Genomic DNA, 252602 nt, shown 5'->3' on the forward strand with positions numbered 1-252602 from the left:
CCTGCAAATTCCTCAACAACTAGGACCGCTCCCAGCTAACACTTGGAACTGGTGATGCTTCGCGCCTTCTATCGAGCGGAACGGGGAAATACCGCAAAATGTCTCTAATCTGCCTGAAACCAGCAGAAGTCAATGTTTACGTTTGCGACTTTCGCCCTTTTGACACAACAATGTCGATTTGCATGGGTGGCGTCTGCAGCGATTAATTGGTGGGAAATTATCGACGGTCATCGTCGGCGACAGCAGCACTCAAGCGAAATTTTCTCGCAAGGTTCAGATTTTCGTTTGACGGCTCTTATTGATCGAAAGACGCAGTGTTCAAAATAAATCAAACCTTTTCCTTTTTATTATCAGACTAAGGCCGGAGTGGCCTGTGCTGCACATAAAAGTCTTCTCCATACAGCTCGGCCCATGGCTGCACTTCGCCAACCACGCAGTCTGCGGAGGGTCCGCAAATCGTCCTCCACCTGATCGATCCACCTTGCCCGCTGTGCACCTCGCCTTCTTGTTCCCGTCGGATCATTGTCGAGAACCATTTTCACCGGATTACTGTCCAACATTCTGGCTACGTGCCCGGCCCACCGCAGTCTTCCGATTTTCGCGGTGTGAACGATGGATGGTTCTCCCAACAGCTGAAGCAACTCGTGGTTTATTCGCCTCCTCCACGTACCGTCCGCCATCTGCACTCCACCATAGATGGTACGCAACACTTTCCTTTCAAAACTCTCAGTGCGCGTTGGTCCTCCACGAGCATCGTCCAGGTCTCGTGTCCGTAGAGAACTACCGGTTTTATAAGCGTTTTGTAGATAGTCAGTTTGGTACGGCGGTGAACTCTATTCGATCGAAGTGTCTTGCGGAGTCCAAAGAACGTACGGTTTCCTGCCACTATGCGTCTCCGAATTTCTCGACTGGTATCGTTATCGGCGGTCACCAGTGAGCCCAAGTACACGAAATATTCAACCACCTCGATTTCGTCACCACCGATAGAAACTCGTGGTGGGTGGCTCACATTGACCTCTCTTGAGCCTCTTCCTATCATGTACTTCATCTTCGACGTGTTGATGACTAGTCCAATTCGTTTAGCTTCGCTTTTCAGTCTGATGTAGGCTTCCTCCATCCTCTCAAAGTTACGTGCCATGATATCAATGTCGTCGGCGAAACCAAATAACTGGACGGACCTCGTGAAAATCGTACCACTCGTGTCAATCCCTGCCCTTCGTATTACTCCCTCCAAAGCGATGTTGAATAGCAGACACGAAAGACCATCACCTTGCCGCAACCCTCTGCGCGTTTCGAAGGGACTCGAGAATGCCCCTGAAACTCGAACTACGCACATCACACAATCCATCGTCGCCTTGATAACCGTATAAGTTTATCCGGAAATCCGTTTTCGTGCATTAGCTGCCATAGCTGGTCCCGATCGATTGTATCATATGCGGCTTTGAAGTCGATAAATAGATGATGTGTGGGCACGTTGTATTCGCGGCATTTCTGCAATACCTGACGTATGGCGAACACCTGGTCTGTGGTAGAGCGTTCACCCATAAATCCCGCCTGGTACTGCCCACGAACTCTCTTGCAATTGGTGTTAGTCGGCGGCATAAAATTTGGGAGAGTGCCTTGTAGGCCGCCGTTCAGCAATGTGATTGCGCGGTAGTTGCTACAATCCAGCTTATCGCCCTTTTTGTAGATGGGACACACGACACCTTCCATCCACTCCTGCGGCAGAACCTCGCACTGCGGTAAGTGCGTACGTTCGTGATGTCGGAGAAGAATTTACCGTCGATTAGAACGTGGTCGATTTGGTTTTCCGTTACTTGATTAGGTGATTTCCATGTGGCCTTGTGGATATTCTTGCGGGGGAAGAAAGTGCTTCGGACTACCATTCCGCGGGAGGCTGCAAAGTTTATGCATCGTTGGCCGTTGTCGTTCGATACGGTATGCAGACTATCCGGTCCGATGACCGGTCTATACATTTCCTCCCTTCCTACCTGAGCGTTCATGTCACCGATGACGATTTTGACGTCCCGCAGTGGGCATCCATCGTATGTCTGCTCCAGCTGTGCATAGAACGCTTCTTTCTCATCGTCGGGTCTCCCTTCGTGTGGGCAGTGCACGTTGATGATGCTATAGTTGAAGAAACGGCCTTTAATCCTCAGCTTGCACATCCTTGCGTTGATTGGCTGCCACCCAATCACGCGTTGGCGCATCTTTCCCAGTACTATGAAGCCGGTTCCCAGCTCGTTGGTGGTGCCACAGCTTTGGTAGAAGGTAGCCGCTCGATGCCCGCTTTTCCACACGCAGATTTCCTGCAGCGCTACGACGTCGAAGTTGCGGGGATGTAATTAGATATAAAACTTCTTCTTCTAATCTTCTAATAATGAAATAAACATGTGAATTCGTAAGATTTTTCCCAAAACCGTACAGCAAATATTTATTAAAAACAGCATTAAAAATTATGACCTCCGCGGCGTAAATAAAAGTGTTTAACCATCATATTACTTTTTTGGCTGATAAGAATGACATAAAAGACATAAAAGACAGCCTCTCGCATACATTTGCGCCAATAGATCATGTCTGTTATACCAGATTTTTGAAGTGTGGCATCTATACCGACGCGGCATCTCAGCCGGATTTATCCTAATTAATACAGTTTTTTTACAGTTTTAATTATTTGTTCCAGCAGCGCAGCCAAAAATTGTCGATTATAGTATTGTATAGTATATAAGTACACCCGATTCTGTTTTTACACGGATTTTTTTTTACACGGCCGTGTAGAAATAATCCCATACAATTTTTTTGCAAAATTGCTCCATTTTGCATGATTTTTTTTTACACGGATTTTCAAATTTTGAACTGAAAACTTTTTTTACACGGAACGCATCCCCCGTGTAAAAAAAGAATCGGGTGTAACGGTTAATTTTTTTTTTAATTTCGCGAAATTACGTTTCATTACGTTAACATCTAGTTTTAGCTGTCGAAATTTTTGGAGTTTTACCAAACGAAACGAAATCAAAAAATCAGATTTTCGCCATGCTCAAAATTTGCGAAATTTCGCGGAAATTCGTTCCGAAACATCTGAAATATTTTTTTTCGAAATATCGCATATCATTATGAAGAAGCAATACAATTGAGTAAATTTTAATGAACCATGAAAGATTTCATAGAAGGGGGTTTGCTGTTGAGTTCGAACTACACTGCCCATGATCGCATATTTGCAACACTCGCATTTTTGTTCATTCTGTGAATCGTTCAAAAAGCTTAATTTAGTACATCTAATCCCACTACAGTAAAATAGGCTTTACTACCTTGCCTATCTGTGGTAAGCTGGAAATGATTGAGTTTGTGTGGAGGATTGACAACCGATTTACAAAATCAACCAAAATGCAAATGTTACAAATATGCGATCGTGGGCAGTACATTTCTGTAAAGTTACAGTCCAGTGATGGAATTAAATGGGATAGTACCAACTCATGAATACATTCCACTCAAAAGGAGTTTTCATTTTGATGTCTTCTTGAATAAATCAAATGTTTACTCAACTCAACAATAATACTCAAGTTCAGTATCAGAGGGGCGTATCTTCTTTGATTGACATCTTTTTACTAATGTTTTCTTACTATCATCGCAGCGAATCGCGGTAGCTTAAGGGATGCACAGTGTGCATAAGTATTCGAGCCAAAAAACGGACGCAATTCAACCACGGTATGTACATATCTGGAGATTACATTAAAAAAATCACAAAAATCCAAAGAATCTGATGGTACCGACCCCTTTGCCGTTAGAATACTGGAAGTGTCCTATTTTGACAAATTTCCCCTACAAATAGAGTATTTTGCTAATGCATATGTTCACATCAATCGAAAAGACAGGAAAAACCTTGTCTTGTGTTATGGAAATATCATAATAGGCCTCCCATATATTTTTGAACACGGATAAGTGTCTCATTTTGTCTAATACCCCCTATAAAATGCTTCAGATGATACACATTTAAGATTCGAGGAGATCATCAAATAAGTTACTGTCAGTTACGCAATTCAGGACGATCAAATAGTGTTATCCTCGGACAATTCACTGGGAATATGTTTAGTGTCTCTTTTTGTCTGACGCCCCCTATAATTTAAAAATATTTTCAAAAGTATAACATCAAATCAATTTTCATTTTAGGAAAATGTACTGAGATCCTTGAAGACTATTGTAGGTATATCAAAAGGCTATTCCTTTTTTGCATGATCTCTTCAGTGTCTAATTTTGTCCAATATCCCTTATACGTTGAACCGTTTTTATTCAATTTATCAGAACACACAAATTGAAAGCTCGGGAAAATTTTGTGAAAATCGGCGAATTATGTGGACAATGAAATGTGACTTTTCCTAGGAGGTTGAATAGTATCTGCCAAAAATTTTGTGAATTGTGCTAATTTAACAAATCACTTGAATAATAAAATAAGGCCTTAGCCTCGGCCTTAGCTAATTAACAGGGAGCTGGGTAATGTCTGATTTAGATCAATATCCCCTATATTTAAATGAAGTTCCAATATATAGTAGATCAAATTAATAAATAACTTAAAAAACTATATCAAGATCCTTGCATATTATAGTGGACATATTAAAGAAAGGTTGTTTTTCTTAAGTGCACCGTCCAGTGTCCCATTCCGACAAATATCCTTCTAGGAAATATTTTAATGCATACGAACACACAAATCAAAATAACTAAAGAATTTTGTGAAAATCAGCGAATCATCTGGACAATAAAATATTCTTCTTCGTGTTTCTGATGAGAGTTCTGATGAGAGATATGAGAGCAATAAAAGGGAATAAAATGTGGTTCTTCTCATTAATATGTTTAGCAGTTTTGTGGCAGTTTTTGTCAATTTTTTTTTTTTATTTTTTTAAGGAATAAACCAAACATATCAGATCACTATGAATTTGAGTTATTTCCACTTGCATAATTGTGCACTTAAGAAAAACAACCTTTCTTTAATATGTCCACTATAATACGCAAGGATCCTGATATGGTTTTCAAAGTTATTTATTGATTTGCTCTACTATATATTGGAACTTAATTTAAATATAGGGGATATTGACCTAAATCAGACATTACCCAGCTCCCTGTTAATTAGCTAAGGCATTATTTTATTATTCAATTGCTAAAATTAGCACAATACACTAAATTCTCTCTAACTTTAATTGATGTTTTTGTGCATTAAAAAATTTCACTGTATACCCCCTATTAGACAGAATGAGACACTGGACGATGCACTCTAAAAAAGAAAAAAAAACTTTCTTTAATATGTCCACTAAGTAAGCAAGGATGCGAATAGAATTTTCAGAGTTATTATTTGATTTCCTCTAGCTGATTTTAAAATTTCATTTAACTATAGGGGATATTTGGCAAAATCAGACACTATTCAACCCCCTAGGAAAAGTCACATTTCATTTTCCAGAATTTGTGTGTTCTGATAAAATGAATAAAAACGGTTCAACGAATAAGGGATATTGGACAAAATTAGACACTGAAGGGATCATGCAAAAAAGGAATAGCCTTTTGATATACCTACAATAGTCTTCAAGGATCTTAGTACATTTTCCTAAAATGAAAATTGAATTGATGTTATACTTTTTAAAATATTTTTAAATTATAGGGGGCATCAGACAAAAAGAGACACTAAACATATTCCCAGTGAATTGTCCGAGGATAACACTATTTGATCGTCCTGAATTCCGTAACTGACAGTAACTCATTTGGTGATCTCCTCGAATCCTAAATGTGTATCATCTGAAGCATTTTATAGGGGGTATTAGACAAAATGAGACACTCATCCGTGTTCAAAAATATATGGGAGGCCTATTATGATATTTCCATAACACAAGTCAAGGTTTTCCCTGTCTTTTCGATTGATGTGAACATATGCATTAGCAAAATCCTCTATTTGTAGGGGAAATTGGTCAAAATAGGACACGTCCAGTATTCTAACGGCAAAGGGGTCGGTACCATCAGATTCTTTGGATTTTTGTGATTTTTTGACGTAGAACTACGTCTGTCTTTTCTATATTGGGGTACACATTACGATTGCAAAAAATTGAAAAACGTCACGAAAATATGATAGACTTTGATCGTTAATATCTCAGCCGTTTCTCCATGGATTTTCAATTTTCTTCGACCATTCGATCAAGGATGAGTCAACGCTTCATACCCGATGTACACTGAAGTCGTTTTTTACGCGGTTATTTTCACAGGCATCGCTTTTTATGCGATTTTTTTCATTCGAATTTCTGGATTTCCGCGGTTCATTCAGACATATTTTGGGATTTACGCAATCTTTAACGTTGTTTTTATTTACGCGGCCCATTTCCTCCGCGTTAAAACTGACTCTAGTGTGTTATAATATCTATGTATGATAATATTTACTATTAAAAACTTGCTAACAGTTTAGCACTCGGTTTCGGTCAATCAGTCAATCTCGTAAGTGCATCGCAAACTTCTTCTTCCATAGCACTACATTCCAACTGGAACTTGGCCTGCTTTTCAACTTTTCTATTAGCAATCTATTAGCATTTCTTTAATTATTAACTGAAAGCTTCTTATGTCCGCCATTGCAGGGCTTTTAGCTAGTGCAGTTCGTTTCTGCTAACTTAAACGTGCGTTTTCTCTCGAAAGCTTGCGGCGTTTGACGCCAGCTTCTTGCTTACGTCTATTGATGCCAATAGAGGAGCTCGGAATCTTCGGATATACCCCGTTAGGCATAAGTACGTTAGGAATAAATACGTTAGGCATAAGTATGTTAGGCATGATGAACGTTAGGTATAACATACATTATGCCTAACGTCGCGGACCCGAATCTTCTTCGCTGCTGCAGTGAATGCATTCTGGTAAACTTTCTTTGGCTCGTTTTTGCTGATTCGTAGGTGTCTGCCGGAGTAAACGCTAAGTCCGACGCAACTCACGCGAAGGAATAATAAATATTATCAAACTGTCAAACTTCTTTGTCGCGTCTACTCCGACTTCCTGCATAGAATGACCACCAAACGCCGTTGACAGCCCAGCTTTCGCGATGGGCTTTTTTTGTAATGAGCCACCAGGGGCTTAGACAGACTTAGTGACGGGTGCTTAGTCTCTGTTCCAGTTTGCGTCGGCGAAGGTTGCAGCTGTACACTATCAGCCAGTGTTGTGCTTTTCAAATTTTAAACCAAATGTAATTAAATGTAATACCAATTTAATGTCAACAATGAAGTTCAATCGGATGTTTGGCATTGTGTTTTGGTGTTATGTAGGAAAATAAGTTCAAAAGTAGCATTTACCAATGCTTCGAATCGAGATACAATTATCGAACGATTCTTACTCTCTAACGAGTTCTTATCAAATGATAATTTGAATATGTGAACGCTTTCATCGTGAACGTGTTGTTCATCCTCGATTATTTGAAAATTTTATTTTTATCTTCCTTTTTAAATGTTGGTCCAAAAATTATATACTCAGGAGCATAGGATAAACAACAAAGGCAGATTGAAAAACGCTTGGTTTGGTCTCATCGCATAGAATAGTCGAAAACCTGTACATTACATACAGCTACGTAGTTCAACGTCACCTTTGCGTACAACCCGATTGGGCTGCACCTTTGAGTTTTTAATGTAATCTCCAGATACCGTGGTTGAATTGCGTCCGTTTTTTGGCTCGAATTTGCACACTGTGGGATGGTTTGGTTTGATGAAGGATAATTGCATCTTGCGGCGGAAGCAACAAACATGGTTGTAATTTTTGATCATGAAAAATTAAGCCAAAAAAGCTTTAGAAAAAGCAAATCTTTATGTTACTTGAAGTTTCGCGATGTAGCTGTTAAGAATCAAATTTAGTGTATCGGTTGTTTTTGAGAGCGGATTTCTCCACATCTAATACAAACCCCATTCGATTTTGGCAACAGTTTCGGAACGCTTGTGTTGCCAAAATATAATGTTACCAAAATCGAATGGTTATTGTTTTCTAAAAATACTTCACATTTGTTCACTTATTTTGATACTAGATATACTGTGAAACTTTTTTACGCGGATTTTAAAATCCAAGTATTTTTGTTAGAATTTTTTTACTTATTTTTAGATATTGTTACGCTGGTTCTGGGATCAAACCAGTTTTATTACGCGGGTTAAACGCAAAAAAAAAAATTTTCAAATTGTTTTGCCATGATCGAACGTTGTCAAATATATGGGGGTAAGAGAGCAGAAGGTAAAATCGAAAAGTTGCTAATATGTTTACTTACTTGCAACCATTTTTCAAATCAAAACTCTACAGGCAATTCTCATTAGCTTTCACATCCCCAAAACCGCATCTCAATTGATCGTTCCAATAACTAATTAACAAGTTTAATCTAAGCTTCACATCTTTTCCCAAGTTCGTTAATCTTCTCAGAAGACATCACTGCAGCATAATATGTATCCTGAATTTTGTCTGCGCTATATTTAGCGCCATGTAGCCCTATCAGAATTGAGACAATTTACCCCAAACAACTGGGACATAGATTAAATCGATAACTTTAAATTAATTATTGAAAAGATAAATTTTTGATGCGGTTTCCTTCGAGTGAAAGCTGTTGAATATTGCCAGTAGCTATATTGCTCACAAGTTTTATTACTCCAAAATATGACCCCATGCAAAATTTGAGCTCAATCGGACATGAAATTTATCAAAGTTTTGAAATGTTTCCAAGGGGGGCCAAGGGAAAAGTCGAAAATCGATTTTTTTTTGTTTTTTTATGCCAAATGACTTAAAAATGCATGGAACGTCGAGATCTGACGTCACTTAAAAAAAAAATTGAAGAAGATCGATTTTTTTCGCTTAGAACATTTTTGGGACATGATTTTTTTTCAGATGATGAGAATTGTTTTCATCGGATTTTAACACTGGACGATAAGTAAACGTTTTCGTAGCCAAAAATATCCCCCTATACAAAGTTTGAGCTCAATCGGACATGATTTAGGGGTGCCTAAAATTCATCAAAGTTTTGAAATTTTCACGCATGAAAATTTTCCCAGGGGGGACCAAATGAAAAGTCGAAAATCAAATGTTTGTTTTTGATGCCAAATGACTTTAAAATGCTGAATCGTCAAGATCCAATGACGAATTTCGCGCCAACCCTTCTATGGGGCTGGCAGCACCATCTCAGAATCGAATGAAACTTGGTGGGCATGAAGATATGGTATTTCTAAGCCACTCTGCATACTTAGTTTTTCCAAAATTGTCAAGAGTAACATTTGATGAGGGCCTAATTTTTTTTCATGGATTTTTTATAAATCGATGTAACTCTAAAATGACAAGACCTACAAAAAAGTGTTGTATGGCGAACTGTCGTGAAATTCCCAGAAGTTTTTTGGAAAAATATCCAAAAAATAAAATACCGATTTCTACACTGAGAAAAATTAGTTTTAAAAATTAAAATCGATATTACAAAAAAACCTCATCTCAGAAATCGATGAAATTTTTTCTGCAGATAGGTATTTTAATTATCCAACTTTTCTGGGAATAATGTTCCTGTGACATATTTAAGGAAAAAAAGTTTTTCTAACAAAAACTTTTTTTATGTCCATATTGAGTGAAAATTTATCAGCGTGTTTTATGCCTACAGCGCCAATTATAGGTTCAGCAGCCTATCATCAACCAACGACACATTTTGGACGTATAAAAATTTGTTTGGGAAGTAATTTAGCATAATCCAACATAATTGTGGACCAACATTTGAAAAGGGTTTATGTTTTATTTAACTTTTTGTATCGAAGTAACTTAAAAACAATTACAAAAAAATAATTACTTTGGAAACGGGCAATGTTGCCGAAACGAAACTGAAGTGATATTTAATTGTAATAGTGGAAAAGAAGATGTTGTTTTTCAGCAAAGGCTAACCACTGAACGGTATAATTTAGAAACCGTTATAAAGCCTGTAGATGATTTTGTATCGTATTTTATTGAAAAAATTGATAAACTTATAACTTATGACATTATTTCTAAACAGCAATACACTTGTACTGTTAGATTTCTCTGAAAATTATTTATTTATTATCCAAAATGCTGCTCAAGGTTGGAATAATTCCCAGGCAACAATACATTCGAAGTTTACTTTAAAAGAAACGGTTAATTAGAAAACATTAGCTTTATTAATCAGAAGTAATTACCCATGACACAAAAGCTGTTCACTTATACATTTCAAAATTAATTGACTTTTTGACAGTCGATCGATTTTACAAAAATTACTTTCGTGTCTGGGTGAGCTGCAGCACATTATAAAAATAAAAGGAACTTTGCAAGTCTGTGTAATTTAAATTCGAAACATGGCTTAGAAGCAGAATGGCACTTTTTTTACAACATCGCACGGAAAAGGACCTTGCGAAGCTATTAGTGGCACTCTCAAACGAATGGCAAAACGAGCAACTCTTGCCAAAGATTATGGAAATACTAAAAAGACTCCTCGGAAGTTGTACGAATGGGCGAATGGGCACGTTTTCAATCAAACAAAAACATCACTATATTACATTTCTGTTATATTACGAATGAGCAATACCGCCATCGGGGGTGGCAATGGGTCTGGGGGTGAGAATGGGTCATCACTCTCACCGCGAGCATGGAGGGCGTAGAGAAAATTCGTTCAAAAAGGTCTCTTATATTTTTGTCTTCTTGTCCTCAGATACATCCATTCTACAAGCATTCTAAGTAGTTGAAACAGTGACCCAATGTTTATCTGATTAAAAAAATCGACCACTAAACCAATTTTAATCTTTACATTCATTAATTTATTTCCTCAGTGAACGAAACGCTCTTTTATATTTCAGACTTCATAGTTTAGACAAATTTACAATAGTCCATCAAACATCACAATTTTGTAAATCAGGTCATTTGTGTGTAGCATTGATATAAGCAATCTAGGAAAACATACGCCCTTTCCAAATGTTGGTCCACATTAATGTTAGATTATGCTAAATTGCTTCCCAAACAAATTTTTATACGTCCAAAATGTGTCTTTGGTTGATGATAGGCTGCTGAACCTATAATTGGCGCTGTAGGCATAAAACACGCTGATAAATTTACACTCAATATGGACATGAAAAAAGTTTTTGTTAGAAAAACTTTTTTTCCTTAAATATGTCACAGGAACATTATTCCCAGAAAAGTTAGATAATTAAAATACCTATCTGCAGAAAAAATTCCATCGATTTCTGAGATGAGGTTTTTTTGTAATATCGATTTTAATTTTTAAAACTAATTTTTCTCAGTGTAGAAATCGGTATTTTATTTTATGGATATTTTTCCAAAAAACTTCTGGGAATTTCACGACAGTCCGCCATACAACACTTTTTTGTAGGTCTTGTCATTTTAGAGTTACATCGATTTATAAAAAATCCATGAAAAAAAAATTAGGCCCTCATCAAATGTTACTCTTGACAATTTTTGAAAAACTAAGTATGCAGAGTGGCTTAGAAATACCATATCTTTATGCCCACCAAGTCTCATTCGATTCTGAGATGGTGCTGCCAACCGCTGGTCGAGTTGGCGCGAAATTCGTCCAATGCTACTCAAAAAAATTGAAAAAAAAATCGATTCTTTCTCTTAGAACATTTTTGGGACTCACAATTTTTTCAGATGATAAATTTTTTTTCATCGAATTTTAACACGGGACGATACGCAAACGTTTTCGTAGCCAAAAAAATCCCCCTATGCAACATTTGAGCTAAATCGGAGATGATTTAGGAGTGCTCAAAATTAATCAAAACTTTTTTTTTTTTGCTCACAAGGGAGAATAGTTTTTTGTTTTTTGATGCCAAAGGACTCCAACTTGTTCTTCGGTTTACACTTCTTACAGATGTCGAATAAATCTCCCTTCGCATCAGAAAAGTATTGCCTCTTCTCAAGTTCAGGCGTCGACATTAGCAGCCTATTTTTCATGTTAAAGCTCTCCAATTTTTATGGTAACGCAAAATTTTAAATTCAATTGCCCTATGACCTATCATTTGATTAATTTGTTTTTTTAACAAAAAATCGATTTTCGACTTTTCCTTTGGCTCTCCCTTGGGAAAATTTTCATGGGTAAAAATTTCAAAACTGTGATGAATTTTAGGCACCCCTAAATCATGTCCGATTGTGCATGGGGTCATGTTTTGGGTTAATAAAACTTGTGAGCAATCTCGTTTTTTGAAATTCGATGACAAATGTTTTCCCATACATTCCATTGGCACCGTAGTGCTCAGTCAGTTATTATCTAAACGTATTTTTAGAGGACAGTCATATCATGAGAACTTAGAAGATGCGTGTGCTTCCCACAAAACGGGCCTCTCCTGGTCTCCTGTTTAATGGTCGGTTTCATCGTGTAAACGTACAATGCAATTCCTTGAAATTGTGTATAAAACCTACCAAGGTCTTGCAATATACTTAATTAATCGATCCTCATGTAAAATGCGTACTTCTTATATAGGTGTTGCAAAAAATGTGGCAAAACTTTAACGTCTTAATATCTATATAAGAATCGAGCAATTTCATAAAAGCTCAGTCTACACATTTTGTTAGACAGAATTGTTAAAAAAAAATCAGCTATCCGAAGTAGATGTTTGTATCATTAACCGCCACGAATTACTTTGCCACACATCAGAGTCACAGTTATTCGCTTCAATCACTCTCTTTTAAAGCATATGAATGAATAACATTCATCAACCATTGATATCAATAATTCATGAATTTATTCATCAAACTTCATTCTTGTAAGAAATCCCCCTCAAATTCATCTGCTACATATCAGCATAAAATGATGTCACACCGCCCCGTCGCGTGACAACTCATTCATTCCTCCCACTAGTGCATGAACTCAAGCACAGCAACCACGTGACAACATATGCCATGTTCACCTGAAGCATAGCCCGGTGAATGAGACTTCATGCGCACCTTACGCCAGCCCACAGCAGAGAGCAGAAGATCAGTTGAAAAAGCAGCAACCGAAACAAAACAAAACCGCTTGCGTGACCGTGACTCAATTTTCCCTCGCCAACCATCCACCGTTGGGTTGGAATAAATGAACCCAAACAAAGTTCTGTTCATTCATGTTCCCATGTTGTTCGAGAGCGTAAGACCCAAACTATTCGATTCAAACTCTCGCACTCTCGGTGCTGGCTGCTGCTGTCCTGGCGCGAAGTTCTACGCGTGAACCGATCACTTCCACTTTGATGCATGCTGGTTTCTGTGGGGGTTGTTCGGACGATCACCCACAGCGCTCCACGGCCGGTAGTGTTCACCGCAGCAAATTGCAGTCACGTTTCCGTTTTGTGCACCGCTTCGGTGCTTCTTCCCACAATTCGCGCGTTCTCTCTTCGCGCTCACATACTATAGACAGCCGAACCGAGCCGGGCAGCGCTTCGTTCATTTTCAAGTGTTTTATCCAGTGTTTTAGTTCGCCTTCAACGTCTGCCGCATCCGCACGTATCCGGACCCTATTTGACCAAGCGCCGCCCGCCCGTATCGCACGCGTACGTCTTTTGAGCAACGTCGATAAATATGACTACGTAACTGGAACCGGTAAAAACATTCTGACGGTGCTCAGCAGACCGTTTAGCAAAAAGAATCGTTGTTCGTTTTTCAGTTGTGAATGAGAGGGAAGAAACACTGTTGATAATAAATTAAATCTGAAAACATCAGCAAAATGAGGGAAATTGAAAACTTGGCTCTTTAAATGTACATAAATGAAATAGTTTAACACATCTGGAAAATCCAGGTTTTTATTCTGCGGTTTCTGCAGGCTGATGAGGGCGCAGAAGTTTGTCGCTGGAAAATTGAATGATAAGCGAACAAGCGAAACCATTGTCTCCTCGGCGGTCGTCCAAGATAAGAGCAAAAGTGTAATTAGTGTGTTGATGAACAGCCGCCATCCGGTCGTGGGATACCGTAAACAGTTTACATTTCCACCTGCTTGCGCGTGAACGCAAAAACGGAGGAAACCAGACAAAAAACAGAAAGGTTCAGCGGTTACCGATTGTTGTCAACGCATATTTCGAAGCATTTAGTGTACACAACCTATGTTTATGGTGGAGACAATCGACGCATGTGGGTTGCGGAAGTTCTTGAATGAGTATTCTCTAAGTTGAAATTCAGTATTGTGTTCCCAAACGTTGTGAAGTTTTTAAATCGGATCTAGAAACGGCCTATTGGAGCATGAAGTACGACCACATAGTAGCAACACTAGAGCACTCAACCCAACAGCAATACAGTGACGCACGTTACATCGCCCTCGGGTAAATAATGGTGGATGAGATTGATTCGAGATTCGGTGAATGTGTGTTAAATCTTCAATTTTCGGCGGATTACTATGCCGATTAGGCACGGTTTTGCCCAAAGTGATACCAAAAAGCAACCGTGGCCAAACGCGGAAATCGTAGGGGGAAAACAATTCAATTAAACGAGCAAACTACTGTTGTTGTTTACGCGAGTCAATCGACGAAAGAAAAACAACCCAAACAAAACCTGAATCGACGACGAACCTCGACTTGTATCCATGGTAACTTTCTTCAAACAAAACTTGACATAACAGGCTTCAGATTATCGATTTTACCAATTCGGCGTTGACAAGGTTGAACGAAGATATGAAAAGTGAATATTTTTTGTTTTCGCCTCAAAATTAATCATTTTAAAGTGCCAGTGATTTATTGAATTGGAAGCAAATCAAAGAAGAATATGACTACCTCAAGGCGGTTAGCTGCACTGATTTGGACAGCGTTGTCCTTCGTGCTACTACAGCATGGCAAGTTGGCCGTCGGATTCCATTCCTCGTCGGTGTACGTGGACAAATCGGCCTACAAAAACATCGTCGTCGAGATCCGGGATAACGTGCCGGTCGACAACTGCCAAACGATACTGCACAACCTAGAGGTGAGTAATTCGGAGAAGTGGAATTCTTTTGTGTAGGCTTGCTTGATATCAATTGAACGAGATCTTGAATGCCTCTCCCTAAATGGCAGGCAATGGTGAGGTGAAATATGTTTCTGCGATTGAAGAAGAATCAAGATTCTAGAAAAGCAAGAGTTACACAGCCGAACCGGGGCCTGCCGTGAGAAAATAGGACATATGGCGGGCACACGGATTGTAGAGTCCCCTAATGGGCTTTCGAATTCGTCTCGGTGAAGGCAATAAATAGGAATTTCTGACGATAACGGATTCCAACTTTCGGTAATGCTCAGATGTTGATGGAGCGATATCACGCGAGGGTAGTTCAATTCGGGGGCGGCAGGTTGATACCGTTGGGACAATTTTGGTAACTGTAAGGACGAAGATTGATTACACAGGAAAGACCTTGTTTCGATGTTAATAATTCAATGCTAAGCAATCTATTCTGGTTGTGCTGTTAATTTATAAACATTGCGTGAATGAAAACTGGTTCCTTCACGAATGGTGAAAGGTTAGTATTCATATAGGAATGTTTTAGAGTGACTAAAAAACGAAAAATTCTTGACATTTAATCTCTGCATAACTATCGACTATGCGTTAATGTCAACGTTGATCATGTTTTGTTTTTATCTAATTCTCGTATAAGCTGCAAAAATAGAAAATAAAAAGTGGGTCAATGTTCCGATCGTCGTAAGTGTTCTAAAGTTGCGGTAGAACGGTTTTCAAGAAATCTTCAAATCAAACGCAACAACCTACATTACCATTCAAAAACATTGACCTATCGTTACACGTTGGAGATAAAAAATAGATTTGGTATTCTTTTAAAGTTGGTAAAGTATCACTAAAACAGATTACCTTGCTCCGAAGGTTGCGAATCGCGTACAAAACCTCTGGGAGTTGCAGCTATTGGAATACGATAAATGCCGTAACTACTGAAACATTGTACCAACAATAATGGATAATGATACAATTCTTGCGTAAGCCGTGATTTTGGCTTGTAAGCCAAAGGTAAACAAAGCCTTCTCTCATTTTTTGTGAGCCCATTTACTTTACAAACTATCACGACGATAGTATACTTCAACTTTTTAACGAACCATCTTGTGCTCGGAAGTGTCTAAACAATACTTTGTTTACGCTTGACTTTAAAAGCCCTAATCATATATTATGGGGCCCTCCTTGGCCTAGCGGTAAGATGCGCGGCTATAAAGCAACCATGCTGAGAGTGGTGGGTTCGATTCCCGCTGCCGGTCAAGGCAATTTTCGGTTTGGAAATTGTCTCGACTTCCCTGGGCATAAAAGTATCATCGTGTTAGCTTCATGATATACGATTGCAGAAATGGTAACTTGGCTTAGAAACCTCGCGATTAATAACTGTGGAAGTGCTGCATGAACACTAAGCTGCGAAGTGGCAATATCCCAGTAGAGGATGTAATGGCAATGAAGAAGAAGAACGGCATAGTCGTATAGTCGTGTACGTACACTTAATCTCGTGAACCTGGTTAGATTCTATTCGGACTGCCAGATATCGATTCATAAGTTAATTTATTAAATTAATCTTTTATCGGTTATGATTTGCTGAAAACGAACAAGATTGGTTTTCCAGAAATCTCTTTTTTTCTGTTTCCAGATTTAATTTGTTTTGGTAGAGCTGACGGATGATGCCAAATTTGTGATAAGCGATAAATAAATATTACGTTCTGAACAAAATGTCCCGTTTTATACGATCCAGTTCTAGAAAAGTAAATTAAAGATTTATAAATAGAAGCGCGATTGAAAAAAAACATACCAGAAATTATTTGTCGTAAAAATCGGGATTTAAGTTGAGTGATATTTTGTAGACAGTAATCAACTGTTGAATTTATAAAGAAGGAGTTATTGTTTCATTATTACCAAATTACAAGTTTTCATTTTCGAAACAGTGTCTGTTTTTTTATTGCACTGTTTGCACTGTTTCACGAATGGTATGGCATAAATTACAACAAACATTAGCAAAAGCATAAAATTTCGTATCCTAGGCATTTACAAGTTATGAAAACTTGACTGGTTAGGGAACAATTTTTCAATTAGTTAACGACTTGCTTAGTTGATAGATGATTTTTTTCACAATTAATACCAAGCAGCACAAGTCAAGTGAAACTGGTTACAGCGACCTCAGTGTGATTGAATCTGATCACATATGTGTTACTACAATCTATGTGCAACATTTGTGCTACTCAGAATGTTTCCAAATTGGAAAATGTGATATTTGGGATAACTGGGACGTTGGACGCGCGGCTACAAAGCAAGACCATGCTGAGGGTGGCTGTGTTCGATTCCCGGTGCCGGTCTAGGCAATTTTCGGATTGGAAATTGTCTCGACTTCCCTGGGCATAAAAGTATCATCGTGTTAGCCTCATGATATACGAATGCAAAAATGGTAACCTGGCTTAGAAACCTCGCAGTTAATAACTATGGAAGTGCTTAATGAGCACTGAGGTGCGAGGCGGCTCTGTCCCAGTGTGGGGATGAAATGCCAATAAGAAGAAGAAGAAGGGACGTTGGTGAGACGTCCCTAAGAAAAATGGTGTAATTGTAGATCGGCTGGATCGCACACGCGTACCAGTCCTTGAAACATTTTAGTTTAGTGCTGGTTTTATAATACTCTTGACGAGTAAGTTATGGTCTTCGAGAGCATTATAAAACTCAAAATGTCACTTGGGAGAGGTTCTTCTCTGCGTTGGAGAGATGCTCGCTAGAAAAATGATGTAATTGTAGATGGATCACTATTCTGCGTCATGAGACGCCCGCATACAAGACTTCCTAGTTGAACGCCCGATTGAAGAATGGTGTAATTGTGAATTGAATGGATCACAATTTTACGTAGTGGGATGCGTTTCTTTATCACCGTTGGTGGAACGCTGGAAAGAAGAATATTTCCACTGTGAATGGAGGATGTGGGTGCGTGGTGAAACGCCCGCAAACAAGAGTTTCTTCCTTTGCGTTAGTACGACGCACAAAGAATGGTGCAATTGTGGATCGAATAGATTACAATTCTGGTTGGTGAGACGCCTGCATATAAGAGGTTTTCCTTCTGCGTTGGTGGGACACCCGCATATAAAAGGTTTTTTCTTCTACGTTGCTGGGACGCCCAAACGATTGTAATTGTAGAGCTTAGTTTTTCGTAGTAGGGCACCCGCATGTAAGTTTTTTTGTTTGCGTTGGTGAGACGCCCGCAATAATATGGTGGCCATAACAGCTGATGGATCACAATTTTGCGTGGTGAGACGCCCGCACATACGAGTTTCATCTTCTGCTTCAGTGGGGTACCCGCAAAAGGAATGGTGTAACTGTGGATTTGATGGATCACAATTCTACATGGTAGGACGCCCCCATAATTTTTTTTCTTCTGCGTTGATGGAATGCTTATCAGAAGAATGTTTTTTTTTCTTGTATCTTTATTATTGGGACTTACATCCTGGGATTGCACATCTTTTGTCGATTGCAGAGTGTGATTTGTCTTAGTTTGAAAGGTCGAACCGGGGAGGAAGGCCGATGCAATTATGTTATTCTTTGAAGAAGAATGGTGTAACTGTGAATCTGATGGATCGAAATTCTGCGTGGTGGGAAGCCCGCATACAACAGGTTCTCCCTTTTTTGATACTTATATAAGACCAAATTTGGTGGCTGAAAGACATTCGGCCGAATGCCACTAGGCCGAATCCCATTTGGCCGAAAGGGTCGTTTGGTCGAAAGGGCCATTTTGCCGAAAGGGTAGTTTGGCCGAAAGGGTCATTTGGCCGAAAGGGTCATTTGGCCGAAAGGGTCATTTGGCCGAAAGGGTCATTTGGCCGAAAGGATCATTTGGCCTAAAGGATCATTTTGCCGAAAGGTTCATTAGGTTGAAAGGGTCATTTGGCCGAAAGAGTCATTTGACCGAAAGGGTATTTTGGCCGAAAGAGTCATTTGACCGAAAGGGTATTTGGTCGAAAGGGTCATTTGGCCGAAAGGGTCATTTGGCCGGAAGGGTCATTTGGCCGAAAGGCTCATTAGGCCGAAAGGTCATTAGGCCGAAAGGGTCATTAGGCCGAAAGGGTCGTTTGGCCGAAAGGGTCTTTTGAAAAGTGAGAAATTTCGAATGAGAAGAGAGACGTCTCACTTCTCACTCTTCATTTTCTATTCTCACTGTAAAAAGTGAGGAGCGCGAAGTGAGTAGTGAGACGTCTCACTACAAAGGGTCAAATGACTTTTTCGGCCAAATGGCCTTTTCGGATAAGTGACCCTTTTGGCCTAATTATCCTTTCGGCCTAATGACTAATGTAATGTACCATGCTTGGCCTAATGACCCTTTCGGCCAAATGACCCTTTCAGCCTAATGACCCTTTCGGCCAAACCACCCTTTCGCCAAGCGACCCTTTCGGCCAAATGACCCTTTCGGCCTAATTACCCTTTCGTCCTAATAACCCTTTCGGCCTAATGGTCTGTTCTGTCAAATACAACTTTCGGCCAAATTGCTTTCGGCCGAATTGGTTTTGGCCAAACGACCCTTCCCCGAATTGAAAAAATGTGTAACTGAAAGGTGTGTCTCCCTGATTATTATTACAGCGAATTTGAATTGAAATGACATAAAGGCCGTTTGGCATAACGGGCGCTTTCACGTCATAAAAAAGATGCTATTTTTCAAGTTGTGAATTGAAGAATGTAGGAGAACGGTTCGGCCCTTCATCCCATAGCTCCTATTTCCATCCCATGAAAACAAAGCAATGAAAAAGAATTTGGTTTGTTTCTTATTTTTTTGATTTTTTCGCTAGTGAGCACGCTTGTTAGCAAAAAGAAGCGACGAGATTGATGCTGTATTTCTTTGTTTGGCGATGATCTATTACACCTGCCTTTTCCACTTCTCATTTTTTGACGTGAACAACATATAGGGGAAAGGCTTGGATACAGGATGTTAAACGAAAATTTCTCAATTCGAGACCGTCACGAAATTAGGAGAGATTTCAAACGCTAATTGCGTCTTTATTTTTGCGTCGTCTGCATCAAACTAATTTGGGCTGCACATAACAAGCAAAGGCTCTAGGGACTAGTTTGGACATGCTGTGTTGATTTCGGTTTGAAACCAGGCGTAGTTGACCTGCTAGACCTCATGATCTGAGCTCCAGACCAATTTGGAGCACCAAGAACATCTGCATCAAACTTAAATGGACTACAGATTAAACTTAATGACTTTTGGGACTCTTACGGACCTGCTGGGTGGACTTCCGTTTTGAAATTCTTCTGAATCGGTCGATTTTACTCATATTAAATTTGATGAATCGAACTTTTCTACATTTTAAATGACAGCATCTGAACAGAAAAAATATTTTAAGCTCTTTTAGTGGAATGTGTTCAACCGACTTAACTCGTCTTACACGGTTGAGCATCCGTACTCCAATTCATCATTTTCAACGCTGTCAAAGCGATGATCCCCTCCCTACTTTCTGACCAAATAATCTCGGAATTTCCCCAATCAAACACTAAACACCAGTAACCAGTCGATTTTAGAGGTCGAGAACTACAAATGCAACACATGAGCACCGCGAATACAATTTTAATGTCGACCAGTGATTATCAACGGTGAACTATTGGAAAATTCCATTCTTCCATACCCAGTAAAAAATCAGAACCAATCCATCCCGTTCATGCATCCACTACATAGGGCGATTCAAGCACTGGTAATTGCCTACTTTTCGGATGCAATCTGGCCGGAGTTCTGCCAAATCGAACCAAGCGCCAACAAAAAATTACCCATTTTTCTGCCCAAGCTTTCGCTCAGTAGATTTAATTGATTAAAAATCCTATTGGATTTTCCACTACCCCACAACTAAGGATATCCTTCAACAAATGTGTGGATGCGTTAATATGACATGATTTCTATTTAACTATTACGATCAAAATATCACAAGTCAGTCAATAAGCCGCTTGGTGCGTTTTAGCAGAACCCCGATCATCTATTATTGAATATGAGTGGTTACATCCTCAATGCTGTCCTAGAAGAAAAACCCAGATTAATCCACCTAGAGGTGATGATGCCTTTCTCGTGCGGTAAAAAATAGTATTTTGGGCATTACTTCTGAGCCTATCTTCCGATCGGGCCAATTTTCAACAGGAAATAATGAGACAAGATTCTGCGTCGAATGCAACCTGTTGCGAGGAAATCGGTTCAGGGTAAGTGCATTAAAAGTGAGCTAGACTTTTTTACGCGCTTTTTTCCTGAGAAAAAGTATTTTGGCCATAACTACCAAGCCCATAGTCCGATCCGTCAAATTTTCAATAGGAAACAATGGGGCAGGATGCTGCGTCGAATGCAGCCTGTTGTGAGGAAATCCGTTTAGGGTAAGTGCATTAAAAGTGAGCTAGACTTTTTTACGCGCTTTTTTATGAGAAAAAGTATTTTGGCCATAACTCTCAAGCCCATAGTCCGATCCGGCCAATACTGCGTCAAATGCAACCTGTTACGAAGAAATCGGTCAAGGGTAAGTACAAAAAAAGTGATCGAGACTTTTTTACGCGCTTTTTTATGAGAAAAAGTATTTTGGCCATAACTCTCAAGCCCATAGTCCGATCCGGCCAATTTTCAATAGGAAACAATGGGGCAGAATACTGCGTCAAATGCAACCTGTTGCGAAGAAATCGGTCAAGGGTAAGTTCAAAAAAAAAATGAGCGAGACTTTTTGCTCTTTTGGTGCGCACATACACACACACACATACACACACACACATACACACACACACACGTGGGGGCAGCAGGGACTTTGTCCAAGGGCTTGACGACCCCTCCCCATGGCCACTGCGAGTTAGGGGGCCTGTCTAGGATGTGGTGGGGTTTGACAGTGGGCTCTGTTGATCCTCTATAAAAAGCTGCATGTGTCTGCAAGCAGGCCCTATCACAGCGACCGTGCGCCGCTCAAAGCACACAAGCCCAAGAGGAGTGCCAACCGGCACATCAGGATTCATACCAGTAAGATCCTGATTATGGTATACTGGTCACGGCAAACGACATTGGACGATTCTCGGTTTATGGATAGGACTAGGCGTATATGGGCTGACAGTCGAGCTATTCTGTTTCCTGAGTAAAAAGAGTGACATCTTCTTGAAATGGCAAGCAGGCTAATGGTTCGTCTGCCTCCGTCCCGATAAACAACCTGGCAGGCCTCCGGTAACGCTCAAAACCTGTCACCTATACCGGTGGGTAGTAGGTTCAGATGCACCATTCCTGATTTACACCGATCCGGCTCTGAACACGGTGTTATAAGGCACCGGAGTCAACCCTTGCATGGACCTCACTGTTTACAAAGGCACCCATGGGATCATAAAAGGCGACTATCTACAACAGGAAGAGATAACGGCCCGGAGGGGGTACCCTTTAAACATGGAAACAAAGTCTACAAACAACGAAAAAGCAGGCGGGGCGAATGTTTTCGCAAAGAGTGGGAAGCTGCAGCGATCTCCAGTGATGTCGCAGGCAGCAGTAGCGAGTACCAGTAGTACGGCCAAGACTGCTGAGTACCAGGCAGGCCAACAGGAGCTAGGATCCGGGAATAGGGTGTCCACCCAAAAATCGGAAAGTAGTGCTACTCAGGAGGAGCTACAATTCGGGAGGTCCAACCTGATGGAGGTGCGGAAGTGAGTCAACGAGCTTTATGACTTCGTGAAGGACAAGCACAATGTTCACACGAAGATCAAGCTTCTAGTGACAAGCATTAAGTCCGCCGTAAAAGCAGCCGAACACGAACAGATCGCGCTGAAAAAGAAAGCCGAAGCAGCTGAAAAGGTGCTGAAAGATGCGGCGGAGCATACAGCAGTTGAGACACAGCAGGCACCCAAAAGTCCCCGAACCACTCGCACGGAAAAACGAGGAAGGGATTCGCCTGGAGAGCAGGAAGGCACGAAAAAGCAACGGAACGTACAAGACTTTGCCAGCGTTCTGAAGGAACGTGTCAAGGATGGTGAGTGGCAGACCGTGGAAAACCAGCGGGAGAAGAGGAAGCAGCAGAAGGAGAATGTGGAAAAGAGGAAGGAACAGAAGAAACAAGAAAAACGTCGTTCTCCTCGGGAGAGAGTTAAAGGTGATGCCCTGATCGTAGAAGCGAGCGATAAAACGTCGTACGCAGCGATCCTGAAGAAAGTGAGAGAGGACCCGGAGCTAAAAGACTTGGGTGAGAAAGTGGTGAGAACTAGGCGTACCCAGAAGGGGGAGTTGCTGTTCGAGCTGAAGAAGGATCCCACGATCAAGAGCTCGGCCTTCCGGGAGCTCATTGCCAATTCATTGGGCAGTGACGGTAACGTAAGAGCTCTAACGCAGGAAGCAGTGGTCGAGTGCAGAGACCTGGGATGCACTGGTCTCACAATGCAAGCTGGGGGAAGTGCAAATGACGGTTCGACTGAGGAGAGCGTACGGTGGCACACAAGTAGCAGCGATACGACTACCAGCAGAGGCTGCCAACCAAATGGTGGAGGCGGGCAAGGTAAAAGTAGGATGGTCGGTGTGCCCGTTGAGATTCGCCCCACGAGTCACCAAGCAGATGGAGCGATGCTTCAAATGCATGGCGTTTGGCCACCAGGCGCGAAACTGCAAAGGCCCGGATAGATCCGGTCTATGTAGGAAATGTGGTGAAGAAGGACACGTTGCTAGGGACTGCACGAAGCAACCAAGATGCCTGCTCTGCAAACCGGAGGACGGAAACGACCATACGACGGGTGGCTTCCAATGCCCTGCATACAAGAAGGCGATGGCGGGCCGGGATTAATGGAGATCATCCAGTTGAATCTCAATCATTGCGACACCGCACAGCAACTGTTGTGGCAGTCGACAACAGAAGCAATGTGTGACGTGGCAATTATTGCTGAACCGTATCGGATCCCTCCTGACAACGGCAACTGGGTGGCGGATTCATCAGGGATTGCAGCTATCCAAGTGATGGGCAAATTCCCTATTCAAGAAGTGGTAGACAGCTCAAGCGAAGGTTTCGTTATCTCCAAAATCAACGGGATCTTCGTGTGTAGCTGCTACGCACCCCCAAGATGGACTTTGGAGCAGTATAACCGGATGCTGAACTCACTCACGGAGAAGCTGATCGGCCGAAAACCGGTAATCATAGGAGGCGACTTCAACGCTTGGGCAGTGGGATGGGGAAGCAGGCTGACTAACCCCAGAGGTTACAGTTTGCTGGAGTCGTTGGCAAAGCTGGACGTCAGGCTGTGCAACGAAGGTACCGTTAGTACATTTCGCAGAGATGGCAGGGAGTCCATCATCGACGTCACGTTCTGCAGTCCGTCGCTGGTGAGGAACATGAACTGGAGAGTTAGTGAGGACTATACACATAGTGATCATCAGGCGATCCGGTATTGTGTTGGAACACGAATGCCGACGGTACGGCGAGAGATTAGGAATAGCGGGCGAAAATGGAAGGCGAAGGACTTCGACAAAGATCTTTTATCGAAGCACTCCGAGCGGACAGCGGCGCTACAAATCTCGATGCAGACGAGCTGACAGAAACTCTTGCGAGGGCATGCGATGCGACGATGCCAAGGAGACTGGAGCCAAGGAAAAGCCGGCGGCTAAATTACTGGTGGAACGATACTCTTGCTAGCCTTCGTACTGCGTGTCTCAGAGCCAGAAGACACTTTCAGAGAGCAAGGTCTGAAACAGTCAGAGAGGAGCGTAAGATAATCTTCCGTGAAGCTAGATCGGCCTTCAAACGGGAGATTAAAGTCAGCCAATCCAACTGCTTCAAGGAGTTGTGCCGAGAAGCTGACGCTGATCCTTGGGGCAACGCTTATCGGGTCGTAACAGCGAGGATCAGGGGTCCAGCGACGCCAGCGGAAATGTGTCCGGACAAGCTGAAGATCATCGTTGATGGTCTCTTCCCGCAGCATGATTCTACGATGTGGCCACCTACACCGTACGTAGATGAAGGCGGAGTAACCATTGCAGGTATGCAAGTCTCCAACGACGAGCTGTCATCAGTGGCGAAAGGTCTGAAGATGAAGAAAGCTCCGGGTCCGGATGGAATTCCAAACGTGGCTCTAAAAACTGCGATACTGGCGTTTCCAGATTTGTTTAGGATGGTGCTGCAGAAATGCCTAGCAGATGGTAACTTTCCGGATAGGTGGAAGATCCAAAAACTAGTGCTGCTGCCGAAACCAGGGAAACCGCCGGGGAATCCAGCATCGTATAGGCCCATATGCCTGCTGGATACACTGGGGAAGCTTCTGGAAAGGATTATCCTTAATCGGCTGACGCAGTTCACTGAAGGCGAGACCGGCTTATCGGAAATGCAGTTCGGATTCCGAAAAGGCAGATCGACGGTGGACGCAATCAGGACGGTCATTGAAGTTTCAGAGAAAGCGGCCAAGAAGAAGAGGCGCGGCAATCGATTCTGCGCTGTAGTAACGATTGACGTCAAAAACGCTTTTAACAGTGCCAGCTGGGAGGCTATCGCCGCAGCGCTGCACGGTATGCGGGTTCCTGACTACTTGTGTAGAATCATTGAAAGTTACTTCCAGAACCGGATCCTGGTTTACGAAACGAATTCGGGGCAGAAGTCGATTAGGGTTACCGCAGGTGTTCCGCAAGGTTCCATTCTAGGCCCGACGCTGTGGAACATTATGTATAACGGAGTTCTAAAACTGAAGTTGCCCAAAGGCGTGAAGATTTTCGGATTCGCGGATGATGTCGTTCTAACGATAACCGGAGAGTCGCTGGAAGAGGTAGAAATGCTGGTGGCGGAGACGACCGACGCAGTTGAAAACTGGATGAATGGAGTCAAACTGCAGCTTGCTCACCACAAAACAGAAGTGATGCTGGTTAGCAACTGCCGCGAGATCCAGCGGATCCAGCTTACCATAGGAGGGCACAACATACCGTCCGTGCGGGCTTTGAGGCATCTAGGAGTGATGATCGACGACCGGTTGAATTTCAACACCCATGTAGACTATTCCTGCGAAAAGGCATCTAAAATGGTCAGTGCGTTTGCAAGGATCATGCCGAACGTGGGTGGTCCTAAAAGCAGCAGTAGGCGTCTTCTGGCAGCAGTAGCATCCTCGATACTGAGGTACGGAGCTCCAGCCTGGGGAGCTGCGCTCAAGACGAAACGTAACCGCAGAAAGTTGAACAGCGTGTTTCGCCTAATGGCCGTTCGAGTCGCGAGTGCGTACCGAACCATTTCCTCGGAGGCAGTTTGCGTTATCGCAGGGATGATTCCAATCTGCATAACCCTAGCAGAGGATATCGAGTGTTACCAACGGAGAGATACCAGAAATGTGAGGAAGACGGTGAGACTGGACTCTATGGTGAAGTGGCAGCAGGAGTGGGACAATGCGGATAAAGGAAGGTGGACCCATCGGCTCATCCCCAATGTGTCGACGTGGGTGAACAGGGAGCATGGTGAGGTGAACTTTTACCTCACACAGTTCCTTTCCGGACATGGCTGTTTCCGTCACTATCTGCATCGGTGTGGCCATGCGTCATCGCCATCCTGCCCGGCGTGTATCAACATAGAGGAGACTCCAGAACACGTGGTATTCGATTGCCCGAGGTTTGCGGAAGTACGCACGCAAGTACGTTTGCGCATTCCTCCCTGCCCTACGGGCGGACAACATCGCAGAGCGAATGTGCCGCGATGAGGGTACGTGGAATGCAGTAAGCAGAGTCGTGACGCAAATACTGTCAGAGCTGCAGCGTCAATGGAGAAGGGACCAGCAAATAAGCGTCGGTTTGGAGCGAAATCCAGCACAGTGAGCAGTGCTTGGTTTCGGGTCGTCGGGGCGCCAGCGAACCGGAAGTCTTCTGCCAACCGGAATCGTTGGACCGACCTCGGCACTTGAATTGCCAACCTGCTGAAGAAAGAAGAAGGAAGTGCTTCGGGTATGTAGGGCACTGCCAGTGCGGACGTCATCCACCACCGGAACTGTCGGACCACCTCTGCAACCCGAAGACGAAGACGGCGCAATGCGCGAAAGCGTCCCCTGCGATAGCCGCCGGTAGTCGGGGCACCATCAGTGCGGAAGTTTCCTTCACCGGAACTGGTGGACCACCCTCGACGCCGGGGGAAGTCAGGAGGATTCGAGTGAGGAAGCTTGCGGTACGACCGCCGAGGGATCGAGACAACGTAGTAGTGGATCTCAGCAAGCCAGTCGGCGAACTAGCCTAAGCTAGGGGCCGGAATTTTAGAAGAAGTGCATGAGCACAGCCCCCCCCGAAGTAGTCGCAGCATCCCGTGGTCCCGGGGGGATCGAGGCAAGGAGGATAAGGGACCCGGTTTATCCGGGAGGCACATTTTTAGCAGGTCGGGAGGAGCCCATCCCTGTTCGCCTTCGAGCATAGTGTGGATGCTCAAGGTGTCTGTCGCGCAGATTTTTGATGGCCTTTAACCCTTGTAAATAAAAAAAAAAAAACATACACACACACACATACACACACACACATACACACACACACACACACAGACATCACCTCAATTCGTCGAGCTGAGTCGATTGGTATATAACACTATGGGTCTCCGAGCCTTCTATCAAAAGTTTGTTTTTGGAGTGAACATATAGCCTTTGCGTATATACTTAGTAGGGTAAATCACTACTTGGGCCTATGGACCCGGTTCCCGGCTCATTGCACAGAAAACTAATGATTTATACTGTATGGAAGCCGTAGGTTTATGATTGATAATTTTTAAAAAGTCTCCCATTTATCTTGCACAATACTCAATATTTGTCAACCACTTGTTTTACTCCTAATTGATCCAATTGTAGAAAATAAAAATGTAGATTTCAAAATTTCGATCTCCGTTGCCACACCACTGAGCCGGAGTGATTCTTTCACTTTTACAAAACAGTATCATCAAATAAACACCTACCTGAAAGTCGTCACAGTGCTTGATACAACCATTGCTTGACGCTGTTAATCACAACACATTAATTATAAACAAACGCATTTCAGTTCTTCCTATTTGATCGTTTCACTAGAACTTATTTAAACATATTAGAATACATTTTAGAATGTATCCTCAAACCGAACAAAAAATCACCTCGGCCTAAGTATTTCTAGCCGCACCGTGCTGCCAAAAGGCCAGGAGTATGAAAATGATCCTTTATCGTTAATAGGAAAACTGTCTAATACGTTGACGCTATCATGTTATTTATAATTCTCTCGATTTCAAAAGGTGAAAAAATATTGTTTTTAAGTATTTGGAAGAAATTTGGATGAGTAAATATATCTTCTCAACCAAATAAAAATGATTATGAATAATACCATCTGGCATCTTGTTGTCATGTAACGTGCATATTTTTGTTTACGTCGCATTTTCTACCGTTCCGAGAGAGAATGAGAATAAAATGTTGAGAGATTGAGTGAAATTTTGCTTAGGCCGGGAACTGGTTTTTTTGTATGCCGGAATGGGAATCGCTATGACTGAAATGAGTGCTGCACCTCATTAATTTAAATCAAATAAAAGCGTTTTTGAACGATATTTAGCACGAATAGCTATTTTCTAAGCAGAAGTGAACCCCATTGCAGTATTATACAGCCCACAAAGTTCAGGAAAGTTGCTTCCTATCATAAATATCAATAAAATAATGCAGTGGTACGCATGTTAGGCCGGGAATGGGGTAAGAAACCCTATACGAGAAAGGCAGAAACAGAAAAAAAAAAAAAAAGCAGAAACATGTAGATTTGATATGACATGATATCCAGTATTTTGCGCTCGGCAATGGCGGCCAAGTGAGTGCCTTTTTCACATTCAAGAGGTAGAAAATATTTACCTATTTCGATCAATGTAGGCTTTGATTCAATAAATATATTGGCACTCACCTGCTCTGCGTGGAACCACCGATTTTGCACTTCAAAAAACTTCCTTGATATATTTGTTTCTATCATGATTTTTAATATCTTTCTTTTCTAGTTGAAGAATTCGATTAGCACAAGTATTAATATGGAATTGAACCCCTTTTGCTTCTCAAATGACTGGTGGCTCAGAACCACTGGGATTTCTTGACGGACACAAATAACGCAGATACAGGCTAGTTTATGGATTCCGACAAACTTCCCTTAACTACCAATAGCCAACAGACCTTACGGGAATTTATTATCGAATGGAGCGACGAACTTTCTCAAGAGCCACGCAAAATGGTTACATTTGCATAAAAGTATATAGGATTGATTCTACTTGGTTTTTATAGAGAATATTTTTATCAATTTTTTTTCGCTCAAGTCAAGTCTGTTGAACGGAAACCAAATATATATATATCTAATGTTTGTCGAGGTCCGGACCGTCCGGTCTTGACCATTCAGGTCGTCTGAGTATACGTACATATGTAAATCATGTAAAGCTAAAGTGAATTCCATCACCCAGTAACAGTACCTACAGATACGATTCATGTTTAATTCTCGACTATAAATTGATCATAAATTCTGCGTTTTTTAAAGCATGATTTACAACTCTTTGTAATTAAAACAAAACTTGCAAAAGTGCGAAAACTTTCTGTACAATTCCTCTCTCAGGAACACACATTCCAAGGTCCCAGATTCCAAGTAACGACTTCACGGTTTTTGCTGCATTTTTAAAAACCAGGTATCTGGCAACCCCCAATCCTACCCACTACGTTTGACAATAGCCAACATCTTTGAGTTTCCCAATGTTCTATTGAAATTGGGTTTCCCACTGACAATTCTTTTTTGTAAACAAACCACTATTCCGAAGTGATTTTTTCCAAATAGACGTAATTATTTTTCATCATTTTTCAAGAACTTGTGCGAAAGTATGAATGCGAGGTGTATTTCAACAAGAATATTGATGTCTTCAATAAATTTTCATATTTCAATCGACACCAAGCGCTCTACTTTGCCAAAATAATATGATATTTAAAATATATTTTCAATGGCAGGATTCAACGATTATGATTACGCCTTCGTATTGAATTAATCGATGATTTTGATGCTGGCATCAGAAACATGGCCGCTTCGCAGACCCCTGTTAAAAACAGAATAGAATTGCAGCGAATGTAAAAAGAACGAACAAAAGGACATTTTTGACTTATCATAAACAAAATTATTGATTCAAGGCAGACATGATGAGTGCCAATATTTTTCATATAGTCGAAGCCTACATTGATTACAATATGTAAATATTTTCTACCTCTTGAACGTCAGTAAGGCACTCACCTAGCCGCCATTACCGAGCGCAAAATACTGGATATGGTAAAATACCTAATAGGGGGGGCGTGATTTGTCGATAGCAACATTTGAAAATCTGACCGTACTTGCCTCATAGTAAACTGACGGCACTTCATTTTTTTTTGCGCAGATTTTTTTTAACTCGGTCGTGTCTTCTACATAATCCTTCTTATTTTTTACCTTTTGTCACAATCAAGATAGCTCTTGACGTATCACAAAAGACGGAAACTTAAATGACAACTATGTAAGTGTTTAGGATAAAAAACGATTTCTTACACGAAACACGCAACAAATTTCTTCAATGAAGTAAATTCTGAAGGATATGCTCCTTCCTTCTTTCAATTCAGGCATTTGTTCGGTTCAAGGCAATGGCAGATATTATCCCTTCTTTCAAAGAATGAATTATTGTCTGGGATCAAGTGTTCCTATATTGAGGAACTTCAAATCCAAATATCATAAAATTTTGATGGAATGTTGACATTGTCATCAGTACAGATCATTAAGCATATTTATGGCTTTATGCTGTGAAAAAACGAAAGCATTTGGTCATTATATGAAAAGTTGTTCAAATTTTGCGTAGCTAATAAAAAAATCTTTAGGAATGTCAAAACTTACAAACCGCCCCGCAGAATAAATAAGGTTGGCAATCCAAAAAATAACTCACAACATAAGGGTCATTTGTCTAGAGCTATACTAAAAAATAAGCTAGAACAAAACTACTTTAGTTCTCGATAAAATAAGGGGTGATCAAGTCTCTCCGTGGATCAAGTCTCCCCACCGTCCCCTACAGCTGATTTGATCATGCTGTTACTAATTATGCTTTCTTCTACATAAGAAGACGAGTGCTCTGCAAACGAGAAAAAAAATCTCCCTGAAATTTGAAAAACTTATGTAAAGCATTTTAAATTAGAGATCAGTAAAACAATCGTTTCGGGATCGCTTGGATCTTCTGCTCTCGACTGTTAGCACACAATGACATGGAGACACTTTTAGTGCGAATAGGATGTTTTATAATTTCTCGATTTTTGTTTGTTGTCTCAATTAAGCAACGATTTCCATAATGTACACACGGCATTCTTTTGTTTGCAAGGTTTCAAAGGGAGTGTCGAAACAGAGCACAACCTTGGATCAGTTCCATAATCGATTAACTAACTATAACAGATGCAAAAACTTTTCAAGATCTTCCGATGCGATAGCACTGCAGCTCGCCACTCTGAGAACTACATACGACAGAAACCGATTGGTCATCAGTTAAGAAATATCAGTTTTTATGCACCTTCCCGTCAGTGTGAGAGACCTTTTTCTCATTAGAAGGCATAGAACTGCCTATGGCTATAACAACCCACTCGACAATTGTGTTAGACTTTATAATAATGTTAGTGATGTTTTTGATTTCAGTGTGTCAAAGTCCGTGTTTAAAAGTAGAATTAGGAACTTAGTATTGTATAATCAGCCTGTGGAATTAATAAATTCAAGACGAGGACAAGAATAAATAAATAAATAATTCAAGTACCGACAGACGTGAGGTTCATCCTCGAAAAGATGTTATCGGCCGAGTGTTCTGAAAAATTAAATGATACCTACCACTTCTACATCTGGTCACAAATTTAAAAAAAATGAGAATCAAGCATTCGATACAAAATGTTTACCAATAAGAAAAACCGGAATTGAATATTTTTACAACCAAACTGTAACAATTGATTTGACAGATAGTGCATTGGTAAATTGTTTAGATTTTTTGAGTATTTTCTAGCATACATTATATACCCAAGTCCCATGCAGCGGGTGTTAGATTATCTAACAATTCTACGTAAACTAAGTATTTTCGAAAAAGTCAAATCATCAAATCTCACCAAATATCAATTAGTTCGAAACGAACCGGCAGGCGTTCCAATTACAGACCAAAGCCACGTTCACATATCACACCAGTTCATAACTCTCACTGCATCTCTTTGCCTATGCCATCACGATAGCGAAAGAATCCACTCTGCCCCGTTCTGACGTGCTCGGGGGAAAAGTGCCCAAAAGCCCGTAAAAATCCAGAGAGAATGCATTTATCATCCGGTTCACCGTGCAGTAATGGCGTGGTGTTCTATGTTCTCGTTCCGTATAGCTCTGCCACCACCGACCGAACTGACTGCCCAATTCTGAACCCATAAAGAACCGAGCAGTATTCAACGTGTCACGGTCGGTTGCCTGCGGCATTGTGAGCAACGACAACGGGTCGATTGTGGGTCGTTGCAATTGAGGAGGAGATTCTCCAAACTTCTATCTACGCTAGCATACACGTATCTAACAACGGGGAAGCCGGCTCAAATGAACTCTCGAACGGATATATCTCCGTTCGGCTGCGGCATGCCAGGTGCGTTGGGTTGGGGTGCCGGTTTTTCAGGCGGCAGGTCGCCCGATGGGAGCTATAACTTTTGAGTTTTGACTTGGGGCCAAAAAGCTGGTCGGGCTGTGGCAGCTCGCCCGGCTGCCGGTCATTGTGTGGTCATTGTCGCGCGGTGTGCCAAACATTCGTCGTTAGTCGTTAGCCGGTGCCGGAGCATGGGTTGGACACAAATTACACAGAAAATGGGTATGAATTATTAGCGCAGCAGATCCACAATTCCCCACGCTGAAGCGGAGCCAACTGCCAGAATGAAGACATTATTGGCGGGTACCTATAGGACTAAATATGTGGAACAAGGGACTCCTGCTGCTGATCGCGTGGTGTAATGTGCGGTGCTGCAGTAAGAGTGTAGCTTCGGGGCTCATTTCGTTCACTGTGTCGTCCATACGCGGTTCGAATCGAATCGTGGACCATGGTGCACGTTGCTAAAGGTGAAAGCGTTCAATATATGTTTTCACGCGTCTGCTGGTCTACCTCGGGAGATCAGATTAGCGTGTTTTTACTTGGTGTCTCATTTTTTCCTGGTGGATAGGACTGAGATTAATAGTGTCGCATCGCATTTTTTGCCGTTGAGGCAACTTGAGTTGGGATGGATAAAACGTACGAAACTGATGCCATGACAAACGCGATTTTATTTACCTCTACAAAAATTAGTATTGATGTCAATAGTTTGAAATCTAGAGAATATCTGATATGATAATACTATAATTTGACCATTAATCTCCTTCAAGTAAAAAGCTGATATGACATTTAGGGTAATTTTAAGATCGGCATTGCATATTTTTTTAGTTCTACTCATTATATTCATACAGAAAACTATCTTTACGAAAATAACAAAAAGGCATGTGGGTATTGTCAAATGCAAGAGCGGCTTTTATGTTTCTGTCATATCCATAATACCGTTATCGAGGGTGACAATAGGCCAAATAAAGCTGAAAATGGGCCACTCTCTAGGGGCCAATTCTAGGTAACGTTCTCTGAAACCCCCTTCCCCCGCCCTACTTCTCAATGCTTATTAAAACATCATAAAAGACTATTATTTTATCTTACACGTACAATGCCCTTCTACGCACAATTTTCTTATGATGGAGCTTGAGTCAATTTGTTCCACTGAAAAATGACGTTGTCATCTAACGATAATGTAGGCTGGAAAATGTCTACATAAAGTGTGATCCATCTGATGATCCAGAAAAGTCCTACTTACGCTCATAAGATTCCAAAAACATTAGGAAGCTTTTTAGATCTATTCAGCAAGGATGTTATCGATCATTTAGTAATTTGCGTTCGATCATTTAGTAGTTTGTCAATAACTCATTCCAGAAGCTGAATTTCAAAATGTGTTGTATGGTTGACTTCTAGTGCGAAGGTTTATCTGCAACTCTGCCTTGCCCCCTGCTGCAAAAATGCACATCCCGGTACCATTTGAGCTTGCTTATAGGGGGTGCTAAATGCATCCTAAATAAAAACATGAATCATAATTTATGTTCAAAGGGGCTATATAAGCAGCGGAAAGGAATGCTTTGTAACAGTGATCCTCGAAAGAAGTATAAGTGCGCGCGTTTGTAAATAGTAAAAGGTTAAATGTTTGAAGTATTTGTTGGTGAAGATTCTTTTAATTGTGTGTTGTTTCTTTTCTTAAAATAGGATCTGTTCAATCTTAGAGTCGTAAAAAAATGTTATAAGTAAAATAGTACGTATTTGTTATGTTAAGTTAAAATCAATTAGTACGGTGAGTAGTGTTTTACATAACCTAAATTAATGTACTATTTAAAATTATAGTTAAAAAACATTTCTTACTACAAGAACAAATAGCGACAGTGAAAAACAAATCAAAAGACAATTATAGAAAAAGGTAAATATCGAGTGAACAGATTAGAGGTTAGGAAGTGGCGTCCAGGTTCACGCCAAAGAGACCTTTTTCTCTTGTACCTTTTTCCCTAGGTCTCGAGAGTGCAGTGCCACGGAGTTAATTTCCTGGAAGATTCGGCGAGTGCCCGTTGGCTTCGACAACGCAGCCTCATCGCTGACCAAAGTGTAGCCGCCATCTCCGGCTGGATTGATCATTTGGCCAAAATAGTTGTTTGACCTAACAGGTCATTTGACCAGAAATCCCTAAACAAAATTGTCATTTCGCCGATAATGTCATTTGGCCGAATAGATAGTTTGGTCGGAAAAATCATTTCTCCTAAAAAGTCACTTGGCCGAATAGATCATATGGCCAAATAGGTCATTTGGTCGAAATGGTCGGTGCGTAGTTTGACTAAAAATTTCATTCGGCCGAAAATGTCGATCATCCAAACATGTCATATGGCCGAATATGTCATTTACTCAAATGGCTCATGCGACCGAAAATATCGTTTGCTGAAGGTTCGTATCCCGAAAAACGTCATTACGTCGAACATTAGTAAATTTAAAATGTGTAAAGTGATTGTTGATAAATCGTTTCACTTCTCACTCGTCACTCTCATTTCTCGCTTCTAATTTTCCCCTTCGTAGTTTTCATTTTGCACTCCACAATTTTTCATTCATATGACCTTTCCAGCCAAACGGTATTTTATTCGACTATAAAATGCGTTCATCCAAATCTCATTTTCGGCTTTAGATAGAACCATTATCTGCTAAAAGACCACAACCAAGACCAAAGACTTTTTCGACAGGATTCGATGTTCAGCCAAACGGCATTTTCAGCCGTATGATCCTTTTGGTCAAAAGACTTTTTCGATCAATTTCTACCACATGACCATTTCGGACATACAGCATTTTCGGCCTAATGAACTATTTGTCCTATCGATTTTTTCGACTTTATGTCAATTTCCGCCAAATGATGGACCAACCAACTTTCGGTCTAGTGGCCTTCGAACAAATGGCCTTCCAGCCAAACGACCATTTCGACCATATCAGCTATTTTGCCAAATGACTATCAGGCCAAAAAATCTGTTCGCCAAACAGCATTATCGTTGAAAAGGCCATTTCGCCCAAACGGAGTTTTCGAGAAAATATCCAACAAACAAGTTAAGCTGAATAAGCTAGGTTTTTAGCCGAAAAAGACTTATTTTGGGCATATAATCGCTTTACCCACTTTACCCACTGTTGGGTGACTTTCGAGTGTCATTTTCGCCAAACCCCAATAACTGTTTAGGCCAATCGTTCAATTTGATGAAATGAAATTCGGCTTGATGACTTTCGGTCTAACTTGTTATTCGGTTAAGGCGCATTCGGCCAAATGGCTTGCGACCGTATGACTATCGCTCAAACGGCCATATCGGTTAAATGGCGTATTTAATCAAATGATCTATTCGTCCAAACGACTTCGAGCTGTTCGACCATACGAACGTTTTAGTCAATTGGCATTGTCGGCCAATCAGCCCCAGGAGAGAGGGGAGTGTCTACGAGCGGTGAAAGGGCGTTTGATGGAATCTACGTGGACAAAACTGTCTTTTTTTATTTGTCAACTTGAGAGTAGTTTGAACAACAAGAGACAATCAAGTTTTGATAATTTGTGATACATTTTTTCTTTTCTTTCTTTACCTCCTTCTATCAAATATAAGAATTCTCGGGTACTTATTCAAAAGGACGTATGTGATTTTGTAAACAAAGATTCAAACGTGGATTTGTCCAATTTGGAGGCACTCCCACGTAAACCAACACCACCAACAGGTAGCCGAAGGCGTCGTTTTGAATAAGTACCCGAGAATTATTTATTTATTGAACACCGTCTTGAATTTCCTTGTCACAAGACGAGTTTGTACAATTCCATTCAATTCCGTCGAGACACTAAAGACGGTGAAGGATCGTTTGGCCAAAACCCAGCTGGCCGAAAGAAATTTGGCAGAATGACACTAGAACGAACAACCCATTAGGCCGAAACCCATCTGGCCGAAAGTCATTTGGCCTAAAGTGTCATTTGGTCGAACGAGTCATTTGGCCGAACGGGTCATTTGGCCGGAAGGGTCGTTTGGCCGGAAGGGTCATTTGGTCGAAAGGGTCATTTGGCCGAAAAGGTCATTTGGCCGAAAAGGTCATTTGGCCGAAAATGACATTTCGTCGAATACGCTATCTATAAAAAGTGAGAAGCGACGTCTCACTATTCACTTCGCGCTTCTCATGTTTTATAGTGAGCAGTGAGAAATTAAAAGTGAGCAGTGAGACGTCTCACTTCTCACTCCTCATTTATTACTAATATCTGTTAAAAGTGAGAAGCGCGAAGTGAGTAGTGAGACGTCTCACTACCCACTTCGCACTACTCTCTTTTCACAGGGAAGAGAGTAGTGAGACGTTTCTCACTTTTCAAATGACCTATTCGGTCAAATGTCCTATTCAGCCAAATGACCCTTTCGGCCAAATGACCCTTTCAGCCAAACGAGCATTTCAGCCAAATGACCTTTTCGGCCAAATGACGCTTTCGACTGAATGATCTTTTCGGTCAAACGACCCTTTCGACCAAATCATTTTCAGCCTAATGGTCTGTTCGGTCAAATGGTATATTCGGCCAAACAACTTTCGGCCTAGTGACATTCGGCCGAACGGTATTCGGCCCGTCCCCCTATTGTTGAGGTCGAAATGCGTATGTGGTCCAAAGGTACAATCAAGTGGTGGAATAAAATGGAATTGTACAAACTTGTGAAAAGACATTCCACTAAAAGCTCAAAATAATTTTCTTGTCTTCAATTTATTAATTGCACAGACGGATTGTTTGACTTAATCCTCTTTTAAAAAAGTAGTTTGCTAACATTGATGTCAACAAAAATTACAAACTTCAATGAAACGCCTGCAGCATATATCTGATGGATTATTTTTGCCGTGATGAGTGCGGTGGTCACGGATCCATAAGAGGTGACGATTTGTGAGTTGACGAACATACGAATATTAACGACAGTCGATGTTGCACGTTATGGCGTCGAAAATAACAGATACGTATTCCGTCCTCTACTTGAAAACTGGCGTCTGCTATCAATTCTTTCAGATGTCCAATGAGAACGCTTCATAGACCAGTCAGTGGGAGGCGCTTGGGGTGGAAGTCATAACACCTTTCAAGCCGTCGGAATTTATGTTTGGTTTGTGAAGCGGCACTATCCAGCAAAATTATTTTTAAAATATGTTGTAAAGTGCGTTATTGTAAAATGTTTTTCGGTGCCTTATATAGTAAGCTCCTTACAGTACTTGCAAATCGCAAATAATTTACATTCGTTTTATTATTTAACCTGTTGCTTATTATTACTCCGATGTGAGTATTCGATGCATTTCGAAGTTCTTCTATTGAATGCAACTGAATATCTGCTTTCATATTGTCAATTCACAAACGGCTGATTTTGTTTCATCCAAGCGCATATGTTTACGACACACTACAACATGCCCGTATAAAAGTATAGCAACTAACATGCGTTAGAGTTCTGAAGAATTTTGGCACCGATGCGGTCAGCATGCCATTTATTGCCACGACGCAGACAACAGTTATACCAACCAGTCACCATCCTCAACGTCTATTCATCCGTCCTTCAAATACCCAAACAAAACCTTCTTAAAAGAAAACCTATTAGACGAAACTATCCAGTAGCTTGCTGTCACTCGTTTCAAGCAACCGCTTATTCTTCATATGACACACTTTTTGGCAATGCCAAACATGTCGTCGCTTTTTCTTTCGTGAATCAAACTCAGAAAACGACGAAGACGACGACGACGATGATGACGGCGACGAAAGCCATCTTAGCATAAGAATCACTTTGGCTGTTATCTACTCTCAATGGCGATGAGTTTCAGCTTGGCGCAAAAAAAAAACACATGAAAGAACGCATTTGAAGGTATCGAACGCCAGGTTGCGGGGCGGTGGGCTTTTCATATTCAAATAGGTAATAAAACTCGTGACAAAAGTCTTCGCTTTATAAGCCGCTTTGCGATCCTCTCCATCAGGCAGCAGTGCCAGCCTCAGCGGAAAGGTTTATGGCGCATCACTCGCTCTGAGGAAAATTGGTCGCTAAACAGCTTCGCGCTCTGGGTAAATGCGGTCTTTTCATACCTACCTGCAAACCGGTCGAAATGAGACGCAAAAGCAAATGAAATGAATGGAGTTACTGTTTCTAATTTTCAGCTCATGTACCGGTACTAATTAGATCTCGGAGAGCCTACTCGGGAAAGTCATGGTGTTACTAAGCCGCAAGCGACGGGTGTCATTCCCGATCTGGCCTTCCGAAGCGGAAAATTTCATCGACTTCTATCAATCAAAATACAATTCTCAAGCATCCATCGATGTTCTTAAAAAAAATGTTTTTTTTTGTCTTTTGTATGAATAACAATTATTTTCAATGAACTGGCAAATCCCACTGACGCATTGCGTCGCCACACTCGGTCGCATTCGCCCTGTCCGCACCCTTATTCGTCCTCAGAAGTTTAGGTATGTCACTGATGTTCTCGATTAGGAAACAACATGACTGTTAGCTCCACAGTCGGTGCGGGGTCTCCAGTAAGCATTGGAAGCAAAGACAAAGAATCATATATTTGGCTAATTCGATTCTCAATCCAATCTGGATTTCTCTAGATTTAAAATGTGTTTCGACTTTATAAATAATGGTGTGCGAAGACTAAGTTCAAAAGTCGATCGAGTTCCAGTGAGGAACGTAAACCCATGAAAGAAGGTGGCTGTGACAGGAACGAAATTTCAAACGGTTGTCCTCGATGTTAGGTTTTTGGCTCCATTCGCATTAAAAGTGCAAGGAGGGACCAACAAGTGAAGTCTGGCGGGTCGGGTACTCTATAGTTTATAATGATACAGCCGGAACGGGTGGAATATAACGAGATGCAGAGGCACGATCCTGATGGGGACAGTTGCTTTGAAAATGAATTTGTAGTGGATATAATGGAAAATAAACTTCATAAGCCAAGATGTTATTTGCAGTGGAAATGCGCGTCCCGGAATACGATCCACGTTGACGGCGAGACCGTTTGGTGTCAGTTTGTACATCGAACGAATCGTTTGCTCGTGGGAAACTTAAAATTTGATTGCTGTTTATTCCTAATCTAGTCAACGAAACTTAATTTTGTTTGCAAGTAATCTATATTTAAGATTATAAATCATTCAAATATCTTCTATTTGAAGACAAAATATTTGCTCTTTAATACAGTCAAATATTAGTAGCCAATGCGTCAAAAACAAAATAAATAAATAATGATCATTGAATTTCGTGCGTACAAAACGTTCCAATTGATTCACCGTTAACAATTGTTCACTTCAGAACTATAAAATGTGCGAATTATAAGACTTCCTTAAGTCCGCTGGTTCTCTGCGCCATTCTTCGCCAATTTATAATTTTAAATCACTGTGTAGCAACATCACACGTGCTACAAAATATAATTCCCCTCAAAAAAAACTACCTGATTGAATCTGCTGCTGACGCCACAGTGTCGAAAATAATTGATTTACACGCATAACGCTGCGAAAATAGAGTACGAGAGCTTCGAAAAATCCATTAATGGGCCGTACCAGCCAGCAGCCGCACGAATCCACACACATTCGTTGCGTTCGTACGCTACCTTCCTGCATGCTGCTTGCTGGATCGTCGTTGAAGCGAAGAAGAGTGTTGTTAGTCCGCGTGGTCGCGGGCTGTCGGAGGTGATGATGAGATTCTACCTTTCACTTTTTTTTACAACCCTCATCGACCAGTTCCGATTCCATTAAATGGTCCGGAATTCCTCCCGCGAACACGACCAGACACTCACGGTGAGTAAGGTTTATGAATAGCGAGTGCTTTTTATTTTTGTGCTAACCCCGTTTTTTTTTCACTTACCAAACCATACAGAGCAAGGGCGGCGGCCTTTTTTCGGAAACCCAATCGACGGGCGTGATGGTATGCTTTTAGTTTAACATTTTGACGATCACGCACGTCGGATGTGTAATGTGTGCTGCTGCGATGGTGCAGACAGGGCCAAATCAACAGTTGTGGGAGTCGGGCAGGATCCAAAACCTCGTTGGTGGAACCCCGGAATTAGATGGGATGAAAGCTTACGGCCATTTAATAATGGCCCCAATATATGTGTAATGTGTAAAATCTTCTGCCGTTTGGAATCATGTAGTGGTCCCTTCGAGCGTCCCTTACTTCCGGGTGAATGGCAAGTAATACTTTTCACATTTCGCCGAACTTCTACACCGCGAAAATCGCGATGGGTAATCACCGCTCCATCATTTACCGGTCCAAAATTGGAAGCGAAAAGCTTGTTACGTTTATGATCATCCGCGAAATGCACGTGTGTTTAAGCTCTTTCGGTACTGTAAGCTTCATTTTTGCAACATCCATGCATCAGCAGTATTTCGTAAAACGACGTACTCGTAAGCTAACTACTGAACCTATTAATGGACAGTGGAATTTAAACGTGGGAATCGATTATACTTGGCAGAGTTGGTTGTTTCGATTAGTGCATAGGTACACTTTGCTGAAGATTACGGACTACCAAGATTAGAGCACATTGGGCAAAGAGAAAGGTTTCACTTCGAATTCGTGCTTTCCGAAGCGTTGTTTCAAATTAGTGACCAACAGACTAATTTCCCCATTTCTGAGTAACTAATGGGCAACGAGTGTTGAGTGAAGTAATGAGGTCTAACGTGCCACCAACACTTCGACAAACGTTCAATTGGGCACTACGAATTTGTTCGCTGGTGAAGCATTTATTACGAGCACGGTAAATGAAACAATTGCGAGTCTCTTATTTCACATACATCAACAGAACGTTGTTTTGAAAATGTAAACAACCACCGTGACTGGACTGCTGTTTTTGTTCGGGATGTTTTATAACAGCCACTCAGACTATACAATCCTAGACCTGTTACAGATACCTGCTGAAGCCAACTTAGTATCAGCCTATTTACTCTGCCTTACAAGGCAACAGTGATTCTCGTTAAATACAACACAGTTTAGTATTTAGGCTCAAGTGTCGAAGGATGACTCTGTTTTCATTTGATAGCACGTAGTGACAACATCATGTTATAGCGTTATGTATATTTCAAATAGACGGAGAGTCTTGCTTTCCAACTAACTTGTTTTGGGTCTGCATACCGTTACTTATAAATTTATTTTTTGTTTCTTTTCAGGTGAGACAGATTACTGATTTCCGGTACTAGTGCATCATTGTGTTTATCATAAAATTTGTAATTCATTGAATGGTAAGTCAGGTTTTATAAAGAACTCAGGTCCACGAAGAAATAGAAATATTTTAACAAAAATGTGAATTCTCAGATTAATCAAGGTTTATTTAACTTATCAATGTGCTCATTATGTGGGTACGCCGAACTTTGACAACACACGGGGCTTTATTCCTTAAATAAGTGTGTCTAACTACTTTCGTTTTATACAAAAATATATGATTTGTAAGATATCGAGCCCTAATCGACAATAATCAATCAGGCAGCGGTGAATTCGATTCCCAGTCCAGTAGAGGGGTTCATTCGTATTAGAAACTTACCCCATTTTCCTAGGCAAAGAACATTATCGAGCTTACCACAGAATAGGTTATTACCTCATTTGTTGCCAGCTTCTTCTTCTTCTTCTTCTTCTTCAATGGCTCTAGATTCCAACTGGAGCTTGACCTGCTTTTCAACCTTGCAAAAAGGGTCTTATTTGCAACGAATAGAACTTGCAGAACAATCATTATGGGAAAAATTGCGTAAACCACCGTTGGGATTGCGTAAACCGTTGATTATTGAATTTTAAACATGCATGGAATTTTCCGTGGAATTTCGAAGAAGTTTCATTCAACGTCCTCTGTGAGCTCTGGTGTATTTCCCATGAAACCAGGAAAGAGGCATTTGGACGATAGTTTTTTAGACAAAAACCATTTGGCAGAAGGCTCTTAGACCGAAAATTGTTTGGCCGAAACTCATCTGACCGAAAGTCATTTGGCCGTAAATGTCATTTGAACCATATTCATTTGACCATTTCATTTCATAAAATGTCAATCGGGTGAAATAGACTTACGGTCGAGAATGTCGTTTGGCCGAAAATGTAGCTCGGCCAAACAGATTATTTAGCCGAAAAAGTTGTTTGATCAAATATGTAATTTAGCCGAATGATCATATGGCCGAAATGTCGATTGGCAGAACAGGCCATGCAGTCGAAAATATCATTTGGCCGAAGGGGTCATCGACCGTAAATGTCGTTTGCTGCCACAAATTCTGTTTAACCAGACAACAATAGGGAACGTGAAAAGTGTAAAATGGTGCTTTAACCAAATAAGCTACAAAGAACCTCTGTCGGCCTTCACAACCTAGCGGCTACTGAATAAGCCTGAGATTCCCAAATTGGACGCATAGTCAAATCACTCGAAATCCATTTGTCAAGCCAACACTTCCACATGTGTATAATACACTTTCACATTAGAGGAGCGTGAGTATTTAGAATGTCTGGCGGCTACACACACATTCTTCATCAGCAACTGTGCTGATCAAGTGAGGTTACGTGAGCTATAGGTATATAGAAGTAAGTAATGACTTCCTCTTCCACTATGATAAATAAGTAATGAGAAATAAGGTGTGAGAAGTTAAAAGTAAGACAGAAACTACGGAAATTTTAAAATGTCTGCAGAAATCTACGGATTTTTTTTTTTAAAGCGTACTTTTAACATAGATATAATTAACAAGATGTTGGGGTTCGAACAAATTAGTACTCATTTTATGATTCCAATGTACTAGATTACCGGTACTCAAAAGTTTTACGAAATTGAATTACCCCTTGTATCGCAAATATTACTTTGATCCTTTTTCCTTCCAAAGGGCCCCCTTATAGTAAGTTGGCTAGTTGATATAATCGCAGAGCTACTGAATGATTTTTTTGCCTTTCTCGTATACAAAGTATACGTAAAGGCTATATGTTCGCTCCAAAAACAAACTTTTTATAGGAGGCTCGGAGACCCATAGTGTTATATACCGATCGACTCAGCTCGACGAATCGAGGTGATGTCTGTGTGTGTGTATGTGTGTGTGTGTATGTGTATGTATGTGCGCAAAAGTTCGCAAAAAGTCTAGCCCATTTTTCAGGCACTTACCCTTAACAGATTTGCTTGCAACAAGTTGCATTCAACGCAGAATCCTGTCCCATTGTTTCCTATTGAAAATTGGCCGGATCGGACTATGGGCTCAGAAGTTATGGTCAAAATACTTTTTATTTGGACAACAACGAGTGGAAAAGTCTAGTTCATTTTTCAGGCACTTACCCTTAACGGATATGCTTGCAACAAGTTGCATTCGACGCAGAATCGTGTCCCATTGTTTCCTATTGAAAATTTGCCGGATCGGACTATGGGCTCAGAAGTTATGGACAAAATACTTTTTTTCATACCAAAAGCGCGTAGACATTACTAACTCGAAAAAAAATGAGAAAGGCACCATCACCGCTAGGTGGATTAATCTGGGTTTTTTACATAATTTTCGGCCAACCTTTTCGTTTGTCCTTGTTCAGGACCGCAAGGAAATTGACCACAAGATGAATGATGCACATAAGATTTATTCGAGTGTAAGGTAACCGATTCAGAAGAAGTTTGAAAACTACCACGGAGCATGATAGATGTTAATATAAACCGCCGATGAATTGCTGTTTTTCACGGTACCCGAGCAGAAGCGACTACCTCGATAACAGAAATTGGTATGATTTAGCCTTACATAAGAGGTAAAATACCAAAAAATAATACCAAAAACTTATATGCAGAATACTTGAGGCATACCATGCTTAGGTATTTCAATACCGAACGAATAATAATTGGTGATGCATTTGGTATTGAAATTCAATTTAATAACTGAGTTTGTAATGGCTTAAGTATTGTGCATATTAGTTTTTGGTATTATTCCTTTGGTATTTTACCTCTTATCCAGGGCTAGTTCATAACAGAGTATGGTATCAATAACAGAATTAAGTATTATTGAGCCAATTCCTCCTGCTCGGGTAGAACCCGATTTACTAAACCTCCAGGGCCAACCACTCCACAATGGGATACTCTTTTAACTCATAACTTCCGACTCTCCAGCCTTGCTTTTCCCAGTCATATTCGGATTTACTCTTGGTGCTGATCCAATAACGCATTAAAAACTTGGGTAGCTGAAGAAGGGCTAATCAACCTGCTCAGTAACTGCAGCCACAAACATTATCTAACCTCTTGCCATCACCAACAGGAGGAGAGAGGAGCGTATCCCTACTTTTACGTCTTTGTTTTCTCCTTCGCAAATAGCAAAATACATTTTCGTTTTGAGCACCAGTTGTTTGTGGGAACTGTCCTTGTGGCAGCCGCTGAAACTTCCGGGGACTGCTTCAACAACGCGACTGCTTCTGTCGCCGAAAAGAAGAAAATTTGATGAAATAAAATTTAAATTCTCTGAATCATTTTGGATCATTTCAAATCTTTCTACTTTTATTTAAAATATTTTAAACTAGTCGACCCGGCAGACGTTGTCCTGCATAGTAGGCGATAAAAAGCGTTGTAAACTGCCCATGCGAAATTTCCATACAAATCATTATTTTTAGTTTTTCACTATTTTCTCAACTTTTCCCGTGATTTTTGCATGAGGAAATATCATATAAACCCGTCGGAAACGATAGCCAACGTACTTGCTGAAGGAATGAAGAAAATTCATCCAGCCGTTTTCGAGTTATGCGGATACGAACACAGACCATTTCATTTTTATTATATAGAAGATGACTCAAGAAAAGCTTAATGTCATTATTATTGTCTTTATTAACGCGACTTTCAGTCCTTGGCCGGACGAGTCAATTGCATCATTGCATGATAAATAAATGGTAAACGCATAATTGTTTGTTTATCTTGTTAAAGAATTTGTTTGTTGTTAAAACATCTCCGAGCATGGCTAACAATACACGTATTTCCATTGTAGATCTTTCTGGTTGATCGCTGTGTAATAGTTCGTAGTATATGAGAAAACCCGTAAATCGTCAACTGGTATGGTGTCCTGTCTCGTATTAATTCGCAGAGGTAATCGTTGAAGGTATCCCCTTTTATTTTGATACGTGATTAAAATGTTCCACCAATAACCATCGGTGTCGTAAGAAATTTTAGAGTTCCCGTTTACTGCCACCAGCTCTTGTTGCGTATTTGTACAACTAAACGAAATGTTCAGGCTGGTTTTTGGGAACCCACGGAGCAACCACTATGCCTAAACTCGGACTTAGCTGAACGGTGCTAATTTTCAACGATAAATCGCGGTGATGCCTTCTGGTAGCATAAACATTGATTATATTTTATGGATCTTGCCTTATTGCCTTCAAATATTGGGTCGTTTTAAGTTTGCGCTGAAAAACAAATAAATAAATTAAAGATAAAAGAGAATGGCGGGTAGGGTGTCCCAAAATTGGACCAAGTCTGGGATTTTGGGGGCTCAACCTTCAAATGAAAGCTTAGGGTATAACAAAAGAAAAATTGTTCTACGACAACTCTGGGAAATGACGTTTAGGGGTGGCCCCGACGCGTTTTATGAAAAAAGTGCATTTTTTATAGGTAACATCGAAAATACCGGTATATCGGAAAGAAATTCGATGAAACCCATCCATTTTATATTTTTAACTTATATATTTTAATATATTTTTAATATATATTTTAACTTTACATTTAACTTAGGGTCTATACTTTATGGTAAAACTTTGATACCACATGTTTTAGGTCTATATATTTTTCACTGATGCTTTAAATGCCCAAAAATGATGAATTTTTCTTAATATTTTTTTATTAATGCATCCAAAACGGGTATCCATCATAATGCTTTCGAAACTAGATATACATAGTAAGGGGGGGAATTTTATAACGAATATTTTGCTAAAAATAGCAACCTTCTATCTCTATCCGTTTAAAAGTTATTCACGATTTACTGCAGCTTGGAAAAAGACTTTTTGAAATTTCGGATCATAATACCTGGATCATGTTTAAGTAAAAAAACGCCTACTTTTCCAAACCAACCAAATGAGCGCTTTAATAACCAATATAGTATTCATATGAGTTGCATAAAATTGATTTTAATACTTATTTGAGTGTTATAATGGAAACCCAACGATGGACCAGCAGTAACATGACTGACTACAAATTGTTCAGTTAGTCTGGGTGAGTGCTCAAATAGATTGATGAATATGGTTTCAAAACTACCCATAGGTAGGTTCAGTTTTCGTGTCATGGTTTGTCGAGCTGTGCAATGTTTCTCGATAACATGGAAATTAGTTGTTTTGTGACCATCTTGATTTTTTGCAAGAACGATCATGTGAAGCAAATCCAACTAGATCATTTTGTTATCGATTTGTCATATTTTACGCCATATTGAAGCTCATTTTACGCCATTGTAATGGCGTAATAATGTGTGCAACTAATAATGTGTGCAACTAATTGCAAAACTCGATTTTATCAGCACTCGTAGTATTTATCTCATTCGGCAAGCCTCGTTGGTTAAACGTACAACCATGCTGATTAAATCATCTTTTTGCAACTAGTTACACAAATTACTATTATCATTATTATATTATAATGCATATTGAAATATTTGGCATCTACCATCTACGGAATCTCTGGAAATAAGAACAATCTACACTAATTACGAACTATTTTGCCTACCTATACTGAATACAATGATAAATTGATTGCATCGATAAATCGGGACCAAAATGATCCAGCCGGATTAACTTCACATGATCGTGCTGGTTAAAAAATCAAGTTGGTCAGAAAACAATTAATTTCCTTGTTATCGTGAAACATTGCACAGCTCGCCAAACCATGAAACGATAGCTGAACCTACCTATGGGTAGTTTTGAAACCATATTCATCAATCTATTTGAGTACTCACCCAGACTAACTGAACAATTTGTAGTCAGTCATGTTACTGCTGGTCCATCGTTGGGTTTCCATTATAACACTAAAATAAGTATTAAAATCAATTTTATGCAACTCATATGAATGCTATATTGGTTAGTAAAGCACTCATTTGGTTGGTATGGAAAAGTAGGCGTTTCTTTACTTAAACATGATCCAGGTATTATGATCCGAAATTTCAAAAAGTCTTTTTCCAAGCTGCTGTAAATCGTGAATAACTTTTAAACGGATAGAGATAGAAGGTTGCTATTTTTAGCAAAATATTCGTTATAAAATTCCCCACCTTTCATCTAGTACATCTAGTTTCGAAAGCATTATGATGGATACCCGTTTTGGATGCATTAATAAAAAAATATTAAGAAAAATTCATCATTTTTGGGCATTTAAAGCATCAGTGAAAAATATATAGAGCTAAAACATGCGGTATCAAAGTCTTACCATAAAGTATAGACCCTAAGTTAAATGTAAAAAATATAAAATGGATGGGTTTCATCGAATTTCTTTCCGATATACCGATATTTTCGATGTTACTTATAAAAACCCAACTTAATTCACCGAGTGGTGATACTGCCTTTCTCGCATTTAGCCAAGACACCAACCTTATATGGCGCTTATATAGTTCGATACCATTTTTTAAATAACTTTTAAACGCAATGGTCGATCGTTATCAAATTCAATAGTGATCAACAAGGCTTTATCTCCTGTCGAATGCAACTTGTTGCGAGAAAATCGGTTAAGAATTATTATATGAAAAGTTGGCTAATGTTTTTCGGTTTTCGGGTGCACACACACACACACATACACACGGACAGACAGACATTTTTTCAGTCCGACGAGGTGAGTCGATTGGTATATAACATCATGGGTCTCCAAGACTTCTATAAAAAGTTCGATTTTGAAGTGAAATGATAGCCTTTCGGTACTGTTGTACGAGAAAGGCAAAAATGCACTTTTTTCATAAAACGCGTCGGGGCCACCCCTAAACGTCATTTCCCAGAGTTGTCGTAGAACAATTTTTCTTTTGTTATACCCTAAGCTTTCATTTGAAGGTTGAGCCCCCAAAATCCCAGACTTGGTCCAATTTTGGGACACCCTAATGGCGGGTTAAAATATCAATAAAATGATGAATACGGAAGATCCTTTCAAATATTTTCTTTGGAAAAAATAAGGTATTTCACTTCTATGTTGCGGGTGAAAAGAGATTATAGTTCGGAAAATGTTTGTTCTAGGTTGACAGTTGGCAAACGCATGTTGCAATGAGAGTGAAGAGTACAGTTTGCTCTGATTTCAATAAAACGTTATTGCGCTAAAACGTTAAAAAACTTCGAACTGATTACTGATTACATTACTGGGTACCGACGATCGTTCATAGCATGCGAAATCGGAACCACAAAAATATCGTCAGTTTCATATTGATTACTGCTTTTAATTTCAATCGGTAGATATTTCTGTGAGTTAAATCACCAGTGTATAGCACGCTAAAAATGAACTACTCAAAATTGAATCGAATCCGACTCATTTTCATTAAAAACGGGACAACTCAAAATTTGAGTAAAAGATACTGCTTCAATAAAATGATGATTGCACTTAAACTAGGAGTCTGTTTGTCGTAAAATGCACTTAGATAGATAGATACACTTGATTCGCATCTGTCGTATTAAAAATTGATGGAAGGCCAAGCTTAACTTTCGCGAAATCATCATTTTATTGAAGTAGTATCTTTTACTCAAATTTTGGGTTGTCCCGTTTTTAATGAAAATGAGTCGGATTCGACTCAATTTTGAGTAGTTCATTTTTAGCGTGAGTGTGTATGATACATGAAACCTCTTGCAAACAACCTTGCACCTAATTTGTTCAGTGAAGTCGAACATTCTATTCAAACTGTTGAAGAACACTTTTGAGTTCTAACCCTGGAGCTACATAACAACAGTTCTAATTAATGGACGCAGTAGTTCTAATTCTCAAATAAAAAACCCTGGAGCTAAGTTTAAACAGCCGTGTGACTGATCTATGTGGAATTTCGGAATCACCCCCAACTATTTGGAGGATAGCAAAGAAAGGTCCCACTGATTGAAATCGAACGAGCTAAGCCGGCTACCCAACATTTGGTCCTTCGAATCGCATAGTATCCCAGTATCCCAATTACCGGACCCTCTCCAACATAAAGAGGAATAATTAGAGGGCGCTGCCATAGACGCGATTCAAGATCAAGGAAAGCCAGCCGTCTGGAGGGCACAATCCTTAACACATTGTTCAACAGCTCACACATTTTTTACACGTAATCGCATATACATCCTTGCTCAAAACATGTTGTATTATATTTATTTACAGAATCATGAACATGTAACATTAAATTCGTCTTAGCTATACTTCAACTTTCCTCCATGATAATTCAGAGCTTACTCATTTACACTGGCGGAGTTGAACTGAGGCACGATCGGACATGTGACCCACCAAATTAAGTAGTTTCCCTACTACTTAACTTAACTACCGAAAAAATTCTTGGAGGAATTTTTAAAAGAATTCCTGGAGGAAAAACTGACGTAATTCCTGAAGTAATTCCTGGAGAAATCTAGGCGTATCTTCGGAAATTCCATTCGACATTCCGTCGCAAATTTGATTGAAGATCCCGTCAGGAATTCATCTGGGAATACCTTAAGGCAGTCTTCAAGGTACAACATGTGTGAGATGTTCATGTATGTTAAGCACCCAATCAAACATTGCTTGCTATGTTTGAACCTGCACATAGCAATCTGAACACGAGCCTGAACACCGATACACCCAGGCGCAATGTACAATGTACATCGAGTTTAAACTTGGGTTCAAGCATGTGCGCTTGCACACGAGAATGCTACGCTTGAGTAAATGAACGGGTTGCTAGGGAAACTATTGTTGATTCTTCACATCTCCCAGTCTTGTTATTCATACCTCGAATAAAAGAATTTAACCAAACTTCAATGAAGGTATGATTGAAAAATTGAAACTTGTTGTGCACATTTTTTGCACTTGCATAACGAAGCGTTTATAGAGGTAAGGTCTTGATTCAGGCCTTTCATTCACAACGTCTAAGGTTCAAATCCGTCTGAGCGGAACTTTCCATTTTCGAGGTTCTGACAGCAATTCGTCTCAGGATTTTGGGACCAAAAATCTGATAAGCTCATTTAAAAAAAAAATAGGATTAGATTTTTCTGACCCGTTTATAAGTCACATTCTGACACGTTTGAGAAACTGCATATATACATTTTTCACAATTCCGAGAAAACAACAAAAAACTGTTTTTGAACAAATTGGAACCGAATTGTTTAACTTCTTTGATACAGATCAATAGTTTTCGGCAAATCTCAACATCCTGAGGCACTTCCAGTTTGAAAACTGCAACCAGTACTTCATAATTGCTTTTCAAAGTGCGTGTACATATGTAGTTTCTCAAACAAACGAAAAATTCTTCATACATTTCCGAAAAAAAAAATTTCGTGTTTTTTGCCAGAATACGTATTTTTAGACGAGGATTCAGAATATATGAAAAACTCAGTTTGGCCAAAAATGTCACATATGCAGTTTCTCAAACAAACGGTTCATTTATTCTACTTACTTCGTGGTGGTGTTTGATAAACATACCGAGAATCTGAAGCGAAGTTCTGGATTGCATAGAGATTCTTTATTCCAGGAAGAGAGGGGTTTCGACCTTTTTGAAGAACCTTATGATCAACGGGGCTTTAATTCCAGTTTCGCAATTTTTAAGATTGTAATAATTGAAGATTTTATCTTTTATGAGATCCATGTAGTTTATATGTAGGACTTTTATGTTTAAGGATTTGTGCTCATTTTTTACCTGGAGCCTGTGAAATTATATAATGTCATCGGCGTATTATTTATACATAGCAATATAGAATACATTATGAACAGACCCCCTACTATCTTTTTAAATTTGTATCAATTTGAATTGTTGGTTAACAATCAGTTCTTCACCCTCCCCCACTAAAAGTATGTCTTTGATCTTTTCGGAATCAACTTCTATATTTTATTCACGACCCGGCAGACGTTATCCTGCATAGTAGGCGAAAATGCCCATGCGAAATTTCCATACGAATCTTAATTTTAGTATTTCACGATTTACTCAACCTCATCGTAATTTTCCCTTGAGAAAATTTCATATAAACCCGTCGGAAACGATAATGCACATATCTGCTGAAGTAATGAAGAAAATCCATCCAGCCGTTTTCGAGTTATGCGGATACGAACACAGACCATTTCATTTTTATTTATATAGATAGATATGCAAATCCCATCGTATCTGACAAAACAAAATGCATGCTTGCATATGTAACAGATATAAAATAATTAGGGGCTACATTTTAGACAGACAAACAGAGACTTATGTGTTTTACCTCGTTTAGAACATAAACGAAAGGATACTTTAAATAATCATTACACTGGAGGCTGCCGGTTGTCTTACCGGGAAAATACACATTAAAAATAATATCTGAAGATTTTATGTAAAATGTTGAATAAAAAAATATTGTGGTATTGAGATATCGGACCAAGCCCAAACTGTGGGTAGGCGGTTAAGTATCTTATTCAGCTATTCCATCACCCGACACGGGCTGAAAAGTGCCATTTATAAAAGTGAAACTATTCATGTTATTTATTTATTTATTCAGACTAAGGCCGAAGTGGCCTGTGCGGTATATAAGAATCTTCTCCATTCGGCTCGGTCCATGGCTACTTGTCGCCAACCACGCAGTCTACGGAGGGTCCGCAAGTCATCTTCCACCTGATCGATCCACCTTGCCCGCTGCGCACCTCGCCTTCTTGTGCCCGTCGGATCGTTGTCGAGAATTATTCATGTGCCATTTCTAAAAAAATCCATAGACAAGGATTCAATCACTAGTACCCTGAGTGAACGCCAAACGAGTTACCACTAGGCCATCACCGCTACTCAACAAGAGAAACCATTTGACCAATATGAACAAATGAACAGCATGCTGTGTGTAAACTGATGTTTAAACTTCCATGTTCAAACCCGTGTGTTTGAACTTGGGCGCACACTCGTGTTCAAACTGGGTGCGATTTTGGTTCGGTTTATGATGAACTCGGTTTGGATCTAGTATGCATGTTTGAGTGCGAACTTGTACACGGGAAAACTGCACTTGTTTAAACGCGGTTCATGTTTTCGTGAAGACTGCCTTAAGGTATTCTTTTAAAAACTTCTTCAGATATTCCTCTAACAATTCTCTCAGAAATTCATTAAGAAATACTTTTCGAAAATCCGTTCGGGTTTTCCTTCGGAAAATCCTTCAAAAACTCATTGTAAATTTCTTCAGAAATACTTTCGGGAGCTCTTTCAGGAGTTCTAAATAATTTTCAAAAAATACGCCAGTAATTCAATTGGACATTCTTTCAGGGATTCCTTAGAAAAATATTTCTGAAAAGTGTTTGTTAATTCCTCCTGATAGGTATTTCTTAGGAATTTTCTTTGAGAAATCTTTTAAAAAATTTAAAAAGTCCTTCGGAATTCTCGTCAAAATTCCTTAAGTAAATCCATTTAAAATTCCCTAAGAAATTCTTCTCTTAATTCCTGTAGAAGATCTTCCGAAAATTCATTGAAGAATGAGAGCTTTAAATAAAGTTCTGAAGAGATTTCCGAAAGAAATCCTGAAGAAATTTTCGAACGTTTATAGAAATATCTGTTCTAAACAGCGAGCGTAATCCTTACGAACAGAGAAAGCTCTCTCACGTTGATTTTTGCCGAGAAATCGTGTTGCGGGATTTCTAGACCAACATTTGAAAATGGCGTAATAGCCAAAATACATTCCTTCTGATTCTTCGTCCACATATATAGCTGTATATGTAGACGAAGAATAAGAAGGAATAAATTTTGACTGTTACGCCCTTTTCAAATGTTGGTCTAGATTTGCTCATTTTCTTACTCCTTTCTTCCTTTTCCTGTCATCACCAATTGCAAAAAGAGTAGCTTTTATGGAACAATCAACCCTATACCTACATGCAATCGATGTGGTGGTAAAGGGTGTATTCGATAAAAATGTTACACACATATTTTCTCACCAATATTTAACCGATTAAGGTACCCCGGGGCAAGTGAAAATACGGGGTAAGTGGGTACTATGGCTGCCGATTAATCCGTGAACGTTTTTAATGGAAACCATGTTCTTGAAAGATGAAGCAGAACTATCAACGAATTCACCTGACACAAAAATATTTGGAATAAAGACCATTAGCGGCACCATACTAATGGTATTGTTTTATCATGAGTTTAAACTACAGGCAAAAGCTATTACTTTTTTTTAATTCAATGGATTTCCAACAAAATAGTCGTTTCTAAATTCATCATTGATGTGGAAAGTGAATATTTTGAGCAATTGAATAATTGTGTGATATCGAAAACGATTTAAAAGTTTTGATCAAAACCAGAATCTGCAATTTTCACTTGCCCTTGAGTTTTTACATAGATGGGGCAAGTGGAACATATTTGAACAACATTCTCGATAGAGCCGTTTTACCTGTTTTTAGATTGTTGTCTAGTTAAAAAAAACTTCGACACTCATATATCATGTGGATCTGAATCAAATGCAGTGGATATATTTTACAAATCGACCACGTTCTGATTGATGGACGGCACTTCTCCGACATTATCGACGTCAGGACATATCGTGGCGCTAACATCGACTCTGACCACTATCTGGTGATGGTTAAACTGCGCCCAAAACTATCCGTCATCAACAATGTTCGGTACCGACGACCGCCGCGGTACGACCTAGAGCGACTGAAGCAACCTGATGTCGCCACTGCATACGCGCAGCATCTCGAGGCAGCGTTGCCGGAAGAGGGTGAGCTCGATGGGGCCCCTCTTGAGGACTGCTGGAGTACAGTTAAAGCAGCCATTAACGACGCAGCGGAGAACAACGTCGGGTATATGGGTCGAAGTCGACGGAACGATTGGTTCGACGAAGAGTGCAGACAGATTCTGGAGGAGAAGGACGCAGCGCGGGCGGTCGCGCTGCAGCAAGGTACCCGGCAGAACGTGGAACGTTATAGACGGAAGCGGAGACAGCAGACCCGCCTTTTTCAGGAGAAGAAACGCTGCCTGGAAGAAGCGGAGTGCGAGGAGATGGAACAGCTGTGCCGTTCTCAAGATACACGCAAGTTCTATCAGAAGCTCAACGCATCCCGCAAAGGCTTCGTGCCGCGAGCCGAAATGTGCCGGGCTAAGGATGGGAGCATCTTGACGGACGAACGTGTGGTGATCGAAAGGTGGAAGCAGCACTACGAGGAACATCTGAATGGCGCTGAGAGTACAGGCAGTGAAAGTCAAGGCAGCGGAGGACATGACTACGTCAGTTCAGCGGACGTTGGAAGCCAACCAGCCCCCACCTTGAGGGAAGTTAAGGATGCCATTCAACAGCTAAAGACCAATAAAGCAGCTGGTAAGGATGGTATCGGAGCTGAGCTCATCAAGATGGGCCCGGAAAAGCTGGCCACTTGCCTGCACAAACTGATAGTCAGAATCTGGGAAACCGAACAGCTACCGGAGGAGTGGAAGGAAGGGGTTATATGCCCCATCTACAAGAAAGGCGACAACCTGGAGTGTGAGAACTTTCGAGCGATCACCATCCTTAATGCCGCCTACAAAGTGATATCCCAGATCATCTTCCGTCGTCTGTCACCATTAGTGAACGAGTTCGTGGGAAGTTATCAAGCCGGCTTCGTTGACGGCCGCTCGACATCGGACCAGATCTTTACTGTACGGCAAATCCTTCATTTATTAATGCCGTGAAATGCCGTGAATACCAGGTCCCAACGCACCATCTGTTCGTTGTTTTCAAGGCGGCATACGACAGTATAGACCGCCTAGAGCTATGGAAAATTATGGACGAGAACAGCTTCCCTGGGAAGCTTACCAGACTGATCAAAGCAACGGTGGATGGTGTGCAAAACTGTGTGAAGATTTCGGGCGAACACTCCAGTTCGTTCGAATCGCGCCGGGGACTAAGACAAGGTGACGGACTTTCGTGCCTGCTGTTCAACATTGCGCTAGAAGGTGTCATGCGGAGAGCCGGGTGTAACAGCCGGGGTACGATTTTCAACAGATCCAGTCAATTTATTTGCTTCGCGGATGACATGGACATTGTCGGCCGAACATTTGCAAAGGTGGCAGAACTGTACACCCGCCTGAAACGTGAAGCAACAAAAGTTGGACTGGTGGTGAATGCGTCAAAGACAAAGTACATGCGTGTGGGCGGAACCGAGCGCGACAGGGCCCGCCTGGGAAGCAGTGTTACGATAGACGGGGATACCTTCGAGGTGGTCGAGGAATTCGTCTACCTCAGATCCTTGCTAACGGCTGACAACAACGTTAGTCGTGAAATACGAAGGCGCATCATCTGTGGAAGTCGGGCCTACTACGGGCTCCAGAAGAAACTGCGGTCGAAAAAGATTCGCCACCGCACCAAATGTGTCATGTACAAGACGTTAATAAGACCGGTAGTCCTCTACGGACATGAAACATGGACAATGCTCGAGGAGGACTTGCAAGCACTCGGAGTATTCGAGAGACGGGTGCTTAGGACCATCTTTGGCGGTGTGCAAGAAGACGGTGTGTGGCGGCGAAGAATGAACCATGAGCTCGCCCAACTCTACGGCGAACCCAGTATCCAGAAGGTAGCTGAAGCCGGAAGGGTACGATGGGCAGGACATGTTGCAAGAATGCTGGACAGCAACCCTGCAAAGATGGTGTTCGCTTCCGATCCGGCAGGTACGAGACGGCGTAGAGCGCAGCGAGCGAGATGGGCAGACCAGGTGCAGAACGATTTGGCGAGCGTGGAGCGTATCCGAGGATGGAGAGATGCGGCCTCGAACCGTGTATTGTGGCGTCAAATTGTTGATTCAGTGTTATCTGTTTAGATGTTAACTAAATAAATGTGAAAAATGAAATGGATATATTTATTTTCGTTGTTAAGAAGTAGTGTACAGTTGATTTACCAAATGTGTATTTTGCTTTCTGAAAATTATCTCCCTCATAGAAAAGAGCAATGCTTATAACTATGTGAAATTTTACGTTTACAGTGCAAATAATCTATTTATTTTACAATAGATCAACAGGTTTTGTCTTGTGTTTTGTTATTTTTAAACTTCGCATCAGATTTTCAGATAAATAAAGTGCTTAGGACATAAATTGGCCATTCTGTTCTATTGCAAATTTACAACACTGCGCATCGCCTGAATAAAAACGTTTCTTTCGAGGTTCTAATTTATGTAATAATTTGTGTTCTAAACAGATAAACATTCATTCGAAAGGTGAACAAAGATTTGTTTATCTTTTCCATCTAACACATTTGGTAAGAAAGTAAGCTAATAGCTAATGGAAAGCCAGTCAATAGCCAATTAAACAGTGAACCGACTTTTTTTACATCTGCTAACATTGTAAACCCTTTCTTTTTGCAAAAACAAAAGTCTGACAAGCAATAAACCTCCATCCATGATCTGAAATACTACGACTCAGAAACTACATGAACATTTTATCTACATTCTTCATATTAGTTTCGTTCGACAGTATAAAGCAGAATAGGTCCCACTTGCCCCGTTTAAAGGGGTAAGTGGGTCCCACAGGTAAATTTATTTCTGTCACTACCAATATTTTTTGTAACTGAATAAATGGCTTACAACACGTCCACACTTCAACAACGGAAGCATATAATGATGTATCCGTGGTTAATGTCCTGAAATACCATGTTTTCTTAGTATGCGTAAACAATTTTGTTGAACTAGCGTTTTTTTAGGTCCCACTTGCCCCGGGGTACCTTACATAAATTAGAACCTCGAAAGAAACGTTTGGGTCTGAGCATTGAACATCTCGCTTTAACTTTACACATTTGAAGATTTTTACATTATTAGCAATGCGTCTGACACCCCTTTTCTCCGTGATGTATTTTATAAACGGCTGCAGTGAACTTTCAGTGTTTTTATGAACCTCCACCCTGCAAGGTTTTTTGTACATATCTTAGCTACAAATAGTTCACAATATTTCAAATATTCTGAGGTAACGTTTTACTAGTACTAATACGGTCTATATATGAAAGTTTTAATTGCATCTAGAGATCGGACAAAACTTTTGGGGAGACTTTTCTACCGCTAACCGCAAGTCGAGCACATTTATATATGGGCCTCCATATACAGATGTGCTCGTATTGCGGTTAGCGGCAGTTTAGTTCTTGAAAGCATTTTTGGGGTTCTGATTTTTTCGATATTTTTTCAAATAAGGATTTCGGAAATAGGATTTCGTTGATAATTTGAAAATATGTATATTTGACAACGAAAGATCTGCTTCGCCCCAGAAAGAGAACGTGCCTAAGCTCCAAGCTGCTGGTTTACAGCCAACGGCAACTTCTGGGATGGGCACGCAAGACCTCTTTTCTCCCGAGCTTTGGAAGACTCCGATGGCAGTGGGCTTTTCGGTGACTGAATGGCGGATAAAGGTTTGAATGCAGCAACGCAAACCGCGCAAAAGTCATTTTTATTTTCTAACCGGCCCTGTGTTAGCAACAAAGAGCAAAATTAATTTTATTAATTTTATACATTGTAGATTTTTCCTGTGAGGCAAATGTATATTAAGATTTAGAATTTAGAAATACTCATCGGATAGATTCGAATGTTGGCGACATAAATCAAAACCCAACCTCGACATATTTCACATATTTCCAATTGAAATGGTAGAATGTTGAGGCCAAACAATAAACCCGATCCCAACCGTTAAAATAACCATGTCAAATGACCAATCCAACCATCGTCATAACTTTCTTCTCCGGATCGGTGAAAGGAGTTGGTTCCAAGTTGCATCTCCACATCGTCGTCGTCGCACTGACTGGTCGGACACCGACAGCAGATAAGCGAGCAATATTTTCCCATGGGTTAACCATCTTCACTTGACCCATAACGGAGGGATAAGCTGACGATGACACCCAACCTACCCATGGCAGCATCCATGCGAGGCGCTTGCTTGGGACCATGATGGGTGCACAATGTGGGTAATCGTTCGTTAAAAGCCAAGACTTTATCGTCTCTTCGACCCAAATTCCTGGCCGGTTAACCGGTAAATTCACACGTATGTTGCTGATCGCGCCCAAAAACATAAAATTGCGTACCAACATTATCCCGTATCAAGCGCGGATTCGAGTTAGACGTACGTACATAGGCACTGTATCAGGCAACAACTAAAATTTAATTAGCAGTAATTTTTTCCCAAGCCCAATCAGAGCAGTCCGCTGGTGGTACCGTCAACTGGGGGGAAGATGATCATTTTTAAGACAAAACATGCAATAACAATGTGTGTTTACATTTTAAATCGAAACAAATATTTTCTAAACATGTACTGCTATACGTTGCAATAATCATCAACTTTAGTTTTCTGAAATGCGTTCGCATTTATTAAAATAAATTAAATTATCACCATTTTTTTAATAATCTGGTTTGGGGTGAAGTTGATCAAGACAGTTCTACTAAAACCATTATGACCTAGTAGTCAAAATACACTAGGTTATTTGTATGAATGTTGAATTTACTACGTAAAGAAGTCTAAGAAGTCAATATTTGAAACGAAAATAGCGTCATTTATGACTATCTCTCTCTTTCTTCCAAAAAATACATTTTCATGATTATAATCGAAAAACTCGGATTTCTACCTAGCGGTAACTTTACTTGAACGGAGAATATTGTTGACTACCGTTTCATAAAAAAATTTGGCACTTTTGACTGACACATCAAATGATCATCTTCACCTCAATGATCATCTTCCCCCCAGTTGACGGTACTTAGAAAGAGTAATGTTGAAGCTTTTAACCCAAAGCAAAACCGAAGTTTCACTTTTTTAATAAACAGATCTAAACGGAAGTGCGAGCATCATCGAGCATCGAATAAAGTGTAGGCGCCATCATGGTTGAAAGAAAAAGTGATTTATCGCTTTTGCCATCACCGGCCCCTTTCGATCGCAATCGACCTAAAGTTGGAACGCAGCCTCTCTAATTTAATGTAATTTATTTCAGGAGATTTTGGCACTATTTTTCATCGCCTTTCAATCTTTTTCGCCACCCACCCCATCATTGTCGTTGCCGTCGTCGTCGTCGTTTGTGCCTTCGCTGCATCGCACCGTGCAGTTTAGGGCGAGAAAAAAAAAGTTACCTTGATCAATCAACTTTGTACTCTGTTCGTTCATCTATTGATGGTTATGGCAAAAAGAAAAAATCGAATGGATTGCGTTGCGGGTCTTTGCTCTTCGTATTTCCCGTTCATTGGTTGCAACATTTCCTCTTTCACGCTCCAACTTCATCGGAAAATGAAATTATTTTCCCTACTGTATATAGTAAAATACTACCATAGATTGAGGTGCCATACTTCAGTAGGGGAGGATGGGGCGCAACGGAGCTCAAAACTCTTCAATACCTGACATATTCCATGTTTCACTTTTCCCTGGCGATTTGTCTTATCCTTTTCAAAATATTTCATAATAACAGGAAGGCAGTTTTTTTTCTTGAAACCCGTTGCGCTTTAGTCCACTCTATCCAAAGCAGTCGAACTCGAGGTGATAAAATTAGTTTTTCTACTTTCGATTAGCGATGATTGCGGGCCAGCCAACGTTGTCGTCGTCGTTTGCGATGCTATGTATTAGAAACGTGCAACGCTTTGAAGATCAGATAAATCTTGGCATCGGTAGGTACTGAGATAAATGATGGAAAAAAGAAAAAAACGACGAAGGGAAAATCAACAATCGATTCAGCAACAAATGAGACTGATAATTGCATTTTCTTTGGCCGCTTTCGCGTGGGACAACGTAATGGAGGGTCCGTTTACCCTTTAGGATTGACATCGTTCGATTCCGTGTTTCACCGTCATTGGTTTGTACTTTCTTCTCTCTATCATGTGGAAGTTGTCATCGAATATTATTACATGAGTTTCCAGCTACTAAGTTACCGAGCGGGGCGACGTTCGTCGAAAACGTATGGCCCGGAAAGATGAAGGAATCGAAAGGTGATACGAGATGTTACATAGCAAAGCTGTGCTACTGATGAAAGGTGAACTACAGTTGGGTCTCCTGCAACACGCATATTAGGGATATCTTTAACACACTGTGAAGAAATCCTAGAGGTTTTGGGCTTCACATTTGAACTGGGTAACACGGCAAGTGAACAGTTTGGAATGAAATCGTGCCGTATGAGATCCGACTGTACCCTCGGAACAATCTGAGTTAGATTTGCAGTAATGAAATTTTGCAGAGATTTCTCCATTCACTTCAACCTTATCCGATTTCAAGATGATGGGAGATTAAAAGCAACATAGTACCAGCATCGGTTTCGTGAAAGGGTGCCTTCTCTTATCTGGGAATTGAATAAAGCATTAGGTTTTGATTTCATTATAGTGCTGTGCAGTATGGATGGAAATTGAAACAGCATCAAAATCTGAGTTGTTTTTCGACTGATCGAATTTAGAAACGATTACATCCGTAGCAGTTGGTAGGTACATATTATTATCTATAAACTATCGTTACTGTGAATGTGCAAAATATTGTTTATTCTCCAGAAAATCCAGATGCTTTTACTCCTGGAAATGACTGTTTGTCAGATAGACCATTTTAAATACAAATACAAATTAACTTTCACTACACTTGTTTACATTTTTTTTTACTAATCACTAAATAAAAGCCATATATGGAGTGGCGAATTATTCGTAAAAAAAACTCCCGAAAGGTTAAACAACGCCTGATCTGTTATAAAATTTAAAAAATTTTGATTTTTTTTTCGTCGCCAACGCGTTGGTTGGCGTTGTCGAAAAACGCGTTGCCAAATGACGATTGAATTGAAATAACCTTTTGTAACACATCTGAGAATAGGTACATCATGCAATCAATAAAATTCGTTTGTCCAATTATTATAACTATTCACTTTAAAAAACGTTAAACATTTTATTGGTTCATAAAATTAAGCTGGTCAACAAAGCAGGACACTAAACCCTTTCAGACACACGGGGTCATATATGACCCCAACAGAAAAATGGATGTATAAAACCGCACGATGGATGAAAGTGAACACTCTCTTCAGCAAAATTGCTTGAAATTGGCTCCCCTATCAGGAAAAAGTATCAGGCATGGGCGATCAAGGCCATACGACAACCTAGAACGTCATGAACACGGTGAAGTTACGAAAGAAAAAAAAATAGATGTATTGGCAGCGGATTGTATTGTTTCAAAATAAGATTTTTATTCAAACGTATCCGTAGAGTTACTGTGGTGTACAATAAACTATTTTTAAGTTCCTTGGACGTCCTAGACCATCCAAACATTCCTTGAGTTTAGGACTTGAAATCTACAGCTGCAAGAAAATCGTATTTCAGTACTGAAAGCTTCAATATGCATTTAATTATATCCATTACTCTTCCTGGGAGGTCAACGGATATCGTAGGATAGTTCTGAGATATTCTGGGCAATCCAAACTGTCCTTGAGTTCGGGACTTGAGATCTACAGCTGCCTTAGAAGCTCTTTTCGGTACTTAAAGCTTCAATATTCTTTCAATTATATCCATTGCACTTCCCGGGAGGTCAACGGATAAAGTTTCGAAATATTCTGTGCAATCCAAATTGTCCTTGAATTCAAGACTTGAGATCTACAGCTACTTAGAAGCTCGTTTCGGTACTCAAAGCTTCAATATCCATTCAATTATATCCATTACATCTCCCGGGAGGTCAACGGATATGGTGAGATAGTTTCGAGATATTCTGGGCAATCCAAATTGTCGGGACTTGACTTCTACAGCTGCTTAGAAACTCTTTGCAGTACGCAAAGCTTCAATATCCGTTCAATATATCCATTCTACCTCCCAGGCGGTCAACGGATATTGTAAGATAATTTTAATATATTATGGGCAATCCAAACTATCCGTGAGTTCGGGGCTTGAGATCTACAGCTGCTTGGAAGCTGTTTTCGTTACTCAATGCTTCAATATTCGTTCAATTATATCCATTATACCTCCCGGGAGGTCAACGGATATGGTAAGATAGTTATAAGATATTCTGGGGAATCCAAACTGTCCTTGAGTTCTGGGCTTCAGATCTATAGCTGTTTAGAAGTTCTTTTCGTTATTCAAAGCTTCAATATGAATTCCATTGTATCCATTACACTTCGCGAGAGGTCAACGGATATCATAAAATAGTTTTGAGATATTCCGGACATTCCAAACTGTCTTTGAGATCGTGATTCGAGATCTACAGCTGCAAAAAATTCTTTTGAAATGTTGGTGATGGTATATTCAACTGTAATAATCAAATACATATAGTAGCTTTGAGAAAATTTTAAATGTTGGTACCGATATATCAGAGCTTTGAGTGACGGATACCCAAAGTAACCATTAGCACTATATTTTGCCTTTTCAGCTATATAAAGCTATATAAGCCAGGCTCTATGAGCCTGTGTAGAGCATGTTTGCACTGTGACAGCGTTATAGTCGCACGTACGGATTTTTTTAATGCTTACGGTTATCTGAAAAATTTACTGCTGTGCCTGTAGATCGCATGCTCTGAACTCAAAGACGGTTTTGATGACCCAATATATCCTAAAATCATCTAAACATGTCTCTTGGTTTTCAGGAATGAATCATGGATATGGATGAATACATATCCAAACTTAAAGCGACGAAAAACGCTAGAGTGGTGGCTGTAGATCGCAAATTCTGAACTCAAGAACTATTTGGATAACCCAGGATGTCCCTAAACCAACTTACCATGTCTCCAGGTCTCCTGGAATATGTTATGGGCATGCCTGAATACATATCCAAGTATCTAGTGACAAGAAAAGCTAGTGTCGTAGCTGTAGATCGCAATTTCAGAACTCAAGAACGGTTTGGATGACCCGGGATATCCTAAAACCATCTTTCCTTGTCTTATGGTCTTGGAGTATGTTATGGACATGGTTGAATACATATCCAAGCTTCTAGTTTCGTGGCTGTAGATCGCAAGTTCTGTACTCAAGGACAGTTTGGATGATCCAGGATATCCCAAACTATCTGATCATGTCTTTTGATCTTTAAGAATATGTTATAGACATTAGACTGGCCCAGGAAACAAAAAGTTGTCTAATGCCACGGGGATTGTGTCTTTGGGTGAAAAAATCAATCTCTGAAAATTTCAGCTCAATCGCTTGTTACATAAGCTGGCGCATTTGATTTGAAGTTTGTATGAGGATTTCAGCCAAAATGTATGGGAAAATACACCTCCGTCACTCATTCGATCTGGAAATTTGTTCTGATTGCTCGATTGACCTCAGAATTGCAAAAACAGCAGTTGGTATGCTATAGAACAATTTCACAGAACATTGTATGATGATTAAATGAACTTTCATATAAGGTTTCGGCTGATGCGATTCGATCAAAAATACACAAATCAGCTCCTAATAAATCAGCCGAAAATTATATAAAAGTTCATTTAATCATCATGCAATGTTCTGTGAAATTGTTCTGCAGCATACCAACTGCCGTTTTTGCAATTCTGAGGTCAATCGAGCAATCAGAACCAATTTCCAGATCGAATGAGTGACGGAGGTGTATTTTCCTATACATTTTGGCTGAAATCCCCATACAAACTTCAAATCAAATGCGCCAGCTTATGCAACAAGCGATTGAGCTGAAATTTTCAGTGATTGATTTTCTCACCCAAATACACAGTTCTGGGGGGTGGCCCGTAGAATTCGACAACACTTTTTTCTCCCTATAGTAATGTGGGCCAGTCTAATGGACATGGTTGAATACATATCCAAGCTTAGAGTAACGAAAAAATCTCGTATTGTAACTGTAGATCGCAAGTTCCGTACTCAAGGACAGTTTGGATGATCTAGTCCTATCCAGAAAAAAAATATTTTTCGACTTGTTTTTTCAGTTCTTCATTATAAATCACGAAAACAAATGGAACACATCAAATTTACTGCGTAATACCGCTTAGAAAAATTTGGGCCTGAAAAGGTTAATCACGGTCTTCCGCGGTGGAAGTCCCCATCAATAAACTTTGGCCAGGTGGCCAACTGTAGCTGCACGGATGTCCATGAATCCAATTGTTGAGTTGCACTGTTCAATCGCGGCAGCGAGATAGGAAACCCAACCTTAACGCACCATACATAAAACCGATGGGAAAATGGGAAACTTTTCAGAGCGAAAAAATTCCGCAGAGAAAATATTCGGAGCTGAAGATTTCCGCAATACACTTATCAGAACCTCAGTTAAACGATGGCAATATTCAGATCGCATTTAAAACACTTTGGCTTATTCCGAGAGCGACAGCTTTCGTATTCCTGCTCCACAGGACTTGGTCGGTTGGTATCAAGATGAGAAGACGATGTTAGCGAAGTTGGGGAGGAAACACAGCCATGGGGACTTACAGACCTGGGAAGACCAGGAAGGCTCGCACACCTCCGTGGGTGGGACTTATATCCGGGTTGGGGTGCCCGGAAAGTCCAAGCTGGATCTAGATCTGGTGGTACAGTCCCCCATCTTTGAGGAAGCAGATGAGGACAGATCTGCCGTAATCTGACAAAGTGACGTATGCGCCAAATTACAACATGCATGTTTTCTATTTTTCTGTTGAAGAGCTCGTTGAGTACTACTCATTAAAACATTTTTGGATAATGGCGTATACGTCACTTTTTCAGGTTACGGCAGAGATAGGCTAGCGGTATCGTCAGCTATTGCATCTCGTATGTTTGTCGGTATTCCGCAGCTGGAGCGAAGAATGTCAAACTTTGGACGTCAGCAGATCACATGTTCCACAGAGTTTTGTACTTCGCAGATGTCACAAACGGTATAAAAGGGCCTTTCGCCGAAATTATGTGAGAATTGGGTGTAGCCAGTGCGTGCTACACACGTCAATTCCAGTTCGTACAGCAGTCTGCTGTTAATCAGCGCTATGTGGTCTTGATAAAGTTTTAACAAGGTTGATCCTTGATTTACAACCGACTTTGACCGCTTGGAAATAAGGAACGAAGGTCAGTCTTGGTCGATGGAGACTCCAAGAACCTTGACGAGTTTCCGGTTTGGGATCGGCTGCCCATTAATCTTGAGACTAGCACCGGAGAGACGATGCCGTCTATAGCACACATGCCCGCGGACGTTTTTTCCGGCCGACATGGTGAAGCCGACCAACAAGGCCCATCGATGAACTGCGTTAACCGCTGCTTGGGTTCGGATACGCGTTAGCGCCAGAGTGTCTCCGACTACCACAAGCAGAATGTCGTGATGTAGATGTTCTTGGCGAGGCCATTGAAGATCCCATTCATGGAAAGCAGAAACAGAGTTACTGTCAGATCAGACCCCTGCGAGACCCCAGTCTCCTCTGGGAAGGTTCTGGACGCGGAAGTTCCGATAAAGATCCGGAAAGACTGGTGGGTTAGCAAGTTGCAAACAAAGCTAGGAGTTACCAGTAAAACCCCAGTCCACCAGCTGCTTGAGCACTAGGGTCCAAGTGCGGTTAAACGCCTTCGTAATATCCAGCGAAACTAGATCGACGTGTTTCCCTTGGTCAAAGGCGCTTTGGAGTACATCTCCTAATCCGGCAAAGTACGAACTTCCCCATACCCCGGGCGAAAGGCATGTTGGCGAAAACCAAGTCGTCCGTCAGACTCAAGCTTTTCACGCAGCCTACGGTTGATCAACCTCTCGACGACCTTTGATACACAGGAAGTCAGCGAACTAGGACGGTAATCAGCGGCGTCGCGGAAGGAGATACTGTTCCTAGGTATCGGATTGACGTGGCTTGGGCGCCACTCGGCAGGAAAAGCTTCATTGGTCCAAACTTGATTTACCAGAACGAGGAAAACTATTTTGGCGGTAGGGGGAACATTTTTCAGCATCGGATACCTCATTCCATCCGGACCGGAAGACTTCCCTTTGCTTCTGGCAAGCGCGAAAAAAGGCTCGGCAAATGAAAAGGGTTGGTTTATTGGGGAACTTCGCAAGTCCGGCGGGACTCGAAATTTCTCCAGCGTCAGAGCCCAAGTGGCTATGAGCCCCTGAAAGTCGGCTGGGTAGCCGCTTACTGATGCGAGTGATGCAAAATACTCCCCGAGTGCATTGGCCACATCCGGCGGATCGGAAATAGTACGGTCTTACGAATCGATGTGGATGGGGGAAGATCTACGCTTGCCACTTAGCGCATTAACTTTCGCCCATAGTTCGGTGGTGGTTTAGACCGAATTGATGGAGTCAAGGAAGTTCTCACACTGACTGCTTCTTTTTGGCGTCTTAGAGGACCATTCAGCAGTCATAGTGTTTTGTTTGTAGTTTTCCAATGCACTTACCTTTCTCGGGTGCCTAGGGGGAAGATTTTGTTTTATTCAAACGCGTCATGTATACTTAAATTTTCTACTATTACGAAACATTAGAAAAGGGGAAATAATTTCATAATAGAATTTTGGTATTAACACTATCCACGTACATGTTCTGCTCTTGTGTTATGCAGCATACACATTGTCAAGCAATTTGACCAACATTGACTACACCTCGACCAACAATATCACACACGAACGACCAAAGCACCAACTTGACCAACCATCAAAAAATATATGGATGTTTGTGCGATATCACCACAAACACTCAAACATGTTCGGCGGTACTCCGGAATATCTATCTCAAAAAGTGGCTATTTCACCAACGGTGGGCCATGTATGCATTACAACTTCAGCTTCATACTCCTAGTAAGAAAAAATGTGCTTGTGCTCACGATAAAATGGATGTTCCGGATTTTCTAAGGGATCACCCGATTGCAGAGTCTCTTAATTCTCGTGTATACATGGATGAGACAGTGTGCCATGAGCTACAAAATCTCACGTAGCATTGATTCAATGCGACGAGAGAAGTTAGCGCGCACATAAAATAACTGAGTTAGCGTGTCTCAATGTACGTCTCATGAGACTTATCTCATGCGCTAGGAATGCATAGCTGGCGTTACTTAGGCGACGATATTATTGAATGAAAATTTCCCGCCCAAGCTGTTTTACGCACCTCCGCTGTTGTTTGCAAAGGTTTGCCATAGCAAACAGCGCATGAGCTGATCGCATTGAGATGTCTCAATGCGACTCACCAATATTAATGTGAAGTACACAAGCTTCGTGAGACTCGCGTGCGCTAAATTTTATGTGCACGTAGCAGTCGTTGCTCAATCTCATCCTTTTCTGTAGCGAGGTGCGCAGTGAGCTAGATGGCTCGATCAGTGGATGCCGATTTGCGGAAAGGAATAGACACGAATGTTATGTACTGCAGAGGCTACTCTGATTTTGGTTTGAATAAATGAAACGAAATAATTTCCAATCTCAAGAGATGAGAAAAATGGATACGCCATGGAAAAACTGTCAAAACGCACGCAAACGTATCCAACCTGCTCGGCTCTTCAGAGTGTCACAGCAAACGGTGCTTTGCGATGCAATTTATTAATTTATTAATTTGGCAAAAACCTATTCGAGCAGATGGAATAGGTTTAGCGGAAAAGGTCGTTTGACTGAAATGGTCGTCTGGAAGAAAGGGCCATTTGACCGAAATTGTTATACGGCCAAAAGTGTCGTTTGGCCGAACTGCTCATACTACCGAAAAAATCGCTTGGCCGAATAGGTTATATGACCAAAAATGCCGCTTGACCGAAATGCTCGTTTGGCAGAAAGGGCCGTTCAGCCAAACGAGGTGACATTTTTGGCCATATAACCTATTCAGCTAATGCGTTTAAATTAAATTAGAAAACCAAGCAGAACACACTTAAAATAAATCGCAGATTTCTGTGAATTTTCACCGAAATCTCAACAGCAGAACTGTTCGGTGAATCATTTTACAGATTTTCGGTAGTTTTGACAGTTGAACAAAGGAAAAATCGCCGAAAATGTGGTGAAATAATTACCGAACAAATCTGCTGTTGAGATTTCGGTGAATTGAAGAAAAATTCACCGAAATCTGTGAAATGATTTAAGTGTGTACATACTACGGCGGGAATTAGCTCACTACCCTATCACATTCACATACATACTACCATCTGTGATCCAACAAATAAGCCCTATCACACCGATTTAACTGAGCAGACCTGAAGATTTGTTTCTCCTCAAATAACTCTCTAGCTAGCAAAAAGTTCTTGTTGCGCATAAGTAAATTAAATCAGGTTTCTTCCACCAAATAAGTGCAGTGATGGTGCCACAATTCATCTTGCACTTTCCTCCTTCACAGTATTCTATAACTTTGGTAACTTTGATATCCGCAAGATGAAGATGATAGCAACACCGGAGCCGTAAAGTTACCCAGCATGAGAAATCCATCGCCATTGACGATGTGACGCTATTTAGGGTGTTATTGGAATTTTTGCACAGTGCAGATGTTTCAATGATTCTTTAGAGACATTATAACTTCCATGATGTTCTAAAAATGTCGCACTGTTTCAAAAAAAATCCAATTATGATAGAAATGATTGAAAAGCATAAAGATAAGGATAAAACTGTCAAATTTTTAATAATTATTATCTGCGTATTTTTTAACGATTAAACATTCTTTGACATAAAAATAATCTTCAGGCCAATTTTGAGTACAACTGTTCTTCAAGTGCCTCCCTTAGCAGTGCGGTAAGATTCGAAGCAAGACTATGCTTTCTCGACTCTCCTGGGCATAAAATCGTGTTAGTATCATGATATACAAATTAAATCTTGCAGTTAATAACAGTGCAAGTGCTGAATGAACACTAAGTTGCGAGGCGGCAATGTCCCAATGAGAAGAAGAAGGTCTCCCTGCTAACCTCTGCTAACGCTCCCAAACAAATTCGTCATTTCTCCTACGTCGTTTTGCACACACGGCAGAATGGCAATAATCCGAGACGCAATAATAATTCCAGTTAAACTTTAGTTAAAATTTCAAAGAATGGAAGAAACGCAAAACCACATTTTGTGTCATCCATCTCTATTTCCAGAAAGTGCACTGCGATAGCATAGCGGTGCAGACGACGCGACGACGACGGTAGGTATGATGGCTAACGTGGTAAGACACCGAACCGAAGAGAACTATCTTTAGTGGTCTTGTCTTTGCAAATGCTGGCAGGGCACATATGCATGTATGCGCTCCAACCTAGTCGAAGCGAAAGAAGGCGCATATAAGCGGAACACCAGTTGAAACAAGTAGAACAGTAATCGGAGCATGTAAACACAATAATTTATGCATGTGACTTACTAAACGTTCGCACGATCCAGCACCAGGCAATGGATGCCACCGGGCGGCTGCAGCTAACAAGCCCTATCAGAAGCGTTGAAAAGCTTTCTCCGGGTGACAATTGGGCTTGTTGAATGCAAAGCAAGCATCAAAAGAGACGCGATATCTTCTTTCTCAAGGCAAGAAAAGCACCTTCGCCTTCCGGAGTGAGATGACATAAAATTTCCTTTCGTGGGTCGACGTCGTCGTCGTCACCGTGGAAAGTACTGTGGCGGGTTGAATGAGTTTTTCCAGCAATCTGTTTTAATCGAAGATGGAAACCCGCTGATGTATTTATTTTTTCATTTCCCTATTCGGATGCACATGACAGTCGAACGAACGTACCTATGCGGAGTAATCCCAAATAGGCTAGTGTAATGAGGCTTCGATACCGTGTGTTCGATTGATGTGGGAATTGGTTTGGGATGGGGGTGCTGCCACAACCGCTTGTTTGCTTCGAGCAGTCGGGCAGGTATGTGTAAGGATTGGAACTATTGGAAGGTAATCATGCGTGCGCATAGTGGTAGCTTGCCACAAAAAAAAATCAGATTTTAAATTAGTGTCTATGTTTTGAAGATTGTTTCTTTTAGTTTTTCAACAAAATGGATATTAATACCAATATTGTAGGAAAAACATTTTAGAACTTTAAACAGACCCCCGGAGATTTGGGAAAAATCATGAAAAAGCGAATCAACAGAGATTTAAAAAAAACCTGTTTATGTAAAATAAATTAAAATTCTTGGTATTCCTACACCTAACCCAACTTCATAAAAATTTTACTAAAACTGCATAAAGTTGGCACAATTTCCCAAGCGGTAATACAACCATTGTATTGAAATTTACAGTATACAGTATTTGTATGAGTAGCTTACATTTCTTGTATTAAATCCTTGCAGAATTCTTTATGCCAAGATTTATACAATAATTGCGAAATTTGTTTTTTGGGTGTATTAAAATTAGAAGAAGAGGTATTGAATTTAATATTTTAGTTTTAGGGTTCTAATAAACTCTATGGAGAAATCTATGAAAATTCGTAGAAATTTTAATTCTCTTGAAAGAACTCTTACAATTGATTTACAATTTACTCTCTCCTAATATCGTAGCCACCAGCGTGTTAGCCGGGACCTAAGGCTTCACACCTCCTATCCGAGGGAAGACATAACAAGGAATTTTCCGTGTAAGCAAATGCTAATAGTATCGACTGGGATGGACAGGAGAAGCAGGAAGGCACGTTTACCACTCATCTAACGGCGACATTGGGCTGTATATCTGCAAAGAGACTTTCTCACACTAAACTGATTATTTCTAGAACTTCTAAAAAAATCTTTTTTGTACCTGTACGGATTCCAGCGAAAGGTGGAAGAAGTATGTAAAGGATTCATTTTGGAAAATGTATTACTGGGAGCACCCGCTATCTTTCGATGGGATTAAAACCCACGTACCCAGCACAAAGATGAATACACCACTAGGTGTTCCTATTAGACCTGTGAGCCGGTCATATAATCGGCGGCGGCGGCGTAGTGGTCACTTTTGCCCCGGCGGCGGCGGCGTCACGGCGGCGCGCCGTTGGCTTTTATCGGCGGCGGCGGCGTAAACCGGCGTGGATGAAAAAATTAATAACTAAAAAAATCAATTTTAACGCTGATTTTTGAATTCACGTGGTTTTGATTCACACCGTATGAATCGCCCGTATAAAAATCAACTTCAGCGGATTAAAATTGAAATATTCTATGTTTGTCGATCATCAAACAGCACATTCCATAGTAAATTACCAGCGACACTAATAAGTACCTGATCTCAAAATGTTATTTAAATTAAAATTATTTTATCATTCTCTGATTTTGATGAATCAAAATTCAACAACGAATCCTGCTTCACTTTTCGTATCCCTTGAGCAGAATTGAGAATTAGACTTCGGTGTCATAGGATCAATTTGTTAATATTTTTTTCCAAAAGTTTTCCCAATTCAGGATTTTGATAAACTCCAGTCGATGTACTACTCAATATATCTAAATTTCAGAAAAATTCTAACTACTATTCTTTGTGGCAATGTTTGAGCGGCTGCGTGTCTAGTATATTTAGAGAATTTGCAGTGCTACTTCGTTCATCTGCTGTGACCCTTAGATCCTGGAAGGGCATTCACGATAGAGTCCACTAATGACAACCACAATGGACAGTTTACTCCCCACCTTGCGTTTTTGTATGCACAAATCTCAAAAGATGATCAACATAACTAAAATGAGCTCTGGCTACCGACCAACCAAATTGAATATTTTTCTTAAAAGTTGGTAAAATATGCCAAAAAAGTTCTTCGTGGAGTTCCTGAAGGGATTTCCGGAGGAAACTACAATTTTTTTCTAAGTTTCATTAGAAATTCCTTTGTAAAACCCTATAAGAAATTCTGCGGAAACTCCATGAAGGCATTTTTTCTAAAACCATTAAGGTTCTCGTTGGGAAATTCCTTTAGTAAAACCACAGGTAAAACCGTAGAACAGCGGTTCTCAACCTGAGGTATATGTACCTCTGGGGGTACGTTCACTGGCCCTAGGGGGTACCTCGGGCAAAAATGCATAAAGGCGGACGTATTTCAATTCCAATTGGAGCTTATTGAAAAAGTTTTGATAATTGTGTATATTTTATTTCAAAACTTTGTCTTGTACATAATATGCATGGCGATCAGTAAATCAAAGCCAATTGAACCCTGCCCTCCTAAACCAGAACAGCGTATGAAGGGTTGCTGAACGAAAAAAAAACAATCGGACAAAAAGCAAATTTAAAAAAATATTCTTTGAATCTACCTGATCTAAACAAAATGTTGACAAATATGTTAAAAACATGGTTTTGAACCAAAATCTAGAATCTAAAGGTTAGGAAGCCTCCGTTTGAGAGGCATGAAGGCTTTTTTTTACAGAAAAGCTCGGTTGCTTTGTGGCAAGAGAATAAGAAGCATTCTTCTACGCTTCTCGGAAGCCTTCTTCAGAGCAGCTCAAATGCCTCCTTTCAAGATGTTCAGAAGCCTTCCTAGTCACAACAAGATTGTATATAATGCCGAATAAGATGCTAAAGTGGAGGCGATATAGGTACTTCCCCATACAACATGTACGTATATCGTCTCCACTCTAGCATCTTATGCTGCATCATATATGATTTTGTGTTGATTGGGTTCTTTCAATAGGTTCGGAAGCCTCCTTTCAAGAGGCCTTTGTCTTCTTCCAAGAGACCTGGATGCCTCGTTTTAAGAGATTCGGAAGCCTTTTTTCAAAAATCCCTGAAGGATCCTTTCAAGAGGGTCGGAAGCCTTTTTCAAAAAACTTGGAAGCCTTCATTCAGGAGGCTCGGTTCTTTTCAAAAGGCTCTTTCCAAGAGGCTCGGAAGCCTCCATTGAAGAGGTTCGGAAGCCTTCTTTCAAGAGGCTTGAAAGCCTCCTCTCAAGAAGCTCGAAAACCTTCTTTCAAAAGGCTACTTTCAAGAGCCTCGGATACCTCCCTTCAAGAGGCTCGGAACTCTTCTTCCAAGTGGGTTGGAAGCATACTTTCAAGAGGTTCAGAAGCATCCTTTAAAAATGCATAGGAAGCCTCCTTTTAAGTAGCTCAAAAGCCACCATTCAAGATGCTCGAAAGCCTCTTTACAAGGGGCTCAGAAGCCTCTTATCAAGAGGTGTGGAAGCATACTTTCAAAAGCTCCTTTCAAGAGGCTCGGAAGCCTCCTTTTAAGAGGGCTAGAAGCCTTCTTTCAAAAAGCTCAGAAGGCTCTTTTTAAGAGGCTCGAAAGCCTATTTTAAGTGAATCGGAAGCCTCCCTTCAAGAGGCTCGGAATTCTTCTTTCAAGAAGCTTGGAAGCATACTTTTAAGAGGCTTAGAAGCGTCCTTTCAAGATGCAAAATAATCATCTTTTTAAGCGGCTAGAAAGCGTGTCTACAAGAGGTTTAGAAGCCTATTAACAAGAGCTGTGGAAGCCTACTTTCAAGATATTAAGAAGCTTCTTTTTGTAGGCTTGGAAGCCTCCCTTCAAAACGCTCGGAATTATTCTTTCAAGAGGCTTGGAAGCCTACTTTCAAGAGGGGGTACCTCAATTAATGCAAAAGATTGAAGGGGTACCTCTCAAGAAAAAGGTTGAGAACCGCTGCCGTAGAATATTATTTCAGGATTTCATTCAAAAATTAGTTTCCGAAAGAATTCCTGAAACAATTTCCGAAGAAATTGCTGGAAAAAATCTTCGAAGGGGTTCAGAAAGCGCTCTCCAAGAGAATAGCGAAAAGAGTTTATAAAGACATTTCTTGCAAAATTTTTGAAGGAATTTTCGAAAGAACTTAGTGTAAGATTTACTATTGATCCCACGACTCATTTCCCACAGATCACACCAAGAAAATACGAAACCTTGCTTAATGTAGACTCGTTTATTCGTAATAAGGAACAAAGGTTTGGGCACGCAGGCCTTGCTTATTATATGTATAGGTTTTTTATAATTTTGCCCGGAAGCACCGATTTCAAAAATAGTTTACATTAGGGAACCGAAGGAATTCCCACAGAAAAATCAGAAAGAATCTTTTCAGTAAATTTCGAAAAAATGTTCTAGGGAATTCTTAGAAGAATTTCCGAATCATTCCCAAAAGCAATTACTGAAGAAATTTCTTTGAATTAATTTCTGAAGTGATTCCCGAAAAAAATACAAATGCAAGAAATGGAGAATTTTGTGACGGAATTATTCTTTCTAAAGTTACCAAAGAATTTTCAAAGGATTACCCGTAGAAATTCCCAAGAAATTGTTTAAGGTAGTTCTGAAAGTATACCTAAGGGAATTTCAGGAAAAGTTGTCAAAGAACTTGCTAAGGAACCCCTAGAGGAATTTCTATAAAATTTCTAACGTTTTTTATTCTAAAAAAATCCGAAGGAATTCCTCCATATTAATTTCCGAGGAAATTCCTATGCAAACTTTCAATGACTAAACATATTTCCAAAGGAATCTGTAAATAAATTCCTGAAGGAATTTTGGAGGAATTCTAAAATATTTTCCGTCGATATTTCAAAAGGAATTTGCGAATGATTTTCGGAAGGTATATCCAAAAGAATTCCTAAAGGATTTCAAAAATTTTCAAAGGAATTTCTAAAAGAACGAACCTTAACGAATTTCCTAAGGTTTTTGGAGGAGTTTTTGCAGAATTTTTCAGGCAATTTCCTTAGGAATTCCTGGACGAATCTTCAAAGGAATCTCTGGAGGAAATTGCGAATAAATTATTGAGAAAAATTCCAAAGGAATTCTTGGAGAAACCTAGGAATTACATCAGAAAAACCAGTAGACATTTTCTCTGAAATTCTATTAGGATTTTCACCGTAATTTCCTTAAAAAAAATACCGCCCGGAATTCATTCGGATATTCCTCCAGGGACTTCTTTAAAAGATTATTCGTAAAACCTTCAAGATTTCCTTCGGTGATTTCTCCAGATTTTTTTTATCAAATTTATTGAAAATGAAATTGTTCGCGACGTTGTTATTTATTGAATTTTCGAAAAAAAAAAAATCAAAAAATAAACAACAAACAAACAAAGACTTTAGGCAAGATTAAGGCATTTTTGAAGAAATTCCTGCAGTAAGTACCGGAAGAATTACCGAAGAATTTTTTAAAGGAGTTGCTGGAAGAAGTTCTGAAGAAATTCCTTAGGCAAAATTTGAATTAATTCCTTATGAATATCTAGAAAAACTTTTTCTACACACTTTAAATCATTTCTCATCAGCAGAACTGTTCGGTAATTATTTCACCTAATTTTCTGCGATTTTTCCTTTGTTCAACTATCAAAACCACCGAAAATCTGTGAAATTATTCACCGAACAGTTCTGCTGTTGAGATTTCGGTGAAATTTCACAGAAATCTGCGATTTATTTTAAATGAGCAGTGACTCATGAAATAAATGCCGAAACAATTTTAAAAGGAAAAATTTTCGAAGAAATTCTCAACAAAATTCCGAAGAAATTCTTAAAAGAACAAATGGAATATTTTAAGGAATTCCTTAAGGAATTTTCACAGGAATTGCTAAGGAAACATCCAAAGGAATTTCTCAAGGAGTCTTCGAAGGAGATTGTAGGAATTCGTGGAAAAAAATCCGAAAGCATTCCTTAAGAAATTTCCGAAAGAAATTCGTAAAGGATTTTCTGAAGAAATCCGTAATGAAAATTCTTGAGGAATTTTCGGAGAAATTTTGTAAGGAATCTCCGAAGGAATACCCAAAAAAAATAGGAAGAATTCCTAAAATAATCTTCTAAGGCTTTTTAAAAGGAACTTCTCGGAGGAATATTTGAAGGAATTATCAAATAAATTTCTTAATTTATTTCCGCACTAATTTCTGGAGTATTTTTCGAAGGAATTCAAAAATGAATGTTTGAACGATACTTCTTCGAATATTTTCCGAAATTCCAGGAATTTCACAATAAGGCTTTTATAATACATTTTCGTTATGTTTGAAAATATCTGACGTTTTAACTAAATAATTTGATTAAATACTATTCAGCGAGGCGACAACACCCCGGTTCTGGGTTATGTCTGGGTAGCGTTTTTAACTGATGTTCGTAATATTTGCTCAGCAATATTTGCTTTGCTGATGCTCAGCAAGTGGTTTTGTCAGTTACGTTCAGAAATTGATTTCAAAATATGAATTACTTACTCGGGAGTCGGAACAAAAAAATCGGTAAAGCATTAACAGTTTGGATTTAATTATTTTGCTAAATCAGTTTGCCTTATAAGCCAACTATCCTAATAGCAGAAATCTTAAAACAAAGAAAACTGATTAAATAAGTTGATTTAAATAAATAAAAAAAAATGTCAAAATAACTAATGTGCAACTTAAATTTCTTACCTGCAGTAATTTTCCTGCACCAATGCCAGATCCTTCAAGAATGGGGACGCTTTGGGCATGTATCCAGGCTCCACAACAAACCCATTTTGCGAGTCACCTACAAGTTTAGGTGCCCGACTAAATGAGGCCTTGGCTTAACGCATTCCAAAGATCAGTTTAACAATTTATGTATTATTATACTAGATAAATCCTCATTCAAACTCTCAAACTAATCAACCAACCTGTTAATTAACCAAGACAATGTATGTCACTACACTGACCTAGGGACACCATAGCTTGAGGTAGATTTGAAATTGAATTTTGACTTCCATAAGACTAGTTTAGTACTATTCCAATTAACTCTACCACGCTGTATTTCTTCACAGATACGTATTTCGATCTCAATTATTAGGCCGAGACACTGAATCTCGTACTTGGCTCGACTCGACTAAAGTTAATTGGCCAAATTATGATCAGCGGCGCGCCGCCGCCGCCGACGATTTTGGGTCGGCGCGCCGCTGATCATAATTTGGCCAATTAACTTTAGGGAGCGTCCACAAATTACGTAACGCTTAGAGGGGGGAGGGGGGGTTGAACGAAGTGTGACGATCCATACAAAATTTTCAGATGTTTCATACAAAAAGTGTGACATAGGGGGGAGGGGGGGTTGAAAATTTCCAATTTTTGCGTTACGTAATTAATGGATCTTCCCTTAGTAAAACCACTGGCGGCGGCGGCGTGGCGCGGCGGCACACAGGTCTAGTTCCTATCTGTCATCTGCCATCTGCTATCTGCCATCATTTTCGGGGGAAGGGTCATGTTGGCCGAAACCCCTCTCGGCCAAATGACATTTCGTCCAAATGACCCTTTCAGGCAAATGACCCTTTCGGCCAAATGACCCTTTTTCCATAAGTCGTCCCGGCATAAAATTTATATAGATTTCAGTTAATTATAGTTGTATTGATCCATTCTTCTACGATAGCAGTTCGGAGTTGAAGAACGGTGTTAAACATGCCCTCGTTTTGTAAATCTTTTTGAGAAAATAAGCCCCAAACATTCCCAGTTGGATTGAGATCTGGGTAACATGCCGGTCATTCCGTAACATGAATGTTACTGTTTACCAGAAACGATTTTGTACAACGCGCAGCATAACAAAAGGCATTGTCCTGTTGAAATATTATATATAAATATCATTATGTCCATTCTGTAAATGGAATCGAAACTCACTTCCCAGCTCCCAAATGATGAGTGGAAAGTGAGAAGCGACATTTTGACCATATGACCTGTTCAGTAAACGGCATTTACAGTCGTTAGATTCTTTCGATCAAATGACATTTTCGGTCTCATAACCCGTTCGGTCGAATGATGTTTTGAAACCAATACCGATTGGGGGCAAAACGACTTAGAAGGCCAAACGACCATTCCGGCCAATTGATTTGTGCGGACAATTAACCGTTTCGGTCAAATGGCCCTGTCAAACGACCATTTTTGCTAAACGGCGTTTTCAGGTAAATGATCGATTCAGCCAAACGATCAGTTCGGCCATGTGTTCCTTTATGCCGTTTATCGATCGGCCGTATATCCGGCCATACCGTTTTCGAACTACAGACAATTTTCGCCAAACGGCTTTGTCGACCAAATGATCGGCACAATTATATCAATATGTGTTTTAACAACTTTTGCAGTAATTTTGTTGTGAATTCTCTATCCCGGATGAAGAAAAGAAAATTCCATGATCGACATAACATGACTATAGCACAATGCTATGTGATATAATTAACACGAACAGTAACACAAAAAATGATAACTTTGTTCATTTCAATCACATAATTTGAAATAATTTTAATTTCAGAACTTTTCATGAAACACATCGAGTTATATTTTTGTTGAGTTGAAAACATATTAAGTCACATTTTTGTTAAAACTAGAAAAATATTGTTACATTTCTTGTTATTTACAACTACCAATAACACATATTTCATAACAATTTCTGCTTTATCAGGATAACAAGTTCTGATATAAATCTGTTAACTTCTACTGGTCGGGTCCAGTTCGGCCACGTCCCTTTCGGCCAAATGGCATTTTCGATCATACCGTTTTTGGGCCCAATAACTCTTCCAGTCAAACATTCGGGGCCAAGTGAAATTTGGCCAGTGATATTCGGGCCACTAGCTTCCGGCCGAATGACTATTGGCCAAACGTCCCTTCGCCCTATAACATCAACAACATGTTAACTAAGACGAACCTCTCCTATGAAGCATATCCCCCGATTCCAACAAAGTTCCGCATGAATACGTGGCAAGTTCAGAGGTGTTCTCGGTTTGTGCAGTGAGCGAGTGACTGCATCATCAACGTCCAGCGCCGTTTTTGACCATTTTGACCAGAGCTCTCGGACTGTGCACATTGAAGTTGGTAAGCATATCCCATGCTTCATCCAGTGCAGTGGTTCCCTGTGCAATTGTGATTGTTCTTATCAATACTACGAAGTGTACTATCATAATGCTCATGCTTATTCAAGTTAATGTCATTTTTTTAGACATCAGTATTTCATAAATAATAATATTTTGTATTGAACTTAATATCTAATTAAAAAACACATAAATAAAGAAATTTTATAAGAATAATATTTCCCAGAAAATTTATTTCCACTTATGCCTTGTACTGGTGAGTTATCAGGGAAGGGTACGTTCAGTGAAATGGCTTTCGGGAAATTTTCGTCGTATATAAACGTTCTTTGGTGCAATGCTTAACGTCCATTATTTCTATCGTTCATCAATGTCTAACGTCTGTCATGTAGTTGTAGTCTGTTATGCTTATCGTCCATAACACAAACTTTTGTCTTGTTAAAGTCTGCCTTCAAAAACCTGGCTGAATTTGTCGTGTAGCTTATTCAACGTTTAAACCAGAAAACCATTATATTAGCTATGTAGATTTTTAGGAAAATCCTCCAATACCTTTTTTACCTTTATTTAGACCATTTATACACATTTTTCATTTTTGTTTGTATCGGCGCAATTCTAATCAATGTAATTCGTACAATGCACTCGACAGAACATAGGATCTCTCGTAAAAGTTCCATTTATAAACCTTTTTGTTTCAAATCCTTTGAAAATATATCTTTAGTCTTACTGCTTGACAGAATCACGTTCCTCGGCCTCATTTGTAAAACCTGTTGACAGTCACCCCCAACTCCTTACCCTAGACATACAGTCTGCCTATCAATCCACTCGAAGCAAGTAATTTCTCCCGTCAATACAACCGTTCCGGAGCCGACTCTACAGTCGCGTTTACCTGACTGACTGCCAGCGAGAGAAATGCCTTTTTCGGATTAATCATTCCCATGTTCGTCGTAAATCGTCAAACAGCATTCACCTTCCAGTTTCTTCCAACTTGGGGTCCGCATTCTGCACAAATAGAAAGATGCGACCGAGAAGGATAACTAGACGTTCGAGTAGATACCAATCGGATTGTACAACCCAACCACAGAGACGGAGAAACGAACGAACCAAATCGTTTGGGGATCGATGTAGATATCAATTTTTATTTTCCATAAAGAGGTATCAACCCTATATATGCCTGTGTACCACCAACAACAACCATAAGAAGTAAGAGTCAGCTTGTCTGGGAAGGAGCAGCGGCAGCTTAGGTTGACACAAATTGGAAGCTCCCTAAAATGGAAATGCGACAGCATCGGCAAGTGGGGTAATCTTGCAATCATAAAATACAGTTCCGTATATTGATTTATCATGACGACATGGTGCGGGACACCGGGGCCCACACTACTGCCAAGAACAAGTAGGGAAATTGACAAAGCCCGTCAGCTCGGCTACTGTGTACGGGAGAGAAGATAAACATACAACTTTTGCATCGATTGGGGAAACGTAATCAAATATTAGATGAAACCGCACCCGGTTTGGATAGTTGCCAGGGGAGATTGATTTCCAATAGATTCGTACCGGTGTTGTAGACGAACAAGATAGATGGATAGACAGAGTGTATGTTCCCATGGTAGGAGTAAACTCAATCAGGAGAGCAGGTGATCAGCAACCACTCGGCTGTGGGGCTATCTTTGGATAAAACTGTAGCAGTAAAATTATGTACCGAGGTAATGTTGTACATAGGAAGCTGCTTGTGGAATCTAATTGTTTTAGTTTTAGTTTGTTTGATTTTTTATACATTCCACGGAGTTGAGTTGAACCTAAATTTTCAATACAATTGAATATTTAACGAATTGCATTGCAGGGCTGATGTAGTATTGGGCGTTTTACGACAGCGAAACTAGGATCGCTACTCGACTGTGTACGTTTTTTCTTCGGAATCGTGTTCAATCTAATAATCATCTATCAAAATTGATCGATTTCAATCGCCCAATTCTGCACAATTCAAGAGAGAAATGAGACAGATCAAGCAAAGTACATACTTGTGTTTGTCTTCCTACGTCTCCCGATGAAGATAAATTGTTGGAGAATCGAATGGGAGTGTGATGTAGTTTGTGCTTCCAACAAAAGAACATAGCGCAAACGATGTTAGTCTAATGTTATCCAGAGAAGACTCATTGCATAAGTTTTATGGCTAGGACAGTAATAGTTATTGATTGTTGTGTCCATTTATCTTGCAATGGTGATGAAAACCATCATACCATGAAAACCAGGTGGGCCGTACTTATATATGATTGCCCTGTCAGTTGCTGTAAGGAAGATGTTTGCTTTTTCAATTCGTCCTTCATAATGATGAGTTAATTTGGAATTGCAGAAGGACCTAATGGAGAACTTTGGTTCATTCTACTTATACCACGTTGAAATGGTGAATCTGTTTCTTTGATCATCTTTCCTGCTGTGGGTAAAAGGACGAAGACAATTGCATTCTAGTTGAAATGCCGCATAAGGGCCTTCCAACGCATATAAGCAATAGTTACTCTATCTGATGTTATAATTGCAATTATTTATATTATCAAACGATAGGGGTGTTGTTGAGCGTTTGTATCAATGTCATTTATCATATAAGAGGGCACATCTTGAGTATGAAACTAGAAACTATCTGCATTCTTCAAGAACAATCAGCCTCCAAGAAAATGAAGTGAGTAGTGAACAGATGAAATTGGATTAGGAGATGCATAAACTTATTCGTATATGTTGAAACTGTGAAGAACTGCATCCTCGAGAACCGTCGTTAATTTGCGCATCGCGGAACATTTTTGAACAAAGCAATAAAAAGAGATAAGCTTCCGATTTGAGCAAAAAGATTTAATGGTGGCAGCATAATCTAGATGCTGCACTCGGGAGCGATCCGCTATTTTGCAAGTCAAAACAATCTGGCACCAACAGTAGTGCCGGCGAGGTCGAGATGCATGTCGGTCGTTATGGTGAACTCTCCAAACATTCCGTATCACAACAATATCGTTAGCATTAAATTTAAATACTGTCAAAGTTGCCTCTCGTTGCTGCTTTGCGTTTGAGATCAGATGCCAAATCGGAGGGGGGCCCCATGTCCATGTACAATGTACATCTGTGTATAGCTGTGTTAGGATAAAACAGCACCAATGCAGATAAATTACGCCGGGGACCATGATGTTCATTAATTTTCTCCGATGAAGTTTTTATCCTTCCGTCCGGTTTTTCGATTTTGGAACTTGATCAAATTTACTGGTTTAATTTAATTTGGCGATTTACTCTAGGAATATTTTACGTCTGGTTTAGTTCTATCTAGGATTGTTATCGAAAAGGTCACAGTTTTCGGTTATTTGTTTAAACAGATTCAATGCTTTTTTTTCATTGGAATAAGTGGTGGGGTACTAATAGCACAAGTTCCACAGTGAGGTAGTTCCGATTTCGCTCGTCAGAGCTCGCTTGGAAAATAACATCTGACTACCGACGAAATCTGTTGTGTTTAGGTGAGACCCAATTCTATGCTACCGAACTACGAGTAGCTTTCCCCACCTGTAGGCAAACTAAGTAACATCACCTCGCGGAACATTATTACAATTTGCCGCACCTGTCGTGGAGTTATGGTGCAGATAACTCCCCTGCTCCTTACGGAATCTGTACTAAAATTTCAGAATTCCTTTTCTCATATACTATCAGACATCGAGATGTGCTATAATTATCATAAACTGCTTCATATTCGCATATTTTTGCAATTGTTTTCAACAACTATTTCTGTTCATCTACCTTACCGAGTTAACGAAATCTCCTTTCCGTAGTATTGTGGGGATGCAAAGGTTTTCTCGATATCTAGTAGCAACAATAACAACACACTAAAAAATCCTCTCCTTTCCCAACTGACTAAATCCGTAGGTAGTGAATACCAACCTTTATTATTTTGGATCGTAACGAAATTTACACCAGTTCTAAATTATTACATACTTCCAGAAAGTTTTCAACAACTTTATGGAAGAGCAGATACTATTACAAACTTCAAGACTTCTTGGAAAATCTCGATGCATCATTGAGCACTTTTTGAAATGAAAAGATTCCCCATAGACTCTGAGAAGCCTTTCTGGATAGATTTCTTCTTTACAATCCCTGGAAACCTCTACGATTGTGAGTTCTACCTCTGAGAAACTTTCAAACCTCTGATTAACTTTGAAACGTTTCAATGATATTTTTATAGCTGAAATAGTATTGATATTATTAGATCTTTCAGTTGTCCACATGGTATGTTCTTACCATAATCATGGGTAGGACAATGCTTCGACTGTCCTACCCAGGTACTTTCATGCATAGGACATGTCCTACGCATGTCCCACCCACTCCCGGCGCCACTGAACTGTACTGATCATACTAAAGTATCGCTTATATTTAATCTTAATTCTCGGCTAGCCTAACAGAGTTAGGCTATTCAAGAAGCCAAGCAGGTGTTCTGAATTTCTTTCTCCAACTATGACTGCGAGAATATGCTTCTGTCATTACGAAGGAAACACAAATTGTAAACAAACATCTGACGCTGATCGTATTGTTCTGCCAGGATTTATGACGTCAGCAAGTATCTTTCTTCCATATTCTGGCTCTCCTCCGACTCGTTAAACAATATTTTCTGAATTGGAGAACCAGTTGCGAGGTTCAAAATCAGCTCTGGTGTGCACATTTTTGACCCCTACAACGAGATAATTATCCACATAGTGGTTGTGGATGATAATGTCGACAGCATCCGAGAACTCAGACCTCTACTTTTCTGCACTGCGTTTATTTATGTTGGGCCAAACAAGAGGAGCATGTTGACCCAAAGCTTGTCATGTTGATAATAAAATCGTCAATTGGCCATCACGCAAGATGGAACATTGGGAATGTTGATCTCGAGGTTGATGAGAGTTTGGAATCATATCCCGGATGAGGTTAGGGTCATTTAGCCGAATGCCTAAAGGGTCATTTTCTCACTTCTTATTTCTAATTTTTCGTTTCATAAATTCTTACATTTCATAAATTCATAAATGGCCTAACGGCAGGGTCGTTTGCCGAAACCCATTCGGCCGAATTCCACTAGCCGAACAAACCATCATGCCGAAACTCATCTGGCCGAAAGTCATTTGGCCGAACGGGTCATTTGGTCGAATAGGACTTTTGGCCGAATAGGACATTTGGCCGAATAGGAAATTTGGACAAATAGGAATTTTGGCCAAATTTAAAAAATGGTCGAATAGCATTGGCATTAGCATTGTTATGGTGTAATTCGTAGATTGGACACCAGTGATGCTCATGTTTTACTTTTGAGATCCTTATCTAGAATGCTATCAAAAATCATAAAGGGGAGTGGTCCTTGATTGCAGTCTTACACAAAAATAACAAAAGCCTTAGGATTACTACTCCTGGCCACGCCCATTTTCACCGTAACTAGGGAGAGGAAGAAAATGTTGATGTGGTACTTACTTAACGAGAGGCCACCGACTTAACGACACCCACATAAGTATTACGGAGTTTGATAATGAGGAAGGTATTCGTTGGATCAGGATTTGCCTGTAGTTGGCAATGTAACCGTGGTAGATCTTACCCCGTAACACACCACGTGAAGGTGTCTATCCAGCGTTACGGGTCCCCAATAAATAAAATTGGCCGAATAGGACTAAAAGAAATGAGAAATTTCCTATTCAGCCAAATGACCTACTCGACCAAATGTCCTATTCGGCCAAATTTCCCACTCGTCCAAATGTCCTGTTCGGCCAAAGGTGCTATTCAGCCAAAATGACCTATTTGACCAAATGTCTTATTCGGTCAAATTTCCCACTCGTCCAAATGTCTTGTTCGGCCAAAGGTGTTATTCGGCCGAATGACCTATTCGGCCAAATGACCTATTCGGCCAAATGACCTAATCGGCTAAATTTCCTATTCGGCCGAATGTTCTATTCGGCTAAATTTCCTATTCGGCTAAATGACCTATTCGACCAAATGACCTATTCGGCCAAATGTCCTATTCGGAAAAATGTCCTATTCGGAAAATTGTCCTATTCGGCCTAATTTCCTATTCTGCTAAATGTCCTATTCTGCAAAATTTCCTATTTGGCTAAATAACTTATTCGGCCAAATGTCCTATTCGGCCAAATTTCCCACTCGTCCTAATTTCCTGTTCGGCCAAAGGTGCTATTCGGCCAAATATCCGGGTCCGCGACGTTAGGCATAAGTACGTTAGGCATAAATCTTCTTCTTCTTATTGGCATTACATCCCCACACTGGGACAGAGCCGCCTCGCAGCGTAGTGTTCATTAAGCACTTCCACAGTTATTAACTGCGAGGTTTCTAAGCCAGGTTACCATTTTTGCATTCGTATATCATGGGGCTAGCACGATGATACTTTTATGCTCAGGGAAGTCGAGACAATTTCCAATCCGAAAATTGCCTAGACGGGCACCGGGAATCGAACCCAGCCACCCTCAGCATGGTCTTGCTTTGTAGCCGCGCGTCTTACCGCACGGCTAAGGAGGGCCGTCCGTTAGGCATAAATACTTTGGTAATAATTAGGAAAGCTTTGATCACCGCGTGACTTTATCTAATAAATAAATACTTTGGGCATAAGTACGTTAGGCATAATGGACGTTTGGCAAATGACCTATTCGTGCAAATGACCTATTCGGCCAAATGACCTATTCGGCCAAATGTCCTATTCGGCCAAATGTCCTATTCGGCCAAATGACCTATTCGGTCCTATTTTGCCTATTGGCCAAAATGTTTTATTCAGCCAAATTTTCTATTCGGTCAATTGTCCTATTCGGCCAAATGATCTATTCGACCAGATTTCCTATTCGGCCAAATGTTATATTCGGCCAAATGTCCCGTTTGGCCCAAAGTCCTATTCGGTCAAATGTCCCGTTTGGCCCAAAGTCCTATTCGGCCAAATGTCCCGTTTGGCCCATAGACTTTCGGCCTGATGGTCTGCTCCACCTAGTGGCGTCCAGCCAAATGACTTTCGGTCGAATGGGTTTCGGCCAAACGACCCTTCCCCTAAAATATGAGGGACTTCTCTATCATAGTTCTGCACCGGTGGTCCGTTTAGTTTTAGATAAGAGAACAGTGTTGAGAGACCATCGGAACTAAGAGCTTGTGACGGTAAGCTTAAATTGTCCACCACTAATCTTTGGCAACTCTGACATGGCTTCGCCTGAGCTGACGCTTGTTCTACATTTTTGGGCGCTTCCTGTTGTAACTTTTACTTCTCGTCATCTTCGTGAGCATTCAAAAAGCCCTTCTCCTTTTCTGTTTCAATGCCAAAGTCATTATTTAGGGAAACGATGGACACTCTAACGAAAGGCGGAATTACAAAAGGCAGAATCAAGATGAATACACTGCTAGGTGTTCCAATTTGCCAAATGTATGGAAGAGGAGAAGGTGTGGTTGAAAAATTATTTTTCAGTGCAAAACGTAAACAAACTCGCTGGCTCTCCCATACTATAATCCAAGATGGCTGAATCGTGAATTTGGCAGATTGGAACACCTAGTGGAGTATTCATCTTGAGCCGAATCTCGAAAAACAGTCCTTCTTATACATGTGAAGGCAAAGTTTTGTCATTTCTTAGTTGTACACAGGCGTCTACTTGAGGCAAGGGAGGACATATTTTATTCTTTGATGGCTCGCCTCTGCCCGGTCTAACTTGATGTGATTTCTTCCTCGCCCCTTCGCAAATTTGTCTACTTTCTATCTATTGGAATCTTATCTCATAACTTAAAACTTCAGTAGTCTCTTAGCTTTGCACCCATTAGGCACTTCAAGAGTTATTAAGTGTACGATTTCTATGCTTCGGAAAGGCAAGAAAATTTCTCAGACCGTATAGATTCGATATCAGTCACCTTCAGCATGGTATGCTTCATACAAAGTCGTATGCCTTATCGCTGAGCAGCGGGAAGAACTCCTCGCCACTAAACAACAAGAAGGCATGAATCTGGCCGATCAAAGGCCAAAGGATATCTTATTATAGAGAAAGGAGAATCACGACAGGCAGAATTGCATTAGGCTGTTTAAATTTAGGCGGACATTTTGAACCAACATATCAAACGGCCGGCCGTTTGCTCCATAACCTCGAAATCTGCTTCTCCTAGGCAGCGTTTCTTCTCCCGAGATAGCTAATCTTGTTTGCACTGGTGAAGGCACCAAAAAGATTTAAGAAGTGAGAAAACGAGCGAATCAACTTTTCGCGGCCCTGATAGTGAGGGAAAAATAGCTATCTCTCATCAGGCCTTTTTTCTTTCCCGCAAAATGATTTCTCGGCGAAAACGTGAGTTGGCGTTCTCTATTCTATACGTGAGTGAGCAGCCTCTGCTCGTGAAAATGAGGGAACAATATGACCCCTGATTATGGCAAAAGTGTTGCTCTGGATGTCGGGCCAGTTGACCAAATGTTCCAAATGTACCAAATGTACCAAATGTACCGTATGTTTGAATGCCGTTTAGCCGAAAGGGTGAGTAGTGACACATTTCTCACAGTTCATAAGAAATAAAACCAGGAAATAGGAAGTGAATTAAGAAATTAGAAGTGAGGAGTGAGAAGTGAAAAGTGCAAAGAGAGCAGTGGAAACGGATTAATGAGAAGTTAGATATAAGAAATTCGAAGTGAGAAGTAAGTGATTAAAAGTGAATAGTCAAAAGTGAAAAGTAAGAATTGAAAAGTTAGCAGTTAGAAGTGAGAAGTAAAAAGTGAGATGTGCGAAAAGAGAGAAGTGAGAAGAGAGAAATGTGAAGAAAGAGGTGAAGAGTGAGAAGTAAGAAGTGATAGGTAAATCGTGAGAATTGTGAAGTGCGTAGTGAGAAGTGAGTATTGAGAAGTAAGAAACATTCAGTGAGAAGAGAGAAGTCAGAAGTGATGAGCGAAGGGTGAAAAGTGAGAAATCAGGTGAGGTGTGACAAGTGAGAGAAGAGATATGATAATTGATAATTGTTAGATTATTCCTTATTCCTTCCAACCTCTTCACCGTTCTTCCTTCTTTTTTTCTTCCTTCACTTCCTTCATTTTTATCCTCATTTTTTACTTCTCTTCTTCCTATATCCATGTTCTTTCTTTTCTTTTCCTTCATAAGTATTTTTTCTCTTCCTTTTTCATCCATATTATTTCTCTTTCCTTCTTCCATTTTCTTTCTTTTCTCTTCTTTCTTCTTCTTCTTCCTTCTTTTTACTTCATTATTCTGCCTTATCTTCTTTATTTTTATTTTCCTTCTTTTTACTTCATTATTCTGCCTTCTTCCATTTCTCTTCCACTTCGAACATCTTATGTCTTACTTCTCAATTCTTGCTTTTCACTTTTCACTATTCCCTTCGAACATCTTACTTCTCACTTCACCTATTAAGAGAATAAATTTGAGCTATTCGATCAAACGGTATTCAGTCAAATGGCTTTCGGCCAAATGATCTTTTTGTTCAAATGGCACTCAGCCAAATGACCCTAAACCATATTTCTACATGTTATAAACAGTATTACCTTGAAAAAAAAAAATGTGTTCAATGAGAGTTCAGTGTTGTCACTATTGGTTCACATTAGGTTCTATAATGATTTCCAGTTATACCGACGCCGAAAGCTGTGCTAGAAGGAAGTAGTTGGCTAGGTGCCACAAATGGCCTCATTTTAGAAAACGGGAAATCAATAAGTCGCTGACCACTGAGCTTTCCATTAGTCGGTCCAAACTTCTCCTCTTGGCCAACCTGAGCGTTCAAATCTCCTATGATGATTTTGACATCGTGGCTTAGGCGGCTATCGTACTTGCGTTACAGCTGCGCTTAGGATGCGACCTCATCGATGGATCTGGCGTGTGAACTGTCACTTGACAAGCTTCAAATCGCTAGTCCTATTTGTGACTGTGGTTCTCGCCAGTTGTTTTTGTCCGATATCGCTGTTAATTTCTCATAACTTAATTTTTTAAAGGCTGGCTTGCATGTTATTCATGTATAAAATTCCGAAGGAACATAGTTCATCATTTTGCTTAGAGCGCATAGTCATGTATAAACCATAAACCGGCAACCCCTAACAGAACCGGAGTGATCCGTTCCTCCTCTCTAGATTTTTTTTGTCAAAATTTGTGGGAATTCAAATTTCAGAAAATTCAAATGTTTATCTAGGGTAAAACGTCCTATCGTTGTGGTATTCCCTAATGTTCCGGTAGTGATAAAATAGTCCATTCTAGGTTTGAAAGCTTGAAACAAATTTGTTTGACAAAATTGAATCTTTTGAGCCTATTATTGCGGTAGTACTAAGGTCCTATTGTTGTGGTATCGATCTCCTTATGAATTACATGCAATACCGCAACAATAGGACTGACCTTCAAAAAATATCGCAACGATAGGCAACTGCGTTCTGTTATTGCGATAGTTTGTTTTATTGTGATAAAGACAAAACAACATAAGAACAGTACAATTGACGTAATATTTACAATATTGTAGTTAACGAGCATCCAATTAGATTACTGCAAAGTGGAAAAAGAACAGGTAATTTTTAAAGAATTTTTTAAATCAATTTGACACGTTACTTAACCCCTCCGAAATAGGTCGTTTTACCCTACCTCATATGTACATTCTTTGACAAATCATATGAGTTTTTTCTCATTTTATTTGTTTTAATATTGTTGAAAACAACATGCAATCAAAGTAGTCACGGGTAGCCGAGATCATCAAGTAGGCCCTTGTTTATGTCCTGTCAACCGGAGCGGCTATAAAGGCCGCTACATCAAGAGCAAGAGGTCATTCAAAATTGGATCGCCAATGAGAAACAACAAGCTGGGAAGCAGAAATCGAATGAAAAAAAAGCTGAGAAACGGAAAAAGCAACTAATCAAATTGTTATTATCTTTCAAACTGTGAATAAAAAAAATTATCAAGTTACTACCCTGCTGTTTTTATTAAACTTTTACTAAAATTTCCATCACTTCCCTTGAGTTCAAAAGCGGAATACAGAAGCACAGGTACGGACGAAAACGTCGCAACATCCCTGGTTACAATCGCTGACAAATATTGATGTTCTTATTTTCCGCCCCTTTTACCACTTGAAAAGCACTAAGACATAATTTTTAGTTAACACTAGCGAAAGAAACCCGGCTTTGCCCGGGTGTTGCAAATGTCACAAACACAATGAACTATTTGCAGCACCGCACTCTAGATCGATGTCCGTGCTTTTGTTTTGTTTTCCTCAACAGCTGACCCAAAATATTATTCTAGTGATTATTTACATTTCCCCGTTAAGTTCATCAACTTTTTGTGTACGCATACAAACCTTGCGGATCCCAAAACGAATCAATTAGGGAAAAAACCTTGCAAATCGGTCAACCCGTTCGCGAGTTAAATTGTCAGGAAGGAAATCTCAACTCATTTTTATAGAAGATTGGCCGCAAAAAAAGCGCAGAGCATCGAAGGGGAAAGGAGCAACCCGTGGGCTGTACATCATGCAGTCCTGCTTAAGAAAATCATTACGCTACGCATCTTATTGTTATGTAATTGTTTCTGAATCGTTTCTTCGCCTCAAGACATCATGCATCTTTCTTAGGGCGAAGCCAGAGCAAACGCGACGTGCGATGCGACGCGACAGTGCAATTTGACAGCCTGTTGATAATGATTGTTATTCTTCTAAGGTTCCCCCAAACACACGCGACACGACAGTCGCGACGCGATTCTATCGCTTGGCGACAGCGATTCGGTCGCCGTTGGTATGGAAGCGTAAATAGAGTATTGCCTGCAGCGACCAAACGATAGAATCGCGGCGACTAGTTGTCGCCGTCGCGGCGATGAAATCACTTAGGTTTGGGAGAGCCTTTACGTGAGTCGCGTCGCATCGCTTGTCGCGTTTACTCTGGCGGGCACCTTAGTCATCAATGTACCGAAAAAAAACCAAAAAAAATCGTCTTGCCACTATATGCAAGCGAAAACTGCTGCATGATGCTCCTCAACTTTAACGATTCGTGCTCTTTTAGCTTGGGTTGACCATAAGTGTGGATTGATTGTTTCATAATAATGCGTGACAGATTTTAATGCTATTAAAATGTAAATCGAATCAAACCAAAATTCCAACCCAGATAGAATGCGACACTACTAAAAATCCACACATATTTATTGGCAAAAATCCATAGATTTAACTTATGATGTATATCAGCGCACACATAACCATTCTCCATGCGAACTACTAATAAAATATATGTCCAAATAAACTTTATGTGTGGTCTCGAATTAGCAATTATTTAATTTATGTGTGGTTCTATATCGATTATATTAGGGTGGAGCTATTGCAAAAAATTATAACGGCGACCCATATATCTTATATAGATATTTTTGGCAGTGGACGTATCTACATAACATCATGGCTACATTTTGTGTGCATCCTCAAAGGAAAACTTTCTTATCGAAACAGATACAACCAATGCTTGTCTCTTATTGATCGTCACCGAACCACCAAAGACCCTATCTTAAAATGCAAAGTTTTCAACCCAGAATCAAAAATATGTTAAAAACGTTAACTTTTGCCGAGAAGAAAAATGTTTCAGTCAAATGTCTATATATAAATGGGATTTTTAAAGTTGTTTCCTTTGGAAATTGAAAATTTTACTCTTTAATGGGAAAAGTCCTCGCATATACAGTTTAGCCGTGGAAGAAACTCAATTCTGAGATGAGTCGAAGAACTTTTCGCAGCTTTACCGTAGTTGCTTCTTGAACTTCGTTTCTGTTCCACCGTTTTTCACATCATCGTGAGAAACCTGCAGCCCTGCTAAGTTGTGACTGCCGAAGGGAGAAATGTTTGAAAATTACAGTTGAGCTACAAGCTTCAAACCCCAGAACTGGACTGGAACAGCAAAAGCAGCCAGCGTGCAGTTTGGCGTCTCACAGTTTAGTGACCGTTGTTATCAAGTAGGGTTACTGTTCCGATACTTCATCCCGTGGGTCCCAAATTTATACCACAAAAAAAAAGTTTTGTCATCTACACAACCGACGAAATTGATGCTTCATTCTTCACTTTCAAGATGATACGAATTTATGACCATTAGACGGATAAAAGAACCGTTCCGCTTTACGTGCAGGAGACAACACTCAAGTTTGTTGTGAATTATTTACCTTTCCCAAGAGAAAACAGAACAGCATCCGTTTGACACGCTCCCTTTGAAGATGTACAGAATCTGGTATCAAAACTATGAAATAAAAACACCATTTCAAGCGCGACGCCTGCACGCTTTCAAAACTCCGGAACTCGAATGCAGCGGCGACGGTTGAACGAACTTTTGCTCCATCTTGGTCCCTGCAGGCGAGAGAATCGTGAAAGTGAGATAAATCTAGCGCCTCACTGTTAATTAGTCTAATTGAAGCATTCAGATTGGACTTCTCTATGGTTTTGTTTATCAGGACGGAGTACCTATCCGGAACAGAGTTGATCTTACGAGTCGCAGTAGTTCCACTTACAAAACAAATTAGATTTGAGTAATTCATTTTTATATTCGTGATTTGACTGAAAGAAAGAGTTGATCGTACCCAGTTACCTATTCCAAAAGAAAACGATAGAAATTACATTTTACGATCCCAGACCCAGAGTGTAAGTACTACCCGCTTGCTCATCCGTTTACCTTTTCGTTGCATTTGGTCTGAGATACACGAAAAGGGATGTCATCACGTCATAACATCAACTCTATTGAATAATTATAATTTTATGCAATAATTTATTCACTATTTGTAAATTACGATTGGAAATAGTAATTATGAGGAATCACTCATTTATATCTATTTGCGATCTAAGTCCGGTTCTGAAATACATGAATTTCTTTAACAAAACCCTTTAAAACCCTTATCATTTTATTTATTTTCATTTTTAAACTATCACATTTGAAAATATTTGTAACGGCCTTATTTTAAATATAATATAACACTCAGTGGAGAGGATGACAAAACTGACGCAATTGTGGCTAGATTCAAAACCAAAAACCATCGACATCGTATATGCGAAAGGTGGGGCGCTTATCTTTTTCCTTTCGGATGTTCAAACATAAACAGTCGAAAGTATGCGTACGTCAACCCCAGCGTGGCTCGGAGCGAAGCAGGTGGCCTCTGGTCTCACCTTTTCCGAGCCATAATGAATAAGTTAAACTCCCAAGCCTTTCCGAAGAGAAACCCACCGCAATCTCGGCAGACGCTAATTAACGCGCGAAGATGCGGAGAATTATAGCTACATAGATGCGTCATAATTAATTTACGGGCGACATCTATCTAGCCGGCCGCGGTCGTCCCATTCGTTCCTCACGAGGCAGGATGTTCTTGGAAGTGGGTTTCTCTTTCTTTTTTTTTGTTACGATATTGTCGTCGGTGTTGCCGAAAAGGGGACCGCTCAGAACGAAACATGCTTCCGGTGCTCCGGTTTTGGAAGTCAAACAAAAACCGAGCTGTCCGTCGTTTAATTCTTTTCCTAACCAAATTAAGGATTGAAGAATAATAATTGAATTCGGAGCTTCTCGGAAGGTTCAGAGCGAGGTTGCGGATGGTTGATTTCGGTACTTGAAAAAATAATTTTCCTGAATACAACTGATTTGACAACTGAACAGGTCTTTGGCCCAAATTGTATCCAAACTAATTACGGTTCATGTCCAAATGATCACACTGATAATGGAATGGGTTTTCGTAATGAGTGGAGATGGTTTTTATCAACAGATGTCTGCGGCATATAATTTGCTGGCAATAGCCCCACAATTGTATTTCCATTCTTAAGCTTCACGGTTGGTGTGGCCGAACGTTGATAAGAACAGAAATCTCGGATCGTCAGTGGAGGTGGATTGGCAACACTTTGAATAGGAGCAATTAGATATCATTTGAGTATCAACGAATGGGTATGTGGATTCTCACCTGAGAGCCCTCCTCTTCAAACAACAGTTTTTAGCTTCTCTTCAATTCTATTGAACATTGCATGTAGGTACTGGGAAGAAAAGCTTTCATTGCTTTCAAAGAGCTTTTCGTTTTTAAAGTTCAGTGTAAAATGTGTAAAATGTCAAAAATAAACAAACAAACAAACAAGCTTTTAAAGTTCAAGAGTTATAGTCATCACAATAAATCAATTAGGATCTAGAAATGACACCAATAATGCATATCGAAATTTAAAATCAGCTTTGTACAAAAGATGAAAATAAATTAAACATTTTCTAATCACCATTGGGATAAACGATGAGGATGATTGTTTTTGTGTTTGAGCATATTCAATGCGCCAACGCACATATGTCGGCGAATGTTTTCCACTCAAAACATAATTAACTGACACACGCATCAGCTTTGCACTAAGCCGATATTAGCCCCCCGAATTCATTGAATTAAAACGGATGATCCATATTCTAATTACTTCTCACTCAAAAGACAGAAAAAAACACCGACCGGCTCCCAGTTCGAACGACACCATTCAACGCGTCATCAATTCCTTCGAGCGCTGCATACCGTGAAATTTACGGCGAAAAAGTCACCTAAGCTATTGGAAATTCACAGAAGCAACCGAAGAAAACGAAAAACCCGTAGCTAATTAACCGCGCAAAAGTTTTACCACCACCGATACCGATCCGATATAGGACGGTCGGGACAAGACCGTTCGGATCGGAGCGGCAAGGAAGCCTCGCAAAGTATTCCGTTCCCCTTTGCCCCCTTTGCGGACTTCGGAGTCTTTATTGAAGTTGTTGAACCCCTTGGTAGAAGTCGGTTCGAACCGATGCAATGGTGGATGAAAGCCCTTTACCTTCTTTTACTTTTATTTCAATTCGTCGTATCGAACTGTGGTAGGGGTTGTAAGAATTATTGATTTCATGGACCTTCTTTCCACTACCGCACAATGCTTCCTTTACGTGTCACATATGTGCTGTTGGACATTGATAGGGGCATCTATGGAGGTCGCAGGTGTAATAAAGTACATCTTGAGGGGAATCAAAAATACTTACCCACCCTCTCTCCGTACGTTTTCAAACTATAGAGTTGGGTAAAATTTTATAGTTTGTGTCTGTGTTATGTGCCGATTTTATGCATTTTGTAATCTTCAATACAACATTTTGAGCGTCATAGAATCTTTATCCACAAACAAAGTTATTTACCCTTAAGACATTAAGTCACTCACAATTCTGTAAATTAGATCTGTAAATTAGATCTGTAAATTAGATATCCTAATTATTTCGTGTTTCTGAAAAAAAAAAATGCGAAATAGGCGAAAACAGTATAGCTTACATATCTGAGACGTCGCGGAAACACAGCCAATTAAAAAACTTAATTCCCTTAAGAAAATGTAAACTGATATCAACTTCTGCTACCGATGCAACTTTACCCACAACCAGATACCACACGTTTCGTGAGGTAGAAAGATACTCAATAGTCGTATAGAATCTGGTAATGTCATAATGAAAAGCATTATTAAAAACGGCTCAGGCTGCGGCGGATATGCGTCCGTTTGTTCGCACAGGAAACTCCATTTAATAAATCTCCATCCAAGCCTACCCCGCTCATTCGCTCATATTTACATGCCCCGGCTTAATCTAATATTTATGTTTGCTTCACGCACTTTTACACTTTTACGACCTGTAACGAATGACAACAACAGCGACGATGCCGATACCTACATTGTGTTCCACCATCATCACTGCTGTGCGTTTCAATCGGGACTCGAACGACGATTCGAAGCGAAGACTCACAAAAATTCTTCTGGTTTTGGCCATAACATGGATTATGTGTTACAATCTCCGCAGCAAAAACAACAACAACAACAATGGCATCATATGAGCTTGGATAGTGAAAGATAGATGGGTCTAAGCCAGCCAGACATCATCCGCAACGCCCCAGGAGGTCACTCGCAATCATATTTTTCCTCTCTCGAGGCATCGACGGCGATAAGAAAACGTCCGGAATGGGATGGAAACGCAGGGAGGATGGCACCAAACGCACCAAACGCAACTACCGTCGTGCGGGGCTTCTTTTGATAAATCAGGGGCTACTTTGGACATTTTCAAACAAGAATTATAACGAAAATTACTATAAAATTGCCAGTATCACCAATAGGGTGTCTTGTTGATAGTTGGATGGCAACTTTCTGTTTCAAATTTGGTATTTTTTCCGTTTATTTTTTTCAAAAAATCAAAAATCCAAAGTAGCCCCCGGAATCAAAAGAAGCCCCACACGACGGTACCAAATATTGCTTGCACCACTAATGGGTACACTGGTCCTTTGGTGGCGGTAAAAATTAATTTTGGTTCCCATAGTGGTGCTATCCATTGCTTTTTCATGGGACTCGCCACTATTGGTACAGTTGCACCACTATAGATGCAAGGAAGTCAATTATATTAAGGAAAATCATTGTTTTCAATAGTTTTTCAAGCGAAATTTTAAGATAAGCTGCATTTTACAGAATATTTAAAGCACGATGCATCAACTGAAACCATCGTAAATAGCATATTAACGATAAATCTCATTTAAACTCCGCTACCTCTACTATTGGTGCTGCCTCCACTAAGGGTACGGTTACCCTATATAAAAATTACAATTAGCTCAAAATATGGACAATCGGCGCTGTGGTTATCACAAGTTACTCACTGATTATTTATCTCTTAGGATAAAACATGTTTTCTTTTGTTAACCAGCTTTTTAAAAATCAACAGGGGCGCTTCAAATGAAATCTAATCTTCTGAAATAAATCATTTGGCACTCCCAATAAAAAAAAAATGAAAATTGATAATAGTGCTTCCAAAGTCATACACGAACAGTTAGACAAACAAATGGTGCAAGTTTGGTTTAAATACGACGACAAATAGCTGGAATATTTCCCCCTTGCAAAAGACTTAATTTCCGTGTCGAAACGTCGGGAAAATAACAAACTCGTTAAATTATAAGACTGAATAGCCTTTTATTAAATGTAATTAAAACGTACAAAACCTATTTACTTCCGGAAAAATTTCCCCCGTCCCAAGCACTCCTTATGAGAACCAGGGCTCGCATAGAGCTAAATATTTTTGCATTTTATGTAAGCGGAACTTCTAAAAAAGTTTTGTTGTTGGCTTGTGGGACTAAATCTACAGAGGGGAAATTGTTCAGGAATCGGACCTTAGGAGGAACCATTACAAATATTTAATAAAAATTATGTCCTACTGGTCTCCGAAAGGTTAAGGGAGAGGAGAAGGGATAATAAATTTTAAAAAAATATTTAAATAAAAAAAAACATAAGACCCTTGGATTTGTTTGTTTTGAAATTTTCCAAATTTTCTGAATTTTGTTGTTCTTTACTCATAATATTATTTTTGGGCAAAAAAAACGAAGGGGAGGGGAAACACATTTTTTTAAATAGGCTAGATGTATCAGTCGTCGCATTAGTGCTTTATATGCCAAATGGCCAATCAAATCACCGCAAACCAAGTTCATATCGATGAAGCATATTCATATGATACGATAAAACCTTTCATCTCCTCCAAAACAAGCAAAGCATAATTGTAAAAATTGTTTTTGCCTTCAAAAGCCTTTCCCAAGTAACATTCATACAGCTCTTTGGCATTCGATGTTATTTATTGTGGTTTTATTATGGCAATTGGCTTGCTCTCCAGTTTTGATAAAGCATTTACCAAGCATGAATTATGATCCATATTCAAGCTGTTGCCAGAACTTTTTGAGGCAGGTTATAAATTCCGAATACTATGAAGTTTTAAATATGAATTTATTAGAGCAGCCCTTGCCTTGATTAAACCTGTCTGGGAAGTATCATTAAAACTGTTTGGTGTTTGTTTTATTTGTCATGATTAAATACTTATTAAACTCGTTTTGTAACTATAAAAGTTACTTTCAGCTTTACATCAGATCAATTGGCATTTGTGCTTGCTACATAAAGAGTCTTATAAAATCCAAACTCTGCAGCTCTGAAAAAAAATCAAAACCAAAAAAGTGGGAAAGTGAAGACGAGTAGTGAGAGCTGAATCTTGCATTTTTTCAAAAGAAATAGCTCTGAAACATCACCACGCTGCTTGCTTACTCATAATATGCATGCAGACAAATTTTCAGCTTTATTAATCACCTTTATATAGAAATTTTCATTTCCGAAATCGCGAGGTGACAAATTTTAAGAATGAAAGAAAAAAGGAAAACACGTTGCGTAGACCCGCTCCAGTCACTATAAAAAATACACTTTTTCCATTAACAGTGGCACGGAAACATTTATTTATGTGTCCGACTGATAAAGCGCCGTCACCACTAGTGGAGTACTTAATGTTTTACTTACGTGCATCAATGATCAATTTGAATTCTTTACCCGTAACTTCTATCCATGCCTTCTGTTTTTTTGTTTGGTAAACTTGAACTGTCAAATTTACTCTAGTTATGATCACCATATATGTCGAAAAATGACCATTCAGCATTTGTAACAGTCATTCGAACCTTCATACATGCCCTATCTAAACATTATGATTTTATGGTTGATTTCATCGAAGCAAAACAATGTGAATAAATAAATGGCGAAAAATCATCTCGGATGCCATCGCCATATTTTTTCACTACAGATTAGGATAGAATTTGAAATGAAATATTTATTAGTACTGCATTACATTTATGATTTTATATGACATTTTATAAACAAATCAGCTGCAAATAATAAAACAAATTAATAATATGCAATTAGCAGATTTTTGTTTTTGTAAACAGATAAGTGCAAATTTAACATAAATTTATTTTTCGAAAAATATTTTTTAAAACGGGGTTTACTGAGAGCGCATCAGTTATATCGGAGTTTCGCACCATATGACGCAATAAATCTCATTTGGCACCAAAAATTGAAGCACCACACATCAAATCTGCTTCGAATATTTTTCTCGATGATTATAAATATTTCATTTCAATATTTGATTATGGCATTTCATGGATTCATGTACAATAAACTTTAATTTATTTTGTTGGGACTGAACGTATTTTATTATTTCATGTGAATGTTTGCATAAAGCTAGATCTAGAGATCTCCGCAGGGATCAAGATTAAATGGCTTAAAAAGGGTTTTAAATGATGCCAACTGTCTTTTATAATGGTTTACAAATATATTACGAAAGGTTTTTGGTACCTGATTCGTATTCGTGTTCAGCCATATTCCGATCTTGAAACCCGTCTTGCATTTACCCTTCAAAACCATTTCAAGAGTGGGCCAACTAGGCAGATACTACTCTTCAAGAGGTTGTGGTGTAAGCGATGAAGAATAAAATGCCTTGACTATGGTTTTATTGTTGTAGGATTCAAATACTCTTGCAGTAAATCATAAATCTAAAAATGTTACTTGGGATTTGTTGCTATAAATAATAGGTTAACGATGGTATTTTAGACATCTGAATATATTTAGAACTTTTGTCTGTATTTACTTTATTATGTTACATAAATAAGGATTGAAATGTGATAATGAACGAGACAAAACAGACAAGTTAGGCCACAACGGTCGTTGTTGCACTAGTCATTTTGCCGAAAATACCATTTGGTCAAATAGGTCTTTTGGTCAAAAATGTCGATTGACAAAAAGGCTCGTTCGGCAGGGGCCGAATCGGTCGTACGGCGGAATTGTCATTAGACCAAACAGAGTATATGGCAGCAAATGTCCTTTGGCTGAACTGGTGATTTAGCCCAAAAAAGCGTTTACCCGAAAATGCCATTTGGCAGAGAGGTTAGCCATTTGGCCCAAACAGTCGTTTGGCTAAAAATGACGTTTGACTGAAATTGTCATTTGGACGAACTAGTGTATGACCAGTCAAATGAATTTCCCCTGGAAGTTCGAATGAATTTCCCCTGGTAATTCGTATGAATTTGCCACTGGAAATTCGAATGAATTTCCCACTGGAAATTCGAATGAGTTTCACTGGAAATTCGAATGAATTTCCCACTGGAAATTCGAATAAATTTTCCACTGGAAATTCGAATGAATTTCCCCTGAAAATTCGAATGAATTTCCCACTGGAAATTCGAATGAATTTTCCACTGGAAATTCGAATGAATTTCCCCTGGAAGTTCGAATGAATTTCCCATGTAAATTCGAATGAATTTCCCCTGGTAATTCGAATGAATTTCCCACTGGAAATTCGAATGAATTTCCCACTGGAATATCGAATGAATTTCCCACTGGAAATTAGAATGAATTTCCCACTGGAAATTCGAACAAATTTTCCACTGGAAATTCGAATGAATTTCCCCTGGAAATTCGAATGAATTTTCCCACTGGACATTCGAATGAATTTACCACTGGACATTCGAATAAATTTCTCACTGGAAATTCGAATAAATTCTCCACTGGAAATTCGAATGAGTTTCCCCTGGAAATTCGAATGAGTTTCCCACTGGAAATTCGAATGAATTTCCCACTGGAAATTCGAATGAATTTCCCACTGGAAATTCGAATGAATTTCCCACTGGAAATTCGAATGAATTTCCCACTGGAAATTCGAATGAATTTCCCGCTGGAAATTCGAATGAATTTGCCACTGGAAATTCGAATGAATTTCCCCTGGAAGTTCGAATGAATTTCCCCTGGAAGTTCGAATGAATTACCCCTGTAAATTCGAATGAATTTCCCCTGGTAATTCGAATGAATTTGCCACTGGAAATTCGAATGAATTTCCCACTGGAAATTCGAATGAGTTTCCCACTGGAATATCGAATGAATTTCCCACTGGAAATTCGAATGAATTTCCCACTGGAAATTCGAATGAATTTCCCACTGGAAATTCGAATAAATTTTCCACTGGAAATTCGAATGAATTTCCCCTGAAAATTCGAATGAATTTCCCACTGGAAATTCGAATGATTTTTCCACTGGAAATTCGAAAGAATTTCCCCTGGAAGTTCGAATGAATTTCCCATGTAAATTCGAATGAATTTCCCCTGGTAATTCAAATGAATTTGCCACTGGAAATTCGAATGAATTTCCCACTGGAAATTCGAATGAATTTCCTACTGGAATATCGAATGAATTTCCCACTGGAAATTCGAATGAATTTCCCACTGGAAATTCGAATAAATTTTCCACTGGAAATTCGAATGAATTTCCCCTGGAAATTCGAATGAATTTCCCCTGGAAATTCGAATGAATTTCCCCTGGAAATTCGAATGAATTTTCCCACTGGACATTCGAATGAATTTACCACTGGACATTCGAATGAATTTCTCACTGAAAATTCGAATAAATTCTCCACTGGAAATTCGAATGAATTTCCCCTGGAAATTCGAATGAATTTCCCCTGGAAATTCGAATGAATTTCCCACTGGAAATTCGAATGAATTTCCCACTGGAAATTCGAATGAATTTCCCACTGGAAATTCGAATGAATTTCCCACTGGAAATTCGAATGAATTTCCCACTGGAAATTCGAATGAATTTCCCACTGGAAATTCGAATGAATTTCCCACTGGAAATTCGAATGAATTTCCCACTGGAAATTCGAATGAATTTCCCACTGGAAATTCGAATGAATTTCCCACTGGAAATTCGAATGAATTTCCCACTGGAAATTCGAATGAATTTCCCCTGGAAATTCGAATGAATTTCCCCTGGAAATTCGAATGAATTTCCCCTGGAAATTCGAATGAATTTCCCCTGGAAATTCGAATGAATTTTCCCACTGGACATTCGAATGAATTTACCACTGGACATTCGAATGAATTTCTCACTGGAAATTCGAATAAATTCTCCACTGGAAATTCGAATGAATTTCCCCTGGAAATTCGAATGAATTTCCCACTGGAAATTCGAATGAATTTCCCACTGGAAATTCGAATGAATTTCCCACTGGAAATTCGAATGAATTTCCCACTGGAAATTCGAATGAATTTCCCACTGAAATTGAATGAATTTCCCACTGAAATTGAATGAATTTCCCACTGGAAATTCGAATGAATTTCCCACTGAAATTCGAATGAATTTCCCACTGAAATTCGAATGAATTTCCCACTGAAATTGAATGAATTTCCACTGGAAATTCGAATGAATTTCCCACTGAAATTCGAATGAATTTCCCACTGAAATTGAATGAATTTCCCACTGGAAATTCGAATGAATATCCCACTGGAAATTGGAATGAATTTCCCACTGAAATTCGAATGAATTTCCCACTGAAATTCGAATGAATTTCCCACTGAAATTGAATGAATTTCCACTGAAATTGGAATGAATTTCCCACTGAAATTGAATGAATTTCCCACTGAAATTGGAATGAATTTCCCACTGGAAATTCGAATGAATTTCCACTGAAATTGAATGAATTTCCCACTGGAAATTGGAATGAATTTCCCACTGGAAATTCGAATGAATTTCCCACTGAAATTCGAATGAATTTCCCACTGAAATTGGAATGAATTTCCACTGAAATTGAATGAATTTCCCACTGAAATTGGAATGAATTTCCCACTGAAATTGGAATGAATTTCCCACTGAAATTGGAATGAATTTCCACTGGAAATTCAGATGAATTTCCACTGGAAATTGGAATGAATTTCCCACTGAAATTGAATGAATTTCCCACTGAAATTGAATGAATTTCCCACTGAAATTGAATGAATTTCCCACTGAAATTGAATGAATTTCCACTGAAATTCGAATGAATTTCCCACTGGAAATTCGAATGAATTTCCCACTGAAATTGAATGAATTTCCACTGGAAATTCGAATGAATTTCCCACTGGAAATTGAATGAATTTCCACTGAAATTGAATGAATTTCCACTGAAATTGGAATGAATTTCCACTGAAATTGAATGAATTTCCCACTGAAATTGAATGAATTTCCCACTGAAATTGAATGAATTTCCCACTGGAAATTGGAATGAATTTCCCACTGAAATTGGAATGAATTTCCCACTGGAAATTGGAATGAATTTCCACTGGAAATTGAATGAATTTCCCACTGGAAATTCGAATGAATTTCACTGAAATTGAATGAATTTCCCACTGAAATTGAATGAATTTCACTGAAATTCGAATGAATTTCCCACTGGAAATTGGAATGAATTTCCACTGGAAATTCGAATGAATTTCCCACTGAAATTGAATGAATTTCCACTGAAATTGAATGAATTTCCACTGGAATTGAATGAATTTCCCACTGAAATTGAATGAATTTCCCACTGAAATTGAAATGAATTTCCACTGGAAATTGGAATGAATTTCCCACTGAAATTCGAATGAATTTCCACTGAAATTGGAATGAATTTCCCACTGAAATTGAATGAATTTCCACTGGAAATTGAATGAATTTCCACTGAAATTGAATGAATTTCCTCTGGAAATTCGAATGAATTTCCTCTGGAAATTCGAATGAATTTCCTCTGGAAATTCAAATGAATTTCCTCTGGAAATTAAAATGAATTTCCTCTGGAAATTCAAATGAATTTCCCACTGGAAATTTGAATGAATTTCCCACTGGAAATTTGAATGAATTTCCCACTGGAAATTCGAATGAATTTCCCACTGGAAATTCGAATGAATTTCCCACTAGAAATTCGAATGAATTTCCCACTGGAAATTCGAATGAATTTCCCCTGGAAATTCGAATGAATTTCCCCTGGAAATTCGAATGAATTTCCCACTGGAAATTCGAATGAATTTCCCACTGAAAATTCGAATGAATTTCCCACTGGAAATTCGAATGAATTTCCCACTGGAAATTCGAATGAATTTCCCACTGGAAATTCGAATGAATTTCCCACTGGAAATTCGAATGAATTTCCCCTGGAAATTCGAATGAATTTCCCACTGGAAATTCGAATGAATTTCCCACTGAAATTGAATGAATTTCCCACTGGAAATTGAATGAATTTCCCACTGGAAATTCGAATGAATTTCCACTGAAATTGAATGAATTTCCCACTGGAAATTGGAATGAATTTCCCACTGAAATTGGAATGAATTTCCCACTGGAAATTGAATGAATTTCCACTGAAATTCGAATGAATTTCCCACTGAAATTGAATGAATTTCCCACTGAAATTCGAATGAATTTCCCACTGAAATTCAGATGAATTTCCCACGGAAATTCGAATGAATTTCCCACAGGAAATTCGAATGAATTTCCCACAGGAAATTCGAATGAATTTCCCACAGGAAATTCGAATGAATTTCCCACAGGAAATTCGAATGAATTTCCCACAGGAAATTCGAATGAATTTCCCACAGGAAATTCGAATGAATTTCCCACTGGAAATTCGGATGAATTTCCCACTGGAAATTCGAATGAATTTCCCACTGGAAATTCGAATGAATTTCCCACTGGAAATTCGAATGAATTTCCCCTGGAAATTCGAATGAATTTGTTCTGGAAATATAAATAAAATAATATATTTTATAATAATAATGAATAAAATTCTCGTGAAAATTTAGGGATACTCCCGTAGTTATTGGAAAATTTCTTGTGGAACATAGAGCAATTGATTATTATGTTAAGGGCTTTTCCAAATGGCCACGAAGTGAACAGGTTATGGTGTGAGTATTTTCCACCACGCTCCCCCCAGTGGGCGATGGCGTCTTTGTTTATGACAACCAAATCCGCAAGAAGAGCCCTTCAAGCGCTTAGTAGTAAACAGACGACACGACCAGTCAGTGTAGTGTTTCAATGACGACGCTTAACCTAACCCAATAGGAAAGGACGCTGTTCCGATTGTAAATGGATTTGTGCTGTTTCTTGGTCAGCTTGATTGTGCTGAAGGGAAAAAAAAACGGCACACACTCCAAAGCTTCCAGACGCCTTCCGTCCAGTCCGGCGACGACGACCATGACGGCGGCGACCGAGATGCTATCCGATCATAAGCTTTATGGCACCAGTAAAAACATACAAGCTTTCTCGAGATGTTTTCCGATAGTTTAAAGTACCTCTCGAAGTGAAGGAGGGATTAAAGGTTCGAAAGAGGCAGATTGCATAAAAATGTCTCGAAAATGTCACCACGAGATTTCCGATGAGTCACAGTCCATGCTATTTTAGAATAAACCCACTTTAATCGGAGATTCCCTCCTTGTGCGAACCCTTGAATGATAGATTAGCTTTGGGAAAAGTTGAAATGGGAGTGATTTTGATTCAAGTGTTTTAAAAGATAAACCAAAACACATTTTGTAGAAACATCTCACGTCCGCATTCTCCCTAGGAAATTTGTTTCCAATCAGGGCCGTGAGTCCGTAGAAAAATCCGGGCTTACAAATCAAATAGTCATCGCCGTTCGATTTTCATTCCAGATTGTAATCAAATCTTGCGTGGCAGATGTGCGTTTATGCTTTGTTTTCGTTCTATCCCATAATGGCGTATCGAATCCACGGGCTGTGTGCCGACCATGTATGAGCATTTAACCGATAATTTCACGCCGGTATATGGTGGTGTGTTTTAGGAAGACCGGCCGACTCCAGGAAGAAACCATATGCTTCCCAAAGCGTGGAATTCGGATCGTTATCCCAACTATGATGCGGTAGATTCACGTGTGCGGTATTGGTAGGAGAAAAAAAAGGAACGGGAAACAAATCAATGAAGAATTTGGTCTGATACAGAAATGTTCGATGATTTGGCAGCCGTTTAATCACTTTGATGAAAAAATATACTGCGAAAAATTCTTTTATAGGTTTTCCTGAAATTTGATATTTGCAACCAGCTTTTTCATTATTTGTAATAAATAAAAATATAAAGGACTAAAAAATTATTTTAGAACGTGTTTTATGAAGAGTTTTCACCTACCATATATACTGGAATTGTGCTAACTCGTCTTATGGTATGGGAATTAAAAGGCTTTTGTGCCTGCCAGCCTGATTTTTTTTTTCACCCAAAAAAATCGACTGATAATCAGAATTGCCGCTTAAGAATTGGTAATCATATGTTTCATTTACAAAGCTTACTGAAGACCCTTGAAGACTGAGAAAGGTTGATTTGAAAAAACATTCGAAAAAGGTGTTACTGACGATGATTCACTTTCCATAATCAGTATAATCAATAATAATATCAAGCTGGTACCGAATGAGTTCACAAACCGCAAAATTGTAAGATATGCAACGGAAGTAAAGATCAGATATCATACTGCTCCATTTCAAAGCTCATATTGCATTGCTCCAAACTCATTCCAAAGTCTATACGAATCTTCCAGCATATGTTGTTCAATCACAGTGGAATGACAGTGATGAAATCCTATCACTGCTCTACTCATCTGAAGGCACCATGCCCAGTACCACGCTGGGCTCATTGGTCTGTTCATGTTTCGCCGAGGCCCGGTTTCCAACAAAGGCCGTCTTACGAGAAGAGTGTATCTTTTTTCTCCCTGCGTTATACCAAACCACGCAAGTAGAACCGTTCCCCCATCATCTCCATTCTAATCTGACGATGTGCAGTTCTCCGAAAATCTAACTTCCCGCGGCAATTCTATCATCCAGTAATGTAAGCCGACAGGAATCAGCAGCAGAAGGCATATGCCGCCGTTGTTTACGGCAGCAACAGCAGAAGTGCCAAAGTTAATCAAATTTTTCGATCAGAATTCGACGGTTAATGGCGGCCTGTCGACCGACTCCAAACTTGAGCTTGTGGGGCTTCCCCGACATGGCCGGGTACCATATGGTTCACTGTTTTGCGGCAGATTGACGCGGTCAAGATCATGTTGCACGTCCCCTTTCGCTTCTGGTTCCCCTCACAGCACGACCAAATTGTGAGGCCGACGAATAATGACGGCCGACATGGATGATGCGTAAGTTGAGAAAGATGGATGTGTAACAGTTTCGAAGAATAACACGAGAAAAATTGATCAAAAGTTTTCCACTCGATTAGGCTTTGAGTTGTTCAACGGACGAAGTAATGAAAGATCCAGCGGTGTCATCCGGGAAGAGATCGAACGAATTACCATAGGCCTCTTAATCCTTGCTACACGACTGGTTTGTTTTGTTCATCTTTCCCACTCATCTTTGTCGTCGTCGTCAGTGCCGGCCGTTCGCGTGGGGCTTCTCGAAAACGGTGCGAAGGTAAAGACATCGCTCTTGAGGTCTTGAGGTTTTGCCGTTTATCTACTTCAGCACCATCCATCGTCATCGCTGGTACTGATGTTAGCCAAACCAGGTGTAAGGTAGCCGTCACTCGGTCGGCCGGAGATCGATTTTTTTAACATCGAGCATCTAGCATGAAGGTGATCAAATAGATTGGAAGCATTTAATTCCCCTTCAAAATTGGCTACCCAATACCCATTGCCCAATCGTCGTAATTCGAATTGTTCTCCATTCCCCACCCGACCCGTGTGGTTATCGAACCGAAAACACAGTGACTGGGTGAGGTGAGCCGGGTACTGGGTTCAACAACAAATCAAATCACCACATGGCAGCCTACAAGTTAGTAATGGCAAATTTCGACGATTCATGATTGAAGAGATTTTGATATTTTCGGTATAGCATGTTGGTGCCAGATGGTACTGCGTATAACGCTCCAAAAGTCGATTTCATGAATCGCAAATAATTTGAGTGAGTTATTTGAGATTCACAGGAAAAATGATTCCCCAAAAAATAAGCAACGAATGTCGATGACAGGTACTTGCCTGAGAGGAATTCTCGTCGGCCGAGAACAATGATGCCAATGAGGCAATGGGTGAAGCTCTCCAACCACCTCCGCAGTCGGAACGAGAAGGAAGCCCTGATGACGATGTGACGTCCGCTCGGTCCAGACGACAAATAAAGCCTCCGCCACTTTTAAACCGGATTAGTGCAAATTACGACCAAAATACAAGGCACACAAGTGCTCCTTTGCTTCGTTTGCTTTACCCATTAGTAACGAAAGTAAGACGAAGAAAAAAGTAGAACCTGACTGGACAAAACTGTTTTTCGTTGTCGAAGCTTGCTGGGGCAGGAAATGAGAAAATTTACCTAAACGAAAACGGAACAATGCCCTAGAAGTGTTGTTACTTGAGGACTGCTGCTGTGATGTTGTAATCTGATCCAACTATGGGAGAGCGTGGGTTCGGTTGGCGTTTTCTGGCACAATTGTTCTTAAGGAGTTTTAAAACGTTTCACAAGCTTGCTTTACGTCTCCTTTTGCATTTTATTTATATGAGATTAGATCTTATTCAGAGACAAGTTTTTAAAAGTGTATTAAAAATGTCATTTAACTAATTTTTTGATAGCTTTTTAAAAGTTCATTGTCTACATATGAAAACTGTGGTGTATTGTCAATCGCCAATAATCAAATTTTCAAATGACACGAAATGACATTTGTCATCCCTGCTCTATAATTTTCAGGCAAAAGAAACGTTTGTCGAACAAAAGTAAAAGTTTACAAAAAAAATCTCATTTTTCCACCGAATCCGAACAGCCCCAACTTCTCCCACCTCTACAAGCACTATCTTCGTCGTTGTCGACGTGGTCGTTACCTGCAATGCATCGTTCTTTACCATTGCGAAGGACAGTAAACTCTACTCCTACTTGGTGCCATTTGAGGAAGTCCATGTCTTTCTGCCATACTGAAACGCTTCGCTTCCAGCACTCGAGTTTTGACCAAGTTGGGAAAACGATATCTTTGACACTGTCAGGTTTGGGGCTATGTGATGTTGTATAAGATGACGCTTCACATATACATTATCGGATCTTATTTTTTCTATTCATTACTAGAATGAACTTAAAGCTGACACTTTTGAGACATCGTGCGGTGCACAGTATAGTAAGGACTGAATAGCTTTCAAGACTGTTTTTGAGCAAAACAGGCGAAGCAAAAATATGCGATCAAACATATTACACATACATAGAGTTAAAAAAACAGAATAATCCAAACTTTTTAAATAAAATGTTCAAAACCGATATTAAATGTACACAGATGAAAAATCCACTGAAATTTACGCTAAAAATCATGCACATAAATGGAACGTCATTATTAGCGTAATTCCAGAACGGATATAGCCTAAATGTATACAATATTTGACGTGAATCGTTTATATTGTAAGCAAGTTGTAAGCAATCTTGTTAGGAAGAGGGCCATTTTTGCGAAGAATAGTGTAACTTTTCGCATGGCAAGTTTTACGCGCTGATTACTTTTCATTATTTTTTTCTGTGTAATTAAGAAATCCTTGGTCATCACGATGCGATTGTGCCTTACTCGTGTCTTATAAAATGTAATGACAAATGAGAAAAGCATATAAGAGTGGGCAAAAAAGCACAATAGGAGATAGTTTCCAATATTTCCATAAATTAACATGAATTTGTATTTATTTTGATGCATTGCCAGCAATACAACCTCAAAAACAATTCGATTTTGAGATTTTTGTTTTCAAAGGTCGAATTTTCGAAAAGACACATATCCAGATTCCACGTCGAAACGGTTGTTAGTCTCAAAACGGATGTGTTGGAACTGTCATTTGACCTAAAAAATATACGGCCGAACTGGCAAAAAGCGTCCGGCCATATTGACCGAAAATTTCGTTTCGCCGAACAGGTCATATGGCCGAAAATGTTGTTTGACAGAAAATGTAGTTTGTCCGGGCAGGCCATTTAGCTTAGCTTAGACTGACTGTACATATCAATGGTTGCTACTCCGTGATTGATCAGAGCTGGTGCAAATTGCACTTCGATCCAAATGAATAGTGGTTGGGATTTACCATCTACTCTCGAAGTGCACGTTTCAGCAGCTCGAAAACATTGATCAATAACGGCGCCGGCCAAGCCTTACAGTCAGTTGGGAAAGGGAGGAAATGTTAGTGTGTGGTTACTGTTGCTACTAGCGACCGAGAACACCTCTGCATCTCCACAATTACCACGGGAAGGAAGTTGTGTTAGTTGGGTGGGGTAATCAGTAACATATATCGGGATTCACCATGGAAAGTGATGTGACCTATGCAACTTCTATACATCAGTATTAGCATTTCCTTACCTTGTTCAATTGTTCATCATTCGCGAGGATAAACAATCAATCACTCAAAGTAAGCGACTGTTCATTTGAATTTTCGATCAGGCGACCGCGTCATCATTTCTTAAACGTAGGGAAAGTAGGGCACCGCCGAAACGGCCCTTTCCTTGAAAAAATATTTGAACACATTGATAAATAAAAAATAACAATATTGATAAGTAAAATAGATAGATAAAACATACCAATATAAATGACAATCCATTGCTGTTGTAAAAAAGATTTTAATTTTTAAATCTATTATTAAATCTCTATCATTGGAAAAATGGAATACTTGATTGTTTCGAGACTTTTCACCATTCTCCTCTCATGTTTTAAACCATCTTCATTGGAGTTCGATGAGAATTGTGAACACTGAACAGATTATTAATGTTAAAGAAATTCTTTCAATCATCAATGAAATTCTTAAACTACATTCTACTCTATGCCCTACTCATTCCGATGTGGTATTACATACCGGCATTCCATACCTATATTCTATCAACAAAAAATATTGAATAAAATAAATGTTAAATATGTATACAGTGTCAGACAAAACTATAAGACCGGAGGCCGTTTTTTATACAAGATGACCAACTTTGGAGGGCTGTATCTCGGTTTGCCGAAATTTTGGCTGCCCGAGGGAATTTACCTAAATTTGCCTCAGCCGAGGATACACATTTTTCGGACCACGGACCTTGAACTTACAGACCTCTGATAGGACAAAATATAGAGCCACCTCCAGAATCTTTAAAACTAAGATACAAGACAATAAACTTTTTCACTTTGCCGAAAGATATTGGTAAATAATTAACATTGAGCCGGTGGACATGGCTCAATTTTCACGTTATGACCCTGAAGAATTAATTAATTGAAAAATTAACGAGTATATTTTTTAGACATAATTCAATAATAATGAAAGGGCTATTGTGATAACCCAGATATATGTAACCCAGATATACATATGTATGGGCAGCAAAATAAAATTTCCATTAAAAATTAGAAATTTTCCATAAACAACTAGGAAATTGCCAATAAAGAAATCAGGGTATGAGCAATAAATAATTATAAAATATACACAAATAAAACAAAATTTCCGTAAACAGTTAAGAATTTTCCACAAAACAAAAACAAATAAGCACTTTTAAAAGCAAAAATAGCAATAATAAAAGAAGAATTTTCCATAAAGAAATGAAAATGTTCCACGAAAAAAAAAATACAAAATTTCCATAATAAATCAATATTAGCAATAAACAATTACAAAGTTTTCCATAAAATAATTTTTTTTCCATAAAAAATTAAAAATGTTCCACAAAATAATCAATAAAGAGCAATAAAAAAAAAGGAAATTTCCATTAAAAAAACATGAAAGCAATAAAGCTGATGAAATTTTACATGAACTTTAAACGCTTTTAATGAAGGGGTCATCTATGGAAAAAAGCACAGTTTGATTGCTTTTTTATATTTCTTTATGGAAATTTTCTTATTTTTTAATTGCTCTTTATTGATCATTTTGTGGAAAATTTCTATTATTTTTATGGAAAAAATATATTTATTTTGTGGAAAATTTTGTGGTTTTTATTGCTAATATTGATTAATTTATGGAGATTTTGTATTTTTTTTTTCGTGGAACATTTAATTTTTTTATAGAAAATTCTTCTTTTATAATTGCAATTTTTGGTTTTAAAAGTGCTTATTTATTTTTGTTTTGTGGAAAATTTTTAATTGTTTATGGAAATTTTGTTTTATTTGTGGAAATTTTATATTTATTTTGTGCTCACACCTGATTTCTTTAGTGGCAATTTTCTATTTTTTTATGGGAATTTTCTAATTGTTTAGGGGGAGTATTTCTTTTAGTCTTATGTATGGCAGGATTTCTTTACTTAAGTGTGTCTGGTGTAACATTACAGGCGTATGGAAAATGGTTTCTTTTTGAATTTTATAAATATAATAAAAATAGTTAAGACTTACCCCATTTAGATGGACTTACAAGTGCCATTCCTTATGCTCAACAGTAGCAAAGCCAACAGTGTCTGTGAACTTGATTCCCGAAAATTACCACCATTCTTCCAGTCACCCAAAAACTCGCAGTCCTCTCCACAAGGAGTATCCTTCTGTCATCGTGGGTCGGGGGTCTGAGTCCAGCAATAGTTTAGAAACCTACTTGAATGGCTTCTCCGTCCTGGATATAGTATAATTAAAATTCTCGAACATACATTGTTTTCACTCACATTTATTTTGTAAACTTTATAAATAAAAAGCTGTTAAAATTTCAGCAAAAAATGACAGCAGCACGCACAAACAAGATTGCCGTTCGATGCCTCTCTGTAGTTTGTCCGGGCAGGCCATTTAACCGAAGAAGTCGTTTGGCCGAATTGGTCATTTGGCCAAAAAATGTCGTTCTCCCGAAATGAATGTTTGGCAAAAAGATCATTTGGTTGAACGAGTATACGGCTGAAAATGCGGTTTTAATTGAATCATTTGTTTGAGAAACTGCATAAGTCCATTTTACAAAATTTTGAGAAAACAACAAAAAACTGTTTTTGAACAAATTGGCACCAATTCTTTCGATTTCTTCGATACAGATCAATAGTTTTTGGCAAAACTCAACACTGTGAGACACTTCCAGTGCGAAAACAGTACTCCATAATTGCTCTTCAAAGTGCGTGGACATATGTAGTTTCTCAAACAAACGAAAAAAAATTCATACATTCCTTAACAAAAATTTTTTTTTCGTATTTTTGCCAGGATACGTATTTTTGGACGAGGATTCAGAATATATAAAAATCTCATTTTGGCCAAAAATGTTACATATGCAGTTTCTCAAACAAACGGTTCAATTGTGTTCGGTCATTTCTCGCAATTAGTATTCTGCTTGAAACAGGTTTCTATTTTTATTTTGTGACACATTCATAAACTATTAGTTATGCAAAGTTGTTTCAATATCCTGATTAAATAAAACTCTCTAGTATCGAAATCAGTACACAGCGTAAAGACTTTGATTCATTTTTGTCACTTCTTTTAGTACACATTTCTTATTTCTTAATTCTCAATTATCACTACACACTTTTTACATCCAAACGACATTTTCGGCCGTTCGATCCGTTTGGCCAAATGACCTTTTCAGTCATTCAACCTGTTCGGCCAAACAACATTTTCAACCATATGACTCGTTTCGACCCTAATGAACCATTCTGCCAAACAACCATTTCAGCCAATCGACCCATTCCGAAAAACGATTTTTTCAGCCTTGGCCAAGTAACATTTCAGGCAATATGCTCTGTTCAGCTCAACGACATATGCGAACGTATGACCCGTTCGGTTAAATTACTCTTCCTGCCAAACGATCATTTGGGCCAAATTACCTATTCGGGAAACGACCATTTCAGCCTACGACATTTTCGGCCAAAAGACCAGTTCGGCCAAACGATATTCTCGGCCGTATGTCCATTTCGGTAAAATGACTGTTTGCCAGATGGGTGTCGGCCAAATGGCATATTCGGTTTAAAAAAAATGCCTTGTGGCATTCGGCCTAATTTATTTCTTCCATACAGCCCTTACTCCATGGGGACCGACAGTCAGTTTATCTAATGGAATCGATTGATACGTAGCATTATGACTTTATGAGTCTCAATGCCAAGTATAAAATGTTTATTTGAGTTCTAATAAGAAGAAGTTCTAATTGCCAGGAATATCGTAGAACCCATCTTGAGGGATGTTCCTCCAGTTTCCCCGAACGTCAGGGCTGCTGCTTCACATTACGCTTTTTGTTGCAGAAGCAGACGAACTTTTTTATGCGATTCTACCTTTACGGTGAAGGAAAAAGCACCGCTGGGATTTCCTGTTATATGTCCAGATAGATGAACCGCATGAGCCGCAATGAATATATCTAGTAGGTAGGTGGCAGATCGTAAATCCAAACATACTGAGAATTTTCCTTCAAAAATGCCGTGAACACCAGGTCCCAACGCATCATCTGCTCGTCGATTTCATGGCGGCATACGACAGTATAGACCGCGTAGAGCTAAGGAAAATTATGGACGAGAACAGCTTCCCTGGGAAGCTTACTAGACTGATCAAAGCAACGGTGGATGGTGTGCAAAACTGTGTGAAGATTTCGGGCGAACACTCCAGTTTGTTCGAATCGCGCCGGGGACTACGACAAGGTGATGGACTTTCGTGCCTGTTGTTCAACATTGCGCTAGAAGGTGTCATGCGGATAGCCGGGTGTAACAGCCGGGGTACGATTTTCAACAGATCCAGTCAATTTATTTGTTTCGCGGATGACATGGACATTGTCGGCCAAACATTTGCAAAGTTGGCAGAGCAGTACACCCACTTGAAACGTGAAGCAACAAAAGTTGGACTGGTGGTGAATGCGTCAAAGACAAAGTACATGCTGGTGGGCGGAACCGAGCACGACAGGGCCCGCCTGGGAAGCAGTGTTACGATAAACGGAAATGCCTTCGAGGTGGTCGAGGAATTCATCTACCTCGGATCCTTGCCAACGGCTGATAACAATGTTAGTCATGAAATACGAAGGCGCATCATCTGTGGAAGTTGGGCCTACTACGGGCTCCAGAGGAAACTGCGGTCAAAAAAGATTCGCCACCGCACCAAGAGTGTCATGTAAAAGACGCTAATAAGACCAGTTGTCCTCTACAGACATGAAACATGGACAATGCTCGAGGAGGACTTGCAAGCACTCGGAGTATTCGAGAGACGGGTGCTTAGGACCATTTTTGGCGGTGTGCAAGAAGACGGTGTGTGGCGGCGAAGAATGAACCACGAGCTCTCCCAGCTCTACGGTGAACCCAGTACATATCCAGAATGTAGCTAAAGCCGGAAGGGTACGATGGGCAGGACATGTTGCAAGAATGCCGGACAGCAACCCGTATTCGAGGATGGAGAGATGCGGCTTCGAACCGTGTATTGTGGCGTCAAATTGTTAATTCAGTGTTATCTGTTTAGATGTAGACTAAATAAATGAATGAATGAGGATTTTCTGCCACTGACCAGTATGTACTTCCTTCCCATTGGAGTAATAAAAAGGATGAATCTCGCTGTTGTTCTCCACGGAAAACTTCATTGCATCGTTGGTTTTAAAACAAATGAAATGATTTGTCGTCGAAGATTTTATACGCAATTTCCATCTGCGACTGGCCTTCGGTTAGTAATTTAACAAAGCGGCCCATGCCCACTAGAAATGGTTGAGCGGCATTCTCTGAGAAGAGGAATTCCAAAATATTTCTAACCCTAGATTTACTGTGAATGTTTTCCTCCAGTGAGCATTTTGCTCTTCGAAGAAAGCACCTCACTAGACAGGGGACCACCATGTCGTGTCCATGAGCTCTGCCGAGCACTTTCTTCTTGCAAGAAGTTTTATGACTGAGGTGGGAATCGAACCCACACTCCACAGTATGTATAATGCGATAGAATGCAAGATTAAATTGAACAAGAAGCTATTGGCGGCTACAACTCGTCTTCTTTTCTTATTATTATTATCTTTCGGCCCTTAGTCGGCATATCTCGTGTCTTTTTTTTCTTATCTTTAAAATTCTCAAATGAAAATTGCATTAGTTGTCATCTTGATAATGTCTCACTGTCGTCCGAGTCATATTTTGTTCCTCTGGAAGACCTGGGGTGACATTGCGCATCTCGAATCGAATCACTCGATTCGTACATTTTTGAATTCGTTTCGAAAAAATTGCGGCATTATGTATTTCGTCAAACGAAATGTAAACAGAGAGAATAAGAGATAGCTGTCTCCGTGTTTAGTATGCTGGAGAGACAACCTTCAGCGCATGGCAAATGTGAGTAAACAGAGAGAAAAAGAGTAATTTCATCTGCGTGTAGCATGTTGCCTGTTGGAAAGGCATTCTTCAGGGCATGAATGTGTAGTTAATTTATAAACTAGCAAATTGCGCTCAATAACTATAAAAAGCAATATTATTTATTGAGCAGTTGCAAAGTGTTTTGTAAATTGAGATATTGTTACGACATTATAAGTTATAGATTTTATGTTTATTCGAGTTTATGCCACAGACCCAATAATTTAAAGCTGAAAAAGGATTCGATAATAAGTTACTTTTATTTTTCCATGTGTTTTAGTTTTTTTATTTAACTCAACTATTTTTACGTAGATTTTGGAATATACACGTTTTACGCAGATTTCGGGATAATTAGAGATTGCATATTGTCTGGAAACTATAAAAGTATGTGGGGGGAGATCCGCTAGTACCGGACACACAAGGCATTTAACGAAAACTCTCTTATTATCCGGATTATGTTTTATTGTGTACCATATACACAAAATATGATCAATAATGATTCATACAAACTATATTTGAGCATTTGAACACGTTTTTGGACGATGTATTTTGATGATGAATTTTGGTGAAATTTTTCACGGTTAAGAAAGTGTTCCCGAGTACCGGACACTATTGCATCATGTTCGAATATGACCAACTTCCTATTACATAAGTAAAGACATCATTTAGAAAAATATTATTTTTCACCTGCTTCAAGTTGTAGATATTAACAGGTGTTAGTAGAGTTTATTTAACTCTCCAGCTCAATTTCTTTCATCCTACTCAAAATTCCCTCAATATTCAATGACAACTTCAATTTTTGTTTCTGCTTATTTCTATGGGTTTCTGATATCTCAGCAAGAAAAAACAATTGAATTGAAGTAAGTTTAGCAAAACAGGTGCAAAGAATGAACACATGAAAAAAATCACTGTTCGGACCCTGGGGACAGCTACTGGATACAGAAATTGATTTTACACCATACATATATACATTAAATATCTATCCAATCATGATCGCAATTTGAAATATGCCTAATATTGAACAACTCGACATAATCAGAATGCAATCGATTGATTTTAATATTGTTGATTCAAACCTTCTAAAATAAGACGAAATATGATTTTTTTTGACATTTGTTTTCAATTTCAAATTTTGTACAAAGTTTACAACATGACGATCTGATATTCCATACAAGTAAAGGACTTTTCAATAGCTTTCTTTTGTACTACGTAAGATAATGGAGGTATATGCCAGTATAGTCACTTTGTGGTTGTCAGATGTGTTTGCGGTTATTCTGGGGCGTACAAAAAAGGAAATGTTAATTTCTATTCACAAGTTGCGCACATCATTCTCAAAACGTACACAGATAAAAATATGTTGTGATTTTAAATTTATTTTCATGCACATATTTGGAGCATGCAAATAAAAGTAACGTTCAATCGATCTCACCATTCTTTTAAATCGAAATAAATGTGAACGGTACTTGCTTGTAAAATTCAATCAAATTTAATTGAATATCGAATGTTAATTCGTTCGATGGGATGAGCTGAATTTTTACACGTCGTAGAATATTCGAAATTATTTGCTGTGTAGATTTTATTACTTACTGATTTCCACCGAATAACTTATTCAATTTGTCTCCTGATTAACAGTGTTTGTTCTTTCGTCTCCTCTATAGTAGATGTAGTAGGGGAACGGTTCAGCACTTCATCCTATAGCTCCTATTTCCATCCCATCAAAATCAAAGCAATGAAAAGGAATTTGGTTTGTTTCTTATTTTGGTGATTTTTTTTTTCACCAGTGAGCACGCGTGTTAGCAAAAAGAAGTGATGAGATTGGTGCTGCATTTCTTTGTTTTGCGATGAGATGAATATATGCTCAGTGAGATGGAAAACGGAACAGTTCCCCTATTTGAATCAAACGTTTGCGTTGGTATTTCCTGGACTACTGCCACACTCATGCCGACCACTGCAACTCACGGCCACGAACCAGGAACTAAACACATGCAGATTCATTTAAAGTTTTCACTTACCAAAATCCAACTCTACGATCGAGGTGCTTTATTCGTCACCGGGTCTTTTTTCCGTTGAAACCATCGATTTGCTTTATTTTTGCCATTCTTGGAAGATTAAAAAGCTTTAGAACGGCAACCTAACCAGTCTTTTGATACCTACATCAAGCTGAAGGGGTTGCCTTCTCGATTCCTCAAATGCGTAGGTTTAGGCGAACGTGCTACTGTTGGGAGCCGTCATGCGCTAGCGCTGTTAAGTGCTGGAATGTCAATATTTTGTCATATTCAACTATTGTCGTTTTTATGCGATTAACAAATGGTTTTAAAAGTAAAGCATGGGTCCACTTAATTGTAAAGCAATGTCATTTAGGTCCATTTCGGATTTAGTTTAGCGAATTCGAAAACGGATTTTAGTCAAATACATGACTGTTTCTGAGTTGTCGTATTGATGGATGTACCTTTAAACATTCGTTTCCTCTTAATAATTGTGCATTAGTTTCAAATGAACTGGGGGCAATTATACGGATTAATAATTTTTGGAGAGTTTCGCACACCGTTATCATCTTATTGTTGTTGTTCTCTCCGGCTGTAGTGACAACTCTGAGGATCCGACCAAAATATTTATCACCGGATCATCATATGACTGCACGAAAGTCGGAACTCGCTTCTGGAGGCATTCGGTTCGTACACCAGTTCATTTATTTGGTAAGCTCAGTCGTGTGTGACACTTGCGAAGCCGCAATTCTCAAGTATGATATTTTTTACAATGTATATCATCTTATTTTGACAGTTAGCTGGGATGGGACATAGGCCATAATGTGCCATAATATTTGTAACGACTCAAGGTTAAAAATTACTTAATACAGGACAGACGGGGTAGGGACAGAACATTACTGCCGTAATCTGAAAAAGTAACGTATACGCCATTTTCCAAAAATGGTGTTAACGAGTACTACTCATCAAGCTTTTTAACAGAAAAATGGAAAACATGCATGTTGTAAAATGGCTGTTACGTCACTTTTCCAGATTACGGCAGATTAGTGATTAATCATAGATTTAATCATGATTAATGAATAATGGGATATTTAATCATTATTCATTAATCATAATCTAACAAAAAATACGATTTAATCATTAATCACTAATCGTTAATCATAGAATTTCACATTTAATCATTAATCTCTAATCATATTCATAATTGTTTTGAGTATATTCATTAGTCATCAATTTTAATCATTGCATAAAAGCTTTTATTCATTAATCAATCTTTAATCATATTCATATATTTTTTCACCTTTTAATAACCCAACTAGGAAGAAAGGCTACTTGCTTATTGATCACTATGCAAATCATTCATTTTGATTATTCATAATAATTAATCATTAATCATTAATCATATGCATATTGTGTCAACATTTAATCACGATTGGTAACCGTTAATCATACTCCAAACGTTTTATTCATTAATCATAATCGTTATTCATTGTCAAAAATTAATTTAATCGTTAGTCATAATCATTAATCATAGTCAAAAACGAATAAATCATTATTCACAATCTTTAATCATAGAATTAAATGATTTAATCATAAAAAAATTAATCATTCATTGGAAGCTTTATTCATTAACGCTCTGGGTAGGGATTTAGGTTTAGGTTGCTGCTCATCCGGGCGCTCGACGTTGAAAACGGTTTTACGTGGCGTCGTGCTCGATTTTGATTTGTCAGGGAGCATCCGGATGGCCAGAGCTTCGTTTATCATTTTCTCAGTGACGAACACTTTTGACTTTTGACCACAACATCAAATTCAATGCTAAATTGCTAAGTGTCCCAGAGCTTTGGAGCACGATTTTGAGCATCACGGTATTCTGATCTGACAGATTTGGCTGTCTACTGGCGCGGTATTGCTGTCAGCCTTTGCGGTAGCAAATTCGCTGCGTAGTAAATCATGATCGGGCATATCTGAGTTGCTTTTGCTTCTGATAAATCTCACGAAATTTCTGTGAGCGTTGTTGATGCGTTGATGCGTTCGAGTCTTCATCAATATTTGCCTGTAATTTTTGGGCATTCTCCATACGAAATTCTTAAAAAAAATACAATGTGTTTTTACATTTTTTCACCGGTCCTTATTTTGGTTTTCAATAATAGTTTGATCTTATCAGCTGCTGGAAAAATAATCATGACGCAAAAATCTAATGACCAAAAATCAATATTAGCAATGAAAAATTAAAAAACTTTCCAATAAATATTATTTTTCCATATTTTTTTTTTAATTCCTCAAAATAATTAATAAAGAGCAAAAGAAAAATAAGAAAATTTTCATAAAAAATTACAAAAAAGCAATTAAATTTCCATACACTATGGAAAAATGCTCAATTTTATTGCTTTTTTACATTTCTTTATGAAAATTTTCATATATTCTAATTACTGATTTTTTTGTGTAGAGTTTTTAATTTTTTGCGGAAAAAAATATTTATTTTGTGGAAAAATTTAGAATTGTTTATTACTAATATTGATTTATTTATGAAAATTTTGTATTTTTTACGTGGAACACATTCTTCTTCTTCGTTGGTATTACATCCCCCACTGGGACAGTGGGACATTGCTGCTTCGCAGCTTAGTGTTCAATTAGGAACACATTATTTAACGTGATTTGGTATTTGGGGTTAAAATTGTATCACGTTGAGTCAGAATGTCGACTGCTTCCATCTTTCATAGCTTGTACACTTTCGTGCATCAACGTATAGATAGCCAAATTTGGAACCAGCATTTCATCGAAATCTGTCACAATCTACCTCATGGAACATACACACGGTCAAGCAGTTTGACCAACATTGACTCCACCTCTCGTTTATTTAAACATCCATCAATTTTTACCAAAAGCGGCACGAACAATCAATTTATTCGACCAACAATATCACACACGAACGACCGAAGCGACAACTTGAGCACCAACCATCAAACAATATATAGGGGTTTGTGCAACTTCACTACAAATGCTCAAACATGTTCCGCGAACCTTGACTCCAAACCCCCCCGACAACTCAAACCAAAATCAAACCGTTTTATTTTTTTCCCAACCGAGCCGCCAACTGTCAAATGGTTGTTCGAATAACTTCACACACGTTCAAACAAAGCAGCAACGAAGCGTTTTCTTGGGGGTAGAGTCAATATTCGTCAAACTGCTTGACTGGTGTGTACGTTGTATCACACTTAGCTTATTTTACAGCATTCGGTCAATTTTACCGAAATCTCAACAGCAGAATTGTTCGGTAATTATTTTAAAGATTTTTTGTATTTTTTTCCATTGTTCAACTGTCAAACATTGCCGAAAATCAGTAAAATTATTTACCGAACAGTTCTGCTGTTGAGATTTCGGTAAAATTTTACCGAATTCGGCGATTTATTTTAAGCGATGTTCACGATGATCCGCGAATATTTGCGCTTGCTGAATCAGCGTATCACTTTACATTTTGTGACTAAAATAAGGAAAATAAGTGTTATAAATCCGCGCTGACTTTGAATGAATTTAATATGATGAATACATCTATCTATATAAAGTTGGCATTTGTACGACCGCGCATCACAACCCAATTTTTGCTAATTTATATCCCTTTTCTTCTTATATTTACGAGGAAAAATGTTAATATGAAATTGAATACTTTAAAGATCAATGCCCAATCTTTTCGTTAAAATGATTTTTCGTACAGTTTTGCATGATTTTTTTTTTCAATTTTGATCATCTTCTATATATATAAAACAAAGTTGGCATTTGTACGACCGCGCATCGAAAAATGTTAATATGAAATTGAATACTTTAAAGATTCATGCCCAATCTTTTCGTTAAAATGATTTTTCGTACAATTTTGCATGATTTTTTTTCAATTTTGATCATCTTCTTCTCTATATTTTCTTCTTCTTCTATCTATTCTTTATATATATAAAACAAAGTTGGACCGCGCATCACTCAAGAATAGACAACCCAATTTTTGCTAATTTATATCCCTTTTCTTCTTCTATTTACGAGGAAAAATGTTAAGATGAAATTGAATACTTTAAAGACCAATGCCCAATCTTTTCGTTGAAATGTTTTTTCGTACAATTTTTTCATTTTTCATCATCTCTTCTATATATATAAAACAAAGTTTGCATTTGTACGACCTGTTTTTTAGATAAATTGTGTACCTACTTAAAAAAATATATCAGCAAATTGATCAGTTTTCGGCGAGACAAAGTTCGCCGGGTCAGCTAGTAAATATATACATATTTGAATAAATATATTGTCTTGTTGAAATATTGCTTATTGTGTTTTTTTTTTCTTTTTTTCAGGTGAGATGAAAACGTACCTTTTTACCGTCGACATCAGAAGCGATCATCATGAAGTTACTTTTATGCACGCGCACAGCTTTAATCTACATTTTGTAAGCAAAATAATTTTGCAGTTTCTGAGCAATATTGCAAACCACCACCAGGGCTTTACCAGAATTAACAAATTGTCGTACGTATATACATAACGTGAATTGGTTAGATAACAGCAGCTCAGCCAATGTCAGCCACCCACGATCAATGTCAACCTGATTTGTGCCACACATGATGTCACACCATCATTAACACCAAATAATGACGCTGAGCCCCTTCGGTAACAGTTGATCGCCTGATAAATTGTTAATGAGATTTAACTGCGTAATTCAGTTCTGAGCAACATCGCAAATATGCAAACAACAGATACCGTTTTGATTCACATTCTGACTTCAGGCTTGATAGTTGAGCTATAGTATAGTATTAACGCGGAATCAATCAACGAATATTTTTTAAAACTATTATCACTGAAACACTTATTTCGTGGAAGCTTGTATTCGCCTTCATCATGTCATGGTCGAATAAGACCGATCTATGACGAATGATCTTTTATTAACAAAATAGAAAAAAATATTCTAAAGTTTTTAAAATATCGTAAAAAATTATAAATGCAGAAATATAAAAAGTTACACATTCATAGATCGCAATTTGAGTCCAAACGGTAAAGATGAGTTTACCTGTCCAGTTGAGATAGCAGCGCTACCAAATGTTTATTTAAACTAGTTGTGTATGAATTTCAAGTGCGAATCCAAATAACCATCACCATGCATAAACTATGAACGGGCGACAAAAGCCACCACACACTCACACACCGACCGGATGTTGTACGGCCCGAGACCCTCTAAACTATTAGAATGAGCCGGACGTATGGCGAACTGAACTGAATATGATTAGCACCTGCCTGCGTGCAGCAGCATGACAACGCTCTATCGCGCACCTTCAACATGATGGAGATAGTGGGTGCTTTATTGTCTGCTGCTGCTGCTGCCGCTGGCCATTTGTATGGAGCGACACAGCTCCATCGTACTTTTGTAAATATTGCATATTGCCATCATATGCAAAACTGATTGCAGCGTCAGTTTGGAAAAATAACTTCCTAGAATGCTAGATACGTGTAGGTCAGGGTAGGGCGTTGGACTGGTAAAAATCTTGGTCAATGTTTATTACAAATATGAAACAGGGCGTTTGCAAAAAAAAGGGTGATTTATTTTATTGTTCCATATTGACCGAATCGAATCCTCTATCTAGCACAACTAACATGCATTGCTCAATTTCGTAGAATTTCAGAATAGATGTGTGTTCATTGGTATTTACATGACGATTTCCGAATTGCATTTTTAAGTATTTATCACTTGTTTGTCAAATGAAACGCCCATTCAAAAAAAAATTTGATGTGTAACATAATATGACCAAATTTAACTTTATTTCGTTTGAATTGAAACCTTTTGAATGAAGTTTTTCAAAAGTTAATGCTCCTGTTTTTTGCCAGCTCAAAACCAAGAATAATCGCCTCAACAAGCGATCAAGATCCGATAACCGAGTCATCAGTTAAGGAAGCAAAAGCAAATCGCTTTTTGAATAACAAATTTGATGACCGGATTGCATGATTGCACTCATTGCCTCTTGCCAATCGCGTTTGTTTGCGCCAACAGAAGAAGCGACCAACCCACACCCACTCTCGCACACAGGCCCAATTCCGTGAATCGATGTTATTGGAACGAAAAAGGTTTGGCATGGGGCCCGGTACTAAAATATACACATTTTTTCGATTATTGTGAGTTCTGTCTGTGAAAATTTGTGTCGCACAGTTGCAACCTACCCGGTTATTTACGGGCAAAGCCTTCGCACCGTCATCGCCGCCCGCCGGCTGGGTTGGCGGTAACAAGTCGTAAAACTGTAGCCGCGCGGGGGGACGTTCCATTCCGACGAAACTATGGGACGCGAATCGAATTGATGAAGGTATCGCTCACTTGTGTAAACCTATGCATGTACGTGATGCTAATAAAAAACGAAGATTAAACGTAGTTATTGTTATTAGTCATCGGCGTACGACTGACTGCGTTGCAAACAAAGATTGGGGATTGGTGTAGTTAGCGTCGTTGATAGATGTTCGATAGTTCGGTTGTTGTTGGGTGGATCTTTGCCATGAGGGAGTGGCTCACGCCCTCGAATCCGGCGAACAGCGTTACTGCTCGTTGTGTGTAATAGCTTAATGAAAGTAAACTTCTGTTGTAATAAAATTCGGATTCTTGAGAACATCCGTTGTGATAAACTTTAGTGTTTTGAAATAAACTTGGTGATATGAAAATATCCATGTTTCGAAAAATCAATAACATGATTCGCTGACGCCAAATAACCGGATGAGCAGCTGACATTCTTTGATTATGATGATTCCCTGATTTCCGAATCCTAATCCCCTTCCATCCCTGAGCATTGTAAACCTAACCTCAAGTCACCACGAGTACGTTGGCTTCTTCCCCTCTCTTATTAACTTCATAATAAAATGATATTGATTGTACATATCCCAAAGAACCATGGCTCCGTAAAGTGTTATACACGCCTGAGCCTACCAAATAAACGAAATTGAAAAAAAAAACATGATTCGCCACCAATATTTCGAAAGGGCGAAACTGCTTTTGCAAACAAGATCTTCTCACATCTCTAGTGCGCTTAATTCATATAATCAATAAACCAGAATGTTATCACGATTTGCGAACACTCTGTTAATTTATGGCAATGAACGTGATTTTCAATAAAAATCTGAAAAATATCTATTATTTGGACGAAAAGTTCGATACTTAGCCGAAAAAATTATAGAGGAAGACATACGGTGCAACAAGGAATGAGGAAATATTTTTGTGGTACATATATAAAAATTGACTATTTTGGAAATCGGGGGGCACAAGTGAGTCTAGGGAGGGTCAGGCCCCCTCCCCCCCTTATTTAAGCCAAAGAGTAATGGCAAAATACTCACCGGATTTTTTCACATTTTACTTACTTTTGGCTTCTTCCACGCATGGACGGATATGAGTGAACGGAATCATAAAGTGAGTTGTTTCACGGTTCCGTTTTGTCACAACTATGACTACGGCTTAAGCATCAAAGGAAAACAAAGCCTTCTCTAGACGAAAAAAAAATAAAAAAATCGAAAAGAGATCAGTATTGGTGACCTTTCGATTGAAATGTTTCCAATACATTTTATGACGCTCGAGAAAGGCATGATCGCCGCTAGGTGGATTAATCTGGGTTTTTCACATTCAATTTGACGTTTTGCCTCTTGACTTAGGACCACAACCTGTTTTGATGAGGTCTGCCAATGTTTTATCAGAAATTAGTTTAGTTGTTCCAATGCTGATGATGCAACCAAATGCCATTTTAACCAAATCGACCAATTCGACATCAATATTTCACAAAGGCGAAACTGCGTTTGTAAACAAGAGCTCCCTCAGGTTGCTGGTGGGGTCATTTGAGCTTACCCTCGAAATCTAACCCCACTGATGGAAGCAGCAAATCCTCTTCTTTGGGGCGATTCAAAAATAACGTCCACTACTTTATGAGATTTCTGAACCTCCCATTTGACATTTGACGGAAAAGGTTCTTCGGCCGAATACGTCATTTGGCCGAACAGGTTATTTGGCCGAATTGGTAATTTAGCCGAAAAGGTAATTTCTTCGAATACATCATTTGACGTATCACTTTTCAATCATCATTGCTCACTTCTCACTGCGAAGAGAGATAAATATTTTCTTTCTTCGCTTTTCCTACTTTTCCCAGTGAGAAGTGTTAAGTGAGAAAGGAGGAGTGAGAATTGAGACATCTCATTTCAAACTTCGCCCTAATAATTTCTCACTTCTCACTGGGAAAAGTGAAAGTGCGAAGTAAGAAGTGAGACAGTGAGAAGAGGAAAATAATCTCTTTTTTCACTTCGAACTTCTAACTTTTCAAATTTAGAAGTGAGAAATGAGTGGTGAGAAGTAAGTCGTCTTTTTTCTCACTTCGCACTAACCATTTCTCACTTCTTACTGCGAAGAGAAAGAAGTGCGAAGTGAGTAGTGAGACATCTTACAAAATGAGTTCTAGTGCGAAAAGAGAAACGAGACGTCTGACTTCTAACATCTTACTAATAGTTTTTCAATTTTCACTTCTCACTGTGAGACGTCTCACTTTTTACTTCACACTACTCATTTTTCACAGTAAGAAGTGAGAAGTGAAAAACTATTAGTGCGAAGTGAGAAAAAAGCCGTCTCACTTCTCACTTCTCATTTCTCAATTCACACTTCTCATTTCTCACCTCTCACTGTGAGAAGAAGTGAGAAATGCGAAGTGAAAAGAGAGACTTCTCACTTCACACTACTCACTTTTCACAGTGAGAAGTGAGAAGTGAGACGTCTCACTTCTCGCTAATCGTTTCTCATTTCTCATTTCTCACTTTTCACTGTGAAAAAAGAGTAGTGCAAGTTGAGAAATGAAACCTTCTACTCATTTTACACAGTGAGAAGTGAGAAGTAAGAAATTGTTAGTGAGAAGTTAGAAATTAGAAACTTCTAACTCCTTATTTCTCATTTTCGCATTGAAATGTGAGCAATGGTGATTCAGTAGTGAGAAGTAAGACGTTGAATAACATATTTGGCCCAAGGACCTATTTGGCCGAATAATACACACTTAGTTCAGCTCGGCATTTTTTTATTCTTTTGCCGAGATCCGCACAGCCGAGCGCTCGGTTCGTGCCTTTTTGCTGATATCTCAGCTAAAAAAGCAATTTGTTTTCTGCGGCACTCAAAGGAGCCGCCGTAATCATACGTGCATTCAGCCGATATTTCAGTTAACGAACTTTAACCGAGATTTGCACAGCCGAGATCGGTGGAAATTTTTAAGTGTGTATATTCGGCAGAATAACCCATTTGGTCAAATAACATATTCGGCCGAATAACTTGTTCGGCCAAATGTCCTTTTCGGCCAAATGACCTATTCGGCCAAATCACCTATTCTGCAAAATGATATATTTGGCCAAATTATCTATTCGGCCAAATAAACTATTTGACCAAAAAACCTATTCGGCCAAATGACCTATTCGGGACTCCTTAGTCGTGTAAGATGCCCGGCTACAAAGTAAGACTATGCTGAGTGTGGCTTTGGATTTGATTCCCGGTCCGGAAATTTTCGGCTTGGAAATTTCTAAGAATCTATCGGAAATCGCCTTGGTAAGCGACTAATTATTTCTTTTGAACAACGCCATATTCATGACGATACAAAGACGAAAACGCTATGTGTGTCTAACGTATTTCGGTGATTCGGTATCTTATTCATAACCATTATAACTATTTCGCGACGATTAAAACAAGTACTATTCTGATTTGCCCGATGGCTACTGCAAACTATGGAAGATCACGCTATGCCTCTACCGGAGTTTTACAGCCGAAAATGTCGTTCGGTCAAACTCATCAAACGACCGTGAATGTCGTTAGCGGATCTGGTCATATGGCCGAAAGTGTCCTTTTTGCCGAAAAATAGTGAATGTTCAAAACGTGGAGAGATTATTAATAATTGAGAAGTGCAAAAGGAGAAATGAGAAATGAGGAGTGAGAAGTAACAAAAATGGCGTATCTTTCCTTACTCCTCATTCCTCACTTTTCATTTCTCAGTTCTCACTTTTCACAGTGGGAGGTGAGAAATAAGGAGTGAGATGTCTGGTGTCTCAATTTTTATTTATCACTTTTCAGTTCTTATTTCTCATTTTTAATTTTTTACTTCTCACTTTTCAATTGTTATAATCTTTTTCCGCCAAGCGACCATTTCGGCCAAATAACATATCCGGCCAATGACTTTTCTGGCCCCATAACCTGTTTAGCCAAACTACATTTTGGCCAAATAATCCTTTCTGACAAAAGATCTTTTCGGCCAAAGAACTTTTTCGATCAAATTGCCAGTTTGACCGTATGTGTTCCTTTTGGTCGCATGTCGCTTTCGGTCAAATAACATTTTCGACCAAACCGTTTACGGACTGATAATAGTTTTCTTGTTATTTTGGCAATTCCCCTACTCTAACAGAAGTGATCGTAGTGCACAAAAGGCGGGTTGCAATAAGCTTACCACTGGATAGGCGAAAGTAACATCAGTACGATAACTGAAACATCTTTGCGTCATAAACGTCGGTTGTCTCGTCTTCCTGAACCAAGTCGAATACATATACGGCAGTATTGGCGATCAGGTCGCTGGTGCAAATGATATTCACCATAGCGGTCAAGAGTTGAATTCGCAGACTGACTGCGGACGAAGCGTTTCCCATTAAGAAACTCAACTCTGCGCACTTGTTGTTGTGCATATGAGTGACAAGCGCATATCGCACTACACGTAAAAAAAAAAACCTTATATGTTATGGTTAAAAAACCATTCGAAAATACTTATACTCTTCATTATGACACCTAATGAATGATCCCATATCAAAAAGCTAATAACATTCATAAGTTAATGAAAAGTATAAGTTTTGGAATGTATGTGACTAATGCGATGTATAAGTTTTTTTTTATACATATCATTAAGCGCCTGTTTTGGCAAAAATGTATTAGAAATCTTAAAAATAAATAACTTTAAATTTTTTTACGTGTATATTAGTTGAGACGGTATGCGTCTCAACTAATATGATGATGCCTATTGGCATACTTTTGAGTAGTGGATGAAGAGTGCTTCAAGTAAAAAACACCAGGGACGTCCGGCGAACCAAAATATAGCAATCGCTCCGCAATTGGTAGCATTCCTGAAACCGCGCAGTAAAAGACAGATAGACGCAAAGGCTGGTTCCAAATGTGTCCATCTTGATTTACAGAAACCATGGTCAGGTTAACTTCTACTTGGGACTTAGATTTGGGGATTTTTTGTCGACATGAACGTTTTGGATAATTGCTACATTTCACTCAAAAACCATCCGAGATTTGCAAAGTGCTGGTGTTGCACTTTACCAGCTTTACGATTATAAACGCTACTAGCTACTGTCGATTTTAAGAACATGTTCAAATATTTAGCTTTACAATCTTATTGGTGTTTGGCTCATTTTAAACATCGCATCGATGGTGTTCACATATGTATTACCATTTACATGCAACTTAAGTGTTACACCTGAAACATATAATTTACCATAATTCAATTGCCTACCATCGTTCGTCCTTCTTGCGAGTCTCTAATGGCCCTTCCTACTATCGAACATTGAAATCCGGCATTTGCAGTAGCATCCAGCATCCAACGACATCTAAGCGCATCATCTGTGGAAATTGAAATCCCAGTGCGGACCCCTCGTTGTGGTTTGGCGGCCATATACATCCGAATGAATCTTGGCTGGCAGTATCTTATTGACAAATGCAGGTACTTTTCCCCATTGGAAACCATTCGGTTGGCACTTGCAGGCATCATCGTCAATACGGCACCAACTATGCCGGGTTGCATTGAACCTGGCAACCAGACGGGCCAGGCCAGCCAGTCAGTGTGATGAATTGGAAATTATGATGCAAATTTTTCTCCCCAGGCGCAGCTGAACCCACGGAAACCGCATCGTAACTGAAATTGAATATTGTCCCACCGTGCCGTACCGTGCTGTGTGCCATGTTTCGTTCTCGCTCGCCAACCAGCGAGCTTTTGTAGTTTTGGTTCAATGTCGTGATGGACCACAACGGCGGCGATGCGATGGGGACGGTTCGGCGCGGCGATGACGCCAACGCGTGAAATGCCCCAGGATTGGATTCGTGCGGTTTTCGTCGAAGGGGTCGATTCTCTCTCCCACAGCCGGCTCAAACGGGCGATGGCGGGCGGCGGCAGTAATGCACATCTATAGACACCAAGATCGGTAAGGACCAGCAGAAATGGCTAGGAATTACAAAGGCATTACCCTGCAATGTGATGGGGCCTTCCTTCGAATGCTGTTGCGCTCCTCTGCCAATTGAAAATGTGGCATTGGCTCGAAGACCAAACCGAACGTAGCTTCAATGCCGAGAAAAGATTGTCCGGGGAGATGATGCAGAATGGATCAGTGATTCTCAATCTAGATCAATTTGATTATGCTAGCATGATTGAACGAATGCACGGTGTAATGATATGAAAAGTGAGTTGTAGAATATTCAATAAAACTACAAACCAGGGCTGCCATATATACAGATTTATCTGTATTTTACAGATTTTTAAACGTCAATACAGACATGATACAGATTACAGATTTTATACAGATTTTTCAAATAGAGTACAGATTCGTACAGGTTTTTTGTTATTTTAAATGTTATCGTCCCTATAAAAATCACATACAAGATCAAATTAAATATTTAAATATTCTAAATAAAATCCCTAAAGTCTAAACTGTGAGAATAGACAAGCAGGTTTGGTGGAAAACTATCATATATACTGTCTGCCATAATTCACCGCGGGTTTTAAACTGATGGCAAACTGCCACGATTTCTTTGAATCACATTTTGGTGGCTCTCCGGTGTACTTCATATAAATAAAGTCTTCTTCGATGCTTTCAAATCTTTTGGATATTGCCTTTCCATAAATCATACCCAGTATCATTTCACTGTCACACATAAACCATACTTGAAACTAATAATTTAATAATAAAATTATAAATTGAGTTGTGACTACTTTCTGCGTTCGATAATTTGAACGGTACCTCATTCAAATTAACGGGGTTCATTTTTAATTTGAACTTCTGGTTACTCTATTTGCATCAGAAAAACTGGTTTCTGGCTGCTCTCTTGGCTGATTTGTTTTGATTCTGCATTCCGTTTCACGATGTTCCATTTTTATTTTCTCGATTCCACGTGTTAAATGACGTTTGAACCATTTTTAATTTGAACGATGTTCAAACGAACGGGGTTCAAATTAAAAAGTGTTCAGATTAAAAGCGGTCATATTACCGGGGGTCCACGGTATTTGACAAACTCAGTTGAGTTTCAGATAAAGTACTGTTATTTCTAATGAAATTGATTGGGCCTCAAAAAAGAACACCAAATATGTTTTAAAGAAGTTTCGAATATTTGAGCCTAAGTAAGTAAGTAAGTCAAGTAAATTAAGATGTTTCACAGTCACACTTAAAATTGTTTTGCCATTGTGATATATTCTTCATTCATAATTTTACGTAATTGGTAGAAGTAAATAGACAGGTTTAATTCATATCTATGGAATACATAAGATATTTATTACTACCTGTGTCATGAGCATCAGTTGATTGGGCATGCATAAAAAATAACAAAATATAGCAATTGTTGTGTAATCGAATTTAGTAATCTTTATTTAGACATTGACAAAAATCATTGTTTCCGAATTTCGGTAGAATATTGAAGAAGCTAGCCAAAATATCTGAACAACATACTTGTAGAATCATGATAAAATTTTTGCTGAAATCGAATAATAATTGAGATGAGATGCGGTATTCAAAAAACAACAATTTCGATTGAACTTTCATAACAACTGAAAACATTTAAGTGATGTGATGCTTCTACATGATTCCAACGGATTTCTGGGACCTCCAATTTTGTTTAACTGATTTTAAAGAACTCATTGAAAATGTTATCTAAGTACATCACATTACAATGATCAGAATCGCTTTCTTGCATACTTACTACTTGATACTTGATGGGCTACAGCTCTTCGATGAACCTACGCCGAATGGAGTATCCTTCTCCACTGGACTCGATCCTGGGCCAATCGCTTCCAGTCGCCCTGAACATTGAGCGCCCTCAGGTTTTCTTCAACTGCAAAAAGCCATCGTGTACGCGGCCTTCCACGAAGCCTGCGGCCTCTTCCGGGTTCTCTACTAAATATTATCTTCGCTTGTCGTTCTTCCGGCATACGAACAACGTGACCAGCCCATCGTAGTCTGCCATGTTGTATAAGCTTAATAATATCCAGCCCTTTATACACCTGGTACAATTCGTGATTCATGCGACGCCGCCAGATACCGTTCTCCTGTTTACCGCCGCTTTCTTGCATGATTTATTTTTAAAAAAATCTATTTTCCCTCAAATACAGACAATACAGATTTTTTACGCATGCCAATACAGATTTACGAAAAAAACATCTGACAGCCCTGCTACAAACTGATATTTTAATGAAAATGGTTCTAAGTACGAAGGTGGACTTATGATTATATACTATTGCTTAAACAGTCTTAGGGAGCCGCTAGATTAGCATTTTTCTTTTTCTGCAATTATTCCAACGCTAGACGACCGCAAGACGCTGCGACTGGCACCAGGCGATGTGAGTGACCTTTAAATGACTTCACCTAGAAACCGCAGAAAAGCCACATTTGCAGGCCTTCATCGACTGCTACACTGCCATCGGCCACCACCGACCGTTGAGCTTTCTTGGTGCCGTGGGTTTTGAATTCTTTTTGTACACCCTCCTTCCTGCATTAACAGCAGCAGCAGCCAGAGTCGACCAGCGAACGCTATGAGACGATGGGATGTCGGCGAAACACCTATAATGACATGCATATACACAGCGACCAATGATGCGATGGTGCACTTAGAGAGTCCCCCTCTTGAGGGTGCCCATTTGGCAGGAAAACGCGGATGCTTCGCTTTATTACCTGAGTAAAAACGATTCCTCCCAAAGACCCGGGCAGGGAAAGAACCGTGTGATACTTGTCTTGAACTTTAACGGAGTCGCTCGCTGCTGCTGCTGCTGTTGGGGTGTGTGAGAAGCATCTCTCCGCTGGGTGCTTCTTATTAGTTGGTGAATTGAAGAGGATGCTTCTTGAACGGTGGGGTACCTGTAAACACTTGTGAGCATAATGAGATTTCTCAAAAATTGCACCGTTTGAAAGGAAATAGTTCGAGTAAGGTACAAACACAAAACTTCTCTTGGTTTGTGGGTAGGGAATGAAGTAAAATAAGGGCAAAAAGCGCGTTGTGACATTCCTTGAGAAACAAGCAGCTTGGGGTTTTGAACAATTTAACCATTAATAATAGTCTGCCGAACTACATCCATACAACTAGAGAGGGCTGTTGTTACAGAATAAGTTTCGTATCTTTGTTCTCCTGTAACTGATTATTTTCGAGAGCATTGGTATCCCTATCCGCCCGAATTGGTTTGCCGTCTTAGATTTTGCTTCTGGTCACGATATTTATTAGTTGATTTCCGAGTCTCATCCTCATCAATGAAATATTCGAGTCTCATCAATGAATGCTATCAATAGAAGCGCTTTCGACTGTGCGAATCTCGGAAGCACTTCTCAAATTTAATGAGATTTTGTGAATGCAGTTCACATTATCGCTTTTTATAGCAGTTGAGGTGAAAACAACGGGTTGAAAAATCGACAGTGAATATATTTATCTATGCAACTTCGTTTAGATTTGTGCCAGGAGTTTTTCTAACTTTGCTATTCTAGTTCATAGGAAAACTGCGGAATTATCAGAAATTATTTCAACAGTTTGATGAAGCGATTAACTACGCGAAAGACCGATCCTTCACGCAATTCTCAAACCCGCCTTAAGACTGTGTAGGTACTGTTTACGTTTTTGCCTTTCTCGTACAACAAACTTTTTATAGAAGCCTCGGAGACCCACAGTGTTATACACCAATCGACTCAGCTCGACGAGCTGAGCAAATGTCTGTCTGTCCGTGTGTATGTGTGCGCACAAAAGTTAAGACTACACTTTAGACAATTACTTAACCGATTTCCTCGCAACAAGTTTGACAATTTGATAACGATCAACCGTAACGTTTAAAAGTTATGAAGAAAATCTATCATCCGTTATGCCTAACGTCCATTGTGGTTAACAAACTTATGCGTAACGTACTTATGCCTAACGTCGTGCACCCCCTTGGGTAGTAGAATATCAGCTCATGAAGGTGGGTTGCATATTTATCTGATAATCGCTAAGGATCACTCGGATCATTGCCGATTTGCGTGACTACAGGTGTGGAACAAACCCATGAGTAGTGTTTGTTAACCGAATAATAGCTCTTTTGAGAGAGTGGCCGAATAAGGCGTCTGGTCTGGTATATATAATCAGTACATTTTTTATAACAGCCGTGCTTTACTCGGGCGGACAGTGTTTACATCATTTTTTCGACTAATGCAAGCTTAGAGCACTTTATACCATACCGATACTGGAGCACATTGGATCATTCCGTACCACATTTTTTAGCCATCCAGTATGTTGCGTGCAAGTCGATCGCATTACGTATCTTCGAGACATGAGCATCCTAAGAATTCCTTGTGATTTGTAAAATTAATGGAAAAACAAGATATTTGGGAACAAATCTTATGGTTCCAAAATTTTCCCAAAAATAACATTTACTCGAAAATCTGATAGATAAAATTTTCCTAAAAATGACATTTCTCCGAAGTAGAGATGTACGCAGGGCTGAAAATCGTCGACGGCGGCGTTTGTCATAGTTTCTGTCAGCGGCGACGGCGTTTTCGGTGAGGGAAGCTCTTAGAAAATCTTTGACATTTTTTAGAGAAACTCTATATAATTCCTAAGGGAAGCTCTTAGGAATTCTAAAGGCTGTAGGCTATGTGGTTGAAAATGCGGGTTAGGGACAAAAGATCGATGGGACAAAAGTTCAAAAGGACAAAAGGTCGAAAGGACAAAAGATCGAACGACAAAAGGTCGAAAGGACAAAAGGTTAAATTGCAAGGGGTCGAAGGAAAAGAAGGTATAAAAATGACAGAAGGTTGAAGGAAAAGAAGGTCGCAAGAAATAACTGGGTCAAAAGGTCCAAAGGACGAAAATTCGAAGAGACAAAAGAAGGTCGACAGAACAAATAGTCGAATGGATGGAGATTGGAGGTTTAATTCTATTAATCATTTGCTGTTCTTACGAGTTATGCCTTATTTATATTTTAAACAGACGCTATTCTTTAGAGTTTACCAAATATCAAAATTTCTGTTTTCGCCCAAAACCATAATTTTGCTTTCTTAAACCGATCTAAACACATTTGAGGCAATACATTTAAAATCGCGATTTCATCAATTTCACCTTTTTAGAATTTTGTTTTCTTAGTTAGAATTATTTTTTGACCAGATTTGAACAAGTTTTGAACTTTATAATATTGATCGACATCAATAACTTTTTGAAATCTGAACAATTAAAAATTACAAAAAAAATATCAAAGTACCCCGTCCAAAAGCGGTCTTGGGCATTAGAGGATTACTCTTTGACTCCATTAAATAAAACAATAATAAGGGTCCGTTCACAAATTACGTTACGCAAATTTGGAATATTCCGTACCCCTCTCTACTTCACAGCGTAATGTAAGGGTTTCTAATGATAAAAATTATTAGGAAAATTATTTTGAGCTTTTTAGTGGAATGTCTTCACTTGTCATAAGACGAGTTTGTACAATCCCATTGAATTCCACCACTTAATTGTTTTTTGACAAATACGTATTTCGACCTCAACAGAAAGGCCGTATTCAGTGTCTCGTACTTGACTTCGACTTCGACTCGAGACGGCTTTACTGTTGAGGTCTAAATACGTATCTGTCAAGATACAATTAAGTGATGGAATTCAATGTGATTGTACAAACTCGTCTTATGACAAGTGATAAAAATTACTTATATTATACTCGTTTATGTTTACTTCAAAACAAATTGTACTCCCGTAGAAAAGTATGGTTTTTTGAGCACATAAAAACAAAATTATTATCATTACAAGATGGTATGTTAAGCTAAAAATGATATATTTCGAATGATTATTTTGATGAAAATAAGTAAAAAACTAGTTTCAAGAATTAAAGTTTAAGTAAATATAGCCTAGCAACACTTTGATAAAAATGTCGAGTTTATAATAAACGTGACTGATGTTCCCGAATCCGTGACTGTTGTTCATGAAAAAATACACCGTGAACTCGTTAGTTCACGAATTCATGAACGCTTTTTTTTGCGTGTACCAATCGCCCGAATGGGCCAAACGCCCGGAAGCCGTTGAAATGAAAAAAAATCAGCCTGATATTTTTACAGTGTTTATTATCATAGAATCATTACAACGTAAGTCTTGGGTGATATGAAACCTAGGAACTAATTAATACAAGCGCGATCCCCGTCAAAAAACTCGACCACTCACAGCTGGCTTGTATGACGCAACGAGTCCTTCTAACTTTATGTTCTTCTCAATGTTTTTTTTAAGCTGCTTTACTATCAACTAGGACTGAAGCAATCGCAAAATATCAGTGCTAGCTATTCGTTCTTCTAGCTGCAATTGCTTTACAACACTGTAGAAGGGAGGATTACCCTGTTCTAACAGCAAACCCCATTTGTTATGCCATCACCCTTCAACATGATTGGAGGTCCGTCGAATGATGGCGGAAATAGAGGACTTAGACTGTTTTTTTGCTTTTCACTTGGCGACCATAAATGTAAAATTCACTCACAGAGTTTAAAAAATCACAGAGAGGCTCTGGGGTTGGGATTGCGTTAATTAATTAATGAATCTTCCCCAAGATGATTTTACCATCATCGCAATCAACTACATACTGCAAGAAGAACTCCCCATCCAGATCTACTTTATAGCGTTCGTCGATATGATCGCAATCATCACATTCCAGTGGCTCTGGTGGTATATCACGACGTCGCAAACGATGTATTATGTGGCGTTGGGCATTTTTGCTGAACAACGATTGGACATTTCAAAATGGAGTCGCAGCAAGCATTTGTGCGTGGACGGTCGCATTTTGTTTCTGCTGTCAAGTTTTTTTTTTAAGTTTTTCGGCCGATTATCAACGATTCTGGAAACCGCACAAGCCGAATTGATTGCACTCGTGATAAGCAACGCCGTCAGTTCAATCGCCGGAAGGATTCCAAGCTAGAATTCCAACGTGCTACCTGGACGCAAAATCCAGACGTTAGTCCTCTGGAGAAGCAGTGCCCATGATGATGATCTGCAGTCAGCTGCCATCGTTAAGTATCGAGACTTCCTCATGACATCATGAGAGACATCATGTTCGAAGACGTATTCGGATTCAGCGCATGGTTTCAAAGACGGGATGTCGGCTCGGGGGATGTGTTTCGATTCAGATGGCTGAATGACACTATTTTGCAGTTCTTCCGAAGCTGCTAACAACGAAAGGATAAATTACATTGGTGAGCCAGTTCTAATTATTTTATTTTAGGGTAATAAGGTATAAAAGACCCCCCCTAATCACCCGCGGGGGGTGAATTACACCATCTTACCCTATTATGTTTTTGATGCTTCATAAATCATATCATTGACTACTAAATACGCACAGGGCATCGTTTGCTACTATTGCCGCGGATATTGTGGGAGTCCCAGATATAATTAAGATTGATTAATTGTGGGAGTCCCAGATATAGAATTAAGAAGGAAAAAAATATCAATTGTAATCGGGAATTTTGGTAGTCACCTAAGGTTGTGTTTCGATACAGCTCTGATAACTTTATCAGGTTTGTCTCTGCACTTCGCCGCTCGTTGAGAGAGTTTGGTTCGGTATCGAACAGAATGGATTTGCAGCACATTTGGTTCGTGGTTGTAGGTTCCCGATACAGATATTACTTCATATCCTTTGTATTTTATGTAAAATCAGTTCATTCAGGCGATTGGCTCATTCGGGCGAATGGCTTTCGGGTGAATGGCATTCGGGCGAATGATTTTCGGGCGATTGGTATTCAATCCGGAAGTACAGCCTATGATTAAGAGAAGGAAAAAATCAACGATGGAATATATTCTAGTGAGACACAAATAAATATAAATATGCGAAACTCGAAAGAACAGTCAATGACTAAAAGATTGAAAATATCAACAATGAAAATCAGATAAAACACAAATAAATATAAATGTGCGAAACTCGAAAGAAAAGCTTCTGACTAATAGAAGGAAAAAATCTAAAATTAAATATTATCAGGTGAAACACAAATAAACATAAATGTGCGACAGGATAGAATACTCGACGTTTTGCCTCATTTTATATAATTTCGAATCTCATCCCTTCGATCTTTTGACCTGCGACCTTTTGTTCTACAACCGTTAGTTATATCTTTTGTCCCTTCAACCTTTTGTCCTTTCGACCTTTTGACCTTCGACCTTTTGTCTTTTCGTCCTTCAGCCATTTGTTCTTCGACCTTTTGACTCAGATTTTTTGTTTCAAACTTTTGACCCTTAGATTTTTTGTCTTTCTGACCTTTTGACTCAGATTTTTTGTTTCGACCTTTTGTCCCTTCGACCTTTTGACCCTTCGACCTTTTCTCCTTGCGACCTTCTGACCTTCCACCTTTTGTTCTTCGACCTTTTGACTCAGATTTTTTGTTTCGACATTTTGTCCCTTCGACCTTTGACCCTTCGACCTTTTGTCCTTTGGACCTTCGACATTTTGTCTTTCGACCTTTTGACCCTTCGACCTTCTGACCTTCTACCTTTTGTTCTTCGACCTTTTGACCTTCAACCTTTGACCCTTTGACCTTTTGTCCTTTCGACCTTCGACGTTTTGTCCTTCGACCTTTTGACTTTCGAGCTTTTGTCCTACAACCAACAGGACCAAAAGTCGAACAGGACAAATTGTCGAAATGGACTAGAAGCTGAAACGAGTCTCTGTTGACGTTTTGTCTTTACGACCTTTTGTCCTTTCGGCTATTTGTTATTTCCACTTTTTTCAGTTGACTTTTTGTCCTTTCGGTCTTTTGTCATAGATTCCAAAAATGCCGTTTGTCCGAAATGGCTGTAAGGCAGAAAGAGCCATTTGGATATGCGGCTAAAAATGTCATTTTCTGAACAAGTAATATGGTCAAAACGGTAGACCCATTTGGTCAAATGGCCCTTTCTTCCAAACCGCCATTTCGGCCAATCGACTTTTTCGATCAAAGTACTAGTTCAGCCGAATGACATTTTCAGTCAGATGGTTATTTCTGCCAAACGACCATTTTAGCCAAACCGCGTTTTCGACCAAATGTCATTTACGGCTAAATGACCCCAAGTATTTCGGCCAACTGACTATTTTGAATAAATTTGTTTAGACCGAAACATAGTTAAAATAGACAAGGACACGGCGAATCAACCTTCGGTCCAATGGTTTTCGGTCGAGGACTTTCGACCAAAGGTTTGAGGTTCTTAGCGTTAGACCGAAAGTCACTCGCCGTAAAGCCATTTGTTCGAATGCCGCTTGACCGAATAACACTTTAAGCTGAAAGTCAAATAGCCGGTTTGTTTTGGTTGAAAATGTCATTTGGCTGAAAGCGACATGATAATATAGCGCAAAACGTTGTTTGCCCTTACAGATCCATTGGCTAAGAATTCTCAGGGCGAAGAAATCGATTGGCCGAAAATGTTGTTTGGCCGAACAAATCATTTGGCTGGGGTGTGCAAAACTTTCTAAAATTTCGATAGAAAACGAAATCCCGTTTAGTCGAAATTGTCGTTTAGCAGAAAAGGTCGTTTGATCGAACGGAGGCATACGGCTGAAAATGTCATTCGATAAACAGATCATGTGGTCAAAAATGATGACCCGTTAGAAGCCATTCACAAATTACGTAACGCTATAAGGGGAGGAAGGGTGTCAGGCCGTGTGTCACGATCCATACTAAAAAATAAACCTTCCATACAAAAAGTGTTCCGAGGGGAAGGGGAGGGGGTTCCAAAAGCATCAAATTTAGCGTTACCTAATTAGTGAAAGAACCCTTAGGCCAAATGGTCCTTTTTCCCAAATGACCACCTTTTTTTCAATGTCTTTATTTATTGCTGTTTTATTAAAACTCTACGGAGCCAAGAACAAAAGAAATTATATAAATGTAACATAAAATATAATAAATAATATGATCTACAAACGCATTTAATGTTCGGGTGTGTTGTTGAACCGGTACTTAAACCAAAGCCCGACGCAGACAATTGAGCCCGTCGCTGCGTCACTGGTGGATGAGCCAAAGCTTCCTTTATGGCGATTGCCACCTCCTCCAAAGTAACATCATCTTTCTTCCTTCGATTTTTTTCTCTGGATATGTGTTTCCACGAACAGGCTGCCTCTGGTTTTCTGATTTCGGATTTTCTTCTGGAACTTCGATGAAGTCCTCATCCGAGGTTTCCGACGATTCCTGCTTTTCTTCATTCCCAGAGACAACGGCAGCGTATGAAGTACACTGTATTTGTTTTTCGAGCTTCTTCCGCTCTTGTTGAGGACAAGAATCCCTCCGATGACCTACTGCTTTACAAAGGAAGCATGCGTCCTTGAGTCCGTCGTAAAATATTCTTCCTCTTACATCTATTGACGGCGGAATACTTTTTCCGACTTCCATGTATACACCACGGACTCCAGTGCATAGGTGCCCCAAACCTGATTCCAGGGGGAACAAGGACAAGGCGATCATCTTTCCCAAACAATCCGAGAACCTGGGATAAACTTTCGTCTGTAACTTCCGGAGGCAGATCAAATATACGGACGTACCGCATATTGATTCCTGCGATTTTCATCCGTACTTCAACCGACGTCCCACTCGAATAGACGAACTTCCTCGGCTCCGTATTCTTATTCATCGACTCTTCCAGTGCATCGCCGGGAATGAATTTAACGTACAGCGAACGGTCGTGTGCTGTTTTGTACACGATATCCATCAGCAATACATCTGTATCCAGCTGCTTCAAAAAGCTGGCGATTTCAGACCACAATGACCGGGGACTGCCCACTGGGAAACGAAACTGGACAGTATTAACAAACATTTTGTCACCCGGTGCACCACCGACAAGCGAAAAGAATGCGTACGACCAAGCAAAAGGAAGCAAACGCGCGTTATTGTTTGATAGCTATAAAACCACAAAAGCTGCACAGAGCACAACTCTTCCGTCTGCACTCAACGACGACAGTGACTGAACTGAAATGACCATCTTATTCAAGTGGCATTTTTGGCAAAGTGACGAATTCGCCAAACGATTTTTTTCGGCGAAATGAGCAAATCGGCCAAAAGACAACTTCGGCAGTATGTCCAAACGACATTTTCCAAATTTCCTAGTCGGCTTGTCGACTTTTTCGGCCAGATGGTTAGTTCCCTGTTCGACCGAACGACATTTTCGACTAAATGACATTTCGGCCAATGGTATTTTTGGCCAAATGGCTTTGGGCCAAATGGGTTTCGATATGATTTTTTCGATCAAACGACATATGTGACCAAACAACTTTCGGTTCTTCCTCATTTGAAAATAAATGATTTCAAAAAGATTTTTTTTTTATTTTATTGGAATTTGCACAGAAACTTCTTCATAAATTATTCTTTATAGTTTCCACAAAAAGTTGTTTGAATATCTTTAACAACTTGCATTCATTGGAATTTTCTGCAGGTATTCGGAGTTTTACTGAAAAACTACTTACGTTTTACAGAACGCTTTTAAAAATTTCAAATTGCGCTAAGTTTTCAAAGAAATTATTGGATTTTTTTAGGAATCATCCATCGGGAAATTCACCGGCCCCCCAAAATTTTAATCGGCGTGGAAAATTTTAGATCAGCGGAATTGAATTGTTCCTTTCAAGGAATAAATTTTCGTGGAATTCTCGTACAATTGTTCTTTGGTGTATTTTATGCCCCCGAAACGCTGGGTAAACACCTTTGCGTGATGAGTTACTGTGTGAGAAGCAAATGAGCTACAGGCAAATTCTGACCTAACGAATAGCTTCCCCAATATACAACTCCGTGGTACTTATATATGAGGGTGTTGCTAAGCCGGTGACCTTTCATTAAGTAAGTACTACATCAGCTAATTGTTCTTTGTTGTATTTTATTCCTAACGTTCGTTTGTCTAATGACCATTATGCCCAACGTTTGTCTAATGACCATTATGCCCATTCGGAGATTTTTTAAGAGAACCTGAATTCCTATAAGACAATCTTTCAAAAAACTTAAGAGCACCTCTAAATATAATTTCTTTAAAATTGTTGCAATTTTTCTTCCGTTGTTTTAATAGTTTATACTTACTTTCAAACGTGAAAAAATATTAAAATTTATAAATATGTTTTTAAATAGATAATAAAGATTCTGTGAAACTTTGTGATAAATTTACTGTATTTAAGCATTAGATTTTTCATCATTCTAGCGAAAATAAATGTCCGAAATCGCACTTGAATTAAATTCTCATCTCTCGCATCTGCACACAGCTGGGAAAGATTGCAAATATTTCCTTCACAGCACATTTTATTTCATTGCAATGCATCAAACAGTATGCCTATCTAAAATACCCATCTAAGGCTCACTCTTGACGGCCTTGAATTTGTCAGAGCTATGAAAACGATCGCTTCAACGAAGTGCTGTCTCATCTAACTGCCTAAGGGACCGACTCTCCATGCCATCAATTCAGAATGGATGATCCGTTAGACGGATGCATACGGTTCTAATTGTAATGCATTCTCTACTTCATCTATTTAAATTTAATGCTTAAGTGCACGTTTTCCCAACAGTTTGTATCGTTAACTATCTGTATCTTACACGTTGATGTCACTTTTATCAAAAATCATAAATTGATAAAAATTCCTTCGCTTGGCCAACAATCATATTTTTTGAAGATCTTATATCAACTGAAATTCGAATTCATCAGACATTGCGAAACATGTTGAACCAAATTGTTAGACCGACTGAAAACATCAAATCATTCACCGAGCCAGTCTAACCATCCATTCACTCCTCCAAAGCCCACTGTGAAGTGACTAATTAATCAATCATGGTGATTGCTATAGTACGGTGGCGGCAGCAGCAGCAGCAGCAGCAGCATCATCGGCCACATTCCCTCGACTATTAAACATTCCAGTGACCAGCCGCGCAAGCCTTCGGATCCGTTTCGTTGGTTAGCATACCTAATGCCGGAGATTGGCAATCGCAGGCGCAGGTTGCATGCAGCCTATCAGCTGTGGAGATATAGCGATCCAGATGCAGCGCTATGCACTGCAGATGCACATTCATCAAAAACCTGATCAGGTATGGGGAAGAAGGTATTTTTACGCTGTGCATTTTCTGGCGGTTACTTCCATTTTCCACGGAAAATTCTTTCATGCAGTCGTAAATCATAACAGAAGTTAGTGAAATATGCACACTGTCAGCCTATCGATATGTTTGTGCAGATGGCCCTATCTTAACTTACCATGCATTTTAGACCACTTCTCTCTGCTATTTAGGTATATACCGTGCTTACATCACTTGGTGGCTGGCGCATACATTTGCATTCGTAATATGTACCCTCGTCGGCAGAATGGCTAAATTGACTGTCTGGGATGGCAGCATTGATTTGCGACGATGAACAGATCTATCTGGCGGTCGGGTAGCAGTCATGGCATTGCACGAAACCTCGCATGTGGATGAGTTACATCTCCCTCCACTGTAAGAGCACAAAAAGCTTCGGTTTTATTTCGATAATTCCTACTAATACTGCTTATAAAGGGTGTACACGAGAAAATTGCATCACACAAATTCATTCTGTAAAAATCAGATTTCTTTAATGTTCAGGATATGAAATAAATTACATTTTATTCAATTTTATTAGCAAGTATAATTTTTCTCTCAAGAATTTACGTTAAATTTAGTACAAAATCGGATTCAACAAGACTTGCGTATTGGCTGTTAATTTTTTTTTTTCTCAATTCTGCGGATTTGGAACAAGCTAACAAACATTTAATTCTATGGATAAAAAAGTTGCTTCGCTTTTAGTGCATTGCAATTTTATCGCGAACATCCTTTGGGTGGTAGAGAAGATACTCTAATTTTGGCGACAGCATTATTATTATGAGTACATAATTATTTACAATTGAAACGCGAATTTAAAAAAAAATCGTTGCCACGCCACACTAGCTGTGTTAAAGTATCACATAAGTTACAGTAATGTACGGAGCAATATAATGTCAATGTAAGTTACAATATGGAGCAGTGCTAAAATGCCTTTTAAAATTGTGAATATTTCGAATTCCAAATCGATTTCTAACGATTTGGTGATGTCTGTCACATCTACCCTATCGGATAAGAGCAAAGCTCTGCATCATCTACTGCATGCCATTAGGCAGACGTGAAACAACAAACGCCAACGGTGGAGAAGAGGATGCAACTCACGAATTCTACAATTGCTTCGAGAACGAACGAAACTGGACGGCCATGAGCCAGTCTGGTTCTGGATTCTTCTCTGCTTAGAATCGGTTCACTGCTAGTGGAGTGTGGGCTGGAAATCATACAGTTGAATGGTTCACTGCTACTAATAACGTTTCGGTTCGTAATATGTTTTGCACGTCCTCAGTGAATGGTTGCTTTCCATTCAATAAAAGGCAAACATCTTGTACGTTGTGGATAAGAGATTGTTCGTTATGTATCTGCCGGTATAGATGATGTTTCAATGGAATTCTCTCTGTAGTGAGGATGAATGGAGCTGTTCAAAATGGGATCCCGAGAATCTGTTATGTTTGATTTGTAATTTGGCGAATTTTCCGGAAGTAGTGTTGTTGATTTCACCTGGCACAGATGAGTGGTTTAGGTGCATTACAAGACTAACAAGCATTTAATTGTTTGATCAATAAATTACCTACTTTGAGCTTCTCTACTCTACGCCCCCGGGAAGTCAAGAAACTCCTCACTAAAGGCAAAAGGCTTCTTAAAAACTGAGGTAATAATACTTATGATACTGATACTTGATGAATTATAGTTCTTTCTTGAACTGACGACGAATGGAGTACCGTTCCTCACTGGACTCGATCCTGAGTCCGAATCATTTCCAGTTACTATACTACACCGATGCGATGCCTGAGTTCACCGAGCTCATAAAAAAACTCAGTGAGTCAATTTTGTCATGAAAACAAAATCCCGTAATACTTAAAAGCTACACGTAACGCGACCTGAAAGCCTCTAAATAAGAGATGCAATCGTCGAAACATTCAAAGGACACCATTTTCCATACAGCTAAGAAACACATTTTACATTTGTTTGATCTGCTCCCAGGGATCCCTTCGTAAAACAAAGCATTCAATATGCGAACAGAGGGCAGCACAAATCCTGAAATCTTACACAGCATGGTACACTTTTTAGCACTTCAAATACATAAAAACGAACTTCAAGTGCTACAATATGCAAATATGGAACCATTCGCACCAGATGCGCTTCTTCCGGTCTGCACTCTATTTTCCATCACGTAGACGTCTTTATTCTATACGTACCCTACGTCGTCGTCGTCGTCATGTCATAGTCGGCCGCTAAAACGACAAAAATGGGAAAGTGCAAGCACTTGCGTTTTTGGATAGTGTCACCGCCAACAGTTTCGCCATGGAATGGTCAGCTGACTAACTTCTGGCAGTTATAGGGATAAATGGTCAATTAGTCCTACTCCGATTTTTTTCTCTTAATAATTTCGTCCAGTAATGTTCAACAAGTTGGAAGATCTACTATTATGCGTACCAATAGAAGACGTTGAACAAACTTAATGATAAAATTTCTTAAGTTTCAGCGTAATTTTCTTTTTTGCATAATTCCCCCCCATAATAATTCATTAAAAGTTTGATACTAAACTATGACTAAAGGTGTTTTGGACGTAGATTTTTCTTCACAAACACCGTAACCAAATTCGTTATTTGTGGAATTTCCAAATGCGAATAGAACGAGTCTGAAAAAGTCCTCTTTCCCTTATACGGGGAACACCCGTTTCCATAATACTACCCCGACCAGTGCCCAGCCACTGCACTTTCACTCTTACTTTTGGGTTGCGAGTGCAAATAGGCAGAAACTTTTCGAAACTAAAACTAAACCAAAACTTTGACCGAATTTTATGGGATGCTGGCAGAGCAGGTCATGCAGAATGCACAGAAGAAAAAAAAGTGTTCTTAGAACAGAGAGATCCACCATGAAGAAAAAACCACGTTTGCACTAGTCACCGGATAATGCACACATGTGTGACGCCATCCGTTGGCATCAAATGGATGAAATTCACTCGTCCCCAGTTGTAGGGTTACCAACACGATTGTGCATCTCTAAGAACTGTTACCAAATGTTGATAATGTCACTGTTTTGAAAAGGTAATAACAAAATTTTCTATTTCAAATATTTTGTTGACAGTTACTGCTTTGTTGATTTTCTAGTTATTCTGGAGTTCTGAGCAAGTTCATTCTTTCGTACTTATTCACAATAATTGGTAATCAAATATCAAAACAAATTGAGACCCATATTTGAATGCTCGCCCTATCGCTCTATCGTCAGTCGGAGCACATGCTGATTTCCGGAAGTTTTCGAGCGTATCGTCGTTGTCTCATAGCAGACCGGCTGATGGGATTGGGACGTTGCTGGCTGGCTGGCTGGCTGCGTTGACACATTGAGCCAGAGATGTGGTTCAAAGAGGTTTTTCCGAAAGCAACAACAAAAAAAAGGCAAAACGCACAAGTGGCTCGAAAATTAGTGTTTTTTTTATTCATGTACCTACATACCATCATGCACAAATAAGCGGAAGAACGAAGCATATTGTCGCGTTTTGTCGTGCGTTCTGGGAGACGATGTTGAAAATTTATGCATGACATCGGAGTTGTGACAGATTCGAGCAGATGATTTAGTGGGAAATTCAGATTGCTTGTTTTCATTTTTCTTTGTCGGGCCGTTGTTGAGATGCTCTTAGAAAGGAGAGTTTTTTTTTTATTTTCGAAATTATGTTTTTTGATCTCGAACACATGTCATATCACGTATACTGCCATGACCTAGTTGTTAGTGATTTGTAAATTTAGTGAGATCTTCTTCAACTATTTTGAATAGTCACATTCCAAATAGTTATATCTTGATAACTCAAAGAAATCTTCTCTGATAAATTCAATTAATTCATTGTAAATTTATAGCATACTCGCTGTCTCCAAGAGCGTTATAAAACCATAATATCTTGGCTTTACAATCGTTATTGTCACTGCTGCTGTTGCTGAAATAAAACACTTAAAAATTATACATTTCAAGCAAGAAATGTAACTTGAAAGGAATATCTTGGAATAATTTTCAATTTTAAAAACCAGCATTTACAGAACAAAATATTTCAAAACTCGCGGGACGACGATTCAGGGCCCAAAATTTTAGTCCTTTCGAACCGATGAAAATCCCGATGCAGTTAGCATCGAAGCCAAGCATTTGGGAGCCGCCAAATATTCCATCGTGCACTATTGTCTGCAACCATAATTACTCACTGGGACGGAACATTTGAAATACGGAACAGTTGTTTACGCATACGCAATTACCCTGCTTTAACTTGAGGACGATTGCGCCATTGAGACTACACAAGACATGGACTATCTCGACGATTGTTGGCTTAAAAGCTTGGGATCGGACGTACGGAAGATCGTTGCAAACTATACTGAATATGCAGGACTTCAGGACTTCCTGTTTTCGCTGGTAAGCTATCTTGAACTCAATACATCTTCTTCTTCTTCTTCTTATTGGCATTACATCCCCACACTGGGATAGAGCCGCCTCGCAGGTTAGTGTTCACAGTTATTAACTGCGAAGTTTCTAAGCCAGGTTACCATTTTTGCATTCGAAAATCAAATTATTTTTTTTTTAAGTGCAAAGTCTGAAATTGGTCGAATGTTGAGCCTAAATTAAATCTTTCAAATTTTAAAAAAATAGGGACATAAAAAATATGGATTCTTTAGGAAAGTTTATCCTAAATAAGAGAATTAATCGATTGCCCCAATAAAATTGTTTGACGGGAAAAGTCAATTTGGCCTCAAAGAATATACAATTATTCGGAATGTGCGCGCCAAACTGCCAACCGAACGCTGTAGGTTCGAAGCACACAAAACTAACAACACGAATGAATAGAAGCTACACACGATGCTCTGCTTTGCGCGGTCTCGCGGTTCAACCAAGTGCTTTTGACCAGTAATGCAAAGAAATAATAAAAAGAAAATAATTTGAAATTAATAAACCCAACAATTTTAATAAATATGGAATCTACATTGTCTTTTTTATTTTTTGTACCGAAATATAATTTACCGCGAAATGGCCGCGAATTTTCAGATTTTTTGAATTGGCTGTCCGCGAAATTTTGAAAATTTTGCCGCGAATTTCCACCACCCCTAATCATGAGGCTAACACGATGATACTTTTATGCCCAGGGAAGTCGAGACAATTTCCAATCCGAAAATTGCCTAGACCGGCACCGGGAATCGAACCCAGCCACCCTCAGCATGGTCTTGCTTTGTAGTCGCGCTTCTTACCGCACGGCTAAGGAGGGCCCACATACATGTCATGGCCGAAGTCAATTTAGTATGGATTCTAATATGTCCATTTCAAACTTTCGACCGTTTGGGAAAGAGAATTACTGGTCTAATGAGCGTTTTGTAGATAGTCATTTTAGCAAACTCTATTCGATCGAAACTTTTTGCGAAGCCCAAAATACGTACGATTTCCTGGCACGATGCGAATCTGAATTTCTCTGCTGGTAACGTTTCCGGCAGTCACCAGTGAGTACTAATTCTTCAACCACCTCGATTTCGTCCCCACCGATACAAACTCGTGGTGGATGGCAAACGATGTCCTCTCTTGAACCTCTTTCTATCATGTTGTTCGCCTTCGACGTGTTGATGAACAGTCCGATCCGCTTCTCTCTTCAGTCTGATGTGGGCTGCTATCATCTTTTCAAAGTTGTATGCAAAAATATCAAAATCGTCGGCGAAACAAAATAACCGTATCCGTTTATCCCGAAACCCGTGATCCTGCATTACCTACCACAGCTGGTTTCGATCGATTGTATCATATGAGGGTTTGAAGCATTTTTGCAATATCTGGCGTATGGCGAACACCTGGCCCGTGGTAGATCATTTGCCCATGCATTCTGTCTTATACTGCCCCACGAACTCTCTTGCAGTTGGTGCTGGTCGACGGCATAAAATTGCGGAGTGTTCCTCTTGAGCAGCGTTAAGCAATGTGATTGCGTTCATTTTTTAGATGGAACACACGACACTTTCCATCCACTCCTGTGGCAGAACCTCCTCTTCTCAACTCTGGGTAATGGTAAATCTGGTAATAATCCATGTTTAAGTAGCTCTCCTGACAGTTGATCACCCCCAAGGTGAGTGGGTCATTTGGCATAACGGACGTTTGGCATAATTGACAACAGCGACAAAAGTGATGGGCATTTGGCATAACGGACATATGGCATATTTTTTTGTTATTCATAAAATAAGTTACTAGACTAAGTGGTGCTGAAAAAAAACTGGAATGGTGAGTATAACACCGCTTGATAATAATATTAAAAATACATAATCCTATCGAAGAAAGCATACATTAGCCGTGTATGAAGATATGATAAATGTTATTTCTTCTTTGGAAATAAAGCATCTATCGGGATGCGTTTACCCAGATTAAGGCTATGGTGGATATGATACCTTCTTTAAAAGCAGGAAATGGCGAATGTGATCCCTTTTTGCCCTTTGCAAAGTAAGCGCTTGCCCGGATTCATGCAATGGTGGATATGATCCCTTTTTTGAAAGGGTGAAGAGTCATTTGGCTAAGCCCATTCGGCCGAAAGTCATTTGGCCGAATGCCACTAAGCTGAAAAAACCATTGGGCAGAAACCCAACTGGCCGAAAGTCATTTGGCAGAAGGATAATTAGGCTGACAAGGTCGATTGGCCCCAAGGGTCGTTTTTCCGAAAGGGTCGTTTGACCAAAATGGTCATTTGGCCGAAAGGGTCATTAGGCCGAAAGGTTCATTAGGCCGAAAGGGTCATTTGGTCGAAACGGTCGTTCGAAAGGGTCATTTGGCCGAATAAGTCATTTGAATAGAAATTAGGAATGAGAAGAGAGCCATCACTTATCACTCTTCATTTTTCTCTCCTTACTGTAAAAAGTGAGAAACGCGAAATGAGTAATGAGACGTCTCACTACCCACTTCGCACTACTAACTTTTCACAGTGAGAAGTAAGAAATGAGGAGTGAGAAGTGAAACGTCTCACTACCCACTTCGCACTACTGTTTTTTTAACTCTTCTTTTTCTTAATTACCCTTTCGGCCGAATGATCCTTTCGGCCGAATGATCCTTTCGGCCAAATGACCCTTTCGGCCTAATGACCCTTTCGACCAAAGACTCTTTCGGTCAAACGACCCTTTCGGCCAAACGACCCTTTCGGCCAAACGACCCTGTCGGCTAAACGACCCTTTTAGCCAAATAACCCTTTCAGTCAAATACCCTTTAGGCCAAATGCCCCCTTCAGCCAAGCGACCCTTTCGGCCAAACGATCCTTTCGGCCAAATGACCCATTCGGTCAAATGATTTTCGGCCAAACAACGTTCGTCCTAGCGGCATTCGGCCAAATGGCTTTCGGTCGAATGGGTTTTGGCCAAACGACCCTTCCATTTTAAAAGTGGTCGCTGAATTGTTTGAATTAAGGCAATAGTGGATATGATTCCTTCTTTGAAAATAAACGCTTGCCTGGATTTAGGAAATGGTAAATGCAACATATTTTTTTAAAAGTAGGCGTTTTCTCGGAATAAGGCAATGGTGAATGTGATCTTTTCTTCAAAAACAGGCGTTTGCTCGGCATCATGCGATGGTGGATATGACCCCTTCTCGAAAAGTAGACGCTCGTCCGGATTAACGCAATGGTGGATGTGATCCCTTCTTCAAATGTAGGCGCTTGTCGGGTTAAGGCAATGGTGTATATGATCCCTTCTTTAAAAGTAGGCGTTTGCCCGGTTTTAGGCAATGATGGATGTGATCGCTTCTTTAAAAGGCGCTTGCTCGGATTACGACAATTGCGGATGTGATCTCTTCTTTAAATTAGGTTGTTTGCTCGGCATAAGGCAATGGTGGATGTGATCCCTTCAATAAAATCATGCGCTGACTTGAATTAAGGCAAGAGTGGATGTGATCACTTCTCTAAACGTGGGCGCATGCCAGTATTAGGCCAATGGTGGATGTGATTCCTTTCTTTGAAGTAGGCGTTTGGCCGGATTATGGCAATGGTGGATGTGATACCTTTAAAATGTTTCGTTTATCTGCAAAAATACAATGGGGGATTTGATCCCTTCTTCAAAATTAAATGTGATTGCTTTTATGAAAATAGAAGCTTGTCCAGAATACGGCAATGGTAGATTTGATTCGTCCTTTGGAGGTAAGCGTTTTTCTGGAATAAGGTGGTACATTTAATCCCGGGCGTTGGTCCGGGGTAAGGCATTGGTGAATGTGATTCCTTCTTTTAAAGTAGGCTTTTGTCCGGATTGAGACAATCTTGGATTTGATACATTTCTTCAATAGTAGGTGTTTGTCCGAAATCAAATAAGGCGAATTAAAATTATTTTTTTTTATGTAAGCGTTTTTCTGGAATAAGTCAATGACGCCTGTAATCCCTTTCTTGGGAGTAGCAGTATCAGTTTCGTTTTTCCGAAAAATGTCTATCATCAGTCCAAATCTATTAGATCATATCCTCGATCTACTCTAACTATGTGAAAAATACATCAAATAACCCTTTCCCTTTAACAGTTCCAAGTTATGCCAAATGTCCGCTATGCCAAATGACCCATGTTGCAGTTCAATATTATATCAAATGTCCGTTATGCCAAATTGCGTTATGCCGAATGACCCAGACCCACCCCCAAGGGCTTCTTTACTTTTCAGTCGGCCAATATCCTCCTGGACTTCCTGGAGGCCGCAAACATTCACCTTTTCAATTTGACTACGCTTTTCAGAAAATAATCAGCCTTAACGCGACTCGACAGTCAAGGACCTAGTAGTTTTGATCTACTCGAAAATGGCATTCCAGGATCTTCAAAGCTATGTTTTATGTTTCGTTTTTCAATGTAATTCCGGGATGTGTACTGTCTAAAATCATAGTTTTTTCGATGCTTTTCATTTGGCCGAAAATGTTGTTCAACCGACTGGTCATTTGGCCAAAACGGCCATTTAATCGAAGTTGTTATTTTTCAGAAAGGGTCCTTTGACTAGAAATACCATTTGATCCAACGGTCCATACGGCCGAAAATGTCTTTCGGCCCAACCGGATGAACAGGTTCTATGACCAAACATATTCTTGACTTCTCGACTTCTCTTCTCAGGGGTCACTCGAACAGTCGCTGGCTGAAACCATAAATTACGCTTCGCGCCAAGTGTTTTTACCAACTTACCCACCTCCCAATTGATTTTACTCCCACTTGGAACTCTCAAACTCTTCCAACCCACTAACAAATCCAGAATATATGCGAAGCAAATGATCAAAAAGACAACAGAACGGAATGATCTCTCAGCGATTACTCCAACTAAAAAACTTAAACGGAACTACTCAATCTTCTTTGTCGACAATTCATTGGATTTATTTGCTTCTGGTTGAACACATATTTGGGATTGGTACGAAAGTGGAAACGTTTCTAGATCATGACCATGTCTTCAAACTAATTACACACCTGCGCAGGTTTTCTTCTTCGTCGATTTGCTGGTTTTCGCCAGTTCGGAACGGTGGTGTCGATACTGTCCGTAACGATGACCGTAACCTTGACGACTCCTCCGCACGGCTTCGCTTTTTACGGCTATGTCGTCCCGTGATGAAATGAACCCCTACCTTTGGTTCCAATCCAGCACTGAGGTACGCTATTGGCGACGTATTCCACGCGCCGAGCTCTCCGAACGATCCGTTGGGTGATCCAATTAATTGGCGATTGATGTTCACTTTTCGCTGCACTAGTACTTACGCAACTTCACTACACTTCGTTTCGCTACCCCACGGACTACACAAAAACTCCTTCAAATGACCAATCTGCGAAAATGCTCCAAACCCTTTCCGTCGACTTCAAAAATTCCAGCCTGCGCTGGAAGTCCAACGCAAAACTTTAATTAACATTTAAACAGAAAACAAGTAGCTCGATAAAAGATTTATCTTTTTTGGTCCAATAAACTTTTGAAATAAGAATTTGGGAGGGTCGGCTACACCAACAGAACAAAGACAACAGAATAAAATTTAAAGAACAAACGAAAAAGCTAATCACCTAATACCAATACCTCAATAGACTTAACTTTACTCAAACTCAAACTAAGTACTTAAAAAAAACTCGTGAAACTTTTTGATGCCAGCCGTTAAGTATGTTCTTTAACAAGTTTGTAAGATTGTTTTTGAATAAGAAACCTTCTTCAACAATTAACCCATTATTTAGCATTTGCGCCCATTTTAAATTTCAAATGGCGACATATGTAGAGTTCGCGCCTTCGGAGACATCGAGCTAACTTTACTTCAAAGAACATTACAAAGCTTCATTGCCATATGGAGCATGACTGTCGTCATAGTACTCAATCGTCATAAAATTTTGTCTAGCCACAAACCATGTCGACGGCTTGCTTCCTCGTTGACGGGCACCGGAATTAATTTCGAATTTGAAAATTGTTTTACTTAAAGAGAAAAAAAACGTCGGAAGCTAGTAGCTGCAAATATTATATTAAATTGAAAACAAACGACACGTAAAGACTTTTTAACTCGATAACAATAAAAGAACATTTACTTTGAAAATTAATTTACACTTAAATTTGCTAAGAAACGTCTGAAGCTATGAATATTAACGTAGATTTTAATGGTAAAAACCGTAAAACGTTACACGCTTTATATAATAAAACGCGATAAAGTGAGAAACTACTCCCTTTTCACAGTGGAGGAATGAGGAGTGAGGAGTGAAAAGTGACAACTGAGAGGTAAAAAGTGAGACGTGCCGGTCCTCGGCCTACTCACCTTTCTTTCCTCATTCCTCAAATCGCATTTCTAATTTCTCTCTTGATAATTATCATTAATCACTTCTCATTTTTCTCTTTCGTTTATTCAAACGACAATCCTGGCATTATGACCCGTTTAGTAAACGACTTTTACGGTCGTATGATCCAAATGATACTTTCGGTCATATTACATTTTCGGCAAATTGGGTCTTCCTGAGGACCATATCGGCCAAATGACCAAACGACTTTCTTGACCAAACGGCCAAATTTGGTCATTACCGGTGGGACCAGACGACATTTTCGGCCATATAGTCTATTCGGTTGAGTCCGGTTTCGTCGAACGACCCTATCTGTCAAACAACCATTTCGGCCAAACGACCTTTTTAGCCAAATTGCCAGTTGGGTCGTCGTATGTCATTTTGACCTCTCGGCCGTATGTCGATTTAAACCGTATGACATTTTCAACCAAACCAAGGCTAAAGATCTGATTCAGCTGGATGGCTTTCGGCCTGACGTGTTATTCGGCCAAGGGACATTCGCTCAAATGGCCTTCGTCCAGACGACCCTTCCTCTCAAACTTAAATCACTTGATTCAAGCCGTAACGTAGCAGAAGGGTACATCATCGACTGTCGTACGTTGCCCTGCTGAATTTCTTAAAAAAAAAATCTTATGAATTTTAACAACAAATTGTTTTGGAGTTCCACATGATGAAATTCTAATATTCTACAAGAAATTCTTCTTATTTCCTCACACGTTCGAATGCAATGATTTACTCCCAATTTTGAAGCGCATAGCCCTTCTCTATTTCAAACATGGTAACAAAAATGGTTAACACTTCATATGCCATCAAAATATGTATGTACTTGATTAACAAGCAATCAAGCGTTGAATTCTCAGTTTCGCCGAAAAACCAGGGGCAGTTACGAAATTTCAATTGATTTTCTGATTAAAATCCAATTTCCAAATTTAATTTTTTTTTCAGATTTAAATCCAATCGATTTTAACTTTTTTACCAAAAAATGATAGCTGTGAAAAAAGGCCTGGCATTATGACCCGTTTAGTAAACGACTTTCACGGTCGTATGATCCAAATGATACTTTCGGTCAAGTTACATTTTCGGCAAATTGGGCCTTCCTGACGACCATATCGTTCAAATAACCCATTCGGCCAAACTACTTTGTTGACCAAACGATCAGTGGGACCAAATGGTTTCGCCGAACGACCTTTTCTCTCAATCAACCATTACGACAACAAAATATCGCACAGTTCTGTCCACTGGCCGTATTGAAATGACCAATTTGATATAAACTAAAACTTTCTTTGTTCTAGCCATATTTTCTGAGGGATCCGACATAAAAAGAAAATCTCCGGCTAAAGTAAGGTGTGCAAACAGTAATTTTAAAGTGCTTTGCTGAAATTCGAACAGACAATTACAGATAACGTTTCAGCATCGGAATCAAAATGCTTACCAGTTTCCTGTCCAATTCTCCTCAATGGAGGACACATCAAGATAAGAAAAACTCGTTCATTTTTCACTTCTGACTGTAAAAAATTAGAAGTGAGAAGTAGTGAGTCACACCTGATTTCCCACTTTTCAAATGACCTATTCACCCAAATGTCCTGTTCGTCAGAATGACATGTTCAGTCAAATGACATATTCAGCCAAATGATCCGTTCGGCTAAATAACCTATTCGGCCAAATGTCCTGTTTGGCCAAATGTCCTATTCGGCCAAATGTCCTATTCGGCCAAATGTCCTATTCGTCCAAATGTCCTTTTCGGCCAAATTTCCTATTCGGCTATATGTCATATATTAGACCAAATGTCCTATTCGGCCAAATGACCTATTCGACCAAATGACCTATTCGACCAAATAATCTATTCGGCGATATGGTCCTTTCGGCCTAATTGTCTAATCGGCCAAATGGTATATTCGGCTAAACAGCTTTCGGCCTGGTGGCCTTCGGCCAAGTGCCATTCGGCCGAACGGTATTCGGCCAAACGGCCCTTCCCCGACCACTGGATTTTCATGCGTTTTCCAATATTGAAAAAGGGTGCACATACCCCTAGGTAGATCAATTGGTTTTCTTTTTGTCCTGCCTAATTCAATTCCGTTAATTTAACGTCTCCTTATCCCGAATCATCAGTTATACTCCATGAAGTTTTATCGACTAATAAGATCCAGTTGCCAGGGAATCGAAGCATCATATTACGCGTGCCAATAAAACCGATTAACAACCATACTTACCGTCCGTTCGGTCGAAATCATACAAAACTAATCTCCAATGAAATTTAATCGTCTCGATCTTGGACGTTCGTTGGCACCCTTCTTTCCACCGATGCGGTGACGGTGAACTAACAACAGTCGAATTTCATTGAGCCAGATCGTATCACAACATACTACCGGCTCGGCGAAAGGCGTCACTCGTCACCACCACCCATCAGCCAATTGACAGCCATCGCATGTTTATGGCTGAAAATAAAACTATTGTGAGGTACGCTATCTGGCATCAGACGACAGCTTTAACGTCCACAAGCCACCACTTCTTCGACCGGAGGAGCATGCAGCCGGAAAACAAGATAGACGACGCGCACGGCGACTTTTTCCCGAGATCATAAATCTCCCGCTTATTCTGTGCTCCCCCTCGAGTTCTCACTCACTCATTTGCCCACTTTGCTGCTGGGAGGGGGGACAGCGAATGTAATTTAAAGCACATTTCTCAGCGGTAACAAAACGCTTTTCTTGTTTTTTCCCTCCTCGTCTCGTCGCATTGTCCTTCATACTACAATCGTGCAGGGTGGCATAAAATATCGTCGTTTCGTCTGACGCAGTGAATGAGTAGCCAGATGAGTAAAGTGATACTCATTTTTATAGTGGCAAAATAAAGATAAAGCTTTTGGACACAAACAAACACGCACAACTAGCTCCGGTGGATTGCCGCAAAAGCTCCCAGGCTAGAGTTCCAATGTTTTTAATTTCACAAAACGGCAAATGATGTCCGTTAAATACCTTCGGGCCACGCCGTCGGAGATCTGGAAACCGAATCTGAGCGTCCGTTTTGATCGAATAAAATACGGCAACAAACATTTCGTGAGTCCATAAAACTCTTCAATTTGGACTGTATTTGGAGTTGCAAGTGATCGTAATAATCCGCCGGCTAAAAGTGTATCACGTTTGCACCTTTTCCCTGAAGTCACAGAGCAGACCATTATCGTGATCTTGGGATCCTCCAAAGGTATCTGCAACAAACACGACAAGAACGAGAGCGCATCGTCTTCCTTCGAAAGGCCTTCAGGGCATCATCATCATCCTTCGATTTGTTCTTGTCGACCGCAATGAAGAACACGACAGAAAACAAAACGCGAGCGCGCCCGAAATATGGTAATGTGTGGCAAAACGTGACTCTAAATCACGACAGTCATTATTATTTCACTGAACTGTGCAGCTTGTTCCCTGCCAGCAGGTATCATCCTTCATCGGGTTTATTCTGACACACGAGAAGGTGGAAGGTGGAGAAGGTGTTTGTAGCCCTGACAGAGGAAACAGAATGGCGATCGTACTTTGCCAATCGTCTGCACCGCTGTGAGTGAGGGGTTTGTTCTCAATCTAACTCTCTGCGGAAGGTCTTATTGTTTCAGTTAACAATATTGACTGGAAGACTGGAATTTAAGTGCACAGACGAGTTTTACCAAACATTTGGTCGACTACTAATAACGACTCTAAAAGATTATTAAAATCTGAGTCTCCATTTATTCTAACATTTTTGTTGTTTTACGACATTTCGTTGTGTCATCATCAATAAGTTCGACTCATCAGTGCACGCCCTAATACCCACCTGTTGTTAAACTTATTAACGTTTTTAATTAGAATTTCACGTGAATTAGGAATAAATCCCTAATCTTCTCTTCGAAAATGTACACCCTTTAACACCAGTGACACTCTAACCAATCTCCCACCAATCCCCCACATCGCATAATGCTCGCCAGCACGACGTTTTTCTCGCTTTGTTCCTCAAATGTCACACACCACCTCCACATTCGCGTGAAATGAACTTGTTCTCTGCACGTCCTCCCGGAACAGCACTATAAAGCTTCCCCACATTCTACACGGGTGCCATTGGGTGTATTATGGCCATCGCGGCGGAGATAAATGGGTTCCACAAATCTTCAGCGCGCTCCCTCGCCTCGCTCCGCCCTGATGCTAATCTTTACAAGTGGGAAAAAGTTTTGTACAGTTTCCCCGTGCTTTATATCCTGGCGTGCCAACTGGCGAGAGAAGATTTATGCGTCCAGCCGCGAGCTTACCGAGATTGCTATTCAACTTAGAAAGAAGATAGACAAGGTTTCAAGCTCGTCTTCACTACGGGCGTTGATGTCTCCGGATAAAAAATTCATAAACTTACTTACGCTTCTCGAACACGTCGTCATCGTTGTCATCATTTCGGATGGGAAATTTAATTTTATGGTGTGACCACCACGGTGTCTTAAATCGATTAGTCGTCAAACTCTATGGCACCGTCGCCGCATCGCGCCGGTCCGCCCAAATCACCTGCTCGAATGTCAGGCTAATTTATTTGGCCCATAAAAGCGCAAACAGCACTTTCCATTCTTGCGAGACCGTCACCGTATCGTCTAGGGAGGGTGTCATCCACACCGCACCGATATGAGGGTTGATTAAGTTATAAATATTTGATTTTGTCCACCTGAGCTCGGCTCATCGGACGACGGAAGCGGCAACCGGCAGTGTGAAAACTAGCTAATGCAAACATAGGCTCAACTAGCAAACGCTATCCTCTCATCATCGTTGATGGGTGTGAACTAAGGGTAAGCGGATTAGTCCACAATTTTATTTAATCGTATATTCCCTAATTTACAGGAAAATATCTGCATATATTTTAATAAAATATTTATGCTTCTTACGTAAATTTATCATAGGTACGTATTTTCGTAGAAAAACATTTCACTTGCATGATCAAAACACTGATGCTCAAATTCCTTAGTTTATTGAATAATTTTTGCTCGATCAATTTAAAATTCTCTCAAAAATCTAACCAAACCAAAAGGAGAAGCTCTATTTGTAGAAAATGATTTATACCAACAAGTTGCAATATTCCGATTCCCAAATCCAAATACAATATCGGATATTCGATATTGTTCGAATAAAATCCCACATCGCATACCTCAAGCATAAGCAAATTTCATTGGGCCTGCCTTTAGCTGCGTTCGACATATTTGGTTGGCGCGGTTCGTTTTGACGAACGCCGCTATAAATTAGTTTGGTTAATTTAAAATTTTCGCAGCTCTGAAGCTTGGCTCGGCTATGGCAAAGTTTGCGTAAGGCTCGTCCACCAACTGACCGACCGACCGAATCGTTATGGTTCAGATGGATGGAACTTGATACGTCCACTGACCACGTTGGTCCAGTTGTTTGATATTTGGTGATCTGGTAGGGTTACTTACTCCGTTCGCGTCATAACATGCTCCTAAATTGATGCTTTCTTGAACATTATCACGACTCGCGAGCAAAAACTTTCAGAAATATTTTAAACTTCAAAACATTTGTAGAATACGTAGAAGTACGAATAGTTAAAAAATGGAGTATTCTTTTTCTAAAAAAACAACTAATCCAATTGACTAAGCAATGATTTACCCTTCCTATCGGTTTCAAAATTGTTTAATCTCGAAGTTGGCTGGCCACACCACCGGTAATGACTGCAACGAAATTGACGGCTGGTGGTGCTACTGCTGCTGCGATGCCAATATCAAACGAATCGAACCATAACCAACACCGTGGACGGGCGACGTCGTATCATCATTTCGCTCATTATGGTGATGGTCTTCGATTCGATTATCATAAATCACTGTCCGATTTGCACATCCAGCAGCAGCGGGTCAGAACCCGACTGATGGATTGAAGGATACGGGATAAATCTGACTGGCAGGGTATTTTTTATTTTATTTCATCTACGATCTGCAAACGAAATGGATGTGTTTCTAATCGGAAAAGTGTTTCCTACTGTTATGGATGGGTTAATTCCGATAAGTGATTGGGTGTCTGGTGTGTTTTTCCTAGGTGCGACATAGAAAATAAAGAAGACTTGATTTTAGCACAAATCATCTCTCTATGATTGAATTGGTAAACCAATTAAGTAGCATGGTTAAGATAAAGTGTGTAGGAAAGATTTTGGCTTTGTCTGGCAAATAATAGCGATACCTCAAACTTTTCAAATTAAGCATCCACGTTTTCCATCAAAGTATTATGTCATCGACATCGATCGGTTTCCTAATTTGGTTCTGCATGTCAATCAAACTTTAAGGTGTGATAGACACATCTGAAGACATTGATTCTAATGATGACATAAGACATTGCTTAAAATTTACCTTTATTGTACCACAAATCAACAACAACAAACTGCACTACATCTTAGTTTAATGGCCCGTTTGGTAAGCAAGGCCAATCAGCATTACGGTCTGGTCTTTTTAAACGCCTTGTATAGACGTGCTTCAAATCCAAACACAAGTGTTTTTGGCAATAAATTCTAATCGTTGATAAAAACATATTTGTAAGACGTAACTAATCTTTTTTTTTTTTATTTTTTGTCGTTTCAGGTAAATAACTTGTCCTGAATCCGAAAGCAGAACGGTAAGAAAAGACCGATTTGTGTTAATTGTGAGTGAGAATTCTTCAATCACAGACTCGTCTTTCCTTACTTTGAATTTGGATCTTGACCCATCATGAGTCTGCTGGGAATCGACCTGCGCTTGATTCGAACTTGATATGAGATATGATAATTTGAAATTCTCCCAACACGGCCAATCACGGTGTGTATGGGGACCTTTATGACAAAAAAATGAACATCGCCAAAACTATCACTAGGGTAAGACGATATAATACGACCAACACCCCCCCCCCCTCTAAGGCAATACCTGGGATAACTTTTTACTTTTCAACGCAATTTATGCAAACTTTGTGTTATTTGGTAATCCAAAAAGTTGCAAATGCATTGCCTGTGAGTAGCCTTATAAAAATATTACAGAGAACACGCAATAAAGCTTTTTTGAAAAGTCGTGAAAAAATGGATTTCAACAAGTTCACCGTCCTGTACGGTAGCAACCACTACCCGGTGCAGATCTCCACCAATGCTCCCCCTCCTGTGGACATCAAGAAACGCCGTTGGAAATACGGTGAAGCGGACTGGGAAGAGTACGAGCGCGCCACGTCGACCGCTTGCGCGGACCAACCTCCCTCGTCCCTCACCGCTTTCTCCAACATGATCATCACAGCTGCCCAGCAAACCATCCCCCAGTCCAGTGGCCGTCCCGGCCGTCATGCTCTCAGATGGTGGTCCGAGGAAACTCGGCGCGCTGTCAAAACCAGACGTAAAGCCTTACGTGCATTGAGAAAGCTCAGCGCCAACCACCCTCTCAGGCCAGACGCCCTGGACTGCTATAAAGAGAAGCACAGGCAATGTAAAATCGTCACCAGGGAGGCGAAGGCCAAGCAGTGGAAAAACTTCGTTGTTAGCATCAACCCTTCCCAAACCAACGACGATCCCTATTCACCTTGACCAGGGCAACCAAACACTTTCTGATCCCGCGCTGGTTGCCAACACCCTCGGAGAGTACTTTGCCTCCCTGGTGGCCTCTTCGTTGTACCCGACCGAATTCCAAAGAACCATTGCTACCCGTAGCCTAACTCTCTACATCACCTTTATTCCCGGACCTCCCCAACTGCCAGTTGAATCGGCCTTTTTCAACAGTTGAGTTGGCCCACGCACTTGCTAAGTGCAACGGGAACTCATCCGGACCGAATGAGTTGGGGTATCCCATGTTGAAACGGCTCCCGCTTGACGTGAAAGCGCATTTGTCAAGCTCGTCAACGACACCGGGGAAAACCGCACATTCCCCGACGAGTGGAGGAAGAGCTTCGTGGTCCCCATTCCCAAAAATAACGTGGCGGGTCGGGACCCCACCAATATAGACCGATCTCCCTTACATAGTGTGCCTGTAAGACCATGCGAGAATGATTAACCGCCGGCTCCATGAGAAGCTGGAAGCTGATGGTAGGGTTGCCTTCCAACAGCACGCTTTTCGCCCAGAATATGGCACAAGTATCTATTTCGCCAACCTGGGCAGCGTGCTACAAAACGCGTGTAATGAAGGCAAGCATGTTGACCTGGTTTCTTTGGACATTGCCACAGCCTTCAGCAGGACCTGGACACCCTTGGTCCTCAAACAACTTCAGGAATGTGGCATCACCGGCAACATGCTTGCCTTTATAAAAAAAACTCCCTCACCGGACGGACCTTTACGGTTCTGATTGACGGAACTGCGTCCAGAGAATTGACCGAGGAGACCGGCACCCCCAATGGTCGATTCTTGCGGTCACCCTCTTTTTGGTCGTAATGAACGGGGTTTTCAGCATCCTACCGGTGAATGTTCACCTCTTCGTCTACGCAGACGACATCCTCCTGGTCGTGGTGGGTGATACTCCTGGACAAACCAGGATAAAGACATAGGCATCAGTTAGTGCCATTCACCGTTGGGTTGCTTCCATCGGGTTTATTATGAGCGTTCGCCGGAGCCGTCACCAACTTACCGGACCTGATTTGTTGACCGTCCTCTTCCCGGCTTTCAACAATTATGTTCGGCTGGCCTCTGAACTGCTTCCTTCCACGCCAGCAGAAGCCGCTTACGTTGAGACCGGTATCCTCCCCTCTCGACACCGAGTCCTAATGGCTATCGATTCAGAGATGGCTTTTCAGTCTTGACAAAATCAAAACACTATTATTTTATCTTGTCCAACGTTTCGGTCCGTTTGGGACCTTCCTCAGGGACTCTAAAAGTATTTATTTGAACTTTGTAATTATTTCTAATTAAGCATTTTGGATTTAATTTTTACCAATTCTTACAGGTTCATCCTCAACTGTGGTTCTGCTGAACCATTGATTGTCATGAGGTCAGGATTTCTGTTTTATAATAACATTTTCGATTAATATTCATTTTACCCAGACAGTATTTCCTCCAGTGTACTTACTCCCACATAAACGAGAACGGTTCGAGCACCGCGTTTATGGTAAAACCCTTTCCGTTTATCGAGTAGATCGATCACCACACCATTGCTTTCTACGATCTTCGGTGTATACTGGTGTGCGTGTGTTTTAACCCCTGCCTCATGTGTAGATGTGTGTGTATGTTTTTACAAATTTGTGGTTTGTTTGTTTTGATCAGATGGTTTCGCGCACGCGCACGCACACCAGTATACACCGAAGATCGTAGAAAGCAATGGTGATCGATCTTGTGCCAGGCAGACCGCATCGTGCTTTCGTGCTGTGCGGTTCTTTCTCTCTTTGCGGAAGGAAGTTTTTAATACTACCCGAAGCTATTTTAATTTCAACGGTGCTTCTTAGCGCTATTTGTACCCACTGATCCCGTTACGATCTTTGCAAGGACCCGTGCCTCCGTTTTACGTTGGACCCCATTTGCGGAAGTAAAATTCCGACAAGCGGTGGTAATCCTGCAGGGACACCGTTCTGGGAAAAAACCTCTTAGAAGGTCACGTCTCCACGCTCAGCAATGAGTATTAACAAAAACAAGAGGAAGGGGGAGTCTCTGAATTCTCCACTTCCTTCAAAGAAACAAGGTTTCAAGACCGTCCTGCCAAAGCGCGGAAAAAATAGAAGGAAGCTGGAGACTTCAGATATTCCTTCTAAATCTAATGTTGACATTGTTTCTTCTCCTATCGAACTGAGCAATCAGTTCGATTTGATTAATGATGAAATTGAGCAAATCGAATCTACCTTTAGCCCAGGTGATTCGATTCATGCGAAGAAACAAAGGATTCCGCCAATTGTGGTATCTGATGCCGAGTTTTCTGGCTTTCGGAATGAAATCTTGAGTAACCTTCAGGGGATCAAGGTTTCATTTCAGATTGCTAGGAAGGGTGACTGCCGCGTTTTGCCGGGATCCTTTGACGATCGCAAACGTCTTCTTCAGTATTTAACTGAGAAGCGCCATAAATTCTTCACATACGACGACAAAACTGAGCGATTGTTCAAAGTCGTCTTGAAAGGTCTCCCCAGTGATGACAAATCACTGGATGAGATTAAAATTGAAATTTCTCAATTACTTGGATTTTCACCAGTCCAAGTAATTAAGATGAAAAAGAAATCCCATTCTGGTACTTCCCAGAGAGGCATTTCTCAAGAATTTTATTTAGTTCATTTTAACAAAAGTGAACTAAATAATATGAAAAGTTTGGAAAAGGCCTGTATTATGTCTCATGTCAGTGTTACATGGGAACATTTCCGCAGGCCTGGGGGAAATTTCCAAAACCCTACCCAGTGCCGTAAGTGCCAAAAGTGGGGTCATGGAACCAAACATTGTCACATGGATGCTAAATGCATGATTTGTGGTGGAACCTCTCACGCCAAGGACGCATGTCCTGTGATAAATTTAAGTGCGCAAACTGTGGGGGCAATCATAAATCCAATTTCTGGGAATGCCCTTCACGCAAAAAAGTTTTGAATTCCCGTGCAAAATTGATGACGAGAAATTCCAATCGGATCCCAGATTCGACGGGTAGAAATTTTTCAAACGCTCAAATTTCGAAACCGGTTACCGGTCGAGCAATTCATACCCACCACAATTCACAAACAAATTTTGCCGCTCGTCAACGGGTAGCAAGCACTTCAGTAAATTCCAATGTTTCCAATGTACCTACGTATGCAAACATCGCTGCTGGTAGACCAAATTTCTCTTCTCAAAATGAGGTTTATACCCATGTCCCAACGGAAAATAACGGTCATGTTGCCGATTCAGGTAGCATGTCCTCTTCCGACTTCGATTTTCTAACTGAACAATTGCATCACATGATTGATGCAATGTTCAAAGCAAATACCATTCCTGAAGCTGTTCAGGTTGGTATAAAGTACACACAAAAAATTGTTATCGGACTCCGTTTCAATGGATCCAAATAATTGTGTGAAAGTTCTAAATTGGAATGCCCGCTCTCTAAAGGGTAAGGAAGATGAATTATTCAACTTCCTAACAGTTCATAATGTGCATATTGCCATTATAACAGAAACTTATTTAAAGCCCGGACTCTCCATTAAAAGAGATCCAAATTATTTTATCTACAGAAATGATCGTCTTGACAGCGCCTGTGGTGGGGTCGCCATTGTCATTAATAGACGTATCAAACATAAATTATTTTCTTCGTTTGAAACCAAAGTTTTTGAAACCTTGGGAGTTTCTGTTGGAACAAATTTTGGTCAATTTTCCTTCATTGCAGCCTATTTGCCTTTTCAATGCAATGGGCAACAAAAGAATTTGTTGAAAGCTGATCTTCAAATTCTGACTCGCAACAAATCAAAATTCTTCGTAATTGGTGACTTCAATGCCAAACACCGTTCATGGAATAATGCTCAAAGCAATTCCAATGGTAAAATTTTATTTGAAGATTGTTCTGCGGGATATTATACTATTCAATATCCCAATGGACCAACTTGTTTTTCTTCCAGTCGAAATCCTTCTACAATTGATTTAGTTTTAACGGATTCAAGTCAGCTGTGTGGCCAATTGGTAACTCATGCTGGCTTTGACTCTGATCACCTTCCTGTGACATTTGAAATCTCACAAGAAGCCATTTATAATACAAACAGCTCTACTTTTAATTATCATAGAGCTGATTGGGATTTATATAAAACGTATATCGATAGGAATTTTGATGTTGATATTCCTCTCGATACCAAAAGTGATATTGATAATGCTCTCGTATCTTTGACAAATTTAATTGTCGAAGCCAGAGGCATTGCAATTCCGAAATGTGAACTTAAATTCAACTCCATTATTATTGACGACGATCTTCAGCTACTGATCCGTCTTAAAAATGTGAGGCGAAGGCAATACCAAAGAACTCGCGATCCCGCGTTGAAAGTTATTTGGCGAGATTTGCAAAATGAAATTAAAAACGTTTCGCTATTCTGAGAAATACCAACTTTGAGAATAATGTCTCGAAGTTGGATCCCAGTTCGAAACCCTTTTGGAAATTAACGAAAATTCTTAAAAAACCTCAAAAGCCAATTCCAGCGCTTAAAGAGGGAAATAAAATTTTATTAACAAATGGCGAAAAGGCTCAAAAACTTGCTCAGCAGTTCGAGAGTGCCCATAATTTTAGTCTAGGTCTCACTAGTCCAATTGAGGATCAGGTTACACGGAGCTTCGAAGACATTCTCAATCAAGAGAATGTTTTTGACCCTTCGTTGGGAACCAATTTGGATGAAGTGAGATCTATTACTAGAAAATTTAAAAATATGAAAGCCCCGGGTGATGATGGTATTTTCTACATACTTATCAAAAAACTTCCAGAGAGCTCTTTATCCTTTTTGGTTAATTTATTTAACAAATGTTTTCAATTGGCATACTTTCCAGATAAATGGAAAAACGCCAAAGTTGTTCCAATTTTGAAGCCGGACAAAAATTCAGCTGAGGCTTCTAGTTATCGCCCAATCAGTTTGCTTTCTTCAATAAGCAAACTGTTTGAAAATATGATTTTAAATAGAATGATGGTTCATATTAATGACAATTCTATTTTTGCTGATGAGCAATTTGGTTTTCGCCATGGGCATTCAACCACTCATCAGTTATTAAGAGTTACGAACTTAATTCGGCTCAACAAATCTGAAGGATATTCGACTGGAGTTGCTCTTCTTGATATAGAGAAAGCATTTGACAGTGTTTGGCATGAAGGTTTGATTGTAAAATTGATGAATTTTAATTTTCCTCTGTACATCATTAAACTGATCCAAAATTATTTATCAGATCGCTCACTGCAGGTAAACTATCAGAATACTAAATCTGATAGATTACCTGTAAGGGCTGGTGTCCCCAAGGCAGCATACTGGGGCCCATATTGTATAACATTTTACTTCTGACTTACCTGATTTACCACCAGGGTGTCAAAAATCTTTGTTTGCAGATGACACGGGCCTTTCAGCCAAAGGGCGAAGCCTTCGTGTCATTTGTAGTAGATTAAAAAAGTTTGGATATTTTCTCCACTTACTTGCAAAAATGGAAAATTTCTGAATGCTTCCAAAACTCAGCTTATAATTTTCCCACATAAGCCGAGAGCTTCTTATTTGAAACCTTCTAGCAGACATATTGTCACTATGAATGGGGTTCCAATTAATTGGTCTAGCGAAGCTAAATATTTAGGACTTCTGCTAGATCAAAAATTGACTTTAAAAATTACATTGAAGGCATTCAAGCCAAATGTAACAAATATATTAAGTGCCTATATCCACTTATAAACAGAAAATCAAAACTTTGTCTTAAGAACAAACTTTTGATTTACAAACAAATTTTTATACCTGCCATGTTGTATGCTGTGCCAATATGGGCTAGTTGCTGCAATACCAGAAAGAAGGCACTCCAGAGGATTCAAAATAAAATTTTGAAAATGATTCTGAAGTTGCCTCCGTGGTATAGTACCAATCTGAGACGAGACCTGCAAAGACGGCTTTCTTTTTCCTTGTTTTGACACTTGTTCTTCTTTTCATCACAGTTGATCATAAATTCTCAACTGTTTCCTTGAGTGTTTCACCTAAATCCCGGGTAGAATCTTCTGAGCACAATAAACGTGTTTGCAATTTACGAATTTGTAAACTTATTTTTATAAAGATTTTCCTATCGGAAATAAAACATGTATTTATAATTGTTTAATAATAATCTGTCCGGCTATTGTAAAATACTTTTCAAAGTGAAAAAGTACTCGTAAAATAAAATCATTCGGAATACTTTTCGAGGGATACCAATACTTTCACACGAAAAGGTGCTGGTTGCATCTGACAATTCGTGACAGCGCTTGCTGGTTGCAGATGAAGTTACATTTTTTCCTCTTTGCAAGTCCCGTCCCAGGTACCAATGAACTTCATAGAATTTCTAATATTGAGACATTGCAACAAATGTCCAACAAAATAATTTCAAATTTTAGACAAAAATCGTTGCAATCTTCTATTGCAACGATTAACTCCTTGTACCCTTAGTATAAAATAGGTTAAGTTTAGTTTAAGTTGAAAACATTGTAATTCCTACATGGTTCAATTCAACCAGAGGAAAAAATTCTAACTGCCAGAGGCAATTGAAATGTATTAATAATAACTAAAAGCGTAACATAGCAAATAAGGATGATAGTGTTAAGAAAACACGGAACACCTATGGAAACTCATATGTGAATATGTACGTTATGTGGAAGATATTGATTTGGAAAATGTATTGGAGGTAACCGCTTTCCCTTCGATGGGACTCGAACCCATGACCCTACAGTACGCTAGACTGGTGCTTTAACCAACTAAGCTACGAAGGACCTCCGTCGGCCTTCGCAACCTAGCGGCTACTGAACGAGCTCGAGATTCCCAAATTGGACGCATAGTCAAATCACTCGCAATTCATTTCTCAAATCCAATATCTTCCACATAACGTACATATCCACATTAGAGTTTCCATAACATTGTAGAATTAACGTCCAAGTCGGCGGCTATACATTCTTCATCAGCAACGGTACTGATCAAGTGAGGTTGTGTAAGCTATTTGCCAGTGCGGTCGTCAAGCTCAGACGACCGCATTGCGTAGGCAAGAGCTTACGCAACTCAAGTTCAGTTCAATCAGTAATTGCCTATGAAGAATTAAACCACCCGACTTGGACGTTAATTTACAATGTTATGAAAACTCATATGTGAATATGTACGTTATGTGGAAGATATTGATTTGATGGATTGAATTGCGAGTGATTTGACTATGCGTCCAATTTGGGAATCTCGAGCTCGTTCAGTAGCCGCTAGGTTGCGAAGGCCGACGGAGGTCCTTCGTAGCTTAGTTGGTTAAAGCACCAGTCTAGCGTACTGTAGGGTCATGGGTCTGAGTCCCATCGAAGGAAAAGTTACCTCCAATACATTTTCCAAATCAATATCTTCCACATAACGTACATATTCACATATGAGTTTCCATAACATTGTAAATTAACGTCCAAGTTGGGTGGTTTAATCCCCGGAAATAGGCAATTACCTTTGATTGAACGGAACACCTAGTCTAAGAGATGAATGCATGTATTAGATAATTAGCAAATAAAACTAGCTAAAAAAAAAAAAAAAAAATCTTGTGCCAGGCACTGAATTCCAACGAACGATAAACGGAAAGGGTTTTACCATAAACGCGGTGCTCGAACCGTTCTCGTTTATATGGGAGTAAGTACACTGGAGGAAATACTGTCTGGGTAAAATGAATATTAATCGAAAATGTTATTATAAAACAGAAATCCTGACCTCATGACAATCAATGGTTCAGCAGAACCACAGTTGAGGGTAAACCTGTAAGAATTGGTAAAAATTAAATCAAAAAACGCTTAATTATAAATAATTACAAAGTTCAAATAAATACTTTTAGAGTCCCTGAGGAAGCTCCCAAACGGACCGAAACGTTGGACAAGATTAAATAACAGTGTTTTGATTTTGTCAAGACTGAAAAGCCATCTCCGAATCATTAAACTACAGTCGAAATTAATAGCTAATGGCTATCTGCAACAAAGCCGCTTCTTTTGCGGCTGCCACCTCAGGGGAGTGCAAGATCCCTCTCCTCGGCGAGGCTGACCAGATCTTGCGAAACGTGGCCGGCACCAGTTCCCCCCAGTGGCGAGGGTCCACTGGCATGGAGCAAAAAGCTGGCTAATGCCTCCTACCAGGGTCGACCACACCATAGCCACCCGGTTTAAAACTGGGGAAACAACCGACGAGTTGGTGTCAGTTTTAGAATTCCGGACCCGGTTTAAATAGATCGGACAGTTTAGCTAGTCAATGCAACATCTTCTCGGTTGAAGCTGCTGCCATCTTCGTCGCAGCCACAGTTCCGGCCAACAAACCGATCGCAATCTTCACAGATTCAGCCAGCGTCGTCGCTGCTCTCCAGAGCGACACACCTAGACACCCTTTGATCCAAGCAATACTTGAGTCTATGGCACCAAATACTTGTTTTGCCTGGATCCCGGCCATTGTGGCATCAGGGAAAACGTAGAAATCGATGCCCTAGCAAACGTTGGGCACGAAGGTTTTCCCTACACCCGTTCCGCTGGCCGACGTTAAAAAGTGGACAAAATGTGACGTTGGCCAGAACTGGGCGCGGATTTGGAATAGCAACCGCACACTATCCCTGAGGAGATTAAAGGCTCTACTGGCCCATGGAGGGAACTGACTTCTCAGAAAGAGCAGGACATCGCATCGAGGTTACGGACCGGTCATACAAGGGTCTTCCACAACTTTGTTGGATGCCCTTTCCGACCTCAATGTGACCTATGTGGAGTCAGAAACAGCGTGAAGCATTTCACCTGTAGATCCGCTAAATACGAATTCCCTAGGGAATTTTATGGGATCCCAGGCAGCATTATAGAAGCTCTAGGCGACAATGAAGCCAGAATGGTAGCTCTCTTTTGTTTTTTGAAGGATGCCGGGCTTTATCATCAAATATGTTCCCATCCGGCACATCCGGCCCACCCTTCCCTCTTTCATCAGCATACAAATACGCATCGTGGCGGAACTCCTGGTCGGACCGTGAAGGAAGCTCTTCAAGATCCTTTCCATACCGGTGTTAAACTTAATTAAAAACTAAAAAACATCTTAACGAAGTTTTTTAAAAAAAGATTTCAATAAGTGCCTGGGCAAAACGCCCCATCTTAACCAAAGACATTTCATAGACCCTCATTAGTATTTTATCTATCCCATAAAAAGGTTGCAAACCCCAATGTACTTGACATTAAAAAACCAACATAAGTCCATTTAAGCAGGTTTGAATTACATTTCAATAGTTTTCATATAATTTGGAAGCAACTGCTGCAGGCTCACCGCGCTTGTGTCCAGTTGGTAAGGGCCAGAGGAGCGACATTCATTTTTTTTACTATGGATTATGACAGGTTTCCCTGTTCGTTCTTTTTTGGGGGATAAATTTATTCCCCAGTGTCAAATTACCCCAATACTGATTTATTTTGCAATAGTATGTGCGAGAATTTTGAATGTTTACGTTTTTACAGGAGAATATGATGCAAAACGTCCATACCACTAAATGATGAAACATGATACAATCATGAAAAAATAGAGAAAAATTTAACGAATTTAACAATTTTACACTCGATTCCATGCTTCAAACTTAAGAATGATCAACTTATTTACTCAATTATTTAGAATGCTAGTTGCACAAGGTATCTGTCTATGCCTTTGTTCGTTTTATATCATTTTCACCCTCGCAATTGTTTATGTTGCATTCGCAGTGCACTCGTATTGGTGATTCAGAAAAGATGTGACAAAGATGGCGTAGCTTGTCATCCCCGTGGTAAGGGCACATCGTCCTGCCTACACTGGGGCGTTTTGATCAGAGCAACAGATTTCCGTTACATTTTTTGAAGATGGAAGCAATTATATATCATATTAACCACTGCAATGTTTTAACAAAAGCTTTGATTGTATAACATTTCACCGAAAACTATTTCGCAGAATTTATTTTCGCGGTGAAACATTTAGCGGAATAACATTTGGCGGTTTGTAATTTTTCGCGGTACGGCATTTGGCGGATTGTACATTATCGCCGAATAACTTTTGGCGGAATGCACAATTTCGCGGAATATTAAAAATAAAAGCTTAGTTTACATTCATTAGTGTTCTTATCAATTATTACCTGGGAGGTTTATAATCCAAGTTACCTTTTTTGCATGTAACACGAGATTAACACGTTGAAACTTTTATCCCTAAAAATTCGAGAAAATTTTTCATCGATAATTTCCTAGACCAGACCAGAAGATTAACCCAGCCTCCTTCAGCATAGTCTTGCATGGCAATCACGCTTCTTCCCGCAGGGCTAAGGAAGGCCTCCCAGAATATATAGAAGTGGTTTTCGAAATTTCAATTATCTCTTACAAATCCTTTATTATATCTGACAGACGGGCCAGATATAATGAAGGGTTATCCTTTATTTCTTCCTTTCGCCTTATACCGCGAAATCATATTCATTTAAATATGACATTATATCCTCCCTTCGTTTTGTACCGGGCAGAGGCAACCATTTAAAGAAAGCATTAGCCCTTCCTCCGCCTTATACTTGGCGTTCTTATAAAAAAAGGTTTTATCAACGTCTTTCGCCTTATACCGGGAAGACGCATTCATTCAAAGAATTCATTACCCCTCCCTTCGCCTTATGTCGAGCAGACGCGATCTTTTAAATAACGCTTTATCTCCTGCTTTCACATTATAATGGGCAGACGCTACCATTTAAAGAAGGCATTACCCTTCGCTTCGCCTTATACCGGACAGACGCGTTCTTTTAAAGAAGACATTATCAACTACTTTCGTCATATACCGGGCAGATGCATCCATTTAAAGAAGGCGTAACACCTCCCTTTGCCTTATACCGGACAGACGCGTTATTTTAAAGAAGGCATTATCAACTTATTTCGCCTTATACCGGGCAGCATTGCCCTTCCTTCCGCCTTATACCGGGCAGACGCGTCCTTTTAAAGAAGGCATTATCGCCGTTTGGCCGAAAGGGTAATTTGACCGAACTACGTTTTCTTAATAAGAAGGAAGAAGGATTCCCATGAAATATCCTTCACCGCCTGTAGTTTATTATAAATTAGTTCTGAGTACCTGAGAAGGATTCTGTAAGCATTTTCGACAAGAAATAACGGGTACCTTTCACGCATTTTGCCTTTCCAAGGCATAAAATGATTCATATTTGTGAAATGAATTAAAATATTTGTTTTTTAGATTTTGTCACATACTCTGTTTTATCACCCCAAAATTCACCAGGGGGGGTGAGAAAATCGGGATATTACTGTATTCACTACTCGTAATCTGAGGTCAATTTTTTTAACAATTCGACCAAACGGCATTCGGCCAAACGACCCGTTCGGCCAAATGGCCTGACAGCAAATGAAACACAAATACCTATTCATTCAAATAGAACCTAATCTGGCATGCGGAGGTTTTTCAAGGCAAGAAATGTTTCTGTGGTGGTCAAGTCGAGACCCTTCTCCTCTGGTTTAGCAAAGCGCGTCGGGAATAAAGCTAGACGTTAATAAATTTAAGGAACAGCTTCAAAAGGACCTATGGGAATTACGGATAAGAACAAAGGCAAGGATTACCACATTCTTTTTTGTTGATGTGACCATGAAATGCATTATCGTTGGAGTCTTAAAACACATCTACCGGAACCAAAACTTCAAAAGAATCACACAGAACCTTTCGGATCTTTAGAATAAATTTATGACTGATTCTAGAATGTTTATGAATCTCATGCCGCAAATAAAATTTATTTGGGTTATACTGTTTTAATGAGATAAAGCGTACAAGATGCAGAGCACTGAACATCGTCTGCTTCTAATCAACATTCATTTCACATCACAATATGTAATGTGATCACTCTAGCGGCAAATAAATCCACTCAACCTTCTAATTGCATTCAACCGCCGATCAAAAACGATTAATCACCAGCTGAAATCAACAGCTTCATCCTCATCCATGCAGACACAAATAGGTCATTGCCAATCAACAGTGTCCGTAAGTTAATTAGCATACGAAAACCAGGAATCTCTATCTTAGCGAGATGATGATGCAGCCAAAGACAACTATCTAATGCCTCTTGTGTGTAATACCACGACTGTTCAATTTCTCGGTACCAAAAAAAAAGTCATCTACCACAACCTCAAGTACAACATGAATAATCAACGGCCATAAACGGTGTGTGCGGTGGTTGCTGCTGCTCGAGATAGCATCTTCACTGGGTTGCGGTACTACCTCTCTGTTGCCGTCCTCTCGTGCATCACCAACCCGCCACCGCTCGCCGATGTAATCTTCCATGTTAACCCTTAAATGCGCAATGTTGTTTTAAAACAACAAACCGAAAATACGTTTAATGTTAATGATTTTAATGGTTGTTTACGTTAAAAATATTCTCGACGATTTCTAAAAAAATCGCCTTACGCCTTTAAGGGTTAAACCACTGTTGTACTGCGGCTGTTGTTAGTACCACTCAAATCTATGCCCCACTAGTATCTAGGTTGTTGTTACCCAGCACAATCTCCGACGGGTAGTTTAGTTTACCGAATCCGGGATCGCAGTTCCACTTTACTTACTCTCCCTTCCAGTCCTGTGTATATTTCTAATTCCGCCGCTGCACGGATGCATCTGCCAGAGGGAAGCGCCACAAGAGTAGCGTTCATGTCAGGCCAGTTGTACGACACGGATGGACAAGGAAGTCCCACTTCTGGGACACACTTGTCATGGAATGGATGTCGAAGGCGCTCTCCATGTGCTTCATATCTACATGTGTTTTGGCTGCCGTTTGGTTGTACATCACAAGCTGTTGCACTGGAAGTCCCAATTCCCGACCGGTAATTACCGCTTGTTGTGCAATTTTCATGGGTAATGACTATATAAATAAAAACAAGGCAAAACAAACAGCGAGTGAGTTGTACCATTGACGAATACATAGACCGAAATGTCCGGTACAAAGCCATCAGAAAATCGGGCACCATGTCTTCTTCTTCATTTTAAAGAAAATACCCCTCGTGGGTGACGAATTACATTATAAATACATAAATATTTTACGAGCGCTGACTTACCCCTCTCGACGTTTTGACAGTTTGTCTGTTTGTTTTTCTCCCTCACCTGTCGTCGTTTCGGTTTTGCATCGTATCGTTTTGTATCCGTTTTGTTTGTTTTGTTTTTTCGAAGGGCAGTGCTCGTTCCGCTCGTTCCGCGCCTTGTAGATCCGTTCTTGCACCTTGAAATAGTGATTTCTCTGGGATTAAAAAAACGCGAAGAATATTCAGATCCTCACGTGAGGAGGTTACTGATTGCAATCGTGTTTCCGCGCGTATCGGTTCGCTCAAATAATGCAGCAGATGCAGTTTCGGGGAACAAGATCCAGCATCAAACTACTCGAGTACTAAATTTCATCATGCCGGCATTTATCACGCATCGGAATAGGTTGGAACTGCTGGAGTGCAGCATAGAATGTGAACATTTTTGAATGCCGAATACAACCAAACCGAGAAATTCTTTCTTGCGATGATGCCCGCTTGAAACGTTTACACTGCGCGAGGAATACGGGAGGAATCTATTGGCGAAATTTTGCGCAAGGGCAGCAACTATATCCGACATCAGGATAATTTTCTGGTAAGTTCGTAAAAAAACGTTCCTCTTTTGTAAATGATGACTGTTTTTGTTTTTCGTACAGAACAATCCCGACTCGAAAGTAGTCATACTTGGCGAGTATTGCTATTCGATGGCCATGATTTTCGGAGCTGACCGCTGATCAAGCCGAAAGGTACCGTTGGTAAATGTGGGAAAACAAACAACAAATCGCCACCGTCTTCCGTAGCAATGCGTGCAACACCCTGATCGCAACATCGGCGTAAACGAAGTGGTTCTTTTTGAGCGCTACGACATCAGCAAAAATCCTATCAAACTTGTGCAGTTCATGCATAGGATCGAACGGCAGTGGGCTGATATTGGTACCCGAGGGAAAAGAGCACCATACCCCGATGTTCTGGCTTCAAAGGATAAGACAAACCAGTAGTATAAAATCAGTTGTGCGAGTTTCTCAAGAAAAGCCCCGCGATGCGACATTGAACTGTCATGACAGATGATGCCATGATGCAATAGGGGATTGTTCAAAAATTACGTCCATCGTTTTTCGGAATTTTCAACCCCCCTCCCCCCCTCATGTCACAAACTGTCACAAATTAATGAACCCCCCCTCGCCCTGTACGTACATGTGTCATTTTTTATTTTGGTGATTATTTAAGTTTTTCTTTTTCCTACACTACTTTTACAATAGCATAGTGAGTTATGTCCCTTACTAACAGTTTGAATGTATGTTTTTAAAATGCAAATTGTCCCTAAAATACTTTCAATTTTTTTTTAGGGTGGACGTCACAAAAGACGAACCCCCTCCCTCCCCCTGTCACAAACTGTCACAAAATTTGGACCCCCCTCCCCCCTCAAACCTTGGACGTAATTTTTGAACGACCCCTAGACTCTGATCGTAGCCAAAAACATATCAGAGGTAAACAAAAATGAAAATGACAACTGTTGTCAAACTGACGTGGTTCGAATTGAGGGGCTTCTCAATGGTCGAGTGATTGTAATAATTGTAATCCGTCACTCCCCAGGGGTATATAGTGGTGCCCGGAAAAATGGCCACCCCTCCGTCTATGTATTCGTCAATGGTTGTACCGCTTTGTCGGTCGGTAGGTTGGTAGGTTGTTGTGGCTGATGGAAGTCCTCCTTCTTCCCAATTCCGAGCAGCAAAGCGTGCAGCAGTTCCCGCCGACTCATTACTGGATAAAGCACACCACAGCTCTACCGAGCGAACGATAACGAAGACGAGCTGAACGGTAGCGGAGGTTTTATCCTCACTAAAAGCAATCGTTTGATTGCCACTTCGACATTGTCGGCAGTGGCGATGAAATCGAAAGTAAACCAATTTAATGAGCACTAATTTATGTTGTACGCGTTGGCCTGGTCCGCTACCACCCTACTATCGCATCCTGAGATCGCGCTCACTGCTGTTTTAGTTCGGGTCGTACAAGACCCAACCAAACGAGTTACGGCGGAGCAGATCGATAGGAAGTTACTCAAAAAAAAAGACCTAATCGAAAACTAATTTCCCGTGTTGGCTGGCAAAGGAGACGTAACACGCGCGGCCTGACACAAACCTGGTGCGCGGTGTTGAGAATTGAATCACCCAATCGGTTTGGCTTGTTGGGAGAGAATCGAACGGGGCCGAGGACGTAGGCTGTGCAGAGTGTGAAACTGGCAGTGGAAATAAGTCGTAAAATCAGCGCTGCTCTGTTAGCGGAATGACAATCACAAGAAAGTGATAGTTTTCGCAGATTCTACTTTTTCGCAAGTAACCGACAAAGGTAGTCTTTGTTATGGGAAATAAGACATGTGATAGATTGAATCGTATAAGATGACAACATTGGTGTTCACTGAAGAAAGAAAAAAGTATCCGAACATTTTGTAAGCATTAATATTGATCAAAATATTGATCAATTTTTGGCGAGACTAACTTCGCCGGGTCAACTAGTTATGTACAAATTTATCAGACTATCATGCGCTATAAGACATAACGAAGCTGGATTTCTTAGATTTTTTTTCTGCTTTTCGTTTTGATAACCGCCTAAGTGTTCGTCGCTTCGATGATAAACCATTTCTGTAATTGAGCTTGATGATGATAATTTATCTTTTACCGCAGATATTGGTTAATTAAAAACTCTCCAGCTAGATGAGATAAAGTTGTGCTCCAATTAGCGAACGATCACTGTACTTCTTCATCAACGTTATTATGATCTGATTCAACAAGTTAGCATGAAGTAAATTCACCGCGGAAAAATCGGTATCGGAGAATACTTTTTCATTCGGTGGGGATGGAGCTGCTTATGTTGCTGCAGCATCGATACATACGGAAACTGCTCCTGGATTTCATCTCATGGCTCCCGATGTTCTTCCCATCGAAAACAAAGCAATGGAAAGCAGTGAGCACGCATGTTGACAAAAAGAAGCAACAAAATTGATGCCGTATTTCTTTGTTTTGCGATGAGATGAATATATGTTCAATGAGATGGAGATCGGAACAGTTCTCCTATATTTGACGATGAGATCCTTTGTTGTCCTTTGTTTTGCGATGAGATGAATATATGTTCAATGAGATGGAGATCGGAACAGTTCTCCTATATTTGACATAGTAACATCTAACTATATATTGGCATAATAGTCATTTGGCATAATAATTGTGTATTCACCGATTTCGGAACTTATGCACAATATGTTCAATTCTTTATAATTATTATAGCTTGAACATTATAAGAGAGATGCTTGATTTTTTTTTATTGTATTAACTCACTGCTCGAAGGAACATTGGCACGCTTCAGAAAAAAAATCTGCCTTTTCCACTTAACATATTTTTACCTGTGGGTCAGTAGCAGTAGGTCGTTGAAGTTAGTAGGAAATGAAGTCATTTCTGCAGGAAAGGCATCCTTTGTCCATAAGTCTAAAAAGTATACGCTTTCTTTTCCACAGGATGCATTTTTCCGGCATATGACAAAGGAAGATACGATTCTTTTTTTTTAATAATGCAGGGAGAATATGTATGGTTCCTGTATGCATTATTCAGTTCCAGAAAAGGGAAGATATAATTCCTTATTTCAAAGGATGCATTTTCTCGATGCAGGCAAGAGAACATATAATTAATTTGTTACATCAAGGCAGTTGCTCGATTTAAGGCAAAGGAAGATATTATCCCTTCTTTCAAAGGATGAATCTTCCCGACAGGCGGCAAGAGAAGATATGGTTCTTTTTCTCAATTCAAGCATATGCTTGGTGAGAGGCAAGGAAAGATGAGATTCACTCATTCAGAGGATGCATTTGCCGCCCGGTAAAAGGTAAACAACGACATAGTTCCTTTATTCATTGGGACGAGACGAGATGTGTCGTCTAATGTCCAATCACCACTCTTTAATTGCACATCTTAATCGATTGGGGCTCTTAAAGAAGGCAATCTCTGTGTTTGCGGCGCAGATTATCATGACATTAACCGCATCGTGGTCCCAGATCTGCGCTAACTGAATATCTCCGGGTCCGAGGAAACCAGCCAAAACATATTGGGGAAGTGTCAGTCCATGTCCATTGTCCACCAATTTTAAAAAGTTGCTGATATTAGACTGTAAGCGTCGTCCACCGTCGTCTCAAAAAAAGGTTTGTTCCGTTACGGATGTAAAGCATCGCCAAGGATGTCAACTATGTGAACATCGGCATTTTAATTAATTAGGCAAAATTCAATTCTTTTCCTACTGTATAATTGTGTTCCCAAGCCTCGACCAAACCGCGAGTCTTTCGGTTCCCCAAAACTAGCAGCATTAGTGTATAAGAATCATAAAATCTATATAGAAAAACATAATTCCGGCTCCGTAACGCTTTACGATAAATGATCCTTCCAAATGAATGATAGTTTTAAAAAATCCTTTATTCAATTCTCGTTTTAAAGCAAAGGAATATATGATTTCCTCTTTAAGAGAATGCATTTGCCCGGTAGAAGGCAAAAGAGGATGTCATTCCTTCTTTCAATGCAAGCGTTGGCTTGGTTCAATGCAAGGGAAGATATGACTCCTTCTTTCGAAGAATGCATCTTTCCAGCAGACGGCAAGAGAAGATATGGTTCCTTAATTCAGAGAATATATTCGCCCGGCAGAAGGGAAGAGAGGAAATGTTAAGAAAATTATTTTGAGCTTTTTAGTGGAATGTCTTTACTTGTCACAAGACGAGTTTATACAATCTCATTTAATTCCACCACTTAATTGTACCTTGACAGATACGTATTTCGACCTCAACAGTAAGGTCGTCTTCAGTGTTTCGCACTTGACTCGAATGGGATTCTATAAACTCGTCTTATGACAAGAGAGGTAATGGTTCCTTCTTTAAATTCATGCATTTGCTTGGTTTGATGCAATTCCCATCTTTCAAAAAATACATTTGCCCGGCAGTTGGCAAGAGGCGATATGGTTTCTTTTTTCAATTCAGGCATTTGCTCGCCTTAAGGGAAAGGAACTAATGATCCCTTCTTTCAAAGGATGTATTTGCCCAGCAGAAGCCAGAGAGGATATGTCTCCTTCTTTCAATTTAGGAATTTTTATTCGGTTTATTCGGAAAGGATGCATTTGCTAGATTTCAGGCAAGTTAAAATATTATTCAATGCAAGCTAAAATATTAAATTATACAAATTAGAATCCGTTTCCGAATAACCGGGAGGCTGACCATACGTACCGTATTTATAGACCTTATTGTGCTGTCCCGTCGTAATATGAAAAATCCTCAATTTGTCCCGTTTTATCATAATTCTTCCAAAGAGCTCCCAAATATTATTCAAACAAATTCAATATTTTAGGTAGGAATCTAAAATCTAATCCATAGTGTTTTTTTTTTGTATATGTATTAGAGAGATAAACATCCCTCAGCCAGATCATCTATCAACAAATGGCCCATTTCTTCAGTGGATTGAAAGGAATTAGTAACTAGGTAGGAAATCAGGACACGCCTCAACGTCAATCCAATGAAGCGCAGGGACAAATATTTCAATTGTCAGATTACGTTCATTTTCGATTATTCTTTTTAAATCTTTCGAAGTAAATAATTCATTTTTTTTTTCAAATCTGCTTTATCACATATTTTTCAATTATTTGATTCTTTTCGAAACATTGAAAATCATTCAAAGTCTTTCTGAATATTTGAAAATCATTTACTGTAAAAAAACGACGACATAAAAAAATAATTTAATAATCAACTGAAAAAAGATCAAGTTTCAAACAGTTTCAAAACGAGGGAAAATTTGGACATAAAGCCAAGATTTAATGTCCTCACATACTTTAAGGTTAGTATACACATCAGGAGCTTGTCTACGAATTTCGCTCCCATGTGTATGGACGGGATTTTTGAGATTGTGTTATGAAAAATTAGAAATTCGGCTCGATTTAAAATACAGTCCGGTGGAAATCTTCGAGAGTCTGAGCTGTAAACCAGACTATAAATTGGTCAGGATTTTTTTTTTCTTTTCGCGACGAAAATTCATGAGTCCCGTTTTTTTTGTAGCACATGGGAATAAAATGGACAAGATTCCCATGAGTTTCAGATCAAAAAGGAATGTGAATTGATTAGATTTGACGTTTATTCTCACGAGCCAACCATATTGATTGAAATAATTAAAATTAAATACATTTCATCCACGTTCTTTCCTTGTTGATATTCTTGTTATTCTTATCCACAAATTTATTTTTTTAACTTATATTCATGAAAAAGAGATTTGGCATGGGAGATAAATAATCTCACTCTATTGCTCTTTTCGCATTTGTCTTTTGACATTTTTTCTTAAAACTATTTTTCTTTCTTAAAACCGGCCTTAGGCAGGGTATTTTGACTATTGTTTGTTATTTTTAATTGTTCTGAATTGAAAAAGTGTTTGATATTGGTGAATAATAAAATCCTTAATTCATGTCACAGAGTAGATGAAAATAAAATTTTAAAATTTTAGTTAAAAATTTGAAGTTTAGTATTTTTTCACAACCAACTGATTACAATAGAAGTTAAAAGTGGTGAATAATTCACTCTAAAATATTTCTAATTTCTCATACAGAAAATGAGAATGAAGGCTCAAATTACCGTCATCCAGTCATTGACGAGAAAGACAGCCACGTGCTCATACCACAACCCCCCCCCCCCATTAGCGAAGACATAATTATATCCGGGGGTGGTACGAGCACGTGGCTGTCTTTCTCGTCAATAACCGGATGACGGTAATTTGGGCCTTAGGCCCATCAATTTTGAAATTTCCACAGCTCTTGTACTTTATCACCAGGTTTTTAACATGTCCCGTGGAGCTTCCACACTGATATTCTTCCCCCCCCCCTTCATACGGGAATTTGGCAGAAGGAAGGTCGCCATCACAAATATTGCCCTCCGCTCGTTTTCAAAACGACTTCTATAAAAACATTCTTCATCCCTGCCGTATCCTAACGGAACTATCAATTCTATACTTTCGCCTCTAATTCTATCACGAACATGTACGTCAAAGTTTGGAAGATGATATTAGCATTTCCATATCAATGTCCCAATTGTTTTGCAAGCGCGTTTGACCCGTTTTTTTTACCGAAATGATCTGACGCCATATCCAGATAAGTTTGACTTGCGGTTAGCGGCAGTGTATGGCTCAACAAATCTTATTTAATAATCACACAGTTTAAGTAATAATTATGCCAAATGGCCTTATACCAAACGACCATTAACAACTTTATACCAATCGACATTATGCCAAAAGGCATTATGCCAGACGACTTTATGCCAAACGGGATACAATCTCTTCAACACCGTAGGTATGTTTTCGTCTAATTCGGATGAGTCTCCAAGCAAACGGCTTTCTCGAATATTACGAAGGACGTAATTAGTTGTTTGATCCTTATTTGCTCATTGAACTCCTTTTGGAATGCTAAGGAAGCAATTTTCCTCACAAATTCACGGGGGGGGGGGGCATATGGCATAATTCCGTTTGACATAATGCCGTTTAATATTAGGCCCTTTGGTATAATGCCATTTGGCATAACGACTTAAATGCCTAAAGACCATTTGGCATAAAGACCATTTGGCATAATGGTTGAAAACTGTATAAAATATAGTGGGCCGTTTGGCATAACGACCATTTGGCATGGTGCTCACACCGAAAAAAAGTTAATCATACAAAAACATTTTATTTCCATCTATACAAGTATGTATTTGCCCAAAATATGGCAAATATATTCTTCAAAAGTACGTAATTGTTCGGAATAAGGCGAATAGTGTAAGATTTCCTCAAAAGAATAATTGTCTCCTTATTAAAAAGTAAGCATTTGTCCGAAATAAGGCAAAAAGTAGATGACCCCTTCTTCAAAATGTACAAGTAGGTGACCCCATCTTGAAAAGTATGCATTTGCCCGGAATAAGACAAAATTGTGGATTTTCTGCGTACGATCGGAATAAGACAAATTAGCAGGTGATTCCATGTTATAAAATACACAATTTCTCCTTATAACGCGAAAGAACGCACGCATTTGCTTGGAAGAGTTCTAATGAGTTCATTACTCCATTCGAAGCACACATTCGCCTGTAAAATGGCAAGAGTAAATGACTACTTACTACAAAGTACGGCAATAAGACAGATGACTCTTGTAAAGCACGCGTCTGCCTATAGTTTTTATAATTCTTCCAATTTGTGTACCAAATGGTAATTATGCCAAATGGTCGTTATGCTAAATGGCCCTAAAATCATAATGACGATTTTGTTAATTATGCCAGACGGCTGTTATGCCAAATGGTCTTTATGCCAAATGGCCCCTGACTATTCAATTCGTTATGTCAAATGGCATTATGCCAAACGGTCTTATGCCAAATTGCATTATGCCATTTGGAGTAGCCCCCAAATTCACCAATAGACGTGTGCAATATGGGAAGACAAATATCGAGCACTCGACCGATTGCCTCCGTATCCACATACAAGGGAATCTCGACGCTTTTATCATTACTAAAAAAAAAAATTTTTATTATACGCTTTTTTTTCATTTCTTTAATCCTCTACAACACAAATTTTTATTTTCACCTTAAATCACTATTTTGCTTTATAAAATCGATCTAAAACCCAGGAGCATTTTTAGCTTGTTTTATTCGCGATTTTATCAATTTCACACTTTGAATTTTTAAAATTTTGTTTTGCAAGTTTTTTATCCAATCAAATAGTTTCTTGAATATAATAAACTTTTTTGAATTTTCAACATATTTAGAGTTTTTTTTATTTTCCGTGTGACAAGTTGGATAAATAATTTAGCGTATAACATCCACCTCTATAACCATCTATTGAATAAGGTTAGTTGTAGAAAAATACTAAACTACAAATATTTCACTCTCCAAAGGTATACGAGCGAAAATACGAAACAACAAAATATTACTCAATTTTAAATATTCTTTTAAATTTTTTTTAATGCTTTGAAAATTGACTTTAAACCACATTTAAACATGCTTTGAAGTTCATATTATTGATCAACATCAAAAACTTTTCGAAATTTGATCAATTAAAAATTACAAAAAAAAAACTCCGTCTAAAGGCGGTCTTGGGCACTAGATGGTTAACGTCAATGTTTGTCCAATTTTCAACGGCGCCCTATGTTTGTATTGTATTACATTCATATTTGAAAGCTTCTGAGATTGTTTGTGACTTTTGAAAGGTTGCGCGAGATTCCGCCGAATTCCAACAAATGTCTTCAATATCTAAAAATTGATTATCTCCCCCGAAAGATCAACCTTGCGTGAATTGTCGCTAATGATGACAATTACTTGATTTCGGTCCACCGATATCGACATACGTATGAATGGCATGACTAATTCACTTCTCTCCTCCATATACACGCGGTATGGTTTTCACACCTTTTGTAAAATCATGTGAGCATGTAGCCTCGTTGCGCAGATGAAAGTGTTATGGAAACGAAGTAGGAAATTATTTTTTGGTATTACCGTGCGTGTATCGGAACGTTTCATCTTAAGCTTTACTCTCGGATGAAACCTCATAAAATAAAATAAAATGCTTTACCATGTTGTCTGTGCGTTCCATTATAAGACATTGGTCCTACAGAAGGTGTCATTCCCCCCATTAGAGAGCTCAATAAATGCTCATCGCACACACGTTGCCGTATAAGGATTCCCTTTCCCGAGCCAAACTGAGACATACCACCAAACCGCATCATTTTTTAAATTAAGCGCTAAATCATACCAACAATGGTCATACAAACCACATACCGTGGTACACCAAGTGTGGAGACTCAACTTAGCAACTGTTCCTAATAACCAACAGAAGACGACGTCAACGTCGCAGAAACCAACTGTCTTCCATCTTGACATCCTACAAAAGCCTATTTCACAAATTATTCACATTTTATTCGCATCATCATTAGGTTTGATTTAGGCATGATGCTGCCTCTCGGTGCTGTCGCTGGTGGCTTCATTGAGGTGCTTCACGTACCTTACATAGACGTGCAAGTGATCCAGCAGCAATTGTAACCGTTGTGGCCGTCGTCGTTGTTCAGTACGTTCCAGCTGTGGAGTTAGGCAATCTCCCTGCCATGCGGTTGCGTTGGTTGGTAGGCATCAAGTGTCTTCGAACGAAGTTTCCACGCGTTTACCTAATGGAATAAAATAAAATTGATAGAGCTCGTATGGTAAGCGCTGTTTTCCTCTTAGTTACTGTGCACATCACACTTTGCTGTAACCGCTTGTTACGACGACTTGGTCCCTCTGTACAATTCAATTCAATATCTAAATATGTTAGCAAAGCCGGTCTGTCTGTGTGCTGTGCCTATGGGAACTGACTACGTCTAGTTGGAGAAGGTACCTATCTTTGGAAACTCATGTCCAATCATTGTGGAGGCGCACCACCGCACCGACTGTGATCGTATTTGCGGAGGCTGGTGCGTCGTCTTCTCCAAACCTCATACAATTTATTTCATATGACTCGAATTTTCTGTGCGCAGGTGTTCATAAATTTATGTAATTGCCTGTCTTACCAAATATGCTAAATGCCTCCAGTCACATCGCAATAATTTCTCAAAATACTTACGATTTCTTGTTGCCTGTCACTATTGCCCTAAATAAATACCAAACCTAAATATCAAGTAACACCGAAATAGCCTGGAAAAATTCCCATCCCATAAGCCACAAATAAGCACCCCGGAAACAGAAAATATTTTTATTGAAATTCGATAACATCTCTCCAACGCTTCGAATATCGTTCTGAAAAGACGACTGATTCCAAAGCATAGCGAACGAGATTGTCACACAATAGCGCGCGATCCGGATTCCTTTATCCCGTTCGGCACTAATGCGGTCCCAAACCAATCCGTCGAGTGAGGGTCCTCTCATCGAACGAGGGTTCCAGAGAAGCGGCAGAGAAAAAATGCAACCTGAAGCGTGAGAAAAATCATGTAATCTTCCCACGTTTATCCTCGCCGCCTGTCTACCATCAGACCAGCGTAGCCGGCTTCAGAAGCTAAGCTTGTTCAAGTGTAACTTCAATGGCTACAACCACTCTGATCTACCTGTGATGTGCCTCCCAGCGATCGATCGCACATATTCCTCTTTCGTTCCAAATTCATACCACTGCAGACTGCCACCGCCGCTGCTGCTGACCGGTGCCCCGTTTGTGTGATGCCGTACTTCATTTTTGTTTTCATGAATAATTCCAATCCTCTTCCCCTCGGTGAATTCTTCCGTCCCTAGGTGTAATATTTTCCCGAGTAAAGAATATGATCAAAACGTTTAATTTGGTTTAACAAAAGTATTAAATAAGAACAGATCATGATCTGAATTTGGTCACGATCATGTCACTAATGATTTGTCAGATAGCTATATAATATCGAACCATGTTTTCGGAGCAATGTTATACCTACCTCTCGTTTTCAAGTGCACTACATTTAAGAAATCTTCATACAATGACGTCGCAGCAAAGCTTTTACATGGCTTTGAAATGGAATTTTCCAATAAAAATTATTTAATTATAAAATTAGGATCTTCCTCTAGACATAATTTAAAAATGTATTTTGATTTTTCTTATTACGTTCAGTAAATGTTTTGGCACTTTTACGTAGCAGCAAAATAAAATTTCCATAAAAAAAATTGAAATTTTCCATAAAAAAAGTGAAATTTTCCATAAAAAATTAGGAAATTGCCAATGAAGAAATCACGGTCAGAGCTTTAAATATTCGATTATTTTTTATGAAGCCCATCGGCCTTCTTTGTCACTTCACTTCTAAACATATTCATATTCGGCTCTGTACCGTTCAGAATGAATATGGGTCAGTGAGTATTTATTTGAATATCACAAATTACTAAATAATTGTAAAACTAAACACATGTTTGATGATTTAGATAAAGACACGCATAGATCTAATCCCGACGTTCAATTGAGGGGCATTTTTAACGCCAAATGTCAATATAATCAAGGCAAATTTTGTTTTTTTCGCGCGTAGTTACCATACTCAGTGGTAATCAATTGAATGAATTTATGAAGAAGTAAACTGAGTAAGTCATTCTATGTTTTGAATAATCAAAACACGAATGTCAAAAGTCGGAGTGAATGTGCTTCATGAAAGTGAATATTTCATGCTCTGATCACGGTATAAGCAATGAATAAATATAAAAAAATTCATGAATAATGTAAAATTTTCATAAACAATTAAGGATTTTCCACAAAAAAAAGCAAATTGGAATTATAGTAGAAGATTTTTCTATAAAGAAATAAAAAATTTCCGTTGAAAAAATATAAAATTTCCATAAATCTTTCTTCGGGGCAATATAACTCACAAACGGATGCACCGATTTGCAAGATATCCTTACTGTCAGCGACTACAACCAGGGATGTTGCAACGTTATCGGCCGAACCTGCCGGAGAGAAAGGCCAAATGTCAGCGTTTTTTTTTTTTTTTTACAAGATAGAATGCATTCACACACTAACCCAGTACACGTGCATTGTAGTTGCCAAACTACCACACGGAAGTGTACTGGAGTGTCGGACTCGACCATACCGGTAATACCGACTAAACTCCCTTGGGCTCCACCATCGTTTCCCCCAGGAACTACCTCGCAGTACTACTTCTGGGGGGATGGCAGTACTAAGCGTACTCGCTCATTATCGCTCACACAGGCACTCGTCCCACGCGAGACTGACTTGGGTGCTCGCACACCATTCACTCCATTTGAGTCTTACTTGGATGCTCTCCCGGGCGCTCCGCTGCCATGCCTCGAGGTGTCAATAGCGGTAACTGCCTGGGCCTACAGATATTACGCTACGACACTCCTGCCTCAGCACGAGCAGATCAATCACACCACTGCCGAAGCAGACCACACGCTACCCTGCCGAAGCAGGGACACTCCCCATGCACCACATGTGCACAACTGTAGGTGTGTGGGTACAACCCACTGCACAATGGGGAAATCCGATTTCAAAGGTGGAAAAAATTGATAACTTTCTTCACGAACAACTTACAGAAGAGATCAAGAGCTTATTCGAAAGGGAATTTTGCAAAGAATTCAGTGAGTGCTGTTTCATGGACGTGGAACGCTTCTGTATGTAGTTATCGAGCTCGTTTTGCCCTAATGCCCCATATATCGCGAGTTTCCAAACTATTTGTCATTTTATCTTTAAGACATTGTTCTAAAATTGTGTTTATCTTTTCACTGTGGATCCACAGAAGGGCACTAAATATATTTTGTTGGTAAAATAAGGAAATTTAAGGGATTTCGGGGTCAAATAAGCATCAAAGTGCATTTTATGTGTAATTTTCATGTATTCTGTAAAAAATAGTAATATTTACAGATAAGTGTTGATATTATTGTCTCAAAGTGTTGAACAGATATTGACAAATGGTTGCCGAACAAAAATTAATGAAATAAATCGTTTCACAAATGTTTTAATTGGTTATTTATTGAGTAAAAAACGATTTTTAAAAACTTTTGAATAGCACCGATGCCAAACATTTCCAAACCATACCCGATAGCACAACTAGACAAGAATAGTCATATGTTATGAGTCTTGATGTGATCATAGATAGGAGGTGATGGGAGATACTCTTTTTTCTTGCCTTTTTGCCCAAATTCCCCTATGAAGCAATATAGCTCAATGATTCTGAGCAAAGAAATGATGTAGTAATGTTAATTTAATTCATAGTTTCCAATGATATAATTAAAATAACAAATAATCATATAATTCATTAAAAATATTGAATTATAGGGGATTTAGGGGTCATACAGCTCATTCAATGTAATTTTTTATTCAAAATAGCATAACATTTTTTACAGACAACGCACATAGAAGATTAAGAGCTTATTCGAAAGGGAGTTTTCCAAAAAAAATCAGTGAGACATGTTTTATAGACGTGAGACACTTCTGTACGTAGTTATTAAGCTAGTTTTGCCCCAATATCCCATACATCACAGTTTATCATATTTTTCATGCTTTTATCTTCCAAGTATTGTACTAAAGATGTGTTCTCCTCTTCATTATAGATCCATAGAAAAGCACTATACATGCTTTGTTTGTAAAAGTTGAAAATTTAAAGGATTTTGGGGTCAAATAAGTATTAAATTGCACTTTACGTGAATTTTTCATTTTTCAATTACTAATGAAGTAAAGCATTTCGCAAGTGTTTTATTTTGTGATTTTTTTAAATGCCATACCAAACCATACCCGTTTGCACAACTAGATAAGAGTAAATATATTAGTCGTTGTGATAATAGATAGGAAATATGCGTTTCTTATGACGTTTCACCCAAATTCTCCTTATGAAATAATAAAGCTAACAATATAACTAAGCTAACATAATAACATTGATTCAATTATAATTTGTCAATGATACTATACAAATAACAAATATTCGTAGATAGCATTGAAAAAAAAATCATAGGGTTCAGGACTCAGAAACTTTTTTTTTAATACATAATTAATGAATTTTTTCACTTATTTGTCCCAAAATGTCTTAAAAATCAAGTTTTAATGTAATATATGGATATTTGTTTTTTTTTATGGTATCAATTTCTGTTAAAAAAAATTATGACAATAATATAAACTATTATCTGTAAATATCTGAATAATCAATAGGTTGTTGATTTCGCCAAAATTGACCATATGTAGGAGCTACATCAATGCTTACAAGTTTATAAATCATCGTATATTAACCCTAAATGATCAATCGACGTAATATAGTGCAAATAATTATTTGGGTATTACTTATTTTCACAGAATACATGAAAAATTCTCATAAATGCACTTTGATGATTATTTTATTCCAAAATCACTTAAATTTACAACTTTTCCAACAAAATATGTATAGTGCTATGTATAGATCTACAATGCTTTCGAATAAGCCCTTAACCATATGTGTGAGTCACTCGTGAGAAAAGTTATCCTATTTTGTATAAAAATTACATTAAATGATCTGTTTGACCCCTAAATCCCTATAAACCAATACTTTTAATGAATTATATGATCATTTGTTATTTCCATTATATCATTGGAAAATATCAATTAAATTAACATTACTACATCATTTCCTTGCTCAGAATCATTGAGCTATATTGCTTCATAGGGAATTTGGGCAAAAGGTATAAAAAGTGTATCTCCCATCACCTCCTATCTATGATCACATCAAGACTCATAACATATGACTATTCTTGTCTAGTTGTGCTATCGGGTATGGTTTGGAAATGTTTGGCATCGGTGCTATTCAAAAGTTTTTAAAAACCGTTTTTTACTCAATAAATAACCAAATAAAACATTTGTGAAACGATTTATTTCATTAATTTTTATTCGGCAAACATTTGTCAATATCTGTTCAATACTTTGAGACAATAATATCAACACTTATCTGTGAATATTACTATTTTTTTCAGAATACATGAAAATTACACATAAAATGCACTTTGATGCTTATTTGACCCCACAATCCCTTAAATTTCCAACTTTTACCAACAAAATATAGTTAGTGCCCTTCTGTGGATCCACAGTGAAGAGATAAACACAATTTTAGAACAGTGTCTTAAAGATAAAATGACAAATAGTTTGGAAACTCGCAATATATGGGACATTAGGGCAAAACGAGCTCGATAACTACATACAGAAGCGATCTACGTCCATGAAACAGCACTCACTGAATTCTTTGCAAAATTCTCTTTCGAATAAGCTCTTGATCTCTTCTGTAAGTTGTTCGTGAAGAAAGTTATCAATTTTTTCCACCTTTGGAATCAGATTTCCCCATTGTGCACTGCTACCCTGCCGCCGAAGCAGCTTCTCCAAAGACCATTCGCTCCATGTGACCCTTTTTCGGGTGCTCACTCTAACACTCCACTGCAATGCCTCGAGGTGTCGATGGGTACCTCGACTCCTACCTCAGCATGTGCAGTCCATACTCAGACTTCTGCTGCGCTTCGAGGTGACAATAGCGGTGACACGCTATGACACTCCTGCCTCAGCACAACCAGATCACTCACTCCCTGCCGAAGCAGCTCACGCGCTACCCTACCGAAGTAGGGACACTCCCCATGCCAATTGGCACTCCCTGGGCTTGTGCTTTTGAAGCGGCACACAGTCGCTTTGATAGAGTCTGATTACGGGCACTTGTGGTTTTTTGGGAGGGATTTTAGCAGAGCCCACTGCTAAATCCCACCACGCCCTAGGCAGTTCTCCCTGACTCGCAGACAGCTGGGGAGGGGTCGTCAAGCCCTTGGACATGGTCCCTGCTGCCCCCAAATGTCAGCGACTTCAACCTGTGCATCTGTATTCCACTTTTGGAATCAAATAAAGTAGGCGATGATCAAGGGGAGTGATGGAAATTTTGGTAAAAGTTTGATAAAAACTGCAGAGAAATAACTTGATAAATAGTATTTTTGAATTTAAATAACTATTTGATAAGTTGCTATTTCTGCTTATTAGCTTTTTTTCATATGATTTCTGCTTCTCAGTTAGTTGTTTCTCATTGGCGATCCAATCTTGAATGACCTCTTGCTCTGGATGTAGTTGACAGGACATAAACAAGGGCCTACTTGATCATCTCGGCTACCCATGACTACATTGCATATTATTTTCAACACTTACTAACCGATTCGTCTTGAAATCAGCTAAGAATATGCTTCTGAACTTAAATCTGGAATCTAAAGGTTCGGAAGCTTCCATTTAAGAGGCATAAAGCTGAATAGCTCCTTTGCAAGAGGCTTGACAGCTCCTTTTAAAGCGGCTCGTAGGCCTCCTTTCAAGAGGGATTCTCCTTTCAAGAGCCTCCTTTCAATGTATGCGAACATTTATTAAAATAATTCATAAATTTTAATTTTGAAACAAAGCTTTATATTATTTTATGTTATTTAACCTTTCCGTGCGAAATTGATCAAAGAGCCCACGATACTTTCATTTGGTCGTCCGAGATAAAAAAAAAGCCGCTATGCTGTCCTATGTCTACCACGACCTTTTGCAGTAATGTTCGGAAGCCTCCGTTCAAGAGGCTCGGAAGCCTCCCAATTTAGAGGTGTGCGACGGTCCGAAAATCGGCGGCGGAACATTTGTCAGAATTTTGGTCGGCGGCATTGGCGACGTGAATAGGCGTGAAGATTTTTTACGTTCGTTTCTTTAAGATTTTTGTACCGCATTTTTTTCTAATTTTTTTTTTTCAAGGAAAATGTTCAGAAAATCCACGGAAAGTGTATGTTGAGTATTCTTTGAAATTAACACAAAAAAAACTTCAGATTTTACGCTGGAGATTTTTCTAAATTCGGAATTCAATAAAAAAAAATTAGATTTCAACGGAAAATTGTTCGAAGTTTTCAAGGAAATTCATTGGAATTTGCATGGGATTTTAAAAATTTTCTATGGAAAATTCTTCGGAATTTGCATGGTGAATTTAACGAAATTTTTAGTAAAATTGTTCAGAGCTTCTACGAGATTTTATTTATTTTTGGTATTTCAACGGATTTTCGAAGGAATTTCCATAAGAAATACTTCGGAAATTCAATGGAAAATTATCAAAAAAGATGAAGGGTCGTTTGATCGAAAATCATTTGGCTAAAGCCATTTGGCCGAATAATACGTCGAAAATCATCAAGCCGAATTGTATTTGGCCGATAGGAACGTTTGGACAAAACGGTTATATAACAGAAAACAGTTTGGCCAAAACTTTCAATAGGCCAAAGCGACATACGGTCGATTTGGTAATTTTTCCGAAAAAGCACACTTCCCTAACACGTCGTTTGTCTGAAATGGTCGTTTGTCCGAAAATGCCGTTCGGCCGAAATGGTTATTTTACAGAGGGGGACTTATTTATTGGTTTGTTCGGCCAAATGACTTATTCAGCCAAACACCTTTCGGACTTGTTTCTATCGGCCAATTAGCCTTATCTGTCGTTTGGCCGAAAGTCTTTCGACGAAAAGCAATTTATTCGAGCAACAGGTTAGGCCAAAAGTTGTCTAGCCAAATTCCATTAGGACGAATTAAACGTTGCGTTGGTCCGAAACGATTATGTCGAATATGGTTTGATCGAAAATAACATTTGGCGGAAAGCGACAAAAATCCGAAAGGCACATTTGGACGAATTGGTAATTTTACCGAATAAGTTGTTTTCCCTAACAGTTTATTTGGCTGAAAATGTCATTTGACCAAAATGGTCGTTTGGCCAAAAAACGAATAGATCTTCTTCTTTTTCTTATTTGCATTACCACTGGGACATTGCCGTGGAAATTATCTCGACTTCCCTGGGCAGAAAAGTATCATTGTGCTAGCCTCATGATATACGAATGCAAAAATGGTAACCAGGCTTAGAAACCTCGCAGTTGATAACTGTGAAAGTGCTTAATGACCACTAAGCTGCGAGGCGGCTCTGTCCCAGTGTGGGAATATAATGAAGAAGAAGAAGTTAAGCGCTTTATTCTCCTCCAATGATTGTTGGGCGTTGTGGCAGTAAACTGGCTTTCAGCCAAACGACTCTTCTTCGTTCAAAAAGTCAATTTCAACGAGAAATTGTGTGGCTTTTAAGGGGAAATCCTTCGAAACTTACAGTCGAAGTACAGTTTCAAGAGGCTCGGAAGCCTCCTTTCAAGAGGCTCGGAAGCCTCCTTTCAAGAGGTTCGGAAGCCTCCTTTCAAGAGGCTCGGAAGCCTCCTTTCAAGAGGCTCGGAAGCCTCCTTTCAAGAGGCTCGGAAGCCTCCTTTCAAGAGTCTCGGAAGCCTCCTTTCAAGAAGCTCGGAAGCCTCCTTTCAAGATGCTCGGAAGCCTCCTTTCAAGAGGCTCGGAAGCCTCCTTTCAAGAGGCTCGAAAGCCTCCTTTCAAGAGGCTCAGAAGCCTCCTTTCAAGAGGCTCAGGAAGCCTCCTTTCAAGAGGCTCAGAAGCCTCCTTTCAAGAGGCTCAGGAAGCCTCCTTTCAAGAGGCCTCGGAAGCCTCCTTCAAGAGGCTCCAGGAAGCCTCCTTTCAAGAGGCCTGGAAGCCTCCTTTCAAGAGGCTCAGGCCTCCTTTCAAGAGGCTCGGAAGCCTCCTATCAAGAGGCTGGAAGCCTCCTTTCAAGAGGCTCAGGAAGCCTCCTTTCAAGAGACTCAGGAAGCCTCCTTTCAAGAGGCTCAGGAAGCCTCCTTTCAAGAGGCTCAGAAGCCTCCTTTCAAGAGGCTCAGGCCTTCTTTCAAGAGGCTCCAAGCCTCCTTTCAAGAGGCCTGGAAGCCTCCTTTCAAGAGGCTCGGAAGCCTCCTTTCAAGAGGCTCGGAAGCCTCCTTTCAAGAGGCTCGGAAGCCTCCTTTCAAGAGGCTCGGAAGCCTCCTTTCAAGAGGCTCGGAAGCCTCCTTTCAAGAAGCTTGGAAGCCTCCTTTCAAGAGGTTTGGAAGCCTCCTTTCAAGGCTCGGAAGTCTGCTTTCAAGAGGCTCGGAAGCCTCCTTTCAAGAGGCTCGGAAGCCTCCTTTCAAGAGGCTCGGAAGCCTCCTTTCAAGAGGCTCGGAAGCCTCCTTTCAAGAGGCTCGGAAGCCTCCTTTCAAGAGGCTGGGGAGCCTTCTTTCAAGAGGCTCGGAAGCCTCCTTTCAAGTGGCTCGAAAGCCTCCTTTCAAGAGGCTCGGAAGCCTCAGCCTCAGCTCGGAAGTCTCCGTGTCAGGGATGGAATGCTCCTCAGAGCGAATCAGGAGAAGAAAAAAATGCTCACTGCTCTCGTCAAACGAATCTTTTCTCTTCTCTTTTGTACATTTGTACTACTACGTTTCACTCTTTTTCGAGTAGCTCCGAAATATACACATTTCTCAATGATAATAAAAGGATTTGGCTCAATGAAGTAAGAAAAAAGTTGCTCATTGAGTATCTTTGAGCCTCTTTCCTTAGGACGGAATTGGTGGTGGCGGAAAAATTTATGATAATTATTTGGCTAATCTAACGGTAGACAGTAGGTTATTGTGCTTATCGTGTTTGCTTACAAACAAAACAAAACATTTCAATCATTGATTTGGCAAGTTTAGGCCTGATCCATTTAACTTCTAATTGTTGTTGTAAATGGAATAGCACTAAACTTGATTTATGGTAGTAGCAGACAAACAAAAGTTGTGCTATTCGATCGAAACGGTGTACTGTACACTGGAGTCGCTTTTCAGAATCAATGAACACACGCTGAAGGTATTTTACTCAAACCTCACATTCCCCTTCTTCTCTAATTACAAACGAAAAAAAACTTCTAGCGTAGGGTTACTTGAACCTGGATTATTTAAACGAGACAAAGGTGAACGTTTGTTGCATTTTAGAAACCGATTAATACCTTCGAAAACTGAACACCAAAATAAACTTGTCTCAACATCATGGTTTTAATTCCAGAGCAAATCCCAGAGTCAAATTCTGTTTTCTGTTTAAATCCCGGATTCTGTTTAAATTTCGAACAGATTCTGATTCTGTTTAAATTCCGTACGGATTTTGTTCCGAGTTCGTAACGGATTCTTTTCAGAATCTCAAACGAATTCTGTTCAAAATCCCAAACGTTCTGTTTATAACGTTCGAGTTTTATTCACAGTCTTAATAGGGTTTTTCTCAGATCCTTTTTGTTATTTGCCACAAGTCATAGTGAATAATAAACCTAAGAAAAAAAATAAGATCCAAAGCACAGAATCGGTCGACACATGATTATTTGGAAAACTGCTTAGAATGTTTTCTGTCAACAGAGCTACGCCAAAAAAATAATTTCTCGTGTTCTCAGCTACGGCGATAAAACCTGTAGAATGAAATAAGTACATATTTTATCTGAACAAGATTTACAGGAATACAATATTTTGATCAAATATACAATATTCTGTAATATGCAATATGAACTGAAAAACAACAGCGCAAAATTTCTGTGCGGCCCTTGATAGCATTGATAGCAAGCATGCTGGAGACCACTGTTCTAGATCGTAAACCATTTTCCGTTGGTCTTCCATAGGAAATCACAAACCATATTTTCGACGCGCCTTGTGATTTGGCAAACCACAAACCATTTTTCCAGCGGTCTTCCAGACGTGTTTTATGATTTTGCAAACCACAAATCCACAAACCATTTCCCACAATTTAATCACATGAATTCAACTTACCTGATGAAATCAGCGACAGGATAGAAAAAAGAATGGCAGGATCACCAAAATGTGTGACTCTAAATGGCCGGAGCGAAATGATATGACAACGGCTCTCCGTGGATGCGTGCGCACGCCACGGAGATCTGCCAAGAAGAGGCTTGCTGCTCGCCGATTGACACGTTGAGGTATGAGGTATTTTACACAAACCCCACAAGAGTTATCTTTGTGCTTGTTCGTCACTCGAGGTGTTCAACTCACTGATTCGACTCTACTCGTTCCAGAATCCAGACCATAAATATCCGACGAGGGAATCCTCAGCAGTGAAAGCTTCTCACATGTATTACTGATCCAATACGAAGCACATCGCGATCGAGATTCGAGACTGCTGTAATGTTCCCAAAAACGCATTCACACAAACCGCGCAACCGCGCGCGCCGCAACAAACGGCGAAATGTTATCTCGTCACAGCAATCGAAAGAATGCTCATCATTCTACGCGTATTTTCATCGCATCACATTTTGTGGACGATGTTATCCACACATTTAAGTTGGTTTCTACGCGGCGGATTCGTTCAAATCTCAAAATCCACGTAAAAAATGCGACGGTTCCAAGACCGCGTAAAAAACGACTTCAAGTACTCGGAGACGAGCCAGCCTAGGGCTGACATTTTTCTTAATAAAGACACAAAAAACGACTTCAAGTTTTTCATATTGAAAAAGATCGCGTTGAAAATCGCGTTAAAATCCTCTGGCAAAAATTCACGTAAAAACACAGCGTAAAAAACTGTTTAAATTCCAAAATCAGCATAATAAAGGCCGTGTGTGAAATGACCAGCGTAAAACACGACTCCGGCGTACATCATATCCGTTTTGAAATTGGGCTTAGGAGTTGCAAACAAATGATTGTAAAATGCATTTCACTTCACTAACATTGATCGACTTAAAACCGCACCGTAATGTAGGTTCGTCCGTATCAATAACATAATTTGACACTATTTTGCGCTAGTTCCTCGCTCGGGTTGTCCGGCGGCCTGTGAGTTCTGTTTTCTACAGATATTTCACAATTTCATACCTGTTCAATGATGGAGAACCTGTGCTCCTCCTCGTTCGCCCCCCGTTCATAGCGCCTCACATTATTCCGAGACGGCCGACCAGGCTTTATTATTTAATTCAATTGACCATCTGGCTAACAGCGAGTATAGGCCGGAGCACTCCTGTACGAAGATATGAACCTACATACATGCATGAAAATCTATAACCCCCCAAGAGTTGTGAATTGCGCCGCGCTGTGGGGGGAGGCCTGTCTGCTAAATATCTGATGGAGCCCCAGTCCGGGTCCGGGCAAATAAACAACACAGAATTCAGTGACTTCGCAAAGCAGCTGCTTCAGTAACTGCTGCTCGCTGCACAACTACAATCAACGGATCTGTTCTACTGGTGGTTGCTGATGATGCCACTGAGGCTGCAAAGTTTGAATGCAAGTGAACGTACAGACCTACAACCTGTCCATTGAATCGATGGATCGGCTAATGATGATTGAGAGAAGATGGACGAATGAGATTTTGTAATAACACTTATTTGGAGTGCGCGAAGGTAGTAGATTGGCAGTCGAGAGCAGCAGCAGATCTTTGATGATGCTGTGAAAAAAACGGAATGTTGTGTACTACATCAGCAAGGTGATGGCGAAGCGATTTGACCTATTGCTGGGTAGTAATCACAAAATGCTAATGAGAAAGGAACGATTCATCAATGGATTTGATACATCTTTAACGATTTGTGGGTGGATTTATTGGTTCGCTAAGTTAGCTGAAGCGTGCGGGTGGTAGGCTCACTCCAAAAACGAATATCGGTAGAACATGTGTGTGTATGCATAAAAACACTCGAGTCGCTAGTTTTGACATTTTGCCTTGATTGAGCAAAAAAAATATTCAAGAAATTTTTATTTGAACAATGGCTTTATAATATTGACCCGATCGCTATATATAGTTATGGCAAAAAAATTATTGACGACAGTTTAATAATTTTATCGAATTTCTCAACTTAATTTGCCGTTTAAAAATGGTTAACAATGGTTATAATGTCATGCAAAAAAATGACCGGAAGTGAGACCCCTTGGTAACGCACAGAAATACTAATTAGCTAGGCTAGGTTAGGTTAGATAAAAATTGATTAAATTTTTGAAAGATGATAGCACAAACATACTGATGTAAAGTTTATTTAGTATATGCATTATTCGGTCTACCAAGACTACCTAATTGTCACATAAACATTATTGCCCATACCCGGTATAGATGCACAATTGTACAATTGCCAGACATAGCCTCTGATCAGAACGGAACAGCTTCTCTGGCAATCATTTCAACAGCCACGACATGTTTAAGACATTTAGTCTGACCTAAATTTCCGATTGACAGGCTTTAAAATTATTGCCATCATGAACGGCGATTTAGAGACCGCAGCAACAACCTCTCCATCACGACAACGACGAGGACGACGACAATAACACCCGCTGTCACTTCCAGCGACGACGACGACGACGACAAAAACAACCGCAGCCACCTTTATTTCCAAGGTAGTATAACAGACTATGACAGCCAAGATGACGGCGACCGTCGAAGAGCCGCTGGAACCCCATTAGGAAAGGCCCATTATGCGCTGCTTGTTGAAGAGGTTCCTCTGCGCAATGTTCACTCTTTTCAATTCCGAGTGCTGCTGGTGATGTGATGGTGCTTGTGCGACATTGTTGGATTCAATGTCCATGTTTTCCATTTCTCACGGGTTCCTCGTTATGGCAATGCAATGATGGTTGCTGGTGGCCGCATTCAGTCCTCTGTTCTCGGTTCTCGCCCAACCATGCGAGATGGTCTATAAATGGATGGTATCGCCGGTAAGCAAAGCAAACAAGATATGAATAAAATACCAGATTACATGGATAGAAAAACAAGCCCACACTGGCATGTGCTTTCTGGGATCTCAGAGCGAACCGACAAACGATGTTTGATTGTAATAGGTTGGAAGGTTAAACAGACAGAAATACCTGGCTGGCTGCTGCGCGCAGCCCATATTGCATCCTTCCCGATGATGAACCTGAACTGCTGCAACTTGACCTAATGGTTCGGGTTCTCTTCTTCCGTTTTGTCATCACACGGTATATTCGATAAACAAAATTTGTTGCACCATCAGGGAGAAATTCGAAACGCTGTTTTAAGACAGGTACAGGTTTAGCTCGATAATGTGGACAAATGACAGGCTGAGCATCGCCTTTTGTCACCGACTTACCGTCATCATGGATGAAAATGAGGCTTGGGGGTGAGATAGGGTTATCATTCTAAGAGACAGTCTGGAGGTAGGGTAACAAAACCATTGAAAAAAGTGCTTTAGTTTTCTTGCTCTCAGATACATTCAATTTGTTCTATAAACATTCAAGTTGTTTAAAAATTAACCACTGGGGAAAGGAAAATTTGACGGGTCAAATTTATTGGAGCATAATGTAATTAACTACCATATCATTACAACATCAGATAATAGGAATTACATTTTTATGCAACTGCACCATTCCCATAAATTTTAAATGTTTGAATTTACAGAAATTGGATTGTTTAGGGCATCGAGAGTGTAGCCCAGCAAGTATCAAGTAAGTAGGATATTGAGGTTATTACATGTTTTGAACCTGCACAAAAATCAAAGCCGAATTTCAGTTTTTCATAATTTTTGGAGCCCTAGAACTATTTTAATTTTATTTCTAAAATTTAATGGGACTATTGATTCGTTCTTATAGCCAACTGTCATTCTATGAATGTTAGAGTCATTCTATCGTTTGAAAAATAAGAGATTTACAAACAAAATAAAAACAAGTTGGAGATCAGAAAAGCATTCTCTTTATGTTAAACTGTAACTCAATTGCACTTAGAACTTAGAATCACATCAGAGTAGAAAAAAATCCCTCATTATTTTCTGACAACAACTTTGTCCATCGAAAGTAATTGGAGTTTGAAACAATGATACGGTTTTCTATCGATGGTCAAAAAGAAAAACAAGTATCAAAACAAGTAAAAAGAAGCAGCTGTCTTTGCCGGTCTCGTCTCAGATGAATAGTAAGAGTCCCTAGAACTTTAAAAAATATGTTTGCAGTCCTGATAATCCGTGAGGACTAAGAAGTCTAAAAATAATTTACAGAGGTAATTTTAAGCTAATTTGTTCGAATTCCCAGGAAGCTGTTTACTTTTAGGAGTCTATGACTATTAGACTGCCACTAGAAACAAAAATTTGTCTCATTTAACGACTTTCGATGAAAAACAACTTTCGTTTGATATTTTAGCTCAATCGGTGGCGCATTTTAAAGGTTATTGCGATGAAAACTAGTCAAAAAATTATATGTGAAAAACGAATCAAAGTTTATATTTAAAAAAAAATCAAATTTTAAGCTCAATTCAAGAGCGAATGCGAATAGTAGGCCTTTCGTTCAACTCATTCCGTCAAGTTTTGCACAGCCTCCATGGTGACTTTTTCCGCCGCAGAACGCTCCAGTTTGCTTTGAACTGCATCTCTCTAGCAACTGCCTTTCGCGTCTGCTTGAGGTTCGGCTCGATGATATTTTTCTATTGGCGAAGCTCCAGCATGTTGGGAGTGTTCATATCGTTTAGCAACACCTGGACATTGTTTGCGGCATACCACTCCATGGCCCTTTCTCCGTAATGTCAAGATGCCAAATCCGGTCACAACAGAACAGAACAATTGTATTGCTTAAGGAAAGGAAACAGACGTTTTTCCAAGTACTGCTGCACATAAGTTTTTGCATTGAAAAGTCACGGTCGCCATGTTATTGTCACAGTCTGCCACAAGACATATTTCTTTGCAATATTTAGGAAAATGCACATCTGTCACTTCTTCGCTCTGGAAATTGGTTCGAACTCTACGCAACCGAAGCGTTTTACAGAGTCCAAATTACGTACGGTTTGCTGCCACGGTGCGTCTCCGATTTTCTTGGCTGGTGCCGTATTCGGTGGTCTGCCTAAGTACACAAACTCATTACCTACCTCGATTTTGTTTTCTATTGAGCTTCTTCCTATTTTGCACTTCATTTTCTACGTGTTGATGACTAGTCCGATCCGCTCTGATTGTGTCTTCATTTTTCTGTCTGATTTAGGTTTCCATTATCTCAAAGTTTGGGGTGTATTCAAATACATTCAAATTTTCAATAAATAGGTCAAATTTTTTTTTAATTTTTGTTGCGGAGAAAGTTTAAATATTCCATAAATATGATGAAAACAAAAAATCGGGAACAGGTAAAATTCCTTATGTAGAAAAAACAATAAAATGGAGTAGGTTTTCCACTAACAGGAATTGTTGTTTTTATTATTTGTGACGTAGGACTCTGGACTGCATATGTGTTTTCTATACAGCTTGCGTAGTAGCATACATGTTCCAAGTTGGTTGCCGTAACTGATAGTCGACTGAATTTGGTCACAATCAAGTGGCTGTAACCGGATTCGATAGAAATGTGCTGCTTGGGTTGCATTTGCGGATATATGAAGTGAGTCACAAAAATATATGGAAGACTTTGAATGTGCTTTAAGGTGATTATACAATAAAGCCAGAAATCGGCCATTTTGTGAACCACGTGCTTTTCCAATATTTTTTTTCAAGATTTCATCCAGCTAACGGCTAGGACGCTTTCAACGACATCTTTTCGATTGAATTTTTTTCGGTTGTGTTTTGCATTTTGAACAAAACCACTGACATAACAAATTTCTTTCTCTAGTGTGAAATTCTGGGTAAAACATAAACATATTGCTTCAAATAAAACGCCATTACAATCACTAACAGCCAGCAAATAATTGTCCAAATTATGCGCAAAATTTTCTCCTGCTATCGACAATAGCCACTCGATGATTTACTACCAAAGAACAAAAGACGCCTTAGGGGCAATCCACAAAGTACGTCATGCTTTATCGGGACTCAGAACAGCGTGACGTGACGATTTATACAAAAAAAATAAGTTTAATACAAAAAGTGTTGCCAAAGAGGAACGAAGATTGGAGAGAGAGCTGATATGAGAGGAATCTTCTTCAAAGCATCAGAAGGATTGTACGACAGCCCGACATGAATTATGTAAAATATTTTAGTGCAATAAGAATTTTAGTATTATGCGAGAAAATTTTATTTGGCTGCGACTGGCACCAACGTCAGGCACTAAATTATTTGCCGCTTAAACGCTATAAACGCCAACCATGCGCATAAATTTGTTGCAAAGACCTCTCCGAAGCGCACTTTTGATTCTGCTACCGACGCGACGGCACCTCTATACCATCGGCAAGCGAATACGTTTTGCATTTTGAAGACAATTCCTCTCGGATTAATTTTCTCTTGCGTAAAATAATGGTCCTGTAAATGACCGATTTATTTTCCATAATACACCTTTCAAAACCCTAACAGCAACAGAACAAAAATCATCTTGCGAGACAATTTCACGTTTCGCCAACTACAGCCAAATCGGTTAAGACGCCACCATAGTGAACAGGTTTTCTGTAGCTACCACCTGCCGACGGCTGTCGCTCGATCCGATACTGACGCCATTAAAATTATTTCATCGTTTTGTTTATGGCTGGCTCATTTTTTAGGGTATTGCATCGTCTCCCTCCGACGCGCGCTTAAGATTCTGCTACCAACGTTGTGCCGTCGCCAACCGATTATGTATTGCACTTTGAAGAAACTTCATCTCGAATCAACCCTTTCTTGTATAAAATGCGCATTTTGAATCATTAAACTAAAGTCAGAATCTTGCGAGATAATTTCACTAAACGCCAAGAATTTGCCACAATCACTAGCGGCTTCACTTTTTAAAAAAATCCTCTCAGCTTAAATTTCTTCCGAATATAATGGTGGTCCTGAAAAAAGCGACTTATTTTCAATGTATACAATAACTATCAAAAACCACCGCCGCTCCACAATTAATGACCGCCACCAACGTCATCGCTGTGGCAGCCATTGTTGCTGGGGCCGCTACCGGACAATGCATTAATTGATATTGTTGTTAACGTTATTAACGTCCCAAATCTTCCAAAATTTTGTGGCGGTCCTCAATTTTAAAATTTTTATCCTGTATTCGAGTGAAGGGAACGAATATGTAAACGATAACGGGTCATATGCAAAAATAATTTTAATTTAATTATCACCGATACACCAAATATCTGTTTTCGACTTTTGCATGTGTTAATCTTTGTGATAATTTTTCTTAGTGGATGCAAACTCTTTTGGAATCAAAATTTGTAGTCTTTAAAAGACTGATCCCTAGCGGTTGATTCGGTATTAGATGAATGTAGCCGGGATTCCTAAGCAACGAAGGGATGTTTGTATCGCATACAGGAACCGATCTTTGTAAATAAATAAATTTGCCTTCGGTTTTCTTGGCGAAAAATCGAGCAAAAATAATACAACATTTGCATTTCCCAGCTGGTTATAAATAACCACTAGCTTTAAGCATTCCAGTTTGAAAAGGTAACACAAACGGTCTTGTTATTCGCTCGCGAATCGTTTCCAAGTTGTTTTATGTTTTGCTTGCTCATTCTCGACCGTTCACCCGGTCCCGTCATGGCACGTCCCACGTCGACAAATCACCTAAGCGGAAGGATAAGTGGCCGTCAAAGATGACCCGACGGGAACTTAAAAACACATTTCGGAGCAAGCTCCAAGGTCGCGCTGCGTGGCTTCGACGAGTCGACGTAAAGGATCTGCACGAAAATCTGGAAGACAGCGGTCTCCAACCTTTCGACGTCCACAAAATCGCCCGCCATGGTAAGTCCCTAGCTAACCGTAATCAGTTGTACCTCGTACACCTGGAGTAGATCAAGAACATCCACAGCAGTGTCATCGAGTGGACAAGGTACAAGCCGGTGCATCGAGACGTTACCCAGTGCATGAACTTTTTCCGTCTCGGCCATGGAACGCGGAATTACCGCGGGCTCCAACTGTATGGAAAATCACCGCGCCACCAAGGAATCCTTTCCGAAGCGCGCGGAGTTCTGCGAAATTTGCAAGAGGTTTGGCAGCCGTCGCATCCTTGATCCCAAACGAAGTCCAAGTCAAGGAACATCTGGTATATCCACCAGCAAATGGATACCGCTTCCTCTCCTTGGATTCCACCAGAAAGATGAGCGAGGGGCCGTACACATATTACGTAAGCACTTAAGGGGGGGGGGTGTATTTGTCATTTTCTTACGCTCCATGTAAACAAAAAATAATTTGTATGGGAGAGTGGCCCAAAATCCCAGAAAAAATGCTTACGTAATAAGTTTAAGCGACCCCCGACCTCTACCCTCGAAGGATTCTACAGTCCTCTACACGCCGGAAAAGCTCCGATCTTCAGCCACCCTGCGGCTCGTCTACAAAGCTGCGAATCCGATTTCGACCAAATCTACACTCTGGGCCTTGCCGTCATTAAAAACAGCTACTAGGGTGGGTCTGGTCAATTGGAGTGCTTGCTCGCTCAAGAGCAAAATAATCGAGCTCAGCGATTTCCTTGACGAGAAGGAGATCGACGTATCGTTTATCACCGAAACTCACCTGAAACCCGAGCTAAGTACAAATCCGGATTTCAGTCTGGTGAGGTTAGAGTGGAAATTACTACCTCAGCCGGGGTCATCGCGTTCATCGTGGCTTATTGCTGCACGCGAAAGCCAAAGTCGGCGATCAGTGTTGTCCTACACTCAGGGCAAAAAATTCTGCTCTTTGATTTTTCTCCATCTAAACGATTTTATAGTTTCAACTACGTAAGTTCCACTAATAGAAGGATATTTGAATTTTCTAAATGTCATGGCAAACTGTCAAAAAAATGCGCGCGCGCACTGAAAATACACTGAAGCGTTTTCACTGGAGTGTACTTTCAGCGCGCGCTCTGCTGTGGCTCTGGAGTGCAGTTTTTTGACAGTTTGCCATGACATTTAGAAAATTCAAATATCCTTCTATTAGTTGAACTTACTTAGTTGAAACTATAAAATCGTTTAGATGGAGTAAAATCAAAGAGCAGAATTTTTTGCCTTGAGTGTAGGACAACACTGTCGGCGATGGAACATCCGAAGATCTACGAAGAGATATCATCAAGGTAACACAGCGACAGGAGCAGTTCTTCATCGCAGGAGACCCTAATGCCAAGTATTAAGCATGGTGCAACTCTCGTTGCAATCGAAATGGTGTGATATGGTGTAACGATGAAACAGAGGCCCCGACATCTCCATCACCAACATCCCTAAAAACGGTTTAGGGATCGTCGTTTGGCATCCAACCGGCATTTGATCTGGGAGCTAGCCACACCCTAGGTTACCGATGCCTAAATATATCAGCCTGTAGAATTTTGCAATGCAATTGATATACCTACAATATTTCAAATTCATAGCATAGCATAGTTACGGTGTACTTCGTAGATTGGACACTAGTGATACTCATGTTTTTCTTTTGAAATCCTTATCCAGATTGCTATCAGAAATCTAGGTGGGTGTGGTCCTTGATTTCAATCTAGGATAAAAATCACAAAAGCATGAGGATTACTACTCCTGGCCACGCCCATCTTCACCGTAACTTGGGAGGGAAAGGAAGTGTTGATGTCAGGGATATAGCGCAGCTGTCAACCCCATACATATGCACCGTAGTAAACATGAATTTGACATTTTTGGAAATTCTGACAGTTTTGGGCATTGTGACATTTTCGGTTTGTGCACGCTTAATTCAGTTGACCTTTTTTGAATTTTGGAAAGAAAAATGAATTTTACTACCACTATTTTTTTTTCTCATTAAAATTTTAACCATCGTGGCGGCGCATGAGCCATCACTGTCGTAATCTGGAAAAGTGACGTAACAGCCATTTTACAACATGCATGTTTTCCATTTTTCTGTTAAAGAGCTCGATGAGTAGAACTCGTTAACACGATTTTTGGAAAATAACGTATACGTCACTTTTCAGATTACGGCAGATCAGTAGAAAGAGCGGCATAATTGACGGCAGTGGCAAGAAAGGAAATGGACTCGGTATAGGAGAAGCCAAACGCTATCGGAAGGTGCTGCACGACAACATCCAGTGAATCCAGGACTTCAAGCGCATATCCGGGCCCATCAACGAAGAAATCCACGACGAACTAAATGTCTTCCAGGAAAACGTAATCACCTATTATACGGGAGCGGGTCATTTGGCATAAAGTCATTTGGCATAACGCCATTTGGCATAAGGTCATTTGGCATAAAGGCCATTTGGCATAACGGTCATTTGGCATAATTGTAACCAACGTCAAAAGTGAGGGTCTTTTGGCATAACGGACATTTGGCATAATTTTTCTTTGCGTTCGCTAAATGGTGACTGAGTGGTGCGGGAAACACCCCGGAATAGTAAATATAACACCCGTCGATAACAATATAAAAAAGACATTGTGCTCTCGTGGAAAGAATGCCTTTGCAATGCAATGCAATGCAAAAGTAGGCGCATGCCCGGATTAGAGCAGTGGTGGACATAATCCCCTCTTTAAAAGAAAGCGTGTTGCCGGATTATGGCAATGAAGGATGTGATCCCTTCTTTAAAACTAGGCGCTTGCCCGGATTAAGGTCATGGTGGATCCGATCCCTTCTTTAAATGTAGGCGCTTGCATGGATTATGGCAATGGATGATGTGATCCCTTCTTTAAAATTAGGTGCTTGACCGGATTATGACAATGGTGGATGTGATTCCTTCTTCAAAATAAGGCGCTTGCCCGGATTGAGGCAATGGTAGAAGTGATCCCTTCTTTAAAAGTAGGCGCATGCCCGGATTAAGGCCATGGTGGATGCGATCCCTTCTTTAAAAGTAGGCGCTTGCATGGACTATGGCAATGGAGGATGTGATCCCTTCTTTAAAAGTAGGCGCTTGCCCGGATTATGACAATGGTGGATGTGATTCCTTCTTTAAAAGAAGGCGCTTGCCCGGATTGAGGCAATGGTGGATGTGATCCCTTCTTTAAAAGTAGGCACTTGCCCGGATTATGGCAATGGTTGATGTGATTCCTTCTTTAAAAGAAGATGCTTGCCCGGATTGAGGCAATGGTGGATGTGATCCCTTCTTTTAAAATAGGCGCTTGCACGGTTTATGGCAATGGAGGATTTGATTTGTTCTTCAAAAATAGGCGCTTGTCCGGATTGAAGCAATGGTGGATGTAATCCCTTATTTAAAAATAGGTGTGTGGCCTGAATGGTGGCAATGCAATGGTGGACGTGATCCCTTCTTTAAAAGTAGGCCCTACCCGGATTATTACAATGGTAGATGTGACTCCTTCTTTATAAGTAGGCGCTTGTCGGGAATAAATCAATGGTAGATGTGATCTCTTCCCCGAAAAGCACAATTCAGAATGATTTGGTTGCAATAACTCATATGTGACTTGATTGGTTTTAGTTCTCAGGTTTTAGTAACTCGTCTACGACAAGTGTGTTGCTTGAGTTTTTGAAGTTAGGCGCTTATCCGGATTAAGGCAATGGTGGATTTGATCCGGTCTTACGGTGCATGCTCGGATTGCAGCAATGGTGGGTGTAATCCCTACTTTAAAAGTAGGCGTGTGGCCGGAATAAGTCATTGATGGATGTGATCCCTCTCTCGGAAGTAATTCTGCCGTTTTGTTATTTAGTTCTCCCGGAAAATGTCTACCATCAATCTAAATTTATCAGAAAACAACCTCGACCTACTTTATCTACGCTAAACATTACATGAAATATCCCTTTCGCTTTCACAGCTCGAAGTTATGCCAAATGTCCGTTATGCCAAATGACCCACTCTTTTCTTACAGTTCAAAATTATGCCAAATGTCCGTTATGCCAAATGACCATTATGCCAAATGGCCTTTATGCCAAATGACCTTATGCCCAATGGCGTTATGCCAAATGACTTTATGCCAAATGACCCAGACCCCTATTATACAGAGCATCAGTGGCGTAGCCACGGGGGTGGTTTTGGGCATAAACACCCCCCCCCCCCCCAAGACAAAATTTTTAGTACTATACTTTGCGAAAAAAAAATGTTCAGAAGACCCCCCCCCCCCACAGACCAATTTTCTGGCTACGCCACTGCAGAGCATACCAAGCGTAAAGCAATCACTACCGAGGAGATTATTAACGCTTTAGCGGTCTGTCACACGGTCTTTTTCTAATCTTCCCTATATATAAAATGGAGGCATTATAACACGCGGGTTGACAAATTTGCAAGATTTTCTTACTAATCGATTCGTCTTGGGATTCTCTGTATTTGGGAGCTGGTTAATTCGGCGGGAAAAGTTGGAAAATTGTCAAAATGCAACGTTTTTATGAGTTCTGAAGAAAGCCATCAAGTTCGAACTGAAATCGATCTAGTGTGCGACGCTGCAATCAACTAAACGGTTGACAGATCGAAAAGAAAACCTGAGCGAGATCGAGCAGTTCAGTCTAGTCACGAATGAAATTAATTACACATAGTTACGCAGTCCTACCCCAAGTAGCAAAATTAATTTTATGATGCACTTGAAGCACACTTGTAGACTTGTGCCTTAAAACCACATTTAAAGCCAATTGTCCTACAAGCTTGCTTCAAGACAGCCATAAAACCACTATAAGACGAAAGAGGCCCACTCTTGAGAAGGTGTTCAAGACCATTTTCCAAGGTTCGCTTAAAACTTGTTAGTTTTATCAAAGTGAGCTTATGATGGCATGAAAGATCAGCATAAAACCCTTTTAGGATTACTAAGGAATTTGACAGCATGTGTTTTCGTTATCTAGATCCGCTGATGTTTATACTTGTTTATATTGAATTTTGTCTGAACCAAATCGAACAGTATCTCATAATGATGAAAATTATTATGGATACGTTGATAAATTAAAACTTAATTGCATTGTGATCGTGTAATTCCACATGCCACAACCACTTTGTCGATGCTTTTCCGAATAAATGTAACAAATATTGAATGCGCCTTATTTATATTGCAAGATATAATATTATTTTGAAAAACTATTTTTATTTAAAAAATTGTACATACCCAAAAAAAAAAATTTTTGCTCTACTTTTTATTTCGCAGATGTAACAATATTTGTTTTATGCCCCAATCTATGAAATGACTCACGCATGTAAAATTAAAACAAATAGTTTTCATCGTTCATATAGAAATGGCTTCCATCCAGAAATTTGACGCAGACGATAATCCGCCATGATTTCAATAGTTTTATCGAAAACCATCATAAGATTGGATTAAAACCACTTTATCTCATACAAAACCTGTTAGGTTAATGCAGGAGCATGATAAATTGTACTAGATTTATCGCAATCTTGACGAAGCTTAGTTTGTCCTGAATAAAACTAACTAGTACTGGTCAAAACTAAGAAGATTTATTGAAGAGCGTTATAAGTTTGGTGCTTTCATTATAACATGTTGTTTACAATTCCAACGAAAACAAGTCGTTCATTTGGAAAGAGTTCGCCGTTAAATATTTACTAAACTAAATATCTGCACAAAATGCTGAATTAAATGAAAACTCAATAGGGTTACTGCTCCTCGGGTTCATAATACCTATCTATCTATATCAATAACAATCGAGAACAAATAACTGGAGCGCAAAATGTTTTGATTTCCATGTTTGTGATGATTTCAGTAGTGGGCACGCATGATTGCAATAAAAAACGACACAGATTGAGCCGAAATCATCCGTTTTGCGAATATTGTCATATAATAACATGCAATTCAACTGAAAAAGAAATGCATATAACTTATTTATTTACCTGCCAGTTAAACATCTATAGGGTTATTTTTAATTAAAAAGTAAATGGTTAATACTTCTTTATTAAAAAATAAACCAGCTTCGAAATACGAGTAGAGTTGATAGTTCGATAATGATTTTTGGTCGCGATTTTGCAACAATATGTTAAAGATTTCAAAAATCTATCTTGTAAATACTTAACTTGTTAGTATTTGTTGCGTAGCTCAACCGCTCGTTGAAAACTGGAAATTCGCCTGTGTTTTGTACCCAGTTGGTTATGATTACGAACGCCCAAAAAATCGAGAAAATGTATTTTAAAGAAAATTCATCAATTATATCAATCACGGAGTAGCAACCATTGATATGTACAGTCAGTCTAAGCTAAGCTAAGCTAAGCTTTAAAGAAAATTCATCAATTATATGATAAATGGGAGGATATGAAATCTGCCTGATATTGGAAGATCAAGACAGCTGATGCAGCTGGTGGTAAATTTGATCCGATAGAAAGAAAACTGCAAAAACAAACTAGCAAATGGAGTTTCCATATATGGGATAAATTTACATTATTTTTGCCTTTGATCTACTTGATTTTAATTTATACACTTGTTTGCGTCCAATTTGACATTATGTTTTGTTTGTTTTGATGTATTCTTCAACAAGAGCACTTTCTCCCACTCAAAACCACATAGTTTTAAGGAAGTTTTATAATGGCATTTTCAAGATCGTTCTTTCTTAATGAAGAGTACCATAAAACTTTCTCAAAACTATTTGGTTTCAATTGGGATATAGTGCTCTTGCTGCATAATTTATCAAAATAAACAGCTTAAGATGGACCTGGAGCATATCATAAAACTATTATAAGACAATTAAGCTTTGAGGTAACTTGGACTAGATGAAAACTATGATAAAACTCTACAGTTTATGCGAATCCTTGATAAAACTGCAATAAAACTTGAATAAATCCAAATAGAATTCAAAATGTTACTTGGGACGGCACATGTGCGTACAACTAGATTTAACTACACCTTTAATTTTTTTTTTGTAAAAATCTATCTTCTATCTTCTTCTTCTACCTTCTTTCTTTTTTTCTATATATATAAAAAAAAATGTATGTATGTATGAATGTTCGCTAACTACTTCTGAATCACTTGACCGATGTCAACCAAATTTGGTACACACTATAGTGGAATATATGGATGAGCGAAGATAAATCCTCTGTCTCCCAACGAACTGTCAAACGTGTCTCCAAACGAGCATGACGTCACGATTTCAATGGAAATGTTAAGGGCTGTGACGTCATATGCGAGTGTGCACGGTCAAAAAACCGTCTCAGCCATGCTTTCGCTCATCTATAGATTCTACTATCTATTGTACACACATTCGCTATGCTCAGGTTCCCCTGAGTGAGAGTCATTACAAAAAGAGTGATGGGTGGAGGAGGGTTAATGTTTAGAAAACAAAGATAAAGAAATAAGGAAAATGCAAAGAAGAAGAAAGCAAGAAAAATAAGAAGTTAAAAAAAGGTAGAAATAAAGAAGAAAGGAAAGAGAAATGAAAAGGGAGCCAATGTTATATTCAGCCCGAAAGTTGCGTTTCACACCTTATTGTAGTTCTCACTTCTTGTTCTATTCTTACTATTCCCTTCTCATTTCTCACTTCTCACTACTTCTTACTTCTTCGCACATATCGCTTCTCTTCCCATTACTCGCTTCTCATTTGCACTTCTCACTATTCATTTCTCAATCCTCACTTCGCACATCTCACTTATCATTTTTCACTTTTCAGTTTTCATTTTTCACTTCTCACTTATAAGTTCTTATATCTCCCTTCTGACTTTTCGCTTCTCACTTCTCATTGCTCACTTCTATCACTTTTCCTTTCTAACTTCTAACTATATCGTGCATGTGAGCTGATTCTGACAACATTGAGTTAGCGAAGTGAAAATGCATTAAAAAATAACTTAGAGAATATCGAGTAAGTCGATATTATGAAGAGAAAGCAGTACTCTAGATTCAAGAGACTTTAAATTTTATGCAGTAAGGGAAAATATCGAGTTACAGAACCAGGGCAGGGCAATAGTCATCGTCGCAGCAAGAAAAGCTACAGTAGCGACGAGTTGTATTGTCTTCATTGCTAATCTACGCATCGTCAATGACGCGCACGAAGTCAGCTTTCGTCGTGCAACTAAATCATCATGACGACAGCGAAGAACGAAGACTTCATACCGTTTTTCTTCAAGCACCAGCTGCCATGCAAAGATGTTTATTAATTCTTTGTTATGATGTTATAAATGTCATCGGAACATTTATGTTACCAAAGTTCGTACTACTTGTTTATTTTAGACGCCATTATGTTTTTAACCACTCTGCCTATAATGACGGACAATCAATTGTGTGAAGAAGTGACGACGGAAATCATCATAACTTTTGGCTGCGCGATTATCTTTGTGGTAGACATGCGGCGCGAAGAAACCGAATAGGTGTCGCGTTGTGCAATGTTATGACGAAGACTATATTTTTTTCGCTTTCTTCATACGACGAGAATGACTATTGTCACAGACTGTAGCAGAACATTTAGTTCGGAAGAGTGCACTATATTTAACGGGTTTTGATTTAATTGTTATTTATTATTGTTATAAAAAATATAATTTTTAATTGCCGATTGTTTTATGAATACAAATTTGATAATTATTTCCACCCTGATGCTGATGTTTCATTCGCCTTTTCAAATGTTCTATGTTAAATATCTTATTTCCGTGGGAAGCTTTTATTTCAGTCTAGAATTAATAGAACACCCCGCTTTTTATGAAACATTCAAAATTTCCAAATATTGAGGCTTACCTGTAGTTGCAATGATGCATTTTTTTTTGTACGGCGACAAACCCGCCTCACCGTCATCATCATAAATCGCTTATCAAGCCGCAAAGGGATCGATCGGTTGAACGTTTTCCAAAATGGGAAAAACGTTCTGCTTCACCCATTCTCAGATCGTTTCCCGATATGGGGGATGCATGTATGTCGGTACATGATTGGAAGCCTGTTCCACTCATATGGATCAAGCGGGCGCGTCAGTCAACTACGTCTCCCACCTCCTGACCTGACCTGGATGCAATCCCAAAGCGAGTTTTGTTTGTTCTATTCTTGCGGTGCTGCTCTCTCGGGCGCATTATGGTCACGAACAAAAGCACAAGAGGCGCAACCCAAAGAACAGCAACAGGTGGTTAAGAGATGAGCCGCGCTCTGCGCTTCCCAGATGATGAGCAACGAGAATGATTGTTTATTTTCTTTCAGAAAATATAATACCTCGGTGGAACTGTGGAAGGTTCAGCAGACGGGCCTCACGCGGGACGGGCGTACCATGGAACGGGGCGGACGTGGTTGAACTTTGAAGTGGATCTCCGCCGTGCCGTGTCTGGGTGCCGTGGCCCTTGAACCTGACACATGGGAGCTACTGCCGTTGACTACCTCTGTTCTGTGATAGGAACCGAATGGATTATATGTTGCGTGCCGTCAGAACCAATTCCTTCGGTCTGCGCTGGGAGGGAATTTATGATGATTGAGCAGAAAAACGGCCAACTCGGGTTAACGAGAAATATGTTGGTATCAGGTACCTGCCGGAGACGAGGCCCGCAGCCACACACGTCATAGCTTCCGAGCATGGCGGTGTGGATTTTTCTACTTTTCTAGATAAAATTAATTCGTTGCGTACTTGACAGGTGGTTAATTATTCGTTGTTTTCGAAGCTCTAATATTCCAATCAGAGTATATGCTGCGATGAGAAAGCGAGAATCCAATCCATCATTTTGAGCTCACTAGACTTATGCCAGTTTTACACTAAATGTGATAATGATAAATCTCTAATTTTGTTATTTAGACAATTGAAAAGAGCTCCATGATGGATAGACTTTAGGCAATTGAAAAACACCATTTCCAGTTGACAGATTTAATGTTCGATCATCTCTATATTTAAATAACTGTCAAAGAATATCAAAAGAACACAAATTCGGCTGCAAGCAAATTGCTATTAGTGTTTGTTTCTGAATTCATCATTTAGATTCAAGCTGTTCGAACAAGTTACACAACATTCCATATGCAGCCATATGAAGCAGTTTCCTTCTTCAAAGCTCCAGCTGCCACCTTCCAAAAATTACATAGCACACCGGAAGAAAGTGGAACCTGCTCGAACCATGTGCGAGTCCTCTTCGGCAACTAAAAAAATCAGACCCCTGCATTATCGAAATCGGCGAACGCAAACGTGTGCCACCTGCCGCCGTAAGCCACGCTTACGCCAATTAGGTACTCGGTCCCGGTCCCTTAAAAAAGTACACGTTTATTTGGCCTTTTGCTCGAGAAAACGAACTTCAGCCTGAGGAAACCAGTTTCTTTGCCGTGGCATGCGTGTTCGGCTTCGAAGTGAACGCACAGCACCCATAATAAGGCTATTTAATCATCTCTCACAGGGCATCACTGTCTGATCTGCGCTAATAGCATATCTTACAAGCCAAAAAGTGACCTCATCTTGATCTTGTCCCAAATTTTGATCCAGCTGCTTCTGATGAAGACAGTCCGATCCAGGTTTCTCATAACAATGCGGCATCCAACAAATAGACACATCATCTCATCTCGTTTCAATATGGACACAGATCATTAACGCCGCTCAATTAGCCGGCAATCTTATTTGCCCATCATCTGTTTGGAATTTCGTCTAATTACGCGGAATTTCGCACAATTAAAATCAGCTCAAGCCAACCGTTAATAATCAACAAACCGCGCACGATTTGTCTCTTCATTGAAAGTCGGCCCAAAACGAACGATGAAAACTAATGCATAAATGCAGCTTATTCAATTATTCATCAACCCACGTACTTCCATCCATCAAGTTCCCTCGTTTCAGCGAGTTCGTCGCTTAATCGTTTTTTTTTTCGCCAAGTAACACGCGATCCGCCCTCTCGCGGGTTTGATAGATCTCTAATTCGAAAATCAATCATTTCTCACACTCAAACCCGATACGAGCATCCAAGGGGGTGAAGCCACTCGACGGAGTTCTCTTACGAAATCAATTTCCTCGTTGTTGATGGGCCACCGCCAAAGTCTTTCGCTATCCCTTTCTATCTCTTGAAGATTTTCAATTAACAGCAGTTGTACTCTAGTGGGGCTCGGACGATTCGAGGGGAAGCGTGAGAAACCGCTCAACTAATTACTTTCTTTCTTGTTTTGTTTTCCTTTTTTTCCAGATTATGCTAACATCTGCCTCGCAGTACCTCTTCTCGGCGCTGGATAGCCGAGTGTACTTTGGCGAAATATCGGTTGTACTTCCCGCCCAATGGCCAAACACATGTATCCCGTACAATCAGTCGCGAACGTCGTCCAGTGGCGAGCGATCAGACGTGACTATAAAATCACACACCAAGGCCGACCCACTCATCTGGACCGAGCAGCATGCGGGGTGTGGAGAACCCGGTGAACAAATCTACATTGATTCGGAGATCTTGGGTAGGGACACTATAGGACGTGAGTTCATACGCGAATGGGCCAAGTATCGATATGGGGTATTCGATGAAATCGGATATGATAAGGACCTAGTCTATCCAAGGTGCTACATCAACGACGACCATGAGATCAAACTGACAGGATGCTCGGACGCTCCGGTGAACGACCATGGGCTGTGCGGTAGTCCAACTTCACCGCCTGTCCCATACAACATCAGTGACATCCTCGATCGCAACGCTCGCACAAGCATTATGTTTGCTGCAGAAGCCCCTAGCGTGTCTATGTTTTGCGACGAGGGTACTCACAATCGATATGCGCCGTCTAAACACAACCAAATGTGTGATCGTCGAAGCACCTTGGACGTCATTCTTAAACACCCTGACTTTGTTTCCGAAAGTCATGTCGCCGTGAACCCCTCCGTGATCATCAACACAGCGCCCAAATTTAGTTATAAGACACGCAAATCAACCCGTTACGTCATCATAATCGATGAAACGCTGGACATGCAGCTTCGTGAGTCGTGGAGTTTCCTCCGCTCGGCTATCCGCAAATGGGTCGTTTACGACCTACCCAGCAATACCGAAGTCGGAATGGTTCTTGCCAATGACACTGCCACCGAAAAAATACTTCAAATCTCTTCCTTACACATACAGGAGAACAAAGATCTCGTCGCGTCATTTATCCCGTACTCCCCAAGTGATTCCCGACAACCAGCCTGCCTAACCTGTGCCATATCCGATGCCATCAGCATGCTTAACGAACGAACCCGCATCAGTGGACCTGCGAATTCGATCATCCTGGTTGTAGCCCCCGGGATGGATTTCTCGATCGACTATAAGCCTCTGGCCAACGCTGCCAGAACGAATAGAATCCGCATCACCACCATAAACTATCCGAACGTCATCCGACGACAACCGCTAGATGACCTAGCCCACGGCACCGGGGGATCCGCTTTCTCCGTCTTCGAGTGCAAATACAATGGCGAAAAGACCTACCTGACCACCTACTTCGAACTGACCAACGTCCTCTTCAACATCGGTAAACTGTACTACGAAGGCAACGCAAACGACCTCCCGATAGAAATCTACCGAAAAGAACTCGTGGACGTGATCGACGATTCCAATCAAATCTCCAAGCGAACCAGCCGCACGGTAACCGGCAGTTTCATGCTGGACTCATTCATGGGACCACCGGCTAACTTTTTTGTCTACATTCACAACCCGGAGAACCCCTTGATCACGAACCTCAAACTGATCAGCCCGAACGGCAATGTCTACACGGCGCGAAGCGATGCACGATCCCTCGTGAAGCAGCTAATGATCTCTGCCGTACTGAACGAAACTGGAACCTGGACGTACACAATCGATCGCTTCAATGGAAATCCGCAGCCGCACTACGTCCAGGTCATTGCCACGCCACGATCCAAGTACGCTCCGGTGATCCAGGCTCGCTCCTGGATTCATCAAAGCAAATCCGGTGGGCCTCCAATCATCTACACCGAGGTAAAGAAGGGTGATCTGCCGGTGATTTCGGCACTGGTAGAGGTCACAGTCACCAGACCGGATAAAGTGTGCCAGGCCGGAACTGGGATGATTCACGAGTGTCGCGAGAAGCTGAAGCTCTTGGATACCGGAGCCGGTGATCCTGATATAACCAAGGGGGACGGCGTCTACTCGAGGTATTTCAACGCAGAGGAGTTTGGAGGGTCCGGAGCATACCAGTTTGAGGTTACCGTCAGCGACAATGGGAACACAGCGTATTCGTTGTCTGAAAATTACGGAGGTATGTTTTTTGTCAAGAAATTCAAGAGTTGTATCTGGAAATTTATTTATTTTTCTCTCATTATCATTTACAGCCAGCGGCTCAAAGTCAGCAAGATGTTGCGGAAGCTCCATTGCGATCCCATTGAAGCAGCCTTTGACTGCGTTCCAGCGAACACTGCAACCGATGACGGTATTCGTAGCACAGGAGCAGTTGAACGAAGACAATCGCAAACTGGTGGGGCGAATCAGTGATCTGAGTGCCGATGTCGAAGGAATGCGTGTACGTCTTAGTTGGACTTCACCAGACATGGGCGGGAAAACAGTTGCTCGATACGAGGTGAAGTATGCGACCACCATCAAGGATATCGTAGACAACTTTGATACGGCTGCTGTTCTGTGGCATCATGACAACCCATTGACGTATTCTATCGGAGATGACAGCACTTTCACTATGAACATAACCCATGAACAGCATCTGATTGGTCAAATTTTATATTTTGCTATACGTCCGTATTCGAAGGTGACGAAAGACGCTGAACCGGGTCCGATATCGAACTATGTTAGAGTATTCGTTCCCAAACCTAAGCCAACTACTCTGTATCCATCATCGAGCTCCAGTGGTACAGAAAGTTACGATCCTATATGGAACTCTTATGATGGTATCAACAAGCATAGCGACGATAGCATGGATATAATTCCAAGGATCGCTAAGACCATGGACCTAGGGCTGGAGTTGCTGCTGCCGATAATCGCCGGAGTTATCTTGCTGTTAGCACTTATCCTCGTGTACTGCTACTTCTGTGTCGTTAAGAAACGTCACAACAATCACGATGACGAGCAGAAGAAACCAATCAAACCCTTTAAAAGTGATCATAAGTCATCCAGCCACAATGTCATCGTAACTACCACCGCAAACGCATCTTCTCCTTCATCGAACTCTACCACATCTTCATCGTCATCTCCAAACCATCAACCGCATATTCCAACGTCCGTGTCCTATGACATGAATCTCAACGACCACCAAACCGTGGGTATCCCGACTATTTACAACATTGACGATGACATGATGTTGTCGAAGAAACGCTACAGTACTATGGGACCAACGCACCCCATGGAGCAGCAACTTATTGAAGAGCTCAAACAACAGCAGCATATCATCGATACCCAGTCATTTATCGTCCCTACCAACCATAACAATAATTGCGCCGTCAGTATTATTTCCACGGCGTCAAACAACACCACACTAACCCGAACCTACAATCCGAACCCGATGATCCCGGGTGGTCGAACTCTTAGCCCATACGAATCGTGGTCCGCCTCGCAGCTGCTCCAGGAACACGACCCACACCATCCCCACCTTCCACAGTCGACTCTTATCGATGATTTGGTAGATAACAACGTGCCTCAGCAGTTCTACACCACCCAACCACATTCACAGCACGATCAGATGTCCCTCTTGAACAACAACCACATCAATGAAAGTACACCTCCGGTGCCACCGCTCCCCATCTATACGACGACAAGCAGCGGAAACTCCACCAACTACGTCTACGGACAGCAGTCCAACAATGGATCCGTGAACTCTATCAACAGCAACGGAGGCATACCCAACAGCGGAACCGATAACAAGAAGCGACGAAATGTTACTATGGTCTAAATGTGGAACCTAAAATGTCGACGGAAGCCCACTTGGCATATTATTGACTCTAATGTTTTTTATTTTGAAGGACACTTTCCATACATTCATAGCCACCCCATAGTTCAATCGAATTTACGACAAAAATTTGGATTTCAACATAATCGCGATACCAAGTGGGTTCTCCGAAAATCAAGTGATAAAAACAAATCTGTCTAGGAAACATCTCATTCGGGGCAAATGTGTACATTATACATTCAGTGCCAGAAGTATGTAGGATCGATCAGTGATCAGCGATCGAGATAAGAACACGGATTTCAGCCAGAGTGAGGAAATATCGTATAGCTAATTACTTTCCAACAATCGAACTAGTCAAATTGGATTACAATTTCGTCTCTGCGAACTTCTTAATTTTAGAACGCATTATTAGGATATATCTACCCAAAAACTGTGACCTAAATCGATTTCCAAGTTTCTTGATTTAGATATTTCTAAATATGTATAGAGTGAGAAAATTTCCTAAAACGTTAATCACAGGTGATCAATCAAAGAGAAAAATGAGGCCAGCATGCAGTACTAGATAAGAGAATAGGGATGCGTATTAATTTTTCACTAGTGTTAAGATTTGACACAAAAATCTATCAGAGCATTTAAATAACTATATTTTAGAAAACGAACGGTTTAACGAGAAGTGGTACCGAAGATATAAAAGTAAATGTTTATATGAATATAACTGAATCATAGAATATCTAAGTTATAAACCGATTCAAACACATGGTTGTTTTAATCAAGAGTAGGACTGCAGAATCAATCAATAAAAATCCCTATAATGATAAAATAAAATGAACTATGTATAGGATAAGCGATATATTTCATTGACATAACTGAAGAATATTTATTGAATCATAAAAATTCACTATCGGAGGTATAAGAGGTGGAACGTACTTTGGATCCCACCAAGTGAAGAGCTTAGGATGTAAATGCCCATAAACTTACATTGCAATTAAAAGAGAGCGAAAAAAATGGCCAGTTTTTCCACCGCATCGTCTCATGGTATCAGTATCAAACTAATAGTATGGATAAGTCAAACGCGTAGTATTTATGTTGGGTTTTGAAGTGTGATCTGTGCTGTTCATGAGTCTGCTTCGGATGTAGGGGAAACTGGGGTAGTATGCACCCCCGGGGCAAAGCGACCCTTTGGGATTTTTGAGTACATTGTCGATAGTTTTTCCAGGGTATTTACTACAGCACATGTAGTTCGGATCTCGAATTACCTATCCGGTAGTGAACATCTTTGAAAATATTCCAGGAACATCGCTAAAAATGCCAAAAGGTCATTTTACCCCAGGGGCGCATATTACGCCAGTTGTCCCTAATAACAATACATTGTATAATTTTGATTCCGTTCTACATTTTCAGAAATCTCATTAGATAGTAAGTATTGCGTTGTTTTCATTGTACATATATTTTAAATAATCGAATAAAACACAGATTTTTAGTTCAATTCATTATGATGGTTTGATTTACGCCATGAAAAACAGTTGAGAAATTGCCAATAGATAAAACATACAATACATAATGGAACACGACAACTATTGAATGATACTTTGCGGCTTATGATCGCATATCAGTCCCATATGAGTTTCCGTCGTTTTCGAGTAAGAATCGTTATATTCATATTCATCATATAGGGCCCTCCTCACCCGGGGCTTTCATATTTTTTATTTTTTTAGTAATAGATCTCACTTCATCCAAACTAGTTCCCAACGAAGGGTCAAAAACATTCTCTTGATTGAGAATGTCTTCGAAGTTCCGTGTAACCTGGTCCTCAATTGAACTAGTGAGACCTACGGGTTTCGAACTGGGATCCAACTTTGAAACATTATCCTCAAAGTTGTAATTTCTCAGAATAACGAAACGTTTTTGCCTTTCTCGTACAACTAATTTGTTACCTATAGGCTAGGTGTACCAGTTGTGGCTATAGCACCAGTTGTCGCACTAGTGCTTTATATGCCAAATGGCCAATCAAATCACCGCAAACCAAGTTCATATCGATAAAGCGTATTCATATGATTCGATAAAACCTTTGATCTCCTCCACAACAAGCAAAGCATAATTGTAAAAATTGATTTTGCTTAATTTTTGACGTCCTTTGCACCAGTTGTCGCACTAGTGGTTCCTATTTGGCCAGTCCCATAAGAAAACAATGGGATTTGCCAAATAAGGAACCAAAATTAAGAATAGTGCCATAACTGGTGCATGCGTTCCTATTATGGATTAATCAATTTTGATGATTATAACAAATTTTATTGTGGTTTTCACAGCTGTTCTAAGGAGCAGGAATTAAAACCTTTCGCTTGATATATAAAGTTCACCCACATGTCTTTTACTTATTTTTTAAAAAATAGTTGTTCTTATGTATGGCGACAATTGGTACACCCACCCTAATTAGGTAATCCTTGTTTTTATGGAAACTTGCTTTCACTGTGATGGGAGGAAAAACCTCAATGAGGGAAAAACCTCCTTTCCTAGCTTTGCTATCTTGCTCCTCCCCGGGACCGCAAAATGCGTCTTCTACTACGAGCTTATTCGAGCTTATCATCAAATCTTTCTGTGTCGATGCCTGCACTTCTCCGGTACTACCAATCTGCTTTACTTCGGAGAAGTCGGCCTGTTGTGCTGTTAAGCACCTCTCCTTGGCCTCCACTTTGAAGTGGTTGGTGTCTCGACGACTTTAAACAATTAATTCTTCGCGTTCTACTCGGTCTAGTCCTCGAGGGCGGATCTAGCCTACTCCGACAGAGAATCCCCCGGCGAAGGAGTTTCTGCCACACCGAAGCGAACCAGCCGGGTGCCAAGGTCAGTCCAGCGATTCCGGTGGAACAGGGCGTCCGGTTCACTGGTGCCCTGACTACCCGTCGCTGGTGGTATTTCGTCGCGATCTACTCAGTGTAGTCCCCGACAAAAGAATGTCTCCAGGTACCGATTCTCTTTGGTCGTTGCGCCATTTCTTTGGCAAAACAGATGATATGCGCGATACTACCCTGTCGACCGCATTCCAAGTGCTTTCCTCTCGACACATTTCCTCAACGACGCTCTCCAAGCTTAAACCGGTTATTTCCCTTCGTAGTGCCTCAAACCTTGGACATACGAAGACCACGTGCTCCGGCGTCTCTTCGACGTTCTCACAGTTCGGACAGAACGGTGAGTTGGCATGCCCGAACCGATGCAGATACTTCCTGAAGCATCCGTGGCCCGACAGGAACTGCGTCAGGTGGAAGTTTACCTCGCCATGCTTTCCATAAGCCATAAGAAGGTGGGTCCACCTTCCTTTCTCCGTACTGCCCCACTCCTGTTGCCATCTCGCCATCGAACGGATTGTCACCACCTTCCTTATGTTTCTGGTGTCGCTCCGCTGATAACACTCGATATCTTCCTCCAGTGCTATGCAGATGGGTAACATCCCGGCAATAACGCATGCTGCCTCCGACGATATTGTTCTATACGCGCTTGCAACCCGTATGGCCATCAGCCGGAACACACTTTTTAGTTTTTCACGGTTCCGCTTGGTTTGCAGTGCCTTCCCCCAAGCAGGAACTCCATACCGCAGTATCGATGACGAGACACTACACTCAGGAAAATCGACACATACTTTATGGCAAAAATCCATGTATTTTGAAATATGCATATCATGCGACCCACATGGATAGTAGAGTAGAGTGGGGCAAGAGTACGCACTTAGTTTTCAATCGATCATGTGGCCCTTATGAAGCAAGCTTCTGCATATCAAATCAGTGTCAATGATTCGTATACTCTTCCTTTATGTTACCCAGTGGAAAAAATATTGAAATTGTTGAGATTCATTTTAGTAGAACCCTTATTGCAAGACAAGTGGAAAATGCACTCTTACCCCACCGGTGGGGTAAAAGTGCGCATCGGGTGGGGTAAGAGTACGCATTTATTCAATCATGTGCTTTAAGTATATATTAACACAAATAAGATTTAATAACATTTAATTGATGTTTAATGAGAATATATTAGGGAATGTTTAAAGATTGCGTAACTCTTAAAGGGGGAGGGGGTCCTAAAAATATGCACTTTCATACGAAAAACCATTGTTTTTTTTAATATACAAAAAATACAGAGGTAAAAATATATATCACGTTTCGCGTGGCGTATACAAAGGCATTTTCCTTAAAGAAAGTCCACCAATCACGTAACGTAAAATTTGGCTATTTCATCACCCCTCCCCCCCTTTTTTTTTTTTTTTTCTTCCTAAACAATGGAGGGGGAATCTGCTCAACAGACATCCTGGGTTGACCAGAAAGTGCTGGGTTAGGGGCCACCTCCAATGAGGGAGGCAGGGCTGCATCCCCGACCAGCTAAACCGTTTCCATTGCCGCCAAGCCCATCGTCCCTTCGGTACAACCAGAAAGTAATGCTTCAAAGGGGCCAGTGCATGACGCACCCTCGAGGTTAGCTGCGTGTCCTTGCAGCATCGAACATCGTGACTCGCTTTTTAGAAGAACACCATGGTATCGTGCCAGCGCATTGCCGGCTTTCCAGGTGGCCTTACCTATGTCGCCCTATGTCCTCGGAAGGTGGGCAGGGTCGACTTCGCGCCTGCTTCCCTCTGCACGACTGGTATCAAGAATGATGATGCCGCGTGCACCCCAAATTGACCTTTCTGCGATAGGGCCTATTCGCCAGCACACAGAGGGACTTGCCGTCGCGAGGCCCACGCCTGCCCCAGCCTTGACGAGGACCCCTTTCCGTCCTCGGGCTCGGAACCCGCCCGGTTGACCGACGCCGCGAAAGCGACGATACCATGTTGTTCTTCGCGCGGCCACTTGTTCGATAAAAGGATCGAGTTCGACCACAGAGCATGTCCACCGGTATGACCCATGAAGCCGACCCCGATCCCTTGGACCACCTCTTATTTGCGCCTGAACTAGCCATCCTTGAGTCCACGCGCCACCTTCTGTGTAGCTCCGAGACGATTTGGGCGATAGCCGATAAAACGGCGTTCCAGCCAACTTCGTCTTTACACATCCTCCGAACTAGGTTGTCCGGGGTAGTGTCCAGACCACATGTGGCAAGCATATGGTCACGCATTGCGCGAAAACGTGAGCACACGAACAACACGTGTTCCGCCGTTTCCTCTAAACCTGCGCAAACCAAACACTCGGGCGAAGCCGAGCAAGCCAGCTGCTTTACCTGCACTTTGATTTTGCAGCACGCTTAAACGCTGGGCACATCGAGCCCCCCATGGGGTGCTTGCTGTTCACATCTTTGCTGGAACAAATCAAACAATTGGGAGGGTTCGTGCAGCATTGTGCCTTATGTCCCTCCAATCTGCAGCGTCGGCAGAGATTGCTTCTGTCAGGGCCTTTGCAGTCCCATTGCTTGTGCCCCGGTTCCAGGCACTTGAAGCAAACTTCGGGTTGCTCGTATATGCGCACAGGGCATACCGACCATCCCACCTTGACGCTCCCTAACTTGACTACCTTGGAGGCGTCCGCTGCAGATAGCCGAACCAATGCTACCTGCGTCCCTGCCGGACCTTTCCGTAGCCGAACGGCTGCGGTGGGCGTCTCCACTTCACACTGTCGCCGCAGTGCCGTGACGAGCTCTTCGACTTCAGTGATCTCGTCCAGGTCTTTAACCCTTAGATTCACCTCCGTCGTGAGTGCCCTCACCTTGACCGTCTCGCCTAGGACCTCCTCCGCCAACTTCTTGTAGGCGGCGCCCTTTTGCGAGACGCCCCGCTTCAGCTCGAGTATCATCTCCCCCATCCGGGTACGTCTTATTCGACGTACGTCGGCGCCGAGTTCACCGAGCTTGACGTCACTCCTCATCGCCTTCAAAACATCCGAGTACTTAGCCTCGTCCGCCGTGATGACTAGGGCATCGCCCCTGGAGCGATTGGCGCCTACCCTAGACTTCTTGCTACCCTCATTACCCCTCCCCCCCTATCTTACACTATTTGTATGAATCCTCTCAAAATTATATGGATCGTCACACATCTCACAACCCCTCCCAGCTAAATGTTGCGTAATTTATGAATGTTTCTTTTGATTAAATGAAATTATCATTTAAATGAAATTGTGTTTTCGTACTATGTTTAGTCCTTAGTACAACAAGTCCTAATACAATTTCATTATTTCGCTTCAGTGCTTTGTTCGCTAAGTCCTTTCTAACACTGAATTACTTCAACTTATCGTAAAAACTTGTGATAATTTCAAATTCTGTCCCTTTTTTCTTAGTTGTGGATCTTTACGCTTTGGAAGAAGTCTTATTTCGGCCGGAGATACGGATTTGGCATCATAAATTGAAGATTCATATGCGTACTCTTGCCCCACCGATTCCTGCGTACTTTTATCCCACAGTCCCAAAAATTATTCAAGTAATGGTTTTGACTTCTTGGAAAACCAACCGGATTGGTGTTCTGTACCATAAAGTACTCTATACAATTGGTTATCGAAATGGTATAATGTTCACCTGATTGAACGTATATATGGTAATGAAATACTAGTTGCGGAAATCCAATTATTTTTAGCAAAATGGCCAAAAAGTTATCTAACTCCATATCTCCCTTGTTGTTTATTCAAATCGTTTACAATTACACATGATAATAGTTGGCCAGAATACCTGTCAAACTGATGCAGTGCTGCTAGTTTATCTTTTTTTTATTACTTCAAAAAATCGAAAACGTACTCTTACCCCACGCGCACTCTTGCCCCACTCTACTCTATGTGTGAACACTCATGCAATGCATGTGGGCCCATGGAATATATGTGTCGAAAATATGGAATCCATTTCTCCACCCCTATTGCAAAAATCCATGTGTGAACTCATGAATATAATGCGGAGTTTTTTGTGAGTGTAGCTATAGCAGACGCCTCGTGCTGCTTCTTGGTCCGCCAACGTTTGGCATTCTCCTCGTTATCGCGTTCATTGCCTTCGCCGACTTTTCACAGGCGTAGTCGACATGGCTGTTGAAGTTCAGCCGGTCATCAATCATCACTCCCAGGTGCTTCAGTGACCGTTTCGATGTAATTTCATGCCCTCCGATTACGATCTCCATCCGTTGGATTGCTTTGCAGTTGCTGACTAATAGCACCTCCGTTTTTTGGTGAGCTATCTGTAGCTTGACTCCATTCATCCAACTCTCGATTGTGGTTATCGCCTCCGTCACAGACGCCTCCACTTCTTCGAGTGTCTCGCTTATTGACACTGTTAGTGACACGTCGTCCGCATAACCCACGATTCTCACTTTCCTGGGCAGCTGCAGTGTCAGGACTCAGTCATACATCCCGTTCCAGAGGCTTGGGCCGAGTAAGGGGGGAAAGAACACCCGCCGTAACATGCATCGACTTTTGCCCTTCGTTCGTGTCATACACCAGAACTCTGCTCTGAAAGTAGCTCTTCAGAATGTCACAGATAGCCGGGAACCCGCATTCTGTGCAGCGCTGCGGCAATTGCTTCAAAACTGGCGCTGTTGAACGCGTTCTTCACGTCTATCGTAGCCACTGCGCAGTATCGATCTCCTCTTCGCTTCTGTTTGGACGCTTTCTCAGCACTTTCGAGTACTGTCCGGATTGCATCCACAGTTGATACTCCTTTTCGGAATCCGAACTGCATCATTGACAGTCCACCCTCACCCTCCATACACTTTGTCAACCTGTTGAGGATGATCCTCTCCAGGAGCTTCCCAAATGTATCTATCAGGCATATCGGTCTATACGAGGCCGGATTCCCCGGCGGCTTTCCAGGTTTTGGCAGCAACACCAGCTTCTGGGTCTTCCACATTTCTGAAAAGTTACCCTCGTCTAGGCACCGCTGGAGTACTGTTCTGAACATATCCGGATATGCCAAGATCGCAGCTTTCAGAGCCACGTTTGGTATTCCATCTGGATCGGGAGCTTTCTTCGTTTTCAGGTGCCTTGCTGCTTCTGTCTGCTCGTCATTGGACACTTGTCGATCCTTGGCAATTGCTTCCGCATCTTCGCCGTATGGTGTCGGTGGTTACGTAGTCAGGTCGTGTTTCGGGAAGAGACCTTCCACGATTTCCTTCAGCATTACTGGACACATTTCAGCTGGCGTCCACGGGCCTTTGATCTTCGCCATCACAATTCTGTACGCATCACCCCAGGGATTGGCGTCTGCTTCTCGGCATAGCTCCTTTTAGCGGTCTGATTTGCTAATCTTGATTGTCCGTTTCAATGCGGTTCTAGCTGCCCGGAACGCCGCCTTGCGCTCCTCTCTTTCTGGTTCCGTCCTCGCTGAGCACATGTCTGCCTGTCCGTGTGTATGTATGCGTGTATGTGTGTGTATGTGTGTGCACAAAAGCAATAAGAAACATTAGACAACTTTTCGTATAGTAATCCTTAACCGATTTTCTCGCAACAAGTTTCATTCGACAGGGGACAAAGCCTTGTTGATCACTATTGAATTTTACAACGATCGGTCATTGCGTTTAAAAGTTATGAAGAAAATGGTACATCGGACAATTTAAACCCCATATAAGGTTGGTGTCTTAACTAAATGCGAGAAAGGCACCACCAACGCTAGGTGGATTAATCTGGGTTTTTTAATTTCATTTTGCAAATCACGCCAAATAACTTTCAACGCTGGATCGCGTGTTCTTTGGTATTGCCTTCGCCTCACATTTTTAAGGCGAATCAGAAGCCGAAGAGCATCGTTAATAATAATGGAGTAGAATTTAATTTCACATTTAGGAATTGCAATCTAATTTGTCAAAGATACGAGATCATTATCAATATCACTTTTGGTATCGAGAGGAATATCAACATCAAAATTCCTATAGATATACGTTTTATATAAATCCCAATCAGCTCTATGATAATTGAAAGTAGAGCCATGTAGAGCTGATTGCATCTACACGAGCGCACTGGAAAGGAATAGTAGGGGAGGAGGTTCGGTTGTGGGCACCCTTTTGTGTTTGGTCCATAACTTTGGCCCTGGTTGATCTTATGTCGACATTTGCATAGCAGTCGAAAGCTAAACTTATAACCTTACTACTAGCAAAGAAATTAATATGATTTCATCGATTTAGAAAAAAATATTGACAATTTAGACATTTTCGGACATTTTGATTTCGTGGTTCGGTTGTGGGGACCCTTGAAAACTTAGCTAGAAATAAAGAAGCATGAATAAAAACCACCCAGATTTAAAGACAAGGAATAGTTTATTCATTCTAAAAGCCAGGAGACGCTAAAAAGCTCAAATCAATTCACCTAGCAGTGATGATGCCTCCCTCGGTGCATTAAGGAGGATGTTGAAAAAAATCACATAAGAAAGGTCTAAATAGCACTTTAGGTAAATGGGTTTTAATTTTTCATTGATTTACGTTTTATTGGTATGCATCACAGTCAAAAAATCCTGATTAATCACCCTAGCGGCAATAGTGCCTTTCTCGTTCATTTCAAAAAATAATATTTTGGCCATAAATTTTGATCCCATAGTCCGATCTGACCAATTTTCAATAGGAAACAATGGGAAAGCATTCCGCGTCGAATGCAACTTGTTGCAAGCAAATCGGTCAACGCTTTGTTCCAAAAAGTGTGTGTATAATGACTAGACATGCCCAAAGAACGAAAATAAAAACTAATTATAAAAACTGCCTTAAAACGTTATTAAAAATAAGTTAAGGGACAAGTAAAACGATATTGAATGATTTATCAATAAAATGAGGGTGCCCATAACCGAACTAATATAGAAGCTGCAAAAGCAACAGGATCAGTTCTTCGAACTATAGCAGGAACATCAATGGACCAGCTCCAGTTCGTCATCCACCAACGGGAAACAGTCTTCATTGTACTGTGGGGTGTACCATAAGTGTAAGTGTCAAAACATAGTGTTCTTAAAAGATTTTTTTTACGCCAATTACGAAATTCCTTTGAAAATTCAGAAGGGGTTTCTCCCGGAATCCAGTAGTGATTCCTGCTGGAATCCAGTTGGAACTGTAGTTTAACTGGAGTTCCGGTTTAGGAAGACCTCGGGCTAGTATATTTTGTTAGTCAATGTAGGGCTACGAGAGAACCTTGCATGTACGCGTAACAGAAAATTTCTTTTCAAAAAGCAAAACAAATTATTACGATTCGTAGATTTAACTTTTCGTTTTTATTTGTAGATCTAGAAAACCCGGAAGTGGGTAAACCCAAAACGGTGGTAAAGCTGCTGAACCTGGGATCGGTCGTTTTGTTCAGTAGGAACAAAAGCACCGACCATTGCGTGCCCGTGCAAATCTATGGCAGAAGAACCGGTTCGACGGTATTTCTTGTGCTTTCGTTACGTAGGTGTTGTAATTAATTTTTTTTTTCCTTTTTTTTTTTGGGTACTTTTCGACGACAAAGCTCTGCCGAGCCATGATAGACGGACACTTCGTTTTGACAGAATGTCTTTTTCGGAAACGAGTAAACAGAGCAATCACAAGCCCTCCTTTTCCGTGCACCAACCGTGCCCCACTAGGAATCACAATTCGTTTGGTTGGCCTGATTTCTTCGGGGATAACGATCGATCACCATGCTCACAAAGCAGTCGGATCTGCGGCCACTCGATCCCAGCAGATCCACGTATATTTCTCGGAATAGCCTTGTCCTTGAAGCGGACAATTCATAAAATGTTCATGTATTATAAATTACGAATATAAACCATAAAAATATGTGTATTTAAATTTCAGAAAGTTCTTTTTTAGATTACAATGTAAACAAGCCGAAAATAACAAAAAAAAAGAATAAGAACAGAGAAAAGAAAAAGAAGAAGCAATATGGTACCCACATCTAGAAGAAGTCTAGAAGCGAGTCTAGAAGACCCGTGGTATTCGAGTCTAGAAGATATCGAGGTAATATCTAAGAGACCACACCTGTCATATCCCTATCGGTTCAAACGGTCTACTCGTCTAAAATTTGAGGTAGACACCGGTTTAAACGGTTGTTGCATTTGAGGCGGATTTGAGGTCTGACAGGTTCTAGAAATCGACCAAAAATATCTAGGAGACTAATTTTTTTGTCTCAGAGCCCCACTCGGAAATTTGTTCTAGACATCTCCGCGATATCTCTGAGACAAAAAGTTGAGTCTCCTAGATATTTTTCTCCGATGTCTAGAACCTGTCACACCTCAAATCCACCTCAAATGCAACAACCGTTTGCACCGGTGTCTACCTCAAATTTTAGACGAGTAAACCGTTTGAACCGAAAGAGATTTGACATATCGGGTCTCTTAGATAACGCGGAGATATCTAAAAGACATGGGTACCACAGTTCTACTAGATTTTTACTAGAAATTATGGAGATATGTATACCTCGATTCTCCTTTTTATTTTTTTTTTTTTGAATGTTTACATTATATTTCGAATTTAAAAACAAAAAAAAACTATATACTTCAATTTTCCTTTACTTTTATTGATGTATACCGAGATTTTTAATACGCACCCGTAATCGCAATTTTTAATGCGCACCCAATTATATACGACGGCCAATCAAAGTGGTTATTCTGCGTTGTTGGATGATATCCCAACAAACAACGACAAGCTACAAATAAGCAACTAGATTGAATTATTGTTTAATTGTGATCTTCGTAGCTGAATAAAATGGATGCTGAATAATTCGCTAGACAGATTTCATTTCAGCATTTAATCTAACTAATAATCGACATGACCTATTTATTTATTTACTACCTTTATTTGAAGTCGAACTAACGTTTTCGTTTTATCACATTTCAGCACATTGGGGAAGTTTAACAATGTGCTGAACTAATGATTTTCAAAGTTCTCTGTTCGACTATGATGTGATGCTCTGAAAGGGTGGTCGAATTGAGTTTGAATAGTAAGTTAATAAGCAAGCATTTGGACATCCTTCTTAACCTTTGTCCTTCTTAACCATTGGATTTCACATTTATCTGATCTATCGCACAGTGGAAAAAAAAACATTATGCTTTTTCAGTTTTAGAGAAAATCTGGATTCTAGATCTGGAAAATTTGATTTATAAGAAAAATGGATGCTTAATAATACAAATAGACATTAATAAATCAATAAAGACAATAAAAATACAATAAAATAATGATTTATTTTCAAGACATGCTTTTTTTATATTCGTCGTTTATATTCGTTTTTCTACAGCTGTCAGAGATTATAACGAACAAAACTGCTGGAGCAATAAAAAAAATCATGCATTCATGCGTAAATAAATTTACTAAAGGGAAGATCCATAAAGTACGTCACGCAAAAATTGGCAATTTTCAACCCCCCCTCCCCCCTTCGTCACACTTTTTGTATTAAAACTCTAAAATTTTTATATGAGTGGTCACGCTGCTCGGAACCCCCCCTCCCCCCTAGAAGCGTGACGTACTTTGTGGATGGCCCCAAAAGCCGGACATAACCCCGTTGAATAACGTCGGAAAATTATTGAATCTTTGATGTGTGGAATCTCACTATTATCGCATGGATGATGATCTTTATTGCGGAGAAATTGGAATAATCTTAGCATTTGACAATCATATCGCAACCGTTTATCAAGAGATTCTGAGGAAGGCCGAATATACATTGATTTTATTTTCATAAATTCATAAATAGCATTGAGGATGGATTTTATTTTATCGTTTATCGACATTATTTTTACGTATTTTGCCTAGTGTGCGATGGTTATGACTGGCTGAACAATGGTTGAAATAAAAATCTTGTTCAGTTATTAACAAACTATGGTTTGACAGATCGACTTATTGAATAAGAGTCCAATTATGATTCATATTCAGCAATAATATTATTTATGTTATGCATTGAGTGAGCCATATCTCTAACAAATCAAGGATGGCGCGGATGACAACGTTACTTTCTACTGAAAATCACTAACTGATTTTCTTAATTTTACCAACGTTTCTTTGACTTTTACCAACGATTTTTTTTTGTGTGTAGTGAATGTTTGTTGGGATATAGTATCCAGCTTTCCACACTCGGTAATGGTGGCTTGTCGGTGTGTAAAAATCAATCGGTCACTGTACTTTTTGACACTAGCTGGAGGAAAACTCACCGGCGAAAAGGCCTTTTTTCCCTTCCCCTCATCCAGGAACGCCAGTGAGCTTTCCTCCAGCTAGTGTCAAAAAGTACAGTGACCGATTGATTTTTACACACCGACAAGCCGCCATTACCGAGCGTGGAAAGCTGGATTCCCAAGTGTAATGGGCCAAAATGGTATACGGAGCAACGTCATCGCGATTGCAGGTATCATCGCCGATTGGGTTGTGTCGGAGAACGTCTCATCCCAATGAAATCGACGTGTGGTACGCTTTCCAATGACCGCTTGGGTCACGATCATCACGGGATGTTTCCACACACGTGTATCAAGGGATTTCTTCTTCGGTTTTGGGGTCGCCTCAGATGGTATTTACCGCCGGATGTCTCAAACCGGATTTCCACCGGGATGTCCAAATGCGGACTATTAGTGTTGTCTTTTCTGCAAATTAGGATGAAAAAGGATAAAACTAAAGTTTCTGAAACACCTGGAGCAGACTCTTTTGGAATTCTCTCGGATTAATGAAATAATTCTCTAGCAATTCTAAATAGTTTTGCCGACACCACTTACACTGCCATTGCCGCCTCCGCCGAAATACACAGTCGATTCCGTAAAATCCCGCAATTCTTTTCAACAGTTTCTACTAAATAAACTGGTTACCACGCAGTCACTGAGAATCTCATAAAGAATTTTCGAGATAATTTCTCAGCAGCTTTTTTCCGATCTGAATTGGGGAGTAGAAAAATGGCGACTGCAAAAGGCGCGAGACAATCTACTAAGGGTCTGTCTCAATTGGATAATTAAACTGAAATTAAACTTAAAAGTGACATTTCAATAATTATCAAATAACCCTGCTCGCAGAGCAAGATTACTTTTGACAGATATCGAATCATTTTCCATCGATGTCCTATTGGAATTGCTGGGTAGCACCAGCCATTCTTATAACGGGGTGATTTATTTAATTTTCGAACTGTCACTTTTAAGTTTAATTCTCCAAATGAGACAGACCCTAAACAGCTAAACCGACTCAACAGTGAGTATGTAGAGGTAAGCAAATACACTCGCAAAAATCGAGGGGAATTATACATTTGGTTTGGGTCCAAACTTATTTTGAAACTTGGCTAAGGTGGTTTGCGTCCTATTTAGGTAGATTCCTGTTCGCTTTTAGACATCCTTCCATGCGGGAGATATCACGGGAGATTTCTAGAAGACCTTTCCGAGCGGGCGGCCTCGTCACCGAGTCTTTGTTGTTGTTTTTTGACGGATAACTGCTTTTTAACTGGGTTTTGGCCCAGTTAGCGAACGCCCCAACGCCCAGTTAAAAAACAGTCCAGTTAAAAACACCCCCATGAAACGGCTGTCATCCACGAACAACTCGCCTGAAGCCGAAAACATGGTGCTGCAACATGGTGCTGGATGTAAACATTGCCGGTTAAGCAATAAACACACGAAGTCAGTATGTCGAAATCGGATGCGTAGGCGGCATGTGTTGTATTGTAAAATTATATTCAACGAGATGTATTGCATTGTTGCGTGATTCTCGGCGTGATTAATTGGCGCTTCGATGTTGCATGAAGAAGAAGAAGCAGAAAGATGATATTTAAAAAATTTCGCACGGGAAAACATACGAAGATATCTCTGAAATTCTAGAGGCAATCTAATTTAAAACGGTAAACAGTACGGGGTTGGACTTTTCTTATACTGTGTATTAAGTATGATATCACAGAGTAAAAATTGAAATTGAAATATTGTGTTTATTGTGCAGTAGAAAACAAGTCTAACCCCGTACTGCTTCTTCTTCTAACCCCGTACTGCTTACCGTTTTTAATTTAATTGCTTCTAGAATATTAAAGAAGAGTTTCAAAAATTTCTTCGTATGTTTTCCCGTGCAAATATGTTTGATTATCATCTTTCTACTTCTTCTTCTTCATGCAACATCAAAGCGCCAATCGCAAATTCTCTCGCGGCAGTATGAACGGAGCTTAAAATAGGAAAGGCAACACTAGCGCCACCCAATCGGTAGACGGCTTCAAGAACTACATCTCATTTCAGGGGGGTGGTTAAAAAGCGCCCAGTTAGCGAACTGTTGCTGTAGATGTGATACTTGAATGAAGTGTTCGCTATGGGATCCACCGCCCGGAATTCACGTTCTCCAGTTCTGGGCCACCGTATTTCCTGGATTGCTGCCACACTCACGCCGACCTTCTGAAGCTCTCGAGAAAGAAGTCCAATGCGTGCGGGTTCATTCAAAGTTCTCACGTTCCAAGATGCAACTTTCCAATGAATCGCCTGCTTTGAGCGTGCTTACAGCGGCACACTAGGAGTTAACTTTCTGAAACCAGTATGGCGAAAGGCATCTAAGGTTCGATTTCTCAAAATTAAAGGGTGGTATGGACTTCTAAAGTACTGTGCAAATAGATAGGGCAAGTAGAGCTCAAGTAATGATTCCTGTACTGATATTCCTTGGGCAGTACGGAGCTGACAAGGAAAACGAACAATTTGGTTAAGCAGGCGTATTTCATTGCAGAAAATGCTGACTGACAGTTTCCGTTCAGAAATAACTAATCGATACATTATTACTCAAGTAATAGTGACGTTTTATTAAGATTATTTCTAACTATTTTAAAAAAATCATTCGCGTTCAATTTTTTTTTCTGATTTCCTAAGTGAATCCTGCGCTCTGCACTTCCGTTTACAGGTAGGTAAATTCGCAAAGTTTTCAGTTGGCCTATATTTCAGTTGGAAGAAGTTTGGCTAGCCAATGATTTACCCGATGTCCGTTGATATTCAAACTTTTTATATTGTAGAGGATCAGTGAGCCAAGTCCAGCGCCGACCAAGCAATATCAGTCGACAGTGAAGCCAGTCCTCACCGAGTGCCACTGCAGATTCCACATCACGCTAGCCCCATTGCAATCGTTTATTTCGTGCAGCGTGTAGTGCGAAGCACAAAACTCAGTGCAATACAATATTATCGTCGGTCGTGGTTTCTGTTTCCATACCGGAAAGTGGTTCTTTTATTTGGAGGTAGGTACTATATTTGAAAAGTCTTCAGTCGGATAAATATTTGGTCAGCCACCGACCTTGCCAATGTACGTTGCTAGTCATGTTTATTTTTTTTAATAGTATATTGTTTAGCTGTGCAATTCAAGTCCAGCACCATTACATCTGGATCCATCAAATGATAACCATGAGTTGAGTTGATTTTGGAGTAATTTTTGAAAATTCTCCTTCATACTACCCACTTAACTGCAGCAAGAAAATTTGTTGAAAGCTGATTTTAGTAGTAATTTTGATAGTATTTTTGATGATGTAATTCTGGATACCAATTATGGTATTGATAATGCTTTCGTATCTGTTTCAAATTTAATTGTCAAAGCCAGAGGCATTACAATTCTCAACTGTTTTAATTGGCGAAGACCTACATCTACTGATCAAAGAACTCGCGATCCCGCTTTATAATATATATGGTAATACTAGCTGACCCGACGGACTTTGTTCCGTCCAAGGCTATTGCATACAAATGCCTTATAAGTGATTCACACAATAATAGATCGGATTTCTAAATTCACCTCCAAATTCACTACTACGTTGTGTTTTGTATGATGTAAGTAGTTCTGGTCGGATATCATTCGTATGCCAGAAATGAAGTTTTTGAGGAAAAGGCGTTTTACTTAATTTTAAATTTTCCAGCATTTTATCGGTAATCTCTCAACTTTTTTTTCTTCCTCAGTTTCAAAAATTGATTTGTATATTTAAAGATGCATTTTTTTTAATTGCATTTATTTTTATCGAATTTTCTAATTTACCAACTTTTCTTTTCTTATCAAACCTTCGTTGGGCAAAAAGAAACAAATCATCAGATCTGTAAAATGAAAATATAAAACCAAATTAATTCTTCGAGTAGTGATACTGCCTTTCTCGCATTTAGCCAAGTATCCAACCTTATATGGCGCTTATATCTCTGGCATACCTGATTCACCTTCGGAGTTTCAAGAGCCATTGTTTTCAGACAAATAAAGGACATAGCTTTCGTGTACTTCTTCTTCATATTGGCATTACCCCGGCTGCCGCCTTGCTGCTTAGTGTTCGTTCAGCACTTCCACAGTTATTAACCGCGAGGTTTCTAAGCCAGGTTTTCATTTTTGCATTCGTATAACACGATGATACTTTTATGCCCAGAGAAGTCGAGACAATTTCCAAACCGAAAATTGCCTATACCGGCACCGGGTTTCGAACCCAGCCACCCTCAGCATGGTCTTGCTTTCGTGTAATTTGCAGTAAACTCCACAAAAGTTTGGATACCGTGTTTCCACTTTTTGCGAAGGTGAAAAATTTCCTCGAATGCTAGCCTATAATTTTCCATTATGATAGGTACCATAGCTCTAAGTACTATCTGAAACCTTCTGGTATCATATTGTCACTATCAATAATGATCTAACATAAAATTAAAACTTAATCTTAAGAACCAATCTCAGTATAAAGAACTATAGTTATCTTACCCTTCTAGAAATGGATGATTTTATTGATTACGATATAGAATTGTTAGAAAGTGAAGAATTGGTTGACCTTACACAAAGTTGTCCCTCTCAAAATCAACCACCGAAGCCGGCGTCTAAGAAAAAAAGACGGATGGAATTTTTCTCAAACGATGAGAAAAAGCTACTGATTTCAAAAGTCAAAAGTCATCCGGCAATTTGGAGTTTGCAGGATCCCGATCATCATAACAATGGAGCAATTAGAATGGCTTGGAAGCAAATCGCTGGTGAATTGTGCAGAACACGTAGGTTTTTTTTCATTAAAATTATAAAATAAATGTGTTCTACATAAAATTTCCGTTAAAGCTGATCAATGCAAGACGGCATGGATTGCCATACGGGAAAGCCACCGCTATAGGAAACGCATGATGCTGAAGCGGTCTGGTAGTGATGGTGGAGAACCCTTGCCAGGTCCTTCTACAGAAGATTTGGATTGGGAATTTGCTGAGGATCTGGCATTTCTACCAGATATTTCGAGGAAGAGAAAGTAAGTTATAAGTGCAGAGTGTATTTGGTGTTCGTGAAATTCAGTTCAATTTTATTTTACTTTGTCCAGATTTAAGCGTTGTTGCTTATTATCATGTATTGAATTCCACTATGTACTTCATTGTAACTTTACAAGGTTACAAGTAATTCACTCGTATTGCTGTTTATGGTCGAACTTTCGAACGAATCTGATTCGCTCAATTTATTTTCCATTTGATTTTCCTGGCGTAAACGAAATGCGCATCAACTTTTGTTCAAAACATAAACAAGAATATGTGTGATTATCTCGATCTCAAAGTATGAAGGCCGTCTTGTGTGTCACGTATTTGACGCGACAGTAGACATCACACAAAGAAAAATACATTTCTTAAAAACTTTTCAGGACATTCACGACGGCGCAGAATGGTTCTTCACAAATAGCGTTGGAAAGAATTACTGGTGATGCTAACGGAAATTCTCAATCTAATTATTTTTATGTAAGTAAAACTAAAATACAAATTGATGCAACTTGGTTAGTCTTGTTCGGAACTCTATCAGGTCCTGGAGCTTTGTTCGTTACTAGGGAAATAGCTATCGCGAGTAACTCATCGTTAGTCACCGGAGCTACCATTTCGGCCGCACCCAAAACGTCGTACGGTGGATTAGGCTAGTGACGTGGGACAGGACGGGAAGAGTACCTCGATAATCCTCGCCAACCTATACGGGGATCGGTTGGGTGTGAAGAGTTCTCTCTGGTCATGGCCATCACAATATTGTAGGCGTCACCCCACGGTTTCGCGTTGGCACCCTCGCACAGGTTGTCGAAACACGCTCCATTGCTGCTCTTAATGGCCTTGTTGAGGGTCAATTTCGCACCTCGAAACATTTCACGGCGGTCCGCTCTTGCCTCCTCGAAGCGGGAACATTGCATCCTTCGTCTAGCATTAAGGCATGCTGATCGAAGAACTGCAATCTCGGCACACCATCAATATCCTACCGGGCGTCTGCTATTTCTCGGCATGATGGCATCGTACGCGCGTGATAGAACAGCTACCAGCGCATTCCCGCTTAGTCAGTGTTGGCTACCAGCCCCATAGCCGCGGTGAAAACTTCGCTGTCGAAGTAATTGATCTTCCACACATGGGCCTGACAGGGATCCCTCACCCTCGGACCATAGTTCATCTTAAATCGAATTGCTAAATGATCACTATAGTATACGATAAGTGAGGCTAGACTAGACTAGAGTTCCTGAATGAAGAAGTGGTGCTTGATTGAAACAACGCGCTGTTCCAATTTTAACATGGCGTCTCTTTATTTTTAACTTTTACTGTACACACCTTCACCGGTACCTTTTTTCCTTCAACTGCTCTAAATTGATCAATTATCCACCGTTGAATCCAGACATTCATATAGTTTTTGTTCCCGGAATCTGCAAACGATCGGTAATATGGTTCCGGAGATATTCCGGATTCCGTTGTGATAATAGATATTTTTTTTGTGTTCTAAAAAATCCTTTCCTCATCAATGTAATGTTTATAAAAAAAAAAAACAGATTAATCCACCTAGCGTTGGTGGTGCCTTTCTCGAAAAATGAGGAAAACATATAAGAGAGGTCAAAATTGCACTTCAGGGGATATCTTCTTCTTCGTTGGCATTACATCCCACACTGGGACATTGCCGCCTCGCAGCTTAGTGTTCATTAAGCACTTCAACAGTTATTAACTGCGAGGTTTCCAAGCTAGGTTACTATTTCTGCATTCGTATATCATGAGGCTAACACGATGACACTTTTATGCCCAGGAAAGTCGAGACAAATTCCAATCCGAAAATTGTCTAGACCGGCACCGGGAATCGAACTCAGCCACCCTCAGCATGGTCTTGCTTTGTAGCCGCGTATCTTACCGCACGGCTAAGGGGGGCCCTCAGGGGGATATATTTTACTTTTTCCTTCATTTTATGGGTAATTGTGGTCATTTAAGTGCAGTGCAGAGGATTCCGTGAAAAAATTTTTTTTTTTCGTTTTTGATTTTTTTCCAAAAAGGCAAAAAACAATGTTTTTTTAAATAACTCTAGAACGCAATGGCTGATCAAACTAATTTTTAATAGGAAACAACTAGACCGCAATCCGCGTCGATTGTAACTTGTTTCGAGCAAATCGGATAATGCTAAGTTCCAAAAAGTGTGTCACACACACACATACATACATCACCTCAATTCGTCGAGCTGAGTCGATTGGTATATAACACTATGGGTCTCCAAGCCTTCTATCAAAAGTTCGGTTTTGGAGTGATCCTATAGCCTTTACGTATACTTTGTATACGAGAAAGGCAATAAATTCATCGACAGATTTATAATATGTAAAACACAATGACCTAAAAGATTCCCTATTATTATTCGGCCACTTCGGAAGCTCCTGGTGAGATATGAATAAGTTGCTCTGGGGGCAGTGGCCACACATCGATCTGAACAAAAACGGGGAAGGGCCGTTTGGCCGAATACCGTTCGGCCGAATGGCATTTGACCGAAGTCCACTAGGCCGAACAGACCATTAGGCCGAAAGAGTCATTTGCATATGTTATTCGGCCGAAATCGACATTTGGCCGAATAGTTGATTTGGAAAGTGAGAAATGAGGTGTGAAAAGTGAGACGTCTCACTCCTAATTTCTCACTTCTCCCTGTAAAAAGTGAGTAGTGCGAAGTGACGTCTGACTTCTCACCTCGCGCTTCTCACTTTTAACAGTGAGAAGTGAGACATGAGGAATGAGAAGTGAGACGTTTTACTACTTACTTCTCATTTCTCACTGCTCACTTTTAAAAGTGAGAAGTGAGAAGTGACGTCTCTTCTCACTTCGCACTAATCACTTTTCACAGTGAGAAGTGAGAAATTAGGAATGAGAAGTGGGACGTCTCACTTTTCACACCTCACTTATCACTTTTTAAAAGACCTATTCGGCCAAATGTCCTGGTCGGCCAAATGACATGGTCAAATTACCTGTTAAGTCAAATGATCTGTTTGGCAGAATAACATATTCGGCCAAATGGCGTTTTCGGCCAAATAACCTATTCAGCCGAATGACCCGTTCGGCCAAATGACTTTCGGCCAGATGTGTTTCGGCCTAATGGTGTGTTCGGCCTATTGGCAATCGGCCAAATGGTTTTCGGCCAAATGGGTTTCGGCCAAACGACCCTTCCCCATTTCAAATTATCAACCCCAACCCCAATTCTTAGGAATTTTCAAGGAAAGCACTATAATATATTAACAGGAAATACTTCAGAAATTCTTCAGAAACTCTTTGAAATTTCTTATTGGAAAATCTTCTTAAAATTCTTTGAGATTCCCCGAGAGCACATACTGAGAGATTCTGCGAAATTTATTCAGAAAATTCTTTGGATCATTCTTCTGTATTTTCTCGGGAAATTCTGCGGAGCTTCATTTGTTTTCTTCAGCATGGTCTTGCTTTTTGAATTTTTTTGTGTTCACTGATGTATTCAAGAAATTTAAAAAAATGGTAAATTATAAAATGTTAACTAACATACATTTCAGCAAACTCATCCATCCCAGCGCAAGCCACGAGAAGATGAAACGGTTTCTATATTGGCTGATAATATTGCTGAACTGATTCAGCATCAGAAATCCACACCGCAAACGGACAGAGAAGAGCACCCCATTGTGCACAAGACTGCACTAGCAAATATAGATAGGATGCTACAGCAGCTACCGCCGCACGTAATCGAAGATTCCCTATTTGAAATAACGACGTTGTTATATAACAAGATAAGGCTCTACCGTAGCGAATAGTTTGTAGTTTTCTTTTTGTATAAACATAAATGTAGTGTTGAAAATATAAATAAATTCGAAAATAATAAAGCATACATAAACAAGCCTTGATACGAGCATTGATTGTGGTCGCGTTTTTTGCTAAAGCCAATGATTCCTACGAAATTGATACATGGTAGATTGCTGGGTTGATTCGTTTGGAGTCAACCGTTCGAGGTAGTTTCCTATAGATAACAGCTTTATTCTGTATGCCCATCCATCAATAATTGATCGGTAAAATAAAATGGTATGTGGCAAAAATTTCCTTAGTTTGATGTCTGTGATCAAAATTTGTTGCACAATTTATATTATTTTTTATTATTATTAAGCGATATAATCATATATTTGATATGGTATACAAGGGAGTACTTAGTCTACAACATAGGTTCGTAAAAATTAAATGTACGCTGCTCTTTGTTGCCACGGTAAAGAACCGAATTCAGAATTGACGTATTCTTTCAAGTTGTTTCTCACATATTTCGCGTAATCTGGAGCTCTGCCGACACTCGCTGGAACTGAAGAGTGGAACAGCGAATTCTCATTAACTCGATTTCGCCACTCTCCTTCTACTATGTTTCCCATGTCATCGAGCTTGTCCATATAACCAGGTGGGCAGTACACAACCGATTTTTCCTCAATCAAAAAGTTATGCAGCATGCAACATGCTGCCATAATCTTCTGAGCTCTATCGGGGCCACAATATAAAGTCTTCTTCAGGCATGCCCATTTCGTGCAAAGCAGTCCGAACGCGTTTTCTATGCACCGCCTTGCTCGACTAAGACGATAATTGTAAATCACCTCCTCGGTAGGCATGTTCTTATTGTTGAAAGGTTTCATAATTCTTTTGCAAAGCGGAAATGCATCATCCGCTACCAAAAAGAACGGCAATGATACTCCATTTAACATTGCATTGGCCGGGAAGGGGAATCGATCATTTAGGACATTTCTCCCAAATTGCGAATTCCTGAATATATTACAGTCTCCTTCACTTCCGTATGCTCCAACATCGACGTAGGTAAACCTATATGTTGCATCGCATACAGACCAAAAAAACCAACGAATGAAACCCCTGGAACAAAAAAATAACATTTAATAATTAACGTATATTTACAGAAATAAGTGATATTCACACTAGGATTCATTTGCTAAAAAAACTTAAGCAGATACATTCGTTCAGAAAATCATTGTTACAAAATTTTTAAATGGCAATATCTCAGTGGTTTTTCAACCTATTTTTTTTAGTTTTTCACCAATCTCGCTCTTCTTATTTCTGAATATTATAAGACATTGTGTCTAGGGGTGCTCAATTTTTCGCTATAGCTGTGGGAGTAAAGCAAAGGATTTTGATTTTGATTGCTCGATTAAACTCAGAATTGCAAAAAGGGCTGTTGGTATGTTAAAGAACAATTTCCCAGAACATTGTACGATGAATAAATTTTAAATAAATATTTTTTTCCGAAATGTCCTACCGAATCAACCACGTCTTACATGATGTCCTCAGCCACGGCATCAGCCCAATTATGCTTTCTAAGTATTTGTCTATCATGTGCGTCTCAAATCCATTCACATGAGAATGATTTAGTTCGAACAATATCAGATTTGAGATGCAATTAAAAGAAAAGTACTAGAGATGATACGGTGGTTTATTACATCATGGGAGTCGTCCAGGACATTTCGGAAATCCTAGAACATCATAGCTTATTATCACACATGTTTCCTGTGTTGTTTACATTTAGTTTAACAAGTTCACTGAAGGCAACATAATTATTTTTTGTAGCTTCATACACCATGTAGTATGAGATGGTTCCACCAAGCATCCAATTATCATCGTAGCCATAATAGGGATGCTCAAAATGTGTTCCAATGTACCAGGTAATGTATTTCATATGTTGTTCCAATATTTCCATCATCACTAGATGGATAGATACCATTTTCGGGATTAAAATGTGAATATATTTCAAACAATGCCTTTTTCAAAATGCGTTGCTTTACTCAAACAGTTATAGCAAAAAGTTCAACATCTTTGAACACAATATTTTGTAATGTTCAAGAATTAGAAGAGATGGCCAAGAGATTGGTTTAAAAACTGAGAAAGTTGGTTGAAAAACCACTGAGATATGGCCATTTGAAAATTTAGTTACAATGTTTTTGTGAACGCATGAATTTGTCTTTTATACGCCTGAAATTCAGATTTAAAACATAAACTTAACATATTTAACATAAATTTACCTTATAGTTATAGAAAACACTGCCAGCGTTGGCTGGAGCTTTTATCGCTACGTGTTTACCATCGATGGCTCCAATGCAATTTGGAAAATTCCATCGTTTGTTGAAGCCATTCGCCACGTTAAGAAAATTTTCCGCATTTAGTTCTTTCATTGTTGGGCATAGGGCATGACAAATAGCGTTACATACACTATCTACTATAGCTCCATGTGTTGTTTGCTTACTCTGTAACATGATGCAAGATGCCTCTGCAAATCACCTGAAGCCAAATATCTATAAAAGAACATAAGATAATTGTAGTAATTTGTGTTACTAACCCATATATAAAAAGAATATAAACAAGATTTTGAAGCACTAGGTAAACGAAAATCGTAAGATATCCTACTTCAAATAACTCAAATGTGACGAAAGTTCAAAAGTGACTGATATGCGAGTATTAACAGTTATCTTTCAATCTATCAACATTTCTAATATAAATAATTTAAAAACATAGACGTACTAGGGTATTTATATTATGTGATGTAGAGTACCTTTTAATGTTCACGCATTTATTTTTTAACTATGAATATGAATGACATTCCATATCAAAATTAGCTACACCTAGTTCTTTTTTTTTACACGAGTAGGATTTAGTAGGATTAGAACCTTTAGCCTCAATGAAACTATTGACTCAATCCTACGAAAAAGTTCACAAAAAATCAAAGGAAATTCAAGTGGTAAGGTACACTGGGGGAAGTGGAAAAAGGGGGTAAGTGGAAAAATCGAGTCGAAAAATTTGAGTTTTACATGGTAGTGGTAAAGTATCCACATCATAACATTGTGCAAGAATATACTTTGATGCTCACACTAATACTATGTGAAATTTGTATAATACATACACTAACACGGTTAACGCTTGAACTATGATTTTAAGTTCCGAGAAAAGTTGATTTTTGCATTCATTAAATCAATTCTTATTTGCACCAATTGTCCCTTTTTCAAGTGAAAATATATCACAGGTGACCATTATAATACAATTAAACTAATCTCATTCAATTGGTAGTGGTTTGTACCATGAAAGCAAATAATTCAAAGATTTTACACTTACCCCAGGAATCAAACACTGCGGGGAAAGTGGATAATGTTCTAATCACGCATTTTTTTTTCTTCCCTCCAGGGTTTATTTCGATAGCTGTGAATCTTAATATGTTCCTTCTTTGTTATCATTGTGATTTCAGTGGCGATTGGCCTAATGTACTTAAGAAAACACCTGATTTATCCACTTATCGGCATTAACGCCTTTCACATGTTTTACATATGAAAAAAAAATTATCAGAAAGATAAAAATAGCACTGATAGGTAAATGTCTACCATAATTCACATTCATTTATATTCATAACAAGTTTCGCCATCGAATGCCATTTTTTTGGCGAGAAAATTTATTGTGGACAAGTGCCTTAAAATAGATGATAATTTTGTACGTGTTTTGCGCACACACATACATACAAAAACGCACACAGAGACATCTTATTAATTCGTTAAACTAAGTTGATTATTTTATAACCCTGTAAGTTCCATTTTCCTATAAAAGTTCATCTTTGGTGCGAACATATAGATTTTGCCTACATTGTGTTCGAGAAGGCAAAACCACCCTCCACTAGCTATTATAAGGATTCCTTGGGGATCAATTCCGTTAAGCCAATTAAATTATTCAACAAAAGATACTCGGAGCTATTATCATTTTGATTTTAGTTATATTTAGCTACTCATCACAATTGAAGGTCAAGGTAACATGGGCACTTACCCCATCCCACTGGGATAAATGGAAAAATAACTCCTAATTTTCAAATCTATTTCCATGAATTTCAAGCGACCGAAATGGTATGAATTACCGCACAGTTGGTGGAAAATTGACTGTTTTTGATAGCCCAGCATTTAATCAAATGCATTTAAATTGGTTTTACACTAATTCAAACATGCACTATCGATTTTTCCTTTTCCACTTTCCCCAGTGTGTATCTATCGTATTGTCATATGATAGACGGAGACGGCCGTTTCCTTAAAGCCAGACTACGTGACCCGAGGATTATGAAGGTTGTCCGGTTGTTTTTGGCATACATGAAGGACCAGTCTGCTAATGTATGCGTCGAGGGAATGACTCCAACGAGCATCAGGATGCTCCTTGCATCTGAAGGACTGCCGACTGCACCAGAACAACTACATCAAATATTCATCCAAGTACATCAGGAATACGGAATTGGGCCAGCAGAAGCTGCAGCTGATCTACAGTCATACCGACAATACCTGTCCAGCGAGCGGACACATCGCCTGCAGCAACTACGGGAGAGCACAACGAGGTACCACTCTCCTTCCCCCGGAAATTTTTGCAAGTAAGGACGCCTTCTTCGGCTGAAGAAAATAGCACTATCTTATCGACCAACGGGGTAAATATTTTAACAACCAACGTGCTTCCAACAAGTTCTTCATCAAAACAGAATGCCACTGAAGTTTTGATTTACTGTCAAAATTTCAATCGCATGAAAAGCCCAGCTAAAATGAAGGAAATTCATATTAACATCTTAAGCTCGTCCTTCTCGGTTATTTTGGCAACTGAAACCAGCTGGGATGAAAGCGTGAATAGTGAAGAACTTTTGGAAGCAGCTTTAACGTATTCAGGGACGATCGCGATTTCTTAGAATCCAAAAAAGTCTGGCGGTGGAGTTCTAATCGCTATCTCTAGCAATTTTGATTCAGAAATAATAACTACAAAAAATATAAGAACTTTGAGCATGTTTGGGTGAAATCTAACATTGCAGGAGAAACCCATGTTTTCTCCTCTGTGTATTTCCCACCGGAACATGCGCAAACAACATCTTATGAAAGTTTTTTAAAAACTGCAGAAGAAATTTTATCGGGACTGCCACCTGAAGTCAAAGTACATATTTACGGAGACTTTAACCAACGCACCGTTGACTTTATTCCGGATTCAGAGAACGAACAAATTTTACTTCCAGTCGCTGGGGAAAATGAAACACTTATGTTTATATTTGACAGAACTGCTAGCCTAGGACTTAACCAAATCAATCACATTAAAAATCAACAGAACTGTTACCTTGATCTCCTACTAACCAATATTCAAGAAGATTTCTGTGTGACTAAATCATTGAATCCCTTATGGAAAAACGAAACATTCCACACGGCAATCGAATACTCATTGTTCGGTCATGAATATAAAAACCCAGCGACTGTGACTTTGAAGAAGTCCTTGAATACAACAAAGCAAACTATGACAACATAAGACATAAGCTAAGTAGATTTAACTGGAAGCAAATTTTAGAGAATGAAGGTAATATTGAATCTTCCGTTGATGTCTTTTATAACATTATTTTGATATTATTATTGACGAGGTCCCAAAAGAAGAAAACGACGGAGCGGAAATTCAAAATATCCAATTTGGTACAATAGGCAAATAAAAAATTTAAAGAATCGCAAACAAAAATTACATAAAACTTACAAGCTAGACAAGACGAATGAAAATTTGGAAAAATATTTGAACATCTGCGATCAATTAAAATTAGCAATTGATGTAGCATTTGAAGAACACAACACGAAAACAGAAAACGAAATAAAGTCATGTCCAAAGAACTTCTTCAATTACGTAAAATCTAAATTAAAACAGACAATTTTCCGTCAACCATGTATTTAGACGAACGCGTCGGTAATTGCTCGGAAGATATCTGTAATCTTTTTGGAGATTTCTTCCAAGAAATATACACCACCTTTTCGGAACAAGGTCGCGACCTAGATTTTTTGCGCCTATCCCAGAATTCGCTAGGGATATCGGTGTTAATCAGATCATGGTGAACGATATTCTAAACGCTTTAAAAACTTAGATGCATCTAAAGGCCCTGGTCCTGATGGTATTCCACCGATATTTATGAAGAGTCTAGCTAAAGAGCTGAATGCACCTTTGTTTTGGCTCTTCAGATTGTCATTGAATCCGGAAATTTTCCCAGGGTATGGAAAAGCTCCTATCTTGTGCCTATCTTCAAATCAGGCAAAAATCTGACATTCGTAATTACCGTGGAATAGCCATTATCTCTTGCATTCCCAAACTTTTTGAATCCATTATCAATGAAAAATTATTTTCACAACTTAAAAACAGAATTACGAATAAGCAGCATGGATTTTTCAAAGGTCGCTCTACCGCTACAAATTTAATAGAATTCATTGACTATTCTCTTAATGCAATGGATAATGGTAACTACGTGGAAGCTCTATACACTGACTTTAGCAAGGCGTTTGATCGTATTGACATTCCAATGTTACTCTTCAAATTGCAAAAATTGGAATTGAGCCAGGACTCCTTAGATGGCTTGAATCTTATCTCACAGACCGGCAACAAATAATAAAATTTAACGGAAAGAAATCCAATCCCATTCAAGTCACTTCAGGAGTTCCACAAGGCTCTCATCTTGGCCCTCTTTTATTTATATTATATGTAAATGACATTACCTTCATTCTCAAAAATATAAAGATTTTAATTTATGCCGATGACGTAAAGCTATTTATGGAAATAAAAAATGAAGACGACATAATCATATTCCAGAATGAAATACACATGTTCTATACATGGTGCAGAAAAAGCCTATTGCAACTGAATGTTAAGAAATGCAACATAATATCATTCAGCAGAAAAAGAATAACACCAAATACACAAATTGTATTAGGGAACAATACTGTAGAAAGACACGAAAGAGTTAGGGATTTAGGAGTGATTTTAGATTCGAAACTAACTCTTGTTGATCACTATAACACAATCATCCACAAAGCTAATAATATGCTAGGCTTTATCAAGCGTTTTTGCTTCAACTTTCAGGATCCCTACACAATCAAAACACTATATATTTCATATGTACGATCTATACTGGAATATTGTAGCATTGTATGGTCGCCTTATACAACCACACATGAAGAAAGAATAGAGTCAGTACAAAAACAATTTCTATTATACGCTCTTCGTAAATTAGGTTGGACGTCATTTCCTCTTCCATCTTATGAAGCACGTTGCATGCTTATAAATATACAAACTTTGAAAGAGCGTCGAGAATGTGCAACGGTTTCATTTGTTAACGATATAGTTTCTCAACGTGTTGATTCAACTGAAATTTTATCGAAATTTAACTTTTACATACCTTCTCGGCTACTTCGACATAGAACATTATTTTAACCAACCACTGCCGAACAAATTACGCCAAATTTGGGCCTCTCAACCGAATGATGGCCGTTTACAATCAACACTGCGAAACTATTGACTTAACAATGTCTCGGCATAACATTAGACAGTATTTCCAAAGAACAAACATTACAAATTCAGCAATATAAATTCAAAATCAAAATTATACATCACTTTACTAAAAAAAACCTATTATTTAATTATTCTATAGCATTACAAAAACAAACATGTATATGTATATGTACTAGTCTACGTTGGTTGACGAAATAAAATAAACAAATAAACAAACTTATTAATCTGTTATGCGTCTGAATGCACTAGGAAAATATAGGTAATTTAGACGAAGAGTGGTCTACGGGCTCCACACTATCACGCGATATACCTCGTAGTCTGTATACGGCTGAGAAATAACAAAATGCGGAACCTTCAAAAAGACCAGGGTGCATATTGAGCTTATACAACAGATAAAAAGTAAGATAACTTTCAAAAGTTTAAACTGTTCAAACTTAAAGGACCAAAGACTTCAATGTAATTTTCCAATTAATACTTACTCTATTACTAAGGCTAACTTCAACTTTGCAGTTATTGCATCCTTGGGACGTGTGTTGCGCTTCGGAACAAGATCTTTTTCGATTAAACTAAAAAGATGTTCAAAATTTTTTTTTGACATGTGGAAATTTTCTACGAAAAATTTCTCTCCTCTGGCCATGTCTTCAAACTGCAAAAAAATGGCAATTCACAGGAAGAAAAATCTATTAAAACTTCATCAAGAATGTCGTACGCCAGCCATACTCAAAACAAGTAAGTTGCAGATAGCTAGTTTTCATGGTCGGGTCAAGGGTGTTTTCGGTTGGAGGACATTGTGTTTGCCACCCTCAGCATGGTCTTGCTTTGTAGCCGCGCGTCTTACCGCACGGCTAAGGAGGGCCCTAGTTCTATTAAATCACTTACTACCTTTTCCAGACCATGTTTGATAATGATATAAACGTTCTTTGAATTATAATAAATTAAAATGCACTTACGTCTGTCGCAAATCTACCTTTCATGTTCCTTTCAATGAAAAACGGATGTACCCGGAATTTCGCATCCCGCCTTCGCCGCTTCACTTGCTGCAGCTTTTTTAGAAGTACAATTGTTGAGGCAGCAATTGTCACGTTCATCATGAAACTAAAAAAATATATAATATGTAGTATAATAATTTCATGAAATTATTGCTTCCTTACCTTCCGGATGACATGTTGAAAAATTGCCGTGAAGAAGTGAATGAACAGTACAGATCGCCTACTTTTTTTTATTACGTGTTAGTTGTCAAAATTACTTCGGTAGTGGTATACCGTGGATAATCAAAATTCGGACATACTCAAACTTCGGACACTCCAATTTGTATGGGAGATTTTCAGAAACATGTCATTGAAATGTTTCATCCAGCTTAATTGAAAGGGCTCATAGTTTTAGTTTTATTTAGGATAGTTTCATTCTAGTAATTCATGCTAATTCAATGTGACGAAATAATTAAATGTCAATCTGAGCTATCTAGTAATAATTATTTGCAATATTTCTTCTCAATATTGTGTAATTTGTTGTCCGAAGTTTGAAACGTTGTGTCCGAAATATGAATCCAATGTTGCTGCTGTCCGGAGTTTGAGTAAAACAGAAGCCGGACATTTTTATTAATCGCAAGGATTCTACACAATAATTCGTACATGTTAATCCCGTGTTACAAAGATAAGCGATATGCTTTATGATTGTGATGGTAATTAGAACGGTGAGACTTAAAATGTGTGTTAACAGACTGATTTTATAGCAAAAAGTGCTTAAGCGTCCGAAGTTTGAATTTGCACGGTACTATAGGACTCTCTGAGAGAGAAAATTGCCCAATTCAGCCCGCCAGAATGACGCTGTCGCCTCCGGAAGCTCCTCCAGGAATTCCTCCGGAAGTTCCTCCAGGAATTCCTCCGGAAGTTCCTCCAGCAATTCCTCCGGAAGTTTCTCCAGCAATTCCTCCAGAAGTTCCTCCAGGTATTCCGCCGGGAACTCCGGAAGTTCCCCCAGAAGCTCCTCCGGGAATTCCTAGAATTTCCGGAGGATTTCCTATAAAAACTTTCGGATGAATTCCTGGAGGAACTTCCGAAGGAATTTCTGAAGGAACTTCCGAAAAAAATCCTGGAACAACTTCCGAAGAAATTCCTGGAGGAACTTCCGAAGGAACTCTTGTCGGATTTTTCGAAGGAATTCCTGGCGGAACTTCCGAAGAAATTCCTGGAGGAACTTCCGAAGGAATTCCAGGAGGAACTCCCGAAGGAATTCCTGAAGGATCTTCCGAAGGAATTCCTGGAGGAACATCCGAAGGAATTTCTGGAGAGGATTTCTAGAGGAAATTCCGGAGGAATTCCTAGAGGTACTTCCGGAAGAATTCCTGGAGAAACTTCCGAAGGAATTTCTGGAGAAACTTCCGCAGGAATTCCTGGAGAAACTTTCGAAGGAATTACTGGAGAAACTTCCGAAGGAATTCCTGGAGAAACTTCCAAAGGAATTTCTGGATAAACTTCCAAAGGAATTTCTGCAGTAACTTCCGAAAGAATTTCTGGAGGATCTTCCGAAAGAATTCCTGGATAAATTTGGGAGAAATTCCTGGAGAAACTTTCGAAGAAATTCCTGGAAGAACTTCTGAAGGAATTCCTGGAGAAACTTCCGAAAGAATTTCTGGAGGAACTTCCGAAGAAATTCCAGAAGGAACTTCCGGAGGAATTACTGGAGGAACTTCCGGAGGAATTCCAGGAGGAACTTCCGGAGGAATTACTGGAGTAACTTTTGGAGTAATTCCTGGAGAAACTTCCGAAGGAACTCCTGGAGGAACTTCCAGAGGAATTTTTGTAGAAACTTCCGGAGGAATTCCAGGAGGATTTACTGAAGGAACTTCCGGAGGAATTACTGGAGCAACTTCCGGAGTAATTCCTGAAGGAACTTCAGAAGAAATTCCTGGAGGAACTTCTGGAGGATTTCCTAGAGGAGCTTCTGGAGGATTTCCTGGAGGAATTTACGGAGGAACTTCCGGAGGAATTCGGAGGTACTTCGGAGGAACTTCTGGAGGAATACCTGGAGGGACTTCCGTAGGAATTTGTCTTGATTATCTTATTTGTGCTGTTTGTCTTAGTTGCTTTATTTGTCTCTTTTATTTTGCTTATTTGTTTTTTTTTTATTTTCGATTATTTATCTCATCAAATTCCAATATTTGATTTCAATTTATATATTTGGTATCCTCGTGTTCCCAAATAGGAATACGCTTTTTTCTAGTGTCACGCTAGATACAAAGTTGACGAACTTTCTACCGCTCTCATCGCTCCTTTCCTGCCGTGCGCCACAAGAAAATGTGCTGTCGGCTGCTCTCCCGAAATGGTAACTTTTGTATGGAATTTAAAAAACTTGGTTGAAGAAAAAGAAAAAGAGCTTCCTGCAAAATTTATTGCGGTGACATATACTTTTTATTACATCAAAATGATCGTTGGAAAAATTCAAAACTTTTGTCAGTTGGGTTTTGCGAAATTCGGTTCCTTTGTGCCTCAAATCATCGGAGAGAGGTACTGAGAAGCGAAAATTTCAGTTGTACAATAGCTCAGTATTGAGACATTCATTCAAATTTGGGAAATAGTAGGTCCATGAAATTTTGTAGGAACATTCCTTGATAAATTTCAAAGAGATTGTCAGTTGGGATAAGCGAAATTCGTTCCCAATTCCGAGTTATAGACATATTAGTACGAAAATAGCGCTCTACCGCGAGAGAGCTTCCCTCAGACCTTAAGGATGCTTTGAGAAGTTCCTTCAGGAACTCTTCAAAGAAATCTCATTTATTGTGTCGAAAGTTAACCTTCATAATGTTGCTCTAGGAATTGCTCCAGAAGTTACTCCTAGAACTCTTTCGGAAGATTTTCCAAGAACCCTTTTAAAATTTCCTCTAGGAATTTCTCGAAATCAACCAAGAATTTTTTCGGAAGAATTTCCAGGATAATTGCGTGTTCAATTTTAATTCATCACCAACGTTTTGATTTGGGCTTATCGATGAAAACCAATCCAAAAATTAAAATTACAAATTTCACAGTCGAAACCCACTAGCCAACTTCCAGGAATTTCTCGGAAAGTTCTTTCAAGAATTCCTCCAAACGTTCTTGCAGGAATTCATCTAGAAGTTCTTCTAGGAAATCCTCCGGAATTTCTTCTAAACTCCTCGGAAAGTTCCGTTCAAGAGTTTCTTGGAAAGTTCCTTCAAAACTCCTCCAAAAGATCAGCCAGGAATTCTTCAGGGAGCTCCAATGGGAATCGCTCGGAAAGTTCCTTCAAGAGTTGCTTCATGAATTTCTCAAAAAAATTCTCAACCCACCTTCCAGGAATTCAAACGGAAATTGCTTCAGGATTTTTTTTAAAGAAATTCCTTCGGTTTTTTTTTTCAAGAATCCTCCCCCAAACGCCTTAGGAAATTGTTCGAAAAATTCCCAGGTAAGCTGCTCCAGAATTTATCCCATAATTTTTAGCTAAAAGTCTTTTGAGATTTTTCAAGCTAAATCTCCCAAAATTTCTCCATGGACTCACGTAGAAAACCATATCCGAATTTCCGAAGGAGTTCCCAAAAGATTCTATAATGCAGTTCCTGGAAAATAAAAAAAAATTATGTAAAAAATCGTGCACAAATAGCTGGAGGATTTTTTGAATAAATTCTTTAAGGAATTTCCTGTGTAATTTCCGGTGAATTCACCAATGGACTTCCTGGATGCATTCTTGAAGGAACTTCTGGAGGGATTCCTAAAAGATCTTCGGGAAGAATTTCTGAAGGAACTTCCGGACGAATTCATGAAGGAATTTCTGAACGAAATCCTGGAGGAACTTCCCTATGGATTATTAGTTGGTCTTCTGGAGTTGCTTCCGGAGAATTTCTAAGACATTAACTCCCCACGCCACCTCCGCTGGCTGAAAAAGATTCATCAACACTCCGCAGCTGATAAAATTTCAATAGGCGCAAAGGTCTAATTCTTTTCTTGAAAAAAGTAGGGTTACTGCTTCTTGATTTCATATAAATTCATTTCCGCCGACCTGAAAAACGTTTTCAGAAAAACGTGACTAACAATAAAATCAATGTTTTTATACCTCAAAATATTGCGAAGAAAGTGGTCTCGGATATAAAACCAACTGTCTCTAAGTCTTCAGATTATATTCTATCATTAAAAAGAACGAAAGAATCAATCGTTGCCAGCTGGGCAGAACGGGATGCAGCAAACAGCAAGCTCGGCAAAGCGTTAACCAGTAAAGCTGGCCGCTCGAGGTCAGTCATGTCCACTCTCTCGGAAGTTTCCATTTACGAAGCTGGCTTTTTTATTCCAAGGAAGTTCTCGCATAGGTCGGGGATATGGCTTCAACTGGACAAGAATAGGTCTACTGAACGCGTGGTTGAATTGCATCGGAAGCAGAACGAAAACTTGGCATTCTCCACATCCTGGCGTCGAACACAAAGCACACAAGAATACAACAGGCGCTGAGGGTAGTTATGAGCCCAATCGATCCAGCTTGTTACTTTTTTCCAG

The 252602-nt window shown here is 39.8% G+C and overlaps 2 protein-coding genes, 1 long non-coding RNA gene and 1 pseudogene across 4 annotated transcripts; 3 read left to right on the forward strand and 1 right to left on the reverse strand.

Moving 5' to 3' along the window:
• Window positions 1-13425: 13425 nt before the first annotated feature.
• LOC134227548 (calcium-activated chloride channel regulator 1-like) lies at window positions 13426-219248 on the forward strand. Its single transcript, XM_062709123.1, has 3 exons — window positions 13426-14889; window positions 214086-216123; window positions 216197-219248. The coding sequence occupies exons 1-3, from the start codon at window positions 14695-14697 to the stop codon at window positions 217759-217761; spliced, it is 3798 nt and encodes a 1265-aa protein (XP_062565107.1). The 5' UTR covers window positions 13426-14694; the 3' UTR covers window positions 217762-219248.
• An 8238-nt stretch (window positions 219249-227486) lies between these two features.
• On the forward strand, window positions 227487-228715 carry LOC134214718 (uncharacterized). The gene is made up of 3 exons (XR_009979891.1): window positions 227487-227603; window positions 227897-228036; window positions 228120-228715. It is a non-coding gene; the product is annotated as an uncharacterized LOC134214718 (long non-coding RNA).
• Window positions 228716-233292: 4577 nt separating this feature from the next.
• LOC134214785 (uncharacterized) lies at window positions 233293-239658 on the forward strand. Of its 2 annotated transcripts, XM_062694117.1 has the most exons (6): window positions 233293-233470; window positions 233580-233798; window positions 235282-235554; window positions 235616-235796; window positions 236178-236271; window positions 239319-239658. In XM_062694117.1, exons 3-6 carry the CDS (start codon window positions 235284-235286, stop codon window positions 239571-239573), a joined length of 801 nt encoding a protein of 266 aa, XP_062550101.1. In that variant the 5' UTR covers window positions 233293-233470; window positions 233580-233798; window positions 235282-235283; the 3' UTR covers window positions 239574-239658. The 2 variants fall into 2 exon arrangements, with proteins under 2 accessions (XP_062550101.1, XP_062550152.1); XM_062694168.1 differs by having other exon boundaries at window positions 233293-233798.
• Window positions 239659-239893: 235 nt separating this feature from the next.
• LOC134214957 (putative nuclease HARBI1) lies at window positions 239894-248337 on the reverse strand (annotated as a pseudogene).
• Window positions 248338-252602: the final 4265 nt, after the last annotated feature.

This window comes from Armigeres subalbatus, chromosome 1, assembly GCF_024139115.2.
Source record: "Armigeres subalbatus isolate Guangzhou_Male chromosome 1, GZ_Asu_2, whole genome shotgun sequence".
NCBI lineage: Eukaryota > Metazoa > Arthropoda > Insecta > Diptera > Culicidae > Armigeres > Armigeres subalbatus.

Bases quoted from the DNA above. Each gene is read 5' to 3' on its own strand.
- LOC134214785 (XM_062694168.1), top strand. From the start codon at position 235,284: ATGGATGATTTTATTGATTACGATATAGAATTGTTAGAAAGTGAAGAA. The intron at 235,555-235,615 runs GTAGGTTTTTTT...TTTCCGTTAAAG, and splicing joins TGGTGAATTGTGCAGAACAC to CTGATCAATGCAAGACGGCA. The intron at 236,272-239,318 runs GTAAGTAAAACT...CATACATTTCAG, and splicing joins CTCAATCTAATTATTTTTAT to CAAACTCATCCATCCCAGCG.
- LOC134227548 (XM_062709123.1), top strand. From the start codon at position 14,695: ATGACTACCTCAAGGCGGTTAGCTGCACTGATTTGGACAGCGTTGTCC. The intron at 14,890-214,085 runs GTGAGTAATTCG...CTTTTTTTCCAG, and splicing joins CGATACTGCACAACCTAGAG to ATTATGCTAACATCTGCCTC. The intron at 216,124-216,196 runs GTATGTTTTTTG...TATCATTTACAG, and splicing joins GTTGTCTGAAAATTACGGAG to CCAGCGGCTCAAAGTCAGCA.